At 43.4% G+C, this 260,514-nt stretch overlaps 6 protein-coding genes, 1 long non-coding RNA gene and 1 other non-coding gene across 24 annotated transcripts; 6 read left to right on the forward strand and 2 right to left on the reverse strand.

Moving 5' to 3' along the window:
- Window positions 1–44,467: 44,467 nt before the first annotated feature.
- On the forward strand, window positions 44,468–60,458 carry LHX8 (LIM homeobox 8). Of its 4 annotated transcripts, none has more exons than XM_030494408.1 (9): window positions 44,468–44,801; window positions 50,069–50,219; window positions 50,418–50,576; window positions 53,254–53,375; window positions 54,823–55,043; window positions 55,504–55,607; window positions 57,792–57,887; window positions 58,862–59,045; window positions 59,855–60,458. In XM_030494408.1, the coding sequence occupies exons 2-9, from the start codon at window positions 50,139–50,141 to the stop codon at window positions 59,929–59,931; spliced, it is 1,044 nt and encodes a 347-aa protein (XP_030350268.1). In that variant the 5' UTR covers window positions 44,468–44,801; window positions 50,069–50,138; the 3' UTR covers window positions 59,932–60,458. The 4 variants fall into 4 exon arrangements, with proteins under 4 accessions (XP_030350268.1, XP_030350266.1, XP_030350263.1 ...); XM_030494406.1 differs by lacking the exon at window positions 44,468–44,801 and adding an exon at window positions 45,545–46,596; XM_030494403.1 differs by lacking the exon at window positions 44,468–44,801 and adding an exon at window positions 47,278–49,490.
- Window positions 60,459–74,078: 13,620 nt separating this feature from the next.
- SLC44A5 (solute carrier family 44 member 5) lies at window positions 74,079–167,983 on the reverse strand. Of its 6 annotated transcripts, XM_030495793.1 has the most exons (22): window positions 167,854–167,983; window positions 121,216–121,264; window positions 112,596–112,669; window positions 107,916–108,000; window positions 105,166–105,250; window positions 102,277–102,405; window positions 101,435–101,495; window positions 99,680–99,803; window positions 98,391–98,474; window positions 96,016–96,128; window positions 95,457–95,588; window positions 93,193–93,292; window positions 90,392–90,484; window positions 89,366–89,453; window positions 87,891–88,153; window positions 86,543–86,637; window positions 86,062–86,165; window positions 84,724–84,797; window positions 82,837–82,907; window positions 81,531–81,619; window positions 80,908–80,992; window positions 74,079–78,947 (listed from the first exon to the last, which is right to left on the reverse strand). In XM_030495793.1, exons 1-22 carry the CDS (start codon window positions 167,966–167,968, stop codon window positions 78,835–78,837), a joined length of 2,226 nt encoding a protein of 741 aa, XP_030351653.1. In that variant the 5' UTR covers window positions 167,969–167,983; the 3' UTR covers window positions 74,079–78,834. The 6 variants fall into 6 exon arrangements, 1 of the variants encoding a protein (XP_030351653.1); XR_003992850.1 differs by lacking the exons at window positions 74,079–78,947; window positions 80,908–80,992; window positions 81,531–81,619; ... (15 more) ...; window positions 121,216–121,264; window positions 167,854–167,983 and having other exon boundaries at window positions 86,549–86,637; window positions 98,406–98,929; XR_003992849.1 differs by lacking the exons at window positions 74,079–78,947; window positions 80,908–80,992; window positions 81,531–81,619; ... (15 more) ...; window positions 121,216–121,264; window positions 167,854–167,983 and having other exon boundaries at window positions 86,551–86,637; window positions 98,391–98,929.
- Window positions 167,984–168,088: 105 nt separating this feature from the next.
- LOC116915275 lies at window positions 168,089–179,625 on the reverse strand. 2 transcript variants are annotated; one of them, XR_004389951.1, is made up of 4 exons: window positions 179,232–179,625; window positions 176,739–176,834; window positions 168,976–173,505; window positions 168,089–168,766 (listed from the first exon to the last, which is right to left on the reverse strand). It is a non-coding gene; the product is annotated as an uncharacterized LOC116915275 (long non-coding RNA). The 2 variants fall into 2 exon arrangements; XR_004389950.1 differs by lacking the exon at window positions 168,089–168,766 and having other exon boundaries at window positions 168,918–173,505.
- Window positions 178,362–194,220, forward strand: ACADM (acyl-CoA dehydrogenase medium chain). Of its 3 annotated transcripts, none has more exons than XM_030495787.1 (12): window positions 178,362–179,625; window positions 182,923–183,019; window positions 183,825–183,922; window positions 184,022–184,091; window positions 186,312–186,412; window positions 186,499–186,579; window positions 187,427–187,557; window positions 188,657–188,765; window positions 189,589–189,729; window positions 189,807–189,902; window positions 190,574–190,822; window positions 193,784–193,963. In XM_030495787.1, the coding sequence occupies exons 1-12, from the start codon at window positions 179,293–179,295 to the stop codon at window positions 193,853–193,855; spliced, it is 1,578 nt and encodes a 525-aa protein (XP_030351647.1). In that variant the 5' UTR covers window positions 178,362–179,292; the 3' UTR covers window positions 193,856–193,963. The 3 variants fall into 3 exon arrangements, with proteins under 3 accessions (XP_030351647.1, XP_030351646.1, XP_030351648.1); XM_030495786.2 differs by having other exon boundaries at window positions 179,271–179,625; window positions 182,920–183,019; window positions 193,784–194,220; XM_030495788.2 differs by having other exon boundaries at window positions 179,341–179,625; window positions 186,289–186,412; window positions 193,784–194,220.
- Window positions 194,221–195,971: 1,751 nt separating this feature from the next.
- On the forward strand, window positions 195,972–233,673 carry RABGGTB (Rab geranylgeranyltransferase subunit beta). Of its 6 annotated transcripts, XR_004389946.1 has the most exons (15): window positions 195,972–196,218; window positions 196,697–196,804; window positions 197,858–198,055; window positions 200,474–200,579; window positions 201,880–201,932; window positions 202,052–202,162; window positions 203,618–203,743; window positions 204,591–204,740; window positions 207,686–207,844; window positions 213,671–213,832; window positions 223,816–223,988; window positions 224,728–224,795; window positions 227,567–227,641; window positions 228,048–228,112; window positions 232,751–233,673. XR_004389946.1 is itself a non-coding variant. In XM_030495790.1 (10 exons), exons 1-9 carry the CDS (start codon window positions 196,216–196,218, stop codon window positions 207,824–207,826), a joined length of 996 nt encoding a protein of 331 aa, XP_030351650.1. In that variant the 5' UTR covers window positions 195,972–196,215; the 3' UTR covers window positions 207,827–207,844; window positions 210,043–210,893. The 6 variants fall into 6 exon arrangements, 2 of the variants coding, with proteins under 2 accessions (XP_030351650.1, XP_030351649.1); XR_004389948.1 differs by lacking the exons at window positions 223,816–223,988; window positions 224,728–224,795; window positions 227,567–227,641; window positions 228,048–228,112; window positions 232,751–233,673 and adding exons at window positions 216,706–216,869; window positions 217,608–217,646; window positions 218,357–218,470; XR_004389949.1 differs by lacking the exons at window positions 223,816–223,988; window positions 224,728–224,795; window positions 227,567–227,641; window positions 228,048–228,112; window positions 232,751–233,673 and adding exons at window positions 216,706–216,869; window positions 218,357–218,470.
- Window positions 196,947–197,029, forward strand: LOC115612407. Its single transcript, XR_003993006.1, has one exon. It is a non-coding gene; the product is annotated as a small nucleolar RNA SNORD45 (small nucleolar RNA).
- Window positions 211,094–241,084, forward strand: MSH4 (mutS homolog 4). The gene is given in 21 exon segments (XM_030495784.2): window positions 211,094–211,448; window positions 213,671–213,832; window positions 216,706–216,869; window positions 219,503–219,613; window positions 220,609–220,724; window positions 221,282–221,455; window positions 223,816–223,988; window positions 224,728–224,795; window positions 227,567–227,641; window positions 228,048–228,112; window positions 228,647–228,816; window positions 232,180–232,316; window positions 232,751–232,854; window positions 233,691–233,815; window positions 234,802–235,002; window positions 236,079–236,146; window positions 236,149–236,199; window positions 236,765–236,893; window positions 237,283–237,457; window positions 239,072–239,160; window positions 239,506–241,084. Coding segments are annotated over 21 exon segments (2,820 nt in total). The 5' UTR covers window positions 211,094–211,171; the 3' UTR covers window positions 239,692–241,084.
- A 6,476-nt stretch (window positions 241,085–247,560) lies between these two features.
- On the forward strand, window positions 247,561–251,243 carry LOC115612012 (mannose-P-dolichol utilization defect 1 protein-like). Its single transcript, XM_030495791.1, is given in 9 exon segments — window positions 247,561–247,863; window positions 248,219–248,331; window positions 248,764–248,884; window positions 249,211–249,339; window positions 249,455–249,505; window positions 249,585–249,701; window positions 250,822–250,903; window positions 250,906–250,931; window positions 251,000–251,243. Coding segments are annotated over 7 exon segments (594 nt in total). The 5' UTR covers window positions 247,561–247,863; window positions 248,219–248,331; window positions 248,764–248,881; the 3' UTR covers window positions 251,186–251,243.
- The last annotated feature ends 9,271 nt before the right edge of the window (window positions 251,244–260,514 follow it).

The raw sequence follows: 260,514 nt of genomic DNA on the forward strand, positions 1-260,514 counted from the left end.
AGTGAACCTGGGCCAGGGAGAAAACAGCAGCAGGCATCAAACACCAGGTGAAAGCAGCACTTGTGTTCCTTGTAGAATTAGCTCCCCCTGCACCTGAACACGGGTCACCCGCTGTTAGCAATGAACATGGACATGAACATGAAAATGAGCATGAACATGAAAAAAACTGTGGCTGAAATAATTAAAAAGCAACAAAATCTTTGCTGAGATTTAGAGCTCCGCAGCCTGGAGCAGCCACTGGACTAATCCCTGGGTTTGTGGTAACTACTTGGCAGAGCCCATCAGCTCTTCCAGTCTCCTCTTCTCTGAGCTTACAAATGATTGTGAGGAAACAGGAGACCACCTATATAGCTCTTAAGCAGAAAATTATGACGATGGAGCCCCCCCACTAGGACTCCCTTTTATCTGAGCACACGATCCTTCTGAAGGGACAAACACCATTTCCTTCATAACCAGAAAAAGGATTAAGGACAAAACCAAGAGTTGGAAATTTCACAAACACAAATACTTCTTTTTGTTCCACTGATCTTACTGACACTGACAAGGAGAGCTCTGAGTTCTTCCACCACCTTAAATCCAGGTGTCACAAACAAGCAACACAAACCATAACCGAGTGCGCCTGTCCGGCTTCCCAGATCCCAGCACTAAAAACCCCACAAAACCCAGCCCGGAGCACTGTTGGGGTTGGAGCAAGGTGCGCTTCCATGGAGACAGAGCCTGATGTCTGAACCAAAACACTCCTCATGCTGAGGTCGTTCTTTGAGTAAACTGAGGATAGATGGTGGTTTCCAGTGAGACATCAAGGTTTAGTTATTTGACTGAGAATGTACGACTAGAGCGAGCAAAAGTAAACTGTAAAAAGAGTTTCCTAGATATATAAATAAACACCAATGCTAACACAAACAGTTAGATCAGATCATGGCCAGTGCAGCAGACAATAGTTCATTGCATTGTCTCATTCTTACTATAGGGAGCACTGTGACCTTTAGGGATTTTAATAAATCAGCTCCTGATGACAATACAAGCAAATGAGAGTAAAACAGGTTTGTGATTATAGCTGAGGCCCAGGACTTGGAGATTTGATTTCTACTTTTCACTTGCCCGTAGATTCTCTGTGCAACTTTAAATATATTCCCCATTTTTTGGTGCTGTATTTTGCTCATCTTCCAATACAGTTGCCCTTTTAACACAAGGCCTTCTGTTAATCATAGAATCATCACAGAATCCCAGACTGGTTTGGGTTGAAGGGACCTCAAAGCTCATTCAATTCCAATCGCCCCTGCCACGGGCAGGGACACCTTCCATTAGAGCAGGTTGCTCCAAGCCCCTGTGTCCAACCTGGCCTTGAACACTGCCAGGGATGGGGCAGCCACAGCTTCTCTGGGAAAAGTCTGTGCCAGTGCCTCAGCACCCTCACAGGGAAGAGCTTCTGCCTCAGAGCTCATCTCAGTCTCCCCTCGGGCAGGTTAAAGCCATTCCCCTTGGCCTGTCCCTACAGGCCCTTGAAAAAATGATGTTTATAATCTCAGAGGGTGACTGTGATACACTCAAAGCATCAGGTAAAACACATGCTAACAACAACCACAGGACCAGATATCTCATCCTTACCCTGTTCTCCAAGCTGACTCGGTGCCTACCTGTGCATCCACAGCCAACACCTAACCCAGAAACACCCACAGTCAGACATTTACAATTATGGGGTTTGAGCTGCAAAAGGCAACTGACACTCAGAGGTAACAAGCCTGACACTGCAGTCCATTACCATCAGCTGTTCACTGCAGATGTAAATAGCGGGAGCTTACACTTTTCACACCATATTTTTACTCAGTACCTGCCAAAGGCTGGAGCCAAAACTCTGTCCAGCCTCTGTCCTTTTCAGTTTTGATTCCTTGAGAAAGAATCTGACGGAAAAACATGACTTGGACTCCTTTAAACAATCTGAAAAATTATGTACTCTTATCAATGAATGGATGAGAAATAGACAGTGAAAGGAAATGTCATCAAACTCCGGGATGCCAGCAGTCACAGAGATGTGAATTACCCTCTGGTAACCCCATTGCTGCATCAAAAGCAGGTGAGCAAACTGCAGGCAGCGTCACCGAAGTGACTGCTCAGTTCCTCTTGGAAGTTTACGTCAAATTCACGTCTTACATGTTCCCACATTCCATGTTCTGCAGCAGGTAAAAGAAAACTCAGCCATGTGTTCCCATTTCAATTACAAACCCAGCCCTTTCAACTCATTCCTGGATGAGTTAATCATGCTGGGAGATGGGGTGAAGATGACAGATGAATGTGAGCTTAAGGAATACACAGTTGTTAATCTGAACCTTTCCTCTGCACTGGTGAGTGTAGACTCCTGCTGGCATCATCAGCAGCAAATGCCCGGGGGACCCAGGGCAGGCCAGATCATGGTGCCAGGACTCCTGCAGCACCTGACATTCCCTTAGAAGCTGCACAGCTCACCGTATTTGCTGCTGCATTTTTCCCTATAAAAGCCCTAAGAGGCGAGGTTGTGCAGCATCCTGCAGAACAGGAACTGAGGCATGGCGAGTGGCTGAACCATCTACCCGAGAGCACAGGGAAGCCACGCCACAGCAGGAGACTGAGTGCTGATGTCCACAGTCTTTGGCTTGTTGGCCACACATAAGCCCACTCTGCACCCCTAATCTGAGCCCAAAGCATGTGCATCCAGCAAGAAACAGCAGAGAAGCAGGGGCACAGCAATGTGTAAAGGTACCCTGTAGCTGTAACCATCCATGGTCAGCTCACATTACTCTGACACACAGTGTGGTGGCATCCTGGCTAACAGACAGAGCTCCTTCTAGAGAAGGACCATGGCAAGGAAAGCAAATTTTGACGTTATTCATAATATCCCATCAAACACCCATTATCACCTCCACCATTGCAGTACGGAATCAAGATCTCCTGGCAGGTTGGCAATGGAGTGCCCCAGGCCCTTCTCCTTGGGCTGATAGAAGATGGCCCTCTGCTTCATTGCTGAGACCAAAGCCCATGGGTTCAAAGGTATTCAGTCTCTCTGCACTGTGTCTGAGCTTTTTCTTTACCAAAGATGACTATTCAATAAAACTTTATAACTAGAACTTCATATCCACAAAATAAATCAATTTTAACTGCACGGTCTAAGTATGTGAGCATTCTGGCAACCAATTGAAAACAGATAGGTTCGTTCTTATAGCTCCATGGCAGTGAAAACCATGACAAACTGAGGAAGATATGTTCAGAAAGGAAAATCTCACACCAATAGTCATATGGAAATGATTTTTTCAAAATACTGTGGTGTTGCAAACCCAGCCCAATAAAGAGAAGGTCACGACAGAGTTGTTCATCATGGCATCGCCTGGAAAATTCAATTTATTCAGTATTTTTGACTGCCAAGCCCCTATTTGCTTTTCAGCATTAAAAGTTAACGTTAACAGCCAAATGCAAGAGTCATCCTCAATCACCACTAATTATTTCTACTGGCTCTAAGCCCCAGGAATTAGGCTATATGCTCCTGGGTGCTGCAAGCTTACCTACAGAATAGTTGCCTAAATACCAACATGAAACACTGCATACTTGCTGCTTAGGATAACAAAAATAGTAATTTTGTAGGTTACTGTTAGCTTGTTAGCTAGCTCTGAGAAGCTTTGTCTGTGTACTTGTTTCTTGGTGCGGACATAAAAGCTTCTCTTTGCTACAGGATACTACGAAGAAAACAGTGGCATTGACATGGGAAAGAACATAAGTCTGGGTGGTGGCGTTACTCTCAGTAGTGCACACACAGTGCTACAAAGCCCATGTGCAGAGGGGGCAATGCACACCTGAACCCATCAGAGATGAGTTACAGGGCTCGGCACAGCCTCTTTCATGACCCCCGCTGGAGAGCAGAGGGATCCTGGAGAAGTGCTTGTGATCCTGCGCGAAGTGCTTCCCACAGCTCTCACTGCTGTCCCTCCAGGCTGTCCTGTCATAGGGGCGGGAACGCAGCCCGCCAATGGTGCTATCCCAGGGGCTCAGTCTCTAACACAAACTTCGCTTCTCATTACCTGTCTTTAAAGGTTCTCCACAAGCAAAACTGATAAAAGATTCCTTTTGTGCGTGTAAAGCATATTATGGAGTTAAACAAGAGTTAAAAAAACCCAAGCCTTACGTAATGCCTTGCTTAGATAGTGCTTTGCTGCAGTGATTTTCTGCGTCACAATCTATCTTCCATCAAAATCAACACCCGAAGTAAAATATTGTTATTACTGGAACCAGCTCCTCAGGGAAGCAGTCTTGGCCCCAGGCCTGTCAGTGTTTAAGAAGTTTTTGGACACACTCTTAGATATATGGTTTAACTTTTAGGCTGCTGGAGTGAGGAGTTGTACTCAATGGTCCCCACAGGTCCCTTCCAGCTCAGGACATTCTATGATTATGCACACATTGTTGGGCAAAGACAAAGGTGCCCACAACAACTATGTTTAAAAAGCACACAAACTTGTCAGTTCAGAAGGACATAGAGTGGTCTTCTTGAGAACCTGCTGGAGCTGCACTGGATATTTCTCTGGCTAGAGACAAAGATGATCAAATGCATATAATTAACCTCACGGGCAGGAAAATGTACACAAAAATGTCTTGAGTGAAGGCTGTTTGGTCCGCTTGGAGATTACATCAATACAATGTAGTGATGGCCAAACGCGACTGGAAAAAAGGCACTCTGACATCTGTACCCATTCATCCAGCACTGCGCAGGGTGTGCAAGCTGACCACCTTCAAGTGGCTGGGAGCATCTAGATGCTGGCTGAGCATGCCTGAAGCTATCAGCTAGACAGCGAGGTGGGAAGCAGCATTCTTCTTCTCACTGCACTCTAGCTTCTTGTACTGGGGGAATTTTTCAGCTGTTGTCTTGCAAACCATCCTTTTAGCTTGCACACCCTTATACAAGACACTTCATCTGTTTTCAATGGTTCCTAATCCAGGAAAGGACTCAAGGATGTGCTTAACCTTAAACACGTCCCATTGAAGTAAAGAGGGAAGCCTATGCTCTGGCTTAACAATCAATGCCAAAGCTAGGACAGTGATTTGAGTGGTTTGGGAAACAGCTGCATGGTTTTGCTCTTCCCTCGTTGCACAGGGACATGAGCACTGGCTGGCTCCCAGCAAGGAAGGGAGCATACTGCAAGCTCTCTGCCATCATCCCAGGGGCTGCAGTGGTAACACTGAGCCATCCTGCTGCGCCAGCAAGGGCACACACCACAGAGGAGTCTAAAACCCATCCTGTAGCCATAGAACGACAAAGTCATGGAATGGTTCGCACTGGAAAGGACCTTAAAGCTAACCCAGTTCCAACCCCTGCCACGGGCAAGGACACCTTCCACTAGAGCAGGTTGCTCAAAGCAGCAGTGTCATTTCAACGCCTTGTTACTTTTATTGTGCTTCTATCACAAACTGCAGTGACTCAGAATTCCTTGAGTGGAGTTCCGAAGTCCTCAGGGACATGGACTATATGCTGTTTGAAGATATCTCCACTGAACCAAACCCATGAGAGCCATCAAGTTCCTTCTCTCTTAACCGAGAAAATGACACCTGTACTATATTTCTCCTTCAGTGACCTCATTACTGAGCAAGGGGATGGTACCACACAGGGAGAGGCAAAGAAGGAGCAAGAGGAGCCAACTGTGTCTGGTGACAGGAGACATCAGCTTCACCCATTGCAAAAAGAGGTAAAGTATTGCTGCTCCTGAACAATTCATATGTGTGGCTGAATAGAGGGCAGAGGACGTCTCAGGTGTCTGGGCAGCCTTACAATACGGCTCTGTGACTGGTAGGTCCCACACTGCCTTCCACAGAGGTGCTAGCTCATCACAGCCACGGCCAGCAGAATTCAGCTTGTTACAGCCCTGGTGTCAGTGGGGGTCCTGGATGTGCATTTTTTCCTCAAACGTACTTCTGCCATCTAATTCATTGGCAAATCATTATCCTACATTTTGGCAAGTCTTCAAGCAGTTGCAGCTTTCTGTAGCAAGTAGGGCTTCCTAGCAGCTCGCTGCTGTCCTCTCACTGAAATGCGTAGCAAAACGTGGGCAGACAAGGATTAAATGAGGGACATAGTAGCATCAGGGGTAGGCCAGGGCTGAGCACTCTCCAGAGACCCACCCACTGGTTTGGACAGTCAGGGATCAATCAGCTCTTCCCATACGTTGTGGCAAACACACATCCCACAAGGGGCCTTGTTCTCTGATAAATACCAGATTGCCTCAACATGGCTGTTCAGGGGCTTAAATTTCCTGAAAAATGCAGCTTTTCTTGAAGATAATGAAGCATTGTTTTCCTTGGGTGAGTCTTGAGCTGCAGCATGTGCTGCTTTCCCACTCTGCAAGATCAGAATGATGATACTGGGGAAATACAATCATTTTGGTTACCACAGCAAGAGCAAGGGCAGCGAGTTCTGATCTTAAATTTCACAATGAACATCTATTATTACTCCTGTATTAACCAAGCTGAGCCCTGAACATGTTTATTTGTTACTCAGGGCTCCTTGGGAATATTGGAATAACTATTGTTCCACCCCACTTGCTAGATACTGCAGCTTTGCAGTTCACCAGTTCAAGACAAATTCATATTGACTGCAGGAAACTATTAGGATACTTTAACCAATTGCTTGTAGCAAGAAGTAATCACTTGTGAACAGCAAGGATTAAACTTCATCTTCAGTGAAGTCAAAGCATCTTTTTAGGCACTTTTTCAGGAATACCACTCTGGAGAAGCCAAGATTCAGCAGCAGTTTTGTAAAAGAAGCTTTTGCACCCCCAGTAAAAGTCTGCTGAAGTTAACAAATACTTTGCTGCCATTTATTCAATGGAGCCAAATCTTCATCACCTTTTCAGCAGCAAGGGCAGGATTCACCTCCAGGCACTCAGGAAGGAGACACTGCTCATTTAGGGCACATCAAACACAAAGGCAGTTCTCCAGTCCGCATCTGAAATGCTTCTGCAACAGTGATGTGGAGGTGCCGAAGTAGATGCATAAGTGATTTGCCTCTCATTTCAGTGAAGGTTGCTAGCTAATTCACTGGCAGCTGTAGGCACCCTGGGTTATAGATACACTAGAATCCACCTCCCTCAGATCAAAAAGCTCCACCAATAAAATAAGCTGATTAACAGCATCTGAAGATCTGGCACTCCATTTCTCAGTTTTGACTTCAGTTTTACTTGGTTGAATTTCGATTTGTTTCAAGATCTGGTGCCTATTGCAAATTAAAAAATCTGCCCATTAAGAGAAAATCAGTGTTGAAATGATTGAGACTCATTCTGGTTTGCAGCACACAGAGCGGCTCACAGCTCGCAGCAGTACAAAACCTCTGCGCCTGTCTATTTCCAGCTGAGGAAACTGTTGTAGGATTGAAGTGGGAAGCTTGATTCTTGGTTCCTTCTTCTGGCCTGTTTTGATTTCAGAGGACTTCAGGGCTTTACATGTCCTGGAAATGACTGACTGATTGCTTTTTCTTCTTTAAGGATGCTAGAAAATTGAGACTGGAAGAGGGGAGAACCTTCTAAAAAAGTAATTACAGTTGTGCTTAATGATTATAAAAAGTATGAGGACATAGAGAAGAGTTAGGTTTCTTGTGGGAAATTATGAGTTCTCTCTAAAACTTAATCACCCACAAAATACACCTATGTTTGTGACAAAGCTTGTCAAATGAGCCCAATTAGTTTCCACAAGATGAAATCACAAGAAGTTCCCAAGGGGTTGGTTTCTAAAGCTAATTGCTACTCCTAATACCTGCAGTAACTTCTTTTGACCACTTTCTGACTTCCAGACTGCCCCGAATTATCCAAACCACACTACTGGAATAAAACACTTCAAAGCTTATCATTCCTACAGAGTGTTTTGTTTGGTTTATTAAACTAAACTTAAACAGGGGGGGGGAAAATCCCAAGAAAAACTGCTGTGTGGTTTAAAGCCATATTCACCTGGTTTCAGCTCCTGCCTTTGTCTTGAGTTAAAGCTATATCCATTAACTTGAAACAATAAACTCAAACTTTAACATATTTGGTTTGAATTTGACTTAGAATCTTGGCAGCATCCCTCGTAGGGTACTATCCGTCACCTTACTTGGCTTTCACAGATGCACAGTGATTTAAAGCTCCATGACAATGCTAGTGCCTTTGAGATAGCCCAGGCATATTTGATTTTATATAAAAGTACAAAGACTGGGTTGCCACAGCCTCACCAGTGTGTCCCGACAGCATCAGAATTCACACTGAAGCCCCACAGGAAATACTGGGAAGTCCTTCTGTGATAAAGGAATGGGTAAATGGGTCATGAATTCCTAAATAATATGCCGGATTTTCTTGCAGATGCATGGGTATGCCAAGGACATTTATCACTAGGAGAGGCTTTGTAAAAGCACTCTTCTTGCTACCATCTCGTTTGAGTATGAAGCTTGTGGATCTACAGTGAAGGCTACAAAGCCTCTGCGTGTTGAGAAAACAAGTCTTTACAAGTGTTACTTGATTTTTCTGAACCCTTCTTTGCCTCTGCTTTCCTCCTCAGCCCCTCAACTGCAAACCAAGGCTACGTTATTGTCTCAGTGCTGCCTGGTGTTACCTTGGTCACACACTGGTCGCTGTGGGAAAGAAGTATTTACTAATAGTTACCCCTGTTAGAGCAGTGCCCAAGGCAGTGCCATATTCACCTGAGTTCAAAGCAGGAAAAAATTTCTGCAGTGTTGTGGCATCTCAGAAAAGCAATCCAGTGTTGTCAGCATTGGATATTCTATTGTATTCTCCAAACCTTGATAAGAGCTCCAATAGTTTCAGTGAAAATGCGCTGGAGTACATGTCTGATAGCATGGAAATATAATTTAAATGCTGTTTGCTGATGACACATCATTTGTGAGAGAACTCCAGATTAAGTGATAGGGCACTTGCTAAATGAACTTCTTCTGCCAATAATAAAAAAAATATAATTGTGCAAGTGTTTAATACAGGTCCCAGACGCTAAAGGAATAAAACCAGGCTGTAATCCCACTGCACAGGCTGGGGCAAGGCACTCTGCGGCCCAGGCAGCAGAGCTGCTGTGAGGATGAGGCACCATTCCGAAGACACCACGTCCAGACATTGCTAACTCATGCCAGTGAACACTGCTCTGAGCATCCCATGGGATCTGGGTTACAGTGACTGCTGGTAACCTACAAGCCGCTTGGCTGCGTCCAGAAGTCCCCGAGGCTGTGGGTAGAAAGTTCTTTTCACCTGGCTCCCTACAGCGGTGCTGTGTGCTCACACCACCGCAGGTATCACAGCCACAGCACTATCCGCCAGGGCTCTCGCTACCCCAAGCTGACCTTGCAGACTCAAAGCTCCTACTCCAAAATCCTATGGAGCTATTTTGTTGACGTGGCAAGAAAGCACAGTATCATACAACACACACAGACAAAACGAGCCTCTACAGAAATGATTTGCAGAATAGTTTTCACTTGTGGCAAAGCTGAAGAAAAGCCCAGCTCCCACAGAACACATATGGAATGACCGGTTCCAGAACTAAATTCCTATCTCTGCTGACATGCTCTGCTCTGGACGCCTCTATTGCTTGCCAAGACCTTATAGAGAAATGTTTATTTAAAAAACACGCTGATTCATCAACGCTGGGGCTTTATGTAGGGAAAAAGGTCGGTTGTGACAAATTGCCAGTTTCAATATCCAATTCAGACTTGATATTGAAAGATCCAGTTTCAATCCAATTTCAATCGTCACAATGAAATGTTCCAAATTTTTATGCAAAGCCAGATTTTTACTATGAAATTGTGATCACTTTTAGTAAAAACGTGACTGAAAACAAAAAATGAAATTTGGAACAAAATATCAAAAAATATCCTTAGCAAGTGGCTACAACTGACTCTACATTTCCTCATTTCAGTGGTCCCTCACATCCTGACCATACACCCACAAATCTGGATGATGGTCTCAAGTCTTTTCTCATGATTTTTTCCCTGCAGCATCCTTCTAAGTACCATCAATAGCTGTCAAAGCTTCCTAATAGCACAATTCAGACAAACCTGGCGGGCTCACGTAGTCAAGCCAGACACGCCAAGGCAGTCACATCCTCCTGTGCAACACGTCTGAGTACCTGCACTGACAAAAATTTCCCATTACGATGCTCCTTCCATCATCCTCTGCTAATGTTCCATCCCAGCATGGTACATGGGAGGCAGCACTCTGAAACCCCCTCTAGATGTGAAACGGAAAGGTAATTTTACCTCCCTCAAGCACTTATTTTGTTTACTGAGTAACCGCCTCATGCCAGAAGACCATTAATTAATACATAATCACAGAATCCCAGACTGGTTTGGGTGGGAAGGGACCTTAAAGCTCATCCAGTTCCAAGCCCCTGCCATGGGCAGGGACACCTTCCACCAGACCAGGTTGCTCCAAGCCCCATATATAAAGCTCCTTCTTTTTCTGTGCTTCCTGCAGGGAGCGCGGGGCATTATCCAGGTTCCCCAGGGACCCCGCCCCTCCTGGGGTCACCCTGAGCTCGCAGCAGGGCTGGAAAGGTGCTCCTCACCTCAGCTATCTTTCCTGGGGCGAGGGCAGCACGCACCATGCAGCCCACCTCATGGGCACAGACACTTCCATGGTGCTGGAGTCCTTCTTGGCACCCTGCTAGCAGGGGAATGGGCATCTCCAGGACATTCCAAACACTGAGGTGATCGTGACAAGTGGTTTATAGCTTTGTAAGATTACGCTGTGTTATTAAACACTGTGCAGCATGTGTTGCCCCAAACCATCACCAGCAGCAGCCCAAGGACAGAAGCCTAGACTATGCTGTAATTTGCTTCTACATTTTAATCAAGAAGTAGGAACTAATCAGTCTTTCTTGTAACTCCCGTTTAAAAGAGCCTCATGGAGGCTCTAACAGCATTTGACAAAGTTCCTTTCCACACCCTTGCTTTAAACAAAACAAAACAAAAACCAAGGAAAGGAGGCATGGGATGTGTGTGCGGGTTTTCAAGGCAATTAAACTCCTACATTAAAATCCCCACATTGCTCAGCAGAGCAGGGAAGTTCCCTTTGTTCCTGGGGAACACAATAACTGGGATTTAGTTATTTGTTCTCATGGTGTGCACGGCACCCCACGCCACAGCACACCCCAGGACACGCACGCAGGGAAGGCTCTGCCACATGGAGCACATCCTTCGCTCCCCACCGTGATCAGCACAGCATTAGATCAAAAACACATGAAGGAATTACCTTAGGAAAAGGCAGTAGGACAGAAGGGGTTTCTGGTCCACAGGGTTTTCTTTCACACTCTTAACAAACATTTCACTTTGCAAGGACAGCAATCTGGGAAGCTCAGAACATTATGTAAGGGACACAGCCAACAGAAGGATCGTAAAGTTAAAAAGTCTCTGTTAATCAATGACAAATTTAGTACTTGTTGCTACAATTACAAAGATAATAGTTCCTTTATGTCAGTGCCTTTGGTTTTGCAGCTGTAAAATAGCTTTGAAATTCAGCATTTCAAGTAACAGAAATTAATAGGAGGTCATTTCTACCAGAGAAATTTTAGGGGCCCATCCTCTCTAATCATCATTAAAAACTAAATCCACAGGAGAAGAGGCACTTTACTGATTGTCAAGTGGAAGCTATTATTCATTTGATGAAGCTCTTGGCACAGTGCCATTTATTCTGCTGTAGAGCCTGCTGGTTGCTCTACTTCATCTCATGCAATCAAGGTTGTTTCTGCCTGCCAAGAGTTATTTATAGAGTGGGGGAAAAAAAACGCAGTATGTTCTCTTGCTTCAAAAACAAGTTTCAAACTTTCTAACTGAACAACTGCTTCCTGCTCCCCAGTGACATCCCTTTATTTTGAGCCCCACTTGTACAAAAACAAAAGCACATTCCTAGATTTCATCTCCCCCAAAACAGGGAAAAAATCCCCGTGCCATGCACATTCTCATTGAGAAATCATCTGATTGTCTCGAGATAAGACTCTGCACAACCCCTCTGTCCCTCGCTGCTGTCAAGGGGATGCACACAAGAAGTGCGTCCTTTGAGGGTCACCTTCACTGAAGCAATTCACCTATACACAAAGCATGGGGGAATCCTGTTGGTGATGGGGACATGTTGCCTGTCCTCATTAAACTGCCAGGATGAGGAGGTGAATGAGGCATTTGGGCTGACGGATTTCCATTCCAAAGCTTGATTCTCCAGTCTCCAGATCATGCACAATCCGTACACCCCACGCAGGGTTTGCCACTGTGTTGTGGAAGGGCTCCACAACCCCTGCGACGTCCAAATGACCATAAATTCCCATGCAAAGCTTAAAGCCCGTTTTTGACCTCAAGGCCAGTTTAAACCAGCAATCCTGGCATTCCTGAAATGAAATGTATGAAATCAGAAACAGTCTTTAATAAAACACCACTAGTGTCCAGTCTATGCATGAACCCAGAACTAGTCCTTGAAAGGTTCTGTAATTTTCAAGAGCAGTCCAATATAAAGCTCAGACTAAACATCTTAAAAAGGGAGAAAGTGAATTTCACACAGAGTAAGAGCAGAATTCTCACAAATGCTCCAGAAACAGAACTACCAGCGTGCCACTGAGTCATTTGACAGCTGAATTCTGATTTATTTGGCTCCAGAAAGCAAACCATGGTCATTTTCACTGGAAAATATTGTTAATCCTCCGTTTCCAGAACTATTAACCAGTCCCTGTAAACAGGCAGGGTTGTTCAAGTTCACTCATTGCAGTTCTGATATTTTTACTTACATGGAATAGCACCTCATTCCATAGGTGTTTTCCCTGATATCACACAATTATGCCCTGAACAAGCTATCCATCACTGGGGCGCCCTTCCCTCTTCACCTTAGGACTTCTTACATAATAAACAAAGCACAACCCCTGCACGAATATCCTTCACCCCTAAAGCAAAACCCTCACCATCCCCTGATCCTCCGCACATCAAGCCCATGCACTGTCTGATGTACTGATTTCACAGTGGGTGACATTGCTCAGAGTGGGCACCACATCTACACATCTCCTAAATCCCTCCAGGGATGGGGACTCCACCATTGCCCTGGGCTCACAGATGTCTTGTTCAGCTTGCAAACCTCATGTGGGCACTAACAAAGATGATTAAATTGGCGCTGTTTCTAAGCTATCATTAGTATCATTTAACAAACCTCATAGACAAAAGCAGAGAGTTGAATCCAGATCATCATTTCCAAATACAATACCAAACAAATGCAGAAGTGCTGTTTTCTAGTAAGTTCTATCCCTTTCACTTCTGACTAATATGAAGTTTGATGTATTTTAGTGGATCTTTAGTTAAGCAGAATTCATAAGATAAACAGAGAGCTACTAATAACCAACTGCTATGGCCAGGCTGCCAGGAAATCCCTTCAGTAAGGAAAATGTTGAGCAATTGTTAGCCAATTTCCTAGGGATTTTATACATAATAAGCAAAGTACATTAGGAGCTCTTGATTTAACAAACACCCCTGAATTATGCATTTGTGTAATGACAAGTACTGTAGGCAACATTTACACAAGTATGCAAATTTTATGTAGAATCTAGTTTGCATATGGTGAAATGCCCATCCCCCGCATAAACCATGGGATAATGCCAGGGAAGAGTTTTCAGCATGGTGAGCGCTGCACAGCTTGATCGAGGAAACACAGGCTTCTAAAATAACCAGCAAACCTATTGGTTTAACTGGTATGTCAAAAAAAGAGATGTATAAATCACTGGAAAATCATGTGTGCTTTGAGGATTATGTCTCCAACCTGGTTTTCCCATTGGGTGACATGCCAAACCCTGGACACCAAAATGGGTTATGCTATAGAGCAAATACCAGTCATTAACTTTCCTGTGGTTTAATAATTACACCTCTTCCTGGGGATGTGATTAAACCACACACAGCATTAGAAAACAGAGGGAATTAAGTCAATATGCCTCAGAGCTGAAGAGTAAGTGAATGTGTATAGTAAAAAAAAAGCTGGATCAGATGGCTGGATGTATATGTTCAAGGTCTGTACAGCAGTGCAACACACGAATGCAATAAGAATAACATCATTACCAGATGTAACGGCATTCTCCCCCTCCACAAGGGAAATGCAGCATTGCATTACAGAAAGGCATGAGGGGCACCAAGGCCAGTAGGGGCCTGACCCCCCACCATGAGCCCTGGTTTTCTGGATGGAAGGGTGACTCCTTGTCGGAACACTTTGCTCCGCTGTTTGCTTCAGCACCAGTGCTGTGGTTTTATATTCCTTCCTGGAATACAGGGAAAGAGCACCTGAAATGCCTGGCAGGGTACTGCTGCTTCTTAAAGCGCATAGAGGCAACCAGACTGAAGCCCGTGGAAGGAAACATTGGGCCCAAGGACAAACACTCTTACCCCACACCTGCGCCCGGCTGCAGACGAGCTGAGTGTTCAGCCGTTCGTATTCTCTTCCACTTTGACTTCAGCATTAGAAACATTTCCAATCAATACAGTATTACTACATAACATGATGATTCATGTGGCACTGAAAGGTGACATAAGCCACAAGAAATGGCATTTCTGAAGAACTGCATTAAACAAAGACTCTCCTATTTCTCCAATTTTCAACTGGAGCAAGTCCAGGAAATTCACTTAAGTTACTTGTGGGTGGGAAGCAGGAACTGGGGGAAAGAACAGTTTCTCTGTTTCTCTCCCTGCCTGGAAGACAAAGTTGTACAGCACCCTCTCAGTGGGACACTGATACTTACCCAAACATCTACAATGGAAACAATAAATTCGAAGTGTGATGCTGGCAGGGAGAGCTTTCCAACTCCACTCTGACACTTGCCTAATCCTCCCCAGGTTTCTCTCAGCCCACTTGTTTCCCAGCCCATGGCCTTGCATCTGAGACTGAAGATTATCTGAGCAGCAGGGGAGGTCGTAAGTGGGGGTTCCACTCATCTCATCCTCTGCAGCGTTTGGCTCGCGCTGGGTATCACACCATGCTCCCCAGAGAGAGCCCCTGGGGACCATAGCTCTGATCTGGACCTGAACCAGTGACCGGGAGAGGAGGGACCCTGTCAGGCTGTCACTGGCCCAGCCATCCAGCGCTCCTTCATCTCAGCAGCAGTTTTACTGCCAAATGTTTGTGGACCTCAGAGGGTGTGATTCTGAACTCTTTAAAACACCCCAATCACTGAAAGATAAATGTTCAGCAGCAAATTTTCTTAAGAAAAAAAAACCCAAACCAAGAAGAGACAGTGGTGTAAGTGTCACTTCCCTGTCTCCAGAGAAGAGGGCATTGGGGCAGCTGAATGCACGAACTTGATGCAAGCAAAAAGGAGCAAATTCAAATTGCTAAAAATTGGTATTTGTCTCTAGAAACCTTCCAGCTTCACCAGACCCACTGGTAAAACAGAATAATAAATACCTTCAGGTTGAGTGAAAATTTGTAGGTGGGGACAGCTCTTTTCCCACTAAGAAGCCTTTGCCTGCGGGCCGTGCTTGCTGAGCGCACGTCTGGAGGGGATGGGAAGAGGGCTTGTTCTAAAATCATTTGCAAACAACAGTAACAAGCCAAAGAGGTTTGGCAAAGTTTAGGAGGATGCTGGCTCAGGAGGCCAAATTAATTGGCTTTGATGGAATAACATCAGGGAGGAATTTAAGACTAAAGCATTTCAGTTGTGAGTCATTTAGGCTCCAATGCCACCATCTGGTTCTGGACAATCCTGTAACCGTTGCTGCTCAGGGCAGAGTGTGGCAGCCCTGTGCCAGGCAGGCAGTCGCAGAGCCCTGCGCTGGCCAAGGCTCCTTTCCATTCCCGGCATGGGGGAAACGACAAAAGTGACAAAGTTTTAATTTTCTTTGGACATTCTGCTTCAATATTTCCGGGGTTTTCTCTGAAAAACCCAAGGAGAAGATGTCTCATTTTTCAAAAACTTGAGAAATCATTTTCCACTCAGTGGTAACACCCTCAGAACTTAACTGTAAGTATCTATTTCCTGTGTAAACTTGCTTTTTAGCAGAGGAAAAATTGGAAGAAAGATGTTCCCCCTTAAAATAATACTTTTAACAAATAATTTCAGACGATTTTAGCTAATTCCTTACTCCACTTTCACAAAAGTGCCCCAATACAGACTCGGGATATGAATGCACTTGGGATATGGTCAGCACACCCAGACCAATCACTCTCTCACTCTGAGCACAGGCCTCCTCACAGAACCACAGACTGGCTGAGGGTGGAGGGGGCCTCTGGAGATCGTCTCATCCCACCCCCTGCTCAAGCAGGGCCACCTGCAGCAGGTTGCTCAGGCCCATGACCAGTTGGGTTTTTAATGTCTCCAAGGGTGGAGACTCCACAAAGCAGCAGCAGAACTCTTCTTTAAGCAAAAGATAGTTAGTCTGGGGTGGCCTGACTTCGCTAAACTCATGCTGTATTTTGTCCCATTGGTCATTTACCTCCACACCTTTCATCACCCTTCCCACAGCAAAGCTACATCTGCTCTGTTGATCTGGTTGAGAAGCTAGCAGCCATCAACCACCTCCTCTGCACCGCTCCCCTTTCTGCCTGGGGGTTACGTGGCCACACAGTACAAGCAGCTGCACTAAAGCACATGGCACCAGTCTGCTGGAGGAGGGGGTCAGTGAGTGTTCGTCTTTGCATCACTTCATCTTTCTTTTTGTTTGGATATTATTTTCCTAACTTCACTTATCTACACCCTCTGGTTTTCCTGGCTTTTGCCCTCATGATTCTCCCTCCATCCCGCTGCGGCGTGAGGAGTAAGCAAGAGGCAGGTAAGTGCTTAGTTCCTGACTGGGGTCAACTCACCACTAGTCTGTCCCTAATGCAGATCTTTTTCCCCATCCTTTTGTCTCATTAGCCACCCAGCATCTCCCCATGAGGCTGAAATAATATTTATGGGAATCTTGGACAAAGCATTAATTTATTAGGGGATCAGTTTATGATCAATATATTTAAAATATAAAATATGTTATTATAAATATAAAAATATATATTATTCATACATATTATATTTTAAATTACCTTTTACTTCTTTTTCTAGCCTAAGTGCAGACTTGATTGAAGAAACCTTGAATTTCCTTCATTAAAATATAGCTCACATTGTCCTTGGGAATCTCCACTTTTTTTGCACTTTTTATCTCTAAGGCACAACTTTTCTGTTAATATTTTTTCTTTTCATTATAGGCTCTTTACTCATTCATTGTGCCCTTTTGAGGCATTTATCCAGTTCAGTCTGGAGTCATTCCCCACAGCATTTTGTCTCTGCCATGCAGATTCTGGATGGGTTTCACACCTTAGATTTAAAAAAGAATGCCAAAGCTCTTCCACATGCAAAGAAACCTGGAGACCAACACAAGCAGAAATACCTGGACCCTGTCGCATCTGCTCTCTAATCTGTATCTGGAAGGTTAAGAGTCTCCCATCATAATACAATTACTGGTACTACTTACTTCTCTAATAACATTGCCGAGAGCTCTCTGCATTTCCAAACCCAACCCTGAGGGCATACAGCAGACACTGCACTACCCCAGCAAAGCCTTATATCATCCCTTCCCATAACTGTTTCGTCTCACAGTGTGGTTTCTACACACATTAGTCCTCCTTTGTTCTATTTACCAGGTCCTTGGTGTGCAGATAAACACACACACTCACTCCCTAGGGGATAAGAATTTGCTACCACGCTGGTTCAAGCCAGTGGCTCCTGTTTGCTTCTCCCAGGCTCCTGCTCTGAACCCGCTGGCTCTCCTGACCGCTGGGAACCACTGACCCAAGACCAGGTTCTAGGAGAGGCGGCAGTGGGTGGGAGAATGCAGGGTGTCTCTGCCCAGGCATGGGCCTCCACCAGCCGGCATCGCCGCTGCACCTCGGGCAGAAGCAAGGTGTGCATACGACGCACGGCCCGGGTCCAGGGAGCTGCTTCCTGGCGGGTCTACTTCTGTTTGTAGAGTTCCCCTACTGAGGAAATACCTCATTGTGTTCTGATGCGTGCAGACAGGGCCGTGAAAGAGTCATAGTACAGGCATGGAAAAACACACTGACAGGGAAAGCGCTGCAGATATGCACTGATTCAGTGACGTTAAACAGAAATAGTTTGGGCCAGATGCATCTGTTGTGTCATTTATTTAAATTGCAGGGCTTGTTCCAGGAGAGAAATGGGTCCTATCCCAAGGTCACTGATGTATATTTTACATTACAAGAAGACCCAAAGGCGCACCAGTCTATTGAATAGGTTGGTCTGCTTTAAATAAATATAAATTACAAATACAATAGGAATAAATATAAATCATAGAATATAAATATAAATTATGAAAATAAATTCTAAAACAAATTATACATTAATAGATGTCTGCTTGGTAGAAACGTAATAAATGCATCATTTTTAACGAACGTAACGGAAGTTCCTCTGACCACTGAAGCAGAAATGCAATTTATCCCATTGTGAGACTCTACCCAGGGAACTTTAAAAAAACACCAAAATACAACCAAACAACTATTTCCCTGAACACATTCCACACCCTTTATTATCTAAATCATATGGACATGAGGGATAAGCAAGCGCATTACCGGCTGTAAGAAGTGAGCTGCATGTTGTATTGGAAAAGTCACCCAGCGCAGGACCTGCACTGATCAGACACATCTGCAGACATGACCAGCTCCTGAAAACACATGAGAACTTGCAGTGATACCCCAGAGGTGACACACAGCTGTGTTTCCTCCCATACTGTCACTATAAGGCTGTTCCTATAGTGTTCGGTGTGATAACCAGCTCTTCTTAAATCAGCCTGCGTTTGCAGCAAGAAAATAAGGAGACAAGATCATCAACTTCCGAAAGACTGCATTTCTGTTTTGGTTCTCCACCACTTATTGCCTTCTTCCTCCCATATTCTGCTTTCCTTGTCACAAACCTGTCTCCCCCGGGCAGCAGAGTCCTGCTCACGGGAGCACAACCCAGGAGCTCGTGTGCTTCCCTGCCTGGAGGAGCCGAGCCCTGGGGAGCACCACGGTGAGGGGCCCTGTGCCTGCTCCAAGCTCCAGAGCTCCACAGCCAGGGGAGGTCAGAATGGACCTTGACATGCACATGTCTAAAACAAGAAAATCACTTGCAAGGCAGACACTTCATTAACTTGAAAAATTCTGATTTTTCTTATGCAGCAACCTGAAGTTATTCCTGTTCTGCATGCAATGTCAGGAAAACCACTGACTCTGCTGCTTTCTGTCCTGGAGTAAAATGTAAAAAAATGTCTTACAAAGGAGTTTTTTTGGTTACTTCCACAGTTACACTTAACCACATGTATTGCACATACTCATTTTCTCCTGAGCTTTAAGGAATATGCTGCCTGTGTGCATGGATACTCTCATTTTGAGCGAAGCCACACTATTCACACAGACCTGTGAATGCAAAGCTTAAATGTTGAATTTCACCAAGTTCAAACCTGAACTCTATTTAAACAAAGTAGGATTTAAAAAGTATCGTCTGCAAGAAGGGATTTTTCTAGCAGATTCTAGGATTAGCCCAGAGGAAGTGTGAGACAATAGATTTTAACATTTTAATAAACAAGTGATTCTCTGGGGAATTTAGAAATTAAAAGAGATATCAACCAGTTGTGGTCTGTGTGCCAGACTGTTTCTTTACTTCTGCCCTGCTATTCCTGCTTTCTGTTCTCGCAATGGTTACTGAGATAGAATCATAGAACCATAGAATCCCAGACTGGTTTGGGCCGGAAGGGACCTTAAAGCTCATCCAGTTCCGACCCCCTGCCATGGACAGGGACACCTTCCACTAGAGCAGGTTGCTCTAAGCCCCTGTGTCCAACCTGGCCTTGAACACTGCCAGGGATGGGGCAGCCACAGCTTCTCTGGGCACCCTGTGCCAGTGCCTCAGCACCCTCACAGGGAAGAGCTTCTGCCTAAGAGCTCATCTCAGTGTCCCCTCTGGCAATTTAAAGCCATTCCCCTTGTCCTGTCCCTACAGCTCCTTGTCCAGAGCCCCTCTCCAGGTTTCTTGTCAGCCCCTTTAGGCACTGGAGCTGCTCTAAGGTCTCCAAACTGCTATAAGGTCTGCAAAATAAATAAACCTGCATCTCTTCCTCAGCTCTCTGTGTTTGTAGTGCCATGGCTCCAGCCAGCCTTACCAATCCCTTGATGGCCAGTGGCCATGAGGGCAACCTGGGGGAACACCAGCCACTGCTTGGTGGGGGCAGCCATGCCCCACATCCTGCTCAGGAAAGCCAAGGGCATGGTGGCAGAGCAGGGTCTGCCTCAGCAGCCCCTCTGTGCCAGGAGGGATTTGGATAACGGTGCTGGAACAGCCATTGAGACACAGAGCCAGAGCTCTGTGCCGTCCACAGCCCTTCCTCACCTCGCAGCTTATGCTATGCTTCATCCTTAGCTTGGTACACATGCACACTGGCTGGACTCCTCTGGAGCCAGGGATAGGTTCAAGAACTCTTTTTTTCCTCTGTACTTCCACCCACAGCTACCTGGGGATTTGAGTTATAGAAATACTGGTGGAGAATTATACCTGACAAAAATATTTGTCGTTTTTGTTTCCCCCAGCGTTAGAATCTTGCTTCAGGGCACAAGGTGCTAGTTTCAGTGAATATGTTCATTAGCAGACAACAAATAGCATTAGAAGGTATGTTTTTAAACAGTATTGGTGATCCAAGCCCTTATTTAAAAGCAGCCCCCAAACTGTGCGGACACCACAGACGAGTCACTGAGCAGAACGAGGTACCTGCCAGGGTTAAGCTGGGAGCAGAGCCTGGCTCCTGGTCCCTGCATCACTGGAAGACCTGACAGCTCCACTTATTGAATGGAACTTGGAGAGAATGCTTAGCAGAGGAGGTGCAGGCAATGAAGGCATTTCAAAGTGTCTTGTTCTGACTATGTTTAAGCAGTTTCTCCTGGCCTGAGCTTCTCTGGGGAAAAACACAGACCGAAGTTTGAGTCAATATGAAAATACACACAAGGATTCTCAGAATAGCACCACAGAAGCACCATTCCCAATTCCAGTCAGAGGAATTCTGCCTACTTATAACTGCTAACGCCACACAACATATGGAAGCGCCAAAATGCCCACGTCAGAGCAACTGGAGTTACATAGACTCCTAAGCAAGATGTCGGTCTCAGCCCAGCAGCAGGCTGCAGCTGCAGTGAGAGCAAGTACACCAGGAACAGCTTTAATCACAAATACCTGCTGCTACATCACTGTCGGGTACCATTGCACATCCCCAGGAAGCCAGTGAACAGGATCAGGAGCTGGGAGACAGACTGAGATGTCCGGCTCTTGAGAACCTGGAACAGCAGCATGGTTTTACTAAGTCAGTTTTGTATCACCTGCCACAAGAAAACAAGGGGAGACATGCTGTATTTATATCAGGTGGCTCAATTCCTGTATCATCGAGGCAAAACAGGAGCCTATGTTATTTCTGTCATTAGTTATAATTAGAGAACTCTAATCAACCCCCTGCCTGCCCCAGTACTCAAAAGTGTTTGAATCTGCAATTTTGCTTGTGTTCTTCATTAAAGAGAGAAAAAGGAAAAGAAATTCATTCATGAAATTCCCGTCCATATCAAGGACTTTTATTTTAGGTTTTACCTTCAACATATGTATCTTTGGATCTTTTAAATAGGAATGCAGTTCTCCTCCTGTGTCATCTCCAGTAATAATTCTCTCTATGCATAAATGTGTGTAATGCCTATTAAAGACTAGACATTTCTCATTCCTCTTCAGCAATAATTATAGGACTTGGGTGCAGATTTAGAGAAGAAATATGAGGAGAAGATAAAGGTCTCTGAGACAACCACAGGAGGTATTCGCTGCACATACTTTCTGGTGCAGAAGGGCAAAATTACTCAAAAATCTTCAGCATCTTGAGTCTCAACTATTTCCAACAGATGGTGCTGATGATATAATTACTAGTGATTACATTTCAACTTTTATTAGAGAAAGGTTTAAAGGCACAGGTAAGCAGCATCAGGCCTGGGCTGAGATCTTCGCCGGGGCTGCCCAGAGGCCTTGACACCGGATTTCTCCTTCACCCACTCCACCGCTTGGCTTCAACATTCCCAGGAGGTTCCACACAGGCGCTGGACAAAAGCCTGTTCCCATGCACACTGCTGCAGTCTGGAGCATTCCCTACCACATCCTCACAGGATTTTATAGGATGCCATGGATTTCATAGGATGCTGGATTTAAGAGGTTTACAGAGATCAGAGTGACAATTGGTCATCCTTTTTCACTCTATTGTATCACTGCTCAAAAAGGTGTCATCCACATCTGCTATAACATGAATCAGGGCTTCATGTTAGCCAAGTGTTTCACTCTCACAACCAATAATAACAAATGCTAGTAGCAGAGAACCAAGGTGATCATGCCACCTTTGCCTGACACTTCTACACTTGCGGGAAATCGATACAAGAAGCTTAAACACCTGATTTCAGAAACAAATCTGCATACCGAGGGGTGCGAATGAAGGTGAAAACATGCAAAAAGGTTCTGCTTTGGGAAAGACCACAGACCTGCTGGTTGCTAGAGTCACAGGTCTGCAACAAAAGCACTGGTCAAACATCTGAGGCGAATATCTTTGTTTTGCTCAGAAACTCAACACAGTTTGCTCAGAATTGTGTCTCAGACACAGACAATTGCCTGTGTGTTTTAAAAACCAGTGACAGTTCATTAAAGTTTGTCCTGCCTTGTGGGGGAAAACTCTCCCTGAGCCTAGAATGGGATAGGCAGAAGCCCCAGAGCAAAGTTTGGCTTTCTTGATAAATAACAACGTGTCAAACATGTGGCGCAATTGCCAGCTCTGAAATACCCCAAGCATGTGCTGAATGGAGCAGTAATGAGGCCAGGATTTAATAATGGGCACTTGAATCCCACGGGCTTCAGTGTTACTGAAGTATGCATGCAAGAACCTTTCTGAGAGGCTTTCCAAACTGGAATCGAGCTGTAGCGATCACTGAGCTGGACAGGCCTGTCTCAGTTTTGTCAGATTTCCACATTCCCACCTTTTAGAAAGTTGCTATGAGACAGAGCAATGGCCAGCACTGCAGTGTGGGTGCATTCCCACCAGACCACACGCCACATCCAGTGCAGTCAGGTGAGCTGCAGGAGCAAGAGAGCAAAAGGGGCAGGAGTCAGTTACAGTTCGTTCAGCTTGTCTGGAATGGGATGTGTGGTGACTGTCATATATCCCTATAATTATCTCAGAACTCAACTGCTTCTTGCTGATACAAGCTAAGCTGATGAACTAGGCTAACAGACAAACCCACAGCCTCTAAAGATGCAGTGACACCAGCTTGCTCACAAGCCTGCTATTTGTGTAGCCACAGTGCCAAGGATCCAGACATTCCCCTGGGATGCAGGGCCTTCACAGTCTTAGCCATCGCCCATTAGCAATCCCTGTTGGCAGGGATGGGCCTTCGACACCGAACAGCACAGCTCCACAGGATGAAAGCTGGAAAACTCATAGAGAGCTTCCTGAGCGCTAGTGTCCACTTGTCAGGAAGTTAACAGGAACACATGCACCAAAGAACCAACTGAGGTTTTGTGATGGGAAAAGCAAAGTTCTCCCACGGTCACCAGTTCAGCCCAACATACTAAAGGCTATATCGATGTTCTCGTGCTCTCAGAGCTGAGGACAGAAGAGGGGTACAAACATTGCATGATCAAAAAAAAAAAACAACCCAAAAAGCCAAAAAATCCCCAGCCCAGGCTCAAAACCTGTATTGTCAAATTTACTGTAGCACTTCCATGCTTTCTACCTCCCAGCAACCTACAAAACCTGCCACACAACATACACATTCTGATCTCCTGGGCAGCTCATGGAAATCACTCCGTGCCTGAGAAATCCTTTCCCAGCTTGGAAAGACCAGGGCCCTTCTGCCTTGCCAGGTGGGATGTGCCCCTTCTTGTGCCCCAGGTTGCATGGAGACCATCACAGCTCCAGGTTGGTGACTGGTAACATGCTCCTCTCCTTAGTAATCCCCATCCTCAGACACCTCTGCCCGTTTTTCTGCCCCCAGTGCAGCCTGGCTCAGTCCAGGTAGATGCCTGAGAAGCCACTTGTACAGGCTGCCGAGCCCCATGGAGTTCTTCAAGTAATCACCTTGTACACCACAGGCCTATTATATTCAGTGTTTCAATTCTAAGTGGTTTATAGAGCCCACCACAAGCAAAAAGCATGTTTCCAGTTAATTCATTCTGATTTCCCAGCCCAGCATTCCCCAGCAAAATTAAGAATAAAAACAATTAGCAGTCAATCACCATGACAGAACTGCAAGAACATGTAATCTACCTGCAAACAACAGCTAAGGACAGTTCAAAAGGCCTGCGAGGGCAGCCTGCGCAGTTGCACGGAGCTGCTTTTCACTGCTGTCAGGCAACAAACACGCTCATGCTGGCTGTGTCAATGCTCTCCTGGGAACGTCATCCAGCCCTGGCAGCACAGCCAATTCAGGCACAGCGCTGCTCTCCTCCTGCTTCTCAAACACATCACTCAGCTCGGGTGGCCTCGACAGCGGTTCTCCCATCTATGCCTTTCTTCTCCATTGACACCATAGGCGAGCAACAGTCTCACCCTCTCAAAGCTTTCTGTGTCCACATCTACCCCAGGTCTGTTATTTCCCCTGCATAAAGCTGTGCGTTATTTGCTTAGCTTTAGCCAGAGCCACAATTCTTCCTCGAGACCACCAAAAGCCTGTTCCCTTGTGTGAGGAGGTCCCTTGGGCACCAAGCACAAGCAGCAGCAGAAGCCACACCCCAAACGAGCCTCTGATGTGTGACCTGTTTGCCGGAAGGCACTGGGCAGAACCTGAAACACCACGCAGGTAACAATAGTTTTAGCACTGGCCATGTCTCCCAAGTTTCTCCCGCTCCAGGAAATGGGAAGTCTTCTTCTGTTCCTGAGTTTTCCTCCCTGAAAAATGGACCAACTCTTCAGCTCGGTTTCCTAACACATCAGGCCAACTGGCAAAGTACAGCTGTGTCTACCTGCACGCACAGGCTCTGCCAGTCCCCCCCTAACCAGCCTGTAACCCCCCACCAAGCTCAGCTGGCTCTGACAGAGGAATAAAGAACCTTCTCCTGAATTCTTGATGAAAACTGGTGGCCGAATAGCGAAAGAATCTTACTGATATTCTTATTAGCAGAGAAAGTGCAACAGGAGCCTGCCTCCAGCATCTGAGGTTTCACATGGGAGAGAGATCATGGAGCACCAATGAAACCCTGTACCCAGCTAAGGCACGAACCCCTATGGGGAGTCTCTGGGATCTCTGAAGTGTTGAACTCTTGCTGTAACTGTAGTAATGACATTAAAGATGGATCCATCACATTAGAAATGAGGATTTTTGGACAATTTCTTGAATCTTCCCCGGTTAGCACCAGTCCTGCTGCAGCTCCTCTGCCCACCACCGGATCCTCAGCCAGTAAAGCCAAACAGCTTCACATGAGGCAACTCCTAGGAGAATGACTTAGCTCCAGTCCCCATGAGTCACACCAGCCCCAGGCCACTGCTCTCCCTGTCCCTGGTGTGCTCCAGTGCTCTCTCATCCATCCCCACCGCCTGCCACACCCTTCCCCAGCAGCTACACAGTCCTGCCCAGACGCAACCTGCAGCCATTTCCAGACGACAGCGCTGCCTTGGGCTGTGGGTTTCCACAGGGCGTGCCATCCTTGGCACTGCCTCCTGAGGTGGCAGTTCTGAGCTCTGCATTGCTCAGCTCCTTCTCCCCACATCCTCAGGCAGAGAGCACAGCTCACCCTGCCCAGCCTCACGGCTTATCAGGCGCTCATGGCTGTCCTGACAGAAGCCCAGGTCTCCCACAGTCACTTGTTCTTTCTGTATTTCTCTCCCAGAAGCCAACCATGACCTGGGCTGTGTCCAAAAGAGAGTGGCCAGTGATTCTGCCCCTCTGCTGCATCCCCCCTGCAGTCCTGGTCCAGCTCTGGGACAACAACACAAGAGGGACGTGGAGCTGTTGGAGCGAGGCCAGAGGAGTCCACGGAGCTGCTGCGAGGGCTGGAGCAGTTCTGCTCTGGAGCCAGGCAGAGAGAGCTGGGCTGGGGCAGCCTGGAGAAGAGAAGGCTCCTGAAGGGGAGACCTTAGAGCAGCTCCAGTGCCTAAAGGGGCTCCAGGAAACCTGGAGAGGGGCTTTGGACAAGGGCCTGTAGAGACAGGACAAGGGGAATGGCTTTAACCTGCCAGAGGGGAGACTGAGATGAGCTCTTAGGCAGAAGCTCTTCCCTGTGAGGGTGCTGAGGCGCTGGCACAGGGTGCCCAGAGAAGCTGTGGCTGCCCCATCCCTGGCAGTGTTCAAGGCCAGGTTGGACACAGGGGCTTGGAGCAACCTGCTCTAGTGGAAGGTGTCCCTGCCCATGGCAGGGGGTTAGAACTGGATGAGCTTTAAGGTTCCTTCCAACCCAAACCAGTCTGGGATTCTGTGATGGCCCCAGACGTGGTTACTGCAGCCGTCCCTTGCCTGCCCTCCCTTCTCTCCAGCCTGGCTTCTCAGCCGCGGCACAAGGAGAAGCAGCTGCAGGGCAGAGTTGGCAGGAGCAAGGCTGTCCCATGCTCTTGCACTTGTAATCAAGCAAAGACCAGGCCCAGAAATTAAAAACCCTTGTGAAGTGTCTGATGGCTAGCTCGATGCTTGCAGGGGCAGGCAGGACCTCGGAGGAGGCTTCAGAGACCCAGAGCGGAACCAGCAGCAGAAGGAAATTACTGGAGAATTACAGAAAACTGCTGGAAATTAGAGAAAACTGTTGGAGAATTATTGCCAGAATAGCTGCAGTTCACCTAAAAGCGCTACATATCACAGGACTTCGGAGACAAACATTAATGTGTGTGTATGATGTGATGGTATTTTACGATGCGCTGTATCTGGAATATATCAATCAGAACAAAGGAGAAGCAGAAGGAGCAGCTATCCCAACTTAACCTGTGCTTCTTACATTGTAAATGTGTTTGTCGCAGCTTTACTTGGGCAGACCTCAAATTACATCCCTACCTGGATCATGAGCAGGCCTGTGAAAGGGGCTGTGAGGGCAACATTGCGCCCCGAAACCGAGAAGCCCTTTTGCCCTTCCTGGCAGGAACAGAGGAGTCACTTTACAGGATCAGCAATAATTGCTCCAAGGCTAGGGGGGGTTATGCAGAAGCTCCCCCATTGCCTCTCATGGCCTGTCAGATGTACGACACTGCAAGCCAGGGGGAATCATAAGAATAACTCTCGAGTAGCTTCTAAAAATAAAGCTCATGGAACTCACAGAGAACGCCAAGGTGACTGCTGCAGCCACAGGCATGGGTTTCATTCAGTGATGTAGATCACAGAGAATAGAACAGTAACCTCTTCCCACAGCCTGCATGCTGAAAACTCTGCTGATGCAATAAATGATGGGAGGTTTGAGTTAGAAAAAATGGTTAATGAGGAATTATCTGATTACAAATGTAACTAATGTAAGAAGTACAGCAGAATACAGGAGAGGAAAGAAGGAAACTGTCAGACAGTGACACGCTTTGATTTTAACATTGCTGATTTCAGCAAACAAACTTCACCTGATTCAGTCACTTACCCAAGGGAAAAAAAGCATTGATTTCCCAGGAAATCCTTGGCGTTACTGAATGACTGAAATGTGACAACAGACTGATTACGAATTGTTTGTCTGAAGAAGATTTTGTAGTGAGAGATGCAGCAGAGCCTAAGCCTCAGTAGTCCAGTACTAACACTAGAAGTCTATCCTTAAATACTGTTGCTATCCTCAATTTCTTAAAACTGTTGGAATTTATCAAGTTCTTAAATGCTGTAATGGAAAGAACATTTTTCTGTGTGAGTAGGTTTGGACAGAGTGCAGAAAAATGCTGAACATAGATTTTTTTCTAGGACTGGGCTTAAGGTTAAAGCTGAAGTGTAAAAAATACATAAAAAAACTTTCTTCTTTGATTCAAAATATCCAAGACATGAAAACAGAATTCAATAGTCTGAACAATAACAATAATAATGAAATAGAGTTGTATATTTGAAGGCAATGGAAATATACACTGGAGGGAAAAATATATGTCACACAAGGGAACTGCTGTTTCCCTACAACAATCCTTCAGAGAATTTTTCTTTGTTTTTCATGCAGTCTATCGCTTTCATCCAGGAAAGACAGATGAACTAACCAAGTATCAGAACTAGCAATGCTGTTGCACCTCTCCTGCACACACAGCATGGCCCGGGCCAGCCGGTGTGGGAAAAGGGATGTGGAGGTGCAGGAATTCCAGGTAGGAAGTTCCAAAGGGCAGCGGTGACAGCTGGCACGTCCTTTCCGTACACTTCTCAAACTCCTTCCGGACTGCTGCTTGCAACAGTTTTCCCAAGAAGCCATTTTCTACACCAAGGAAACACCATTGATCATTGCTCATTTAAGGAAAAAACATCTGCTTGTTTGTAGAGGAACCATAGAAGTACAATGAGAAGAAAAACTGAGCAGTGGTGACCATATCTGATGCAGAGCCCCAGTCCATCACAGCCACCTGACTGGAGCTGTCTCCCACCTCCAGGCACTCTCGCTACGGCATCGCAGCTCCCTGGGAGCTGGTGCCTTTGCTAAGAGTGCGCAGTGCCAGCAGGAGCTCTGAGCGTGGCACCGGAATGAGCCTGCCCACGGCAGGGACCATGCGCCAGCCTGGCCATGGCACAGCCACCCGGGCAGGTGGCCATGGCACACCCGCAGGGCCCGGCTCTGCCCGGGAGGCACATGTGGAAAAAGAGATCCAAAGAGCTCCATGTGTCATCTCATCCTCAGGAAGAACCTCTATGCACAGCAGGGTGAGGATGCCACCCCACCAGCCGGCACCTCACCATGACCGAGCCTGCTGTGGGCTCCCCATGCGAGGGGTGGGATGTGGCCATCAGGAAAAGGAAGGGATGCAGGAGTTGTAGCTTTGGGTTAGGGGAGACCTTTACCACCACCAGTTAGCCCCATGCTCCCAGTTGCTCCTGCGTTCGTTAGTGTTTGGGCTGCCTGGCTAATTGTGGCATGCGAACGGCAGGCTGCACAGATGTCAGATGTCACGCTCTATCTGATGAAGAGGTCTGTGCCTCGGGCTGTTTATATATGACCTACCAGAATTTCCTGCTGCATGATGAAATAATTAGGGGGCCCTCATGCAGGGAATAATGTTGCGAGTAGGTTGCAAAGGCATTACACATACAAAAAGAAAATCCTAAGCATTTTCCTTATCTGTGATATAATCTTCCAAGACTCCTTATATACATCCAACTTGTTTGTATTATTTCTTTTAAAGTTCTTCATGCAAATGCTAAATGAAGGCTTCAGAAAGTTTAGCAGCATGCTTTCCTTTATGCTCAGATTACATAGTGGGAATAGTGGCATAAGCAAACAGGAAAAAAGGGAGATTTATTGGTTTGTTTTAAATCAAGACTGCTTTTTGCCTCTGAAGGCAGCAAACTCTGAACTGGGGATGGTTTAATAGAAGTTGATCCTGTCATCAGAAAGAATCTCATTTTTGTGGCTCTTCTTTTTTCTAATCAGTTGTAATTCACAACTGGTTTTATACATAAAGAGAATGTCCATGTGCCCACAAACGCTCCATGTACTGATTGATCTCAGCCCTCTCCCCTCCCGACTCACTACAACAGAACACCAACTGGATCACATCCTGGATCACATCCTGGATTCAGCTTACCCACAACTATCACATGTTGAGGTAAAACCTGGAAAGCTGAGGTAGGACTGTGGCCTCGCATGTCCTGAATACACCCAAGGCAGGTGAGCTGGGTGACTGCTGCTGGCAGCGCTAGCCAAGAAGCACTGGGGAACAGGTCTTCTAGGCTGGAAAATGAGGACAGCCTGGGAGAGCTGGGAATCTTCAGTCTAGAGAAGAGAGGGCTCAGGGGGTCTTATCAGTGTGTATAAATACCTGATGGGAGGGGAGGAAGAAGAGGCAGCCCACTGACAGGACCAGAAGCAATGGGCACAAACAGAAACACAGGAAGCTAGTGGAAGGTGTCCCTGCCAGTGGCAGGGAGTTGGAACTGGATGAGCTTTAAGGTCACTTCAACCCAAACCAGCCTGGGATTCTATGATTCTAAGCTCTATCTAAACATGAGGATGGAGCTTTTTCACCCTGAGGGTGGTCAAACGCTGTCAGACATTGCCTAGAGAGGCTGTAGACCCTCCATCTGTGGAGATTTCACAGCTCAGTCGGGAGTAGCTGACCCTGCTGAGCGGTGGGGTTGCACTGGGCAATATCCAGAGGCCCCTCCCAACCACATGATCCTGTGAAAATAGCAATGAGATGGTTTGTTAGTGCTAGAAAACTCTGCTGTGCCAAGAAAGTGTTCCTGGGAGCCCATTTCACTCGCGCTTGCTCTATTAACTGCTTACAGTGCAGTGAAAAACCTTGTGCCATATTCTTGCAGTCTGGAGATAGATCCACAGTTGTGACCCTTCCTTGCCATTCCCTGCCATCCCTGCTCGTGTGACTTGATGGGCTGCTGTCAGCTCGGGACATTCCCTCTGCCCTTCTCAAAGTGATTACCTGCTGGGATAGATATTTTGTTTAGAAATATAAATATTTTCTTTCTGTTTTTCCTGTTCCCAGAGCACATTTCCATCATTCTGCTGCAAGAGGTTGGAAATTCTCATTGGGTTTGAGAAGACAAAAATATGGCATAAATCCTGCAGTTCAGATTAATAAAATAAATGAAAATGACTTTTCAGATTGGGTGCATAACTCATAGCTGGCAAGTCTGGAGCTTAACTCACTCATCTGGAGGGAGCATGAATTAGTCATAAGCATATCATTAAATAATCAGAAATCTTTCCAGGCAGTTAATCAAAATGGGGTATTCTCCCAGAAATGCAGTAGCAAGCAAGGGTGTGCTGGAGAAATACCTGGAGAGGGTAAATTAATGAGTCAAACTGGTTTCTGAATTTCTTATCACAAACCATAAAATCATTCTGGTTGGAAGGAACCTTAGAAGGCAATCTGGCAACCTTTACTCAAAGCAGAGACACTTAGAAAGCAGAGAAGATTTGAACGTCTCTGAGGAGGACAGCAGATGAAGACTAGCCAGCCCCTACACCATTCACCTTCACTTCTGAACCTTTCCAGCCAAGCTACAAGGTGAACCTCAGTAGCTGACATGCACACTGAATGTCAGTAACAAACAAAAAGACAAACGCACCTTCTCATCAGCAACTGAGTATTTGCTGTTAACCTGCCAGACCCTATTTGAGGGAACCAGGGTGCAAATCAAGAACACTTCAGTCTCTCAGCAAGGTGCAACTGGTACTTTTGGATCAGATCGCTACACATGTTTTTCCTTCTGGCATCTTGACTTCCCACTAACTATTCTTTTTAACTTTGACTTTTGATCCATCATTCTACTGATTTTGGATGACTAGAGTTAGTTTTCTTCATAGTAGCTTGTATGTGCCTGTGTTGTGGATTTGTGATTAAAACAGTGTTGATCACACAGGGATGGGTTAGTTATCGCTGAGCAGTGCTTGCATAGCATCAAGGCCCACCAGCGAGCAGACTGGGGGAGTACAAGGAGTTGGTGAGGGACACAGCCAGGACAGGGGACCCCAACTGACCCAAGGGATATTCCACACCATATGGTGTTGTGCTCAGCAGTAACAGCTGGAGGACAGAGGAGGGAAAGGGATGTTTGGAGTGATGGCATTTGTCCTCCCAAGTCACCATTACACCAGCATGCTGATATCACAAAGAAGCCACTGCCAGCTCAATTTAAGTTCTTTTTCCTTAGTGATGGAGCCATGCTGCCCTGGGGGTGGCTGAACACCCTGCCTGTCAATGGGAAGTGGTGAATGGATTCCACATTGTGCTTTGCCTGTGCACACAGCTCTGCTTTACCTATTAAATGCTCCATATCTCAGCCCATGCATTTTCACACTCTCCCCATCCCACTGTGTGGGACCTACAGTGTGCCCCCTGAGATTAAAATGCAGCAACCATGGTGGACCTCAGCGTAGAGAAAACTGCGCTGAACGCTATTAATTTCTTTGCTGCCTACACAGCCTCAGATACTGCACTGACACACTAAAATTCATTTCAAAGACTGAACTCCACAGGTCTTCTACATTGCTCAAACGGGTGCCATAAATGCATCACATTTCCAGACTTCACCCAATGCAAATGTCCTCAAATGATTGGAAATAAGATAACAGGTGACCAAAAGAGGAAAAAGAAGAGTTTTCAGTGTGCTGACCACCTCTATTTGCATGGTTAGGAAAGCTGGATCCGCACTTGCATTAAAGCAAAGCATGGAAAAGAAATTCACATTTTCCAAATATCAAAAAGCATATACATCACTGCTCTACAGACATGGAATACAAATCCACTTCTAAATTATCATTGCCTTCCTGTGCCTACTTAGCATCTCAGCAGTCTTCCTTTCCCCATCTCCTTTTCTAAATGGATCCTGTCTTTCACTAACCAAAAGTTCAAGCACAATAAACAGCCATTTCTTTGAGTGTATGCTGTCCCTACAGGTTCCAGTTCATATTAACACTTCCCAGGTTAGGTTTGTACACAGCACTGTATACATTACTCCCAAGGAAGTCGGTCTCAAAGACTGGAATAAAACTTCACATTTCCTTGGTCTTAATCCTCCATAAGGTTCGCTATTTAATAGCTTCTTTAGTTACATAAAAAAGGTACAGCCTCACTTGCTCTCCACCATTAAAAGCACACAAGTATTCAACATCAGCTAAGGCTTTGAATGGGGAGAACGGCTGGTGGTGTAGGGGTGCATCTCTCATCAAGAGCAACAGCGTCCTGCCCTCTGAATAAGGCAGAGCCGTGCTCCAGCATGCTGGTGTCACAAAGAACCCACTACCAGCTCAGTTTAAGTTCCTTTTTCTTAGTGTACCAGTGCATCTTCAAGAAAGAATAAAAAGACCACAAGACAAGAAAATTTCTCTTGCTCATATATTTGAAGACTACAACCATAACAGTCATCAAGCCACCTGTCATCAAGGCCAGGACCCCCTCGACAGAAGCCATTCCTTTCTGTAAGGGGAAATCAGCAATGATATGTGATGATAGAAGGCATTGCCTTCCTCGAGGACCAATTTAACACAGCAGGGGAAAAGTAGCTAAGGCAATATGCATCTCAAAGCAGGATTAAAATTAAAGGCAAGAGGAAGAAGAGTGGATATGGAAGGGAGAGTAAGGGATGAAAGTAGCAGCAGTAACCGTGGGAAGGATAACCATGATAAGGACAGTGGTTAAAGAAGAGCAAATGCAGGCCTTACAGTTCACTAATGGAGAGGATAGCTGGACTGAGAAAACTGGGACATCATAACCAGAGTTGGAGCCTGGAGAAGTGCAAGTTTACCAAATAGCTGCTGCTTTGTTCAACTTCTTTCTACCAAAAGGTTAAAGCAGCTGTAAGGAGCCCACATCTGCATGTCAGGTGCCATGAGGATCACAGTGCTGCTGCTCTTGTTGCGGGCCAGACCTCATCACTCACCTCTGACTACTGCACCAGCATGAATGAACGTGGGAGCTGCTCTGCCCCAGCTTGCCTGACCCCCAGCCCAGCCCTGTGAGCAACTGAAGGATGTCCTGCTGCCTTCCTGAGCTGGTGCTGTCATGGCTCCTCTGCACTGCAACACCCCTTCTTGCCTGGGCAGACCTCAGCGTGATCCTCCCGAGCTAACGATAGAGCATTCTCACAGCACATACCAGTGTGCACCCACAGCAGGACATGCTTCTGTGGGACCTGTAGGGCCTTAGGTAATCTCCCTACACCTCTGTTTCTGCCTCTATTAAATTTTACTGACTTGCCCCACATAGCTGAGAAGAAAAATCATTGAATTAGAAGCATGAAAAGTTGTGGGAAACCCCTTTCGCTGCTGACTGCTGACAGAGCTGTGGAACTGTCTCCAAAACACTTTACAAGCCCTAGAAGTGCCTGGTATTTGGACAAAATGTTTGTTGAAATCACCCTTATCTTTTGACCTTTTATTTTTCTACAACATTTAGTCACAACTTCTGCCTAAATATGCATATTAAACCGAAACCCAGTAGTGGAAGTGTAAAAAAAGCAACTCCTTACACAAACTAAAACTAAACTTAAACAAACTAAAACCAAACTTACACAACTCCCTAAATGTGATCATTGGAAGTTGATGCTTGGAATACACATTTTTCACCTGCAGTGCTCAACCTTTCAAAACTTCCATTTAACTGGAACAGGGGACTGTTTTTCAGAGTGGTTATGTATTTGGGCAGTCCATTCAGAAAAGTTCTTCCACCTGTCCTGTAGGTGAGGGACACCGGTCAGTTCCCAAGCTATACACACTGCTTCTGAAATGACCAGGGACCCTCAGACAGCGCCAGCTCCATGCAAACAGACCAGCAACTGCTGAATGCAGAGAGAGCTGGGGGTCCCTTCTTGCCTGCTAGTGTTCCTCCCTGTCCCACCACAGAGCGAATGTGTGATAGTAACAGGCTTTTTAACTCTAGTAATAGACACCCCACACAAAGCTACACAAAATAGAGATAAGTATGGTTTTATTCACAGGAAATCTTGTCTTGGTGGTCCACTTGATCATGGATAACACCAAAATGTTCTCGGTGTGAAAAGGACTTGAGTATAGGGGAAACTTAAACTCCCTTGCTGCCTGCCCTCATGATTTCTGTGATTGATTATATATATCCTCGTCTTAGTTTTAAGCTATTCTTCATTTATTTCATTTGCAACATTTCTAAGCCTTTTCCTGATAATCATTTTATTCCCTTGTCTTCCTTTCATTTGGCAACAGCTGAGCTGGCAACAAGCCCAAAACATGGTAAATGACAAATCACTACCAGATGAAGCTGTGAGTTTTACATAGAGCATTTCCTCCAGCCACGGAATACTTTGAGGCCCAATAAAATTACAAAACTGACTGACAATTACACCAAGATCAAGCTTTACATGGAGGCCTCCCAGTTACAGAAAACCATACCAATTCTCCAAGCTGTGAATCAAGTAACTGGGTTAATGAAGCCCCGGAAAAGCTGCAGAATCAGAAGCAGTGATATCAACTCAAATCCACAGCAGGTTCCCCAGTCAGAGTTTAATACTTGCTGCCTCACCTGGGAACAGGAACAGCCCTTTGTTCCCCTGGAGAGGCAGCAGCCATGGAGAAAAATGCTCCGCAAAGAGCAGGAATCCCCCCCGCGTCCTCCATTACCCATGTTAAAGCCAGGGAGCTCTGCCAAGCCACCTCTCTGCAGATGGGGCTCGGGGAGGGTAGTGCTTTTCCAACACAGCCACAGAAAGTTTCCCAGGAATCCAGCTTTTCGTCTGGAGAAGGCGGCAATACCAGAACCTGCTGCTGCTGACAACCATAGCAAATCCTTCTCTGCAGAGCATCCCCCCTGGAGAGTGAAAGGAGAGTGGATGAAGTTCCTATCAGAGAGAACAACGTTTCTCCCAGGCACCCTCCAAGCAGGACAATGCTCCTTTTTCCCGGGAGCCCTCCCTGCAGTCTCTGCGAATGCAGCATTGAAGCCACCAGGCATGAAATGTGGACATTTTCCTGAAGCCAGTTCCACCTTCCCAGGGCTGATGCCGCATGACATCACCTCCTGCTACCCAAAATGATCAAACAGGAATCGAGACACCCCATCTTGCGAAAAGGTTCCCCCGTTTGCTGCTGGGTAGACAGTTTTAGTCAAGACTGTTTCATTTACAGTGCCCCTGGAGCTCATGTGCAGAGGTCTATTTCTTTATCTACTTGTACAGACAGGGCTGAATTTCTGTGTACAGTAATTCTATAGGAGACACAGAATGATAAAGCAGATGTAAACCAAAATCATTCTGAGTCACATAACATGGGCTAAAGAATGCCTGGCTGTGGATGTGACCAAATGGTATGAAGTGAAGCCAGCAGAATCCTGGACAGAAAACACTCCTGAGGTATATACACAAAATGTTCAAGGTCCATGATACAGCCATTCAATGAAGGTTTAAAAATAAAAGCAGGGGGAAAGGAAAAGACTGGGTAATAAAGTGGTGTTTGATTGTAGTTCTGTGTACCCTGATGCCACACAAATTGTTTTTCATGATCACTGGAAAACCACTCCTTTATGAAGGGTTTTGTCTGATTTTGCAGAAAAGTTTGTAAGATATTGAAGAGCTATGCACAATAAACACACAGAATGCACAGCACACATCAGGCTTACTTAGCTGCTTCCAATTTCAACCCTCATTCACCAAAGACTTAAATCAGCATCACAGAGTATGGTTAGAATAATTTTTTGCCACCAAACAAGCACATTCAGGCTTGTCTGACTCTTTCTTCAAACATCTTTGGAGTTAAGCATCATCTAAGAAATAATCGCACTGCATACCTCCAGCTTGCAGACCTGCACCTCATGGGCAGCCCTGGCCACCCGGGGCAGGGCAGGAGGGGTGCTGGTGACCCCCTGCGTGCCCCTCCAGCTCCCATGGCACCCAGATGCAATAACCACGGCAGCACCCCACGGACAGGGGCCGCAGAGCTGACATTGCAGTGAGCTGGAAGTGGAGGTGAGGGAAACTTCAAAGGGCCAAGTCCAGACAATCCCTCCCTGTGTCAGGGAGTCGCGCAGAGCAGGGAGAGGAGCTCAGAGGGAGGCCTGTCAGCCTTCATTGGCCACAGGTAATGGCACAGGGTAATTTCTCCTGATAATGTCACCGGAAGAGGAAATCCTGCAGACTAAACTCATTATGGCCTGAGGGGCTCCTTCTGCAGGAAAGAGGACCGTAGGCTGACTTTGTCTGGGGGGGGGGGGCGTCTCTCATGGCATGTGCATTGAAAGCTCTCAGGGTACACGTTAGTTCGTAAAGACTGACTTCTCACTTTCAAGGCAAAACTCATCTGTCCTTCCAAAAGCACCTCCACCCCCCGCGAGAAAAACAACAACAAAACAAAAAGACAAAACTACATCAAAAAATGTGGTAGATTGATGCCCGAGAGCTGGTAGTTTGGAGGCATTTGAACAACTTTCCTTCACTATATCAAGAAAACTAATAAATAAGACATTTTATTTCCAGAAGTGCTCGTTCCAGTGGCCATTAAAGATATTTCCATTGGCTTTGGATCAAGACCAATAATGCCTTGAAGTAGAGGCTTTCCAAGTACCTTGTGGGCAGTGGTGGAATAGTCCTCAGCAGCTTTCCACCGAAGGGCAGCATCATTTGCAAAACCAAACATTTATCCAGGCAAGGCACCTGAGGTGTTCCCGGATTTAATACCCAGCTCTCCCCTCCTTCATTCATCTGCAGGTCTGGAGCAAGTCTCTTGTGGCACTGGGACATGGGGCTGCTGGTCGATGAGCAGCCCATGGCACTGCCAGCCCTGTGACCACCACCAACTGCCTCATCCCTGCTCAACCTCCCACACCCCAGTGCCCACCGATCCATACCACACGTGCTCCCTGGCTGCCAGGTGCTGCAGATCAGCTGCTTCCCTGCACGTGGGTCACAGAGCTGGAGAAAATGTGGGAGTTATAGAATCACAGAATCCCAGCCTGGTTTGGGTTGAAGGGACCTTAAAGCTCATCCAGTTCCAACCCCCTGCCACGGGCAGGGACACCTTCCACTAGAGCAGGTTGCTCCAAGCCCCTGTGTCCAACCTGGCCTTGAACACTGCTAGGGATGGGGCATTCAACCAACTGGTCAAAGAAATTGAGCTTCATGTTGAAACAAAAAACAACTATGACTTTATACCAGCACCGGTCAGAACACTTCTGATGGGCAGATGTATCTCAGAAAAAAAAAAATCTTGTCAGAGAAGAAACAGTTTAGGGAAAAATACATCACTTGTGAGGAATGTTAGTTTTAAAATAAAGATGAAGAGAAAGCATTTCCAGTAAAACACAACCTTATATTTCTACCTACTTTTTTCCGGGTTTTGAAACTGATGTTGTCCGATAAACCATAAAATATAAGACCTACATTTCAATGAAGTGTTTTGAGTTTGTAAATCAGAATGTTCACTTATTACGTTCTTTTTAGAATTTGAGGTCCCAGGAAATGTGGAAGAAAATAAAAATAAAAACTCTGTTCCAGAAGGAAAGGCTGAAATCATAAACTTCACCTCCAAATTCCAAGTCCTGTACCTGCACTGCTGCACTTCAAAGCATTTACCCATATTTATGCATTATACTTTTTTACTCAGCATATTTAAAGTATCAGCATAACCATTCTTTTGCAGACAAACACATGTATTTCATCCGTGCACATGCATACTTCCATGAGAAACTTAGAAACTGCAGAGAAGACCAATCTTGTGGCCATTACTCAGGCTGAAGCAGCAGGCACTGTGACAGGGTAAGAATCACAGCGTTGTTACACGAGCAGTGCTGCAATCTGATTTCTAAACACAGAGCTTCTACCCCTGTCATCTCTAACTACACAAGTAGCTTTTGCATCCAAAACTGTAACATGTTACATGAACTGAACCATTTGTCTAAGGTTGCCTTTCTTAGAAATGAAAGACAAAGTTAAGAGTACGAACTATCTGAAAATGCAGCAAATTGTATCACTGTGACTAGGATCTGGGAGGGATGGTTTAACTCAAAACCAGTATGCTGTGTACAGAGCAAGTCAAAGAGCTTCAAAATATCCCAGAGGCTAAGTTCTGCGCAGCCAAGTATTTATCTGCAAAACAAGTACACACACGTGCTGTAGAAGCAGCATGTACACAGAGCTATGCTGCAGTATCATACACCCCATGTGTGAAAGGTGCGGGTCCATGGGCCATGCACTGGCTCACTGCTGCCTTACACACACAGGCAGCGCAGGAAAACCCAGCACAGGGTGCTCATGCCCCACCACAAGAGCCAGCACCCCTCCCAGCCCATCCCGGCACAGCTCCTGCGCACCGCGGGACACTGCGGAGCTCCTTGGCAACCACATCGCACCTTGGGTGTTAAAGCACGTTTTCCATTCAGGCTCTGGAACCGGATGTTGTGCTTACCCTGCCACCCCGAAATACCCACGCATGAGGTAAGTGACTGAGATGGCAGCAACCACCGCTGGAGGCACCGCGAGCGCTTTAGAGGGACCTGCTGGCTTAGAGAATGTCCTGGCCTGTCCCCAGCAAAGTCAGTCGCTTCTTTGTCTTCACCCCGAGCAGGGTGAGCCCAATGTGAGGCCGGCAGGGGCCTGAATGGCTTTTTGTCAGCTGCACATCACAGCCTGCTGAACTGTTGAACATGAGGCTGTCGGATCCCTCGGTTCCAGACTGCAGGGCTGAATGGGCAGTCACAAACTGGCTGTGCAACCCGCCCCGAGGTGCGTGTGCCTTCACATCATCTGTTCCCAGACTGCTTGTTAGTACTGCGAACTGTTCCCATATAACCTTAAAACAACCCTTTCTCCAGTATCCCATTGGCAGAGGAAGACACAACACCCCTTAGCTGGATCTATTACTCTTTCAGTGCTTCCCTAAAAAAAATTATTTGTTTGGGGCATTTAAACAGAAGGAAGCATACGTATGTAGAACATATTTAAAGCATTGCTTCTGTATGCTGAACTGGTCTAATCCTGTTTCCTTCTTCATTCCTAATCATGGTCTTTAAACCACTTTGCACCAGATCCATGAGCACATGCCTTTGCCTGGATATCACCTCACATCTAAAATGACAGAAAGAGCATTGTGAACAGACAAATCCTGCACTGATACAGCCCATGGGCTCCCAGTGTAGGAGGATGCTGAATCAGATGATCCTGGAGAGCCCTTCTCTCTGCTGGACCAAGCTGAATGGCACCTCCTTGCACTTCTTAATGCGTACCTTGCTAAGGGCTAATACAAACCCTGATCAATACACTTTGGGAGCATCTGATCTCAATTGATCTTCAAAATGATGTTCTTTCTGTTGCCAGTGTATAACTGTTCTCTGAAAGTGAGGCAGAGGAATTACCTGCCTCCTCCCTGTGACAAAATGAGGGATGTTGTGGTCAGTGAAACCGTGAATATGCTCTTGCAGAGCATTAGCTGCCCTACATTAACGATTCTTACTATCAAAATGCAACTGGTGCTTACACACAGTGGATAAAATGAAGTCCATTTGCCAAATCAAACCAGTGAAAACCTACTTGGTTCTAATTTTCACCTATAGTAAAGCCAGCCTACTTACTACAGCACCTCTACAAACCCTGAAGGACATTACAGCTGGAAAGAAGGGATGCTCCTGTCTCACTGAGCAGAACTTCTTTAGTGAGATGAACTGCAGACAATGCAGGATCCAGGAACATGTGACATTATTTTTTCAGACTGATCCTGAGGACAAAAGCTATTTCTCTCACATACCCGTTTTAAACCATATTTTTTCCTACTCTAGTAAAAAAGTTATTGTATTTGAGGTCTTAATCATCTAATTAGTACCAACAACTTCAAATTAATGAATCCCATTCTGATTTATTTTGCTTGCAGTGTCAAATAAGCACACAAAACACAATTAAATCATTTTAAGTCCTCTCTTTAAATCCTATCTATGAATTGCCACATCTAGATGAAAACAAAACAAACCATTGCAGGGGACTGGAACTGGATGATATTAAGGTCCTTTCCAACCTAAACCATTCTATGATTCTATGAAACCAAAGCTTTTTATTTGGTGTGAGCCGAGAGGTGCGGAGCACACAGCCACCACTGACTCCAAGGTAAATGCCTTCACTGCCGCTTAGGGTTTCTGGTTAGGGACTTGCTCAGCAGTATTGGGACCGTACACAATGATTACACGGATCTCTTATTTGGAATGATTAGTGCAAGGAAACTTTAGCTACAATGTTCAATTCACAGAAGGACATTAGCCTATGGAAAAGGAAGGTCTGACACTTGTTAAGAAAAAGGATAGCAATGGTTTGTTGAGCTGTGCTAACATCTCCCTCTTGTTGGGTACAGACACCTCTGCAGGGCACCTCACTCCAAAGCGGCCTGATTTGCTCACTTGTAAGCACCCCCCCAGAACCTAGGCATGCCTCTCTAGCTAAGGCGCTGTGTGTGCTGAGGTAATGATCAGACATGTGGCCCACAGACCCCGCTGGAGGACGGCCTCAAACACACACCCAGGAGACACAAACAGGAGTGTTTGTGCAGAGCAGAGAGGTGCGGCAGGGATGGGTTTGTGCTGTGAAGAGCTGGAGCTCACCACCGTACCGCAGGGCACTGCCGCTGTGCGGGATGGACAGGGCTGCAGCAGGAGTGCCCTGCAGGAGAGGTGACACATCCCCGCCACAACAGTCACAACGGAGCTGCGGGTGATGCGATGGCACCGGGTGGGTCAGCCTTGGCAGTTACAGTTGTAGAATCAACCAGGTTGGAAAAGACATTTAAGCTCATGAAGTCAAACCGTTCCCCAGCACTACCAAGGCCACCACTAACCCATGTCACTGAGGAACTAGCTGAGCACTACAGAGCAAATGTTGCCTTACTGGTATGCACCAGAGGTGCAGCCAACATTAACCGCAAACTCTTCAGATGGCCAATGACAACATAAATGAGGAAACATTGCAGGGAGAGCTCTTCACTACACAGAGCAGCAGGCAGTGAGGAAAGTACCTTGTCTGTCTGTAATTCTATGCCCACTCAAGTAGTGTTGAGTCCTAGAATGAGTCCTAGCAAGCGCCTCTGCCTGCTCCAGAACATTTATTTGTGGTTAGACAGGCTCTGCACATTTGATCAGTTCATGTATCTTCATGATGGGAAGGAGTCCTTCTTTATAACACCACCTCCTTTGCTCTTCAGGTGTAATAGCTGTCTGATGAGACTCCGTTCTTCTTGTATACATCATCTAGTCATACGATCATAACTGAATAGCACATTCTTAGCTTCTTGCACTGAATAGAATCCATATGTTCTCCTCTTGCCCCTCTGCAGAGATTTAGCTGTCTGAAACACTTGCTATGGGATCCTGCGTATCCCATTTAACACCAACATTCAGACACAAAGCAGCATCATATGTCCTGGCCTGTTCCTCTGTGAGAACGTGGGGAATGACCAGCCACCAGTATGAAAATCCCCCCAGAACCTTGGCATGAACTGCAGATACACCAAATGGAATGCAGCAAAGACAGGATAAATGTAATCTCCATTTCTGAGCACACTATGATCTTGTCTGACAGGAAAATGCAGGCTCCCAAAACAATAGTGCAAAGTAGACATGGAAACAGCAAAACTCACTGCAGAGCACAAACAGTCAGAAAGGACAGAATCTGACAGCGTCTCCCACGCTGCTTGCAGCCATGTAGGAGGCAAAACTAAACAGACCCTTGGTACACACAAGGCCCAGGGGCTCTCAGGGAGTCATCTTTCTGCTTGCTGAAGTCCTGGCCTCCAGCCTGACTGGGCTCCACAGGCTGAAGCCCTTTGGAGCTTCGGAGTGGGGCAATATGAAGTTTTGTGGCTCTCTGGTATGGCATGCTGAGCCCATCAGGTTCCCCAGCTGGTAAACCTGCCCCTCGATGCCATCAGGGTCGGCTGCTGACATCTACATGTTTGGATGTTTGTAACACAGCAGAACAGCACCAATATTACAGGCTGTGTAACCCTGATGGCAAGTCAGCACTCCACTGAACTTTAGGTTTTCTCTCATTCCATTCAGAACTCTGTCCCTGAAAGCTAGGTAAGTAATTTTTCTCCTGGTCAAGCACCGGCATTCAGATGGTACTAAGGAACAGCAAAACATCAGACAGTAAACACAAACACTTGGCTTTAAAATTTTCCCTGTCACTTTCCTTCTCCTTTGTGAAATCCCAAGCCGAAGCAATGAACAGTAATGAACTTCATCTTACAATGAACTGTAAGATCACCAGTAACAAAAATCATCATCTGTCAGACTGTTGTTGTGGAGTACAAAGAGGATTGAAAGCATCATATAGAGAGTACGATGGCTCTTGAGCCTGCAGAGGGGAAAAGGGGTTTGTGTAGAGCAGTGAGGTGAACAAGACAACTCTGATATGCACAGCCAGCAGAGTTCAGCTGTTCAATGTGCTGATATGATCCAGCTTTTCTCTTACTTATCTCTTTCTTTTTTTTTTTTCTCTTTTAGAATCCCAGATTGGTTTGGGTTGGAAGGGACCTTAAAGCTCATCCAGCCCCACCCCACTGCCATGGACAGGGACACCTTCCACTAGAGCAGGTTGCTCCAAGCCCCTGTGTCCAACCTGGCCTTGAACACTGCCAGGGATGGGGCAGCCACAGCTTCTCTGGGCACCCTGTGCCAGCGCCTCAGCACCCTCACAGGGAAGAGCTTCTGCCTAAGAGCTCATCTCAGTCTCCCCTCTGGCAGGTTAAAGCCATTCCCCTTGTCCTGTCCCTACAGGCCCTTGTCCAAAGCCCCTCTCCAGGTTTCCTGGAGCCCCTTTAGGCACTGGAGGTGCTCTAAGGTCTCCCCTTAAGGAGCCTTCTCTTCTCCAGGCTGAACCAGCCCAGCTCTTTTTGAACTGTGCTCAGTGAAACTCTGCCTTGCTGTCCTTCAAAAGCAGAGAGACAACGGCCGGGGGTGCTGCTGACCACATCAGCAATAGGACTGGATCTGGATCCCCAACAGTTACAGCCAAGATACCACTAGATTATTTTTCCTAATGCCACAGTGTGCTCACAGATAGTTTTAAACCCTGACCAATGCTTTCACATGGGAAGAGATGAGTTAATCTCAGGAAGCTCCTCAGAACAAGCAGGTGGACAAAGTGAGCTCTGTTAAACTGACATTTTCCCCCACCTTGTCACCTGCCCAGATGTACTGGGCTGCTTTCAAGCACCAATCTCAATAAATCAGATGCTTGGGCAGAAGCACATGCCGTCTGGGCACTTCATCCTCCTCTAGAGCAGCATCACTCTAGCACCAGGTAAAATTTCCCCATTCAGTTCCATGAGTGTCAGTCAAGAGTTAATGTAGCCTTATCAATGTAAAAACGAAAAACACAAAGAGGAAGATGATTCCTTACTTCGACTTAAAACACTGCATTGAACACCTGCAGCCCCTACACTTCCAACAGGAATGTATTTTATTTCAGAGGATTACAGTAGCACTGTGTATACACCACTCGCAAAACTGTGTCTTGCTTTACATGCAGGCACATGCAACCCACAGTTGTAACCTGTGGGTAGCAGATCTGTTTCTGGTGTTTTCAGGTCTGGTATGAGCAAATCACCTTTTCTAGTGGGCTCCTTTCCCCAACTCGTCCATTTAGTGAACAAAACATCTCCAGCCAGGGAACGCCTGGGTCTTACAGACATTATCATTTTAATACACATGCTGAACATGGCATCAACACACAAAGTCATTCATCAGCTGTGGAAGGGTTTGGAAGATCACATCTTAAACCAGATTGAATCTGCCTTTTAATTCACATCGCAAAGAACAGTCCTCTTTCTGCTACACCAAAAGAACGTCCCACCGCTGAGCATGTGATGAAGCACTCACTGTACATGCTCTGCGAAGTGTCAGCCAAAGTCATCCCTATCTCTGTGTAACAGCCAAAACGTTCACCAGTGACTAGAGCTTAGGGAGACAGAGGTATTCAAGTGCCAGAGATTGCACACCTCCTTGATTCCCAGTTTTCACTGAGCTCAGCACTGCTTAAGAAGTCCCCTGAACGTGCCTGAGGTTGAAACACCACAACCCGGCCACTTAAAAACCCCTGAATACATTTCAAGCAGAAGCAAGTGCGATTCAAAGGCTGTGGTGGGCTCGGTGCATGATTTCTGTATGAGAAGACAGGACCGAGGAGTAGATCCTGCACCCAGAGCGTGGCCTCGGGCGGTGGAAAGAGGCGGGATCTGATCTCCAGGTAGTGAATATGATTTTTCTCTGAAAAGCATTTGCTCTGCTGGGGGGTGGAGGGCAGTTTGCATCCGTCGGAAGAGGTGACTTCCTGTGCCTGCCCCAGGAGGGTCGTGCTGGGCGTTCGGAGGTGCGATTCTAACGGAGGAGCAGCGGCACGCCCCGGAGTGACCGCGTCTGCTGCCCGTCATTTGCATTTGCCCCGGGTCCGCTGACAGCTCGGACCCCACTCCCTCCGGGGGTGCATCACCGGCGAGGCGAGGGGCCGGACGTCCACCGGTCGGAACGGTGTGAGACCCCGCCGGTCGGAACGGAGCCGGCGGGGGATCCCCAGCACAGTCCCCGGCGGTGGATGTCCGAGCCGCCCGTCGATTCGCTCCCGGGGCCGGCTTCCGGTGCCAGGCGGACAGTGCGGCGCGAATGGTGCGCGCAGCACCGCGGACACGGTGACCGCGCCCCCGCCGGGGCGGGACCGCAGCCATACCCGCAGCGGGACACCGCGAAGCAGGCTCCGCGCGGGGACCCGGGAGAGTTGAGGGATTCCACAGCACCCGCCCTGGGTCCCGGCGCAGACCGGCCTCTCGGCCCTCGCCGCGTCCTGATAGGAGAGCCGCGGCAAGCGCCGGAGCGCCCGGCCGCCGAGGACACCCAGCGCCGGCGGAGCGGGACTGGGGCAGCGGGGCAGCCTGCGGGTGGGGTGCAGATATCGCTCCGTGGGGAGCCGCCCGGCTGCTTCGCCCGCCCGGGGAGGTGGTGGGTCCCGCGGTACTTCCCCCTCAGCGGGGTCCCGGTCCCCGTCGGGCGGCCGGAGGAGCTGAAAACCCTCTGAGAGCCCGCGGCCCCGTCGGGCCCCCTCCTCCCGCCGCACACACGTTTCCATCCAACGGCCCCGCTCTCCTGCCAGAGCAGTGTTTATTCATCGCATAAACAAAAGTGAAAGGAATTAGGCGGGCAGATACGATAGCTCAAGGGAACCTTTCAGGCCCTTTTACCGTGCTCACGGAGAACAGGACATCCTTACAACTGAAAACAGGCAGCGAGCTTTGTAGCTTTGTATTTGTAAACAACCCACGATAGTTTCCATTTTGGGTTTGCCCTCCAGAACGTTAAGGGTAAAATGCTGGTTTACATAATATGATCGCTGCTTTAATTTCCTCCTTCCCTAACACTTTTCCTGGCTGAATGACGGCGAGACACAACCAGCACGGACGCTTAAAAAAGTCCACTTCTAGGTAAAGCGTTCGCCGCGATCTCAGGAGCACATCAGCTTACCCCGAACACGCACAGACTTCACCCACATAGTCTGTTCCTACTGCAGGGACCGAGCGGCTAAATAAGTGGATCTGAGTAAATGATGCGAAATTATTGCAGTTACACACTGGGGTGCCGAAATTACTCCTGAACTTTCTCCCGCAGTGCAAGGGCCAGTGCTCTAAAAAAGATGCAGGGCTGCATCCCACTAACCCCCTTCATGCTCTCTGCCCCCCGCCCCCCACCGGCCGCGGGGGTTTTCCTGTAGGGAAGAGAAAAACAAAAGGAAAAAGAAAAAGGCAAATCGCCTCAAGCTCTGGCTTGAGGATTGTGGTGCGGGAATGGCTGCTCGGGAATTCGGTTAGGAAATAGAAATTTTTCCCTTTGAGTGATCGGTCACTCACAATTAAGCAACACGGAGCTCCTCACTGGAACAGCCACCAAGAGAAGCCACATGCGCGCAGCTTTGGGAGATCCCGGACCCCTAAACCGGCGGCAGACAGCCTGGCCCACGGAAAGTGCGCTGCACTGATCTGGAAAACAAGTAATTGGTAAGAGACGGGTTCGTTTACTCCTCGTTAAACCAGCCCCGAATCTCGGAGTCGGGAGTAGCGCACACCCTGCCGCTTTTCCCAGCGCCTGGAGCCGGTGCGGATGCGGACTCACAGAGAGCGCTGGCGGGATCTCCTCGCCCGCCTTCCGCAGCCCACCGAGCCAGGACGCTGCAGTCCACAGCTGGAAAACCTCTGGATGCTGGCAGGTGTGCGAATACCACAGTACGCGTGAGAAGCTGCTGAGCCAGGGGCGGGGAGCCGAGGTCCGTCCCGCAGCGACTGCGGGACTCTGCTCTTCGCTTCGCGGCTCCTGCCAGACCGCTATTGGCCCCGCGGCTGCCCAAGAGGGAAGCAGAGGGTCGGGGCAGCCCCTCCCCTCCCCCCCGCCTCGCCCCAGCCCCTCTCGGGAGCGCGGAGGGACGCGAAGGCCCAGGAGCCGGAGGTGAGGCTGGGGAAGGCGAGGCGGGCACCGGGAACCAGCGGGGGGGTGAGGGTCCGGTTCCGGGGCCCCGCCACCCGCAAGCCCAAGACTTGTCCCGCCAGGATCACGGCGCCAGGCGCGTCGCGGAGCAGGCTCACGGGGCAGGGCACGGCGGAGGGAAGCCCCCGGGGCTGGGAGCGGCAGCCACGGCCGTGCCCGACGGGACCAGCTGGGGACCGTGGCCCGGCTCACCACGGCCCAGTACTCGTTTCCGTGTGCTCACCACGGTGCCGTTTTTAATTTCTCAGCAGATTGTGTTTTAACGGGAGACCAGTTTCGTTAGAGCAAGCTCCAGAGAGGAGCACCGGCCGCACGCACTCGCGGTGCGATCTCTGATGAAGCGTTCCACAAGCCAACACCCTCTCGTTAAAACAACCCTCACTGTCCGCGTTCACTCTTTCCTTCGTGCCGCGCCTTACTGTCAGATATTTGTCTATCCTATGTGCAAACTTATTAGCACTCCCACACACATACACACACACGTCCTCACATTACTTGCGAGGGAGAGGAATCACAACCAGAAGCAGTGTACCGTCTCTCCCACCCCTCTACCCCCTCAGAGGGTCCTGCGGGAGTCCCTTTCTCCCCTCCCAGCCTCGACAGAACTGGGCCGGGGTCTCCCTGCTCCCCGGCAGCTTCCCGTTCCCTCCCGTCTTTCTATGCCGAGAACCGCGGGGCGAGGAGTGGCGGGACCGGAGCAGCACCGGAGCCGCGCATTCCTCCAATGCCGCGGGGAGCCGCGGGGAGAGGAGAGACCGCAGAAATCGGGAACTCCCTAAAGCCTGAGTGTCTTCATGTCCTCAAAAAAAAAGATGCTGTGAACACTCACTAAAACATCGAGGGCGTGTAAGTGAAAGGACGAAATTCAGACCGGACGTTGGAAAGAGAGATGGTAAAAGCGCGCACGGGCGGAGCCCGGATAACCAAGCCCATCTTTCCACGTCCACCCTGCAAGTACTATCGCTATTCTGACCTCGTTTCGGGAATAACGCCTCTCTCCAACAAGCTCAGCAAAACCGCTCACCTCTAGTGAAACTGCCCCGGGCCGCGGCAGTGACCGGGCTCTGCCGCCTGACCAGCTCCGTGCACCCTCCGGACTAACCCCGCCTCAGAGCCGGTCTCCGAAGGGGTGAGCATCACGGACCGGCCTCCAGCACCGCTTATGAGCTACCGCTGCCCGCTCGCAGCCTCCGTGGGGAGCGACGCGCGGACCGCCGGGGTCGACTCCCGCTTTTCGAAACCGAAGGTGTTCGCACACCGACGGGGAGATATCTTACAGGAGTCTAACACGCACCCCGCCGTGCAGCGCGCACCGACACCCTCTTCGAGTTGACAGCGCAGAAAAAGAACCGACGACCAAGAAACTCGAAGCTGCAACGGCCTCATCGCACCCCGGGCTTACTGCGGGCTCTCCGCGGCGGGTCCGGTCCGTTCTCCCCCCGGCAGCCCCTTTCGGAACTCCCTCCTACCTTCCCCCCCGTGTGCTCGTTTTCCAACCGCCGACGGGGCAAGCGGTAACTCCCGTGTCGTACCTCGGTACTCACAGACGGGCGGTCGTGCCGGGGCCGTCCCGCGGGCTCCGTGCTGGACGCGGTGCCGGGCCGGGAGAGAGTGTCCCGGGGGGTGGTTACCTCGGGGCGCAGACCAACGGGGCGGGCGGGCCTGGGGTCTGCGGGACGTCGCGCCACGGGGCTGCTCCAGCCGCGCTGCCATCGAGGGAGAGGGGAAGGGACAAGACGTGGAGACGCCCAAAAGCCGCCTCCGGGCCAGCGCGGGAGCGGCGGGGTCCCGGGGACACTCGGTGCTTCGGCCGCAGCTCCGCTTCCCTCCGCGCCGGTCACACTGCTCTGAGCCTCGTCACGACCAAAAACCCCAAACCGCTGCTCGCCTCGCTGTAGCGGCGGCTGTTGGGGACATTAGGGCTAAATTTAAGGGGAATTCTGGCAGGGATTAGATCGGTTCTAGTGCTGGACAAACGGGGACATTCCGGATTTACCCGGGCTCGGCACCGCCACTCTTTCAGTTACAGTCTTGCGAGATCGTGTCCTGGGGTTTGAAAAGACAGTTCTTGGGGGAAAGAACACGGGGCTTCTCCTTTCACACCGCTTCCCAGCGGCAGAATTCCCTTTACCAAAGCTATCGCATCTCTTAGCGCGCGGCAAGTCTCTCCGCTTGCTGGGGCTCTGCAACACATCTCCCATCGATCGTCAGGCAGAGCTGAAACAAAGAGACGGGGGAAGATGAAAACACAACAAGCTTAATTAAAGCCACCTGGCTGGTTAAATACGTGCCGAGACGCAGACACCGCATTATTCGCCTCACCTGCGCCCGACAGGCTGCGGCTGCTTTGTTCTCCCAACATGTCTCGAGAGCATCAGCGGTGCTCGGGCTGAGTGGGGCTGCGGGGAAGGTTTGTAATGTGCTAAGCTCGGGACCGTCGATGGGCTTATTCCGTGCTTCGGAAGCTGCCAGCATCCGCTGTCCGCGGCGCGACCGAGGGCGCGGGAGTTGGCGAGCAACACCCGCGGTCCTGGGGCGTGAGCCTAGCCTCTCGCCGCTCAGGTGCTCCCGGTTTGGGGTAACGAGGGAGGTTTTATGGCGGGACCCGGGAGGTGCGGGCAGGAGTGGCAAGTTTAGGAGGTATGAATCTAAAGCTACAAGGAAACTCGGACTTTAGAGCTTTACATGATGGAAAAACCTTTTCCGTTAACACGTACTCTGCTTCCCGCCGGGTTAGAGTCCTCCACTAGCACAGCGCTGTAACGCGAGTCTGTGTTTGGGGGGAGCAGTGGCAGAGAATGAACGCAAACGGGGGGGGCCTTAAGGGGGTCCTCTGGGTTTTTTCGTTGCCGCCGCCCCCCCCCCCGCCCGAAGCCCGGCGCGGTCCCGCCGCGCCGGAAGGCGGGTTCAGCGCAGGAGGTGAGGCCAGAGCAGGCAGGTCCGCGCCGCCGGGCCCTCCCCCTTGAAAACAAAACTTTTTTCCGGCAGGCGCTGAGAGCAGAGCCCGGGCGTGGGGTCCCGGAGCCGCCGCGGGGCTGGTATGCTGTAGGGCCGTGCCATGTATTGGAAGAGTGACCCGATGTTCGTCTGCAGGCTGGAGGACAAGGACCTGCCCGCGCTCGGAGGCCCCGCGGAGAAGGTGCGTGGTGGCGGCGCGAGGCGAAAGCAGGGTCGGTGCCCGAGGTGGGGCGGCAGCCGCTTCGGTCGCTTGTCGGTTCCGGCGGCCCCGGCCCTGCGGAGAAGCGCCGGTTCCCACTGTGTCCCTTCCCGGCGGGGCCCCGCAGGTACCGGCGCGGGGCTCCCGCCTCGCCTGGGTGCTGAACTCGGTTTCCCGCAGGCGAGCCCCGCAGTGGCCGACGAGGACTCCTGCTCTTCCTCCGCCGCCCTCTCGCCCTCCTCCTCGCCGCAGTCCATGGCCTCGGGCTCCGGCTGCGCCCCCAGCAAGTGCGTGTGCAGTAGCTGTGGCCTGGAGATCGTGGACAAGTACCTGCTCAAGGTAAGCGCGGAGCGGGCGGCTCCGCCACCGTCTTCCGACGGACGTGACCCGGCGGCCCGGCCGCTCGCACGGCGCCGCCTGGCCCGGGAGCCCCGCGGACATTTGCCCGCTCCCGGTCCGAGCCGCCGGGGCTTACTACCCTCCCGGCCCGGAACGGCGCGTCCGTCGGCATGAGTGGGTCTGGCGGCGAACCCGGTCGCACGTTTGCCTGCGGGATTTGGGCTTTGGGGCAGAGCCAGGTCTCCGCTCACCCCTCAGGTAACGTTCTTTGGCACTGGGACTGTGTTTTCTTGACGTGCCCCAGGGGAGAGTGAGGAGAAAAGCCGTAGATCAGAGCAGGGATCGCTTCCCGGCCGTGTCTTAACGCTCCCGGTGAAGCGGTGGCGGCGCGATCCGTTTGGTATTAGCTAAAATAAACCCGACACTGTGATGTCCTGAAGCTCAGAGCAACAAAGTGACTCTCGAGAAACGTGGAAGTAAAAAGATGGTTTAGTAGTACCTGTGAAAAGGAAGCAAGCTATGTGACTGCAGCGTAGTTTTGCCAGCCTTAGCTGGCAAAAGATAAATTATCTTCGGGACTAAGATAATTTAAAACGAAATAAAACCATGTGACTTTAAACAGTATGTTAGTGTAGCTGCCAGAGGATTATTTTCCTGCTGTTCTACAGCCATTAAAATTATCCTGGATTGGATTTTTGCCGTCTCATTTTCAAAAGTGAGATTAGACAAAGTGCTGGAAGTCGCTTCGTTCCATTAGGTGCAGCCTTGAGTAAAGCTGTTGTATATCCTGCAAAGTGAAAGTCGTTAACACCGTTGAAAACATCCCAATGTTGTTACTAGACCATTTGCTTGGGGTGAGGAGGTCAAAGGAAGGCTTATGCAGGTTGGTGCTCACTTAAAACCGGGTGGGTGCAGGTGTGGGGTCCTGCTTGGTACCTCTTGGTCAATCCCAGCCGCCTCTGCAAGGAGTGGGTGCAGCGGGGCTCACCCCAGCTCCGTTCCAGCCCTGTTCACTCCTGTGACATGCCAGGAGCTCATTTACCCATCGTTGCTGTCTCCTGAGTGAGCAACTGCGAACATGTTGCTTGGAGCAAAAGACCTCTAAACGATTTAGCCTGAAGTCTGAAGTAGCTGTTACTGCTTTCTGCATGGGCAGAGGGGGAAAGGAGGCTGTGCTGGTGGTTTCCTGCTGACCATCAGAGTGCAAATTCCAACTTGGTAAATTAATTAGAGAGAATGCAGATGGCGATGTCAGAGGGGACAACTGATGTCCTGCTCTGCAGAATAGTGTCGGCCTTCGAAGGAGAGGCAGCGAGATGAGGTCTCTGTGCCTGGATGTTGTGTTGTGCTGCACTGGGGTTCCGGGCTTGCGGTCGGAGCCGCCGCATGGGGATGGGGAAACAGGGTCGGCCTGGCCGGTGCTGCTGCCCGGGGTTATCCTCGGGGCAGCCTCTCTGGGAGGATGGGTTTGGTGACAGCCGTGGTCAATAGTTTCACATTATACTGCAGTGTAAATCTGTCAGCACACGCGGAGATATTGCCAGAGAGGCAGAGCGTTGGGCAACTGCAAAACATAACGTTACAACCTGGAGAGTGACCGAAATGGGCGACTCCAGCGCGAGTGCTGGAGTCAATGCCGAGCTTTCGCTGTGATTTTTCTGGCAGGGCCTGATGAAAGGCACATCCTGGATTATCTCAAATCTGTTGCTTTGCCCCAGGCAATATATGGGCTGTTTGGTGTGAGACGAGAAATTGGCTCAGAAAATAAAAAAAATAAATCTGAACTTAGTCATTGTTTGGTTTAGAGAATTTGCAGCATGGAATTATCCAGAGGGTTGTTACTTAATTTCTGTGGTCACTGGGAGTCTCGGATTCTCAAATAATTTATTTAGTTGATGTGTGAAGCACAGCGTCTGCAGAACCAAGAGTTCTCTTTACAGAAAAGGAAAAATTAAAGTAAATGCACATAATTTATTTGCCAAAAAATTAAATGTGAGTTTTCAGGTCTGCTGATTCATGCTGCTTCCCAGGGCTCTGTCCAGTTTCATAGATATCAATGGTAAAAAAACTGTTGAACTTGCTATTAAAGCATCTGCTGGTATTTTGAGACTCTGGCTTCGTTTGCTCCCTTTGCTTTAACAGAAACGTGGCAAATGAAGACATGGCTTGTGGTGTGTTTCCCTTTGGCAGACTTACCCACATACACACACAGTCCCCTTCAATACTCATATTTTAAAGTTTCGCATCCCTCTGCAAAGTTTACTCTTCGTTGCACAGGGCTTTGACAGGCTGGGAAATAAAAGTATGTAAGTTTGCTGCCTTATTGAGCTCATGTGAGGCCAAGACTTGCTCTGTTACTCCAATGCTATGAGAACAGCATTGGGCACAAAATACCTACACAGAACTTGGATCTCTTGCTCTCTTATCTGGCACTTTTAATTGCAAAACCATGAAAGCTTATTCGGAAAACCTCCATCACATCAATTACCCTTCAATGCACAAGCTGTGCTATGGGAAAAATGCTTTGCATTGAAGAGAAATGTCCCGTGAATCGGGGCACATGTGATTTTTTTTTTTTTTCCCCAGCCTTGTTGGTACGGATGGAAAACCAGGTTCTGTGACGCTGAAACCCAAGGTTGTCAGCACCGAGCTGGAGAGGGATTGTTCTGTTTTTCAGGTGAATGACCTCTGCTGGCACGTGCGCTGCCTTTCCTGCAGTGTCTGCAGGACGTCCCTAGGAAGGCACACGAGCTGCTACATCAAAGATAAAGATATCTTCTGCAAACTCGACTATTTCAGGTATCTCGCACAGGAATATCATTTTACTCAGTAACACATTACACTTGCTCATTACTTTTTTGCTTTAGCTGCAACTAAAACACATGTTGAGGCTCTTTGGGTTGTATTTTCTAGGTTTATTTTCGGTAGTTAAACTGCCATCTCTTGCAGAGGGACTTGGGAGACACCGAGTCTGTCTAATGCAATGGCCTATGAAGTCTCCCCCTCTGCCCCTCCACTGTTATGCACAGCTACTGCATTTATACAGTCATCTACTTCTGTATGCATGAGGGGGCAGGGAAAAGGAGTTCATGTTATAGTAAGTTGTAAAGGTATTGTATGTGTGAAGAATCATTCTTTGGTAATGCTGACAGAAAATATGAGGCACAGTTGAGATGATGTTCTGTCTCGACTAGCACTTTGCTGGTATGAGGCTCAAGGTATCCTACGGAACTACAAAACCAACTCAGAATAAAATCCCATGATCTTTAACAGGAGCTTTCAGCAGTTGTATCTTTGTGATCTGTTTGATTTGGAACATGAGGCATTCTTCACAATTAAGGTCTAATCCTGTAAGGAAGGATAGTACTTATTTGTGTTGCATTGGAAGTACAAAAATCTTCGGTCCAGAAAGCAAAAAAAGTGCTGTTAATTTTGTTGTGATTGGTGGTACTGCCACAGGTCAAAGTGTTTATGGGATACTCACCTGTGTGGTGAAAGGATTGTGTTCAGCTGTTCAGTTTTGCCACTGAAGGAGAAGGAGGAGGCAGGCTGAATGCTGCCAACTCTGGAAAGGCAAAGAGAATCTTTGCAGATGCATAAGGACAAATTCTTATCTAAATCAACATCCCTTGGTGGATAGTTTCCTCTTCAAAGTGAAATATTCTACTGTAGTAATGTAAATCCTTGCAGATATTTGAATTTCTTTTAAAATCATAATGTGGTGGTAATTAAGGAAATAACTATGAAGACACAGGTTTTTCCCCCTTCTGCTGAAGGGGACTGAATGATTAGTGAGGGATGGTGTAGCTAAATATAACAATTCAGACTACCACTAGAGCAATGTGAAATGTACTTGAATAATTGGGAGACTTCTGAACACGGTGTCAGCTGTTTCCATCTCCCACTCACAGCTTTTAAAAGAGCAATTATAAAATTATAAAAGGAAGGGTGAAGAGTTGTAAATTCATGTAGAAGTTTATGATGATTCTATTTTCCTCTTTGGCTTATGAAAATATTAACTTCTGCAGTTCAGTATGGTCTTGCCTTACGCAATCAGATAAAAGTCATGGATTTACTTTTGCTTCCCAGGTAAGAACACAATTGCACTGTCCCCCATCCTCGTGGCCAGCCTGTCCGCTGTGGGTCTCAGCTGTGCTGCCACATCCTGGTCGCCCTCCCAGAGCATCTCTCCTGCCCGTGCAGTCGGTGTCTTTGCCCTCACACTGTGCTGGCCTCTGTTTTCCAGGCGGTACGGGACCCGCTGCTCCCGCTGCGGGAGGCACATCCACGCTACCGACTGGGTCCGCAGGGCTAAAGGGAATGTCTACCACTTGGCATGCTTTGCCTGCTTCTCCTGCAAGAGGCAGCTTTCTACAGGAGAGGAGTTCGCCTTGGTCGAGGAGAAAGTCCTGTGCAGAGTACATTACGACTGCATGTTGGACAACCTGAAAAGAGAAGTCGAAAATGGTAATATGCTGCTTTTGTTAAGGACTGTTTGTGGTTTAGTTTTAATTAAACTGTTGGGGTTCACTTCGTCTTCCTTATGAAGAGGTAATTACCTGCCTTTTCTGAGGCTGGAAGCGCAGGTTCTTGAATTAAAATAATGTGCAAGTTATTTGATGTTTTAATTTCTTTTTTTTTTTTTTTTTTAATTGTGTAACTTGTTTTCTGTCCTGAGGAAAAGAAAGCAAGAGTTTATCTATCTGATAAAGTACCATGCTGGATCTACTCCTTTCCTCACTTGGAAGGGAGTAATTTGGGCTGTAATGGGTAATGGTGCCAGACCAATTTAACTCTGAACAGAATATGGCTTTTTTAAAGCTGAAGTTCAGCTGGCCAAGTGCTGTCATTGCAGAACAGTCTGAGTCACAAATAACATTGTTTTGAACGTTTAGCAGACAGTGGTGTTTTCCTTTTAACACTCCAGGTAATGGTATTAGTGTGGAAGGAGCACTACTAACAGAACAAGATGTGAATCATCCAAAACCAGCAAAAAGAGCTCGGACCAGCTTCACAGCAGATCAGCTCCAGGTAGAGGCAGTGCTGAAGGCTTGCATAGCTCAGGTTTTTGCAGGACATAGGTGCTGAACTAATAGGAAATCAGATGCATATGGGGGGGAAGAAAAAACTTGCATGCTTTAAACTCTTTCATAAACTATCAAGACACAGCATGTTTCTGGAATTGTTTGTTAGCTTCAGCAGTTTAATATGAAATAGTTACTCTTCAAGATTTTTATTTCCCCAGGGGCAGCCAGTAATTCTGCAGAGTGGAAACAAAAAGGTGGTTCTGTTTTGATTGCTTGATGAAATCTATTTAATCAGGCATTTACGTGGCTACGTATAATACAGACAAAATATTTTTAGAATTCTATAATGTGAAAAGCCACACCGAAGGTGGGTTCTCTGTATGACCTCAAGACATTAACAGGGTGGAAGGTTGGATTTTGTTGTAATGCTCTGCTTTCAAGGCTTCTTGTCTTGTCACTCCCTTGGCAGGAGTTAGCTCTGGGCTGCCTTAGACATGAGTTATTCCACCCTCTGGATCACCACTTCACTTAAATGAGCTTTCTAGGGAAAACCACCATGACTAGAGCCAGCTCGCCACAAGACGGGTACTGGTGAGACCAGATTCAGAGGTTTCAGCCTGCTGTGGCAAGGAAGCTGTGTCTCTACCTAATCCTAGCTACACATCCCTGTTTTCAGCTTATAATACATCTGAATTTCTGGTCACATGTGGCTGCTACAGCATTTGTTTTCTACTGTCTCAGTTTGAGCTCTGTTTTGTTTGCCTGTCCTTCTGTTTGTGGTGAAAGCACTTGAGAAAAATTAAAGTCGAGGTGTGAGGCATGTCAGCAGTGCTGTATTACACGGCATGTGGCTGTTCAAAGCTTGCTTTGCTATTTCAGCCATGACTGGAGACAGAATTATTGCAAACAAGTGTGTTGGCAATAATCTGCAAGGGTTCTGGACATCAAGCTTGAACTTCTGCAAAGGCGAACTTTCTTTTCCAGCAGTAGCTGAAGGGGAGATAGGCAAAGTCATCAGCATAGGATCCATATTCAGAGCTTCTTCCCATTTGCAGTCAATCAAAATTCCATGTTCCCTGCCTTTTCCTGTTTTTTAAATAGATTGTGACCTACTTCATCAGGTGTTTGAGTTCTCAAGTCCTCTTGTTATTTAATGACACTTGCTATCTGCTCAGTGCATCTGTCTGTACCTGACCTTGATGCTCGTATAAGACCAGCAAGGGAAGCATCGGAAGGATAAGTGACTGTCAGGGTGGCAGCAGGCAGTAACACACCTCGTGAAGTACTTGCACCAAAGGATGTCCATGTTTTTTGATGTCTTTGTATGGAACAGTAGGGAAGTAAATAGTTTTGGTGTTTCTAAATGGAGAGAAGTAGTCAGAATCTTCAAAGAGGCAGCCAGGCAAAATTTGCAGGCTATTGAGAGTCAAAATCCAGAAATGAGAAGCTACCGTTTACTGAGCTGCTGAAGATAACCTTCAGAAACCCATGGGGCCTTATTTCCTTAAACAAAGTTACCTCTCCCAGGCTCTGAAACTGTTCAGGGTGAGGCCAAGGTGACATCTACTGCCAAAAAAAAAGAAAATTATTCATATCCTAATGCCAAATGTTGACAGCAGCTTTCTGTGAAAAATGAGTGCAACTGAGCAGCTACATAGTGCAGGGCAGGCAAGGGGGAGCCGCTGTGTTCCTTGGGTTGGTTAAAGGTGAATGAGGCACAAGCAACTTCCAAGTCCACCCTCTGTGCAGCTGGAAAGAGAGTTAAGTTGCTTGTATAACACAAGATGCAGGTAGTGACTGACAAGTTCAGAGAGGTGAATCAAAATCCCTTCCTTCCTTGTGCTGTGGTCTGCTGCTATAGACATTATCAGGGATGTTCAAATTGCTCTGCAGTGAATTTTCTCTCAGTCCTTTTAATGCCACCCTCACTGAGCACCCCCTGCATGTTTTACTACTGCCACGCAGAATTTACTCCATTACCGGTAAAGGCTGCAGCTCAGTTGAGCATAATAAGGGGTTGGGCAGATTTTCTATTTTTTTTTTTTTTTTTTTTCTTCCTTAATGTATTTGGGACTGTCGGGGACTAGTGATTACACGCAAGGAGTAGGACCTTGGTCTGAGAGCAGTCCCTAATGCTGCTCTCAGGACTGCGCACGCAAACCTGCCGTCTCTTATCTTGCTGTTTCAGGTTATGCAAGCACAGTTTGCTCAGGACAACAATCCAGATGCACAAACACTCCAGAAACTGGCAGAAAGAACAGGCTTGAGCAGGCGTGTTATACAGGTAACTGTGCTAAGACACTGAATGACAAAGGCTGGTACTCATTCTTTGGAAATGCTTAATAACAACTTCCTCTCTGTAGTTACTCTAAGATGGAAAAAGACCTAATCTGGCAGTTTTCACATAACTTTGGACAACATCCTTAATCAGGAATAGGTCTAGAATAAACATGTGAATTTGGAAAACTTCCTGTGTTCCTCTTGCATGTTGCATAGAGGATTAATAATCTTCCAGGAAGAAACTTCTCAGCCTAAATGGTGAAGAAGACCACTAAGGTCTTCTGAATACAGATTTTTTACTTTAATAGTCTGTTCTTCAGAGCTGCAGTCTTAGAAAATGGCACTCAGCAGCAAGTGAGTATCGAGTGACCTGTCCTAGAAAGCAAAGTTAAAATATATACCCATGCCATCTAAACCAGGGGGAAAGACAAACTTTGAATCTTTGCTTGACAATGCCTCTCAGCAAACACTATATGCATGCTCTTTAATCATATATATGAATTTTTATATTATATAAATTATATATTTATATGCTTATACAAAAATAAGTTTGCAGTCCCTTTGGCTCGTTCTAGCCTGGAAGACTGACAGTTTTGCTGCCAGAAACAAGGTATGTGGCAGCAAAAAAAGGAATCCTGCACACTTTCCAATGTGAAGAGGAAAGCGCATCCTGTGAAAAGCCACTGCATGGTCAGCCATGCTGAGGGACGATGCTAGCTATGCCTCATGCAGCCCTGCACTGTGCCTGCCCTTCGGGGGTGCTGGTCACTGCTGGAGCTTCCCTGGTTTGACCACACTTGTTTGAGAAACTGTGCAGGCTTTGAATGGATGCTTCTTCATTTGGACTGTCAGTATTATGTCAAAGACCTGATTAACTAACAGAGTTCAGCTGAAGTTAGAACTCTGGTGGTTTTATTATGCTAATGTTGAAACAGAATGCAATCTGTCAACACTATGTAAATTTTTCCCCCTTTTCAGGTGTGGTTTCAAAATTGCAGAGCACGCCATAAGAAACACGTTAGTCCCAATCATTCATCTACTGCTCCCGTCACAGCAGTTCAGCCCTCCAGGCTGTCTCCACCCATGTTAGAAGAAATGGCGTATTCTGCGTACGTACCCCAGGATGGGACGATGCTAACTGCTCTACACAGCTATATGGATGGTAGGTACAACAACTTCACATGCCCAAGTGAAATCATTATTGACTGTAGCAAGAACAGTTTATCAGGTACTGATTAAGGAAACTTAAAGGATTTTTAATTCCTAGTATGTCCCTGCCCATGGCAGGGGGTTGGAACCGGATGATCTTTAAGGTCTCTTCCAACCAAAATCGTTCTATGATTCTGTATCTTATTATTACTTGTTATCTACACCTCATTAAGAAGTGTGCCTCTTCGAGCAGTGGCCCTTCACTATAAGAGCAGAGATGAAGACCTGGGTGCGAAGACCACTTCTTGAGTTTCCTCCAGTCTATGAATATTAGTAATAAGAAACCAAACACTTCTTTTAAGCATCCATGCCAGGTTTTTAATAATAGGTAATTTTAAGACCACCCACTCCCTGGCTCTTACCCCAAGGACTGTAGGTACACTCAATCCAGCAACTTCACCAAAAAATTTGGCTTCCCTCACAGTGACACATGGGGAGGGGGGAGCACAGAGGTCAAAAGTATGTTTCAGTCATTGCGTGTCTTTATGGCCCAGCAAGTCAAAAGCTTTGGCTCATGTTTGTGATTAGGAGGGACTGTAAAGGTTTGGGGAGAACTGGGCTCTGAGCTGCATGTGTGGCCTGAGCTTATTTCCCTCCAGAGCAGGGGAGTAAGGTGGGCTGTGGGTGGATGCTGGGCTGGGACAGAGAGAGCACGCTGCATGCTTGGGACCAGAGGACTGTTTCTGCCCAATGAGAATTACTTGCTCATGATCTTTTTGTACCTCCCCTGAAGCTGACCAGTAAATATTTCTGGTTTTGTAGCTCATTCTCCGACAGCTCTTGGACTCCAGCCTCTGCTACCCCACTCAATGACACAACTGCCACTAAGTCACACCTAACTCCTTTCTGTCAGGGATATAAGCTATTAAGGGTGTAACCTTAAGTCATTTATTGAGTATTAAAAATATCATTGGAAAGATATTAATGTTAACTTTTTATTTAACATCTAAAGCATTTTCAAGATCAGTTTTGCTGCCCAGGTATGTAAGTATATTTAGCCTGCAAGACACTTTTATGGATTCTGCATAAATAACTATTACATTGTTTACAAGCCTTATTCAACACCTTTTTGTATTGTCTGGAAGTAGTCCACTCTAGTTATGTGTGTGTTAATTTATTTGTCATCAAAAGAGCACTTTGCCTAAAAGAAAGGACTGACAATTGTGCAAAATGTTTACAATTCTCTGTGAAATTGTAGTTTATCATTAGTTCGTATCTGTAAGTTATTGCTGAAAGTATTACCTGTATTTGAGTTGTAACAGCCTCTATGTTAAAGCTTATTTCTGTGAGTTTACAAAAATAAATTTTGGTTGCAAATATTTTCCAAATGAACTGAATAAAGTTTCTGCTGTAGCATGCCAAGCAAGAGTGGTGCTGTGTGTCCATGGCTTCACCAGGATCCTCTGTAAGTGCTGAACTCGAATCTCCTGGTTTAAGAGAAGGTCCCTGGTATGCTTTAGGTGCATTTTCTGTCTCAATGGACTTTAAAAATCCTCTTTTTTTTTTTTTTTTTAAATGGGCTTAGATGGGTCTTGAAACACCCCCAAACAGACACATCTTTAAAGTAAGTATACAGAAAACAGTGCTGCTGCTGCGGGTGTGCAGCTGTAGGGTAAGGGAAATGGTGGATGTATAGGATAGATGTATATAGGACATTTAACTGTGGTTCAAGTCAGCAAGTGGAGAACCTGAACTCATGTCTGCTTTAATGTTTTGAATTTTTACTATTTCAGCTTCTGTTTTCTTCAGTGTTTTTCTCCTGTGTATGTAATATGCAATGCTTGCAGAGAGTCTGCATTTGTAAAGTAAATTCTAGTTCAGTATTTGAACTGACCTGTGTCAAACTGCATATGAACAGACTGGAATTCAGCCAAGTGCACGAGAGTCTACTGTGTTTTAAATATTAATGTGCTAAGACTTACTTGCAAAGCATGCTTTGATACACTGATTCGAAGGACAAAGGCTAGTGCATACTGGCAATTCAACTGATTTTTGTCTTCACAGACTAGTTTCCTTCAAGGATTTAAGACTGGCAGATCACATCTGCACACCTAAACTTTACTTGCATCAGAAGGAAACCGTTTTTTGAAGGTGTGTGTGTCCACGTCCTATTTTGCTCTCCTAACTATGAGTTAGTGACTCTATTCTGTGAAATTTTTAACTGTCCTGGTCAAACCATTTCAATGCGGAAAAGGTAGTAGTCTCCCTGCCACCATAGAAAGATGATGGCTTTTGAGAGCATAACTTCAAGCTCTGAATTATTCAAGTTCCATAACTTAAATGTTGGCACTGTTTCAAGTGCTGCTCACAGATGTCTGAGCTAATCTGAGTTAGCAAAAGCAATCTGTTTGCACCGACACAGTGGTTTGTCTAGGCTGATATTATCCTGCCACAGTTGTTTCACAGAACAGCACAGACAGGGTGTTGTGGAACTCGACTGACTTTACATTTTATTCTAATGTACATAAGTTCTTAGTGCAATACTCTGTGTGGGATGCTGGATCCAGAATGTTTTCAGTACCTAAGCTAGCTCCATACAGCTGCAGGATACAAAACTGCATGTGTATCAGCAGACAGACTGGTTTTTGTTCATTTTTTGGGTCTGTTATGCAAGTAGGACAACATTACTGCTGAAGTTTTACCACTTAAATGCTAAATAATGCTGATTTAGATCTGAACATAACTTGGCAATTTAAAATGCAACCTGCCTTATGTCAAGTCCCTTTTAAAGAAAAGTGATTATTCACTCTGAGGGACTAAGCAGCTTCAAGTTGTCTGAAACAAAGTAAGTCTGGGCTTATTTATGGAAACCCTCTTCTGTTCAGTTCCACAATCAGTGCAGGATTAAGGTAAATGGGGAGCAATTTTCCCGTTTCCCTATGAAAACAGGAAGCAGGAGAATTCACTTGCTACTATGAACGACTGAGTAGCTATTTGTAAGCATAGAGTAGAAAATAGGAAGCTCTGTCGGAGGACCTGGACTTGTCAGTCTTCCCTTTGAGAATGTCACAGCTGTGCCACTGCCTGACTTCAGCTGTCTTGTAGCTGGTGTGGGGCTGACAAAGCCCATGGAGAACTGAGCACAGCTTCAGTCTGCAGCTCTCAGCTGAGCCTCTTGCTGGAGCCTGACTTGCAAGTTTGAACACTTGGGGTTTTTTTCTCCCAGTTTTGTGTTTGTGACTTTGCTGCTGAACTCTTATGACACTAGAGCCATCCTTACTACTGTTTAAAGCTTAGCTCAGATACTGCAGTGCTGAGGAAATGAGTGGGCTCTCTTCACAGAAAGAGAATGCAGCTATAGCTCCAGCAGGAATATGTAGTATGCTCAGTCAGAACCTTTTAGACTGCACAGGTTCAATTTCAAATTGATGTATGAAATTAGTGCATGAAGTAATTCATCTTAACATCTTGATTAAGGGATCTTGAACAGAGAAAGATATGGAGCTCTGCCTAGTGCTCTGTAGATGCCTTTGCAGAGAACTTTGTAATACGTTCTCTGATCCCAAAGTACTGTGAGAAGGCTGGCTATCAACTTCCACTCCTCTTCCCCTTACTTCCCTGACCTAACGAATGCAAATTGGGGTTGGCTCATGAAATCATAGAATAGGTTGGAAAGGACCTTAAGACCACCTAGTTCCAAGCCCCCTGCCATGGGCAGGGACACCTCGCACTAAACCATGTCACCCAAGGACCTGTTCAGCCAGGCCTTGAACACCGCCAGGGATGGAGCATTCACAACTTCCTTGGGCTAGTACATCAATTTCCAAAGTGAAGAAACATTCTATTCCTGCAGCATGTTCAAGATCTTTTAGAAATATTTCTAACTCTGCAATTAAATGTAGAATTGTAAATGTTCTGAATGTGGATGTTCTGGAATCTCAGCTATTCACTGGAAATAGTGCTTTGTGTTCATATAATGATAAATCTGAAATGTACATGAGCATTCTCCAGTCTGCTTTTCACCCCAAGGCACCATGGAATATCTTAGCTACTGCTGGTGGAGATGTCTGACTAATCTGTTCTGAAATGTCTCCAACAGTACAGATTTTTACAGACACTGCAGGAAATTTGGCATTTTCTTAGGAAAACAAACAAACAAGCAAAACCCCAACAAAAGCAAAGCCCTTTTCACTGCCAAACATCCGATTCAGCCAGTTCTTTGTACCAAGTCAGAGTTTCTAAATGTCTAATCGTTTTCATTTTCTTTGTCCATCTTCTTGAAGCATGAAACTCAGTTTTAGCCAAGGCCTTGCTGATGTGCAGCAGGAGAATTAGGGCCTGTAAGTTGCTCATTAGCCTGTGTTCCGGGATGATGACTGCTTTTCTTCCAACAACACTACCCTCCACATCTTGTCTCTGACCAGCTGGTCTCTTGTCTCCTCTTTACCATTCTCCATAGATTATTGCAACCTAGGTAAGCAGCTTCTATTTCACCTCACTGAATTTCACCCTGCTTTTTTAGTACTTCTCAAAGTTTTCAAAATCATGTTGAATTCCAGGTCTAAGCTCCCCAGAACTGGCTCTTGACTCTGTCACTCAGGGAATTGACGAAAAAGCTGAATAGAACCTGATTCATCAGTAATTCCATTCTTCAAGCAGGAGAATGGATCATGTGAACTGCTTACAATGATTTATTTTCCAGCTTTTCTATCCCAGGCTATTCATAGAATCACAGAATGGTTTGGGTTGGAAAGGACCTTAAGATCATCCATTTCCAACCCCCCTGCCATGGGCAGGGACATCTCACGCTAGACCACATCACTCAAATTCCCTCATCTTGCTCGTGTCAGACTGTGATATGCACAACTTCTTGAGCACCTGCACAGCTGTTACCTTGCTAAAAGGAGGTTGAGCTGATTTGAGAGTTTCATTGTTTGTATTCTTGTTACTGCTGGTGCGGTTAAGGTTTAAAACTTCTTGAATAAATAATTAGACAGAAATGAAACTGCATTATTGGATCCCCTGGCTTTCCTCTGTCCACTTCCTGGGCTCCAGGCACTCTATCAGTTCTTCTTTCTCCTAGTGTCCCCCAGAAATAAAAGTTAATGATGTGGGGAGGTTGCTGCCTGACTCTGCTCTCCAAGGAGACAATCAGATTGGACTTGATCAGAGATGTCTTTTTCTGTCTGGGGTTTTTTTTGGTCAAAACTGACACTGGTGAGGGTCTAGTCTGGACTTGTATTCCCTGGCTACACTTCTGACTCTGAGTAACAGATCAGCACTAGCCTTACTCTTGATTAGATTTATTAATAAATGTACATAATGCCATTTTCTTTGCCCTTGCTGACATTTGCTAATGCTGCCTGATTTCATGAGTTGGCTTTTTGACCAGAAGTTCAGAAGTTGGTTTTTACATTTGCATTAGAGTAACCATAAGTACTTTCTGCATCCCTTCTATGACTACATATGGAGTTGAAGAGTTGCTTAAAGTTTAGGCAAATTGATCTTATTACACTTCCACCTTTTCTTTATTCATTCTTTTTTGTAAGTATAGATAACTGTCATGAATAGTTTTCATTTCCGAAGAAATTGATGGTTCTTGTCTTGGCCACTGCCCCTGCCTATGAAGTTTGACATCTCAGCTCTGATGTATGGCATGCCTTCTTGAACCCTGTGTTTTTATCTTGCAATACACCACTCCTCAGGACATGCAAGGTTAGTGATGTAATAACGATGGGTAGTCACACAGATGTACAAGGGCTGGTCTCTTCATAAAAGATGCTAGTCCAGAAATACTTGACACAAGCATCTGTGCTTGTGTCTCCCGTTTTCTTGTCTTGTTTTTAAAATAAGTTGCACTTTAAATCATTACTGATTCAAAAATCTCAGTAGTCTCCGAAAGATAAACTTGATTCTGTCCTTAGTTCAGAACGGCAGCTGGTTTGTGATGGATGTATGTATTATTAAAGTGGAAGTTGCAAGCCTTCTGCCTCCTGCTTTTTGTCCAACCACGTGTGACCTGCTGTAATCACCGAGGTGATCATCCCCATGCTAGTGACATGCACACCAGGTTAGAAGCTCCCAGAAGGCCACCATTCTGCTGGCCCTGTGCAGAAGTGCCCATAGCCAGCCCTGGCTATGGGTTTGCTTGATTCCGTACTGCTGATTTCACTGTGGCTTTCACCATTACAGTAACACACATTTAAACTCCAAATATGCAGCTCCTTCACATGTACTCTCTAGACAGCTACTGGGAAAAGTAGCAGAGAAACCTGAAGCAGAGAAACATTTGCAAGTTCAAATATTTAACTTCTGCCAATTGAATTCTGGTCATTGCTGTTGTTGGCAGCTAACACTGAACTACTCATTCTACAATTAAAAGTGAAGTCCTCAGACTCGTCACACGAGTCACTAACGGTATGACAGCACGAGTTCTCAAAAAATGAAACAAAAATTATCATTAGTTTAAACGAAGAGCAGGAAGAAACTGAACTGGTTGAGTTCATTCCAGAAAATCCAGTTCAGTTCTGTGTGGGTGAGTCTCCAGCACAGGGACATCTAGAGACAGAAAAAGATAGTACAAGATTAGTAACAAAGCACAGGCTGCCTCTAAGTTGTTAATCAATTGATTTACACTGGAGTGTATGTTTGCACACTTTGACTCTCCGGTTTCTTTTTAAAATGAAAACATACCAATCTGATAACTCTTTTTCACGTGTTCTTGGGTAGAACATGAGAGAACAAGACACTGTAGTGGGTACCTACTGCAGTACTGTGTACTTTTACCTGGCTTTAATGCACAGTAACGGAATGCAATTCCAACATCCACTTCAGAGAGTGACCTTCTGTTGTCCTATGCAGCTGTCCTAGTTTTGAGCAGAATAGTTTTTCCTTTAAGGTGTAAGAAGATGCCTTTTCAGTTATAGGTAAGGCTGTAACTAATGCTCACTCTGTTAAGAAATGCTGCATCCAGAATGTGTTCAGAGACAGGTCCGTTCATGCAGCCTCTCTGTTCCTAGTGGTTAAAAGAAACAGGAATGCTGCAGGTACTTAGGGTGTGCTTTCATTAACCACCTAAATCTAGAAAAGCAGGTGTGTTTGGGATTGTGTCACTTAGAACAACACAATCCCAAACTCTGGAGGTCCACATTTGTTATAAGACCACTGCTTTAAGATTGTTTATGGATTTTTTCCCAATAAATCTGGTAGTAATAACTGCAACACAAATGTATGAGAGCTGGTTTTCTCTCCTGTGGGAGTTTACTCTATAAACTGAAGTTCAAAGAAAAGACTTACTGAGTCATTCTTAGCTCTTCCACATATGCTAAAACAACCCCCTACCAAATGTTTTCTGCATTCTATCCTAAAGAAATTACACATCACAAGTAGTCTCCAAGAGAAAATGAACCTTAATTTTTATCTACATTTGTTCTCCACCCTGGCATCCATTGTTATCCCCACCTGGCTCATCGTCAACACTTGGTCTTTCTCATTCTCTTTAGGGCTGGTGGTTTTATATCCCACACTTGATCCTGATTTAGGCAAACTTAAACTCCCAGAATCAAACGGCTTTAAATCTGAGCTTTTCTGAAAGGGATGCCAAGGAATTAAAACATAAAATAAAATTAACTTCTTAGCAGTGGAGCTTTTTCAATGTGTAACATCTTCCTGGGGTAGGTACACCAAACTTACCTGGTACAAGTGCATCCTCCTCCATGGCGCTCTCTCCTTCACCTTCCCCTTCTGCAGCTCCTTCCTGAGAGGAGCAAAGTAAGTATTCACAAGGAAGCAGCTGAAATAAATATATTTCCTTATCCCTGAAAATCAGCAGTTTCAGCTGACATTTCTATTATTAGAATGTAACATCTGGTTGATCATAGTAGTAATGGTCTTTAAGCTTTGCATATTTACAGTGTGGTTTTAACGCACACTCCCTTCTCTATTTTCCCGGTACTGAGGGCAGCAACTTTGGCCTTGCTTGCATTTATCCCAACTTATACAGAAATTCTGTTAAATGCAGTTCTGATATTTGACAGACTCCCCATGACATTTGCATCTTATGGACCTGGATCAACAATCAAAAGACGAAATTGAAAATCACTGCACATATGAAGAAGTATTTAAAACAGTCAAATACAACTAGTGGTTTTTCCTGTTTTGTGTATTTGAAAGCTAACCAAATCTTTGATGACTTAGTCCATCTTCTGTTTTGATGTAGTATGGCTATAGCTGGTGAAACCTCGAATAGAATACAAGTTAAGCAACAAACAAAATACTTTATGTGGCACATGACAAAGTACTTGCCTTTGTCTTCTGTTTTCTGATACAGCACCAGCAAAGTTTGATCCCTGCTTATTTTTATGTGTAGAAAGTGGTATGGTGCTTTGCTATCAGTTTCTGGACGACTGTTTTGACTCAGAGATCCTTCTAAGGCAAGCAGAGCAACTGAGCTGGTTTATCAGTATGTCCTCTGACCAATTAGCAGCAGAGGAAACTGCTCTGACCTAGAATGTGCAGTCTGTTTGATATTTCTAGGTGCAGGAGCCTTTTGATGCAACCCAAGACGGTTGTGCTGTAACGACAGTCGAGTGCTAGCGACTCTTCTCTTGATGTGGATGGATGCCAGCAGCAACGTAGAGTGACACCTCTTAGCCTCTGGACAGATCTCTTACAAAAAGCTGCTTCTGTGGTTCATCTGGATTTTTCAATAGCTTTGTCTACATGTAACACTTTATGGTTTTACTATATTTGCTGTGCATGACAACAGTGCCCTCAATACCTTGCTTCTGGACTGCCAAGAATTTGCTCTCATGCACTAAGCTGAAGCCCCAAGGCTGCTGCAGTCACACAGGAGAGTTCTCCAGCTGACAGCTCTCCCCACTGAGCTGTTCTGCCACCAGCCAGCAGTGGTGGGACACTTACTGCTCTGCCAGCACACGACAGACTGTCATGGATAGAGTGTGGAGCTTGGCATTGTGTTCTCCTAGGGAACAGCAAAGCTAAAAAGCAGCTAAGTTTGCATTGCATTGCTGTGCTGCAGCATTCAGCCCTCTTAGTGACAGAAAGTTATTACGGTAAGCTAGAATATGAGATGATTACAGAACATACAAATCCCAGCTATTTCAGAGCTACAAATCCAAACTTTCCTGGATTAAGATGTTCTTGAGTATTGTTCCATAGCTAATGCCCACTGCATCTAAGAAAAAAGCTTTCATTTTCTCCTACACAGGCAGAATAAAGTGTAAGGTAAACAAAGCATGATTGTGTTGATGGACACACAGGTGGTTTCACACTGCTCTGTTGTTTCTTAGCCCAGTCAGGATGCTGGTGCAGACACCTTTCCTCTTTACCTGGATGTGGTTTTTCTAAGTTGGTATTTTGATAGTTCACTGGGGAGATTAAGAAGGTATGTGACACCTTCACTTTTGGGAAAAGCATTAGCTATACCTCCTGAGACTATGCTGAATTCTCTCATGCTTCTTAAAGGCCTTGTTACAAAACCACAGATGTCCAAAACACCAGAGTATTCACAACAAAGGCAGTAACACTTTCTGAACTCAGGCTTAGAAGCTCAGGGGTTAATTCTTTGTTCTAAGCTGCTGCAGTAATGTCCATATAGCTTCTAAGCATTTTACAAATAGAGCTCGGTGTGTAAGGATATCATCTAGAAGCGCAATACGTGCTCTTCCCCAGAGGTGCATCAAGGAGACCACGTATTTGTTAATGTGCCTGGGAATCCAGCCCAGCCATGCAGCTTTCATGGAGCAGTAAGGGTGGTAAGGTCAGGAGGTTTCAAGTGTAAACTGGCCCTAGAAGCAAAAATCCATTCTTTGTCTATTTAGAACACCCTGGATTTGAGGGATAAAGTGTCTGGCAGTTAGGTTTTTTGCTTGCAATTTAAGTCTGTGCAGTGTCCCCTCTATTTTCCAAATATACTCCCCTGAGATGAAAGATATGACAGTGATTTTAGAATCGGTGCTGACTCCTGACCTGCTGTCTGTCTTGCCATCATCAAATGAGGTGACACAACATAAGTCGTCTCAGCTCTTGCATCTTCCTCCCACCAGGCTGCTGGAGCAGCACGGCACCTTCCCCGGGCCTACTGCTCCCCCCCTTCTTGTTAGAAACTCTAGATCAATCTGATGAGGACACCCATAGTCAGTCTACTGATATGAGAGGTACTTCCAGCGTGAGAGAATTGCAGCTTACTTCAGGAGGAGGATCAGGGCTAGGGAAAAAAAATAAAAATCTCTAAGCTATGTTTGGCACTGCTACAGACCAGTCACACCCCGTGGGCTTCCTCTGCAAGTATCCTGGTCAGCAAGTGTTCTGTTCTACCAGTTTGAAAGGCTTGAACTCAGCAAAGCAAGCAGCGAAAAAACAAATCTGTATAGAGCAACTTTGGAGAGTAAATCTTGATAAAGTGGTTCTAACCAGAACAAAACTAATAAGGAAACAATACTACTTCTGCAAGAAAAAAAGCCTCCCCTCCAAATCCCACAAAATCCACTTTAAACACTGCACTATAAAGATGCACATTTTCCTGCTCCCATTCATTCTCTTTCTCATTTTATATTACTGGAAATGTGCAGAAGGTTTTGGTGACTTCTCTGTGTGCAAAAAAGCAACTTCTGGGAACTTGCTTTTGAAGCACCCAACAGAACAAAGACTTTGCCTCTTTGTGTTGTACTACCTGCTCCAACACAGCTGTGCTCCCATGGTTACTCCTGTTATCTCAATACATAGTGCTTTTACGTGGGAGCAATTATTGGTGCAGATATTAAGATGACAAAAAGCTAACCAGCACATCACTGTTGTAAGAGGGTATTTACATCCTCAGAAGGGACTGTACCAGGATCGGCATTGTACTGGCAATCGGGAATTGACCATTGTAAAATCTATCATCAGGGAAAAAGCAATCAGGGCATAGCTCAGACCAGTCTTTCTTCAGAAAAATGCTTTAAAAACATCAACATTTTATATGTGTGTGTTTTCTCTTTCCATTTGGTTTGTGCTTTAAAGCATGCTCACTTCATGTATTCCCTGTAGCTGTGCAGCCCTTGGGTTAAAAAAAAGAACAATGCAGTAAGAACTGACTCTTCTGTTCAAAACAGTTTGACTGTTTGAAGTGCGATGTGAGACCCATGAGCTCTACAGCATCTGATCATCACCAGGGGCAGCAGCACTGGTGGCCTTAACACAGTCAAGTGTTTGACTCTCCATCCGTCATTTGTCTCCCTTCCAGTGCTCATCTTTGCTCTTCTCCTCTCACTAATTTCTCCTTTCCTCACACAAACAAACATGCAGCAAATGAACAGAAATCCTGGGAAAAGACCTCGCAACTTGCTGTTCTGCCTGAAAATTCCACATTCCTCTCCTCGCACAACTCTCCCCACCCCGCTCACAGAGAGCTTTTCCCTGCTGGGCACACACATGGCTCTGTGTCAGCTCTTTCCAACATTCCTGGCTTGTGGGTTTTCGGTTTGTGATTGTTTGGCTTTTAAAGCCCTCCCACATCTCGCCAGGACTGTCCCCCTCCAGTGACAGCCTACAACAGCAGCCATCACAAACTGCACCAGTGCTATTTCCCAAGCTGACCTCATGGGAGAAAGCTGTCTCCTGCTCCAAATCTCCTACAAACAAAGTTCATTGCTGAAACTTGGGAAACCTAGAACAAGTAACAGTGCACCAGTATATAAAAGTTACACATTTCCTTGTTTCAAAAATAAGGTATTGCAGTGGAAAGACAGCTACTCCATTGAAAAAATCACACAAGGGAATGCTTGGGTTTTTATGTGAGTTAGCAGGTCATATGAGAAAGCTAACTGTAAAAGTATCATTTAAAGAGGATGTAAACTGTAATTCACTGAACGCGGGAACAACTGACAACCACCTTTTTTACTACTTTCAGAAATAATTAGGAAAAATACTATCATTCCTGTAACATGGATATGGGCAGTTAGTTACCCAAAATATGATTCTAAGACACAAAAAATACGTGTATTTATGTTATGCACAGTTTAATTCATAGAAGTGTTACCTTTCAATATACATCCTGATCTTCAGTGTCTCTGCAGGAATTTGCACAGGCATCTTGGCAGTGGACAAAGATGATAAAACATTCTGCACGTTGAGTTACGTGTTTCTGGTCATGACATCAGTTCAGGAAGAGTGGCCACCACTGGACACAAAAGCTACTAAATATTAAACTCAAAAATATAACATTGACTTGTTAAAGCTCCAGTGACCCCAAACCACTACAGCTGAGTGTTAGAATGTGATTAATTGTGAGCTAATCATACCAATGAGATGATGCTCTTCAAGTCCTTTGTATTGCTGTAAGGAACTGGAACTGCATAAATTAAAAAAAAAAAAAAAAAGAAATAAAACCAAACTACAAACCCCACTTTTGACATTATCATTTGGAGCAGATTAAGCATGTAAGCATGCAGCCTTCTCCTGAGACTACATTGATTCCTTTCCAAACTTGCGCTCTTTCAGACTCCGAAATGAAAATAGATCGCCCAGCCAACCAAAAGAAGTGAGAACTTGGGACTTAATGAAATGAAAGTTGATTCAAGACAGGAAATTGAGTTGGTCAGATGTGCTGAAAGTGATAGCAACCAGAAACTATGTTCTGAAGCTCTGTATAAAACAATCCCTTCCTTTCCCTCCCCAAGCCATCTGCAGATGTGCAGATCTGCAGAGCAGCATGCCAGGTCCCAGAAGAAAATGCACCACCAGCAGTGTTCATCTGCAAAGTCGAGCACCAAAGACACGGCCGGCAGTCCACATCAAACACCGTGGACACACGCAGAAACATTTTCATCCTGTATTGACGGCCAGAGTTTGTTTCACTAGCACAGGTCAGTTACCTCATTGCTTCCTTCTCCAGACAGGCCGCACCACTGCTCTGTCCTAGCACCATTGCAGCACAATTTGGGATGCAAGGTGTCCTCTCCTCCCCAGAACTCATCTGGGGCTGGATTAAAGGTTCTATGGCATGCAGCCAGCATTAGATTTAAAAGTAATAGGAATGGCAGGAAAACCATGTGAGATATAAAACACATCAGTCTGAAAAAACATTTGAAAGGAGGCAAGAAAGGAATTTTGTTAGTAAGCCTGATGTTCTGAAGAACAATATAACGAATAGCTGCAGTCAGTTCCAACAGGCCATGTGTGTTAACAGCAGATACTGATGTAGCTTAAAAAAATAATCCACATTTAATTAAAATAACTATGTACATATGAGACACATAGTAAAGGTTCTCTATGCTCCAAAATCCCCTTACAATAACTTTTATATTACAAATGTATCTTCCAGTGTCCGGCTACACGATGAGAGATTCTGAAGGGCTACACATCATCCCCTGAATTCAACCCCTAATACTATGCTTTAATATGGGCAGCGCTTTACTATTACTGTTGTTTATTGCCATGGTCAGGACTGAGCCCTCCCGTGGTGCTCTACAGAACAAAAGCATGCAGGCAGTGTTTGCCAAATCTACGCCTGATCAAATGTGAAAAAAAGGAAGAAGGAAAAAGTGCTTTCATGCAATGTGCTGTAGAACTGCAGTGTCTTTTAGCTCTTCCAAGCAACTGTTCTCTGCCAGACTTCTACCTCTTCTTGGTGGCATGGCCTGGGTTAGCCTCACTGCAAAACCAGATCCCTCTGAAGATCCCCTTTACCATTCACCTTCCAGTGTTCAGTTTGGACTGTCCTTGCCCACATCTAAACCCTCCAGGCTGAGACCCTCCTGTGCTGGGACAAGAATGTTACCTGCAGGTTTCAATGCAGCCATTGCTGAATGCCAGGAGCATCCTCAGGCAGGGCTCCCACACATGGAACAACTTACATTGCATGCCTTAGCTGTTGACCTCCAGCCCAAATACTCCCTCTGTCCTGCTTCCAAATAACTGCTCTGGTGCTGCCTTTGCAGAGGTGGATCTCCCCGCTCCTCTGCTGAGATCCATCCTCAGTGCTGAAAAGCTTTTGCACTGGGTTTGGTTGGTGGTTGGTAGTTGTTTTTCGTTCGTTTGTGGGGTTTTGGGGGGTTGTTGGTTTGGTTTGGTTTGGTTTGGTTGGTGGTTGGTGGTGGTTGTTTTTCGTTCGTTTGTGGGGTTTTGGGGGGTTGTTGGTTTGGTTTGGTTTGGTTGGTGGTTGGTGGTGGTTGTTTTTCATTCGTTTGTGGGGTTTTGGGGGGTTGTTGGTTTGGTTTGGTTTGGTTGGTGGTTGGTGGTGGTTGTTTTTCGTTTGTTTGTGGGGTTTCGGGGGGTTGTTGGTTTGGTTTGGTTTGGTTTTTCCTCATCTGCCAGACCCATATGCTGCAGGCAGCTCCTGCCCTATTTCCCTACTTGTTACAACAGGTGCTGGCTTCCAGCCTGCTACAGCTCCATCCATGATTGCAACACCACCAGCAGCATTTCCCCTGCAAGAGAAGCATGTGAAGTCAGCCCATGGTGTGCAACAGCAGTTCTGTTGAGCTCACACGAACACAGCAGGAAAACAGGACTTTTAGTCAGTCTCCTAAATCCAAAAAGAGACTTCTGCTGCCACGTTGGACGGGGCTTGGAGCAACCTGCTCTAGTGGAAGGTGTCCTGTCTGTGGCAGGGGTTGGAACTGGATAAGGTTTAAGGTCCCTTCCAACACAAACCAGTCTGGGGTTCTGTGAATGTGGCTGATTTAAAATACCCCTTCTCTGGGATGAGAAGATCTCAAAACAGGTTCACACCCTCCCCCCGCCATGTTTTATTATTACATGGTTCAAACAGACCCAGACAGACCTGTAACGATCCCCCCTCGGCCCTCTGGGCGCGGATGAGGTTCCTCCCGCTGGGGAGTGGCAGCGCGTCCCGCTGCGCCGCGGGGTCAGCCTCGTCCCACACCCGCAGAGCGGGGCCTCCACTGCGGACACGGGCAGCGGCACCGAACCGCCCGCAACGGCCCGGCCCGGCCCGGCCCGCCCCGCCCTGGCCCCGCCGCCTCCAGCCCGGCCCCCGCCAGCGCCCGCCCGCAGCTCCCCGCAGCACAGAGAGGGACACGTGTTTGTATCCAAACCTTTATTAGAACAATCCCCAAAAGCTGAAAACAGTGAACAACAAAGTGACACACTCCCGTTAGCAAAGGTACTGCAGCAGTGCATGCCCGTTTCTGCACAGCAGAAGCAACAGCGTTTACAGCTCAAACTGTCGTGCTCATGTCAATTTGGTTTTGTCAAGGTGACAATTTAACAATCATCACATCACAGTGACCTCCATCCCGCTTCTTAAACGGCCTTTCCCGTGATTTTACAAGCCGGTGTTTGGGACAAATACACGTGGATGCTCTGCAGCAGAGTAACAGACAGTATCAGTAGCACCAGTGTTACTGGAACATGAATAAACAGTTCTTTTTCCAATTGGATCACAGCGCAGTACAAATTTACATCACCTCAAAATCATCACCTGTATCAAAAGTTTAAAAATTTAGCATAATTTATAAACATTTCCAGAATAGCAAATGGTCAGTCTTGGAGTGAAGGATGGGCTTTATGCATATGGCAAACAGATGCGCCGGACAAGCCAGCTTCTCCCCTCCTGCTCTCAGTACTCGAGCCCAGCACCCCCCACAGCGACAGGTACAACAGTACAGGCACTGGAACCCAAAGCAGAAGCAGCGTTCCCAGCTCAGGAGGTCACCATGCCATAAATTAAAGCTATAAACGACTGTACTACTGAAAACGGAACATCTTGCATTGGTTTCATTGGATTATTTGACCATGGCCACGATGGGTTTCCTCCCGGACCACACAGTCTGTGTCTTCACCATGCTGCGGGAGCTGCATCCAGACACAGCCAACAGCTCTTCCACAGTTCACTGTGTATCAGTTAATTGGAAATAAGGAGAGCATGGCTTTCCTTACCAAACCTTTCCTGTTGTGCAGTCTACATGGTGCAAATAAACTTCAGAATAGAAGCCAGGTGAAGTGACAGCCCGTAAGGCACTTTGAGAGGACACGGCTGTCCAGGCTGAGCAAGGGGCCCAAGGGAGACAGATATTACATGTCACCCAGGAGAGCCAGTCTGTTCTTCCCCATCACTCCTCTGACAACCGCTTGCAGAAGAACACTTACTGACTGTCCAGAATCAGCTTGACACTGCACTTGCCAAAATCTTTTTCCTGTTCTACAGCAGAATGTGCAACAGTACAATATTTCATCATTTTAAACAGTAGTGTCCAAGAGACCATTCAGCATCCTTGAGACACCTGAGAATCTGCTGCTGCATACTACTTGGAAAAAACCACCTCAGAATAAGAAATGATCCCATCTTTCTCATTTCTTTGTTTTTTTCTTTTTTTTCCCCCCTTTTTTACAAAATTTGAAGGCTTGACATTAAACCTTTGGTATAAAATGTATAAATGAAAGCCATCCATTAATACATCCTAGGGAGGCACAAGGAACCCAACCAGAACTAAACCAAACATGACTGTGGGTATGTGATAGCGGGTGCTTTCTACTGTCTATTGGTTTCTACATTCTGCTTGCTCGTGGGGTCCATAAACGGGGCTTCCTGCCTTCCCAAAGCTTCTCCCGGGCCCAGGCAGGACCAGGACATGCTGACCCCTTCGCCAGCAGCAGCGCAATGGGCTCCCGCCGCGTGTTCAGTCCCAGCGTCGCCTCCTCCCCTGCACTCTCAGCACCAGGCACCCACCGGCGTGTGCCACGTCTGCCACATGTGTCACATCTGCCATGTGTGCCACGGGGCTGGACCTCATGGGACGGCTTGGCACATCATCACCAACTCCCATGGGCTCAGGAACAAAGCACACAGGACATAATTGACCATGTTACAGACACAGCCACTACAGATTCCACTCTCTGAAGTGAGGGATGGAATTTTCAATTTTACACTAAATAAAGCAACAACGGCCAGATCCATGAACGTCACCACTAGGACCTCCTCTATGGTGCAAGGCTGCAGACTCTGGCACACAGGATGAGCTAGGAACCATCATAATAAGTTAGTCTTAAAATATTTTACGTGATTCTTTCCCAAGTAATTACTTGCATTAATTTCTACTTAATTCATTAATAGCAATTTATTTTTAAAGCCAATCTTAGTATTAAATCATTATGATTTATTTATTGAATCTATTGATTACAAAATCTACATGGTATTGCTTTGTATTGTCACAGTTCTCATAATTATATCATTAAGAAAATGGCTTTTAAATTTTCTCAGAAATGATGATCACTTACATTCTAAATAATTTCACAAAATAGTGAGTGAAGCAAATTTATACATATATATATTTACTGTATATAAATAATAATACAATTTAAAACTTTCACTTTTAGAAACTCCTTTAGTAAATGCATAGGCTTGTTACAAAAGTCTTCTAATCAAATAACTGTCTACTATGTCTATTATGGTTTATTCCTAGTAAACTCTATGATTACATTCATATGATAAAAAAAGCACACTGTGTTCGGAAACACGCTTTTTCGGCTGAGCTCCTGGTAAGACACTCAAGTCCAATAGAAATAGAGATTCCTGAATGCAAACTAATCACACAGTGCTATTGAAAAAATAAAATTCAAAATCAAAGTTTAGCAGATGGGCTGTGATCAGAACAGCCGCTCCTTTGATCACAGAATGGTGACACAGACCCCCAAAGCTACTGACTGCATTCTTGGAAGAGATTAGAATGATGGGGGGGGTGTTGGATATTCAATGCCATGTACATAAGGAGAAAGGAATAATGACAATGATGCAAAACTTCACAGTTGGAAGCCTGTGTTTTTCTGAAGGCAGGTTCCTCAGCCCTTTCCAAAAAGTCAAGTTTACGCTATCTAAGAGGGGTTATCAAAGCCTGAAGGTGCCCACAACCAGCAGTTCCATTTGAAACTGTACACCTTGACTTTACATTACTTGAGTCCTAAACGAGACCCTCATTTCTGCTCCAGGGAAAGTGCTGCAGTGCCAACCCAATCACAGGGAATGCATGCGAGTACACTGCGCTTGCACCTCAGCTCACCAGATTTCAAAACCTTCCCGTGCCCGTGCCAGCAGCACAGGGGTGGTAACCACCATGCATCAGCGGGACCCCAGACTGGCCACATCAGGGACAGTATTTCTGCCTCTGTAGTGCTTACAGTTATCACAAACTGGAGCCATGAGTTGTTAGAGAGCAAAATCACTTTGGGATGTGCATCACCAGGAAATTTTCCCCAGAAATTTGCATTCAAATCATCTGGAAAAGAATTTGCCTTTCCCTTTGACACCAACTGACTCCTGGGGCTAAGAAAGTATTTCAAGTGCTGAACTCCTGTAAGAGGTCTGGCAGAGGCATGGCACATGGCACTGCTGCAAGCGGACAGTAATGGAATACCTTATCCAGTATGGTGGAATCCATGAAAACTAGGGGCAGGATCAGTGTGGCTGGGTCCTTGGGCACCCATGAGACCAATAAATTAAAACCTTTTCAGCTCATGGCAGTAAAGGACTTGAGAAGCACTCCAGTGTAAGACTTCTTCCATGAACAGAGCTGTTACTAACCCCAGTGACAGTTCTACTGATGGGAGGGTCATAAAATGGAACAGAATATTAACGTGCTTTCTACCAACCGATTTTGTTCTAATGACTGGGCAAATTTAACAACCAAAAAGCGAACTAAATCTCTTGGAGCATATTTCAGTATCTAAATAATTCATGCTGCATCATGAGAAGACTCGAGTTCAATGTGTTAACACATTTCTGTGTGAGCACCTGAGAGCCTGGAGACCTGCCAAAGGAGCAGGCCTGGCCCTCAGCACCTGCACGGTCACTGCAATGTCTTGTTAAGGAGCCCTTCTGAGCTAGGCAGCGGCAACAGAATTCCTTGTGCACACCTGCAGCCAAGACTTTTTTCAAAGTTAAAAAAGACTGCATTTGGTTTTCCTTTCAGTGCAAGTCAGCTCCTCATAACGCAGAACACAATCAGAGACTCATCAGAGATAGGGGGATATTAACACAAGTGCATCTCTGTCACACATCAGCTAAAAATGATACATTCACCATCTTGTACCAGATGAAACTTCATTTGTGAAACCACAAATCAAGTGCAGTGGGACCTTCTCTTGGTTATATCATCTTTCAAGCACAACTCACAGAAAACCTCATTTTAAGCAGGACCAGGTATAGTCTCCTCTGACCACCTTCTTTGGGACCTGCAAGGTACCATCATTTCATAAAAGACACGGATGTGGATGTGATTAAAATATCACTACATTTTTCAGTGTAGGGAATCATTAATGCATGTATAATCACAGTTTAAATAGCTGTGAACCAGCTCGTACAAAAAAATACAATCATAGCACCATATTTACAAATTTAGTACCATCTCCTAGGTAACTAGAGAGTCTCAAACAATCTTTTATGGCTGATTAGGTTATGTTAGTGCTTTCAAAAAATTGCCTGAATTTCTTTTACAAATATACACTTATAAAAAGAAACATTATCAAAACTGCTGTCATCTAAGGCAGCAACTTGTGTTACAAAAGTTATTAAAACATCATTATAGACTTAAAAAAGCTTCAAATTTACATTTTCTTTTTCATAGGCACTCTATAAACTAAAACGTGGCCTGTTTCACAGCTGTTAGTTTAAGCATTTAAACTAGTTAAATGTTACCGATGTTGCTCATTTTTTTTAGATATAAGCAAAAGGAAAAAAGAATCACCCATTAACCAGAAGCATCATTTACAGTTTTTACTTTTGCCTACTTTATACACGTTTTGCTTAAAAGTGACACTGTGTTGATGTTGCAGTTTAGTGTATGTTATCCCACTGCCTTCTTAGGGCTTAACTCCTTCTTCCCTAGAATTCGGTGAAGGCTAGCTGACATGAAGTAGGGTTTTGCTGTAGATCCATCATTTCTTTCCAGGTCTTCACCTGAATTTACACAGCAAAAGCAGCCAGAAGAGCAAACAGCAGTTCAACCACACACACATACAGAATTGAAGAAAGAAGAGAGCAGAAGAAGACACAATATTAAAAACCAATCTCAGTCAAGGCAGTTCACCTGTATTGTTAAGTTGATGAAGGACACTATCAAATTTCTATTTTCTCAAACCAGAAGAGGTTTTACACAAAGCAGAGATACAAACATCTAGCCATTTTTAAATGACAGTGATACATCCGGTTTATTCCCCAGGTCTTTGGTTTGGCAGTATAGGTGGGAATTCTCAGAAACACTCATGCCTCCACTGAAGCCTGGCATTTCTTCCTTAAAATTTTGCCCCAAAGGGAGCTGAGGATCTAAGCACTTTTTAAAACTGGACCCTTTTTTACTGCCTAAGATAAAGTTCTTTTGAAAACTTGATGCCACAATGCTCAATATTCTGTATGATCTCCTACTGTCCATTACTGAATAGAAGCAGCATGGGAAGCAAACCAGAATATGAATTTTAAATAATGAGGCAGACATACTGCTTTTTTTCCTCCAGAAGTCCGTGACTAAACTGGGTTCAGCCCAGTGTTTGTGCCACACAGTAGTCACAGACCAGAGAAAAATTTCACACTGATGGACAATCTGGAGGGAGTGTGCAGGGAAGCAGAGTCATTGCAAGTGCAACCCTGCCGAGGCCAGAGAGAGAGCACTAGATGTAAGGGATGGCCAAAGAGGTTAGAGGAATCAAATCTTCATATATCTCCAAGGCAGCATATACCCTGTGGCTTTGGAATGAATTAAAAGGAAAACTGCTAATATTTGGGTGCACCAGCAAACTTTCTACATTTAATTAGTTTGATCAATTTCCATTTAATTCTAAATAACAATAGTAACTTATTTATGGAGTGTTATTAGTGCTATGTCTGCCTGTGATCATGTTTGTTTAGAACCAAAGCCTGCAACCCAAGATAAATAGCTCTCAACTAGACATTAACTTTCAGTTTTCTGACCGATTTTGTTCCTGTGATTCTTTGGCCACCCAGTATTTCCAGAATCACTGCTAAGCTTAGTTCCTTGGGAAGCAAGGTTAAGAAGGTGAGTGTTGAAAGGAAAGAAAGACTTTATGCTATTGTAAAAAGAGGATCAGTATTACCATGTTTATCTTGCCTTAGTGATCCACCATGCATGTGCTAGATCAAGTCTATAACTGTTTCAGTATCCCCTTCGTATTATCCAGTAATTCACCAGTTGCAAGAACAATCGCTGTCATGCAACTTCAACTCGGGCCTACCAGAATGACTTTGATTATAGGAAAATTATATCTTTGTTTCTTTAATTCAATAAATCTAGGAAATTTAATGAATTTTGTAATAAGTACATCCTCTTCTTTTAGTCATGTCCTAATCTGAGACCAACAGATTTTTTTTGTGACTTCAGTATTCTCTGACTGGACACACTGAACAGCAGCAGTCCCTTTGAGAGTGCCCAAGATTGCTTGCCACTGGTGGGTCCAAGGGACAGACAGTTTATTAAATGGTATTTCACACAAATTTGAAGACAATTCAGCATAATACTTTGTTCAGGGCTGTTAAGTTGAAAAAAACATGTATACCAAAGAATAATTTTGCTATTAACAAGAGGTTTGAGTAAATCATTGCTGTACAGGGCTCCTTCTTTACAAAGCACCCAGAAAAAAACTGTTAATGAAAGTTAAGGAACATCTGAAAAACAAAAGCCAGATATCCCCAAGAGCCAGACAGCTACCTTCCATTACTTAAACTAACTAAAATTGAACACTGAAACACTTCTGCACTGAAGAATGCATCAAAGAGCCAGTCTGAAAAGCAGTTTGTTTTTCACAGCCTGATAGCATGTCACCAGAATTCCGCAAGGAATGGATAAGGTGGTTTTCTACTCTTCCCATCACTTGCAGATATTAGTGAAAGAAACCATGGTACTTACAAAAGCACAGGAAAAGCGTGTCGACACACATTGCATAGACGCTGAAGAACCCATGTGCAACTAGGTAGGAGCCAATAATGACTGTCTACAAAAAAACAACACAATAAACCCTCAAATTCAGTTTAGCATCAGTGTGGCAGTGTTAACACAAGTCAGAAGCCCAGTCTGCTAAGCAAATTTAGGAGAATTTAATGGCAGCTCTGTAATTCTACCAAAGGTTACTACGTCTGTGGAAAGGGATCACAGGCTCAAGACACTGTATTCTAACATGCAACAGCTGCTGGCTTTCCAGCTGCCAAATTGCAGCCATTTCAACCACCAAAGAGAATATATGCCAAGAATATTCTGAACTCATTCAAGTTTGTTCTAAAGAACCCTCATCCTAGAGATGTCCCAGAGCCTATGGTGGCTACAAAAGGAGAAAGAGATGCATCACAAGTCCCTTCCACTAGAAGCCACACCGACATTGGTGCCTCACCACCAGCCTTTGCAGATCAATCCTCACCTCAGTGGACAGTGTGCCACCGAGAGGATGACAACAGGAGCTGCTACCAGCCCATTCCCTGAGTAGTGTGGGCACCTCAATTGCTCTCAGTGCCCAGGAGAGTAGGTGGTTGCCTTACCAACAATGGTACCCAGTAGTAATTTAATGTTGGTGCTTCCTGTGCAATGATTGGTATCTTCTGTGTGAAGAAAAAGAACGCAAGAACACCTGCAAGAAGCAGAGAAGATCGGTGATTCCCATACTGACTCTGATTTTCTAAGACTAAAGAATGGATGAGACAAAACAAACAGACAACAGAACTGAGGTTGGTTTAAATTCGAGCTTGTAACCAGTGAATTCCTCAACACCAATTATCTGCTGGATCTGTATTCTGACAGAAGAGATATGTAAATGAATCAATTACCATAAAGATATTCATGGGCCCAGAGAGACTTTAATGAATTGTTTTGTTTCATCATTCTACTAGATTTAATAGCATAATTAATAGATGATGATAAACAAGACGATGACATGGGATAACAAGGACCAGTGGGTGGATCTTTTGTAAAATAAAAAAGAGTGAGGAAAATTCTGATGCTTTAACTTTTATTGCTTGAAGAAATACTGAACTACTTCAGATTAAACGAAGAAATGGCAGTACTAGTGATAAGCACGACAAGAAGTTTAGAACAGACCAATGCACCTGAAACAAAAATCACCCAAAGAGTTTATTCTTGAAGAGGATGAAGACATGAATTAATTTCACTATTCCATGGCTTACATTTTGGAGAACATGTTTCAAATCAAATTTGCTACCCCAGCTGAAAGTCGTTTTAAAGTAACGACAAAGTATCTTAGATCTGCTCTTGGGACTAATTTTCAATTTTTGATTAAAATAGACTTTGTTAGTAATTTTTTTAAGTATACGGAATACAAAATGTGGTTATTTGTAAAATAATGATTGAAACAGCTGCGATAGTTGTGAACACGGTGAGGTAACACTTCAACCCCGTTTCTGAGAGTGTTCCATGAAAAAAAACCCAAAACCCAACACTTTTCTGTCACAGAAAAGCATGAATAATATATTTTTATATTTACTGATAACTAAGAAACCCCGATAAGGATGTTAGAAATATTCTTTTACTATAGCTTATAGCTAACATGGGCTTGAATACAGAAGAGCTTCAGGCCCATCTCCTGCAGACCTGCCCCACCTCCTCCAGTTATGGAAAAGATGCTGCCAACAGCACACGAGGTGGAGGGAGAGGGGAAAAAAAGAAAAGAAACATTTTAGTTCAATCCTGCAAGCCCCACAAACACCGGAAAGCTTCCCAAATAGTCAGATCCATAAGAACCTCCAGCTGTTAACTAAGCACATATGAACATGGCGTGCTTGTAGGTACCAGAACATAGAACGTACTGTCAGAAAAAACCCATTAGCTTACCTACACCACCAGCAACGAGGATTTTCCCCAGGAATAAAAGGAAGTCTGTAACTTTGTCCAGAACTGCAACTCTGTTCAGCAAAGGACAAATGATACATAATCACCATCCAGACATTTGTATTATTTCTCCTTAAATCTATGGTTTATCTACAGATAATTGACAAACGACCAAGAAGGTGTCTTCTGCTGGTTTCATGGGCTGACAATACAGCCACACAGAAACACAACACTGGGATGAGCTTTGTCACAGCCTGATCCCAGGAAGCAAAGCAGCACTGAGGCAAAGCAGCACTGAGCCTCTTGGTGAGTTAATACAGCAATACTGATTCTTCACTTGAAGACCATTCACTGCTCTTGATGGTTAAAAAACAAAACACCAAAATATGTTTATTTCAGCTTTTCTTCTGGGGTCACAGATAAACCAGCCCAGAAGAGGCAAAATACACACCAAAAAAAAAAGAGCAATGCTTGTGTGGATTGCTGGTAGGTCTTCTTTTCACTTGGTCCTATCTGCCCACATTTCATGACCCCATACCGTGCGAAATCCACTATTTTAAGATATCATATACAACACTGAAGGCAGGAGGTCTCAAAGCAAGGAGACAATCACTGACGAATGAATGAAGGTAGACAGCAGAACTGACAGTAAATCTGCAGCCCTCACTGAAAGCAACAGCAGGGAGTTTCTACTTGAAATACTGCCAGCCTGTCTTACCAGAAACTGCGGGTAAATAATGGGATGGAAAATGACCTTTGTATCATCAGCCTGAAGGCTGTGGATGTGGTCATATACAGCACTGACTACCATGAAAGATGAACGCTAAGGAATATTAAAGAGAACAAATCATCATTAACCTGTCAGAATTCAAAATTAGCAAAATACACAAGACAAAACCATCTCCGTTTGAAACAATAGAAGTACATGCCTGGCTTTAGCTATTGCTCTCACTGATTAAGAGCAAAAGCACAAAGGGCAGTGAGGTGATGTTAGGAAAGAAAGTGAAGGCAGCTTCTCTGCCCTATTGCACAGGCGCGGGCACCACTGTGCCACTATTACTGCGGGGTAACAGAGAGAATGCACTCCATTCTCCCATTTCCAATCCTTCCCTCTTTTTTCATAAGCATCATTTTCATTTTCCTCTTTCAGCCTTCCCCTCCATTCATCTCCACCTCCCAGTCCTTCACTTAATTTAAATCACCCAACCAGTTTTACTCTGTCTCTTACTTGGCAATCAGGCTGTCTGCTATTGTATCAACATGGCCTGCTCCTAAGTTACTCTTCCACTATTTTTTGATCTCATAGTAGTACAGGAAGAGCCAGGAGCGATGAGGAAAAGTACTGATGAGAACAGGGAGCTTGGCAGCAGTCTTCGTAGTGAGGAAAAAGGGCCAGGGGAGTTCCCAGCACCAGGGGAGATCTGGGTATGTTACAGATACTGGTTTGGAAAGCAAAGTACTCTCTTATTTTCTTCCACTTCCTGACACCCCATAAGCTTTCTGGTTCAATCTGAAAACTTAGGTATTTCTGCTTTCCTTTTTCACAGACAGTGAGTGGACCAAAGCTCAAGAATCACACATATGGCAGATGATGAGCACCCCATTCCTGTATATCTGCAGGTCTCCTATCAAGGGCTCCAGTGGTTCCTTGAAGGACTCTATACTGGTTGCTTATGAATTTGAAAGAGCAAATCACAACAAAACTGTTGGATTCCATCAACTTTGCATAAGGTTGCTGTGCTGGAGAGCCTGCTGTTACACACTGCCACAAGCGAGGGCCATGTCTGAGGACAGAACCATCTTACAATAATGGGAGAGGACAGAAACGTGTCTTCAGAGCACGACAGCGGGAAATCCCAACATTCCAAGTCCTGGGAGGCGGCACCTTACCTCACCACGTTCCGCATGAGCAGAAAGAACGCTTCCTTCGCCGAGGTGCAGAAGTTTTTACCATAGATGGCAATCTGCAAAGAGCAGTAGCTGTTCAGTATTTAAATAATGAGGATCCCCCCTTGTGTGCCAGCAGCTTACAGAGCGCAGTGCACCGTTCCGGTATGTGCAGTGGGACTCAGCTGAACATAAAGCACTTCCCCCGGTCACCCGCTACCTCTCAACGTTCCCGCCACGTTGGGACAGAGTATTATCCATCTTTCCCCTTCAAATGACCTGGTGACAAGTGTGCCACCCCAGCGATCTAGCAGGCAGTAGATGCAGTACTGAGTTTGCCAAGTAGAGCAAAATCGGTACTTGCTGAGGGATTCTCACTTCGCTTGCTGCCCACACTAGATTTATAGTCAGTGGAAAGAACAGGCACTCGTAAAGCAGAAGTGAGTTGACCCAAGCATCCTTGGGCCTGAAGCTGCTCTCACTTAATAAGAATCAGCAATACCAGTATCAAAGTGGATTTACATCAGCATAAAGTAAAGCAGTTAAAGTTATTCAGGAACGAAACCTTTTATTCCTCTTCCTGGAATAGCATCTTCCAGGGTAGGATATAGTGGAACAGCTCTCAGTGCATTCAGTTTAGCAACTGTAAACAAGATAGTCAACAAGAATACTTCCTCTTCCAGATGGCATTAATTTCTAACACCAGTTGCATGAACATGGGTTATAATGGACCCATTCCAGACACCTCCTTTGAGATAGCAAGCCGGGACTGTACCATTCAAACACTGAAATTGCTTCCAGTCAGAACATCCTAGGCTGACATCCGTGTGTGTTTATTTAGATGAGAATCTGGAATGTCTCTTCTGGAAGTTAAGAAGGGTTATTTTAGAGAAATAGCACTACTGCTGCTGGTAGAATTTGTGCTTTTAACTTCCAGGAGGAAGTACAGATACCACATGCCTTATACAAACACTGCCTCCAAATGGAAGTGTCATCAACATGCGATATTAAACGAGCTCATATTCCTGTTTGTTGAAATCAGGATTTCAACTGCTGACTCAGATGGGGAGTTAAGCAGTTATGCCATCTCTTCCTACCTACTTTGGGGGGTGAGGGTGATGGACAAGGACAGGCATGAAAAGAAGCTGAGTTTAGAAGCAGGAAAAAAAAAGTAAATTGTACTTTTCCATGGTAGGACCACATGCATTTCCTGACAGCTCCTATAAATCCCATTATTTTTCCAGCAGATTCTAGTACCACTGTCTGCTGAGCAACTAGGAGTGGGGCTAGGGTATTTTAGTGCCCCAGACAAGAGAGACCACATGCACAGACAGTACATACCATGATGTAGGCATTTCTGTTTATAAATTTCAAGAATTTTTCCAAACACCAGAAACAGCATTTGAGGCAGCAGAGCAGAAATCTAGTGAAGGAGTTCTGTGTACCTGGAAAACAGGAGAGCACATCATACACAGAGCTCCTGAAGTGTCTTTCTCAGAACATGGAAAGGTATTCATAAGAAACTCTTAGATTATGACAAAAGCAGAAACACTATTTTTTTTCTTCTAGGTATGGACTCTCTCAACCAAATTTAGCTCAGTAGCTTTCAATTAGAGCAGATCCACATCCCCCACACGAACTTTGCATTAGGTTCCCAAGGACACAGGCTCAATTTGAGTAAATCAGCATAAATTCACTGGCTTCAAATGGAACTAGGATGGCTAAAGCTCTCTTTTCATTGATGGAAAAACATGTTGGGAGAGGAAGGAAGACATTTAACAGAGGAGGTCTTGATGAGCTAGCGCAGATTCATAAATCTCACCTTTCAGTTTGTGATCCAAGTACTCCAGTATTACTCTAATGAGCTGGACAATTGCAAGAATTAAGGCTCCAAATGCCAGCGAACCTGTATGGTATCTAAAACAAAATAAATGACTGTTATGTTGCACACATGTGTATATTTAGTTATACATGTATGTGCATGTGCGTGTATATATATAAATAAAATTATAACTGGAGGAAGGTCCATTAGTGGGAATTACATATACTAATGGACCATTACCCTGATCCACCAGAGAGAGGAACAGGATGAAGCCATCGGTGCTTTCGGTGTTTGAGCGCTGTGTCTGTCTGTGTGGCGGGCTGTGTATACATGTGTTGTGTTCATGTATTTGGGTGTGTGTGCCTACTGGGAATACCTGCTCAGCCTTGTACTTGGCTGGAGCTGGGGGCATGGAGCTGCAGCAGCCTTGCTGCTGTTGGGCTGCAGGATTCAGCCTCCCCCTAACAACTACATTTTCCTGACTACTGCATTTGGATGGAATAGAGTTAGATTTCTTCACAGTAACTTGTACAGTACTGTGTTTTGGACTTGTGATGAAAACAAGCGCTGATAACAAAGGGATGTTTTAGCCACCACTGAGCAGTGCTTACACAGCATCAAGGCCTTTTCTGCTCCACACCCCAGCAAGCACACTGGGGGTGCACGAGGAGTTTGGAGGGGACAAACTCATCCCTGCCATGCCCCATCCATTTTGGCAGTGTCCCACGGTCAGCTTGGAGAGGGCTTGAAGCAACCTGCTCTAATGGAAGGTGTCCCTACCTGTGGCAGGGGGTTGGAACTGGGTGAGCTTTAAGCTCCCTTCCAAACCAAACCGTTCCATGATTCTGTGATTCTATATGATTCTATGACACACCTGACCCCAGCTGACCAAAGGGAGATCCCACACCATATGGTCTGCTCAACAGTAACAGCTGGGGGAAGAAGAAGGAAGAGGGGGACACACACTTGGAGTGATGGTGTTTGTCCTCCAAGTCACTGTTACATGTGATGGAGCCGTGCTGCCCTGGGGATGGCCGAACACCCACCTGCCAACAAGAAGTGGTGAATGGATTCTGCACTGTGCTTTGCTTGTGCACACAGCTCTGCTTTACCTATTAAACACTCCATGTCAGCCCATGCATTTTCACACTCTCACCTTTCCGATTGTCTCCCCTGTCCCACCGTGAGGAGGGAGCGAGCGGCGGGGTGGGACGTGGCTGCCCACCGAGAGTAAAGCGCAGTGCTGACTCATCATTTTCCTTTGATAGTCTAAGTCTGGCTTCCCTACGTGTAAAACGCGCACTTGCTGGATATGTGACAGGGCTCACATCCAGCCCCACAGTCTTACCGTATTGCTCGTCCGAATGAAGAGAAGAGTGGCCATAGTGGAATATCAGCTGGTTTTCGAGAGGCCCAGTAATAGGAGGCAAAGGCACCAGCAAGGGTACACTGACCCAGTGCAATTGCAAAGTTCACCAGCCAGAGAAAGACAAAGGCATTGGCTAACTGGAAGATAAAGATGTACTTATGGTACAGGCTTTCTCCTCCATAAAAAGCAAAAGTACACTGAGCACCTGGACACAATTTAGTCACATTGGTTGTGTTAAAAGTCTGTAGAGGAAGAAAAATAAACAACACAGTGATAAGCACTGAATTCTGCGTTCACAGGCTCTGAAATTTAGCAGCTTAATACAAATCACATCATTCTGCTTGATGGCTCATTAGATCATTCAACACTGCACTCCAGTACTATGTAACCTGTTTACATATGTAAGGATTCATATTAATGTCTTATGCAGGTGCTTAACTTTAAACTATACGGTTGGCAAACAGGGCTGTTTACCACATGCCTGAAACCTAGAGATACGGAATTTGAATGTCAGAAATATACTTTTAAGACACACAAATGCTTCAGTTTCATTAAAGAAAAGCTGCTCACATAAAAAATAACAGTAAAGAAAAAAGAATATTTGAAAACCAGAGGCCAAATCTGGGGCTTGTGTAAATCACCACAACCAAACTGAAATCAACCGAGCTATGCCATTCTATACAAGCTGTGGATGTGTCACAGCTTCCCTTACCTATCTCATGGTATTAAATCAGGAGTAGTCTTTACATCAAATTACTCTTCCCTATTTCTGTTGTTCAATTCACGTGTTTGCTAAGTTTCAGTGTTAAATAAAACCAGTCAATTCCTAATCCCTTTCTTTTTTAGTGTTCGGGTATCAGTATGGTGGGGAATTGTTTGGGATGTACCTAACCATAGCAGTACATTGACATTTAAACACCTGAAAATAACCCTGATATAACTTTTGATAAATATTTCTAGTTTTCAGAAAATACTTCAATTCAACCCCACAGTCAAGTCAAAAGACAAATATTTTTGTAGCTTCATAAAGCTTCATAAAGGTCAACACTGTGCCAGAAGCAGCCAAGCCTCTGCTTTGAGACCTGGCTGGTCTTTGCGCACGTTTGGAGCATAGCTTTCAAATTCTTCCATTGCCTTTTGAGAACCACAGAAATAGAATCCTCATGAATTCAGGAACACTTTTCCAAATAAACCTGTATTTCTGCACCCAGTAAATGAGACTGGTTGGTACTCACCTGCTCACAGGACACTTCAGCAAAAAAACTGTTTTATATCTCTAAATCACTTTGAACAAAGGAGTCTTAGCTGAACACGAAGCACTATCTTCAGGTTTTCAGATTTAACATGAGGAATCATTACTTAAAATATGCACATTTTCTCACATTGCATTTAATAGAGATGAAGAAATACAATTAGTATAGCTCTCACTACAGGTAAGTATTTGTAACACCTACCTCTGGGTCACAAGTCAGGTTTGCGTACTTGCACAGTGTTTGATTGGCCATTACTTTATACACAGGTTCTCCTGATGTAGCCAGAAAACTGAATGAGGTATTTTAAGGAGGAATCACAGAACCGTGGGCTTTGAGCAACTCAGGAGTCTGCAGTGGGTAACCACTAGCTCTAAAAAACTTGTGCAGGTAACAGAAAAACTGCTCTTGCTACGCAGAGATGTGTATGAAGGGTCACAGACAAGACTGCATACTTCATTGCTTACAGAACTAAGGCAAACTTTATCCCAGAGCTGTATGCCATGGCCAGAATGGGCAAGGGGAGTAACCCTGAAAAGTGACTCAGTCTCTCCTGCACATCCAGCTCTGACAAGGCAGATTATGCAGTAGTAGTTCTTTGACAGTTTGGATTCTGGTGGAAGTAGACACAGAGCACAAGGATAAAGCAACACTGTCCTGTACAGCAATAACTGACCCTCTTTGCATGAGAAAGAACAATTTGTTTTCAAAAAGCGACTTGCCCCTTTCTGACACCTTGGCAAACCCTCGCTTTTCCAGGAACAGACAGTGGCTGCTGCCAGGCAATTCAGAGGACTTGGGGCACTGTATGTTCTCTCACTCCTTTCCTACACTTTTCTGAACAAAACACACATGGAGCCCACCAAGCTAACTAAGCAACCATTAACATCAGGTCTATAGAGCATACAGCCAATAAAGGGCATATTCACTCTTTGCTGAGGTTCTTTTTTCACCCCTTGAAGTCAACCTTATGTAGTATAAAGGACCTCGTACGATCCTCTGCCTTGGCATGGACTTTAGTCCAGTTCTTTTTAATGTAATTAAATTCACTGTCCAGTTGGTACATCACAAGCAAATGCGCAGTGAGGAAGAGCGCACTGGTGCAGCAAGTGCTAAGTGACCAAACAGCCCTTTAAATGCTGGTTTGGCGAAGGTGAAATAGCAGAGGATTATCCGGTCTTGTAGACCAGAAGACTGTTCCTCCAGAGAGGTACACAGGCAGAAGGATACACAGCTGTCACAGCCCAGTAGGAAATACAAATTGCAATCAGTAGGAAGGTGACGATTGGGTAGAACAACGTAGACATTATATAGCCAATAGCCCTATGAAAGAAACAAAACATGTCAGTAAGCTGCAGCAATTTAAAAAACAAGCTTTTTATCAGTCCTCTTCTAGCATTATCCTTTTTACTCTGAGCTACTCGTTGATAGTGGTAGCATAATCTAGAGCTAGGATCTCAAAATACTGCAGGTTCTTTCTTCAGATGTCTTTACATCTTCACTTTGTCATTTCTACCCCTCCACTTTCATCAGCAGCACTACAATCAACATTATCAATTTGCTATGTTCCAGCCTGTCTTCTGCTTCCTCCTTCTCCATTACTGTTTCACAGATCCAGCTCTTTCCAGGCTGCAAACCCATTTCAATCACATCTTCTTGCTGCAGACTTTACCTTTATTTCCTTGTCCCACCCTGCTCAGTTCATATGCTCTTCCCTCGGCTCCTACACACCTGAAATTATCTCTTGCTACTTCGCATTTGAGGACTCTGTTCCCAGCCCCTTTCCTGCCTTAAGTACTAACTATTTTGGGGCAGGGACATTCAGTTTGTCTTTGTAATGCCAGGACATGCTAACATCTTCCAGTCACTATGTGACTTTCCTTGCATGTGCCCTAAATGAATGATGCTCACCTTTAGCTGTTGGCAGGCAGAAAGAAGAATGGCCTTTCACTGTTGGCAGCTTAGAGAGCTCCTTTTAACATCAAGGCTGATGTTTTAGAGGCTGATGTTCTACTAATACTTCTTGTTAGAACGCAACTAGTGAGCAGGAACTTGAGCATACCGGTTCCTACTTCTCCAGGGCCTCCTCTCTGTAAGCAAGTGAGTGGATACAGCCCCGCTGGCTAAACTGGCCACAGCGACCTCAGAGGTGAGCGCCTCCAGTCAGGTTATCTCATGGGATGGGATTTCAGAGAGCATGGTTTTGTTCACTGAAGCTTACAGGTTGGTTCTCTTCACATTCTGGCCACCTGCCTCTTCCTGTTACTCTAAATTGTCTTTCCAGTGACCCTTGAATCTTATCGCAAGCCTTTTTGTCTCTTAGTATTTCCTACAGTATTGACTTGTGGCATTTCTGATGCTATGTGTTTGACAGAAGGCAGTTTCCAAAATGTATAAGCAGACAAATTTACCCAATTCCTGCTGCTAAACTAGTAAATGCTGGGGAGAACGCAAGGGAACCGTCGTGTGCACTCAGAAGGTGAAGAGCAACACATCCACTTCTGTCTGAGTCTAGAGATGTAGAAGTTCAGTAACAGGCACACGGGAGGAACAGTCACTACATACTAGCAGAGTTCTGCAGCTCATGGTAGGCCTCTTGGTTACCACTGAGATCATGGACAGAGTAACGACTGTTAACTGTTTGTACCTATGGATTTCAAGACAATTGTAATATTTTTGAAAGAGTAGTTAAAAGGTATTGAAAAATGTAATTTGATTTCCACTCATTAGCAGCTTGTTTTGCATCTTCCTGAATACAGGGCACGATCTGTTAGGTTTACAGTAATTGCACACAGTGCTTCACCTCACGCGTTATGCATGAGAGTAAAAACATCACCCTCAAGTGACCTTTCCATGCTGCTGAAAAACTACAGAATGTTATCACTTCCCAACAGGAAGTTTATGAACTTCCTGAAATCCTTCTACCTGTCAAGGTTGTGAACAAAAGTGTTGCAGAGCGCTAAAAGTGTTCCTGGATTTTAATGAACAGGAATTAAAGAGGTTAATTCAGTGCTGCCAAAATTAATTGCTATCCTTTAACTGCACAGTAGCACAAGACAGGAAACAGGTACCTGGCTGAATGCAGAACTTCAGTATTTCCTAATCCCGTTACAAAAACCCTAAATCCTGACTCCTGAGAACCATAACGTCAACAGAGAGGGCAGAAAATGACAAGCAAGTGCACGCAGATAAACTCAGAGCTAACTCCATGCGCTCTAACAGAGCCCTACTTCCGAGGCCTATGAGATCTTAGCCTATTTGCAATGAAATCCAAGGGTGTGTTAAGTCCGTTTCTCCTTTGTTATATTCCCATTAAAACAAACCCAAACCAAACTCAATCCAGAACTAAGAGTTGGCACTGTATAAACCAGGAACCACTGTGAAAAAAGTCCATCCACATTTCAGAAAACACAAAATGAAGAGGTCTCCCAGGCCCTCAACTCTCACATCCTGCTCTGCTTTCCTCTGTACTCAGAGCTGAAAAGAAGAGCTTTGGATTACACCGTATTACCACGCCTGGTCATGGAATCCTCCTTTTCTCTCTGCAGATTTACGCATGTCCAGACAAAAGATTGATTGGAGCCATAAGAATCCAGTCTCTCCTAAATTAAAATCCCCAGCCAAAACAACGCCACTCCTCTACCACTAGTATATGTCTCTCTGGAGACAATCCAATGACACAGCAAAGCTGGCAGCTATAGGTCTTAGGCTCCTATTAACAGTGTCCCACACTTGGCACACACCTCCTTGCGCTGAGGATACATGGTGCTGTTAACAGCGTATGTATTCCTTAGGCAGGGACCCAGGAGATAAGAAATGTCTTACTGCAAAAGAGAAGGCTCTTATAAGCACAATCTCATCAACAGAGAACTGGCGTTCTTTATACTATCTGTATGGCTCAACAAATCCAGTGCTGTACTTCAACCCCAACTTCCTGCCCTTGGTAGTGCAAGATGAAGCTCAAGAAGAGCATACTCCAGAAAGCATTTAATAAAATTCAAAATATACTCCCAAAAATCAGGCAAACATACCTACTGCCTTCCTTCAAGAGTGCAATGGCGATCCGGATCCGATTTCTTAGGAATATCAGCATCAGTATGATTACGACCTCAACACCACAAAGTATTATCACTGTAAACAAACAAAAATTAGATTTATCAAGAACCGAACCAATAGGCTGCCTCTGTAATTCCGCCCCCCCCCGCCCTTGTGTTTTGCACTATTGTTCATGAACTCAGTAGAACTCTCTGCTAGAGCAGCTCTTTCCTTCTCTCACGGCAGCTGCCAATCTTCAATCCCATTTCATAGTTTCGTGGGGGGAAATTCTACATGCCGAGAGTTTGTCAGAATGGGCAGGACCCTGACAGTTCACCCTTAACAAATGCTGCTTTTTATAACAAACATTTTGCATGTTTATACTCTAATGCTGCTAATTTGTAGTATTTAGATACAATAAAATAAATAAAAAGGAGATGAAGAGTCAACTTTTTCCTGAAGAGTGCAGTTTTCTGATACATACTCCTCTAACATTTTGATGTACTTAAATCAATAGGCTTGTCTGAATGTTAGCCTGGCGTGAGCTCCTTTCCCCTCATTTGAGTCAAAAAAACCAAAGAGGCTAAGACAGTACAGTTTTGGACAAAGGATTTTCACCTTCCAGTTATGCTGCTGAAATCACACAAACTTGCTCTAAGGTTAGAGAGCTGAGAGCACCATGTCCCAGAACATTTCCTCTCTCCATTATGAGCAGTGTTTGATTCATAACCCAGATCTTGTTTAAAGAGTCGGCTTCTGTCTGATTTCTATCTGTGCCAGTTCAAAACCTACTTCTGCAATAGAAAGTAAAAGAATTCTCTGGACTCCACCTAGAGAAGGCAGGGTCTTAAACGCCTGAAGCACATCCCCTCTGACTCTGAGACACATCCATTAATTCTGAGTGCTTCAGAGCGTTAGACAACATTTGAATCAGCCCAGCCGTGGTGGATGGTTACGCACAGCAGGACCTGTCTCCTCCAGCTGAAACCAAGAAGTTTTGTGGAGGGAGAGGAAGACAAAGGGATAGCATCCCTAAGCCGTGGCATGTCTGGAGGTTTGCAAAGGGACCTGGCTTCAGGTCCCACAGCTTTGACACAGTCTCAGAGTCCAGACCCAGGTAGTCAGAGATGATGTTCGATTGCGATCCCAAGTACTATCAGTACCCCTAGCCATCAGAACTGCACGTGGCAAGTGACCCCTGTGGTGCTCAGAGCCATAAACTTTCTTCAGAACAAAGGTTTTGTTACACACATGTCAGCACCTATTTTTGATATGGTTGCTCATGAAGGAATACATAGTCAGGTTCCTTTGAAGTTGGTCTCAATCCAGTTCAGCTCTCTTAAGTTAATATTGCTTGTCCCAAGCATTGTGAAAAAGGAAAGCAATGTCCGTCCAGGATGAGTTCTAGACTAGGATTAAGAGGACCTTCGTTTTCTTCAATGATATTTAACTGATCCGCTGGGTGACTTTGGAAAAGTAATTTAATTCCCGAGTACCTCAATTTACTCATCTGAAAGTGACATTGACCTATGGGTAAACTATACATTTGCTGCTAAGAATCAGGCAGAGGAGTTACAAGGAAAGACGTAATAAAATCCTAATATTCTCTAGGGCTTTTTAGCATGCTAAAAAGCTCTGCCTCAACAATATGTAGAAGATGCTTGTGAGCTCAATGATCCAACACAGTTACACGAAGACACAAAGAAGAGAAAGGAGATTTAAGCAGTAAACTACTGCTCTATTAACTTAGCTACCAATAGGGAGAGGCAGCGTTTTAGCTTATGTGCCATTCATCATCAGTTAGTGTCTGTGTGCCTGCTAATAGAGCAGTAACAGCAGTGCAAGTAGTATTTGACAGGTATTCGTTCTCTCTTGTGCCCCTCCTTCTCTTGGGAGGGACGCATATGCTGCAGGCTGTCTTGTTCCAGTAGGATTGTTTTAAATACACTGCCCTTGTAAGAGAAAGCAGTGAAGCACTTCTGAAAACTAGAAATAGAAACTAGGAAATAGAATGCTAGTAACACAACACAAGCGTTTTTCACTCTCATCACTAGTGCAACTGCATTATGTCCCCTTACAAATATACTAGTAGCCTTGCAAAAAAAGTAGATTTTTGTACTATACAAAGAAAGACAATTCTGCTTACTTCTATGAGCAACATACGTAGAGCAGGAGATTTAACAAGGCAGAAACTGTAGCAAGACAGCGATTGAATCTCCCGAGTATCCATTAACAGATACCAAGTTTAAAGGGCACTTACTAAATGCTAACCATGTTTGCCTCAGCTGCAGGTACACTCTGAAGTCTGTCTGGAATCCAATATCATAAACAGTGAGGTCAGATCCAGGTATTCCTTTCAGATGGTCGTACTCCCAGTAACAATGCCAGATGCCTGTTAAAAAACAATCAATATAAAACGAGTGTTTCTGAAGAGTGCAGAGACAAGGTTGGGGTTTTTTTAAATCTTTGACAAGTGAAGTGTTTTGTCCTCAGCATGTCAGGTAAGCAAAACCCAAACACGCATTACTGCGAGACTAGTCAGCTGTAACATCACATATATAGAAAAGAAAGATCAGTACAAGTGAATACAGACTAAGCATACTGTGGGTAGATAGTTCGGGTTACTACATCTGCTGCTAAGTATCAGCACAGCTGGATTCTTACTAAATTTCGCTGCCATTTAAGCCCTTCTCACTTAACTGTGTCTAAACCCAGGCACATGCCACCTATAGCATTTAATTGATGTAATCGCTTACTTTCCCTGCCCAAAATTAAGCAATAAGGAAAAATAGCCTCAGAGGCTGGAGGATTACACCTACCATAACCTATAATTCCAATCACACCAAAGATGAAAATCCAGAAGAGAACCCCAGCTGTGAACCTCAATAACACAAGGAAGAGCAGACTCACAATCATTGCAATGAACAGCCCACTAGAAAGACAAGAAACAGAAACACAGGGAAAACAAGTGTGAGACTCTTTCTTGCATGCCTGTTACTCCAAATGGGGGTCACTTCATCTCATGTAAGAGAACGGTTTGTAAAAACGTATTTCGAAATCTTCCTTATGAAATATGTCCTCATGGCTCTCTGCTGCTAGAAACAGATAGATTATATATGATGATCTCATAGGACACAGCCAGAAATGTTTGCGCACACTGAGTTCTCAGGGTGTCTGAATGGGACCAGTACAGGTCTGGTTTGGTCATTTACACTGGCTGACCAAGCCACTGCCTTTTTCAGGCCATGGCCCAGTCTACAGCACAGGAAGTTAAACTGGAGAAATACCTGTGTGTGGGGAGGTTGCTGCTTTACGTCCTCCATTTAAAATCCCTGCTTGCAAAGAAACAATATTAGTAGAGTAACATTTGAGGAGCTTTCCTAGAAAAAAGGAATTCATTTTAGGAGGAAAACCAGTGACTTTCTAGCCGTCGGAAAAGAAAATGATCAGGGTATAGTGATGCATAGAAAGAAACTGTTAAGAGCCATCAGTGGGACCCCTAGGAAAGACATCTACAGTGTCTTTATCAAGCCTGTGGTAAGGAAGTATTTGCTTTCATTTCACTCCCAGAAAGGAAGTCAGAAAGGAAAAAATGACTGCAAAAGGCCTTTTTACTCAGGGGGGCCTTCTAAAGCAATGCGAATAAAGCAAAGTGAACAATGGTTCCATCCAACAAAGATCCAGCTCAGTCACTTCACAGAACATTTCATTTCTCAGAGTTTTGAGGTGTCACATTAGAATTTTGTATTAGAACAGACTCAAAAGAAATGAATCATTTTTCTTGCCTGTGTTCAGGAACTTCTCTTCTGAACATTCCCAGTTTATTTAGCCAGTTACTAAAGATAAAAAATGGGTCAGCCTGATCACAAACAATGAAAACCAGATGTTTTGGGCAAACTAAGCCAGATGGGTGGAGAGACAAGAAAAAGAACATCAGTTTATTTAGTTAAACCTTTGTAAACTGGTCTGAAGTCCTAGCCCTTTAAAGGCTTCCCAGCATGATGTGTGTTCCCTTTCTGAATGGCTTGTTTGAAATTCAGAATGTATTCCTTAAAAAAAACCCTGTTGTTTCGGACTTTCTGACTCTATTCTTGAAAGCAGTTAGTTACCTTTATCTACAGTTAGCTTCAGATTTACACGAGTCCGAATAACACCAAAACTTAATGAATACATGGCAACAATTATCCTTAATAGAGTGGTTCCCTTAAACTGAGCCTTGAAAGCAGCAGTTCTTTGGCAGTATGATAAAAAGAACAGAGCGATTCCATATTTAATTTTTAATCCCGCCTCCTTTCACCATCAGGCCTTCACTGTCATCACCCAAACTCTGGGTCTTTAATATGTTTGCCCAGAAATCATTTGATGCATGCTGTCATCTGGTGAAAAGTGTGAAGAAATTTCTATCCGACTACTTTAAAAGTAACAACAATTCCTTATAAAAGTATCATATTTGAAACATGGAAACTGGCTTCAGTATTGAGAAATTCTGTTCAAGAAATGGTCAATTCTCTCTCCAGCCCACCTGTTGAGCAGTATCTCCTTTGAAAGAATCTGCACTATAAGCCTGATTTCAATAACAGATCTAGAGAGAACGGCCATTTATGCACATATACTTACGTATTTGCTTCAGCAAAATAGCTACTTCTTTTCTTTTGTGCTGCATTTTTACTAATTTCCGATTATTGAGTAATAATGGCAAGATAAAGCTAACTCTGTTCAATATTTTTTTGTTCTTTAAGTTGCTTTGCCTGCTGTACTGGATTTATGGAGTTATATTGGATTTATGTATTATGATGAATTTAACTACATATTGCTAGTATGAATTTGGAAATTGTGATGTGTTTTATACAGACATTAAAGGACAAATGTCATTTAATGACATTTAGCAACTGCAATTGGTTTGAAAGTCTCTTAATTAAGATTTTTTAGTTTTGGAATTACCATGCAGATGGGTCCTGCAACAGACGACAGCACCTCCTGGGTTTCTGCCTGTTAGGATATTAAAAAGCTACTCCAGACCATACTGTATGCATGTATGCTGTGCTAGCCTTACCTCATGTACAGAACCATAACAACATTACAGCAGAGTTTAAAAGTAGGTTTGGTAACAAACACATACATGATCTATTTTTCAATTCCCTATACACTCCAAAGTGAGTTTGGAAAAACATTAAAATACCCATTAGAATCTTACATTAAAATCCAGTACCAAGAAATGGCATAGTCTTCAAAAATTTTTACTCCAATTGATCTTGCATCCAGGACATTATTGATGCCGCTGAGAAAAGACAAACCAGAGAAAAGGTTGCTTTAGACAGAAAAGCAAAATTTATTTAAACAACAGATAGGCACAGTGAAGGAATTTGAAATATCTTTGCTAGTGATGAGTATATAACTATCCTCCAGCTCCAGTTCCATAACCAAGCCAACATCAACCACAGTTATACCAAATCAAAACAACTGTAATAATGTCCATACAGCTCCTGAAAAAGCTTTATTAAAAAAGCTTTAGGAGTACTCACTCTCACCAGATAGAACTGATCATTATGCCACAAGTGTATACTATTCAGGTCTGCAGCGTATCAAGAGCCAAACAGTTGTGACTTCAGAACTGCTAATAGCAGAGAAGCAGAAAACAGCTCAGTGAAGCAAAACGAGGACTTCTTGGAGTTGTTTTCCTATCCTGCAAAGTGCTTGCCCATATTAATGTTTTCCTAAGAAGAAATGAAGATCTTTTTATCAAAGAACAAACAATGTAGTTGTAGATGCCAGAAGAAGGAAACTTCATAAGGTGCAGGTGTTATCAGTGCTGGTAAGGTACTAGAATGTGGTAGCCTCAGATTGAGAGGTAAGAAAAGGTACCCCTGTGCTCCAGACAGGCTGAGGATGGAGAGCAGCTGGAAAAGAGAGGCTATTGCAGCGTTTTTCTCTCATCCTGGTTGATACCCAGGATTGGAGATACTTGCTGCCCCTCTGCAAGGGAGGTGCTGCCCACCATCAGAGCCCAGGACGTTGCCTTTTGACCTTTAGACATGTGCTAAAAACAGGAGCATGCTGACGAGGTGAGATGCCAAAGTACTAGGACAGCCCACGTTAGTAGAAAGGCCATTGTAGGAAGGAAGAGCTGAGGCCATTACTGGCTGGCCCGAGTCCTGCTGCATAAGGATTTCATTTTGAACCTCCTTTAACTTTCCTTGGTACTAATTTTTGCTAGGAAAACCAAGTAGAATGTTTTAAAAACTGACAGTCATTCTGAGGCAGACTAAAGCTTCTGGCTCCTTCCTCATTTCTGCAGACCACAGTGCTGGTTTTCCTTACTGGAACTTTGCAAGTGCTCAGGCACAGAAACCATCTACTAGCAAGTCTTGTCTGGGTGCCCTCAGCCATTTGCTACAACACATTCTGATCATTTTTTTTCAATTCCTGTATTATTTCACAGTCTCAGAATCCAACAAACAAGCACTGAAGAAGGGTAAAACCTACTTTGCAGCTTCCCTGAGATCAGTTACATTTCTTGTTTTCCCTCTTCCATCTTTGAACGTAGTCTGATTTGCCACGGTTAGCACACCATTCTTCGTGGAGAAGTCTGGGAAGCATCTCTTAAGAACTATTCAAAATACCAAAAGAAAGCAGAAATGTTACACCTCATGTTGAGCTCCACTTTTGTCACTTGTCTTTTGTAATGTATTTAAACAATTTCAGAGTCAAGGTCAATTGTTTTTCAGCCAATTATCTAATGGAATGTTGACTTTGACAAGTCTTGGAAGAGCCATTATATTCAAAATCAGGATTTTTATGCTCTGGGACTTTTTGTCCCAGATCAGGAATGGTGGGATCACAGCTTTCAACTGGAGATTCTAGGTGCTACTGAATAACAACAGTAGTATCTGTAGCAGTTTAAGAATTTGTAATAAACGCAGAACTTACTCTCTGTCAGTATCTGGACAGCTTACAAAAACTGCGGCTTCTCAAATATGTCATTTCATGGCAATAATCAAACCAGCCCCCAGGGACAGACTCAACATGACTGGTCACAAATGATATTAGCACCCAAAACAATACATAACAGCAAGTGTCAGTTCCTCATATGCCAGGTGAGCTCCAGTACCAGCCACTATCACTAGACATTCTTGGAGAGGAAGCAATGGAAAAAAGACAGAAACTATTTGTTAGACAGAGGGAGGAGGAGATTATAAAAGAGAGAGACACAGACAGATGATTACATACTCATTTATGCTGCCCTGCTCTTTGCTGCATGAAGACCTTGTTTTCATTCCAAAGGGAAGAGCAGCTCAGTCCTCCTACACAGCTGTACTTCACCTTTATCTAACAGTTCTGCTCTTTCCTTATCAGGTTCCACTGATGCCTGGGCTCAAGATTCAGTCTGGAATATTTACCACCCACTCCCACCCCAGCTATTCTCAGGAAATAATTAAGTAACATGTCTCTTTTCCTCCCTCTGTAATCTTTGCCTCTTGCTATAGTCTAAAAGAAGATAATAGCTTCTTTGCAAATGATTTTCTGTTTTTGGGGTCAGTACATTGTTTTTCATACAGATTTTTAATTTTTTATAATGTAATCCATTATTTTCTCTTTTTGACAGTTTGTGCCTGGTTTACATGATCTCTATTTTAAAGCATGGAAAAATAAACAGCAATTCCTTATTTGCACGAGCTTCTAGGTCAGTGACAGATAGTCTTGAGCTCTGAGACCTGTGGTTATCTACTCAGAAACACCTACTGACCATAGTGACAAAACCAGGTTTTTGTCCCCTTAATTTCTCTGCCTCCCTGCACAGCCAGCACTATGCGCAGCACTTAAAAGCAAGCTGCACTGTAACTGGGCTCAAGTACCACCAGAACTTCAACAGCTGCCCAGATGAGCCTTCCTACATTCGTGGCATTTCCTTCATGCCAACATGTGGGTTGGGTTGGGTGCTCACATGTTTAGGAAGGCACAATCTGCGCTGTAAAGCTTTTGTTATCAGTGATGATTCAAGAGCAAGAAAGAAAGAGCTCAGCTTGACCCAATCCCACTCCGAGTGTCCATGGATGGCATTTAGAAAAAATAATAATAAATCTTTCTACTTTTAAGCTGTTTAAAATTGAATGGATGCCACTGCCAGGTAACAGTCAGCTCCTCGTGATCTTGCCACAAAACACTTTTCAGACTGGAGTTGTGCTTTCATGTGAACGCTTACAATCTGCTAAGATGTGTGTAAGAAATAGAACCACTCACAAGGCCTGCTTGGAATGATCATCGAAGGACAATCTTCATCACGTAGGACTTGAGCAACAGACTAAAAAGGGGAAAAATAGGAATGCTGAATACATAGCAGAATAACTACGTGGGTTTTGTTTCTCACCCAGTCTGAGAAAACGCCCCAAACTGGACTTTGTAGCCTCCTCCCCAAACTTGACTGGTGAAGCTGCAAGACACACTCATGATGTGAGAATCCAACCTCTCAATGTGATTTGGGAAAAGACTATTCTTTACTTTTCTCGTGACAAAAAAGAAAAGACCTGTTCACTTTGGATCGGCAGGTAAGGCAGTAATGACTGCGCAATCATTCCTTGCCTCCGCCTTACTTTTCTCTTAAAGAAGAGTAAGAATTTAACACAACTAACAGAGTTGAATTGCAAGGTGGTTTAGAGATGGGAGAAATAACACAGTACATTTGAGTCCAAAATCAGTTACATGAAAGACAGATTTCTTTTCCTAGCTAAATTACTGAGGAGCTCTAGATAACTCACGAGCCTTAAGAACTGGTTTGAGACACTCTGCTCTACTGCTGTGGAGTACTTAAGTACTAAAGGATACCTGCCACAGTACCGCAACCACATGGGTAGCTGCAGATACTCTTTAAGCAAACAGCAATCATTTAAAGAGTTAGGGATTTGATGTGCATACAAGACCTTCGTTCCTGATTAAATCACTGTCAAAGCATATGCATGGGACAGCTCCTTATACGGTGAAATCAGAATAATTCAAAGCTTTGCTGTAGCTCAGTAAAATCATGCATATTACACATAGCTTGAAGAAAAAAAAAAGGATTCCATCACCTCCTGATACATACAGACCTTGCGAGGATTGTTAAAACCAGGTTTGCAGAACTGCTTGAAGTAATTCCACTGATCGGGTTTGTATCTGTAGGAAGCCTGAACATCAATGTAGGTCACAAACCTGTCTGGGCACTTTGAGACACAAAGCTGCAAGAAAAGAAGACACAGTGGGGGTAGAGAAGGGTAAGGCAAGTCAGTGCAATCAAAAAGCAAGAAAAAAGGCCAGCCGTAAAAGTGCCCTGTTTCATGGAATTGCTTTCAGCAATGTTTACTGCACCATTTGGAAAGGGACACAATGCACTCGTGATTTCCTAGGTGAGTACTTCTAAACTGCGTTGGTGAATACTTTGAAAGTCTCTCCTCTTATCTGGCACATCAAGCACCGCCTGTATCTCTGTCCGCTCTACACATCCTGGTGGATCTGCAGAGCTTCCAGTCTGCTGGAAAAAAAAAAAACAACAAAACTTTTTTTTAACACCAGGAAAAAAGTATCTGCCGGGTCCTCCTCTGCTCCACTCAGCAGCCATGCACTGAGCGAAGCAGTGCAGTCGCTGCTTTCACAGTACACGCCTCACGTCCTTCTATTACATTTGTAAGGAAAACTTCATTTAGAAAAGGTGTCACGCAGCTAAAGTTGTTCAACCCTTCTACACGGTCTCTTCAGTCAATTACAGCTCCACAGTTTTGTGTAAATCACCCAGAAGTGACTTTACTACTGACTAATGATGAATCTCCCCTAGTTACAAAGCAGGAAGGGTGCACATGCCAGGAATGAAATTCTCAGCACTTGAGGTACAGCCATTATAAACCAGATTTATGTGAGAAATCAAGTGAGGACTGGGGTTTGATGGAAGTATCCACTCAGAAGTTACGATTCATGTGGTAGAGAAGCAATTGTCCCATTGACCCTGAAGGCTCTGCTGGGCTCTGGAACCATGCAAGTGTACAGCCATTCTGACTCCTCAGTGCTCCTAGACACTCCCAGGTAGTCTGAAGTCCCTCTGTTTAGCAAGTTTCAGCCTTTTCCAGAAGGCTGTTCATTGTTTCCAGAGCTGTGCTAACCAAACACCCTTTGCAAAGCTCTGCTATCCAAGTGGCAGAGGACATCATGCACGAAGCTGTGTCACCTCAAGGGATTCCATCATAAATGATTCACCTAAAGGACTTTTGCAAAAAGATCTTGTACTAATCCTCACAACAGGGCAGATGCTGCAAGAGGGTCTTTCTACACAAGTGCTACAGTCCTACGGACTAACCACAGGCCAAGGAACAAAGAAGAGTTTTGTCTTGCTGGGACAACAGGTAACTAACAAGTATACACTTTAACCTTGGCTTCCCACCTATGAAACAGGCAATGAAACATGCTGTCTGTGGATCCAGAGAACTGTAATAACAGTTTGCAAATCCACTGTCTTACTCAAGAACTGAAGCTCTTCCCACACCAGTTCTTGTTTTTTTCCCTCCTGCTGTTTGATATGAATGGGACAGGAATGAAAGACCTTGTCTGCAGTTCAAAAGAGGAATTATCAAACAAACGTTTTCACAAGAGACTGGAGAATTAACCACCTGCAGGAGCAACCAACCAAAACCATTCTCTGCTTTGGAGATGTTGTATCTTTGCAAATAAACAAAATAACTACTCTGCTCCCCCAAACTCTCCTTCAACAAGTATTTCACCTTACTCAATTTGTGACCACTGCCAACTTGCCCACAGCCCCACTCAAATCCCACACAATGACCTCAGTATTTCTGAACAGGCTGGATCGTTCCAGCAACAGAGTCTAAAGACTGCGGGGTAACAGCGTCAGTGTCTGCATGTGAACAGGCGGGGATTCCTGGAGCAAATCTGCTGCTGATAGACAAAGTTTCCATTCTGACAGCAGCTGGTCAGTGTTAAGAGGGTTCTTGCTCCTCCTTGCTGGAGATTTCCATCTCTTCAGCTCTGTCAAATAGTCCATACGGCCACACTAACTGATAGGCCAGAAATACCTATCAAGGACAGGGATCAGGAGTAAGGGCAAGCTGGAATGAGAAGCATTTTTAAATGATAGTCAAATAAAGACAATTAACATTTGTAATCAGTAAATTGGTGACCATGTAACAACCCCCATCCAAATTAATACTGGACCTCACTGAATATTGTCAAGATGGCCAAGACCATCCTCGGCCACCAGCAGTTTAATTGCACAGCACAATTACTTTGGCAGCAAAGTTGGATCAGAGCAGCCCTTCTCTTAAGTCCTCTGACCTACCCCATGCCGTAAGTTGTTGCCTTACAAGATGGAACAGATGAGCGTAACTGTTTGTGCAATTGTTCAACAAAGCAGGTCAGTGAAACGGTCTCATGTAAGAAAGATCAGGAGGATGATGTTAACCCACACAAGCTCCGTGCCTGGGTTTATTTCACAGCTTCGCGAGATGCTGCAGCACAGCCAAGGGAGTACGACTTGTGGCACAAGGCAAGAACGAGTTTTTAGGATCTTCACTTGTCAAAGTGCCGCCGGCTCTAACCATGCCCAGATACTCCTGTCACTGGGGATACGCACATCTTCTTGAACATGTCTAGTTTGGAAAACCCTAGATGTCAATCAGAAATATTTTCTTCATGCACTGATTACTACTGAACATCTGCTTGTGATGAATTCAGAAGTTACAAATTGCTGCATTCAGCTAAACAGACCATTTGTTTTGTCAACTCTTATCCAAAATACTCAATCTTATGCATTTCTGTTTATTTTTTCTGACCACCACAGGCTACAGAGACCCACGTGTGCTACAGGTCATCTATAAACCAACCATGTTATATTTTGAAGGATATGAATTTTTAAATCAAACAAATGTATGTCTAGTTCTTAAGCACCATGACTAAGAGGCAGGGAAAATATGTTATCTCTGTATTTCACTCACCTGTGTTGTAGGGCACTGTAGGTTTATTAACACTACGGGGCTGGCACATTTCAGAATGTTAAAGTAAAACAAAATGCTCTTGTTCCTATGGAAATGAACATAAGATAAGTCATGTTATAATTATGGGTGCTTGTACGTCCTACCATTCAAAACCTGACAGCATATATATAGATATTTAAATTCTATTATTGTGATTGGTCATATTGCAAACACAAAACAAATAAACCCCGAACAAATCCCAAGCAGACCCTGGGTGTTTGATGCCAAGACATCTCTGAAACCAGAAGCATTTGGTCTAAAGAACTATGCTAGCTAAAGAATGCTAACTTTTGAGCAGGTTTTTTCACAGCACGGTTTTAAGCTGAAACAACCCAAGCACTGTTACAGGCATCTGTAGTCCTGCCTCTGAGCAGTGAGGTCTGTAAGACACCCCTGCAAAAACTCTGTGATCCCTCTGCTTGCACTCAACGTACTGTGTGCGCACTGCGTGCAAAACGACTACCGGCAAACGCTACACTGTGAAAGCTGCCTATTTCTGGCTGACCAGAAGGTGGCACCAAAATCAATCAAAACCTTCTTAGGGTTGAAACCCGAAAGCAGCTGGCCAGGAAAGAGAATGATAACAATAGCATCTGCTCATAACACTGATAAACCTCCTTTGATGTAAAGAAGGGACAGTCTGAGGAGTTTGCACCCCAGAACCCTCACACTTGACAGCTTCTGGAATTTCACTGCACATTCAAGCTCCCTTTAAAACTGGGATTAGCTCAAATGCCTGACATTTTACAAGGTTAAATTGTTTTCACCAACCAAGCTATGTTCTACAGTGCACCGGTAACAAAACATGCATCCTGGCAAAACCAGTTCACTGACATTTGCTGTTATTTCTTCAAATCAACAGAGTAAACTTTTGGACTGCAATGTCATCGCTCTTCAGTAGCTTCCTGACAGTGCTCATAACCTGTGAGCTGCTCAAAGCCATTAATGAAATTTTTTTTTTTCCTTAGATCTTAGCCCACTTGCTGATTTTAACAGCAGGAAAGAAAGTTTAAATATGTATGTGACACAAGAAAACAGCCACTGAGAACTAGGTCTGTGTTCTTTATAATGAAATTGTGCTGTATTCCGTGATTACACTGTGCTCTGCAGGAGGCAAAACAAGCTTACTGATTACATGCAGATTAAGGGATGGATTACAGGTAGACACAAAGAGGCCTAAGGAAGACTTGCATGACAGCACAAGGTAGAATTAACTTGACGCATGGAATTCATGCGAGTTCAAATGGGTTTTTGCATGAGCTGTGAGTGCTGGCTTGCTTTTTAGCTTCTCTCTTCTACTCCTCAGTGAGATTGCTGTGAATGCTTGTTCCAAGCATCAGACTCAAAACACAGAGACTGTGATCACTTTCCAAGGATCACAGATTTTTTCTCAGACTAAGGCCTTAGGGGCTTAGGAAAACCATAGTCCTGGGTTAGCCTTTCACAGTGCTTATTTTCAGGACATCAGAAAAACCTGACAATGGCATCACTGAAAGCATGATAAGCACATCCCACACCTCCACTTTTAGGGACTAGACAGACTTGTTCAGAGGGGCCTCCTGGCCTACTGCCATGAACACTCCTGCTTTCCCAGTAGGTTGCATTATGTGTCTTTTGGCTTGTATTTTTATAAGAAGAAACTTGTCAACGTAGCCATTAAGTGCCAAAATGCAGTCTCAGCAGCTGTATTATTCTCCAGAAATCATATATATGGAGGGACATTTGTGAATAGGAACTGGAAATCACATTGTAAAAAATAAATAAAGGGAAGACTTGATTAACAAAGAGAAAGAAGGAACGGGAGTGTAACAAAGAGGAAGAAGGAATGGGAGTGGATGATAAGAGAGACGCACATCTGGCTACACACCACACAGTGCACGGACACTGTGTGTCTCAGGCTGCCAAACCCACTTGCCCGCTGCTTCGTACTGACCCGAGAGGGCACAAGGGCAAATTAGGGATGAAAAGGGGACCAGAGAAGGGGTGCAGTCAGGGGAACATACAACACAACAACTTTTGCTCCTAGTTTTTCCTCTTCAGGAAGTTGGCCTCTCCAAAAACTGCTGTGAAGAATCTTAGAGGGTGGAATAGGTCTTCTTTACACCACTGAGTCTGTTTCCTCGGTAACAAAAACTTGGGAGGATATGAAGTCCTAGCTCTGCCTCTGTTCCACTCCCCATCTCCTGCTCCTTATCTTCTGAACTGCCCTTTGGACAGTGGCTTCCTCAGGTTTTTTCCCCAGAAAACTAAATGGAAAAAGAAAGAAGCAGCAAAGAGCTGTTACCAAACACTAGCTTCTGGTTTGCTTCCTGCAGAGCCTCTAGCTTCTTGACAGTGACAAGGGCATAAAGGGTGCCTAATACTTACTTTTCAAAAGGGAGAAGTTGAGGGGAAAAAAACAAACAATCTTTAAAATTCTGTTTCATAAAGCACTTAGATTTTCAGAGGAAACATCGATGCGACATCTTCCCTTCCTGAGCAGCTATTTCCATGTAGAAGTGCTGTGTTGGTATCGACGGATTAATTTAACTCTCACAATTCAGAATTTAAACCCACTGGAAACAGAGACAGGCAAACCTGTCGGCAGTGTCGCTGTTTCTTCAGCTGTTTCTTCAGCTTCCCAAGAGAACCCCCAGCAGACAGAGAAACTTGAAACCTCCCACCTTATTCACACTGAGTAATAGAGGTATGTGAATGCATTGAGTACTCACTCATTGGGGCTGTCTTTCTGACCGCAGAACTGCCCGTAGCTGTCAGTTGGATAAATCACTTTCCTGGGATCGCCATGCACCCAAGCTGCAAACACACACATAGTCTTTTAACATGTTACTTAAGTGTACACAGTTAATAGTTGAAGCAGATGAGCATTAAAATGTATCACTTCTAATGTACCATTTAATCTCTGTTGATTGCCACTGAAGAGTATTGATTTGTAGAGTTCCTAATGAAACACCAAAACCAAACCAAACTAAACTGAACTAAGATATGGATGAATCAGTAAGAGAGCAAACCAGTTCACTTCTTACCTTCAGGGCACGTGTTTCTGGGTTGTATCCAAAATATGACATAACGGACTTGAAAATTGATGGTTATCAAAAGGGGAAATAAGAGGAGTTACTTATGTAGACAAATCTGAGTGTTAACAACATTTCGATGGCATTGAAATTAACGGGATTAACTGGGGGTGTGAGGGATACACACAAGGTGTGACCGAATCTAATGGACTCCATTTGCACTAAGAACAGAAACAAACTCGCTTTGTAAATTAAAACATTTCCTGACCTCTCACTTGGCAGCTTCCCCAGTTTTCAGTTATTAGGTCTGTACCTGGCAAAATGTGTATTACATGTACTAGCCAGAACCACAGTACTGAATGGGAAGAGGTTTATATTGAACTTTTAAACTTCTTTTCTCCACTTCGGAGCAGGATTTCTTCTCCAAGCCATTTCAACCTGCACCATAATTTCCCCTTCAGGATCAGGTACACACCAGCTACCACTACTAGAATCACCATTCCTAAGCTGTAGTGTGCAGACCTGACTCAGCTTTCTTCATGACTAGCCAAAGTCTAACCTTTGAACTGTTCTGACTACTAACTGCTTATTTGACCCCAAGTAATGGAACTTGCATTTATTTTTAAGTATCATCTGAAAGTAAGATGTAATACCAGAATCGAATTCCCTAGCACTACCCTGAGATGACACCCTCAAATCAGGCGGCTAGAGAGCTGTTAGAAATTGGATCTTCTCCCAAACACTTCCTTGCACTTATATTATGTGGGAAAGATTAAAGATTACAAGCATTACAAAGCTTCCAGTCGCAACGTTCCCCTCCTGCACTATGTACTAAATGTCAGGAGCCCACTTAGCATACACACTTGAGGCTTTGATCTATGCAAACCACCTTGAACTTGCTTTCTGTAATTATCCCATTTTCTCACAACTTTGTGACACTATATTTAGTCATTTGTGCAACTGTCATTTTCCTCAAGGTCACTTTGGTAAGAATAACAGAGCTTAACAACGATATGTGCAGTAGAGACAGAACCTATTGAAGATCTCAGAGCAGCAGAGTGTGAATTTAGTGAAACGTTCAGGACAGATGAACATCATCTTCAATGACTTGCAAACATTTACAGAGAATCTGCAATGCTGCCTTTCACCTGGAACAGTTTTAGGTTACCAAAATGAATCTGCTAGTTCTTTTAACCTATGTTAGTTTTCCTGTGCTTTGATGTTCGGAAATCAACCTGCTGCTTGGTATCAAACACTTTCTGAACTTTCCAATCAGCTGCATTTCAGAGTAACCGTGGTGTTCAGATGCTCAGAGAAAGCTAAAGCGCTTCAACAGTAATAAGCACCATTCCCTTTTTCATTTGTCACCCCCACTGACTTAGTTCAGCAGCACTGCTTAACAGGAACATTTAGGAGGCATCAACTTTCTCTTAGGAATTCCTACAGTCAGTTGATAACTCAGGTGTGCACATGATGTTAGAAAGCAGGAGGCTCTCTGGTGACTGCAAAGAGTCTGCATGCTCTGCCACGTGCACTCTCTTCCGTCATGACTGACAAGAGGGTGTTCTTCTTCCTGCTTTATTATGACCTTGCTTTTATAATCCAGAAGTCGTTGCTACCACCGACAATATCCCTTTCATATTAAACCTGGAATTCTTTTTCACTCCTCAGACAAACTTAGGAGAAAGGAGATAAACGCTGCAACATAATGGTGGTGGAGGGTTTTTTTTTTGCTATCGCAGTCTCATTAAGGATCTTTCCTTAGGGAGGACCCACATGACCCAGGCTTACTTCCTCCAGTCTCCTTGGGTGGACTAACACAGCCAACAAGAACAAAATTGAGCTCATTGAATGGGCAGAGCAGAGTATTCTCCTCACGCTCTTTTTAGTTCTAATGCAAAGTCTGCCCAAGTATTTCAAGAGGTTCCCTTGGTTTCGCTGGGCTTGTATGAATCCTTGGTCTCAAATTTAACCGCTCATCTTCTGCAGTGTTTTTTGTCAATTACTAGTAGAAATTAGGAGAGTATAAACTGTACCTGCTTTGCCATTATCAGATTGTCTAAAGCTGTCCTTGGCAGTAGTTCTCCTGTGTGCCTAAGGCTTCAGCCATGTTTTCAATAAAACAGTATGAAAAAGAGTCTGCTTTTTGAACAGCAGATTTAGCACACTTTGTGAAATTCCATCACTGGCATCAGCTGGGGGATGGAGGAAGTCACCTCTCAGTTAAATTCCAAGGCAAAACAAAAACTAATTGGGTCTGATTTACAACATACATATTTAGCATTTCATTAACTCTGCAGCAGAAAGAGAAGGAAAATGACCCACAGAAGAGAAAATACACAGCTGCTGTCATTGCCTGTGCCAGGGGCTAACATCAAGATTAATAAATTTAATCCTCTGTCACCTTCTTTGCAAACTTCAAGCAATGACAGTGAAAGAATCCATGTGACAAACAAACAATTTCTCTGGCCTAGGCAGAATTCAACAGTTCTCACTGAAAAGGAGGTTGTTGTAAGAGATAGCCTTACAGATGGAGCAGCATGATGTTCTGCATGTTGTGCTGCACTGCTGGTGAGTAAATGAAAAGGAATCCAGTCACATACAATTCTGATTCCAGCATGCTCTGATGCTCATGAGGCTGCAGCCTGAGCGCTGGCACAAACATCTGGGCTAAAAAAGAAAACTAAAGAACAGCTGAACCATACTGCACAGCTGACTCAGCCCTCGGAGCAGCAACATGACATTCTATGACACTAGAATAGCGTTTTCCGGAGGCCTGCAGTTATGCGGAGCCAACACACATGGACAGTATCAAAAATAGCCAAAGTCTGCCACTCAATGGCTGCCAGATGCACTCCTTTTTCTGTGCTTTATGGGCTATGTCAGTGGTTGTAAAGGCTGCAAAGCTCTCTGTCAAGGAGAAAATGCAATTGGAGCAATGGCATCCTGTGATACTTAAAAATGAACTGCAAATCTATCTGGTTATACATTCTGTCTCATTCCTCTACTGTGTAGTTTTGAAAGGGCAGTCTTTTATATCCTTATTTTGTTTCCCTTAAGGGTATATTTTACATGTTTTAATGTGTGAAGAAACTGACCTGCCAAATTGTTCTTAGGGCTTTTTAATGCAAGCAATTTACCAAGGTATTGAAAAAGGTAACAGAATACATGATACAGAATTTGTAAATCCATGTTCCTAGCACTGGTTCTGTACAAGCATCCTTTGTTGCACTGGAGTAATACAGCAAGAGTTATTACTTTAAATTAACCTGTCCTTTGATGTGAGGCTTTTTTCCAAGATATCTTATTTGCTGCCTTTTACGTGCATTTTGCTGAATTCAAATCATCTTAAATTAAGATGCTAAACATTTATGAAGTATCACCCGGATAAGCCCAAAGTCTCTGGAATATGGATGAAAGTTAAGTCAGTTTGACAGGAAGGAAAAACTACATGGAATGTTAAATTAGCACTATTAGTTCATCTGTAAAGTTAAAAGAATGAGAAAGTAAATCATAGAGTAACAACTTCTATTCAGTACAGCCACCCAACAGCAGCCACCACTGAAGCAGAGCTAAGCACAGCCAGTAGCAAAAATCATTCAGTTTCATCTTTCAATGAGAGTTGGTTACCTTTTACTCAGACCACATCCCAACCCACAGAAACACGAAACATTCTACTAATGTTTACACAAACACACATATGTGAGCTATACGTACATTACTGAGGGCAAATTTTGACTCAGATTTTCAGCCATAGCAGTTGTGTGATGAACCTGCATTTATTGCTTATTTCTCAAGCCAAACTAAACAGGGATTCAGAGCAGCATTCACACATTTTCAAGAAATAGCAGAAATCTACTTTTCCTTTCCATAATAAAGCATAATTTTTGAGTAAGGATTGATTCAGAATCTATTTTCTCTTAATGTGAACTTCGTTGACTCTCATGTATTTTGTACATGGCTGGCCCCTGGACCTGGGCCAAAGCTGATCTCATCTTTTACTTAGAAATAAATTAGAGTAAAAAGAATGGCTGAAGCACAGTACGAACACAGATGAAAAGCAGGGGCCATGTGGATCTGGAGCTGGACTAAATGTTTCTAGACTGAAAATTCAAATCTTCTCTGTAAGAAAGGTAGAAAAAGTCACCAGCTACAAATTCAGTATCTGGTTCCAGGAACAGGTTCTAGCTCTAAGCAGCATTTCATAAGATTTGCAAGAGAAGGCTGCTCAGATGCCTCATGTCCAGCAGGAAACCACTGCATATGCAGAGCAGGGAATATGACCACTTCGTTGTCTCACATCACCATAACCACACTGTCTGAGAGGACAGACACAAAGGAGCGAGGAACTGGCACCGCTGCACCTGCTGTACTTACCCACAACTCCTAATGCAATGTAACCCAGAATGACGACTATGAAGATCACACAGCACACAATGTCTGTACAGTGCCTAGGAACAGAAAGAAACACTTTTTAAAAACAAGGTGTCTAGTAGAACCCTTTGAGAACACTGAATGTCACAGGGTATTTTAATGTCTGAAGAAGATGTCTGCATCTGCACTAAGTGCAAGCCTTACAAGATCACATTTAAGGTGTGACCAAATAACTGTGTATGCCTTTTGCGCTGTAGACAGCAATAAGAACATATTGAACAACAGATTTAAACAGTCTTAAAACAATACTTTACAACACTAAATCTACGAGATCACGTATGGTATATGCTACTACAGGACACCTGCCCTAAAGCTGGTATTAAATATTGCAGACAATGTGATGAAAGAAATATTCAGCACAACTTACCTGTATTATAAAGGTAGCTCATGAATGGAAACATAACAGCACGAAATGAAAAAAAGGCCTATATGCAACTACCTGTAATCTCTGCACAAGATCCTGACTCAGCTCTTTGACCTCATTTAATGCAACCGAAATGCGCTCTACAGAGAGGACAAAAATCCCCAGCATACCGTGGAGAGCCATACCTTCTTTTACAGAGAAGCAAACAAAGAACAACACTCTCTCGTCTGAAAACTAAGCCAATGAGTAAATTGTGAGTATTCAGTTAAATTACTGCCTTTGACCTACCGCTCTGCATATTAAGTTCATGCAGGCAGAGGAGTGGAGGTGTGACCACTTAGACTAATCTTTCTCCAGTGTCTGACCTTGATCAGAGCAGCTCCAGGAGTGTAATTAACATGAAATACGATGCTCCCAGGCAAGCAGGAGGAGGTCAGTACACACTCCAAGGACTCTGCTGGGTGAAGTCGACTTCACAAGCCCTGGTTTCTAAAGACGCGTGGAAGCAAAACCGCTGCCACCTCACAGGCTTTGGCAGGCTTCACTGGTTAAGAAACAGTTGCAGCTGAACAAGTCTCACCAGGGTTTAATTAACAAAGGAGTGAATTACGGCTAAAAGCGCGTGCTGCCCAGAACTTCCTTATCTGAAGGATTTCAGTCGCTGTTGTTATTTCCCATGTCCCACTTATCTGACACAGCTTTGGCGAAGAATGGCTTGTATAACCTAAAGGTTACAAGAGTGCTGCTGTTCATCTCTGCTTGCGACTCCATACAAGGAGCTGAATCTCACCGTAAAAGAAATCTTAGAATCCAAACTCCAACTGACACACTGTCATTTCCAGCACCGCCCATTCTTCATGTTTCCCAATATAAGTTTCCTCCTCTCACTGAGACCTGTGATTCTTTAACATAAAGGAGATAAAGATGGAAGGTTTTTTAATCAGTTGGAAAACTTGAAAAGTGTTTCCAGGTATGGAAAAGGAACGAAAAATCCTGTCCACTTCTCTGCAGAGACAAAGTGGTCCAGGATTCAAGGTCAACATGACCGCAACCTAAGAAAGGCCTTAAAGCAGAAACAGCAATGCTAAGCCAGTGCTGCTCATTTTCCCAGCCCTGTTCAGAAGCAGTTCTGATGCTGCTTAAGCTTGGCTCTCGCCCCATCAGAGCCGTTTCTAAGAGGTAAAATATTTAATCCAAGATTATCTCAGGAGAAATACAGCACCACAAAGACTTTAATTACAACTCCTGTAGTCTCAAAGACCTCTTCCAGTTCAATTCTCATAGGTCTCGTTTTATGATACTAAATGCAATTAGAGGTTATACCATTTGTGCTAAAGCTCCCTTGTAAAGTTTTGCAGAGTCATCATGAACAAGTACCCACCAACACTTTACCAGAACACAGGATCTTCTGTTCCGTGTAAAGCACAAAATTATTGCTGTTATATCGCTATTTTAAATTATATGAGATGTACATAAATCCTCTTTTGGGTGGCTTCAGAAAAATTCGAAACAGCTCACAAAGACTAAATGTTGTTCATATGAAATAATGGCTTATTTTACAAGATACTATGGGTGAAACCCTGGCTCCGTTGAACGCTGTCGACAGCTCAAGGAGCTCACTTTCAGTGAGATCATAATATTACCTCCTAGATGTAAGGCTCCACGGGAGAGGAAGAAAAATGTAAAACATTCTAAATGAATAAATCAAAATAACTCTGTAAAGACACAGGGTTATACCATGAAGATTCTAGGAGTTTCCAAAGGTGCAGGAACTGGAATGATGGGAATTGCTTCGAAACAGCAGATATTGGAAGCCCATGCTTATCACTGAAACCTAATCAGAAACTCTCCAGCCATACTTTGCCTGAAAATAGATTTGATATTATTTTTTTCAAACTAAGAAGGTGCTCTGTTATGGCAAATCTGCCTTTTCAGTTTGTTTCAGGCTAATGAGGCAGAGCAAAATTACTCAAGAGACTGAACTGTTAAACTGAACCCCAAGGAAGATGGATTAATGAAAATAGGATTATGAGAATAGGAACCGAGAACACTGCTCATCATATGGGCTCTAGGATCTTGCTTACAGACAGCATGATCACACTTTTCTATAATAATTATGTGTAAACATTCAAAGACTAATGATAAAAACCACTTTACATTTCTTATGGTGGAGATGATGAAAACTTTTGCTTTTGCTAATAGGCAGTATTGCAAATTGTGATAGGTCTTGGTACTTTTTAGATAACCAAGTTCCACAATCTGAGCCAAACCACAGTGAGTGTGAAGACAGAAACAAACTGCTGATAAAACCATCAGATCCATCATTTTGAGGTGATGTCATGAAAGCCCTTCATTTAGTTAAGTGCACGGTTCAGCCTCCTGCATCACATTTTACTGCTTACTGTTGTCATTTAGCTGAATTTACGGAGCCTCCTTTGCTTTCCACTGTCTCTTGGAAACATACTGACTTCTCGGCTTTTCTTGCCGGGTTACATGTGGCAGTGCACGCAAAGAATACTTTGTGCATGTGTAATGGCATCCTAGCAAATAAATGAATGCAAAGATAAAATCATCCACACAGATTAGTGCCTAAAAGCCATTTATTCATTGACAGTTCATGCACTTCGTCGTTAATGACTGTCTAGGACCAATCTCTGTTTGGCAGTTTCATGCCCCATCTGTCACAAGTGCAATTTCACTCAAGATGCTGCACTAGCAAGAAACTATGACATTCATTAGCAAAGCAGCACGAGAAGATATTAGCACCTACAAACAGTCCTGAGCCTGGCACTGAACATCTACAGAGAAAACAAGGCTCGAGATGTTCACAGTGTGAGTTTCAGGTTACCACTTTCAACACTGCTGACACATTAAGGTGACCACTAACGTCCTTGCTTCTGAATTCCTCTTCCCTGCTTGACTGACAGCTTGTGTTCTGAGACTTCCCTAAACCATGTTGTGTCAAGGTGCTGTCACGCTATGCCACCCAATGCCATTAATAGCTCTGAAGACCCCTTTCTCCACTGGGGCTGAACTGAGAAGCAAAATCTGCTGTACAAATGGGCATTTCTATCAGCACAGCGGCACTGAAGGCATCATCCCGCACAGCTGAATAAATGTGCGGGGTGCCCATAAACTAAATATTTGCAGAGAAAGTTCCTTTCAAATCCCCCCAGAATTGCCACTTCTACCCAGGAGGCCAAAATGCACAGAAAAAGGTATTTATACAAGTTTTCACCAGAAGCTGTTTTCTGCCAACTTAAATTCTGCATTTTCTTAATGAGTATGGCTCATCTGCACTGACTTGCATGGACTTACTGAGTTGGTATGTCTTAGTTACAGGTACCGTGCTTTAGCAAGCATTGTTTAGCTCTGGAACACCCAGATTTCAGTATCTGTAAATGCTCAGCACCTGTAGACACTGTATGCCCCAAACCAGGAACATGAAACAAGAATTCAAAATAAAATGTAGGCTTCCCCATTCATATGAGAGAGTGCATGGCATGTTATGTTGATACAGACAACACCATGTAATGAAACATAGATGGACCAATAAAATACCAGTAGCAAGAGAAGTAATTTTATATTCTACCAACATTTATCTATAGCAGACTTCCATCTTTAGCGGGCTATTTAGTCTAAAAAGCACAAAGGATAATTTAAATGTCAAAAATTGTTTATTATTTCAATATTGACCACAATATAATATTGTGCATGGAGATACCTGTAAGTGACACCTTTGTATTTGTGAGAAGGTGACGTTTGTATTGCTAGTTACAGTTGGGAATTTTATTAGGTTTTCTCCAAACTCCTAAAGATAGCTCAATGCTTATGGTCATTTACAGGTATTCAATTCACCTGAGAATCCATTAACTGTATTTTCTAATCACAGAGGAAAAGGTGATCTTCTTCTTAACAGGAACACTGAATTTCTAGAAAGATGTTGAACAATTAAAGATAGCCCAGGAGGTGTCAGGAGTTTTTAAAACATAACAAGAAAAACAAACCTACAGTGTGTCTAACCAGCAAGACGAAGATGAAAAAAGGCTGAGAAACTACATAGAAGAGGGAGAAAAATAACAAGGGGCAAGGGAAAGAGTTAAGATAAACTACACAAAATTGGAGGTAAGTCAGAAGCGTGATTTATCAATTTGATTTTGCCAAAGCAGTTTAGAAAAATATGCCATGATTGTATTGACTCTATAAATTCCCTTGCTGAAATTTACGGAAAATCTAAATGGAGGAAGACAGTTCATTTCATACCCAAAGTAGCATAATTGCATTAGGAAAAAGGAGACGCTTGTTTCCCACCTGATGGTATGATGGTACCTGACTTATCCACAAACATATGCAAGATATCTTCTGATGATGTTGGTGGAAGAAATACTTTTTTATTCTTAAAGAAGCATGACACACTCTACCTAGATTTCTTATTAATGGCAAGCCTTCCCCACAGCATTCCCCCTTCACCTGGCATTGGCATGAAGCACCGAGACCATGCAACCGAGCCCTCGTCTCATACGACAAATCTGCCTGAAGCCCAGTATGAGACACCATTTCAGTGCCAATGGGAGAGGCAGACAGACAGCTAGCTAGCTAGCTAGCTTTAGGTTTGTGACGCTAGACAAGTGTCCATACATCCGGAAACTAGACAAGTGTCCATACATCCAACTCACTCCACTCCTAGGGGTGAACCTCTGGGGGCAGGGACAGATGGCTTGGAGAAAATTTCTGCCTTTGAGGAATCAGAGATAGCTTAGACTTAAAATACGATGTGCTAGATTTTGTCTTGTGTGCATTCAGTTAACCTGATCATCAGATCTGGTGCATGGAAGTGTACGCCTCCAGCTCAGCCTGACAGGGAACACCAAGAGTTTCTACTTTCCTTGAGGAATTTGTCTACAAGAATCCTGCTGCATCATTTTGAGCTGAGAAATTGCTGAGCTACTGCTCATGTGGTGGATGCAATATACAAATCTTACAAGCATTTTCTGGTAGAAATGCACATAGATGAATGCTTAATAACATCCCTAAAGTATCACTTCAATTCATTGCTGTATACAGTGCATACAAAGTCCCACTGGCAGTATTATAAGGATATTCTCTAAACAAACATTTTCATTTCTTTCTAAAATTATTAGCTTTCAGAATGGAAAGGAAGAAATACATGTTGCATAGACAAGAATGGTGTGCGTGTGTTCAAATGAGGGTACCACAAGGCTGCAGTTCTCTGCCACAGAAGACAGAGAAAGATGCTGAGAAAGATGAAATTGATAAATAATTTGTGGTTCTCTCATTTATTCTTCTCACTAAGGACTGTAAATGCTAGTTCAGAGCTTATTCTCTATGTTACACTTACATCTGGAAAAACACTGAGAAATTGCCTGTGATTTCTTAGATGCTTTCTGAGCAACTTCACTTGTAAATCACTGAACCTTCAAAGTGGTAACAGACAGGCTTTCATCTGCAGCAGTTCACTATGGAGTGAAGTCAAGCCAGATGGTTCTGGTAGGAGGCTTTGTAGCAAAGAAGTATTTTTCAGAGCTACTTTTAGGTTAGATGCAATCCACGTTTTCAACGCATATTTCCACTGTACACAAACATTTCTATGGAGAAAAGAGGCAGACAGTCCTGAACGGTGCAGAATGAGAATGGAAAAACTTGAAAGGACTGCAGGATGTAGTCATACCAAAGACATCATCTTCATAGCATCATTTTGGATTTTCAAGAGCTGGTTGGCTCAGAGTCAATCAACATCACAGCCATTGCATTTTAATCGTTTTTTAAAAAAAAGATGTTTGCATTAAATACACCAAACTCCACAAACAACCCTCTTGAGAATGATGGTACTAGCAAAGCACTACACACATTGCCTTGCTGATAACTGTTCTTACCCACCATTGCTCAACATTAACTACTGGCAACAGCTCTGTTCTATAAAACAAACAAACAAGCAAACAAGTTCAGGTAACTGACTCTCCTTGCAGAGAATGCATCCGACAAAAATTGGGGGAGTAATCCATTCTTTAATGGACATTAAAACACCATTATTAAGACCTAGCTTTCAGTTCCACAGTTTGTCAGGCTTTTCGTGCTTTGAGGGATAGCTTGGTGCTCACCAACTTCAAAACAGCATTTCTACTCTACAGCACCTCCAACAATGCATCATCTTCAGCAGTCACGATGATGGGATGTGACCTTTTTCAGCTGTCTCTGCACCTTTCAATGCAGGTATGTACAATTTGCAGCCTATCTCCCTAGAAACCCATCCTCTACATTTTCAGAAAGGAAGACAAACTTTTTTCCTGATCAGTGAAAACTGACAAAGAAATCAAGCGCAGGACAAGTTATTTTATCAGCAGAAAGTACAAACAGGTGTCTCCCCACCCACACTGTACACAGTAGTTACGTAGTGGTGTAACTGTACACAGAGTTATGCCAGCCATGGTGAGGCGTACCAGCAGCTCCGTCCCCACCCCCATACCCACCACTAGCACTCGTCTGTCTGCACAAAAACGTATGCTTTCAGCTTCCTAGTACCTCTTCTACAGAGAAGTGGGAAGCCCCAAAGTAAGAAACAAATTCAGGGAAGATGCCCATTCTCCTCCCGTTGAAGTCTCTGGAGCATCTTCTGAGATGGCATTTTTTTTCACAGGAACTAGATAGTCTTTGTTTGCTCAAAAGACTTTGGTTTCCTTATCATTTAATCTTAGTAACTGTAAAGAATGAATTTTAAAAGCCCAGTTCAATCACTGTCTTTAAAAAATTTAGTAATAATCTTAAACTACTTCAAGGTCATGTCTATAGTGCACTGCACAGTGCTGCACTGATGACCAAAAAGGTCAGGCAAGTCACAGAATCACAGAATGGTTTGGGTTGGAAGGGACCTTCCAAGACCATCCAGCTTCAACCCCCTGCCACAGGCAGGGACACCTTCCACCATATCAGGTTGCTCAAAGCCCCATCCAGCCTAGCCTTGAACACTGCCAGGGATGTGAACACATCGTACATCATATGTTCAGGGATGGAATTTTGGGAAGTCATTTGGGTGTGCTTGCACAAATGGTATGTTGAATCTAAATCCAAGTGCACCTCATTGCAAAGTATGCTCAGGAAGCATCAGTGCAGCTACCGCTGCCTTACAGCCTGCTGTACAATGAAGCCATACCCCACATTTAGGGAACTGACCTTTGTTAATGTTGCTTCCAACCACACTATCTCACCAAAGCATTATAACATGCACTGAACATACGTGGTATAGTGGTGTTGCGCTGTAATCATTTGGTTGTGTTTTTAAGAAGCTACTGTGGAATGTACAATTAGAATAGCACATATAGTATATACACGCCTGGAATTGCAGAAGCTGTCACAGCAACCACACAGCTGTAACAGCAACGCACAGTGCAAAACCAGTTTTTACCAACAGTATCACACAGTAACAGTAAAAACAAGAGGAGTCCTCCTAGCACACCATCACCAGAGCTTCACCACTCCTCACGCACAGTAACAGACTGCTCAAAAATACCATTAAATTGCAGTACCTCAGGATCTAGCTCTGCAGCCCACAGCACCATGGGTAGTCTCACTTACCTCAGAGAGAGACTCTTCACACATATAATAGCTGTCCACTCCAGTAAGGGTTTCCGGGCTGGCTGGCTCCAGCAGTCAGCCCCATCGCTGGCAGTGCTGCTGCCCCTGGCCAAGCATCACCCATTGTCTGCCAGGGATTTACCCCACCCGCCAGCCCCGGTAAAGCAGGAATGGTGCACACCCAGGACATGCTCTGCAGAGAACTAAGTCAGTCCCTTAAAGAGGTGACTTCGGGAGCAGGAAAACCAGCTGAAGAACAGAGTGTGCCAGGGTTCCAGTCCTGTGCTATATGAAACCAGACAGAGTGCATCACATGGCCCTGCACCCCAGAACATGACAACACCTCAAATGGTCCTACTTATATCAGCACAATGTAATTCAGCAGGTACTAGACAGTATGAGGCATACAGAATTGATATCCAAATAGACAGAACTTAACAGCATACAGTTAAATATTCTCCAGTAATCACACATCCCCACAGGTGGTAAGGATTGTCTTCTGGATTTAAAAGAATTGCAGAATCAGATTCACAAGTTTTGCTAACAAAGTTATTTATCCCGTTCACTGCAAAACTGAAAGGATTAAATAGAACGAGTTAAGCTATTTACCTGTTATGAATAGGTCCTCTGAACTTTGGGTCAAATTTCCTTGGTTCACCTGCATTTAAAATAAAACAGCATAAAAATATGTCCTTATTTAAAATAAGATCTATAGAGAGGGGGGTATTAGCAGCAGTCTTTGAAGAACATCTTCCATATATTCCTATTTAATCAGTTCTGTTAAAATCATTTCAAGCAGGCAATATCAGTAATTCACCAATACAATGACCTAGTTTTTGTAGATGAGATCAAAGCTTTTTTTCTTCTAGCTTAAAAACTTTGCGGGCCTCGTATTTTCCACAAGATAAATTACCTTCACGTACATTCTACCACTACACCTCTGCACAGTGTTCACAGTAGAGAGTTGCTGATATTTGAGAGACAAGGATTATGTCTCACAGTCACATTAAGCGTGTTTGGCAGCAAGTGAACCTACCTCTCTGGGGCTGCAGGCTAAGCCCTTCTGATTTTTCTCTAAAAAGACAGTTTGGAGCCATATCTGTATCTAATGTTCTACTTACAGCCTTGCAGAGTTATCTGTACTTCCCACTGCTTTGCTTACAGGACTGCATAGACACAGAGCTCAAGGTTTGCCCTTTTTTCATTGGGATTACGAGATGATGAAGCATGGCTGGAGACAGCAGAAATTCTGGGCTGACATTGCTTTCTCTAGACAGCTCTGCTTGGTAGTGCAACTGCTCTGGCTTATATTCCAGTAGTATTCCTTACCAAACTATATTAAGAAACTGCCAAATACCAACCCACCAATGTGTGCTTCAAATGGACTTGAAGACAGTGAATTACACTGTTTCCAGTCAGTGATTCACTGACACTGATTTCACACATGGTTTCTCTCATCATGGAAAGAGTAACACAAATTTAGCACAGAATTTAATTTTTCAACTTTCAAGCTACTGTTTGAAGAGAGAAGCAACTTCATCCTTCACCCAACAAACCAGGGTTGGGATTTTTCCTTTTGAAGCCAGCTGTTCAGCTTCATGGGGGGTTTTCCAAGTTCAGTAGCAATGGAGATTTACTGAAACAAACTTTATGCAACGAAAAATTACTTCTTCATGCAAACGTCAATGCTACAATACAAATTACTGTTTCAGAGTGCTTTCTCACTGCCTCCTTAAGGATCTCCTCCTCTGAATATACCTGGTATTGAAGGGTGTAATCAGCCTAAGCTTTCCCCTGCCCACAGAAAAAATACTTCCGCAACTAGAGAAGATTTCAGCTACTACTCAAAAGCAGAACTTAGTAACTAAATACCACACTTTGTTCTTGGTTTCTATCAGAAAAACCTTATCAAAATGCACAAGGGCCACTACAATAAATAGAGCAGATAATGAAATTCTATTTGCCCTTCATCTGAGGTGTTCAGGTCCACCTTGCCAAGCTCCTAAAACAAATGTATTTTAAGACGGAAGAGACTGGGAAAGCTAAAAATTGTACAGGTTATTCCTCTTTATTTGTCTTCTCTTCAATCATTTCTCGTATGTAAGCCACCCTATACTTTCGGTCATGCTTCTACTCCTTTTCTGGACCTTTTCCAGTGCTACTAGACAGCACTGGAAAGGGAAGGGCCAGAACTGCACGGGATATTCAGCAGCAATATTGGCTGTGATTCATACAACCATACAACAACTTTTTCTGCTTGATCTCAGTCCACGCCTAATAATTCTTTCTTAGAGTCTACTTTCACTGAACAATCCATTGAGACCCCAAGTCCTCACTCCTGAATGCTAGTGGTCAGCTCGTTTCCACGACTGGAGGAACCTCTCCTACAAAGCTATTCAGTATTTCCTTAATGGTTTCAACAATGAAGTAGAATGAACACTTCGAAGACGTGCAGGTGACAAGTGTTAAAATACTTCTGGGGGCAGAACCAAAGGGATTTTGATGAACGATTTAACAATTCAAAGGGATTTCTGTACTCTGATGAAAGTCACAAACTCCACTCACAGCAAGCAGCCAGATTTTCAAAAACGCAATAGGCTTTCAGCAGGGAAGGCATACACTTAGGTTTTGCCTATGGATGTTTCTCAAGTCAGTCTGTGTAGTACTGAGAAAGTCTGTTGACAGGGGCTCTCTCTTGAATATCCAGGATATCTCCATTAAGTAGAATAGTTTTATAATGTAATCAGCTGGGCCAGATGCAATGTGTTTCCACAAGTGTCCTCCTTTCCATGATATGATCATTATTAACAGAGTAAATTGTAAATAGCTCAAGTTTTGTTATTTATGTCATGCCTGTGTGCTTATGAAATGGAACAAAGAAAATGCGCATGAAAAGACATACGTATTTATGGAGCGTATTCAAGAGTAGTAGGTGAACTCCACAATACTGCTACAATGAAAACTAACATCCACTAACTAACAGGTGAGAAAATGAACCCAAAGCACTCCAAAAAATGAGCCCTGACTCAGACAGAGACTTTCATCTCCATCAGGCAAGAGGAGGGATGCTATGAGATTATAACTCTATTCTGAGTTCAAAAGACACTAAAATTCACTGACAGAAGTAGTCTGTAGCATCACTGTTTGTCTCATTTTCATATTCTCTACTTAATTACTAATTTGGGGGTGAGGTGGGAATTACTGTTGTTATTAGTATTTACATAACTCCTGCTAAAAGCGAATCACTTCCTTTGCCATAAAAGCCCAAATGTATTCAAAAAGCAAATTCTGAGCCGTAGGAGTTTGGTAGGCACAAGGAAGAAAGCACTTCCGTGGGATAACGACTGTCATTTTTTTGCTAAGATTAAAAAATGAAATTATATTCACTCTTTGGAGATGAGAGATCTATTTCACAGGCTGATTTACAAGCATTTATACGTTGAATTATAATATCATTACAAGAAATGTTTCACAAGATATTTCATTTACCAATCCTGACTCCAAGCAGCATATGAATTTAATTGTTGCACTTCATCACTGTAATAATTTTAAAAAGCAAATCTAACTTACTTATCTAAAATAAAATCAGCAATGTATATATAGAAAGTTTACCTTTGATCTGTGATCTGAATAAACTTGCAAATGCCATGCTGGGAAAAAATTAGGATATTGCTAATAATTGAAGAAGTTACAGAAAATCATTTGGGACTGGATCCAAGCCCATTAAACTAAATTGAAATAACACAGTTGAAGTAAGTGAGACTTAGGCCAGGCACTTATAAGCTGTTGTAAGAAAGCAGGTGAATTACCGTGTTTTCCATAGTAGTTCTCCTCATCTCTATCCATGTTGCTGTACCTGGATGGCTCTAGCAAGCTGTCTTGCAGGAGATACTGCCTGCAGGCTCCTGTGCTGCTAGCACACAGTCCCCGGCAAGCATAGATACACCAAAATACTACTTAAATAGATTTTAAAATAAAGCTGAGTGTCAGGGACTTCTCCAATCAGAATGACAAGTCCCAGAGCAGGCAAGCCTGGCTGTGAGCAGGAAGGTACCACTCAGTGCCTTGCTCACCTTCTGCAAGCCAGTCTGATAGCGTGAACAAAGAGGAATGGCTCTTACCAGCTTGTATAACCTACAGGGTACAAGCAGAAAGGGAAACGTGTGCACCTGAATAGCATTTGTAAAATAATCCTATAGAAGTCAATACAACCAAAAAAATCACTGATGCTTTGCTGGGAATAAGGTATCACAGTCAGTAATTATTGTGCTTTTGTAGCCTGTGCTGCTGCAAGAGAAAACAGTCTTCACACCTCACAGCTGGCCACATCTTTCTTCCTGTATACGTGCGGCGAGCTGCCCCAAAGTACAAGCCATGCAAGCAGGGAAAATAAGATTTACTCTGACACGTTCAAGTCTAAAGTGTAAACTGTCTGCGTAGATCAAACTTTCATTCCTGTCAAGTGGAACATTTCTCTGTAGGAGGAGTCATAATTTACTAAATTATTTTCTTAATAAAATCTACATCTTGTAATTCTGCACAGCACAAAAGTGCAGAACAGAAGAGCTGGTGTTAGAAAGTCTTAGCATTGCTAGATACTGTAATGCTTACACAGTGAAAGGAAGTACATGGCATCACAGTTAGAATGTGAATCTGAAAGCTTGAAGCCATTAAAAAAAAGAAAAAAAGGAAAAGCAAGCAACCTCTCCTTTTAGCCACAAAGGAACAGAATCCCTGTGTGGCCATCCTGACCAGCAGGAAACTTCCATGCTCTATGGAAGATGACCAAAACACCTATCGTAGAATTCTGTAATGAGAAACATATACACTTGTATATGCATTCCTACAATAGCTTTACAAGACAGGGCTGAACCACATGCAGGAACAACACAAGTAACGTTTTAAAGTTAACCTTGCCACTGTGTAGTACACAAGGGCAAAGAAGAATGATCTCCTATTACACCTCACAAATGATGCTGTGATAGGAAGTCACAGCCCGTTTTGTTATTACAGAACATAACAGCTATGTTAAAATGTTTATCGGGTGAGATATTTAGTATAACCACGATCAGTCAATGATGGTAAAAATAATAAAATGAGGATGTAGATTGGTATTTAGCAAAATATTAACCCTTGACTGAACTCTCATACTTCACTAGACTTCCTGCTATCTGCAGGCAAATACAAAGAAAAGGAAAGCAGGGAAGCCAAGTGATTGATGGCACTGTGCTCCTACTCAAGTTTGCACCTCTGTCAAAGGCTGCTTCAGTGAATCCCGATATAGCACAGTAACAGAAGGCCCTGAACAGGCAGTGCTAAGCACAGATGTACACTAACTAACATGGCATTTGGCCAGCGGCGTATCACCCAAATCTAATAAAACGCTATTTCTGCTTTAATAACTAGCAGTTTCATCATGTTTTTTTCTTGATGTTTGGTCAGCTACTGCATGTGCCCGTGCTTAGAAATGGCGTGGCCTTTTACGAACTAGTACTTTTATCGGAAAGGCGTTGGAGCTGTATGTGTATGTGCTGCTACCCTCTGCTGGAGTAAACCGGTATGTTCAAGTAATCCATAGTATTCACTAATAATGCCCCAGCAATAGTAATGAGTCCTTTAGGGCAAGTGTATCATAGAATCATAGAATCATAGAATCGTAAGGGTTGGAAAGGACCTTAAGATCATCTAGTTCCAACCCCCCTGCCATGGGCAGGGACACCTTGCCCTAAACCATGTGGCTCAAGGCTCTGTCCAACCTGGCCTTGAACACCGCCAGGGATGGAGCATCCACAACCTCCCTGGGCAACCCATTCCAGTGCTTCACCACCCTCACTGTAAAGAACTTCTTCCTTCTATCTAATCTAAACTTCCTCTGTTTAAGTTTGAACCCATTACCCCTTGTCCTACCACTACAGTCCCTAAGGAAGAGTCCCTCCCCAGCATCCTTGTAGACCCCCTTCAGATACTGGAAGGCTGCTATGAGGTCACCACGCAGCCTTCTCTTCTCCAGGCTGAACAGCCCCAACTTCCTCAGCCTGTCTTCATATGGGAGGTGCTCCAGCCCTCTTATCATCCTCGTGGCCCTCCTCTGGACTCGCTCCAACAGCTCCATGTCCTTTTTATGTTGAGGACACCAGAACTGTACGCAGTACTCCAAGTGGGGTCTCACAAGAGCAGAGTACAGGGGCAGGATCACCTCCTTCGACCTGCTGGTCACGCTTCTTTTGATGCAGCCCAGGATACGGTTGGCTTTCTGGGCTGCAAGTGCACACTGCCGGCTCATGTTAAGCTTTTCGTCAACCAACACCCCCAAGTCCTTTTCTGCAGGGCTGCTCTGAATCTCTTCTCTGCCCAGCCTGTAGCAGTGCCTGGGGTTGCCCCGACCCAGGTGTAGGACCTTGCACTTGGCTTGGTTAAACTTCATAAGGTTGGCATCGGCCCACCTCACAAGCGTGTCAAGGTCCCTCTGGATGGCATCCCTTCCCTCCAGTGTATCAACCGAACCACACAGCTTGGTGTCATCGGCAAACTTGCTGAGGGCGCACTCAATCCCACTGTCCATGTCACCGACAAAGATGTTGAACAGGACCGGTCCCAACACCGATCCCTGAGGGACACCACTCGTTACAGGTTTCCAACTGGACATCGAGCCATTTACCACAACTCTTTGCGTGCGGCCATCGAGCCAGTTTTTTATCCACCGAGTGGTCCATCTATCAAATTGATGTCTCTCCAATTTAGAGACAAGGATGTCATGTGGGACAGTGTCGAAAGCTTTGCACAAGTCCAGGTAGGTGACATCGACTGCTCTGCCGCTGTCCATCAGTTCCGTGGCTCCATCATAGAAGGCCACCAAATTGGTCAGGCAGGATTTCCCCTTAGTGAAGCCATGTTGGCTGTCACCAACCACCTCGTTGTTTTTCATGTGCCTTAGCATGTTTTCCAGGAGAAACTGTTCCAAGATTTTGCCAGGCACAGAGGTGAGACTGACTGGTCTGTAGTTCCCCGGGTCTTCCACCTTCCCCTTCTTGAAAATGGGGGTTATATTACCCTTCTTCCAGTCATTGGGAACTTCACCTGACTGCCAGGATTTTTCGAATATGATGGACAGTGGCTTAGCAACTTCATTCGCCAGCTCCTTCAGGACCCGTGGATGGATTTCATCAGGTCCCATGGACTTGTGCACGTTCAGGTTCTTAAGATGGTCTCGAACCTGATCCTCTCCTACAGTGGGCCTAAGGTCTTCGTTCTCACAGTCCCTGCATTTGCTTTCCAAGACTTGGGTTGTGTGGTCAGAGCATTTGCTGGTGAAGACTGAGGCAAAGAAGTCATTAAGAACCTCAGCCTTCTCCAAATCCATGGTAGCCAGTTCTCCTGATAGCTTCTGGAGAGGGCCTACATTGTCCCTAGCCTGTCTTTTATTTGCTACGTATCTATAGAATCCTTTCCTGTTATCTTTTACATCCCTTGCCAAACTTAATTCTAGCTGGGCCTTAGCTTTCCTAACCTGGTCCCTAGCTTCTCGGGCAATGCTCCTGTATTCTTCCCAGGCCGCCTGTCCTTGCTTCCACCTTCTATAAGCTTCTTTTTTCCCTCTAAGTTTCCTCAGCAGCTCCTTGTCCATCCATGGAGGTCTCCTGGCCCTCCTGCTGCACTTTCTTCTAGTCGGGATGCAACACTCTTGAGCACGTAGCAGGTGATCCTTGAATATCAGCCAGCAGTCTTGGGCCCCCCTGCCCTCTAGGACTGTATCCCATGAAACCTTACTAAGGAGGTTCCTGAAGAGGTCAAAGTCTGCTTTCTTGAAGTCCAGGGCAGTGAGCTTGCTGCATGCTCTTCTCACCGTCCTGAGGATCTCAAACTCAACCATCTCGTGATCACTAGAGCCAAGGCTGCCCTGGAGCGTTACATTTCCAACCAGTCCCTCCCTGTTGGTGAGCACAAGGTCCAGCATGGCACCTCTCCTCGTCGGCTCCTCTACTGCTTGAAAGAGGAAGTTGTCTTCCACACAATTAAGGAACCTCCTGGATTGCTTGTGCCGGGCCGTACCGTCCCTCCAACAGATGTCAGGATGGTTGAAGTCCCCCATGAGGACCAGGGCGTGCGAGCGTGAGGCTGCTCCTATCTGTCTGTAGAGCACTTCATCCACAGAGTCCTCTTGATCAGGCGGCCTGTAACAGATCCCCACCGTAATGTCCCCCGTTGCTGTTTTCCCTTTGATCCTGACCCACAAACACTCTGTTACCTCATCACCCATCCCCAGACAGAGTTCCATACTCTCTAGCCTATCACTGACATAGATAGCAACGCCCCCTCCCCGTCTGCCTGGCCTGTCTTTTCTAAACAGCTTGTAACCTTCCATTCCGACATTCCAGTCATAGGAGCCATCCCACCATGTTTCTGTGATACCAATGACATCATATTCCCGTAGCCTTGCACACACCTCTAATTCCTCTTGCTTGTTCCCCATACTACGGGCGTTTGTATAGAGGCACCTTAGCCGAGCTCCAAATGAAGCCGACTCAATGGCTGGGACAGCTGGAACATCTCTACATCTCTCCAAGCACTTATTACAGGTGCTGGCAACTGACCAGGAATGTTGGGATGGATCAATGCTCCCCTCCCCCAACACATCTAGTTTAAAGCTTTCCTGACCAGCCTGGCAAGCCTCCTACCAAAACAGCTCTTCCCCTTCTTTGTCAGACCAGCTCCACCAGCCTCCAGTAGATCTGGCCTCCCAAATGGAGCCCCATGTTCTAAATAGCCAAACCCCTGACTATGGCACCAGCTTTCTAACCATTTATTAACCTGCCAGACACGCCTAGCTTTTTTAAGGTCCTCCCCTTTGCCCTGGAGAATCGATGAAAAAACTATCTGAGCTCCAGAGCCCTTAACCACCTCTCCCAGGGCTCTGTAGTCCTTCTTAATGTCCTCCAGGCAACTGCTGTCTATATCTCTAGCACCCACATGGACGACTAGAAGGGGGTAATAGTCAGCAGGACTTACTAGAGCAGGCAGCCTCTCAGCAACATCCCTGATCCGAGCCCCCGGCAGGCAACACACCTCCCTCGAGACTGGATCAGGCCGGCAGATGAGCGCCTCTGTGCCTTTCAAAGTAGAGTCCCCTACTACTATGACCCTCCTCTTTTTCCTGGAGGCACCAGTAGTGATCCTCTTTACTGGTGCATCAGCAGGGTGCTCATTAGGTGTGGTGGGTGCTTTCTCATTAGCCTCCTGCAGAACCGCGAAGCGGTTCTGGGTGGGGACATCAGATTTAGGAGGAAGCTCCTTGTCGTTAATTGTCCTCTTCCTCCTTTTTTTGTTCGCTTTTCCCGTGACTAATTCCCAGCTTCCTGGGTTGCTGCCCTCCTTCTTTCCTGTACGAGCAATGCTGGACGCTTGCAGCCCCTGCGCAGTTTGAGCCTGGAGCAAGCAGCCCAGCTTCCTCTCAGCTTCCCTGGCATCTTTTAGCTCTCCAACAGCCTCCCGCAGCTCAGCCACCTGCTGCAGGAGGACCTCCACCAGAGCGCACCGAGTGCAGCCCTGTCCATCGCGCACCCCCGCCTCACGAGACCAGTCGAGGCACTTCCTACACTCCGAGGTCTGCGCCGCAGCCTCCCCTCTCATCGGCTCTGTCTGGGTGCCTACGCTGGCCACCGCCGGGGCAGAGCTCCCAGAGCGGGCCCTGGTCCTGAGGCGAGTGCTCACCATCCCGCTCGCTGCCCGCTCGCCCTGCCTGCGCCAACTGCCGTGCCACACCCTGTTTGCCCGCCCTGTTCGCCGCGCTCCTGGTCGCTCGCGCTCCCTGGGATGGGTTTTACCCACTGAGGGCTATCAATCTGCTAATCCAATGCTCAAAGATATAAGTGCACAAACCAACAAATTAGGTCACTAAGAAATGCCCGGGGTGTGTCAGGATTGAGCAAGATTCATCCCATTCAATGTTTCTCTAAAAAATCATACGAAAATTCTGATGCTTCTGCCCGCCTCTTGTGGGTAGGAGTAGGAAAAACCAAAATAACACAAGTTCTTGCTCAACTCATCTATGCCTTTCAGAAGCAGAGTCTTCTTGTACCATCTGAAAGCCTAACCTTTGCAAGGTTACTGTCTAATTTTGCAGATTATCCAAACAACTGTTTGAGAGGTACTGCTGTTTAGTAGCAGCCCACTTAATTTTACTTAAAGATTACTTTTTTTTTAAAGCAATCTTCAGCTACATTGTAAATTGCATGTAAAGTTCCTTATACAGAAACAGTCTAATGATCCTCGTAATATAAAATAATACATTCTTACTGTAGGACCCAAATGTCTAGAAGCAGTGTATCAATTCAAAAGGTTGACATTAGTATAAAAACAGCTCTTCCAATAAGTCCTGTACGTGGTTTACAGGCACACACAGGTTTTCTTTCCTCTTCAGAAGATTTAGGTATAACTTGTTTGTTATGAGATCATACACTGACACACACATAAATTTCAATTATAATAAAAGCACATTTACAATTCTTCTCTTGTGTAATAAATTATACTAAATGGTAGCCTTCTTTGAAATTCCTTTCATCGTGACAGTATGAGTCTTTCTGTTTGCTGCTCCTTCAGCCAGAAAAGCTAATGAGGGGATGAATACAACTCACCCTAAATTCCATTTTTAAATCCCAAAGACAACAAACTTACCTGACTAGGGGCTGTGGGGTTTTTATTTTGTGTCAGCCATTCACGCTGACAGATTTTTACCAGAATAATTCAATGTGATTATCTTTTAAAAGTTGAGAATTCATCATAAAAGTCTCAGTGAATGGATGCCAGACATCGAAATGTGAGTCAGCAATATTACTACATTAAAGAATTGTACTAGAGTTCTAATGTCTTGATCCTATATTAAATCACAGGCTAGATTATGAATGTCATGTTTGTTGGAAACCTTACGTTCCAGGAGAGACCCCCTTGGCTGTCCTTCATGTGGCCACATAGGCATATGAGTTCTGGTACCTTCAGCACTACAAATTAACAAAAAAAAAATCCAAAAACTAAGTAAAATATTTGCCTTTGCATTTGAAACATTAATTTAGGTTGAAAAAATAGTACAAGTAGAAGTGACTGGGGACAATAACTTAAGAAATAGCAGCTTTAGGTGATTAAAGTCAGGGCTGAATGGGGACTCCAGGTTCTCACAGTGCAATCCACAGCTCTATGTTACTTCGGGCATCGAAAAGTGAAACAGAAGTCTATCAGAAGCGGATAGCAGCATCCAGCACGCTGAAGCAAGGGTTGATTAAGTAGCCAGTAGGAAAACACTGAATAAATAAGTGCGTCTTCAGCTCAGTTCTCTACAGGTACTTGGGCAACTAATTCTGGGCAATATTCACAGCCCTACCCCCTTCCCTGGAGATTCTATCGAAAAAAAACAAACGGGGCATTCTTTCCCTAAAAGCACATGCCAGAAGAGACGATGGTGCCTGTCTCCCACTAAACAAATAGACCACTCCAACTGGAGATGGAGGAGATCTAAATTCAGAGCCACACTGTGGCTCTGCAGGCTGCAGACACTCCCTTAGGCGTGAACAGAAAGGCACCACGCGCTGCCAGAGCTACTGTCAGAAAGGACACAATTACGTAGATGTTCCGTAGCTCACAGTGGGTCCAAGGATCCAACCAAGAACCCTGTCCCTACTCCAATATTTAATACGTAACATACAGCCAGATCAGTAAGTTCTTTCTTTCCAATATGAAAAGAATAATTTTTCCTGCTTTTGAATGGTTTAACCAAAATTTCTTACTATGCTATTACACAGAAGTTAGGTTATTTTCTGCCAGATGCCAACAGTACCCTTATCATTCATCTTACTAGAAATTCCCAGAATTTAAGGTTTCAAAAAGACATAAATGGTGGCTGGCACTGCATTGGTAATAATAATGCAAGAGGGAAGTTATTAGAAGTAATGAAAAAGCATCTGCTCTATCATATGACAATCATCCAGATTTCGAAGCAAAACATTCTGCAAGAGGTTTTTGATCAACTCACAGAACAGGAACTGCAGTAACAAATAGCAGCCAGGACAGGCACATTTGTATTAATGTACAGTGCAATAAATCCTCCAATAAGCTACACAGCCAAGGGAACAACCCTGCATGGTGTTATATACTTGCCTCTGTATTAGACTAGTGTGAATTCATTCCCTTTCTGGAATTTTCAGAAATAAAAGGGAAAAAAAGGTTGTGGTTCCACAGCAGAACAAACAACACTAGTTGCAATTCTCTGTCTTGTACATTCTCTAATCACTCACACACAATTCTTCCAGTTAATTTCCACGGCCATGCATTCCTTTCCTCCTGTAGCTCTCCAACAGCTTTCCACTAACGTTCCCTGTTTTTCTGGAAAGGCAAAAGCATACACAATGAGTGCTTCTGAATGATCACTGGCTGACCTCTGTGCTCAGGTTATTTGTCTGTGGACAGCCACCACTCTGGATGTTCAAGGGGCTGACTAGGGAGGCAGTGGTCATGCAGGGCACACTCGTGAACTAGGCAAAGTGCTGAAACCCAAACGATATTTGCACCCAGTACTGCCTTTATATTACTGATACTGGCTCATGACTTGAAAAAATCGAGGGGGAAAGAGTGAAGAGGAGGTGGCAGATGAGACAAACAGGTCACCTTATCACCTATGCGTCCTTTTCTTTACACAGCTGCAAGGACACAGATCTTCACAGGCAAGTCACAGCTTTCCATCCACACTTGGTCTGAGTTTCAAAAATGACTGCCACTGACTACAGCGGGGCTGAGAGCATCCACCACCGCTCACAAACTAAGTATCACCTCCACAGTCTTATGAGGGACATGACAAAAGAAGAGGGAGGAAAATGCGACACAGTGAAAGACAAGGGTTTCAGGAGGTTTCAAGAAAACCAAAGTGCTATGTATTTCTGTGTCCGTTTTACCCATGATGCAGAATCCAGGCACTACGTATGTACATACCATAAAGAAACTTGCCTGGAAATCCTGAGGCCAGTGACAGTCCAATGGAGAAGGCTGACCTTTTTTCCAGCATGGTAAGAAAACCAAGCACTGAACTAGGCTCTAGGAATCACAAGTTTTAAAAGGAATGTTATTGCATTGTCCTAATTAGCCATGTATCGATGGAAGCATGTTCTCCATGTCATAGCCACAGGACAAAGTGAGCGACAACACATCATACACCGAGCTGACTATCAGTCTGTCCAAGAATTGTGCAATGTTTTTTTCCTGAGGGGATGCCTGTACAATCAACATGTTGCTATGTTCACTTAACATTAGATAGAACAGCGAAATCGCTTTGACCAGCATGACATGATCGCATTTCAAAGGTCCGCTGTCAAACAACTATACACAGAAAGGTGATTGAAAACATATAGAGTTAGTATACTACAACTGAATTCATCATTAAGCTGCAATTCTGGCATGTGATCAAGAATGTTAATAGCCAGTGGAGGCTTTACACTTCCCTGAAGATCAAACGGCAAGTTTGCTGGCAGTTTGGATCACCTACACAGCTTCATTAAGGCTTCCATTTCTGTGGGCTTATTAGCTGTTCCCCCAAATTATTCTTTAGAGATTATATACTGTCTGTTCTTTTGCCTCCCAGCTTCCAGTTCTTATTCTTGCTCTGGGACTAGTGCAGCCACAAGTTCTTGTGGAATTTCTAAGTCACAGACACCAAGATGCTATCGAAATGGAGCAAGTGTAGTAAGAGTACTCCTCTACAACCTCAACTATTCTATGAGCCTGTGAGACATCTTGTCAGAGAGGGATTGGGCCCAGAAGACTGGTTGAACTCTAGAGAAAAGCAAGCTGGTATCACACACTCGTGCTTGATGTAATCGTTTTGTTAAACATCTCATTTTCCCAATGTTTTTACTTATTAATCCAGCTAGGAAGGGTATTTGGTCTTGAAACATACTCTCGTGCTTTAGAAAAAAACAGCATCTGAAATACAGTCTTTGAAGATGCTTTAACTGGAAAAAGTGGTGGATTGAAATAATCAGATGCTTCCTACCCAGGACCAGAAAACACCAGAGGTTTCCCTTTCTAGGCTGCTTTACTCCAGTTGATCTGGGACAACAGACCCTAGCCAAGTATTTTTTTCTCCTAGCTGAGTCTCTAGCCCCAAATGCTTTACACACCACTACACACCACTGCAACCTTTTCTAGTTTGTCATACGCTGCAAAATGCTGCAGGCAGATACCATACCATCTGAGACCTTTTCTGTAAGTCATTAAAATAACACTGAAATAATACCTTCATAAGCTCAGAAGGAGGGTATTATGCATCAGCATTTACCATTAATAAACAAACCACTGCACTGTTTCTACTGGGAAAGGAAATACAGTTATACACATTTTTCAGACACAAAAACGTCAGGCGAAGGAAATAAAAGCTGGATTATTCTGGACTGTGTACATCATCTATATGCTACTGTTTTATTTGTACAAATGATTTCAGTAACTTTGCAAGCAACGGGACAGCCAAACCCACAACCTTCTGAATAAACTAGTGTCTAACACACAAAAGCCATCTTGAAACCGCAGTAATCAGAGCCTTAACAGCAATGCATGGTTTTGAAGATCTGTCCTCCTATGTATACCAGGCCTCTTCCAAAGGCTGCTTATTTAAACTAGGAATGGGCACTTTGCCTGGTTTTGGTTAGCTGAGTAGCTGAGTTTGTCTAGTGAGCTACCACTCTCTGAAAATTAGACATCAGGAATCCTAATGTAACATGTTGTTAGAACATCCAACATAAAATGTACGTATCTATCATGTGTCTCGTGTTGTTCCATAACTCCAAATGTACTAATGTTTAAATTCTTAGTCATGATTACTTGCCTAGTTCTCATAAAGCAAACCAGTAAGACAAGGTTCCATCCTTTCTACCCCTCCTCCTTTTTATTTAACACTTTGAAATGAAGCTTTTGTCTTGAAAACAGTATTTCAAGCGTCCAAATTTTAAAGACAGTTGCCTCGGTTTTATCTGCATCGTTTGGCTCTTCATGTCTTAGAGACTCCATTCTTGGTGTGTACTATCCTGCTCCTAGTGTGGTACATCTGTACTACCCTGCTCCTGGTGTGGTACACGTGCACTACCCTGCTCCTGGTGTGGTACACCTGTACTACTTTCCCATTTCAGCAGCCCCCTGGCAACGTGCCTGCTGAGCACATTCAGCAACTGGAAAGTTCACTTCTACAACTAGGACCCCACTTTTAGGAGGAACTGTATTCCTGCAGGTGAACATAGGAATTTGAAAACAATCTTCTAGGTTTCTGAGATAAGAACAACAAAAACCCCATCACTATTACTGCAGACTAAATAAGCCTGATCCTGACATCAAAGGGAAGGCATCAAATACGTAAGATAACTTTCAGCTGTAGAACAAGTTGTAACAAGGGGAGATTTACACTATTAATACTCCTCTACAATATGTTTTTAGGACTAACAAAATTTATTCCACTAAATGTTTAGCACTCCAGTGGACTCTGACCCTTGATAATGACTATAATTTTCTACGAGGTGGAAGCTTGGTCCTGTGTGATTAATGACTTCAAAATGAAGACGATTCACAGACATTCCCTTAAGAACTAAGATAAAATACTAATTCAAAATCAGCTCGTATTCCCTATTATATTTTTATACTATCAAGTATCCACTAGAAAACAACTATTACACCTATACCTTAACCTTACATCTATACACTAACCTTCAAGTTAAAACTTATTTAGCAAAATCAAAGTTTCTTTGAGATGTAAACAGAGTACTTGAAGTAGCATTCCGAATTATGTTTTCCTTCTATGTGAGCAGAAGCACTTGAACAAGATCTTTGTAGTTTCGGTCAGCTCAAACCAAGAGAAATGCTATGAGGGTATTCCTTGGTGTAATCTAATGACAGCAGCATATCCGTGTTTCCACCGTATTGAATAACATTAGGAAACTACCATCATTTCTAAAAATTTCAACCCAGACGTCACGATTCACCCCACAAATTCCTGTCTCTCAGCCTTTGTTTTTCAATAGCAAGTACAAATATTCACCCCCACTGGGCTCACTCCTGGTACCAGTCCATGCCGGCCTCGCCTGGGTGCCTGGGAAGAGCACCGGCCTCCCAGGGCAAACCCTGCCCTGACATGAAGAGTGGCCAATTCATTTTCCTCAAAGACAACGTATCAGAAATTCAAGCATATTTAACATCAGTATATTTACTCCTATCAGTAATGCTTGAATACCGACATAAAAATACTCGCTTTTCTCTTAAGAGAGTATCCTCCAGGACGATTTGAAGGGCTGTTTTACACAAACATTGCTGAAATACCAACAAAGCGTGTATGCAGAGCAGTATCTGACACATTACATTGCATTAGTCTGGACAGTTTAACATACCACAAGTATGCTGGTAGTTTAAAGCACTTCCAAAAGCTACAAAATATTTTATTTTCTCTTCACAAAGGGGTTTTTTGAACCATGTGCACACAGTTTCATGTGAAAGCCTAACTGTCCAATTGCATGACAGATTTTTGCACTTGGGTGCTGAGCTGGTATGACATTTGAATACAAAGATAGCCAGTTATGCTTTAGACTGATTACAATATTAGGCAAACAACAGATTTGTCCAGAAAATGAGTGACTCACAGATAAGCTGAAAAAGCCTTATCATTAGACACGTGCTAATTCACTGTCTGTTCTCTGTACAGACACACACACCTTGCAGAGATATTCTTAGGGGGAAAAAAAAAAAAAAAGAAAAAAGCAAAAAGAATGCTAAGAATGATATAAAAATGATATAAAGAAAACCATTCAGATGGAGATTCGTGACTCGTGACTACTGCTGCTTTAACAGAGGTTAAAATTTATGTCTGTAGAACACTGTACATAAGATGTATTATGATGAATGCCTGCCTTTCTAAAAGCAGTCTATGTATGGCACACTGTCTGGTATAATGAACAAAGCACCAACTCTCTATGGTTGTTTTTGAACCATTAGATATACAGTTACAAGTGGAGTTTGTAAGATTATGTTAATTAGATCCAGTATTTTAATAGGCAACCACATTTTCACTTATTCTGCCTTCCTTTCTGAGACTACTGCCATTTACTCTAGGATGTGCTCTGCAGTCTTACTGATGTTAACAATGGCTCTGTGTATCTGGAACAGTGAATATATTCATGCAACGATAACACAGGAAGATTTTAAGAATTTATTTGAGCAATTCAGTCCCTCACAGTTGCTTAGAAATGGTCACAAGTGACCCTTCATTCCAAGTTTTTTCTGCTTTTATTAATAAAAAACAGACTTCCACTATATTCTCTATTTTGTCTTCATAAAAAAAATCCTCTGGAATCAAAAGCTTGAATTTAAATAAAGCCAAATGTGTTCTTAGACAAAAGAAGGGGATTGTGACTACTGATGTTTTCTGTCTCTATTGACCCCAAAAAGCACAACGTTACGCTAAGTTGGTCTGCATCCACTGAGCCAGGTTCTATTCCTAGCTAATAAGGCTGTTTATAATTAAGTAATCCAACATTAGTTAAAGGGTTTTGATCCTAAAACGAACTTGTCAGCATTTCCAACATACGCAATTAATGAGATATTGTTACACTCATGCAGAAAATGTCACTGTGCATCTAATCATTAGGTGCTACAATAAAAAACCCAAATACTACTCGAATGGTTATCTGAAAATTGTTTGAATGATTTTGAATGTAAGAGGATTAAATCTGAAAATCTTCACATTAGCTAGGTAGCCGGAAAAAACTCTTTAATCCGTACACATGCTAACTTGCAATCATATTCTGCAGATGTGCATCCCCAATCCTCTGTAGAGAGCACTGTGCATTATGAGAAAAGTCTTTCTATGAAACAACCTGTTCCTGCAGAAGCAGGTGCCATGTTACTTTCTAAGCACACAAAGCTGGCTCAGATTCCCCCCTCCATTTCATTAACAAAATACATAATGTGCTAAATGTATAAGACCCAGTTTATTATAACAGGTTTACAGGTTTCCCAGTTTGTGATGCAATTAGGAACACATTTTCTATTGCTGATGGTGTATCAACTTAGAACCAAAAGGGGTGAAGAATATAATTCTGGATTCAATGTCCAGAATATAATTCATGGACACAATAGCATAAGTAAGTCCTGAATGCTCAGCCTAATTTGAAATGATTATAGGAGTAAAACCCCTATATAAGAATCATTACATCATCACATTCCACATAAGGTATGTGGAATTAGTGAAGAGGAGATGACAAAAGATAAAACCCGTAGGAACATTTCTACAATGCTTTCTAGAGTCTAAACATGCTGTTCAAAAGAAAGGCTACTCAATGCTAGCTCAGCCCAAGGTCTGCTTCCATTATAGCAATACTAGCATGGGCCTTAGTAGCATCTTAAGAAGAGACTGTTCAGTCTCTGGGCATTTTGTCAAATGTAAATGCTGGTTCAGATCATCCCTGTTATCTAAATGGGAAGAGGTACTCTTTACAGGCTTTGTAGCAGCTTCAGGCTACTGCTCCCACTTCATACACAAATGACATGAAAAGCGGATTCCAGCTCCTTGGGAAAAGAAACAAAAAAAAAAAAAAAAAAAGAAAATCCCAGCTCACTATGGACATGAATATTTCATGTGTGTGTTTAACACGTGAATGTTTAACAGATCAAGTAACTTGTGTAGAAGAAACATCCCAAAGATAAATCAAAACCAAAGTAGGAGGTAAAATATGGTTTGGGGAGATTCTCAGAGTACGTATCAATCTCAGCAACTCTGAAAATGTTTTTCTTAGACCTGCAAAAACATAAAAGATGGAAGTCATAAAAACAAGGATTTGTTTTGCTCCACTGAGAGATCAGAAAATTCCCTCTCAGCCCCAGAAGCGCAACTTGCCTCATCTCCTTTAGTGTCACAGAGGAAGGAGCATTTTTACAGTCCCAGGCTCAGCTTTATGCACTGCAGATGTCCCTTAACATTTTAAGAAAAACAGTAAGCAGTAAGAGCATAATGGATATAAGAACTTGCTGACTGGTAGTTCTGGTACTATTTTCTCAGCTTAAAACGCTAATATTAGGCCTAGATGCCTGAAAGCTAGTCTCTAGTTTAATCTCCAATGTATTCCTATAAAGTGGTATCTTGTATTTGGTAAATATTAGTAAGTGCATAGATTATAACTGGAAACAAGAGTTCCTGCTTTTATAAAAGACTACTGGGACAAAGTTGTAACATCCTGCGAAAACTATGAAGTTGTAGGAATTATAAGCAAAGTAAATCCTGAAAGTTGAGCCTTTAGCGTTATATTTTTGTTGCTGAATCCACTGCAGTGCATTTTTCTATTAGGGGTATATGGCACTGAAAAATATAGTCAAGAAATAATAATAAACAATAACTAATAAATTACTATTTTTGTTGTATATCCAATAAAAACTGTATTTGAAGTGGCACAGGTTAACAGCCAGGTTACTTACACTTTTCTCTGCCACATATGAAGTCAGTTTCTAGAACACAGAACACCAAAGAGATGTACTGAAGTACAGTCTGCGTTTGGCTCTTGCCAAGTGCTGCGAGGCACATAAGCCTATCATTCAGCCATGAAGGTGCTGCTAACATGCTTTGTTACATGGATGTTTTTAGCAGTAAGGCAGGTTTCTGTGGCTAGTGACTCTGTTATTGGTGCCATGTACAGTTCTACTCTGTCCCAATGGTACACTGGTAAAACACAGGCTACATTTTCTTGCAGACAGGGCAGGTCCCAGCACTCTCTTCACGGCCTTTAGATACCATGCTTAAATTAGAATTGAGCTTACAGAATGCATTACCCATGTATATTAATCTAACCTCTTGAGACCTTGAGGGAATTGCACATCAACATAAATTTCATGGTCTGCAGTCTGAATTTGCCTTCTGCAGTGAACCACCACACCACAGTATTCATTCTGATGAGCCTCTGGTTGGTATGAACAAAAGGTATCGCAAAACTAAACTGTCAGTGTGTGAAGGGAAGATTTCACACCACACGCTTATACCCTTCTTTTTCCTTAGCATTCTGTTAACATGCTCATCTTTTCAGAAAAAGAAAATGAGGAGAAAGACACTATATCTGTCCTATACTACATATAAATGTGAAATCCGTTCATTTATTATCAGCACTCACTAGATATTCCAAATCTCTGGAGAAGCTAAAAAAACGACTATTAACAAGCAATTTTGCAATGATTGTATTTTACCTACAATTCGTTTCTGTGTGTATTTAATGTAAATTGTAATTGGAATTATTTTCTTCATGCAACTCTGAAATGCAAGATTTTAACACTCCAGGGTGACATGTGTCCATGTGTTATTGCATAATAACATTCCAGTCTTTATGTGTCTGATCCATGTCTGCTATTGAAACCCCCGAGTTTCATTTTCATTCAATTGTCTCTTTTCTGAAAATCCATACTAGTCATTGTATTATAGCTCAAAGATCTAAAGATTCAAAAGACGTGTAACTTTTAGGATGAGGTATTGCTTTAATTAAACAGGTTAAGGGAGATGGAAAACCAGAAAAGGTAATCAGGCATTTCACCAGACCGCTGGTCAAAGTAACTACAAGTCGACGACATTAACTGCTTTAACCTCATCGAAAGTATCGTGTGGAGATCATAGAATCATAGAATGGTTTGGATTGGAAAGGACCTTAAGATCAACTAGTTCCAACTCCCTGCCATGGGCGGGGGTGCCTCACACTAGACCATGTCACCCAAGGCTCTGTCCAACCTGGCCTTGAACACTGCCAGGGGTGAAGCATTTATCACTTCTCTGGGCAACCTGTTCCAGGGCCTCACCACCCTCACAGTAAAGAACTTCTTCCTTATATTTAACCTAAACTTCCCCTCTTTAAGTCTGAGAGGAACTGTTATCCCTTGTCCTTTCACTACAGTCCCTGATGAAGAGTCCCTTTCCAGCATCCTTGTAGGCCCCGTTCAGACACTGGAAGTTGCTGTGAGGTCTCCATGCAGCTTCTCTTCTCCAGGCTGAACAGCCCCAACTTTCTCAGCCTATCTTCACACGGGAGGTGCTCAAGCCCCCTTAACATCCTCGTGGCCTCCTCTGGGCTTGCTCCAACAGCTCCATGTCCCTCTTGTTTTGGGGACACCAGAACTGCACACAGTGCTCCACGTGCGGTCTCACAAGAGCAGAGTAGAGGGGCAGGATCACCTCCTTCAACCTGCTGGTCACGCTTCTTTTGATGCAGCCCAGGATACGGGTAGTTTCTGAGATGCGAGCGCACACTGAAGCCGGCTCATGTTCAGTTTCTCACCAACCAACACCCCCAAGTCCTTTTCCGCAGAGCTGCTCTGAATCTCTTCTCCGCCCAACCTGTAGCTGTGCCTGGGATTGCCCCGACCCAGGTGTAGGACCTTGCACTTGGCTTGGTTGAACCTCATGAGGTTGGCATTGGCCACCTCTCAAGCATGTCCAGGTCCCTCTGGATGGCATCCCTTCCCTCCAGCATATCAATCGAACCACATAACTTAGTGTCATTGGCAAACTCGCTGAGGGTGCATCAATCCCATTGTCCATGTCGCTGACAAAGATGTTGGAACAAGATCAGTCCCAACACTGACCCCTGAGGGACACCACTCGTTATGGGTCTCCAAGCGGACACTGAGCCATTGACCACAACTCTTTGCGTGCGGCCATCCAGCCAATTTTTTATCCACCGAGTGGTCCATCCATCAAATTGATGTCTCTCCAGTTTAGAGACAAGGATGTCGCGCAGGACAGTGTTGAACGCTTTGCACAAGTCCAGGTAGATGATGACAACTGCTCTGCCCCTGTCCATCAGTTCTATAGCTCCATCGTAGAAGGCCACTAAATTGGCCAGGCAGGATTTCCCCTTAGTGAAACCTTGTTGGCTGTCACCAGCCACCTCATTGTTTTTTGTGTGCCTTACCATGCTTTCCAGGAGAATCTGCTCCAAGATTTTGCCAGGCACAGAGGTGAGACTGACTGGTCTGTAGTTCCCTGGGTCTTCCATTTTCCCCTTCTTGAAAATGTGGGCTATATTTCCCTTTTTCCACTCGTCGGGAACTTCACCTGTCTGCCATGATTTTTCAAATATGACAGTGGCTTAGCAACTTCATTTGCCAGCTCCCTCAGGGCCCGCGGATGGATTTCGTCAGGTCCCATGGCCTTGTGGTTCTTTCAACAGTTAATACAGCTTCCACTCACAGATTTTTTTTTTTTTTAACCCTTATATTTTACTCCTGAAAACTTCACTACTTAAAGTTTAAAATTTAACCACTAGCTGTAGTGATCTTTACAAACTGCCTGTACGTTATAAATGAAACAACCATTGCATCAGTTGAACCAGGACTATGAATTTCAAAGATGTCCATCAGTAACATATAGGGAAGGATACAGGAGCAAGAACAAGAGATTATACAGGTTATTGAAGAATACATTTCCTTCAGGATATTCTTTTTCAATTTATATCAAATCTGAAAAATGTCAGTGGGATAATGTCACACAAAAGTATTTTAAAAAATTATCCTGTAACAGTCCATTGCACATCATGAAACGGAGAAAAACACTGCAGTGTAATAAACAATATTACTGAAGATAGCGTTCTAAGGACAGCATTTTAAAAGGTCCAATTAGTTAAGTAGAAAAAAAAAACCCAAACCAGAAAACCCCCACAACTCTTCGTACAAACTTCTATATGGCTTAAAAAAAAACAAGTAGAATAAAAATTTGGACATGTTCCTTTTGCGACCAAAGCAAGAGGAGTTTGTAACTGATTTCAGCTGGATTAGGACATTTGGTAACTAAGCATATATGTAGAACTTGGGCAAAGTTCAGCAGAACTGCTGTAAATTCTATTACTGCTTTAAAACACAAACACATGAAAGAATTGAAAATCACTGTGTTTGTGGGTTTTAATAACAGCTTGTTTAATGAAGAGAGCAGGTCTGAAATCAAAAGGCCATCTAAGAAGGTACACATAGACCTGTCAAAAGGACCACTGAACACTAAATTTGCTTGCTATACCTTAAAATGCATAGCACTAATTAAATAGCTCAGTGAGCAGTAGCGTTAGTCTAATATCCCCTGAATTGGTGTCCTTTACATCGTACCGTCCTCCATTAAAACAAAAGCAGCTCTTCATGTTCCGTAAGATATTTTGCCAGCCAAGAGACATTCTGCTTGGCAGCCTGTCACACAAAATAGCTGGAAAGAGTGAAATCAACATTCAAACACTGGTGTAAATTAGGTAAGGTAACCAGAAACTAATTTGAAAAGAGAGAGCTATTCTGTAGAAATAGCCCTACGTTGGCAGAGAGATTAACAAAAGGACATATCAGAAAAGGACTGTTTATGTTACAAGAAAAAAACGATTCATTTTGATTTCATTCCTTTTCTGTGTGTAATTCAGCATTATGAATTTGAAAGTTGTGATTCTAAAGCCAATGGTTTATTCTCTAGTTTCATTTTCAAAAGCTTTTGGGGTCACTCTAATTCTAGCACGGAAATTCCTGTTGAGTTCCATGGATGAGAGGACAAAGCTGAGTTCCTTAAGAAAGTGCAAAGACTTTAACAAATACTCAAGAGCATATCTCAGTGAAATAAAGATGGAAATTATCAATGAAAATTCATCAGGTTTGGTTACATTTCTGTCTGAAGGTGGAGGAGAACATTTCCAGTCATCTTCTGAACCTCTACCTTATTTCCTCACTCTGTTAGGATAAATGTTACAACACTGTAAAAATCTTGGCGTTCAGCAAGAACTGTTATAACAAGAGGGAATTTTGAGAGTAGTCAGACCAACACACAGGCTTAATTCTGTTTTAGAAACAAGACTTCTAAAGATATTGCTTCCATTATTAGGCACGTTAACACCTTTGTTTCAACTAGCACTTGACCAAGTTTTGAGATTATATCAAAAGTCAAGTCTGAGAGGACCTTCATACTCAGCAGTTTGATTCCATTTCTAATTTTACGGGAGTATCAGCCATATTCTGGTCTAAATAAAATGGTATAAATGCACAATAAACCACTAACTTTACTTGACTTGCTACAGTTTTTAATGTTTAGCTGAAATAGATCTGTGTCCTAACTTGCTTAATTTGTTCCATGCAGCTCCCACAGGCTTCATTAGGTTTCTCTGATGTCACATGAACAGACTGTAAATTCCTTTCTCAAGAGAAATACTGATCACAGACTTTCTCAGGTTTTGTGTTTAAAAAGTGTACTGTCAAAAATGGAGGTGGGCTCACTGCTACTGTGTGTGAATAACACCAAACTATTCTTACTGGTATTACGCAGGCTGTTTACCAGCTCAAAGAAAGGTATAGAGCAAAAACCTGATGTTACAAAACCACAGTAACACGTTTTAAGAACTAACATAAAATCAGTGCCAGTTATAACTAATGCTTAAGTAAAATGAGAACGTTGCAACAGCCAGCACCCTCTTCGGACATTTCTGTAGTCTGCTAAGCTACTACACATCACTATAGAAAGGTCTCAAAACTGAAATTAAGCTGGAGGTCCTAATGAATGAGGTGTTGCATAATGCTGGGATTAAACCAGTTCTTTTCTCTAGGAACCTGATGCAATATTTTTAAATACTGTGTTTAATTTCCGTTAATGTGTTTTGTTCTTATTTTTTTTTTTTAATATGCAGCATCGCAGAACTGGTTCCAGCTAAGCCCTTATGAGCTACAGAAGGCAAAAAAGAATGTTTATAGTCCGTCAAGACACTAACACTGTATGCTTCTTCAAATCCAGCAAAGAAAGTCCTTGGTATTCCAAACGAGCTGATAAGCCATTTTGTGTTATTAACAAGCACAATCTGTTAATAACAAACAGACAAGAAAATTATAATGCTGGTGATATTAAGATACCATTTATTGGCACTAACACTGGAAGGAAAAAGAGGATAGTAAGAAAATCTCATGTTCCTTCAGATGCTGGGAACCCCGAGCTGCAGAGCGTTGGCCACAGACCTCAAATCAGAGCATGGCATGCTGTCATGCGTGGAGAAGTTCACCAGAATTTTGCTCTGTAGAGGTCTTCGAGTATTTTCTTGGAAGAAAACAACTCTATTCATCATTTCTACCATCCAACAAAATGATGTTCACATTGAAGATGCTGCTTCAGTTTAAGATAAAGTCACAGCCACGCAGGTGGTTGCTGCTTAATTCCAATCAGCCAGCCAAGCCCATCCTGCAGCTGGAGGACACGTGCTGCACATCACAGGCCTGGTGACTGAAGCTGTTCACACAGCACAGCACAGGGTCTGAAAAGGTGAGCTGTTAGGGCATTACTAGCTCCTTGAAGTCCCATGGCCTTGCAGCTAGGATCCCCACAGCTGCAAAGACTAAATAACATAAATACACTTTTATACTCAGACATTCACATAATTCCTGTTGTTTCATAGCCAGCACTTTTTAAAAGAAGAGTCATGAACTAAGGGTCAAAACCTCACAGTTATCCACTTAACAGGAGTAATGGAAACTGCGCTGACGGAGACGTGCTCTTCCATGAGGCGCTGGGTTGCAACCACATTTGAGTGCCAGTGGTGGGGTTATGGCTTCAAGCTTGAAGCATCAGCTCATCAGCAAGCTGGAAGTACATAGCTCTAAACTTCAACAATGAATACCAGCACACATCATCAGAGCATTTGGACTTCAGAGGTATAGATATTAGTCTTCCCATGGGCATGGATATATTTACTAACACATTTTCTTAATGTGAACACATTATGTGCATTTATGTGCATTTACTAAGTATTTTGCAAATCCTTTATAACTCGCTCAGTTAAAAGGACAGGTTTCTCCATCGGTTCCACAGGAAAAGAGCCTCAGAAACTTCATCTTCCTCTACTGCTTCGAAATTCTGTCTTCTTTTTTTAAGCCAGATGGAGGTCTTAAAGAGCAACTTGAATTCGTGCTGCAATCACTACACACAGCAGCGATTCCATGAAAAGCTACAAACATTTGCCTGAAAACAGCAGAAGTCTTGAGTTTATCTAATGTTTTATGCAGTAGACCTTATGCTAGAGAAAAAGATGCCAAACATAAGAATCAGAAGCTTCCTGACTGGCCTTTTACTATTTTCGAAGAGGTTTTCTCCACTGTGGTAATCCAGAACAGGCTGGTGGAGGAACAGGTCTGTAAACTGAATTAGAGGCCTAAAAAAAAGAAACTAGGTAGACTTGAAGGATCCCGTTACAAGCAGACCACTACATGGAGAGTAACGTAAAGGTTGTGAGATTATAGTAAGCCAAGGGGAAAACAGGACTGGTAGACAGATAAACGTGCCTGCTGGGGAAGGCTCGATTTCCAGTCTGAAAGAGCATTGATTTATATCGAACAGCTCACAGCCAAGCCAAAAAAAATTGAAATAATAATAATAAACACCCCCCACACCCCCCGATAATTCTACTGCAGAGACTTGAATCCAGGTCTTTGCTCATGCCAACAACTTCCCCACTTGGGTCTTCATCATGCTTCCATGAGGTTTTATTGCCATGAATCCTGCTTTGCATTCTGCCTCACGCCCTGCCTGAGAATGGAGAAATGATTACTATCCAGCCTAGCCTACAACCTAATGATTCGGGCTCTTGTCTAGACCATGCGAATTGACCCAAAATGAGGGCACTTCATTCAGGGATTTCCTTAGTCTTCAGCCAGAGCATCCCCACATGGGACCCCCTTTGCTGACATTTTACAGACAGCAGAAAGCTCATCTGAGATCTTTGCAAAACAGCTCCAAGTGGTGTAAGCTCACGATTAAGTCTCATAAATTCTGAATCACGACTGCACTGCGGACATATCCTAGTCCTACTATTTCTTCTCAGGCAGCTATAAAAGTATCCTACGCTCAGCCAAATAAAATTTTTATCACAAACATCTGCAGCTTGTCTGTCTGGATTTAGGTAACTTGTTTGACACCTCACCATACTCCTAAGACAACAAATACTTGTGTTAGTCGGACCTCATAGTTCAGAGAAATTGCTTCCGTTTAAATGTGTTAGAAGAGAGCGTACCACGCATCTGGCCTATGGTGTTCTTACTTCTTTCAGGAAACAGACCACTTGTGGGTGCAGCACAGTAATTACACTTGCATTCAAAGCATGGATGGAAATGAGGGGTGACAGGACAGTCACTGAGACATTGCATTTTATGTCTGAAATGAGGGGTTAAGAAAGTCAATGTGAGCTGCAAGTCCTGGCAGAAATCATAAATAATTGTGTTTGCTTCTGAAGTATTAAAATAGTAAATCAGAACAGACAGATGCAGGGCAAATTCTAACTTGAATGAAGATCCCCTTTACATTTGCAGACTGTATTAGTTAATTGATAAACTAAACTGTACAATCAAATAAAAAAAGAAAAACCCACAAAACTTTTTAACCTGAGAAAACAAACTCCCAAGATGTAGCTCCATTTTGCCTCACAAGAGGAAGAGTTGAGCAGGTTAAAATTCTGTACATTTATATGCAATTGATAGTTTTGAAGTTGCTGTACTCCTCAGCACATCATTTACTTTTCAAGATTAATTAAAGCACCTGTCTGGTGAGCTTAAGGACAGGTTGAAACTCAAGAGGTTGGTCCTCTCCCTCGTGCCAACAGCAGCTTTCTTGCAGGTCGATGGTAACAGCCAGGTTCTGACAAGACTGAAAACCGTCTCCAAGCAAACCATGTGGCTCAGCTCCACTGCAGGGCCCCACCAAGCTGTGCCAGGGCACAAGAGAAGGCAGGAGCACGCAAACATGAATCACAGCACCACAGCTGAAGTACAGCAGCTGTGTAAGCAAGGTTGGAGATCAACGGATGAATGTTATGGGCCGATTCTGACAGAAATATACAGACATTTTGCTACATCCATTGTATCTTGGACCTCATTCTGCAACCATTACTCTCAGTCATAAGAGTAACTCTCTGAAGACAACGGTAACACCATATTCTTTTATGCTTCCCTAGATTCTTCTGCTGCCATTGAGGCTACATGCTTGCAACCAGCGTTTTAGTAGGGCAGTGAATATTGGTTTATATTTTCATCCAGTTTCCAGATGAATTACTGCCCAAAAATGTATTTTGGGGATTTGTTTGGTTTGTTTTAAAGACAATCAATACATGTTCCCCTAAAACATTTCTTCTTTTTTACTGAGACTCTGACATGCCAGAATTTGATTTCTATTTCCAAAATGCGCATGTGTTCAAACTCTCCTCAAACACTGTTTCAATTAGAACTACAACATACAAATGTAGAGAAACAAAGAGAGAACATCTGCTCTATCTGTCGCTTACTAATACTGTGAAGCCACTAAGAGAGAGCGCTTTTTTCTATGTAACTCATTGCTCTTAGTTGAACTATTTTCTTCTCCACTGATTTATGTTTTTCTTTATACATTTTTATGTTCATTCACATTCAACACATTCACAATCACACATAACATTGAGATTATACTCAATACTGAGGTTGTACATTTATTTGACTATATATTATTTGTTCTTTTTTAGAGGTATTAAACATGTGATTTGCACAATCCCCTGTACATGAGTTTATACTGCCAGTGATCTCCACATGTCATGAAGTCTCCTAGCAGAAGACCAGTCACTGGAGAATTTATCAAGTTAAAAGTCCTGTTAAACAGAAGTCACTTCCCCAGTCACTTGTTGCTAATATTGCTAATACGTTGTTAATATTTATGTTATAAGGGCATACATGCATCCAGGGCACAGATCAAGTAAGCCAAAAGCTGCAACAGACCCTGCAAATATACACAGTTAATACTAAACCAACAAGATCTCAAAAGTTAATAAATGTTAGCATTAACGTTACTTTTCAGACTTGATCCAACCTCTTCTTTGTCTAAGTGAAACTGGGTTTCTTAGTAGATACACCATGATATTCACATTCCATCCATTGTAATATTTCTTCTCTCCTCTTATGTATGGTCTCATTCAGGAAAGCATTTAAAAGTGGGCTTAATTTTAAGTATATACTTTCCTTTCAGCATACAGTTAATTGTGATTTGAAATTCAGGGCTTGCTACCTAAATCTCATTTGCCACATGGTATCTTAAATGCGCACTGACTGTTGAATTCCCAAATCTCCATGCTGCAGAGAGTCCAGCGAGGGGCGACCAAGGTGCTGCAGGACCTGGAGCATCTCTGCTACGAGGAGAGGCCGGAGGGAGCTGGGGCTGCTCAGCTGGAGCAGAGCAGCCTCAGGGGGATGGAATCCACCCACAAATCCCTGCAGGGAGGAAATGAGGAGGATTCCAGGGGTGATTCCAGAGGTGCCCCGGGACAGGACCAGAGGCCAGGGGCACACGCTGACACGTAGGAGGGTTCCTCTGGACATCAGGAGACACTTTGTCACTGTGAGGGTGACCAAGTACAACCAGGGCGGTGGCAGAGACTCCAACCCTGGAGATACCCAGAACCAATCTGGACATGGCTCTGGGCTACCAGCTCTGGGTAGCCCTGCCTGAGCAGGGGGCTGGACCAGGTGATGTACAGAGGTCTTTTCCAACCTCAGTCAGTCTGTGATTCTGTGAGTACTTAATTTCTCTTTTCCTTTGGTTTTTCCCCTCAGCTTTTCTTGCCTTCTTTTCTTTTTTTCTCCTTACCTGAAGTCCCTTAAACTCTTCCATACCTTTGGTTATTTCTTAGGCCGTATGATTACTTTCTTTTTTTTTTTTACTGTTTGATTCATCATATTGGACTTTAAGATCTTGATTACTGCCATTGCCTTTGGCAACCACACATTATCTTTGAACGATTTCTTTTAACTTTTTAATATTCTTTCTGTGCTCCATATCATTTGAATTTTCTCTTTTCCTTCCACACAGTCCTCAGCTGCTCACAACATTTTGACAGTGTAGGACTCCTGGTGAAACTGTGTCTGTTATCAAGGTGGCCTCTCCATTCCTGGAAACAGGACAGGCAGTCCTGAAAGGAGGCTGAGGGGAGACGGAGGTTATGCTTACCCTATGCTCAGTCGAGGTCTGTGTAACCAGCCTTTGAGGACACATTTACCTGTTCACTTCAATGTTTCTTTCGAGCTTCCCTTTGACATTCTTTTCACATTAGAGTGCCTTATTAAAGCACTTGGATCACTGAACATAACCCTGACATATTTTGCCAGAAATCTCTTCCTCACACTTCTAGGGACCAGATGAGATGAAACATTTCTGCAGTGCTAGCAAAATTTATCAGAAATACCTATTTCCTGAGATGCGGTATAGAAAAAAAATGCAGAGAACAGGATAAAAACAGCTTGTCCAGAGGACCTGTGCTCCTTCCAAGAAAGAGGAATCACACTTTGGCATACTACCCTTTGGAAGTAGTCCTGAAGATGCAGGAAACTGAGAATCAGCTAGTTCCGCTGATGCTCCAGCCGATAGCACATTTCTGCCTCACCTATAATTTACCCATCGCTCTGCCTTATATTCATGGAGAAGGAAAAATTCCAAATGATCAGCAATTTTTAGTGTTTGTCTAGAAACGCAATTTGCCTGAGTCATTTTGCGGGAGGTGGCAAGTTCATATAAATCTCAATTTTTCATTTTAATCTCATGCAATGATTACTCTTACAGTGAATAAATGTTAAATTGCAGTTAACATTAAATTGCATTTAACAAATGCATTTAAATTGCATTTAACAAAAAGCTAGAAAAATTCTGATGAATTGACATCAAGACCAAGATGAGACTTTAGAGGAAGGGATAGTATAGTTCTTTGCTAAATAGCCCATAAAGCAGGTAATGATTTGGAAGTAGGAAATACAATTTAATCTGAGGAAACTATGATTACTTTAATGGTGGGAAGGTTCCAGCGCTTGAGCAAGTTTCCTGCACAGTCACTCTGACACTGAAGCCGCTGCCTTACAGAAGGAAGTCATCAGGGTATTACTGGGCTGTGTCATTACGTATTCTGACTGACTGCAATTCCCCTTTTTCCTCCCCTGGGAAAAACAACATTGATCTTTCTGACTTTGCAGAACAACTAACTAAAAGATACACCACCAGATCCCGGGTCTCCACCTAAACTGTAATTCCTGGAGCTTGAGCCACAGGAACAAAATTGCTCTGGAGGGGAAAAAAAAAAAGAAAAAAGAAAAAAGAAAAAAGAAAAAAAGCTGGGAGAACTTCAAAGCAAGTGGAACTGGAAACACCCCATTGGGCAGGCAGGGGGTGTGGGGATACAGGGGTGCGGTGGTGGGGGACAGTTTACAAGATTGATCGGGTGTCCAAGAACAGCAGCAGACTTCTCCATACGTCCTTCACTAAAGACAAGTCTACCAACAAGTTACATTTAGTAGGCAACCTAAGGGCATTATGTCAGAATTCTGAATCTAAAGCAGTATTTTAATTAAGAATGGTATGAACTGAAAGGAAAGAAGATCAAATCCAAGCATGCATTCAAGATACAATTCTTTGCAAGCCCTAATATGACTTCATTTTAACCATCAGCAACAATTTCTTCTAACGCACCTAAGCATTTTCTAACTGAACAGCATATTCCCATCAACTGAATTCAAGTCAGTAAAATTATAACCCTAGTAAACTGTGTATAAGTGACAATTTGATAGTTATGTTACTACTTGGTTTTGACTTCTGAATAATACACTAATGAAATGATTCCTGAATTCTTACAAAAGCACACAGTAAGCCCCATATGATTTCTTCCCAGTACCATATAGATAATGAGCATGTACTGCAAAATGCTGTCTAAGATGATAGCACATCTATTTCCTGAATGCTTTAGGAAATGCAAGAATGAACTTGCTTGAAGGAAAAAAAAAAAAATTACATGAACCACAACCATGTATCTTCCTGTTATTAACAGACAAAATGAAGGGTAACAAATGGTTTCCCTCCTGGAGCACCTTGTATGTGAGATCTCAATCACTAACCCTAACCAAAGCTTCTATAAAAACTCATAAACTTAATATAGATTAAGCATGACAAGCTGGGAATACTGGGACACAGAAGACTGACCTTCTCAGATCACATGCCAGAAGGCTGTTACAAGTTACTATTCTATTCTAAGGACGGAAGCCAACTGTTTCCAATCCCAGGCTTTTTTAGACGTACCAGTCACTATCCCCAGTCTCCCTGCTTCACTATAGACTAAAAGAAAAAAAAAAAAAAGGGAAAAAAACCCTTACGGTTGTGGACTGCTGCACTCAGAGATCTGGAAAAACGAAAGTGAAGTCAGCTTCCCAGTGACCTATAGCATCTTGCAACATGTTTTTAGCTATGTGTTGCCGATTATTTTATGTCAACACATGGTCCCCATCTCCTGCGCTAGGATTTTGATACTGAGTCACAGAGTCACAGAATTGTTAGGGTATACGTACCCTGCTAAGCCCTGCTTCAGTTGTTATCCAGCTCGTGCTGGAACACTGAAGCGATTATGTGTTTTCGCAATACACATAAACAATACAAATACAATGTTTCACAATACACATCACAATATGAATAAAAGCCACCATTCAGACTTAAAGAAAAATAAAAGAAGTGGCGGCATTTTCTTGACCTCCATTCCTGGATTTCCCCCTTTCCCTGCCTCTTCAAATACTTCCCACTCACTAGAGAATTCAAGCAAAAATCTGTCCCACGGTTCACATTCCATCCTACTCATATTGCCAGTGTTAGAAGTGTTTCAGTTCTTCTGCAAAGCGCATCACCAGAATTAAGTACATCAAGCCAAACAGAGTTCTGATCACTAGGTATTAAGACCTATTATTTCTGGGGTACTGTAATACTTTGTCAGAGTCTTGTCTGTACAATTGCATTTACAATTGCTTTGAGTGGATACTTACTAAAGAAATGTGACTAGAAAATGGTCCTGAAGTTGTGAGCTTCTTTTTACACATTCTACAAGTTTCCTGTCTTGAGCAACACAAGAGTCATTAAAACCTAACTGATGAAAACAAGAGGCTTCCTTTACCCATTAAATATTTCCTGGTCTTTTTCTAACATGAAAGTCCATGACAACGTTCCTCAAACTCAGTGCTTTCATGGGAAGATTTTCTCATAGCCAAAATATTTATTACAAATTTAACATTTTAATGCACACCAAGATTTGGAAAAGACTTGCAACTGACTTCCAGCCATACAGAAAATCTGCTGTGATGTGCTTTCCACCTAGTTCTAGAAAGCCAGAAAACAAATGAACGAAATTGCCTCCAACAACTTGCTGATCAAAGTTCATCACTACTGAGGTTTTGCCAAAGAAGTCCAGAGGAGGCCACGAGGATGATCAGGGGCTGGACCACCTCCCGTATGAAGACAGGCTGAGAACATTGGGGCTGTTCAGCCTGGAGAAGAAAAGCTGTGTGGAGACCTCAGAGCAGCCTTCCAATATCTGAAGGGGGCTACAAGGATGCCAGAGAGGGACTCTTCATCAGGGACTGTTGCAATAGGACAAGGGGTGATGGGTTCAAACTGAAACAGGAAAAATTCAGGTTAGATATAAGGAAGAAGTTCTTCTGTGTGAGGGTGGTGAGGCATTGGCACAGGTTGCCCACAGAGGTTGTGGATGCTCCATCCCTGGCAGTGTTCAAGGCCAGGTTGGACAGAGTCTTGGATGACATGGTTTAGTGTGGGGGGTTGGAACTAGATGATCTTAAGGTCCTTTCCAACCCAAACCAGTCTATGATTCTATGAAAAGAAAATGGCAGTTTTCCCTATGGGGAAAAATCATGCATTAGAGAGAATTCACAGCTGGAAGTCAAGTACAAATTCATCCTGATTGAAAACTTGTATTCTAAATATGATTATAGTTTGGCCACCTGCAATTACCTATAAAAAAGAAAAATTTCTGATGGTGACATCACAGAAGAAAACGTCCTTTCACTCACTTTCATTTTGCTGTAGGTCAGATCTGTAGTGTTGAAACCAGAACAGTGAGGAAAATTCACAAAATTCCTCTAAAACAGAAGAAAACAATGAAGGAGCAAGTGATGAACTAAATCAGTACTTTCTAGCAAAACTATTATTTTGTCACAAAAAGACAGATAGGTAGAACATAGAGAGACAAACAGACAATAATGAAAGACAAAGCAGACACTCCAGATGCACGATGGGCAGCAGCCACAGATGATGTCAAAATAGATGCCCACAATGACAACAGCAATAGCACAAGAACTTGTCACCTATACTAATAATTTGCATAGACTTTCTTTACCCTTGCAGGAATACAACCTCACAGTTACTCAGAAGCCCCTACACTAGTAACGTCAGCAGCATTTGATTATCTCTCAAATGGTCAGGAGGAAGCTGCAAGCAACGACAACATAACTCTCCACTGCTTTCATAATCCAACTAAAGCAGCAGAGAAAGACAATGCAACATTTAGTTGTCACTAGATACAAACATAGCACACAAAAGTATAAGCACATACTTTAATCTTCTAATCAAATATTTAGCTTTCATCCATCTTTAAAAAAGGAAAGGTGAGGACACAGGTGAAAAGCAAACCAGCCCCGATTGTAAGAGGAAATCGTGTACAATGCAGCGTCCTGCAATGACAGGGTGAGGGAAAGCAGAGACATGGATTTGCCCCTTATTACACTAATCATGACTGATATCCAAGTTAAACTGCACTAACATCAGGAAGACACGTCTCAAGATATTGACCAGCTATCCTTTTGTTGTTAACATATTTTAAAAAGCCCTTTTGATGTCCTTCACAGTGCTGGCCAGCTTAAACCCTAACCGAGCTTTAGCTGCACTAATTTTCACCCTACAGTGCTGCAGAGTGTCCCTGTAGTCCTCCCATGTCACCTGTCCTCACTTCCAATGTCCGTACACTTTTCCACCTAAGTTCTAGAAGAAGATCCCTGCTCAGCCAAGCCAGCCCTCTACCCCCTTGCTTGCCTTCCCACACGAGAGTTGCCTGCTCCTGCACTCTTAACAGATGGCTTTTAAAATCGACCAGACCCCACTACCTTCGGAAGCAGATTCCCAGGGGACCTTACTAATCAGCTCCTTCAGCAGCCCCAAGTCTGCTCTTCCCACGTGCAGGGCAGAAGTTTTGTTGGCAGTTTTTCTCCTGTCACCAAGAATTTGAAACTCAACTACTTCACGGTCACTGAGACCAAGCCAACCACCAGGTGGGCCATGAGCCCCTCTCTCTTTACAAACAACACATCTAGGAGGGCACCTTTCCTAGTCGGCTCCCTTAGTACCTGCACCAAGAAGTTATCTCCAGTGTGCTCCAGGAATTACATGAGCTTGTTTGGGTCTACTGTATGATCTCCCAGCTGACACCCGGGAAGTTAAAGTCATCCGTAAGGACAAGGGTGATTTCCTCCCAATCCATGTACTTACATGCGTTGTGAGATAGATAAGTAAAGCAGGAGTGGCTATGAACTAGCTCCAGCGTTTCTGTAAGCCCCTATCCTAGCTCAATTCCAGCGTCACCTTAGATTGCTCAGGGAGTCTGCTAAGGTTTCCTAACGCTCATGTTTATACTTGGACATTACACCAAGTGCTAGCATGTTCTGACGCTGTTGGAGGAAATATATTAACTCCACTTTGATGCTTGCATGGATAAAAGTTCCCATCTTGACCTGTAAACACTGCTTTGTTACAAGCAGTTGCTAGTGTCAACGAAAGGAAATCATCCTGTGGGAAGAAACGAAACTGCTCCTTTACTGTGTTGTCCTTTCTTATTGTATTTTCCTTACACCTTTGTGTGAGATAGAGCATAAATACACAACATTCATAGGTTCTCTCATGTTTCTGGCAGTGGTTACAGTGCACATGATAGGGAGCTCTTGGCAGCTGATGGGGTTTATTTCCTTCTGCTTGCAAAGCCACTTTTCCAGTTGTACTATACAACTCCATTGACAGCTTATGGCCCAGAATTCTAGCGGGTTTGTTTGTTTAGTTGTTTACTATCCTCAGTTACAGATTCACTTGATTTGGGGTTGGGTTGGTTTTGTTAAGAAACTTCCATTGTTTCCCGTTTTGTTTTTCAGTATCCCAAACTAACTCATTCACTACGTACAGATTTTTTGATTCCCTGAATTGAACGGGAAACCTTTCATTACAGAGGGATCAGAAGAAAAAGCCACCAGTTCCCAGCAGGTGAGCTAGTTTTATTATTTTCTCTACAATTACAAAATAAGCTTCAAAACAGCTGTGGAGATGGACATTCTCCCTCAGACTGGGGGACTGGTCCCAAAGAGGTGGCTCACCTCCAGCCCATGGCAAGATGCTGACCAGTGTTTCATTCCTCTTGCCACAACACTCAGTCATTTGTGAAGAGCCCACCAGCATGAATTAGGAAGGGTCTACTCAGCATGATCCACATAAATAGAAATACAATGTATGCACATACATGCTTTCCAAATGAAATTAGGTATTAATGGCTATAACAATTCTGTTATTGCTGTTTTGTCCAGGGGTTGTAGGGACCTGGAGAGCTGCAAGAAAAATGCTAGCAAGGAAATAAATATATGTATGTTCTTATTATATACCTATTTTCCTAAATACAGGGGGGGTTGGAACTAGATAATCTTAAGGTCCTTTCCAACCCTAACTATTCTATGATTCTGCATGTATATAAGCATTTTATTACCTCACAAATCCCACTCAAACCTTTAAATTACCTATGGGGGTAAATATTAAAAGAGTTCAAGAACACTGGTCACAAGCACCCAGCACTTATTATCATTTTTCTGTTTATAGCAGTTGCTAGATGTTAGCACAGCTCTTGCATTGTACTGAAACCAACAAAAAGGGGTATTCACAGATACAGCTCATTGCCTTTTGTCAGAGCAAAGCAACAGCATAGGAACTATTCATCATTCTGCTGGGCGAAAAAAATCTAAAAATAAATACTGTATTTTGCTAAACTGTTAAGTCAGCTGGTTTTTAGCAACCTGATCACGTCCAAGACATTCAAACTCCTGTAGAAAAATAGAAGTGATGAAGAAAACAATTAGTTTTACTGTAACATCCAGTACAAATAATCTTAAAGAAGTACCAGGGCTACTATTCAGCATATTCACTTATTTCAAAGTACCCTGATTATGAAGGACACTAACTCAGCTACCAGTTTTCATGGCACATCAGTTTGTACGAGTCTAGATGCTGTGCATGCAATTGGCCCAGCAGGAATCTGTTAACCTGAAAAAGATACTTTCTTCTACGCATCATCAGCTGTGCAGAAGAGATATTAAGCAGAATCCTGGCCCACTCATGCGTTAGAGCTCCTCTTTCTGGTTACACATGCTCATAAGGCAGAAGGAAGTTCCTACCCTCATAACATCAAAAAGCACACACTAGACCATATATTTCAATAGATTATCTCCTGGATTAGGAAACAGGTACAAGGATAGGACTTCCTTATGGACAAGTAACCCACCAGACATCTTGTGAGAACCTTAGTCACTGGTTCTGTTTAGGGAGAGGTCCACTTTGGGCCAAACTTCCTTGTCTAGGCAGCTGTCAGAGGTCAGTCAAAGGCAGGGCTGCAGGTTTTAGTACAATGAAGGAACTTTGATTGAGTCCAGAACTCAAGGAGGACAGTCACTTACTGCAACTCTCTTCAGCACAACCTAGGAAGGAAAGGACGATTTCACTTCTGTGGATTGAGGTTGGAAATGTGCAAACATGGCTGTGTGGCCTTTCCTTCCTTAGAAGGAAGGGTCAGAGGCATCCCATCCCAGCCTGTAAAAATTCCCCATCATTTTACAAGCATGTGGACAGCACTGAATTTCTGCACCAGCAGGAGGCTGTATGGGATTATCCCACAAGGTGGAGAGATTTCCTCCTGGTTACTTTTATTTATGGGTGCTCATAGCAGCCCAGCTGCTGTGAAGTGCCCCAGCAGAGTAATGTGAAAAAAACCCAAACACCTGATGTTTCATATGGATTGCAGCTCAGCTATTATTGAGAATGACAAGTATAAAGGTATTTATACCTATACCTAGATAGAGGTGAATTCCAGAGACTGGAATTCCAGGATCATTAAAAGCCTGGCAACAACAAATTCTGATTGAACAACATGGGCGGGGGGAGAGAGAGAGAGAAAAAGAGAGAAGAAAAAATGAAAAAATTAAGACCAAGTTGAAGTTGCAGAGGTCTGTGGTCCAAAATTACAATCAGGTACTGCGGGGATGTGTTGCCTGAGAAAACTTGGATAGCTAAGACATCCATCTAGCTCTAGGGGCTGCCATGCATTTATTTCCTGTCATCCTAGCAAAAGTAAAACGTGAGTTTACAATAAACCTCTTTTTCCCCACTAATTATTTATTAGGCTTGTCACTGCTTTCCCACTACCCTCATGGAGTTTATGCCCTCTGTATCACACCACCTGATTGAGATTCCATTAGTTCATCTAAGTCAGCACAGTCCAATAAGTACTATGAACCTATCTTGCCTACTACCTTCTTTATCCAAGAGGAAACAAGGAATGAATTTTTAAGCAACAACTGATCCTGGGCCAAATGCTGTCCACTGTGTCTGAACTTGACCAGAAGCTGCTACAAACACTGCAAAAAGGTAACAGGGATAGAGGCATCCCAAACACTGCTTTTTACTGGAGCTTCTAGATCTCAAACTTGCCAAGACTCAATCACCTCCCAGATAAGTGATCACAGAAAAAAAGTTGGAAGGAACTGTGAAAGGTTATTCTGCTTGTCTTCTTCCAGGATTCTCTTGGGTACTTCTGCGCTGCTTCCTCAAATGAAACACATTCTTCAAATTCCCGAAGGAATCAGTACAAGTTCAGCAGGAAGAGACTACATGCAAAAACCTAAATGCCCAGGCTTGCATATATGTTGTACAATGCACAACGGTCATATTTTGCTTAGCCTCCACTGTAACAAAATAAGGTGGTTAACAAATTTGGGGATGCGTTTATCTTCATTGTATTAAACAAAGCAGAGTCGTATTTCAAACACACCTTGCTCCTAACCTCACAGGAAAGCTCTTACGTTTATGTGCTTTAAGAGTTCTAAATCAGCTTAATTTATGTTATCTTGCTAGGTGTTTCTGTACTATGGCGTTAGGCTAAGAGTCATTAGCAAGACGCTGTTTCCTTGACACAACACCCAGATGGGTGATGGAAAATGATGTACTCACGCTAGCAGATCTTGTAAACCTGCCTCCGAGCCAGGTACTGGCAACAGGAAAGACAAATAGTAAACACAGTCAAGCAACTGTGAACTTTATGTGCTTCTGCACTTCAGGAGCACATGCACAGCAAACCAGTTTTTTTTCACACCCAAGTCAAAATCGATTACTGAATTTACTGAATCACCTCCAGGTTTGCTTTTGTTTAACTCCAACAGCAATTCCCCTCCTGACCAGATGATTATGGCTAATTTGTTTCATTTTCGCTTATCACGCTGTGGTGTAACCATGTTTTTACAGGTAATAGTAACAGCTAATTAGTCTGTGCAGGATGAGGTATTTATGACTTTTACATAAGGATGTAGTGTAGAGAAATACAGGACCTTGAGAAGTGTAGACACAAGACAAAGCATACAGGCATTGGATGACAAAAGATGGGGCACAGGCATAGCCCTGGAGTTCTTATGAGTACAAACAGCTCACAATGGACAGTTAAGAAGTACACTGCTGGAGTTGGAAAATACTGCTTTTCAAGGATAACAAAAGAGAACAAAGAACAAGTATTTAACCTAAGTAAAACATAATATATAGTAAGTTTAGATGTAATTTGAAGCTGCAGGCCAATGAAGAGCAAGGTATACAAGTATGTTAGCGAACATAAAAAGGTCCCAAAGTGGATCCTAGAGTAAGGAAGAAAACATCAATATCAACATCATACTCCTCCTGGCAAGGGCTTCCAGATGCTGGCAACTCAGAGTAACACCCACCCAGCACCAGACTGAAGCCATCAACCTTAGGATGTGGAGCAGTGACGGAAGGATGGAAGGATGAACCTTCCACCACTGCTCCACATCCTAAGGTTAGCGGCTTCAGGCTGGTGCTGGGTGGGTGTTACTGTAACACATGAAAGGACAAACCTTCCCTGGCTAGAAAAAAAGAAAAGGGGATAGAAACTAAGAATCATCAATGTAACAATTTTATCTCTATTTAACTGTACTATTATTGAGATTTTTTCTGTATAGAGATACTCCCTCTTCTGTAGTAACGAGATTTGAACTAATAAAGATCACTGCATTAGACTGTTAAAATCTTAATTATTCTAACAATAGAATTCTTGGTCGTATCTATAAGGTGTGTTTCCCATTTGCCCACAAACAAGATTTTCAGCTCAGCACAGATGCTAAATTCTCCTATTACAGCCCAACTGCAATATACGACACCGACTTTTCCTGATTTCTTGTCCCTTCACTCACCCCTAAAGAACCAAATAATTATAAAAACTGTCCCAGCTTCATTGGTGTACATTGAGAAACTCTGTCAAATTTGCTACACCAGAGTTGAGGTAACTCTACCCAGGCATTGTAAGCATGAAAATAGTTACGTTGATACTCTGTTTTATTATTCCAATAACATTATGAAAAACAGTATGCCAACAAGAAGCTACATAGGCAAAAACCAAACAGCACCACGAATGCATCTACCACTTTAGAGGGACATCTTTAGGAATTTCTACTAATTGCCAAAGGTCTGCAGAGGTTGGTGAAAAATTTTTTGATTTGTACTGATGCTGGTAAGAAATAACTCCATGTGTCTGTAAATACCCATCTTCCTTCCCAAGCACAGGAGTGCACTCTTCCAGTCCAAGCCTATGAGAAGTCCTAGATGGTAGATGGCAGGCAGCAGTCCAACCACAGCAAGGGAGCCAAGCAAGTCTTGGGATATGCTTCAAAGCACTGGCTTCCAAGAAAGTTCTGATTAACTAGGCCTGACACTTGCTACTATACCAGAGATATGTTTTGTGGCATAAAGACCACATTCAACATGCAAAAACGGTCAGGACCTCATTTCTTTCATCTCTCGCAATACTGTTTTTAAAGTGTAACGATACAGGTATTAAAAACCAAACAAAATTCCAACCCCCAGCAACCTAAGGCGCTCTCTAAAGCCCAAGACTTGTTGTTTTTCCATGAAAGGCTGGGAGCACAGCTAAGCTACAGCTTGAAGGAATGGGAGTGGGGAAGGGTTTGGAAGTCCTTGGCACAGAAAACCTGGAGTGCTTGGGGACTGAATGCAGCGAGCTGGCTCAGACTGAAGAGGGAAGAAACTACTAAAAAGCTGGAGCACTTTTTCCATTTGCCAGGACTACCAAACATCTCAGCTGTTTGTGCAGCTGCAGCCAGGCAACTTCAAGGTATGGTCTGTTTATCTGCCTCCTCTCTTGTCTTTGAGATTTCCACTGGGCTTCTACAGATATGTAAACAAGTGTGCGCATGAGAGAAAAAAAGGCAGAGCTACATTTCATTTTGGTTTTATTTTACATGTAAGACTGTACCTGATTTTGAAAGTGAAAGAGATGGAATACCTGATATGTAACTGTCAGCACACCAGAGCATAAACATGTCAAATAATAGGTATGAGAAAAGTGCCAAGTGTCACTTTCATACAACCATTAGTGTCTCTGCATTTGATATAAAGAGGTTTCTTTAATTTCTTTTTACCAAGTTGAGTTGTGAAAACAACTGCTTTGTGGTAAATGCACAAAATGCCAATTAATCCAAAAAGGATCAACTTTTAGTGTTTGACAGTCATATTGAGAAGACAAAATGATGTGGAGACAGACTCCAGAGTGCCAAGGAACAGCAAGAACAGGACTAAGGGAAAGCAAGTCTGGACTTCAGGATGCCCAATACGCAGGCTGTGCAATGTCCTCACACCTAAAGCACCAGAGACAGGCACACAAAGCAGCAACAGCAACAGGTCCTACTGATAGCTCAGTGCTCATTAGGCCGGAAAGGACAACAGGCCACCCAGGGATTCCATGTAGCACTTCAGAAACAGGACAAGGGACAGACACCCCTAGGTAACAGGGGTGCCTAGCTCAGGCAGGAAGTAAAGGCATCAGCTTGAGCTTAAATGGAACCCTTGGTCAGAGAACAGGGGTGGAAGCCCCAAGGGAAACTGGTCAGGGCAACAATAACTTATTTGTGCTCTTGGCACCCTGATGCAGAGAAATTTCAATGTATCCCTAAGCAGAAGGATTCGCCAACTCTGAGAAAACTACCAAGTTACGGTGAGCGTACTAATTCTAAGTCTGCAACGGTTATGCTTCATGTTTCTGTGCAACGTCTCCTTTTTCAGAGTACACAGCCCAGGGAAAGAAGAACACTAAAGGCTTCAAGAATTCCATACACGCATGTAAAGCCTTGTTTTGGTAACACAGGGAGTTCTCCTAAAAGCTGGGGGGTTGAGCTTTATCGCCACCTGCTTGACAACTCCATTACACAATCGCACTTTCCTTTGTATCCCAAAGAAAATTTGTATCACATAGAAACTGATCCAATCCATCTGACAGAGGACTCTGCGAAGGTTAGACTTCATTTCATTGTTAAATTGTATGGTAGCAGAGAGAATTTCCCCTCAACTATGCATTAACATCCTGCTTGTTAAAAAGGCATAACAGAATGTATGTAGTCACACAGAAGCCTAGCTTATTGAACTACTTCTCTTTGAGTAATGGTCAGTGACAGTCATACCACTCAGCAATAAATAATCACTGAACAGTGCATAGCTATGCATAACAGTTAATCTCCTTACTTAAAGATGTTCTGATTGCATCATCCTTGCTCATGGCTGAGCAATACCTCACTCCCAAGAATGGCTCAGCTTAAGTCAATAAGCTAAAAGAAGTACAATACTCAAAGCTCTAAAGGATGACAAATCAGAGCCTGGATGCTTTCACATACTCTAAAATCTTAATTTGACTAGAAACTCTAGTAATTAGTTCGGCTCAAGACATACAAAGAAGTACCAGACCACTAGATATGCAATTTGTATTGAATAAATCCCACTAGGTTTATTGTCTATTCACTTACTGACCTAACTGTTTCTGGTATGCAGTACTGTTCACATTTTGAGAAACACTGAATCCAACTCAGCTACTTATATTAATCAAGTAAGCACTTACTGTTGTACCAAAGCAGATGTAAATTTAACTGAGCTGTTGTTTGCATCTCATCAATCAGCTGTTGAAGACCTCTTGCAAAAACTTGGAATATGCCTAGCTTTATAAATCCAAGTCATCCCTTATAAATATACCCCACTGGTATGAAATTTGAACCTCATGAATTACCTAACATGATACACAAGGATTTACCAGCAGCAGCCAAGGAGCCTTTATCTGCTGCAGTATCACTGCCAATAGCCTCCACATCGTATGGCACTGCTATGGCTGAACAGCCCATTCTCTTTAGATGGAGGATGTTCTTCCTGCATGGTACATATGTGTAACTGGATGAAATTAAGAATGGGAAATGCAGGCTAAGTTACAAGAGATAACATGTCTTGATGGGAAGTTTCACAGTTCATCAAAAGCTCTTCCAAGGAAAACAGAAGAACCTCCCTCTCTTGAGAAAATAAAAAAATTGAATTCTTTTTAGTAATAAATAAATAAATAACGTGATCACTTCACAGCAGTGTTTAAGAACCCCAGTTATAGACTCAAGTTTTGGTTGCACCCACTACTGGCAGAAGAAACCACAGGAAAGTAGTTCTTCCTAGAGAGGATCTAAATATGCAGCTACAAAAAAAGTAAGCTAGCTAAATTTGAGTTGAAAGTAATAAAATTTGGCACCTGTATATACCCAATAATGTTTCTTAAAATAGTGATAAAAGCTTTCTTTAAAGACAACATCATCATCCTTTTGGACTTTGGTGATTTGTAATCTAACAACAGGACTGTGGTTCACTACTATAGAAAATTGCTTATGGTACAATCACTGCTAAGAGCCTGATTCTGCAATGAAGTCAAAAAGAATTTTATCATTTATTTCAACAGTCACGTGACAGCCCTTAATATTGCAGCCACATGAATGAAAACACCACTTTGGTTAAAAAATAAATATCCCACAAAACCAGCTCAAAAATCAGCTACAATGAGAAAAAGAAATAAATACTTTGCCTCCTTAGCTTCAGTGAAGCTTCAGTAGCTTCTGTTGGTTTTTCTCATTTGGAAGTCCCCTGCCAAAGAGAGAGGCCTCAATAAAGCCAACATCATTGTTCTTGACAAAACCTTCCTATTCTACCTATTTTAAGGAAAAGCTTGATGCAATTCCTGGATCCAGCCTACAGCCATCCCAACAAAGACTAAACTTCAGGAACCACCCAAAAGCTTGTTTTCGAAGATGAATTTACAATCCTTCTCACATATGCATGCAGACAGACAAGGAACAAAAAGCGAGAGGGTTTACCTCCAAATGCTATGGGCTTACCAAAACCTTCCTCAGAGCCAGATCACCTGAGCAGTCAGCCACCCTGTCCACCATGCCGGGCTGCCAGCACAGTCCAACTTGCAATGACCAGTCATCCAACAGGACACTTGGTACTCACAGAGAAATCTGAGGTAGTTACAAAACTGTTCACAGAGCTGTCCATCAGCCGTGCTCTTGACTCATTCTCTTCTGAAGAATCAAACTGATGCCACAAGTAAAAGACCAAAACTTTTGAGAATTTGCCTTTGTAATTTATAAGAAAAATTTAGCATACCTCAGAAAAACACACGTCTGCACTAATAAATAGCCAGTTACCGGCAGAAACAACAAAGCCAAGAGAATAACTATTACAGCAAGCAAGTAAGGAAAGGAAAACCTTACTGTGTTTGCTGAATTTGGAAATGCTGCACTTCCCTTCTGTAAGTCTTTAACACTATGTGATCTAATAAGGAAAACAAAGCTGAATTCAAACCTTGCTTACTAATACAAGACCAGAGCAAGTGCTTGAGATGTAGTAACACAACACATGCTGCCACAAACAAAATCCACATGTGCAAATGGGATAAAAGGAAGTAAACACACTGATGCCACGAAACAGCTGAAACAGCCGAAACAGCAGGAATCCTAGCCAGCTAGATTCCAGATACACCACCCTCCTCCCTTAAAGTTGAATAACTAAAGGATCACCCTTTCTTACCCCAGTAACATGCTTTGAAAAATGAAGTCCAAAAATAATTGTATTATGATGTTACAACACTGGGTACTTCCTGCCACGACTTTCTTACCAGAGCGTCCGTGCTTACAAACGGCAAGTGAGGAAGCATACACAGCACTGAGTGAACTTTATTCAAAACGGATTTTCCCTTCCTGCATGCTGTATTCCTGCTCTCCTTTCAGAAGGATACTTCCATGCCTCTTTTTACCATCAGTGCTGAGTTTCTGTGGTCCAAGGCCTACTCCCTCTGCAGTAACCTGCAAACCCATTTGAATTCCACAGGAGTAGGCACAGGTTCTCTCTGAGGTTAAACCATCACAGACTCACCTGTTTAGATTTCACCTTTGAAACACCTCACTTTCTCTACGGCTTGTCCCTGAAAGCGTTTTTTAACTTTTCCTTTTCGTGAGAAAGCCAAGCCGTGAATTTCCCTTTAGCTAGACCAAGGCTCAGACCACAGAGGTGATTTATAGAACAGAGTTTTCTGGGCTGTAAACACAGCACAGCGCGTGCCGGTGACACCAAAAGGCAGAGGCTGCTCTGCCGAGCCGTCCTGCCCGTGTGTCACCCGGCCGGTTACCGGCGGCCCCGGGAAGCTCAGAGGAGCTGCCTCGTTCCCTCCTTCCCTGGCTCCCCTGTTCCCGGGGGATTGCTCACTCCGCAGGTTTGTTTTGCCACGGAAATCTCGCGCACGCTGGAAGAGGAAATCGGGTTTGTACCGACACCTTCACACAGGGCAAGGGGCTCCGCAAGCCCCCGTGCCCGCTGCCGCAAACGCACCGGCTTCCACGGAGCGCCCGCCGAGGGGAAGCCCTACCCCGGTGACCTTCCCCGGACCCAGCCGGGGAGCGGGGACCCCGGTGCGCGCAACCGTGCACCCCCTGAGCACCGCGGCACGGCCCCCGCCCCGAACAACGGCCGCCGCGGCCTGGCCTGGCCCCGCCGAACCCCGCGCGACTAACGGCCGGCACGGCCCTGCTGCCATCGCGCACCTGCCGCCCGGCGGCCTCCCGTCCTGCCTCCCCTTCTGCCCTCCCTCCCGGCCGCCGGGCCCCGCAGCCCTCTCCGCCCCACAGCGCGGACAAAGCGGCCGCCACGCACCTGCTCCCGAGGCCGGGGGACTGGCGGAGGTCCTCGCCATGCCCGCTCCCATCCCTGCGCCGCCGGCTCCCCTCCGCTCCCGGCCGTCCCGGGCCGTAGGGGCTCCCGCCTGCGAGGGGTCCCTGCGCCCACCCCGCCCCAGCACCCACTGAGGGATACAAACTCCGCCGCCGGCACACGCCGCCTGGATCCGCAGCGTCAACAGGCCGGAGAGAGGCACGGGGGCCTGCTGCCCCCGCCCGCCAGCACCATCACCCGCCCCGCCTTGCCCCCGCGCCGGGCGCTCACCGTAGAGAGGCGCGGAGGCATCTCCCTTCCTCGCCATCGTCTCCCGCTGTCCCCCGCGCCGGCACGGCCAGGGGCCCGGCGCCGCCGCCCGCCGCTCAGCGCGCCCTTTGTTGCCGTGAAGGCATGAGAGGCGGCAGCAGCCGGGCAGACCCGCTCCGCTCGGCTCGGAACACCTCCCGCGCTGACCCGCCCGTCCCGGCAGCTCCGCGGCTGACGCCTGCGCCGAGCCCACGGGGGCGGTGCCCGAACGGTGCCGGGGGCTGGGGGGGGCACTGGGGCCGCGCCGGGGGCGGGCAGGGGGACGGGACGGGACCGGACGGGACAGTCCGGGACGGTCCGGGCCCGCGCGGACACAACGCGGGCAGCTGCCGCCGGCTGGCGCCGTATCGTACCTGGCGGGCTCCGCGGCGGGGACGTCTCCATCCCAGTCGCTGCCCCGTGGAACGTGACGGCCAGCAGCCGGAGCGGCCCCGGCTCCGTGCCGCCGTCAGGGGGGACGCTCTTCCCGTCCCTGGCCGCGCCCCGAGGCTCCTTGGCGGGTCGGGAGCAGGCAGCCAGTCCCGGAGCCGCTCGCCGCCCGCCCGGGCCCCGCCGCCCCGGGAGCGACCTTGGAAAGCGCTTCCCGCCGCGCCCGGCGGAGCTGTCCGGGCCGCCCGTGCTGAGCCGGGCCGAGCCGAGCCCCGCCGCGGGGAAGGGCCTGAGGGGCTGCTCGGCGGGCTAAGCACTCCAGTTCCCCCCAAGAGAGCTGGATTTCCTTCCCCCCTCCTCACCAGGAGGAACCGCAACACTTTGGTCCGGTCTTGGTGGGGGCATTCCCATGATCCAGTCAAAACACAGGTTCGGTCTTGACAAATACAGATGCTGGCCATAAACTTGAGTTGTCATCCGCCTCCCTATGGGGCAATGGCCACTTAAAGTGCAGTTAGTCTGCTGACAGTGACGGCCCAAATCATTGCTGTAGCAAAAGGACATTATATTCAGATGTCACATTGTGATTTATCTGTTAGTCCATTGTTAGGGAAACATCCAAGTTTCCCTACATCCAAACGAAGTCATCAACACAAGATGCAAAATCTTGTACTGAAAAAAAGTAACCCCTTGCAATTCTTGACAGAAGATGTAGGCCATCATTTACATGTTTACACAGGAGCAATTTGAGGGAAAGGTACTTGCAAATAAAGGTACCCGCAAATAAAGGTACTCTTTCAAAAGCTGGCTTATGACCAGCAAAAAAGCAAACAAATATTTTATTTATGACTAAATTAATATGCATAGATCATGAAAGTTGTTAATAGGGTGGTACTGAAACATGAACCAATCACACATATGTCAGAAGCAGTGGGGGGGGGGGTGCCTCCTCCAGTCAGTGCAGCACCAGGTCTTGCAGAGCCAGCTGCCTTTGCTAGGTTTAAGGAAACCAAATCAGGCACGCGTCATACCTTATCTGTCCCCTCAAAGGTCTCAGTTCAGGCCAATTGCTTTCATGCTTACTGAAGTTCACATATGCAGCTTTGTCTTCTAGTATTGGAAGTACTGGGGGAAGTTATGCCTCTTGTGCCTTCAATTGTGAGGATTTATTTGTCTTTATAACTTTTAAAATGAGTAGTTGCTTCTTCCAGCTGCCTCGGTTCATCAGAATACTACCCAGGCAGAGGTTAACGCATTCTGCGCATCCGTGGTGGTCTGCAAAGGTAAATCAGAGTTCTTTCCTAAACCTAGTCCATCTACTTTCTTAAGCAACTTCCACGGTCTAGCTACCCAAGATGCCTGTCATTGTTCCAGGAAAAAGATCCCAAGAGCAAACAGCTCCTGTGGCAAAGGGATGACATACTTCACTATCTAAAGAAATCCTTATTTCATCTCAGTGTTGATGACAATTCAGACAATCTTACCTACAGAAAGAAGAGCTTCTTGTGTCAGAGATTGAGTCAAACAGGAGAAAAGCTGTGTAGGACAGCTCTGTAAGCAGCAGGGTGGTGGGTTAACATCTTCTGGCTCATTCTGATGAGGCATGGCAACCTTACAGCAGGGCAGGATGGGATTTGCTGGTCAGAGCTGAAGTCGAATTCTCAAGGAAGCATCAGTACTATCCCACAGCCCAGTGCTGCTCTGTTCCTTTGGTGCAGAGCAGTGTATCTGCATATAGCCTACTTTCAAGAATGGACATTGGAATCTCAGCAAACTAAACAATAAAAGCCATAGGTAATGGAGTTTATATAGCCAGTCCTACAAATATATATATACACTATATATATCATATATCATAAGTAGTATATATAACACACAGCATACACTATATGTTGCCTCTATTGTGTGTGTATATATTTTTGTGTATATGTAATGTTATACAGAATATATAATACAGCATTTATATTATGTATTGTATGCAACATACATTATATTTAACATATATGGTATACAGAACATATGGCATATGTCTTATATATAACAGACCATATATGTTGGGCTATGGCTAAGCTTTTACTTAACTCAGCACTTCCAAGTTCTGGGGAGAAAAAACCCTAACGTGCACTCGAGCAAAGGGTTTTTTTTCTTTTCATTAGGATTTACAGGCCAATATAAAATTAGGATTCTTATGATTTTTTTAAAGAATAAAATCATACCTAATATTAAGAAGTTAGTGTAGAATCCTCCAGGATAAGAAGTATCTTTTGACTTGGTTCTAACCATCAGAACCAAGGAATAACTTAAAAATACACTAAAAAAAAAAAAGAAAAAGAAAAAGAAAGAACTTGATAATAAGAATTCAATAGGTTAGAATAGTGCTAAAAATACATGAGTTAGAGTATTTGTGGTAGATAGAATGCTATGTAAAGACAGCGCTTTGAGACATAGCAGATCATCTTTGCATATTCATGTTTTTCTGAAGGGCCTGAGAAATGGTGAAAGGAAGCCAGCACGTCCAGGCAGAATGAAAAGGGCAGTTGGAGGAATCTTTTGGTAAGTCAAAGCTGTGTTCAAATGAGTAAAATATAAAGAATCACACAAGTTGGCAGGTTAAATGTGAAAGCACACTAAGGCAGGCCAAAAAAGAGTTTGAGCGTTAATTTGCAAGAAGTGCGGACACTAAAAATAATCCTCTTTTTAAAAGCCAAGAGCAGGAAGAGCATATGCAGGGCAGATCTGGTATTTCCGTTAAGTGTCCTGTGCACATAAAGACTTGAAGGTGATAAACATTTTTGAAAATTTTTAACCTACTTCTAGTGAAAATCCAGAAAAGTGCAGACTGACAAACCTCCCCTCTGCATGCTGCAAACAGAGGAAGCTACAATCATGCAGACAGGTTTGGAATATATGATATATTGGGAAGTATGTTTTTTGTAAAGAGAAGTCAGGGCTCACAGAACTACTGGAGACATCCTAAGGAGTCAGCAGGCGTGAAGATGGGGGAATACAGCTGGTCTTAAGGTTATTAGGATTTCTGAAAACATTTCTGAAAACAAGGTGCCTCATCAAAAAGTCTTAAATAAATTGAGCCACCATAGAGAGAAAAGAAGTCTTTTTATGGCTAAAAAATGTTAAGGGGTGTTAGGAGTGGCTGTCACCACTTGCAGCTCCAGCCCAGGACCCCTGCCCAGCTGCTGGAGCCCAGGCCGGTGCCTGGGGACCCAGTGTACCTGTCCAGGAAGGGGGACGTGGCTGCCACCTTCCCATGTGCAGGATCAGCCAGCAGTGAAGCTGAGCACGTGCCCTAGAGACCCACACGGGACACTGACTTGGCCAGTCACAGGCACTGCCACAGATGAGGCACTGCTTTCAACGGTACCTACACGCAGGAGCCACACCACACACAAGCACTGGCAGCTCCTCTTGGGCTGGCAGAGACAGGTCACTGGTGCAGGCACACACATGAGGCTCTCTGGATGCACAAGCACATGCACATCCATGGTCCCTTTTACACCCCATTCTGCCTATTCCTCCTTTGCTCTTCCAGATGCCCTTCCCCTGCACATTCCTTCATTAGTTTTCACAGCTCCAGGGATCCCTTTCCAACATTCTGGACCCTCAGGTTTGCATCCTCATCAGTTGCAAAGTCTCAGTTTGCCTATAGTTTATTAGAGCCAGGTTGTTTCTTGTCTTTGTCAGTGTCATGTTTGCCTGTCAAGTTTGCGTCTCCACATTTTGTTTATGGCTTCCCACTTTTTCTTGCTATCCCATTTGACAAGAGCCTTGATCAGATAGTCCTACTGAAATAAATGTCTCCTCATCAATTAGTGCGACTGACCAGGTTTATATCTCATCACTGCCTCCCTAACCATTCAACAGTCAGGTCTGTGCCTCTTTATGTTCTTGTTTATGGCTTCCTTCTTTTCTTGTTCTCCCATTTTGCATTGAGAAAGTTCTTGACCAGATACCCCCAAAGGAGCAGACACTTCCACACCCCCTTACAGAAATCTTTTAAGAAAATTTCAAGACTAAACAATACTGTGTTATGGTGGTGGGGTCCCCCAGGGAATCTCAGACTTATGTGCCAGGACCGTTGTTGTTCCAGGCACTCATCAATGATCTGATAAACAAGAGGAACACTGGAGTGGGAAATTTTGCTGCCGATGGTTATGGGACTGAAATAATTTCAGATAAGGTCAGGGTAGATAAATGTAAAATGACACAGACAAGGGGTGCAGAGAAACAGTCATACACAAATATGAGCTTTGAGTTGACCATTACAACCCAGGAATTGTATTTTGTTATCATGGATAATATATGAAAATTTTCATATCAGTATTCAGAGGTAGTAAAAAAAAAGTAACAAAAAGGGAAAACAGAACTAATACTCTCATCTTTATGCAAGAACATGAGCCACTTTATAATTCTGACTCTTTTGCCGCAAAACAATGACATTGTAGAAAGTACCCAAAGAGGATTATTCAGCTTGGAAAACAAATAGCTATGGGGACATCAAAACATTTTTCTCTTAAATCACTGACACAAAGAGGATGGTTAGGGACCAACGGTCCAGTGCCTCTTCCAATTCAAGCAGTAGGGACACAAATTAAGGTAGTAGATGGCAGATAGATAGAAAACAAGCAAACCAAAGTGGTTCTTCATAATGTAAGAAACTAAGCTGTGGTTCCCAGCACGTTCAAAAAGCAGCTGGTCAAGTTAACGGAAGAGACATCCACAAAGCATTATGAAGTACCAGAGCATCACCTCCAGCTCAGGAAAACTGGAAAATTTTTAGAGGGTATTAAAATTTTTTCCTAAACTGGAAAATTTTTAGAGGGTATTAAAAAAATGGGGGGGTGGGGGGGGGGGAGGGAAATGAAAGAAAGAAAGGAAAAAGAAATCACTTCATTATTGGTAAATGCTATGATCTTGACCCCTTCCTTAAGCATTCTTCATTGCAACTGCAGTTCTGGTGTCTCCAACACAAGAGGGACATGGAGCTGTTGGAGAAAGTTCAGAGGAGGGCCACAAGGATGATAAGGGGCTGGACCACCTCCCGTATGAAGACAGGCTGAGAACATTGGGGCTGTTCAGCCTGGAGAAGAAAAGCTGTGTGGAGACCTCAGAGCAGCCTTCCAATATCTGAAGAGGGCCTATAAGGTTGCCAGAGAGGGACTCTTCATCAGGGACTCTAGTGATAGGACAAGGGGTAATGGGTTCAAACTTAAACAGGGGAAGTTCAGGGTAGATATAAGGAAGAAGTTCTTTACTGTGAGGGTGGTGAGGCCCTGGCACAGGTTGCCCAGAGAAGCTGTGGCTGCCCCATCCCTGGCAGTGTTCAAGGCCAGGTTGGACACAGGGGCTTGGAGCAACCTGCTCTAGTGGAAGGTGTCCCTGCCCGTGGCAGGGGGTTGGAACTGGATGAGCTTTAAGGTCCCTTCAAGCCCTATCTATTTTATGATTCTATGATTCTATGGACCTTTGATCTGACCTAGTGCAAGACTTGCTACTTTCGTGGCAAAATGAGTTTTAGCAATCAGTGTCATAAAGGGCCTTGTCATTTGTCGCTTAAATGTTAGATGAAAATCTCAACCTTCAACTTCTTATGCCCATATTCTTAATCCCATTATTCTCCTTCCAGGATCTCCAAGTTTTCTCTCTTTCTTTACTTTTTTCATTGCATATGCCTCAAAGGGCTATAACCTCAGCCATTTATAGCTAGCTCTACCTTATGCAATTCAACAGCAACAGTTGTAATCAGTCAAGCTCACGAAAAAGTCTTTAAACTAAAGTTGTCAAGGGAGGGCAACCTCAATCCATCCCACTCCTACCAGTTTGATGCCAGGGCCAACCATAGATGCCCAGAGCCCGGAGAGGTGGACCATGAAATGGTGGAGTTTGAGATCCTCAGGGTGGCAAGGAGGGTGTGCAGCAAGCTCACTACCCTGGGCTTCAGGAGAGTGGACTCTGGCCTCTTGAGGGATCTGCTTGGTGGAGTGCCACGGGATAAAGCCCTAGAGGGAAGAGGAGGCCAAGAAAGTTGGTTAATATTCAAGGATCACCTCCTCCAGGCTCAGGAGCAATGCATCCCGACAAAGAGGAAGTCAGGCAAGAATGCCAGGATGCCTGCATGGATGAACAAGAAGCTGCTGGACAAACTCCAGCTCGAAAAGGAGGCCTACAGAGTGTGGAAAAAAGGACAGGCAGCCTGGGAGGAATACAGAGAAACTGTCTGAGCAGCCAGGGATCAGCTTAGGAAAGCTAAAGCCCTCATAGAATTAAATCTGACCAGGGACATTAAGGGCAACAAGAAAAGCTTCTATAGGTACATCAGTGATAAAAGGAAGAGACGGGAAGATGTGGGCCCCCTCCAGAAGGAAACTGGAAACCTGGTTACACAGGACATGTTGAAGGCTGAGACACTCAACAACTTTTTTGATTTGATCTTCAATGGCACTGCCCAAGTGAAGATCCCACAGACTAGAAACAGGGAAACATGGCCCCCTTTTTTAAAAAGAGGAAAAAGGAAGCTCCAGGGAGCTACAGACCTTCCACTATCTAAAGGGGCTGACAAGAAAGCTATAGAGGGACTTTTGACAAAGGCCTGTAGGGACAGGGCAAGGGGGAATGGCTTTAACCTGCCAGAGGGGAGATTGAGATGAGCTCTGAGGCAGAAGCTCTTCCCTGTGAGGGTGCTGAGGCGCTGGCACAGACTTTTCCCAGAGAAGCTGTGGCTGCCCCATCCCTGGCAGTGTTCAAGGCCAGGTTGGACACAGGGGCTTGGAGCAACCTGCTCTAGTGGAAGGTGTCCCTGCCCGTGGCAGGGGGTTGGAACTGGAAGAGTTTTAAGGTCTCTTCCAACCCAAACCAGGCTGGGATTCTGTGATTATTGAATTCTGTCTTCGGTATGTGGGCACAAGTTCTGTCAGCTGTTATGGAAATTAAACGCTTGTGATTTAAGGCAGAATTTACTTTGTGTTTTGTCATTTGCTGCACTTGCTAAAAATCATTATACAGGTTTTACTATAAAACTAATTTCTATATTGTATCTTGCATCGATACCCATTTAGAAGGTTACGTTCTTGTATGCCATTAAATGTTAGCATTGGTATGGCCTTGGATAGCCACAACTGACATTTTGTGATATAAACGTTTATTAAAATCCGGCCTATAAAGGTCTTTCTGCGGCGCCCCCTCCTGTCACTGTGCCGTTAAAGCTCTGCTTACGTGGAACTTGACGTTACATCAGAGGGGGTTTGCCAGCATCACACACATTGTTTTGGCAAAACACCTTTTTAATGACTTTATTGCTCTGGTCTCTAACATACAAGCGTAAATACGTTTAGGAGCTGTGTTCATTGCAACTGGCATTTATAATACATGATTCAACAAGGAGAAGTGTACCAAACCGCATAGCCTCAAGAGATTTTTAGCTGCTGCAGCATATTTCAATGTGATAACTGAAATTGATTTAGTGCTAAAATGTCCTAGATGCTTCTTTTACACATGGACAAGCCTTACCTCACTTTATTTTTCTAATGATGAACTCGTTTCTATTTCACACAAGTGAAAGCCATTGTTGTATGGGTAAAGTAGTCCTGAAAAATTCTAAAGGAAATGTCATTATACTTTGAAAAAGATCAGGACAGCTGATCTTTAAGGCATGGTTCAAAAACCACGTTCTGAGCGTTCCACTGCCCTTTTGTGTCTTCAGAGGCCAAAGTCATTACAAGATGCAACTGAATGGTTTTTATTTGTTCTCAAGCTCTGTATACCTGTCCCTTCTTTTTCTTTATAGTTCATGTTAGATAGCCACAGAAATGTAACTCAGTGTGGTTTTATCACACTAAGGAGAAAATACTTGATGTGTTTACATATAATAGTCAAATTAAAAGCCTCCAAGACTTTGAGCAGATATGGCTTTGTAATTAAAAAAATTGAAAATTTGAAATGAAATAATGCTCGTGATATGCAGGAATCAAACAATCTAAAAACATACTTGAAGATGTTTTAATTCAAGCATCATATTAGCTTCCTTTTTTAGGTAACTCAAAGCTTCCCATATAGGCATGTTCCTTCCCCCCCCCCCCCCCCCATTTATTGCTTTAAAGACCTTGAAAAAGCGGGGGGGGGGGGGGGGGGAAGAAAACAAACAAAACAAACAACCCCAAACCAACCCAACAGGACAAACTACAAAAACGACATGAGCTTGTTACAGAAGTTTAGGAAAAAAGTGTTTGGTGTAAGATGTTTAGAATTACTATTGTAGGAAGGATCGGAGAAAAACAAAAAGTATTTCAGCATTTTATCAAGAAGAAGTTGCCATGCTTGTCACATTGGACCACACTGAAAAGGATTCTACTTCGTAGACCACGAATTCAGGACCTACACTCTAAACTTTACAATGCACGTTTACTGCAGTAGCTTCAGTAACTTGCATTACATAAACTACTGTAGAAAATTCAAGTTGCTCTCCATTTCCAACATGAAAGTTCATTAGCAAATGCAAAAATAGTTTGTTGTTAGCAATTACAAAAATAAACTGTAAAACATTTATAACTGCTACTAAAAAAAGTAACACTTTAGCCTCAAATACAGATACTAACTTTAAGGAATGAGCTGTATTCTTTAATGTAATATTCTTACAGTGTTTATTTGCTAATTTATACATTTCAGCAATAAACATCATGCATTCTGGTGGTTAGTATAAAAGAATATTATAGGCTAATGCAATAAACGGTGCATTATGCAATTTTTACTGTAGTAAAACTGATCAGAGGAGTAAGAAAGAAATGTGACACAGTACTAAAGTTTTGAGAAGATAAAAATACAGATGCTGTATTTCTTGCTTCTGTGAGAAAGGCTAAAAATGCTGGATACACCTAACAGGAACTTCCATCTATTGTCACTCCTTATGTAAATAACTCTGAACCTCAAAGATGAAGTGGTTCAGGCTTCGACAGAGAACCTTGCCATCTTTCATACCCCTCTCTTCCCAAAAACTGAGCAGACACGGACCACTGGGTGGAGGTCACCTGTGCTTTTAATTTTCACTCCAGACCAGCTTGCTAAAAACTCTGCTGGCAAGACATTGTCAAAATTTTCTCATTCACCTACCCAAGAAGGAGATGTGAAGAGAGGTAGTGCAAAAATGACTGAAGGGAGTGAAGAAATGTGAGCAAGGGAATGGCTTCATAACTACAAGCTGCATTAACTAGTGACCTTAATCAAGACTTGGTTCATGTACCTTATCTCAGTTGCTCCTGTCAGTTAGCAGAAATGCCTTTGAATCCCGGTCTTGGCTCCACGCACTCTTTCCCTTCTTTCCTTAATCTCTACAACACTGCAGGAGATGACAGACAGTTAGGAGCTTTTTAATACAGAAGCTTCCATCCAGAAAGTACATAGACACCTGTCTTCAGAGGCAAGTAGCAAACTTCACATGCAAAGGTGTTTCTAGTGTAAGGCAAGCCTGGAGAACAGCAAATGTTAGGGTGTATTCCCAGCTCAGTCTCCTCAGCTGGAGGGTTTCAGACAGCTACCTTCCCAGGCTCTGTCTACACAAACAGTTCAGTTCAGGCAAGGAGTGTAGTTCTGAGGGAAATCTCCCAATTGTCCCCACTCACTGAACATTACTTGATTCACAAGAGAGATTTCAAAGCATATTAACTGAATTTTGGATAAAACTATCTGGAAGACGTGATCTAGGAGAGCACCTAATGTGCCCCAACCACTCCCTAGGGGGTATTCCATCTATCTCAAAGCAAAAATCCTACAAAACATTTATCAGGTCTTGAATACAACCATTTCACACTATAAATCCAACAGGATTGGTCTGCATTACTTCCTAATGTCAGTATTCCCTCAGTGTTCTCATTTATTCAGTCTCTCAGCTTTACGGATGTCCTCAGCCCCATTCCAAGCTGTCTCTTCACCAGAGTGCAAAAAAAAAGCTTATTTACTTACTGAAGATCCTAATCTCAAAGGCACCTAGAAATAAGGTCTCAATTCTGAGCACCACAGTATTTAAACCCCTTCCTGCAGCTAGTAAATATGCTCAGTGTCTAACATCCTTACAGGTATTCAAGCACCTGACTCAGTCATATTACCTGTGACACCAGCTTTTCATACAGATTCTGAACCCACCTACCCACCTTTAGAATTTTGTGTGTGTGTAATCCTCGTTGGAAAACACATAGTAAAATCCATGCTGCATACCTAAAATTAAACTTTTACAACATTAAAATGAGATTAGTATTTTTCCCTGTACGTCATCACAACAAGGGCTGTTGTGATGATACATCAGCTGAGCAGTACAGATACTATGTATACACAAACCAAACAATTTATTAACAGAAAATGGACTGCTCAGTAATTAGACTCCCACACCATAGTCAGAAACATGACCTGTGGAACAGAACCCTATATAAAATAGAACACAAAATGCAGACTTGAGTGCTGATATTCAAAAGCCCTGCAGCTAGACAATCCAGTGGTATGATGTACTTGAAACCAGATTTACAACAGGAAGAAAATACAAAATCCTTCATTAAATACTTGGGTAACAAAGTTATAAATTATGCTTCTGTCTTTTACTCAACTACCCTTACAGTACAGGGCGGGGCAGGGAGGGGGGAATCTGCTGGTATTGGAGTTAAAAATCATCAGCCTGTGACTGAGTCAGGTGAACACCTGGAGTCATGCCAGGATAAAGCCTATACAACATTATCTGTCAGCTTCTTTCCAATCAGCTGATATATATGATAAGAAATAACTCTTACACTCTTAGCATCCTACTTAAGCGATTCTTTGGTGCTAAATATATAAAAAAAAAAAGTAATTCACAGACAAATCAAAGTGGCTATTTGTCTTTAAAGAGTTGCTTTAATAAACCTCTAAATAACACTGCTTTATGACACTAAAGAATCTTATTCAAAAGAGTGTATTTTGTGCACTACACATAATTTACAAAATCAGTGCTTTTGCTTCAGCATGTGGCCAGAGTTGAGAGCATTTATAAGTGTATTTTACACAACTATCAATACAGTACACATCGCTATGAGACCTCAAATTAATAATGGTATTAAAATCATAGAATCAACCAGCTTGGAAAAGACCTTTAAGCTCATCCTGTCCAACCATTAACCCAGCACTGCCAAGGCCACCATTAACCCATGGCACTGAGGGCCTCGGCTACACGGTGTGTGAACACTTGCAGGGACAGTGACTCCAGCACTGCCCTGGGCAGCCTGTTCCAATGCCTGAGCACCCTTTGGGGAAGGAATTGTTCCTCATCTCCACCTAAACCTCCCCTGGTGCAGCTTGAGGCCGTTTCCTCTTGTCCCATCCCTTGTTCCTTGGGAGCAGAGACCAGCCCCCTCCTGGCTCCATCCTCCTGTCAGGCAGTTGCAGAGAGCGATAAGGTCCCCCCTGAGCCTTCCCTTCTCCAGACTAAACCCCCCCCAGGTCCCTCAGCCGTTCCTCATCATACTTGTGCTCCAGGCCCTGCACCAGCTCCGTCGCCCTTCTCCGGCCTCGCTCCAGCAGCTCAATGTCTCTCTTGTGAAAACACAACAGAAGGGGTCACGGCAGCTTTTCTTCTAAGGAGGGAAGTTGGGGGGGGGCTGGAGACAGCCCAGAGGACTCGCTACACAAAAGGCGCACTGGCCAAGCTCTAGTCAAACCTCCTCTCCCGCTATGCCCGGGCGCTGCGCGGATATCTGCGGGGCAGCGGCGGTACCTCGGCGGCAGCAACAGCCCGGGCCTTCCCTTGGCTTGGGAGCAAGCAGCAAACGCAGTGAATGAAGTTCTCCGCAGGTGGACGGGAGACAACAGCCATGCGCCGAGCCGGGCAGCCTCTGCTGCTCAGCCCAAGCCGCAGAGCGCGCCGTACAGCTCCCCCCCCCGCTCTCGTCCCCCGCGAAACCGGGACAGCGCCTGGCCCAGGCTCTCCACAGTGGCGCGGGACGGCGCTGGCGGGGGTTAAACCCCTCCGGGCCCCAGCTCGGCGTAGCGGGTGGCCTGCGCGGCACCGCCCCGCTGCCCCAGCGCCCCGCCCCGCCCCTCCGGCCCCGGCCGGAGTCTCCGCGGCCGCCGGCACCCACGCTAAGATGTCTGCGCTGCGGGCCACCCGGGTGAGTGGCAGGGCTTGGGCCCGGGCCTGGGCCTGGGCCCGGGGCGTGGGGCGGGGCGCTGCGGTGGCGGGGAAGGGCCGCGGGCCGAGGGAGCGCCGCGGAGCAAAGGCCGGAAGCTCTGGCGGCCCCGGGGCCGTGGAGGGCGGGCGACCGGCGCGGGCCAGGCCCGGCTCCCACCGCCGCGACCGCCCCGTTCTGTCCGTGAGAGCCGGGAGCCGAGGGGCTGCCCCGGAGGGCAGGGCCGCGCGGGGCCGAGGGCCGCTCGCTGCTCCTGGTTACCCGCGAGTTCTTGGGCGAATCCCCGTGGTCCGCCCGGTGCCGCCCGCCGCGGAGCTGTTGCACAACCGCGGGCCGCTTTGTGTGTCAAAGGTCGTGCGGTGGGACTGCGGGAAAGCCTCGGGTACTTTTGTGTGGCCCCCGCTTCCCGGTGGAGACCGCTTCAGCACATCCGGGCTTATAGCTCGGGGTGTTTATACAGCGCAGTTGACCGAGCCGCACCGCCTATGATACTTCTTAAAAGTGTGTGTGAAGTACAGTAGCTGTTTTTCTGAACTACTAACGTTCTGCTATACTGAGCCACCAGTAATGTTCTAGCGTCAAACTAGAAAGTAACAACTATTCAAAGTTCGGGCTGTACCTTGTCTGCAGCATTTCCGGGCCTTCCTCTGGCGTCCCCACTTCCAGAGGCACTCACTCACTGACCTAGCGGAAGGGCACGTCGCCAGAGCTGCCTGGCAGCAGCCCTGGTGTGCCCCAGGGTGCTGCTCTGACAGCGTCAGTGGAGGAAGAAGTCTCATCTGCAGCCAGGCAGTGTTTCACAGATCATAACCCGTGCATTAGGCAGGGGAAACAGGCAGTTATTGATGCCCGCCATAGGGCGTGGGTATTTCCAGTTCAGCCTCCTGACACGGTACCCAAGCAACAAACCGCTCTTGACAACTCTCTTCATTTTTGTCCTGAGGCAGAATCAAGGTTAGCGACCTTAGCTTGTTGTTGTCCATCTTTTTCTGTGATGTGCAGCTTTTCAAACAGGTTCTGTAGTTGTTTTGGCATTAAGGCAATAGTCACTTCCATGTGTATCCATGTCATGCCGTTTTCCTGGCAGCAGGTTATTCCAGTGTTGGTCTTGCCACCCTGATAGTATTTCCAATTGTGACAAAGCTTATGGAATAGTGCATGGAAATGCAGCAGGAGTCGCACTGGAGCAGTAGCTTGTCACTGGAGCTCACTGTTCCTCTGAGTCAGGCAATAGGAAAGTCAACAGAGTAGGCAGATGGGTATCCAAATTCTTACATGTAGCAAACTGTGATCCATTGTCACTTGATCACGTATGCAACTTCCAGGTATGAATCCCACCTGACCAATTCCTATTTCTGTTTGTGGGGGGAGTGTTCAGTTTTTCCAAAGCAGCCTTCAGTGTTGACTTGCATACAACTCTGGTACCCAACCCACAATAGACGTAAGTTCTCCGGTATAAATTTGACAGCTTCTTTCATGTAGTGTGTCACTTTTATCATTACTTCGATTACATTTTTCGAGTGTAGGCAGAACTTTTTTGATGGAAGAGCTACGTATGAGTCTGTCAAGGGCTGCTCCTGAACAGAAGGGGAAGGGAACGAAAAGAAAGGAAGGAAAATAAACCCTATTAGAATAATTTGGCTTTTTTTCAACCTCATCATGTCTTTTTCCAGATGAATTAAGGTATAAAACATTCTGAAGGGTTGAGGTTTTTCAAGATAAATGTTTGTTGATCTTGCTTGGTTTGTTTTTCCATGCAGGAGTGGCAGCAGTAACGCAGAAGTTAAAAAGATACCATTTTGCAATGTCTGTGGCTTGTGAAAACTTGAACTGAGTAATGTATTGCCTAGTGGAAAACGCAGTGCTGAACTATTACCAGACTGACTTGACAGCCAGTATCCAGCCATGTCCTCCCCGGCTCCTGCGCCTGGCAGCAGTCTTTCTGCGTTTTTTCCCCTTTCAGATTTATACACGTTTTCAGTATTCTCTGGAAATACTTTCTGCGCTGTGTTGACACTCTACTGTTGCCTGTGTTCTTCAGGTTCTTGTGGTGTGACTTTGTAACCATCTCTGCATTGCATGAGCATGGTTATCTACCACAACTCTATTTTGAAGCTACTTGTTGCCTCCCAAGCTGCATAACTTTCAGTAATGTCCTTGTCTTCTACAGCTTCCAGTAAAATTTCTATGCTATTTTTGCACTATTATGATTCTTTTTTTTTTTTTAGTGTTACATAATAAGTGACTGGTCTGATAATGCTTCCTCTCCCCCCCACATTTTCAGATAGGAAAATCAAGAACAAGCCTTTTCTTAGTGTTTAGGCTGGTTTGATTTTGCACAGTATTGATTTGAGTCCTTCTAGAAATTTATCCAATTAAATATTTTTCACTTTTTATCCAAACATTTCAGAGATTGAGAACTACTGAAGGACTAAAGAGGGTAAAACAACCTATTAAAATCAAATTGAGACATACTTTTCCACAGAATTAAGGCATTCTGAAAGTAGGTGTAGGAGGAATATTTGTGGGCACTAAATTAAAAAAACAAACAAACCAACCGACAAAACCCAACAACAACAACAAAAAACCCCAAACCAAACCCAAAAAGAAAAAAAACCAAACCCAAAGCAAACACTTACACTGAAAAAACAATAAATCCGTGATAAGTATTAGGAAAAAAAAACCAACTTCAGATAGTCTGCTCAGTTCTGCCCTATTTGGGGTGAAATAATCACTAAGTGTCTGTGGCAGCAGCTTAGTAACAGAAAGCAGACATGAGTCTGGGATGTTATCAAGGTATTCTGATAGATCTTGGTTAATAGGTTGTTTTTGAAGTCTTGCTAAATCTGCATGTGGATGGTAAACACTGGATAGATCTAATATTCACTACTGGGCAAGAAAATCAGGTTTGATGAGTGCGTATAAATGAAAGATAGATGTTGCTATGTCTCCATGAACATAAATTTTAATTGCACTTAATTATTTTTAAATAATTAGTTGTGCAACACTCGGAAGTGGATACAGCAGTTCACTCACCTCAGTGCTGTTAAAGCCTGGGATTCCTGGAATAGCTGTAAGTTCATGTGCGCGCTGCTTGCCACAAGAACAAAACTTGAGGTAGCCAAGAATTTTTTTATCACTGCAGTAATTGTATTCTACTTGATGTGATGTTGTTTCTATGGAGGGATTCTACATTTAAAGTTGTGCCGCAGTCAGGCTGGTAGCTTTAGGAGATTTTTGTAAAAATCTGACAACTCATGTTCTTTTTCTCTTTAACAGATACTTCAGACCATTGCAGGGCATGGATGGAGGTCACATTCTAGCAAACCTGCTCAAAGCGTGCATATAGGCAAACCTGGAGCTGGCTTTAGCTTCGGTAGGTATTGCAGGTTTTGAAAGAAAAACAGCAATTAAGGGCAAATTGCAGAGGTAAAAGAAAAAATAATATATTGCAGTTTAGCGTGGATTTAAAGTGGATTTAAAGGTGTTTATTCAAAATAGATTTCTATTCTTTTTTAAAAAAAAAAAAGTAGTTTGAAAACCAAAATTACTTCTTCTCAGCTCAGGCAAGTCAGGTATGTGCATAACGTTTGTAAGATTTTCTTCTTCAGACTCATGTCTGTCTTAAGCATTTTTACTGCCAAAGTGTCTTAGCTTTGAATAATTATCTAGCATTGCCAATTGCACTGTTAAAGTAACTAAACATTATCATAGTTGAACATAGTTGCAAAGAAATATTATAAGGAAATTCCTCCTCGTCTTGGCATACTATAGACCTAAAGCAAATTTAGTAGGTCAGCAGCTAGATGTTTGAAACTGAATAGCCAGGATCTTTGGACAGCATCTGCCTCCTCTTCCTCCATTTAATGAGTACAGCATTCTTCTTCTTTCTTTTGGTAATGCATTTTATATTACACAGTCTTCTCTACTCCATTTTCACTACTTTGTGGATAATTTCATGAGGATTGGGTGAGTGTATTGTACGTGTTGATGAGAGAACAGTGGAGGTTTTCTCCCAGGAGGAAGGGGAAGCCAAGCTTTTTTGCTTCCTTGGGAGGCCCAGGAAGTGGTGGTTTGGATTGTCCTGGAAGGACACTCTTGTTTTCTCTTTCCTCATAGCCTGGCAACTGGCAGAATTAAAAATAGTAGAGTATTTGTGACCTTTGTTTGTTTTTAAATAGAACTTACTGATGAACAGAAAGAGTTCCAAGCTACTGCTCGTAAATTTGCTCTGGAGGAAATTATTCCAGTTGCTGCACAATATGACAGAACTGGAGAGGTAAGTCTACCTTAGTGTAAGGGGAAAAATAATTAACCTGCATAAAAATTAAGATGTTGACTGTGATGAATCAGAAGGTGATTTTTACGTCTATTTCAGTATCCTCTTCCACTTATAAAACGGGCTTGGGAACTTGGTCTTATAAATTCACACATACCAGAAAGCTGTGGTAAGTAAACATTCTTTTTAACTTGTAAAATGAAACAAAGAAAAGGCATTAGATGAGATTTATATGTATAATTATGGATTCTATATAAAATAAACAGTTACTTACTTGGATGATCTAAATTTAATCAGTAGGCAGGTTGACACATACAAGCGTTGCTAGGTGTGGATGTAATCAGGAGATAAATTAGGCAGATTATGATTTAGCAATTTACGACCAGATTTTCCTAGCGTGATTACAAGTGCCTAATGTTCCCCTGGTGCACTGTGTCAGCTGATTAGGCAGAGAAATTAGAAGGCTGTATTTTGTTCTAGTCTCTGACACAGGCTGGAGCAATTAGAGAGTTTATTCCAGTTTAGATTAGGTGCAGTACAACAGTGCTTTGGCAGTATTTAGGAATATGAGTAACCATGGAGGTTAAGGAACAAAGAGACAAAAGGAGCAATTGTAAGATCTGGATTTATTCAGCCACAAATTATAGAGAAACTAAAGGCTGAAATAGCTGAACTACTGCAGTATAATCACCTGATTATTAAATGAAGAATTACAAGGGGCAAGTTGGAGACCATTGCTTTAAAAGGTCTCCAAGGGAGATCTGGGAAAATACATACTAGTAAGCCTCATAGACCATGGAAATTCAGAGCAAGTAAGGTGAAGTACAGAAATAGTAGACGCAGATAAACATGGTATGCTAGAGAAGAGGTTTTGTGAAAGGAAATCAAGCCTCATAAAATCACTGAAGTTCTTCGAAGTAGCTAGTAAGTGTGTGAACAAGGGGATGCCTTGCCTGGTTGGTAGAGAATGCTTGAACTTCCAAAATGAGTTTTAAAAATCATCAGGTTTCATAGTGGAAAAATTAGCAGCACAGCCTTGCTGAGTCTTGTGCTACTTGGAATGTCTATAAATAAACTGTAAAAGGGGGTCAATACTGAGGTGATAGAGTTTATTGATCATACTAACTTATTCAGTGTGGAAAAGATGAGAGCTGCAGGAGAAGGTCATGAAACTGAGCAACTGTTAAAATTGCAAATGCAATTCAAAAAAAGGAGTGATGCACATGTGAAGGGAAAGAAGCAATCTGAACTTCACAGAGAAACACTATCTTCTGAACTAGTTACTGCCTTTCAAAAAAGACATTTAGGGGTTTATAATATATGATTATGTGAATGTCAGCATAATGCTCAGAAGTGGTCAAAACTGTAAAATTTAAGGTCAGAAGGGACCTTTAAGGAAATGAGGGAAAAAGCAGCTGGCATAATTATGCTGCTGCCTGAATTTAAATTGCACTTGCCTCTTTAATTCATTGTGTAGTCAGATCCTTCTATCTTAGAAGAGTATTGTGGAAATGGAAAAGGTTCCTAAAAGGATGACAAAGATTATAAAAGATGCATGTTCGGTGTGAGATGTAGCTTCTGTATGAGAAATTACTAAAATGTCAGTGTCATGGAGAGTGTGAAAAGGGATTGAGAGTTCTCTGTCCCTTTCAGTATAACTAGAAGGCATCAAATTAAGTCAGCAGATGGCAGGTTTAAAATAAATGAAAGGAGATGGTTCTACATGCAGTGTGTACTTAATTTGTGAAACTCATTGCCCCAGATGATATTGATGCTAAAATTTTATATAGATTCAAAAAGAGACTGGGCAAATTCACGCAAGAAATATCTGTCAAGGGTTAAGTATAACAAAAATACCAAAAAGAGGCATCTCTTTGGCTGAAGAAGTCAGCTGAAGGCTCAGGAAAATTTTTTTAAGGAAGTAAAGTTGCATTGTTACTGTATTTGTATTTACTTCCCAAAGCGGTGGCTCCTGTCAGAAACAGATTACTGAGCTGGTTGTCTGACTAGTATGGACACTTTTCTTTTTCCTTTCCCCTAAGTGCTGTGCTTTCCTGAGTGGTAGCTCAGGAGCCCTTTCTCTGCTTCCTGAGAACTCTTAATTCTCAAATGTAAAGTAGTAAAAAAATTTGAGTGATGTATTCTTGCCACTTTGTGCACCTTGTCCCACGTGAATCACATGATAACCCTGCAACTGTGATACCTAATTTTCAAATCACATGTTACTCTTCTGACAAAACTTTATTTAAAAAGCTTGTGTGAGAATGTCTTGCCAAGTGTGGTACACAAGCAGAGGTATGTGGGGGAATGCATTGTTAATTAATTTGTGTAAATTACTAATATGTTACAATTTAAACCCATTTTAGTAAATGAAGTATTTCAACTGTAGGTGGTCTTGGCCTTGGCAGTTTTGAAGCATGCCTTATTACAGAAGAGTTAGCTTATGGATGTACAGGGGTTCAGACTGCCATTGAAGCAAATTCCCTAGGGGTAAGTTCTGCCTTTTCTTACATTATTTAAACTAGAATCTGTGTGTTTTAAAAAGATGGATTAATGGTCTAAATATTTTCTTTCAGCAAATGCCAGTAATCATTGCAGGAAATGAGCAGCAGCAGAAAAAATACTTAGGAAGAATGACAGAGGAACCAATGATGTGTGTAAGTATAACTGCTACCTTGTAGAATGTTCCTAAACCAGATTAATAGTATTACCTCTTTTTTTTCTTTTTTCTTTTTTCTTTATTTTTTCTCCCAGAAAACTCACAACTTACAACTTGGCCCATTTTTGTTTGTAAATAAACGGTGGCATTTACTGAAAGTCAGGGAATAGCTAATGAGATACATTCAGTACGCAAATAGAAGTTATTACTTGGCAAATTATCCCCATCCTAAGTTGCTTACAAAAAATTAATGCCTTTTACCTCCCTTTTGAGAGCGTATGTAGACATTTTAAGAAAAATACAAGGTTTGTATAAAGGGAAGCTTAGCTTGCATTGGAATTAAACTCTATTTGTGATATTAAATATTATATAAGCAGTATTTGTTGCGTAGAAAGAAGTAAACATTCATGTACAGTGCATTAAAATGTGAGCAACTAAGCCTCGTGAAGGACACAGTAAGCATAAAATGTTAGTCAGTGCCCTTATTTTCAGATTTCAAAGATCCTCATTTTTCACATCAGAGTTTGTGAAGCCTGAGGAAGTAATGACAGAATGGTTGTTTGATTAAAAGACAATTTTGTGTATTATTATGGATTTATAAAGAAAATTAACCCATATATGTTTGGGTTCTAGTGAAGAATCTAGCTGTTGGGTGTTTTTGAGTGGTTGGGTTGGTTTGTGGGTATTATTATTTATTTGTTTATTTATTTAATATTTTGGGGTTTACCGTGCAGTTCACTTAAACCTTTTACAGATCAGTTGGATGCACATAGTCTTCAACAGGTTGTGGTTGCCTAAAAATAGAACTTTTATTCCTCAAGATTTTGCGTTTTATTTTCTTTTAGGCTTACTGTGTAACAGAGCCTGGGGCAGGCTCTGATGTGGCTGGTATAAAAACAAAGGCTGAGAAGAAAGGAGATGACTATGTTATTAATGGACAGAAGATGTGGATCACAAATGGTGGGAAAGCAAACTGGTGTGTTAACTGTTAACTCGTGTTTATGTTATATAGTGGCTTTCCCCCCTTAAAGTTAAGTTCTTTAAAGATTTGTTAGAAATCTAAATGTTTGTTGTGTTTCAGCACACACGCTTTAACCTCTGACCAGTTTATCTGGGTAGGATACAAGAACATAGTCTCAGTGCTGTGTAAAGCCTAAAAAGGAAAATAAGGCTTGACATGACAACTCCTCACTCAAAAAGGCATCTTGAATCTTGCTGCTGTCAAAGAAAATCAGTTCTGCTTTTGCTTCAGGGCAGGACGGCACCAGTTTCATTTAACTTGCAAAGTACTCGAGGCTCATATTGCTAGCTACATTACTTTGTAGGTGTGGTGACTGAGATCGGTGGCTTCTGATTCTACTCAAAACACCTCTCACTTCTAGTGAAGCTAGAAATATTATTGCTGTGGTGTGTACAGAGCGTGCTTTACAGTATAAGCCTCTTTGGTTATGTCTCACATCATGCCGATCCACAGCACACAAATTCTTCTTAATTCAAGTGAAAAAACTTCATACATTTATCCAAAAGCTGAATTTTATAGTTAGTTATTTCCTTGTTCAAGGCAGATCCATCAAAGACAATCTACCAGATGTCTTTTGACATTACTGAACACCATGTCTGCAATTTACTGTTTAATTTCTAAGAGAAATACTTACTTACAACCTACACTTAGAAGAATAAAATTAAGATCTTTGAAATTAGATGATAATATTTTGCATCAAGAACATATTTCCAAAGCATTAATTTTTATGTATGTGCTGTGAATAGGGTTTTTTTGTACTATTCTTGAAGCTGGTAATACCACAAAGACTTACAGTACATGGAAAAGGTGGAGAATCTTTGCATGTTTATCTGAAGTAATTTTATTAAATTTTATGAAATCTTGGTTCTCTGAAACTTCCTCTTGCTCTCTCAGTTTATTTTTGCAAGGGACAAGAAAAAAGAATTGTTAACTTACAGATAGAGTTTATTATATCATAGAAATGCACATAAAAACACTTAAAATGTTAGCTAAAAAAGTATCTGGTTGTTAATTGTGAGGGTAAACTGCATTCCTTTTCTTTGTTTTACACTAGGTATTTTTTGCTAGCTCGTACCAATCCAGATCCAAAAGTTCCTGCAAGCAAAGCCTTTACTGGATTCATTGTGGAAGCAGATAGCCCTGGAATTCAAGTTGGAAGAAAGGTGAAGACTGTATCTCTTGTTTGACAAGCCAGGAATTATCGTTCAGTTCTAAACTGATAATGCAACAAATTACAATTAAGGAAAAAAGACTGTTACGCGACTGAACATTTAGTATGCTCATGTACAACAGTCTTCTCATTTTCACAATATACAGGAGCTATTTCTAAGACACAATTATAATGCTACTCATTCAGATAAGGAATTATTCAGAATGGTCTAAAGCAAGATGACTTTGAACGGCTGCAAAAGAATCTTTGAGAATTATTTTATTGACAAGTGCCAATAAATTAGTAGTATGCCTTGAAAGGATAAGAAGCAAGTTTGACAGCTTTAACCATGTGAGATTTAATTCTAGTTACTGCTGGTTGAGGAAGAGGCCTTGGAGATACTAGTGCTAGTTCTCTTTAAAAAGCACTATTTTTCGTAGTAAGCAAAACTTGATGTTGAACATTAGGAAAGAAATCCAAAAACTTGAAAAGCTTGTTTATTTACTTGTAATATCCTTGTACTGCCCGCGTATTAGATTCTTCACTTTTTTCACTCCCACCTCGAAGGATATAGTTGAACTAAAGAAAGACAACAAGACTGATGACAGCTACAGACTGTTTCCGTATAAGGAGAAAGTAAACTGCTCATCTTAGACAAATTAAGGGCATGCTGGTCTGCAAGTGCTAAACTAGTATTTGTCATGTGTAAGGTAATTTTTAGATGAAGTGTTTTGGGGAAAAAACATACTTTATGCTTTGAGTAAACTAAAGAACGAGAGCATATTGTACCTTTGCATAATCCAGTTTAGTTGTACCTCTATAATTTCCCATTTCAGGAAATTAATATGGGTCAACGCTGCTCTGATACAAGAGGTATTGTCTTTGAAGATGTGAGAGTCCCAAAAGAAAATGTACTGATAGCTGAAGGAGCTGGCTTTAAAATTGCAATGGGAGCTTTTGACAAGACCAGACCACCCGTAAGTATCAGAAATAACTTAATTATAAAATATAGCAGGAATTCCTGATTTTTTACTCTGTGCTGTATTCAACTCAGGTAGCAGCTGGTGCTGTTGGATTAGCAAAAAGAGCACTTGATGAAGCTACTAAATATGCTTTGGAGAGAAAAACGTTTGGGAAACCAATTGTTGAAGTAAGTGGGGGGGGGCTGGGGAGTGTAAGTAAAAGCTATGTTTTCACACCAGATGTACTACTACTGGTTTTTCAAGGTTATTCCTTGATTTACTTAGTTTATTAATTTTTATATTGTATCTCTGCCATTTTAGGGTTTCTGAGTATATAGGCCAGAACCATTTCAGTAAACTTAGCTATGCGGTTAACTTTCCATAATTTATCAGTGATAATAGTAAAAGCAGAAACTAAACTCTGCCCAAAAACCTGAAACTCCTGTACTATCAGGACATAACTTAAGGTCTTCAGCACTAATAAACAGGGATTTTCAGGAAAGGAAGAAAACTCTAAGGTATGTTAAATGACACACAGCATTAATACTAATAGAATACACTGCCTATCATACTGCTTACCAGTTTTAAAGAAATATGAATAAAAAGCAAGGTAAATGCCAATCTCATAAATAGTAAAGAACAACCTCATAATTCAGTATTTAATCTCTATGACTAAATGGATTTGAGAATTAAAAACTTAAAAGTCTAACTCAACGTACAATGCTGGGAGCCTGATCCATATTCTGTAGAAGAGTAGTACAATTTACTGAGTTTGTTGAAGAGATCGCTGTATTAGGATTATATTTTTCTTGGGGTGTTAAGCGGGCAGTGTTAACCTGATTTATTTCATTGTTCACAGCACCAAGCAGTGTCTTTCTTGCTTGCTGAAATGGCAATGAAAGTGGAACTGGCTAGGATGGCTTACCAGAGGGCTGCTTGGGAAGTCGATGCTGGTCGCAGGAATACCTACTACGCTTCCATTGCAAAGGCATTTGCCGGTGACATTGCAAACCAAGTAGCTACAGATGCAGTACAGATTTTTGGAGGAAATGGATTTAATACTGAATATCCTGTAGAAAAACTGATGAGAGATGCTAAAATCTACCAGGTAAGTAAAACAGAGGATGTGACCTTTATAGTAATGCATAAATTTAATATAAAATAGAGTAAAGGCCGTTATTTCAAATCATGATGTACGTATATTTTAAAAAAAAAAGTTTCGAATGAAAGCAGTGATCCTTCAATTTAAAGAAAGACTCATTCAAATCAGGCAAATTCTTGCACAGAGGAGTCATTGCACTGGATCGAAACTCAACCCATGTAAGAGAAATAAATTATTGTTTTTCTATTTTTATTTTTTTCCCAGTGTGGTAACTCTCTGAAATTCTTGGATTCTTAATTTTGAAGCTTTTGAATTCTTATGGGGGGGGGGGGGAAAGTAGTAGAAAAGAGCAATCAAAATACCAGCACTGTCACTGGTATTCTGGCAGTCAAGATAGTTTACGTCTAATGCTGTTCTTAAAGACCTAAAGTGATGGAAATCTTCTGACCTTCCATATGTATCCTGGATTGGTGCCTGTCTGTAGTTAAGCCTTCCTCTCAGCCTGAACACTAAAGCAGCTTCTTCACCTTTTTCCTCATAAGTTGTTGGGGTTCTTTGGTTGGGTTTTGGTGGCTTTCTTTTTTAATTTCCTTTCTGTTTCCAGCCTCTTCATCATTTGTTGCTTTGCTCTAAACCTTCTGTCTGACACTTTGGTATGATAAGATGGGTAGAATACTTTGGTTGAGACATCACCCGTGTTGAGTATCATGGAATGATTATCTTGTGTGTGTTGTGTTAACAGAAGTGTGACACAACCTAGAGCGATTAGCTCATATTTACTCATGTTTAGCCCATAGCCACCATTAATCCCCGGGTTACTGACATGAAATTATTCCATGTCATGTCATAATTCTTCTGTTAGCATGTACCATGCTATGGTTCTCTATTCAGCAGTAATATTTTAATTATTTATTTTAATTCAGCAAAACCAGTAATCTTTATTGACGTTATGACATTGTATGACATTAGTAGTGACTAGGTAAAATGCATCAAAGTATATGATACCAAGAAATGCATGCGGACCATGGCCAGTCATGTGAGTTAGCTGTTACAGCTGTCATTCTTAAGATTCTAGGTAGTTAGGATTTCTCTTACAGCTGATTTTAAAATAAAAACTATTATTCTCACTATCCAAGAATTTATTTTTCTCTATTTAAGGAAAGACAACCACCATTTTGGAATCTAAAAGTTCTTAGAACTAACTGCACTCCTGTGAGTGAGGAAATGAATGATTAATTGAAATTTCTCATGATTGGGCTTTTTTTTTTTCCTGTCAGGTTGCATGCTTTTCTAGAGAAAGATGATGAGAGGGTTAGAACTTTATTTGCAAGCTAAGATTGATTTTACAAGATGATGGTTATTTAGACTTTCAACTACACTGATCCATCACAAATGCATGGCTAAGTAGATTTTTTTTTTTTTTTTCCCAATTGTTCAGATGAATTGGATTCAGTATTGGATTTTTGGTGGTTTTCTGTTCCACTTCATCCCTGAAAGAATTCACGCTTTTGGCTTTACAATTATTTTGTCTGTGTCTCTGGATAATACCTTGCACTTCACTATGCTTTACTGCTGCCCAATTCCACGTGGTATATGCTTTTGGCGATACGTTTCATGTAGTAGAACTTGGATTTCCAACTTTTTTTCTATATATTCAATCTCTTTCAGTAGCACATAATCTCAACACTGTGTTTACTGGTAATATTTTTACGTGTCTGTACTCTGCTCTAGGTTTGTCTTGCTACAAATCTTCACTACTCTGGTAGAAACTCTTAGTTTCCTTTCTCAAATTTGGAAAGCTTCCCTTCTTTAATTGTCAATGATTCTTGAAACTATTTCCATCGGCTTATAAACCAAAACCTTACTTAAGAAGATTGTGAGTTTTGATGTCTTTACATGTGAGTCCCATGGCTGTCTTTATCTGCAAGTCATTTAGTGCCATAGGAGCAGATTAGTACATTGCAGGAATAGGTGCTGAGGCCCCAACAGCTACACTGTCAGCAGTTTGGACAGGCTGAGTTCATAGCAAGCCTGTTTGGTACCTTGGACTATATGTCACCAGTATGCATGTAATTGTAAGGGCCCAGTTGTAGGCTTGGACATTAGGTCTTCATGAGGGATTGGTGGGTATTTGGTACACAGAGAAAGCAGAGCTGCCACTTCCGTGTGCTACAAAGTTACCTAGTATTCACAGAACACAGCCTGCTCTATGAACTGGATCAACATGCTGTGAGCAGCAGCAGTAAGAGAATTCACTTTGGGAATGAACAGATTCTTCTCAACCAAAAAACTAATGTGAACACGTCTTTATTTATAGCGTTTTTATTTATAGGTTATAGCATCTTTATTTTCAAAAAGCTTTGCAAGGTTCTTGGGAAGATTGTTCCTCTAAGTGGATGAGAAATGGAATTTGCATGAATTTGAGCTATTTGCCAAACCAGGTTCTGGCAGAACTGGGAGCTGAAACACTTAAAGCCCTCAACTGTGTTGCCTCAGCCCTTGCATTGCACTGCAGTGTGCCTGGGGAGCATTTCACCTCCTCTGGCATTAGAGCTTCATATATGCTTTGTTCATCTTTGACTTTGGTGCCAGCAAACAAATAGAACAGAGCACAAGTCATCTCTTCCCCTTCACCTGGTATTCCAAATCCTGTTTTGTAAAAAACTAAATTATGCATTTTCTTCCTCATGTAAGCAATTTTCTTCATCCTTCTTCACCTGCCATGTCTATTTTCATGAGAACTGTAGTGAGTTTAGGTAAGAGCAACTGAGAGAACAAGACTGTCTCACATGATCTTGTATGTGATTTATTCCATTTAGCCCACTTAAGGTGCTCTGTCACACTGGAATTTTCTTGTCTTTCTATCCTAATCCACGCTGGATTAGTGCCCTGAAGATTTAAAAGTGTAGATGTGTTAAAACCTTTTAAAAAATCATCAGCTAATATTATTTCAATTCTTGTTTTCAGATTTATGAGGGAACTGCTCAGATTCAAAGGATGATCATAGCTCGTGAACATGTTGGCAAATTTAAGGCTTAAAGAAATGTATAAAGTGTGTCTGGTGCCACTGCAGTGTTCTGTGTTCTTGCAGAAGAGGATTTTAGTGAATTTCTCAATAGAATTAAAGAGATCTGGAGAAAAAAACCACACTTGCCTTCAAAATCTTTTTATTCTCTATGTTATTAAGCACTACTTATGTTCTCTCTGTCCAGTCCCTCACTTCGCTCCTGACTAGCAAAGCTGCTGTTTTCTAAACAGTCTGAATTCCAAAGTGATTGGTTGTTGAAATACCGAATGGGCAAGGACTGAGAACCTCACAATGCTTCCTCGCTGTAAGATTAGATGACCAGAATGTCACTTCTGACAGTCATTGCTGCATTTTAATAAATATATTTTTAAAAGGAGTGTGGCTGGTTATTTTTCATCACTTAAACGGTAGTTTGGGTAAGTTGTCCAGTGTCAGAAACACCTTAACAGCAGTCCTTCAGTTCCCACTAGACTACAGCCTACAGCAGCTGAGCAGCGCCCCCAGCTCAGCAGGTGAAGGCCGGCGTTGCTGGTATCTGAACTGCATCTGCGCTGAGGATTTAGACATTCTCCAGTAGTAACAGTACCAGCAAGAGAGAATGTGGCCTTTGGCACTGCTACACTCCTTAAGCAAGTATATGTTCAATTAGGATAATTCACTTCAAGCGAACATGTGTACCTTTCCTTCAGAATGTCTTACGCGATTCTGTTTATTTCAAATCAAGCGTATTTAAACCTATGATTCCTTTCCAACAGTGTATATATGTAACTGAGGAACAGCTGAGAAGAAGGAAATGTTGCAAGATGTATTGTTTTTTAACCTTGGATAGACTGTCTTGGCAGTGCTGGCAGGATGGACATCCCCTGGCCTTGCAGAACAGACTACCCAGCACTGGTGAGGCTGTACCCGCAGTACTGCATCCAGTTCTAGGCTCCCCACTACAGGAAAGATAGACTTAACTAGAGGGAGCTCAGCAGAGTGCCACAAAGATGGTTAAGAGACTGGAGCATGTGTCATGCAAGGAGAGGCCAAGACTCTCCAGCCTGGACGAGAGAAGGCTTGGGGTAATCTTATGTACATGCATAAATACCTGATGGGATGTAATGAAGAGCAGGGAGCCAGGCTCTCCTCAGTAGCGCTCACAGGCAATGGGCACAAAGTAAAACACACGATATTCCACTGTAACACAAGAAAACGTTTTGGGTTTTTTTTTCATTGTGAGAGATGTCATACACAGGCAGAGGTGGTGGAGTCTCTATCTGTGGAGATACTCAAAGTTCACCTGGAGATGGCCCTGGACAGCCTGCTCTAGCTGACCCTGCTCAGGCAGGTGGGTCACACTCAGTGGTCTCAAGAGGTCCCTTCAGACTGCAGCCATCCTATGAATTCATTTGCTATTTCTCACCAACCTGTCCTTTCCTCGCTGTGGTCTCTCATCCATCACCTGAATGCAGTGCTGGGCGGTACAAGTACCTGTGGCCACCCACTATCAGTTTTGTAATGCTTATTTCTCAGGTAGGCCACCTGGGAAATTAGTTCATTAAATAAAGTGATTAATTGCTATAAATCACCAACTTCTTTACCTGCAGGAAGACTGATGATGCAACATCCTTGGTAAGTATTTGACATACGTAAAAATAGACCTTACTTTCAATTGTTCTGTGCAAGCCAGCATTGCACATCATATTTCTTGTATGGCATCAAAGTGGTGGTCCTGCCTGGCACGGCTCTCTGGGGGACACCTGCCAGCATCAGGTGTAGGTCATCAATACATAATCATCCTGCGCAGTTTTAATTAGGAAGCAAAGGGTGGTTTTGACCTAAAGTTATCCCTACCTCCTCTGTAGCTATAATCTTGGGATTTGCTTTTCCATGGAACTGAGGTCACAAAAGGAAACCGGAGCCATGTCTAGGTGTCCTGTTGGCTGTGACGCAGGAAAGCGCGCAGCTGGAGTCGGCGCATGTAAATTCACTCCCTTCCCCCCTTCTCAAGGTGACCTTTAGTTGTGCAAAACTCCTCGTGCACCACCGAGAACCGAGTGTGGCCCCTCCCGCGGCTCGCAGCGCCGCCCGGCGGAGGCAGACCTGAACAACCCGCCCGGCCCCTCCTCTCTTCGGCCGGGAGGGCCGCCGCCCGCGCTGGGGTCACCCGCCGAGAGCCGATGGCGGCCGGCCCGCACCGGCAGCTTTAGCAACGGCTCTGCTTGGCAGGCCCCGCCGGTACCTCGGGCTCCCGCCTCGCCCGGCGCGGTCTCGGGCCGTGGCCGTAGCTGCCCTCGGGCGGCCCTGGGGCAGCCGTAGCGAAGCCCTGCCGCCGCCGCTCCTTGCTCCGCCCCGCAGCGCCACATTCCTTCCGGTGCAGGCGGCGAACATGGTGGGTATCGCTGGGCGCGCCGGGGAGAGGGCTTTGCCGGGGGCTGGCGGGCAGGCCGACCCCGCGCCTTCGCCTCCGCTTCTGGGCGACGCGCAGGCTTCTAGCCGCGCTCCGCTCCGCTCAGCGGGCCGGGGGCGGCCCCAGATGTGGCGCTCGGCGCTGCGGGACGAGAGCGGGCCTGGCCCGGGGGTGGCGGCTTGGTGACCCGGTGCGGGCCTTTGGTGGTGGAGAGGGCTCCCGCGGCTCCCGGTGTTTCGGGTTGTTCCTGGCGAAGGGAGGTTCCGCTCGCGGCCTTCGCTTGGGGGCGGCGGCGGCGGCCGTAGCACGGCTGGGAAGGGAACGCTGGGGGCGCGGAGTCAGGCCGTGTTCACAAGAGAGACATGTCGTTTTGCCAGCGTGCTGGTGGCGGCTGAGTTACACCCGGGTGCCACAGCCTGAACTGACCGCGCAACCGGCGTTTTGTTGGTACTTCTCACAGGGGACACCGCAAAAGGATGTTGTGATAAAACCCGATGCCCCAAGCACGTTGCTCTCGGAGAAACACGCGGACTATATAGCTTCGTATGGAACAAAGAAAGATGATTATGTAGGTATTGACTCATGTCAGTACAGCTGTGGTTTTAACAGCCATAATAGCCCTTGTTTACTTGTTCACAAGCCAGTTCCTTCTCGCCCAAGTATAAAAGAAGGCCAAGTATAAAAGAAGGATGTCTTTGTTAATTTCTCGAGGTCTGTGATGAGTTTTGGCATGTATTATCTGAGTATAAATTTGAAGATTATCGGTTTAGCTCTAGAATTACTCTGAGACCTGAGAAATGAGCTGCTTGTTGTATCTTCACTTGCTAGAATGCACAAGGAGTATAGCTACATTTACACGTTGCTCTTTTGATGGGACAGCATGCTGAATCCCACCACAGCACTGCCCTGTGCTTCCTGAGTTTGAGAAACAATTTAACAAGCAACAGTTTTACAGCCGTGGGCCATCAGGTCCGCACAGGATTCCAGTTCCAGCAGATGAAGGATGTCAGTAACTGCTTGTGTCTGAAGAAAACGTGCAGTTACCTTTACTGTCCACAAAAGAACTCTAAGCACTATTGCTTATGATTGTTCCTGTGCTCAGAAAGTAGAAGACAATGTTTAGGGGTGGTGTGGGTGATGTGATCATGTAAGAGAATTCAGTATGAAATTTCATTTCCTAGTGCAACTTTAGATTGTGGTGGTTTTGGCACTTGGCAGTAAGTTTCATTAAATGTTAGGTTATTTTTGAGACTAGATGGGGTGGTAATTTGAGTGGTAGTTTGGATGCCAAGATAATAGCTGAATTGGTGCTAAACTACTTGTACGCGTTTAATTTGATATTGAGCTTGATACTTTGAACTAGAAAATACAGGGGAGGAAGAGAATGTAGTATATGTAGATACGTATACATGTGTAGATACATATACATGTATGTATGCCTGCGTATGTACACAATGCATCATCTGCAGAGTATGTGTGAGTGGCTGCTACTTAGTAAGTTGTTAATGGGATGAAAGATGGTTGACATACTTTATTTAACATTTACAGTTTGTAGTATTTTCATTGTTCTGTACTGATGATGTACTTATCTGATGAAGAACTAAAATAATGCACTACTTAGGAATACTGTATGTCGGAGTATTTGAGGATGAGTGGTGTTTACTGGGGGCTGACAGCAATGGATCTCATGGGGCAGCTGCACCGAATGAATAAAGAAGAAATTCTGGAATTCATCGAATCATGTCAACATGAATGTGGTGGAATAAGTGCCAGCATAGGTCATGATCCTCATCTCCTCTATACCCTCAGTGCTGTCCAGGTAAACTTAACAGGGTAATTTTAGAAAAAAACCATTGAAGTTACTGCTTTTGATGATTGCAGACTGATGAACCAGGTCCTGTGGGATGCCCTGTTTCAGTTCCTTAAAAAAAAAAAAAGAAAAAAAATCACACAAAACTTTAGCATTTGGCTGTATTGTTTCCTGCAAAATTGCCAGATTTTGGAAAGTTGTGGTTTTTAATGATCATTTAATGCATTCTTGATAATTTTTCTACATTTTTTTGGAAATACTTCTTAGCTACAGGCTTTGCTCGAGCTTTTGGTAGATAAAACTTGGATTTTATAAAATCTTTTTAGTGTACATTGAGGTGAAAGATAAGTATGACCAGAATAAGAGTAAAGTTTTGGATTTTATTTTTTCATGTATACATTACTGTAGATTATGATTGCTAGATATTATAATGTATTAATAAATAATTATATAATAAATATAAATTAGTACATATCTAAACTATGTAGTATGTGTAATTATACATAGTGTGTTTAGGCTTTAGTGCCGTGCAAAAAAAACACTGTAGCACTTGGGTCCTGCTGTGTTCCTCAAATCTGCTTTTTTGTGTATAACTTAAAAATGATACCAGTCTCATGAGCATTTGATTTATTTATGTGGTGTGTACTCTTTCCCTGAGAAAGAGTAATTCTCAATCTAATTTTTTCAGTGCAACCATCTCCACTGTAGATCTAATTTCTCGCTCTCTCTTCTCTTCTTTGTTTTGTTGTTGGGGTTTTTGTTTGTTTGCTTTGGTTTTTGTTCTTCTCATGAAACCTCATGTTGTGGAAAAAAATACCAGAAAGGCTTGGATGTTTCTGAACGGTTGTTTGATTGCTGCATAACTTATCTCAGGTCCAATCTTACGGCAGAAATATTTAAGTGGTGTTACAAATAAATAACATCCTGTTTTAGGAAGACAGTGTGTCGGATTTAAGGTGTTGGATTTGAAACCCTTAGGTAGGACAGAAGAGTGTTTTCTTGGGTCAGTGACAAGTGTTGGTATTTTATTATCTGCTCTGAAGTTGGTATTTATCACCAGTTTAGCTCTAGAATTACTCTGAGTACTGTGAGAACCAGGAAACTAAAGTTTCTTTAGGTTGTGACGTCTGAGATGTTCTACACTGTCCAGTCAAGCTCCCTTCACAAATTCTAATGCAGTATAAGAAGGGGGTACAATTTGAAGTTGTTTACTTTCACTTATTAGAGATGTTCATTCTTAAATAAATACTTGATGTTACTAGAGGATGTTTTCATGCTAACCAAATGCAGCTGTAGATGTGCAGAGCTGAGAAGTGTTAGCAAGTGCCGATGTAACACTTTTGTTCATTAAAACAGCATGTCTTAATGAGCATGCATGTTCTTAACATACCCAGAATGCGTAAAGGGTCATGTCACATCTTCCTTTGATGCCTATTAATAGTAATTTGTTCAGATTTGCTTTTTAAGGAGTATGCAATGGTCATATATTTTCTGTTGGAGTTGCATGTTCTTTTTTTTCATTTCCATAAGACTTACATTTTATCTAACAATTGCAAGATTCCAGCTAACTCTGGGTGTCCGAAGTCATACTTGTTGGTATTTTTCAGGTTTGGCACTATAATACTCCTTAGTTTGAACTGTTCTTTCTATTTTGCTATTATAATAAATTCTTAATTACTCTCATTACGTATTATGCAAGTTATGAGTAAAACCAGGAAGCTGGCCAGGGCTCAGAAACAATATTGCTTTGTCATATGGATTTACTGGTTCAGATCAGTGCTAGCTCAGAGAACTTTATATTCCCTATGACCTTTGTTTTTCTCCCAGAATATATTGACTGTACAGTTAGTGTCTAATCATATTGGTCGTACTTAAATTACCACAATTTGGTTCTCATCATTATATTTGAAAAATTGAGTGTAAACAAAAATCTTAGAATTTAATATAATAGTAAATCATTGCTGACAGGCTTGGACTGTAAGTGCTGTTAGTAACTAGCTGCTTGACTTACACTTGCATATATCCAAGTAGCAGCAGTGCGCAAATTACACATTTGTAGTCTAGGATGTCGTTATCCCATTATGAAATTAACCATAATTAAATCTCTGTTCTACATAATGCTGACATAAAACCAAATAAACCTGATTATGCTTTTGAAAAGAGAGCTGGAAGTTGGAAAGTAACAAAGCATGAAAGAGTTCAGCTTGAATTGCCTGTATTTGCACTTGAGAGTTTCTTAACAATTTTTAGACAGAGATAGATGAACTGCAGTGAATGACATTTTATTTTAATAAACCTTATCAGATAGCATTCACAGTTAAACGAAGTCTGTTATAAATCCAGGATTTTGGGCTTTTTAAAGAAATAGATTTTTTAAAAATTTTTGCCTCTCTTTGATTGTTACTGTGTCTTTTTTTTTTCCCCTAGATTCTTATCTTATATGATAGTCTACATGTTGTTGATGTAAATAAAATAGTTGAATATATACAAAGCTTGCAAAAAGAAGATGGATCATTTGCTGGAGACAAATGGGGTAATTTTTAGATCTTTAAAATTTAGTGGCTTGGCTGACACATATTAAGTCTGTGAGCTTATGTTTCCTTGGGTGGTCTTTTTGCTTATGTTTTGTATGTGAACACTTATTTTCTGAGTTGTGAAAAAGGAGATTTTGTGAAGGACAGAGATGTGTTTCATTCCTTTCATAAGTGGTCTGAACTTCAGGTTTATTCTTGTATTAGAATTGTCCAGCTCTGAAAGAAGAAACCTTTTAAGCATTTGTAACTTGACAGTGCTTTGATATACCAGATAAGCTACTTCACAAGGGATACGAAATTGAATGCTATTTAGTGGCAGTCAGTTATGATCTTTATGCGTGTCAGCTGTGAAAGGATCTTTCACTACATGGGAATGAGAAAAATTGGGTTTGTACTCGTGAGCTTCTCTTAATACTGATTTTGTTTCTGCACATAAATTCTTTATGAGCAAAGATGATATTGTTAAACTGCAGCATATTTAGTCACTCTAAAAATACCCCATGGAACGCTTACATTTTAATGAAATTAAAGTACTGAAACGTACCGAATGCACAATGGATTTACGTTATTTCTGGAAGGCAGTTACAGTGCGACTGAACGAGTCTGGTACCTGGTGTAGGACAGAACAGCACAGGTTTGGTTTGTATTTATCAGTCTGTGAATTGATGAAGAAGAAAAGTCTTGTATCAGTTTAACCAAAAAAATGAATGTTTGTGGATGGGTTCAATTTTGAATTTTGACTTCACGTATTGCTCAGAGTTTGTGCGAGGAGAATTACATTGGTATGGACTTCCTGAGCAATCATTCTGCTATAGGTGTAGCTTTTCTGTTTTAGCTTCCAGATGTAAGTATACAACTTTTATCAGTCCTACTCTAAAAACAAAAGTGGCTTCTACTTCTGCCTGGATTTAAGGCAGATGAAGAGTTGTGTCTGAGTGTTTTTGAGTCCACTGCTCTGTGATTATCTACACTACAGAAACTCTAAAATTATGTACTTATTTGTAAATTACCACTAGTTGAATTGATTTGGATATATATCTGACTGTACACCAGCTCATAATGAACTGTTTGCTTTTATGTGCAGTAAACAAAGCAGTTTTAATGTACACTTCCTAAATTAGTGAGGAATAATTCATGGGCTGGAAAAACAAAGAGTACAAGAGCAATTTTTGGCTGATTTTTGTTCTGTGTAAAACCTAGTATTTTGACATACTGTTCCATGCTTTCAGTGGTGATTTAAATGTATTTTTGTTGTTAATAAAAATACTCTTATTTCATTCCCCACCCCCTACTTTCTAGGAGAAATAGATACAAGGTTCTCCTTCTGTGCTGCAGCAACTCTTGCACTTCTGGTAAGTCCTAAATCATTACATGCACAAGTGCAGAATCTTCTCTTTGGTACTGCCGAAGTTTCTGTATGTAACAAGCTTGGTAGTATATAAAGTGCATTAGTTGCTTTTCTGACTTGCAGGGAAGGCTGGATGCTATTGATGTGGGAAAAGCAGTAGAATTCGTTTTGTCCTGTATGAACTTTGACGGAGGATTTGGTTGTAGACCAGGTTCCGAATCACATGCAGGACAGGTGAGTTTTTCTTCATATGGAAATGTTTTAAAATTGCAAGCATCACATACTGCCTGTAAGCGTTTCTTTACAGTATCTATCGATGTAAATTGATAAACCTTTCTTGTTTCCAAAATGCCTGATTCTAGTACCTTAGTTAAAATAAATGAACAAATAGCTAGATAAATCTGAGAGATTTGGGACGTTACGGGGGGGGGAGGAATATCATAAGGGAACAACTTATAGGACTGTATTTCAGCCTTCACATAGTGACGTTGAAACAGCATGAGGATTTTTTAGAGAATTTGAAATTGGTATTAATAGAGACATTGTACACTGTGTCTGCCACAAATCATGAAACATAAAGGTGAATTGTGTATTATGTTTAATACTTATCAGCTGGTGAACTCAAAAATGAGATGTGAACCTTCTCAAGGGAAGGGGAAAAAATAAACCCAAAACAACTGGTATAGTGGTGTTGCTCATATGGTCTAGATGGCTGGACCATGTTCTACTGTTCAAGGAAGTCAGGTTAAGTAGCTGAAGGCACTCTCTTCGCAGTTGGTGTTTCCAGGGAGGATTAGATCTGTTGTGCATATTCACATACTCCTTGAAATGCTGTAAAGGGCAACTCCTTTGTCTGCACAGTAGTTCAAAAGTTTTCTGGGAATATAACATTTACTTTTTTACTGTTCTTGGATAGGCTCATCCCTGTTGATGTGTGCTTTTGTTGGTTTTCCTTGTTGTCCTTTTAGGTGTGTGTGTTAATTAGGAAAAGGTGATTATGAGCGGTCTTCAGCTGAGATTTTGGTTTCTTGCGGTTTGTGCTTGGCTGCTTTCCTAGTGTCTGCATGAAGGGTGACCACAGTATGCAGTTGCACTGTAAATGTTATTTCCCAGAAAAAAGTAAACAGGGATTAATCAATGCACATATGTTACGTGGCACATTGGCAGCAAGTCTGGTGTGGCTAGATATATGTGGGATTGCCAGGATAGTTAAAGATCAGGGTTAACCTGTTTCTGCTAGAGAATTTAGTTGGTCTTTAGTTTGCTCTCCACAAGCCTTAGGGTAAGAGGCACATACAGGAAGAAACCATATGCTGGATGCAGAATTTTCATACAGGCCATATCCAGCCTGCAGAAATCAGTTTGCCTTCTCTGGCTTCAAAGTCCATGATTTTAAAATAAAACTGTAGGGCTCTGCCTGATCTTTTAGAATCTTTTTCCAAACCATGCATTAATGTCTTGCATTAGTAAAATCTTACTGTTCTGTAATTACATAATATAGCTAGTACTTTTATACAGAGCAACTGTATCAATAACATACTTTTCTAACGGAAAAGTAAAACCAGAAGTTAAAATGTGTGCTTATTTTGTATTGTTTGCATGACTATATTCCTGCTTTGAGATCTTCCTGCATTTAGTCTGCTAACTATAGTCTTTAAATACACAACCAATTTATGTCTGTAATTTTAGATCTATTGTTGCACAGGATTCCTGGCTATAACAGACCAGTTGCATCAAATAAATGTTGACTTGCTGGGTTGGTGGCTTTGTGAACGTCAGTTACCTTCCGGAGGTCTCAACGGACGACCAGAGAAGGTATTGGGTGGCTTTTTTTGTTTGCTCAAACCTCAGTAGAGATTATTTTTTCTAAAGCTGAAGTACTTCTGGAAAACGTCATGACTTCTATGCAGTGTTTAGTAAACTTTTCAAAGAAGTCAGGACTTCATTTTGACTCTTAATTTTGTCACTAACATCTGTCATGCAGTCCTTAGTTACACTTAGTCTGAGTCCTCAGTTTAGGAAGGTATGCATATGGAAGTATGTCTTGCTGACTACTGTAACCAGTATCCTGTTAAATCAGGGCTTTAATATTTTTTTGACATTGGGAATGATCTCTTCTGTAGATTTGTACAAAAATTACTGTTTTTCTGGATGTAGATCCTGGGTGTAATAGTGTTCCTCATCACACTAGGGAATTGTGTGACCTTGAATAATCTCCACTGCTAAATAGATAACCAACCAAAAGCGCTTCCCCTGCTTCGTCCTTCCCCTATCCCTTTCCCCCCCCCAAAAAAAAAAAACCCTAAAAAACTAACTGACACAAAGTTCTTTGTACTTCCTACTCTTGAAAAGGGGCTGTGGTTTTTTAGCCTCTCCCACAGAAGGTGAAGAACATTTCAAAATCACATTCTTGTGGTTTTGTTTCCCGAAGAAGGGAGGAGGTTTGAGAGAGAGACTTTCCCTTCCTGAAAAAGGGAAGTCCTCTGAAAAGAGACTGCATCCAGGAACTTTCTTCTCTTTTACTCCAAGTAAGCTCTTCAAGTGTTGTTTCTCTGCAACAGTATTGTGACAGCACACTTAGTAATTTGCAGAATCGCCAATAAAATTTGTAATGTCATGTTTAAAACAAAATCAAATAATAATCTGCTTCTCTGCTTGCCAGTTACCTGATGTATGTTATTCGTGGTGGGTGCTAGCATCTCTGAAGATGATTGGTAGATTACACTGGATTGACAGAGAGAAGCTACGCTGCTTTATTTTGGCTTGCCAGGATGAGGAGACGGGAGGATTTGCTGACAGACCAGGAGATATGGTAAATAACCACTTACTAAATAAAATACTTAACTGAAAATTTCAACTGGGAAAGTAAATTTTCTCATTTGAGTGTAATTCAACTTGTGATCCAGGTGTAAGCGTTCTGCAGAGCTTGCAGTGTATTTTGAAGGAAAGAATAGGGTAGAGTTGCTTTTGAAGGCTTGCTTGGGGAGCACATATTTTATATCGCATGTGCACTGTGGTATTCCCCACTGAAGTCAGTTGCCCTTCCTTACAAATTCTGGTTTGGTTCTCATAACACATACCACACAAATTGTTTCTCACAAGACCACTTGGAAGATCTCTCTAAAAAATATTGCCTGGTGGTTTGTGTGGAGTTTTTTTTTGGGGGGGGGAGGTGGAGGGGGAATGTGTTGAGTTTTGGGGGTTTGGTTTATTCTGTAAAATGTTATGCAAGCTAGAGTCCAGTGCTGGTGAAGTAGTCCTTGACTCTCTTCATGGTTTTTCCCAATCTAAATGAGCTGTAAGTTTTTATTAAGAATCCTTATATGCTGTATATGTTGTTCTGTGCCAGCCCAGCAACTGCCTCTCACTGGCATTTGTCTATAAGAGGAGGGAGGAATAAGCTTTTGTGATAACATTATGAAGAGCGTGGTGTTATGGATTTTGTGCTTGTTTGAGAGAGCAGTATGGTTTAGCTGCTCTGTGCTCTCTGGTTTCAAGCAGGAGTAATGGAGGTTGCCCAGGTAAAATGGCAAATAAAGCCATTTTCCTTATCTTTCAAGGGTGCTGGACAGATAAAATTAAAAGTATTCTGAGACCTCAGTGCAATTCCTATAGAGCACTTGGCTGCTGATTTGTCAAAGGTCACAGGGAGGTTTTAGTTGTTTTTAGTGCAGCTGACCATGTCTTCTCCTTTCTTCACAAATGCCTTAAAAACTGAAGTAGCTTTCTGTTTCTTTGCAAGCTGATACATCATTCCCACTTGGGGGAGGGGGAGAAATCTCGTTATTCTGGTCTGTCATTTGGAAAGTATTTTGGTGTTCTTAAAATTGGAAGGCTTTTGTATTTCTAAAGAGCTTACAGAAAGACTTTTTCCCTTTTCAGAATTCTACATGAGAAGCCTGACACTTAAAATCTTCATGCTTTTCTGGCTTCGAGATTAAATTTGAGCTATTGAACTATTTTTGTCTTGCTAGAAGAGCAACTTTGCAGAGCCTTTCCTCTCTATCTAATGCAGGCACCATTGGGAGAGTTTTTTGTGTATTATGTTAGTCGTCATTTCATATTATTTTTACCTGTCATCCATTGTTGAAGTGGGTGCTGCCATAGAAGTGTTGACACCTACAGGTTTTTGTTTTGTTCCTGTAAAAACTCATTGCTAACAGACCTGTTGTTTTGGGGGTTTGTGGGGTGTTGTGGTGTTGGTTTGTTTGAGGATGTTTTTTTTTGGTTAGGATGGGGTGGTAGTTTTTTTATTTGTTTATTTGGGGGGGGTTAGTGTGGTGTGGGTTTTGGTTTGTTGTTGGGGTTGTTTTGTTGTTGTTCTTTGGTGGGTTTTTTGGTTTTGTTTTTAATTAGTTCTAGGTTCCAGTCTTGATTTGACGTTGTGATTATACTTCAGGTTTTGAACCACTTGACAAAAGACAGCTCTGTCTTCCCCCCCCCTCCCCCCCCCCCTAAGTTCCAAGCAGCTAATTCTCAATAACTTAACTTTAGTAGCTGTGCTTATTAGCTCTTGGTTGTTATTCAGCAGGTGTTTCCTTGTTACTTGCTTTAAAGAAGATTGCAGAAAGGAGCAGATGGCAGTAGATGTATCTTCTAGGAATTTGGGTTTCCCTGAACATACATGTTGTTCATCAACAGATTGAATCTCTAACTTTGCTTGCACACTTCCCGTTGGGAACCATCTCCCCTTCTGGGCCTGTCCATCTGTCTTGCCATTCCTAAAGTGTACTGTTCATTATTATTATTTTGCTGCTTATTTTTTTTACCCCTCCTCTAATGGCCACATACTCAATTCTGGGAAGGAGCAAGTAAACATAAGTCTGAGCTTTGACGACACCAATAACGTGGTTGCCAAACCACTGAGGAGCAAGACGTGCTATGGTAGTGTAGTTTGAACCTTCTAGGCTGTGATCAGTGGTTGAGGATCCTGTATATGGCTACAACATGGTAATTTGGCTTAGTTTACTGCAGTATAGAACCTTTGCAGCGAGATCCAGAAGTTCCACTAATGCAAACAGGGTGTACGTTGCACCAGACAGCACAGGGACTTTCGGATAGGTTTTTGTAGAATAGTTGGTTAATTCCACTGACAGGATGCTTGTCATGAGACTTCATAATCTATTGCAGTTATGTGGTGCTAAATGCTTTTAGGGGGAAGGTTTATACAGTGAAGGAATACTTGGATACCAATCACTGCTCCTGTCTCTTCTGGGCTTTTTCTTAGTTGTATTTTTTCCTTTCAGTTTCACAATAGGTTGCTGCTCCCCTCTCAAGATTTTACAGCACAGCTCTGTATTCAGAGACCATTAAAGAGCTGAAGACCATTATAAGGTTGCTGAAGAGCAAATAGAGAATTTACGGAAGTGATACTTATAGATGATCAAACCTACTTTTAAAATCTCTTATTTTTCTTTGCTTCTGCTACCCTGTGACATTTCATGGTAATGGAGGCAAACGAGTGCTTCCTGCCAAATTCAGAGTTGAAAATTGTCTTAGCAGACAATTGACAAGCATCTCTGAGTAAATCATAGTATTGTAAATGCATGCTGTGGAAGCTGTCTTACCTGTCAACACATGTCAGCACAAATGGAAGTTTTGTTCAGTTGCATTGTCTCCTTCAGCCATGGGGATTTTCAGTCCCTTGCTAGCAAACAGAAGCTTCATTCCATACAAGTGAAAAGCTTGTATGGAATGAACATTTGGACATGAACATGTTTGGAAACAGACAGAAACTCTTTTTTCTTCTTCCCCCAGGTGGATCCATTTCACACCCTATTTGGAATTGCTGGACTATCTTTATTAGGAGAAGAACAAATCAAGGCAGTCAATCCTGTCTTTTGTATGCCAGAAGATGTCCTTCAAAGAATAAATGTACAGCCTGAGCTTGTGAATTGAGCCTCATAGAGACAAAAGGTTGATATGCCCACTTGCTTTGGTTTTACTGATTTAAGTAATCTCATCTCTGAAACTGTTAGCATATTCTTCTTTGAGATGTTTACATTGCAAAAGTAAAGCAATAGCTTTACTGTCAGCTTTGTCTCTTCATAAACTGTACCAGAACAGGCTGCTTCTAATAATCTGAGTGTAACATGTTCTTTGATTGTATATAAGAGATGTGGAAACACTTCTAATGTGTATCTAAATATATGGGCTTTTTTTTTTTTTTTTTTTTTAGTATTCAAGTCAAAGCAATAGTGTGAATGTTTATTTTTTGTATTCCTGTGATATCAACCATGCTCACATCTGTCCTTCAACAAGCATGTTTTGGTGGCGGATCACAGAAAGCACTTTAAAAGAGTATGACAAAAAAACCCCAACCCGCAAACAAAACCCTACTTAAGCCATGCACTTAATGCCACACACTTGTGTATGTAATTGTTCCTGTTCATGTTTGCCATCACTTTTATATACTGAGAAACAAGCTTTTTCTTCTGATAGTAACTGATTCCAGTGAAAACAAAAATTATGGTTCCATTAAGCATATAAATGTCTTCACTTATTGGTAAGTCCCTTAGGCAAAATTTCTCTGATATTTGAAATAGAGCATGCCTTGAGTATGTGTAGTGAAATTTACTAACATTAAGCATTCTAGAGAAAGTCTATAGGACAGTAACTTCTAACTGAATATAGAGTTGACGCTAAATTTGTTGCTGGGTTGAAATCCTGCTTTTGTAGCTTTTAAGACAATAATTGCCAACCACTTGATGATGGTGTAATGAGAATAAAACTAGGCATGGAAAATACTTGTACTCTGAAGGATGAAGTCCTCTTTGTCTTCACAGAAGCCCTAAAATTGCCTTTTAATTTACATTCCTCATACTCTGGCTGAGAGTGAAATACATAGTAAAAGCTAATTGTGAAGGGGAGAAAGCCTTTGCTAATCTCTGTACTTAGGAAGGTCAACATTTGTTTCAAACACTTTTAAGAGCCAGCTGGTTAGTTTTATCCAGGCTGTTCATGTTAGTAGAGTGTAAGGTAGAACTGGACAAAGTAACTTTTTGGTAGACCTTTACTTATAGAGAATTTCAAAGAGAGAATGTGTATTTGAATGCTCAAGTGTTTCTAATAAATGTTTTAAGCTTTCTCTACAGGCTTTTAGATAAGGCAAAAATCCTTCTCTTTTTTAACTGTCCAGTTGCCTGATGAATTAATTTCCTTTTCAAGGTTTGGAAAAAAGTTACAGTTGGCTTTGTGTTGAGAGCGAGGGAGTGAGAACACTGATCAGGTTTTATCCAACTATAAGGTGTAACAGAAAACTTTAAATTATTTTTTTTCTTATTCCAGGTTACCTTTGCAAGTGCCACTTCTTTTCATCTAAGGAAACACTGTTCAGTACATAGGAATTTGCCATTTTTCCATGTTGTGTAGACAGAATAGAATTATCTTCAGAATTTCTAGTCTAGTATAGACTGAGACACCCTGAGAATTAGTATGTGGGTGATACTGCATAACAGTGTAGAACATTTCACTGTAGGTTGAAATCCTATTAATGTATTGGAGTTTTTCTCTGAAGAAGGTCTGGTCAACTTCATTTCTTAAGTCAGCTGTTATTTGTAAAGATCTTAAAAGATCTTAGGTTAAAAAAGAGGTATGTGCACAAACTGACTTCTTAAGAATATTCTTCCATTCTTTACATCAGTTCTTTAAAATACTGTATTTGCAGAAGAACTCATCATAATTTTTCTTGCGCAAAGAAAGTCACGTTTTCTGTTAAATGTAGAGTGAAAAGATCAGTTTCCCGGTATGCCTGTGTTATGTTTTACGTCATTTGGGCGCAAAATCCATTGTTACTGTCTACCTCTATTTTGTTAAAAGTACTAATAAGATTCTTCTTTTCTGAGCGTATGTAGTTAACTTTGCAGTAATTAATCAGCTGTTCTCAGTCTTTGGTTACTGGTCCTTTATTAAAGGCTTTCAGAAATTTGTACTTTCATAACCTTTTTTTTTCCCATGGAAATCTTCATATGGAAAGATCCCAACATTATATTAGTACTTGATCTTAAGTACTGTAGCGTAGCCAATATTCCCAGCAATAAATATTGCAAGATACTGTATGAAAATTTGTGAGAGAATAGCAAATAATCTGAGTACATAAAATTGTGTGTCCGTAGATATGTTTATTCAAAGAAAATGGCGGGGGGATAGGGGGGGACGAGGGATCAACAGCCATTCTGTTGCCTTCAAGAACGTCGTCCAAGTCCAGAGGTATGTGCTTTATTCCAAAGATGATTCTTCTCAGGTTTCTTAAGGCAGCTTGGTTAGGACAATTCAGCCTTGTGATCTGTGACCATACAGAAGGAAGGAAGGTGGAAGATGGACTTTGCTTTTGTTTTTGCCTTTCTTGTCATATGCTTGGATTTCTGTCAGAGAAGAGGACAAAGGCCTAACACCAGCTGCAGGAGTCTGAATGCACGTGGAAAGTTCAACCTAGGGCTTGAAATTGAGGACAGAGGCAGTAGCTGGAATGGGCACCTGCTGCCTTCCATTGTTTGCTCTGCAGTGACACTGAAGTTCCTGGTACCAGGCTGGTGATACTCGGTGCTGGGAAAGCGACCAGATGTCAGCAGAGGAGCTGCAACTGGTATCGTTTCGGTGTGAATCTGAATATCCACCAGACTACAGTTGTCCATGAAGAGCTGTGAGCTGGTAGGGGCTGGCTTCTGCTTGGAGTGTTGTTTCATGCAGGTGTGTTAACGTTCCAAAGACAAATCCTGTCTAGTCAGAATGCTTATTGGAATGGTTTTAGTGGTCTGTATGCATGCTAATGCACAAAGTAGTGTCACAGTGTGCTAAGGCATGTTTTAACACAATTCTAGATGTACACAAGCTTTATGGTTGTTACTGGGATCTTTTAGTAGCTAAACTCGAGCAGGGAGGATGCGGCTGGGGCGCTGCTGGAACAGTCTCTGGATGCTGAAGAATGGATGTGGGACAAGTTATGTGTAAGTGCTTCGTTCCCGTTTTTAGGAGCTCCCTTTCCTTGCAGCTCTGCGTCACTCAGCCTTTTACTGCGTGTCCAAAGCGGCACTCGTTGCGTGCTCAGCAGCCCTGGGCGAGGAGGAGACCGGTCGGACGGTGTTTGACTCCGTTTGCGGCGGGGGGGCGGGTGGCGCAGGGCGCGCATGCCCCGTCAGCAGCAGCCGCGGGGTGGGGGTGTGGGAGCTGGGCGCGGGCGCCGCCATTTTTGGGGGTTGCGGTGGGCGGTCTCCCCGCACGGTGGCCGTTCGAGGCGACGCGGCGATGTTGAAAGAAAGCAGTAAGGCGGGCGCGTGTAGGCGGGAGGCCGCCTCGGCCACCTCGGAGTCCTATACCGGCCGCTGCTCTTCCACGTCGGGGTTGGGAGGGCCAGCGGAGCGGCCGCCCCGCTATACCCTTGGGCTGCTGCAGACGCCGCGCAGCACGACGGGCAGCACCGGAGATCTCTCCAGCGGCGTGGCGAGGCCGGGCAGCTCCAGCGGGGAGGGCCTCGCTCCCAGCCGAGTTGCCGGGGTGAAGGCGCCGGTTTCGGGAAGAGAAGGTGGGGTGCGGCGTTGCCCTCTCTGTCTGGGTCCTGGCCCCTTTCTTCTGTCGCCCTGCCCTCTGTTTCGGTCGGGCTTCGAAAGGGCTGTTACACGCGGTGGTTGCTTGAGGACGGGCAGCAGCCGCATCTCTAGGCGACCTTTCTCTCCCCCCCGCCTTCAGCCCATCAGAACAATGCTAGTCGTTCTTCACACTTCTTTAAATAAATCTTCATTATTTTCTTTATGTGAGATGTATAGATAGCATTATCTCGGTTCGCTGGTGGTGTCAATAAATTGGTTTGAATTGCAACACAGTATTGCTTCACTAGAGACCTGAACAGTGTTCAGGTGGGTATGGGGTTTGGGTTTAATTTTTTTGGTTGGTTGGTTTCTGGTTTTTGGTTGGGGTGTTGGTTTTGTGATGTGTGTGGGTTTTTTGTTTTGGGGTTTTTTTTTGGGGGGGGGGTTGTGTTTGGTGGTTTTTTTGGGTTTTTTTGAGTAGTTTTAAGTTCTGATATCTGCTGTGTGTTGTAAGGATGTTGGGGTCCTAAAATGTGACATTGCTATTTCCATCCTCCACATAAAACTGCTGTTTACCCTGGGCTGCTGGTTCCTCCTGAGGACGAGGCCCCTCAGCTTCTGACTGCTGAACATGTGTGCACCAGCCAGTTCATAGATTTTGATCCTACCATCAATCTCTGTATTTTTGGCACAAAACAAAAAAAATGGTTCGAATTGTATTTTTTCCAGTGGAAAAAACTATAAAAGGAGCTGGAAATTATTTTAACACTTGTTTAAATGCATTCTGAAGTATATACATCTTCATTACACGTCAGCTGTGAGGAAGGTAACGCAGTTGTGGATAATGTGCATGATCAGTCATGAATCCTAAAAAATGCCAAACAACAAACAAATAAACCTTAGAATTTCAATTTGAGTAGGGCATAACTTGTTAAGTGCTGTTTTTAAAAAATACCCATAGATTATTTGGTTCATCTGGTCTTTAAAATTACATTTTTCCCCATGTTATGCCAGGTTCAGTGCATTCTAAGATAATAGCAAAGTCTTTTCTGCCAAACTTCTGAGTGAACTTATGCCAAAACCTAAGTGAATGATTTTTAAGAAAACATCTCTATGCATTGCAGTGCTGATTTGTCCACTCTTAAAAACCAACCAACCAACCAAAAACCCCAAACAAAACAGTCTGAACTAATGATGGGGGTTTTTTGGTTTTTTTTTCTGATGTCACAGTTTTGTAAGATCTAAAAAAACCAAACAATATTGTCAATATTTTTGTACCAACCATGAGGAAATGTCATGCAGTTAATGGGTCATCTGAGGACAGTACTGAAGTGTTCTGTCTTGTAGATCAATTTTTAATTTAATAGAAGGAACAGAAACATTTGGGCTTGCATGTCTCTGAATACCTGGAATTTTGTAATTGTTAAGTGGAAAAACTCTGTTTCTATTTTAATTCATTTTTATGCAATTTACAGCAATTATTCAAGCTAGATTAAGGGTATTATCCTTATTTATTTATATTATTTATATATTATTTAGTCATATCAAGAGAATTGAAAATAAATAAAATATTTTAAATAATTTATTGAAACAAAAAAATGATCTGAGAGATTTTGCAGACTTAAAAATAGAGATAAATAAGAAGATACATGTATAAAAGAAACTGCAGATAACAAATACGTCCCAGATTATTGTATGATTTCTGAGTGCTCCCCATAAATTCAAAGGGAGATCATTCTCAAGCGGAGGAGGTTTTGAGCATGGTTCTTTGTTTTCTTTTATTAAAAAAAGAATGCTCAGCTTCAAAAATAAGTAAATAAAATCCATAAACACGTGCAGTTTCAGGTACAGATTTAAAAACTGACAGGCAAATGTAAGATGGAGCTGACACCGCATTCATAACTGTAGGATACATTAGAATATGAAATTATGTGTGGTACAGTGATTTCTATTGTAGCATTTCAGCCTAACAATGCAAACAATGGTTTTCATTGGTGCTGCAAGTTATGTCATTGTGGAAAATAAACATTGGTAAAAGTTTGATTTCAAAACAGACTGATTTTTATTTCATGCTTTGGAGAGCTTCTATGACATTAAAGGTTGTTGCTTGGATATCTGTTTAGTAAGAAAAATAAAGTTTTCAAAGCGGTATGTTTATGTATTGCTTTCTGAATAAAAATAGTTGTGTTTTTTTTTTTTTTTCCCCTCCCCCTTTCAGAATCATATTTTGGGGACAAAAGTTCTTGTGTAGAAAACACCAGCACACTGAATCTCACGAGTTCTTCTGTGCAAGGCCTGAATAGCGCATGTGTAGGAAGAACACCCCTCTCTTCTAGCAGATCTGTTTGCGGAAGCCATACCCCTCTTATGGGATATTCAGGTAGGATTAACAGCTATTAAAGGAAATAGTCCTACTTACATTTCTTACATTATTTTATTAAGCACACTTTATTTTTTAATGTGATCCAGTAAGATACTGAAATAGATTCAAAACACAAAACATAGTGTGTTTTGTACTACAGAGGATGCTTGCCAATGCAAGATGCACCCATAGGGGAAAATACTACATTAGATACTCGAGTAGATGTTTTGGTATTGCAACCTCTTGTCACTTACTCTGCACTCATGTATAAATTACCACCGTAGTTAGAATTCAAGCTTTTTTCAGATTGTCCAAAATTTTTGTGGCCGTGTTGGTTTGTGTGGTGGCTGAAGATCCCAAATGTATGCACATTGCTAATCAAGGTGTCTTCTTAGGCTTGTTGTAAATGCTTTGTATATGGTATATCATGATGTCATTCTCAAGTCTCTTCATGCAAGTTTTGCGTGGTTTATGTTGGTATCTTCAAAGGTATAGAACACTAGATCTTCAGAGGAACGCTCACCTATTGGGTATGAGCTGTTTATGAACAAAGTTGTGTTACAGGTTAATGATGCCTTGTGCCACGTTATGTGTATCTCTGTGCACAGGTAGCGCAGAAGTAATGGAATTCAAAGTTCTTTCACTGTCTGATTAATCATCAGCTCAGTCTTTAGTGTTCTTAAAGTTGTTTAATGGTAATTCTTTGAAGCAATGAAATTATGTAAAAATTTATATGAAAAAATTACCTATTCCTGGTAAGAATATAAGCTGGCTCTCCACTCGCCACTGAATTACTGTTTAGCAAAATGTAAGTATCATGAAGTGTGTGATTTCCTACAGCTGTTGTGGTGCAGTTTTCTTTGTGACTGCTCGAGGAATTGGAGAATCGGAGTAACTATGATGTTGAAACCCACAGAGCAGATTTCCCTAAACGTTATGCAACTTAACAGTGAAACAAAGTCACATCTTCAGCTTCCTTTGATTTTGCGTGTGTATTCTTTAGCCTGGAGAAGTTGGTTTTTGCTGTTTTGTATGTGACAGTCCTTAATCAATCCTTCACTGATCCGTAATGACTACAGTGTATCCAGAATCTCACATTCTGCTACATAGCAAAGTGTATGTAGCAGCTGCATTCCATAGTGTGATAATTACTTCAGTATTGGTCAGCAAGTTACACACTTGCTTGTTTGAATAGCACAGTCTCATAGTCTTTGGTCGCAGATTTCCGAACAAAACAGTGTTAGTAGCTTCTCCAGTAGAATTTGGAAGAATGCAATACCATTTTGTAAATATGAAACAAAAATTAGCTGAGATACCAAAAGAAGCAGTGTATACATGTTTTTGGTTTTTCATAGACTAGGAGAATTTCAGTACACCAAATAAAATGGCATCACCTCATTAGTTAGTGTCATATTTAGGAAGTACTGTGACTTAGCAGTCAAGAGCAGTGCTTCTTACATGTGGAACATAATTTGGTGTGTGGGGACTTCGTTACTATTGGTTAGACGTGTTGTTGCACTGATTTGTGATGGCATGCACCCAGAGCAAAGTTGGGGATAAGTGGGAGGGCCAGCTCATTTCGTTCAACTTCTTATCACCCCAGTCTGATTGCAGATGATACCTCATCTCTGAGACTGTTAACTTCCCGGCTCACAGCTTAGCTTTTAGGTGCCAGAAGAGTAATGCTAGGAGACAGCTGGGTTTGGAGTTGGTGCTAGTTAAACTTCTGTTTATTAGCAAAAGTGGTATGAAGTACTGTATGAAGTGGTGTGGGAACAGTGAGGTGAAGGAATGTGTCAACATTTGTCTCCAGTCAACTATACTGCATTAAACCATAGTTGAACAAAAAAAAGGCCCATTTTTGAAATTAGCTGTTTGGCTGAATGATATGAGATGGGGAATCACCCGTCTGTTCAGGTTAGATATAAACATCAGGTTTATTGTAGGTCTGTAGTACAATCCCAAAGTAGATTTGCTGTGTTGTATTGGGCAAATTGCTAAAGCAGTTGGGTCAGTGGTTTTATCTACGTGGGGGGAAAAAAAAGAGACTAGGTAAGAAAATGAGGGTTAGCATCTTCAGAAAGGAAGACATTAGGCGTAAAGGAGCTTAATTTTAATTTTCACACTTGGTCTTTGCAAGGGGTGTCTTGGAGAGATAGCTGGATATTTGAAGAAGGAGATGACATTGGTTGAGGTTGTGATGATATTTGGGAAAATGCAAGCCAAAACAATTTTCAGATGCAAAAAATGATAAAAACTACTCCACACCAAAATAAAAATCCTATTACTGGGACTCAAGCATACTATAGATATAGATATTAGTATAGTTTAGCATTAAATCAGGTGACATATATATGTATGTAAGGACATTTGTTTTCCCTAACTTGACGAGATCTAAACAACCTCGATCAGAGTTGTGCCTTTAGTGGAATATTAAGTTACAGTATCTCTCTGCAATTAATACACCTGATTCGAACTAATGGTAATAGCTATGCATCATTTGAATTTAAATGGCAAGTGTTTAATAATAGCCATGCCTTTTGGCATGTAGTAAACATCGGTTTTTTGTTTAGCACGGAGGTAGTGACTCAGAAAGTGTTTTCAGTTGCAACAGAGATGTGATTAGTTCTGACAATCTTAAATGAATGCATTCAGTCAGTCTTTTAATGTAAGAGTGTGATGTTCATACTTTGGAAAGTGCCTTGCCTGTGTGGTGTGGCAAGTGAGGAGTTCAACAACCAGGATTTTTAATTTTTAGTGGAGTTTGTTAAATGGAATGGGATTTCCACGGATATGGGAATACAAAAACATATTTCACTTGGGATGACAAAGAATGATTCTGTGAAAGTAAAGTAGTGGCTTGTAACCGAATATATGCAACTGTTTTACAGTTACATCCTCATCTGCAGTCTCTGCTCATACTGCTGCGTCAGTTATTGTAGCTGTTGTAGAAGGAAGAGGCCTTGCCAGAGGTGAAGTAGGAATGGCCAGTATTGACTTAAAAAATCCTGAGGTGATATTATCACAGTTTTCAGACAATACAACTTATGCCAAGGTATTGTTGCATATACTTAATTGCTGTGTCCCTTACAGGCTAATTATGACTTTCTTCCTTAAATAAGCTTATGACTAATGGGAAGTTAATAGTTTGTAGAAGAAATTTCTCAAAAGTGAAAGTAATAAGTTCTAGAAAATGTGCAGTGTTGAAAGGACTATTTTCCTTACTGTGCCTCAGATTTTAGATAAAGGGGAAAGAATGTTCTGCAAAAGAAAAATAGCCTTTGCAAAAACCAGTGTGTCTGAATTGTGAGGGAGTGAGATGCCTGCTTTTGAAGATCATTGGGTAATACGTGGTAATAGAACTTGCAAATATTTTTCATCAGGCAGAACAACTCTGAGAGCAGAACTGCATAAATTTGGGTGGAAGGGTAGAGTAACTGTAGGCCTGGCTTTGTTTGATTGCATAAATATTCCATCTCAGTCAGCTTGAAATGAAATTCACTCCATTTACAGCCAAGTGTTCTGAATGCAGAACTGAATATCTTAATTTGGAGAGTAATCTCTTTGCTTTATGCAATGCAAGCATTAGTAAAACATCTAATGGTTTTGTTGTAGTTATGCATGCTAGAAAATAACGTGGCTTGTAGGATCTTTGCAATATTTGAAGAAATAAAAGCTAAATTTAATTAGGAGAATAAATAGCTATGACTCAGGATATAAACAGCTATCAAATCTATTTACTAAAATATATGTTGTCTAATGTAAATTTTTTTTTTTTTTTTTTTTAAATCAGCAGTGCCAATAAAGCTTATCCTGATCTTGACACACACAGGTACATATTAAACCTGGCAGATACAGAAGTACTTCTGTAACACACAGTACTAAAAATCCAAATGAGATGTGTACCTTGAAAATGTGGGTACATGGGAAAATGTCGAGGTTCAGATGATGATGTGGCAACTTAAATAACCATTCTCTTAAAGGTGTGGAAGTGAAAAATTGATCTGCTAGTACCTAGGAAAAAACCCAGTCCTATGTAAGCAAAAGAATGTTAAGACTAGAATCTTGCAAGGAAATGTCGGATTAATTTTATGGAAGTTGTTTAATGGTTCCATAAGGATTGCAGTTACTTCTAAGGGTAAAAGGCGTTCTTTTTAGCTAGCAGTACCTGTGTTTATAGTCTAGAGTCTCCTCTGTTCTACTGTGTGAAGGTTAAGAACTGTGTTACTGTCCCATGAAATCTATCTTTGTCAAACGGGGAAGTATTTCAGCTGCCCAAACTCCTTCCCTATCCCTTTACTTTTGATTTCATCTTGCGTTTAATGATAAAATACTATTACCTCTCTTAAGACTTTCATACTTTGTCTTTAAATTATGATAACGCGACTTTCTTCTCTGTTACTCAGGCTTGTGACTTGTTAAGTTTACATCTTCTATTACTGCTTGTCAGTCCTTGGTCAGATTATTCAATGTTTTCCTCCGTTACCATTCTAAGAGATGACATTTTTATTTTTATACGTATCTTTCTGTTTTTCCATTTAGATTACTGAGTTCTTCGTTCCGTGGGCATACCTGATACTGTATTGACCATCCAGTCAAAAAAACCCCGAAACCCCAAAGAAAGAACCCCAAAACAAAACAACTCAACTCCCAAAACTTCTCCCCAGATGCACTACATGGCTTAGTTTGGTATCTCATTCTTTAACACATTTAACAGTACTGCCTTATCTGCTGATCAGCTGCTTTTTTACAGTGTCACTATCCGTGTTTTGCTAGTGATGGATATCAAGCTTATTTTATTTTTCTTGTGCACCCTTTTATTTTTGAATGTTCTGTAAATTAATTCATTGAAGTTTTCTTGTATTCTTTAAGTTCCTCAAGGTTTGCCTTGTCTGTGATGCCTCTGAGAAAAACTTCCTAATGATTACAAGACATGACGGGCAGCAGCAGCTCTCTCTCCCATCCTGCAATACCGTTACCCTATGTATTTCGTGTATGGTTTTTTATGCTTGTTCACCTTTCCATTGTTACCTGTCCCTTCTATCACATCTTAACTTCTAAGCACTTAAAGGACAGTCTGTTTTATCATGTTTCTTCCTTGAGAATTTGTGGATGATGATATAAATGCATAGTGATGTTTGTCCTCTTATATGGTAAACAAATAGAAAAGCATGTAGTGTACTTTGAATCCCTGCAGCAGGTGTGTAAAACTGAGAGAAATGTTATAAGAGGAGGTTACAAGAAAGCCTAAAGCAAGTCTCAATCAAAAGATTATTAATATTCAGACATGTTACATTTCTTCAGCTTCCAGAGCACCATTAACTTTACAGCTGCAAGCCCAGAAAGCTGCTATCTGTTGAAAATAAGTCCTTCTCCCATCTTATCCATGGAATATAGTTCTGGCTATTTATCTCTTGCTGTGATGACAAGCATGTTTTGGTGTTTAAGTAACAGGGAATAGATACCTGTATTTTTTTGTTAATGTGGTTTTATGTATATTTAGATACCCGTATCTATAGATACAGATAGATTTGACTCGGTGTAGAACTCAGCAGAAAGTTTGGTCTTTATTTACAAGACTGGGACTGTGATTTTTAAAATACAAGGGTGCTGTAATTCTTCATTGCAGGTTCATATTTTAGATTATATATGGATTTTCATTGATTTTTTTTTTTTTTTTTTGTTTAGGTTATTACTAAGCTCAAGATTTTAACACCGCTAGAAATCATAATGTCAAACACTGCTTGTGATGCAGGGAACACAACAAAATTGTTCAGTCTGATAACAGAACATTTCAAGGTAAGCTCTTAAATTTCGTTCCATATTTTAGAGTTCAGTCATATTTTAGAGTGCAGTCAGGTTTTGTGTGGTTTATAATGTTTGGGCCTAATTTTACCATGGTAAAGAATAATCTAAATGCAGTTCCAACACTACTCTAAATCTAATCTGAACAATTGCAGGGATAAGTATATTACTGATTAAAGCCACAAGTTTTGAATTTGTGATATTGAAATAATTTGAGCAATACTGAACCTAGGAAAGACTCAGAGGTTAAAAAATCAAGCAGTTTCCTCTGCTCCTTTTTTGTTCTCTCAACCTGATAAATAGATGGGGCTAATGTATCACAGAATAGGAGAAAGCACCGCAGGGTGAAAGAGCACCAGATAACTAGTGTATGTAATTTATTAGTTTCAAAGCCTCGGAAGTTTTTAAAAAACCCCGTATTGAATACTGGTTTAATTGCTCCCATGTCTGTACTACTGATGGCCTCTTCACGAGTCCTTTTCTACTTCCTGACCTCTCCTCTTTGTTTTGCGTACACCGCTTGCACATCCCACACATTCCATTACATTGATCCGCGTATCTTTATTGCCAGTTTACCATTGAGAGCTTGATAATGATCCCTCGGACTTAAGCCTTGGCAAGAAAAAAGTACTGTCTGAATGTCAGCATTGATGCTAGCATGAAAATAACTTTCTGTAAAGTCGTTAATTTTAACCAAATCTAAGTTCTTTGGCTCATTCTTGAGAGCAAGAGCAATATCCAAGAAAAAACCTACGTTAATTTGCCCAAACCAGTAGTATGAGCCTTTTTATATGAACTCCTTACCAAAGAGAAGGAAAGATGAGTGACAGAAGCGTGGCTTGCTTGTGCTAATAAGCTAGAATGAATACTTATACAGGTTGCAGAACCAAATGATAGATTTTCTTGGAAACACTTATCACTAGAAAAATGCCTGATGATAAAATCTCTGTAACTTTTAAAACTGTCTGCTTTTCCCCCCATCTTCACAGAATGTGACCTTTACAACTGTGCAAAGAAAATACTTCAACGAAACTAAGGGTTTGGAATACATAGAACAATTGTGTGCATCTGAATTCAGCACCATTTTCATGGAGGTTCAGTCAAAGTATGTTTAAATAAGGAAAAAGTACACGGTGTTCAGATAAGTTTTTAACAGCTTTTTGCATACTTAGCACACAAGTCTTGTGGCTTGGTGCAAAAGCTAGAAAATCAGAAGAGAGCTGTTCTTTTATTCTGCCCTCCAGTGTTTCTGGTGCATCTAGAAGCTTCAATAGAAAGCCCATTACAGCCTTTTTTGTTTCTTTTAGTTTTCATAGCTTTCCACTTTCTCCTCTTTGTTTTCCTTGTACCAACAATTTTAAGTAGTGGTCCTTGGTGACCTGGGTCTTCAAGTCATGTGCTGAAATATGTATGTTTGAAATACTTGGTATATAGTGTGGGGTGTCAAGTGTACAGACAATCAAACATGAATATTTTATTTACATGCATATATGTGCACTATTCATGGGTTAGTGCATACTTAAAACACACTGCCTTTTCAGTGCTATCAATCGCAGCAGCTGTCAAGCACAAGTGTGAATGTAATTTCTGTAGTGCACCGCTTGGTTTTGTGGTATTTCAATAGCACTATTCAACATTCATTAAAGATTGTTTCTTTCCAAGGTATTACTGTCTTGCAGCTGCTGCAGCTTTGCTAAAATATGTGGAGTTTATTCAAAATTCAGTTTATGCTCCTAAATCGCTCAAGGTGCGTTTCCAGGGGAGTGAGAAAACAGCCATGATAGATTCATCATCGGCACAAAATCTGGAATTAGTGATTAATAACAGAGATTCTCGGTAAGAATATTTAAGTTTACAAATTGCACTTTTATAAAGTTGTATTTCACCAAGTGTTCTTGATGTTTGTGTCAACGAGCTGACCATTATATTTATTTCTGTATGACAGAACTTATATACCATTTAGAGCTTAAAAAAAACACTTGGACAGAGAAATGCATTACAATTCAGCACAAAATTTCTAGCATAGGAATCCCACAAGTGAATTGCAGAAAGAGATGACACACAGTCATCTTTGAATAAAATATAGACATCAGTGTAAACTTACAAATGATGTTGATGCAAAATTTCACAGATTGTGAAATGAAAGAGGCAACATTTCCACAAGAAGTTGCTTATGTTGGATTAAAATGCCTGGGTTTTATTCATTTTACACAGGATAAACAGGCTTGAAACATTGTTTTGTTTTTCTTTAGTTCTAAGGACTAGTGGCAAACAAACAGCTGTGTGGTACTTGGTTGCATGGTTGTTCTCCATGGTTGTTCTCCACAATGAGAACAGTGCTTGGAACATTTCCTTCACCAGGAGTTACTTGCTTTCTAGGCAGAAGGAGCTGCAAGTGTTGCCTTCTCAAGACTCTTACACTTCTGGTTAGAACTGGCTGCCTGCCAAGTTCTGAGATCCACTTCTGTTTTAAGTCCACTCATCACCCTGATCTAAAAAGAAGAGCCTGGAGATTGCTCACTCTCCGAGTGTTACTTGTAAGAGCTTTCTGGTTGGAGGGATATCAGAATCATAAAATGACTTGGATATGAAGGGACCTTTAAAGATCCTCTAGTTCCGAGCTCCCTGCTCTGGGTAGGGACATCTTTGACTAGATCAGCCACCCTTACCCTTCTGCCACTGTTCTTCTATCTTTTTGTCTCGCTCAGCTCTTGCTCTGGTTTTCTCCCTGGTTTTCTCTTCTTGTGGGGATCACAGAGTACACAGTTAGATCTGTTCTTCAGAAGTGGGAGGTAACTATAGTTTCTTTCTATTCATCTGCCATGCTTTGCCCCCAGTTCCTTCTTGTTTGCTCCATTGCTTCATATGTAACTGCAGGAGCCAGCCTGTAGGATTGGCACCCTCAGAGCAATATTTCCCTGAAAGCTGCTCTAATTTGACAGATCGCTTTTGAGAGGAGGGAGGATGAACTGAGCAACAGTAAAGTGCATAAAGGTTTGCTGCCCTTTTTTTTTAGCATTATAGCTGCGCAATTTTTTCTGACCCAGTGGCAAGTTTGAATCAGACCAGACAGAGCTATTTCCATTACATAAATATTACCCCTAAAGCCTGGTTAGATATCTTTGCATCAGATATTAACAGGTAAATGTTAATAGTACAGGCACACACCAGAAACACCTAAATCAAGGTCTTGTGGCAGTATCTGGAGGGGCTTGTCTCTTTTCATTTCCTGTATAGGGAAATGAGCCTTGAGTTGCTTAAAGGTAAGCAGTGTGGATGCTATCCCAAATGTAGAGTTCCCATTAAGTGTTGCCATGAATTGCAGCTCATGGTAAGTAAATAATAAAACTGGCTTTGAATTTCACCCTTTTTTTAATTCTCTTGAGTATTGCTTTCTTCTTTTGGACCATGGTATTTCAGGAGTTTCTGTACTGTCTAGCTATCTTTATGCTGTTTGATATCAGATTTCTTCCTATTCAAGTTCTACTTTCGATCACAGTGTTTATGTGGCCTTCTTTCAAGCCAGTAGCATTAAAGGTTTCAGGTTTCTAAAACTGTTTAGGTATGTACTAGATGTAAATGTTATAGGCTGTTTATTTTAAACAGATAGAATCAGCCCTTAAGTGTGAGGCACTGGGATGCAACATGTAAAAGCCATGAACATGAGAATACTATTTACAAATCATAAGCATGTTATTTGGCTCCTGTAATGACTGTAAGTCAGTTCTTTAAAAAATAAATCCAAAACTTATTTCTCTCTTGGACTTGTAAGTATTTGAAATAATTTTCAGAAATGTATTTTAGTGAAAATGTTCGATTAGTGTTTGATCTCAGACTCTAATTTGCCTCCTTCTGTTGGGTTTGTTTGGTTTTAATTATCTCAACTGAGAGGAAAAATGTGAACTGCACCACTGCAGTAGGAATGGTATACTACCACAAAAAATGAAGAAAATACTGAGTACAAATGAATTTCTGTACTTAGGAAAATGATATAATGAGGGCTAATATTACATTAAATTGCATTAAATTGCCTGACTTCCTAAACTGCTGTAGTTCATATAATGCACATGGCACACAGGGAGGTGCTAAGCATCCTAAAAGCATGTCTCAAATTTGTAAGGTACTCTTACCTGAAAATGTCCTTGACATTTACCATCTTTGTGAGTGTATTCTTCACATCCATTTTGTTTTCAAAGGAATGGTCACACGCTTTTCGGTGTACTAAATTACACCAAAACTCCGGGTGGAAGTCGAAGACTTAGATCCAGTATCCTGGAGCCACTAGTAGATGCCGAAACAATTAACACAAGACTGGACTGTGTTCAGGAATTACTCCAGGATGAGGAGCTCTTTTTTGGTCTTCAAGCAGGTAGCAGGTTTTTTTTTAATTCATAGTATTATATTTCTTTTTAAACATTTATTTCTGATCAATGAAAGTATGCGGGGTGACTTAATATGTTTGAAAAGTTGGGGTTTTATGATTGTCAGGTGACATAGAGTGGACACTTAATTTTTGAAGTAGTCTTTATTTGATAGTGATGTTTTTCTCAAGTATTTTGCTAAGAAAAGTTAATTTCTCTGCTAAAGTGGATAGCAGTCAGTAGGCCAATAGCTTTTCAAAGAGTTTGACTTTTCACCTCTGTGGCTAGATACACACTATGTTGGAAGAATACAAGTATGTATACTGTATACATTAAAAACAAAGGTGTCACTTCTGTAATACTTGTTGTGTATGCATGTTCTTTTGTCATTGCTCCATAAAGCAGTGGTCCAGACAAATGTAAGATAAAGACAATACCAGAATATGAGTTAGTCCACCTGAAGTTGGATCATGTAATCCTAATCACAGAAGAAATATGATTCAATCTAACAAAAAGAATATTGCTGAATTGATATATGACCTCCTGTACAATAATCACTACATGCTTAGATATAGTAAATAATTGAGATGGCAGCTATTTTTAACCCATTTTTTAACCTGATAATTTCTGAAGATAGAATGAAAGAAAAACGTTAACATAAGTATTACGAAGTAAATATATGCATGTAAAAAAATCGATTTTATTGTAATTACAGTTCAATTTCTGTTCTGTACTTTTGTTTTACAGTTATCTCAAAATTCCTGGATACAGAACAACTACTTTCAGTTTTGGTACAAATTCCAAAGCAGGACACAGTATGTTTAGAAATACACTTCAGATGATCAGTTGTCTGGCTAAAATGTGCAATATATAAATGTGATATCTATAAATATGTATGATACGATAAGAAAAAGACTGTGCCTTAAAACCACATGGAATAATGCTATCGCAGATTGAGAGTAGATCTTATTTTACAGCAGTAGAGGATTCTCATAGAAGAATGTTAGAAAAATTTGCATTTGCTTCAATATCACATTCGTCTAAAGTTATGCAAATTGACTTCAAAACTGTTTACTTTTTCATCACTCCCCGCCTTTATTCTTCATACGTGTACATCCTGTTTGACAGTACTAGGATGAGAGAGAGGAATTTTCTTCACATCAGCCTAAGAGGAAAAAGCGTATAACAGAAATTTACTCTCTTATTTTTGGAGGTTGATACAGTTTTTGATAGCCTAAAGAAAATGAAGCATCTTTCTTACTAGAAAATAAATAATTTCTTAATTTTCATGTAATACAAATCAATAGAAATTAGTCTTTATTGCCTGAAAAATTGTTTTGAGAAAGGTTCTCAGGAGGCATTCTGGCTTTGCTCGGCTCTGCTTACAAAACAGATGAACTAAGTCAGTCGCGTAAGCATACAAAGCCACAAATGGAACTTACCTGTTAGTTTCCGAGGCACAGACGCTGTGTGAGCTAAGTGCAACTTTTTCATGCAGGGGTTAAGTGTATCCTCTGAACAACAATGAGCTGACAGAAAACAATATACTCACTCGCATAGCATAAGCAGTACCAAATGAGGCAGAAGTTTCCCCTGCTCTGACTGTTCTCAAAAGCAGAGAACCTTATGTCTCAAACACATAACAGAGAGATCTCTAGGTCATGGATAGTATTTGGAGGTCCTCTGTGCATCCTGTTCTCAACTTGACCTGTGCTTCTCTGTTAACCTTTGAATGCAAGGGATAAGTAATGTATTGGAGAAATGATTACTCTTGACTTTTCTCATGGTCCTGTTTTACAGATTGAAAGAGTACCCTGCTTTTACCTGTTACATTAAATTACATATCTTACAAGGCAGACCAAAATGAAATGCAGATAAAAGCAGTTATTCGTAAAAGTATAACTAGACAGTAAAGCTATAAATGCTTAGAATAACCTAGCTTAGTTGAAAGACAAGCAATGCTCTATCTGCTTGTGTTCAGGCTTCAGCAGGAAGGTATTTTATCCCTTACCCGCGTGACAGTGGCAGCCATGGTTTCGGTCTGTGTGAGTGCTATATGCCTCCTGTGGCATCCATTAGAGTGCGTTCAGGAACTCGGCCGACAGAGGCGGCTTCCATCACAGATCACCTTTGGGAAGATTACTGAATATACCTTCAGATTCAGGTTCCTTAGAACCCCTCTTTCCTCCTCAGTATTTTGAATGAATTTCCCCTTTGAAGCCTTTTAGGAGCTTGAGAAAGATTTAATCTTTCACCTTGAAAATCACAGTGTAACATTTTTAACCAGGGAGTAGTTGCGATTAATTAAAGCAAAGTTTCTCTTCCTTCAGTGTAACACGGTGTGTTTGTTAGGCTGGAGGTCAGCTCCTGTTCTTAACTAGTTTGTAAACAAATGTTGGTGAAGATGCCGTAAAGGACAGGCTTGCATTTTAGTCATTAATGAATCTGAAAGAAGTAATAACATTATATGGAAGAGTTACTGACTATGGCTGCATTTGTTCATTTTCTCCCTTTGAGCCTGAAGTGCAGCATGTGCAAAGATCCACTTTTAACACCAATTAAAGTTCCTGTAAGAACTATTTCTAGCAAGGTACACTCTGTGCATACCAGCTCTTCACGTCTGACCATATGTGTCCTTTTGATGTCCAATTTCATCATGGGACTTAGACCCCATATGTATTTGCAGATCATGATTCTTCCATTCATACATACAGCATTGTATAGTCTTGTCTTTTACAGAAAAACAACTTCATATAGAAGGTAAGATAAGGCAAGAGATGCCCTCTACTGCAAGAGTAAAGAGTTGTTATATACAAAGAAGAAAAGATTTCACACAGGGTCGTACTCCTATGTTCGTGTTGAAAACTGACATTAGATTTGCTTCGGAACCAAACAGTGTGCTTATCTGTGTTGGTTTCTTAAAATCCTCTCACACAGTGTATACGTAGTACATATGCTATGCATTACTTATGCTATGCTCTAATATCATCAGCAAAACTCTTTACTGTAAATGTTAACGGGCATAGAAAACAAGGTAGAATGAGTATGTGGACAAAACATGTTTAAGAGCAGTCATTACTGTAAGCAAAACTTTTAAACATTTATTGGAATTGTTTTTAATTACAAGGGTAGATGTTAAAGGATTTAAGTATATTAACCAAGGATAAGTCAACCAAATTGGGTTATGTTGTGTTTAACATCATTTCTGAAAAGGGCTATGCTGCTTAATTATTGTGAATAATGTATTAGATTTGAAAGAGTCTACGAGCTTATAGGGCTTACAGAGCTATGTAGGAGATTAGAGGTTTTCATGGCTTGGGCTAGTCAACCATGATCAGTGTAGACGTATGAAAATATTAGCTACTGATAGGCAAGCTATCACAATAGGCAATGTAAAATTTAGGTAAGCATTTTTTTGTGCAATTACACATCAAGTTATCAAAGTGAGCTTATGAACTATTGTAGCAATTTTTGTTAAAAGTACAAAGGTATTACAGTTAACAGTATGAGTTCTGCTGGGTCTTAAATACTTCTTCAAACAGGCAGACATACAAACACCTCCAGTATTTGTAAAATTTTTCAACAGGTTAAAACTGCTGAATCAAAAATAACTAATCTAATCTACCTGAAACATACTCTAGAACTTGTGGAGCCTCTAAAGGTAAGTTGTGTCATTTTTTTTATAAAGCACAGACTGTTTTGTCCTTATTTTTATACAGTGCAGTTTGTTAAATTTCATAGAATATCTCAAGCTGGAAGGGACCAATAAGTATCATCAAGTCCAAAAAAAAAAAAATAAAAATTTTCTTTATATCTGTCAGAACATGATCTTGCCAACACAGTCTGTTAATTCTTAAGCCAATTGAAAATATGCATTTGAGTCTGATACTCTTAAGAACCGGATTCCTGCCATTACCTGAATAATTGATTTTATAACAGGCATTTAACTGAAACACCTGTTCAGATTATCCAAACACTGATTAGTCTCAGCGAATCTAAGAACTTTGTCCTTTGAAAGGGCTACAGAAAACCCTAACTGTTCATGTCCATATTTTAATCTTCAACAGGCTGCTTTAAGAAGCTGTACCACACCGCTGCTAAAGGCTTACTACAATTCTCTTGAAGATACAAGGTATTTATCAGGGCTAGAAACTCTCATGTTAAGAAGGTGTGTAAGAATAAAGATGTTGCATCTTTGCTTATCTGTAGTTACAGGTATAGCTCAGTTCTTTTGCCTAAAAGTTGCTTTTAATTGTCAAAAAATCTGATTTTCAACTAACAAAAAATACAGGGAACAAAAGCAAACCAGAAAGTTAGTTGTGACACTTCAATTGCTGATGAACTGCACTCCTTTAGAAATAATTCTGAGAAGGCAGAAGTAGTGGTTTCCCAGTGTCTCCATAGCAATACAAAAATCAAGTGTTGCCTGTATCTTTGAGAAATAATTTCTATCTCCCAAACGTTTGAATGAATTCTTTGGTCAGACTTGGCTATAGTTGTACTTCATTGTGAGGCAAATGTAAACATGAAATTTAGTGTTTGGTTTTAACAGTACATAATTTGCTTCAGTAATTTGTAATGCTCTTATTTGTAATTTTGGGATATGATTGCAAATAAAAATAGTAAAGTATTATGTAGCTAATTAGCAATACAACTAATATTGCAGATTTGGAATTATGCTTGAAAAGATTACAACTGTCATTAATGACGACACAAGGTAGACAAAAGGATGTCTGAGTATGAGGACCCAGAAATGCTATGCTGTTAAGCCTAACATCAACGAATTTCTCGACATAGCTCGTAGAACATACACAGAAATTGTTGATGACATAGCAGGTATTTCTAAACCAGGTTTTATTTATTTGGGAGTTCAAAGTACGTTGCACCTGGCATATAGAAGCCATGTAATCCTATCTGTTGTAACCTTCTAATGTGTAAAAAGTATTTACTGTAAACTGATTGACATTGATAAGTAACTGAAGTACCTTTGAGATACATACTGAGATTCTCCTTTTGTAGGTAAAAACTCAGTTTTATTTTAATGAAGTCGAACAATTGTATTGTGGCTCCTATATTTAAAACTCTGTTGATCCTTATCCTCTGAAAGTACAAAAAAGTTAAAGTAACGTAACGGAATTATTCCACCTAAAACATTCTGCATAAAACACATCAATCTTTAGTTTAGCTTCTTGAATTAAAATATCTGACTTCTGTGTTCTTTATATTTTAAGCGGTCTTGATCTTTGGGCTACTTTTTAGCCAAGCTATTAAGAGTTGGAAAACATGAATGAAAGGAATTTTAGCATCGTGACTGTTACTGTGCTTTAGTAATCTTCCCGTTTATCATTAAGTCAAAATAGAAGAAAAAAACCCCTGTCCTGCTGGAATGGATCTCCATTTTTAGTATAAGATGTTGATTTCTAGCTAGAGGACCGTCTTCTTTGTTTACTATGTAATTGGAAACCTAAAAGAGCATCAGAAACTTTAGTATTTCTCGTATGTTCTGAGCTTCCCGTTCCTTTCTAGTCTTACATTCTACATAGTACACAGTGAAAAGTACCGAAGCTATTGTTTTTCATTTCCTAAACCTACCAAAATTTGGTAGCTGCTAGGAATCCAGCATGTGTGAACATCTTCTATGTGCCCATTTTCACTGTAGCCCACATGCTTGCAGAAGGGACTCTTCTCTCTTTTACTTGTTACTGGATTAAACTCTTAAGTGAGTAAGACCGAAATACTGATGTTGTCTGCCTGGGGTTCTGTAAGCCATTGATACAGTCCTCCACAACATCCTTGCTGCTAATGTGGAGAGAGATGGGTTTGGCAGATGGACTAAGGAATGAGAGGTAGATATGAGACGGATAAGGAATTGGCTGGATGGCCACATCCAGTAAGTGACAGTCAGTGGCTCAATGTCCAAGTGGAAAGCAGTAACAAGGGGTGTCCCTCCAGGGTCCATACTAAGACAAATACTATTTACCGTCTTCATCAGTGACATGGACAGTGGGATTGAGTGCACCCTCAGCAAGTTTGTGTACAATACCAAGCTGAGTGGTGCAGTTGATTGGTGGGAGGGAGCAGATGCCATCCACAGTGACCATGACAGGCTTGAGGGTGGACCTGTGAGAATCTCTTGAAGTCCAGCAAGGTCAAGTGCAAGGCCCTGCACCTAGGTCAGGACAGTCCCCCGTATCAATATGGGCTGGGGGAATGAATGGATTGCAGGGGAGGACGTTGGGATACTGGTGGACAAAAAACTGGACATGAGCTGGCAGTGTGTGCTCACAGCTCAGAAAGCAAATCGTGTCCTGGCCTTCGTAAAGAGGAAGCGTGACCAGCAGGTTGAGGAGAGAGATTCTCCCCCTCTCTTCTGCTTGGGCGAGACCCCACTGGAGTACTGTGTCCAGCTCTGGGTTTCCCAGCACAAGAACAACAGGGACCATCCAGAGGGACCTTGACACCCTTGTGAGGTGGGCCGATGCCAACCTTATGAAGTTTAACCAAGCCAAGTGCAAGGTCCTACACCTGGGTCGGGGCAACCCCAGGCACTGCTACAGGCTGGGCAGAGAAGAGATTCAGAGCAGCCCTGCAGAAAAGGACTTGGGGGTGTTGGTTGACGAGAAGCTTAACATGAGCCAGCAGTGTGCGCTGGCAGCCCAGAAAGCCAACCGCATCCTGGGCTGCATCAAAAGAAGCGTGACCAGCAGGTCAAAGGAGGTGATCCTGCCCCTCTACTCTGCTCTTGTGAGACCTCACTTGGAGTACTGCGTACAGTTCTGGTGTCCTCAACATAAAAAGGACATGGAGCTGTTGGAGCGAGTCCAGAGGAGGGCCACGAAGATGATAAGAGGGCTGGAGCACCTCCCATATGAAGACAGGCTGAGAAAGTTGGGGCTGTTCAGCCTGGAGAAGAGAAGGCTGCGTGGTGACCTCATAGCAGCCTTCCAGTATCTGAAGGGGGTCTACAAGGATGCTGGGGAGGGACTCTTCCTTAGGGACTGTAGTGGTAGGACACGGTCACCAAGAACAACAGGGACCTGTTGGAATGGGTCCAGTGTAGGCCACAAAACTGGTCAGGGGGCTGGAACACCTCTCCTGTGAAGAAAGGCTGAGAGACTAGGCATTACTCAGCCTGGAGAAGAGAGGGCTTCAGGGAGGCCTTCAATATGTAAATGGGGCTTTTCAGAAGGAGGGAGGGAGACTTTTTTTACCAGGGTCTGTGCTAAAAGGACAAGGGGCAATAGTTTTAAACTGAAAGAGGGTAGGTTTAAGTTGAACGTAAGGAAGAAATTTTTTATAATGAGGGCGATGAGATGCTGAAACAGGTTTCTTAGAGAAGTTGTGAATGCCCCTTCATTGGAAGTGTTCAGGGTGAGGTTGGATGGGGCTTAGAGCAACCTGATCTAGTGAAAGATGTCCCTGCCCATGGGAGGGGAGTTGGACTAAATTATCTTTAAAGGTGCCTGCCAACCCAAAGCATTCTGTGATTCTATATCCAGAATGTCCTAAGTTGCTAGTCTATATTTGGAGTGGTTGGAATAGGAGAGTGGGTAAGCTTAGAGCCGTGAGCGGCAGGGAAACACCACTAAGTAACTCCATCATTTCTTCTCAGAGGAGTACTACACCATTACCCTTTTTGCAGTATTCAGGATTCCCGTGATTTAACGCTACATGTTCTTCTATCATCTAACAGTTTCCCACGTACGGTATCTTCTCAGCTAGGAAGAAGATGGATTTAAGGGGGGGATTACAAATGTAAAGCACCACCCTCAGTCTGGGGGAAGAAGATTGCTTAGAATCATGAACCTGTTGAGAACTGAGAGTCCCTGAGTTCATCATACCTCCCTATTGATGAGGCAGTGCTAGGTGCTTGAGCAAACTTTCCTTGCCGTCGTTAGGCCCATGTGGGAGTTGGTCCAATGCATGACCTGCCTTTAAAAACCACATGAAGTTATCTGATTCTCTACTGTACTTTTTTCTCAATAGCTTTATGCAGCCACATTTGTTATATTAATATGTTACTTTAGTAACTCTCAGGAGACCTGCCTCTAAGGCCTTTTGTCATGTTGCTTACCTGACACATTCAGCACCTATAAATCTCATTACCAGTGTGTATCCTTGTACCAACACAAGCATGTATGTGTGTGTATGCACAAGTCTGTATGTAATTTGGGTCCAGTCTGTGTTTGTGGTATATAGGTATGATCGCACAACTTGCAGAAAAGTACAACCTGCCAATGAAAACAAGTTTCAGCTCTGCTCGTGGGTTTTTTATCCAGACGAATGTTGATTGTTCAACATTACCCAATGGCCAACTTCCTTCAGAATTTACAAAGGCATCTGTACTAGATATGTTTTTGCATAATATGTTCGTATACTTAATGTATAAAAAATGTATAATACATTAATAAAGGACACATACGGTGATTTAAGCGACAATTAAAATCATTTCAGTGAAGATATCTAGAAGTAAATGAAGGTGTAATGGGTATGTTTTTACAACTGCCCTATTTCTAATTAATATAGTGAGAAATGTGCAATCACATGCAATTATGTTGTGTATGAAGATAAAGTTATATATCTTGCTGATAACTACATTCTCCTACATGGATTTTTCGTAAAAATGTATACTGAAAAAATGAAACCAGGCATTGTTTCTCCTGCTCCATCCCCCTTCCCTCCCAGATTGTTCCCAGTTTGCTTTTTAGAAACTTATTTTTGGCTTCCGATAATATGGCCAGTTCTTACTGTTGGTTTGTATTCCATGTAGATCACTAAAATGAAAAACACATATAGCTTCACTTCGGCAGATTTAATGAAGATGAATGAAAGATGTCAGGAGTCCCTGAGAGAAATATATCACATGACCTATTTGTAAGACCGTTTAAAACTATTTAATATTTGTTAATTCCATGGGATTCGTCCGATTAACAGCTACTTACACACTTGCTTAAAGGTGGATTTCTGTTCAGTTATGGCCACTTGCAGAAATAATCCAAAGTGACATTTATGACATGTACTTCCTGAGACAAAAAAAAAAAAAATCAAAAGCCAGCCAAACCGCAAAGTGTATATTGTATTAAACGTGATTACAGACATATAGGCACTTCTTAATAAGGGTGGCCATGATATATATTCAGTTTTTATGGGTGAATTATCTATGCAAAATGACACGACGAATGCATTAGGTTTGTAATGCAGAATCCTTGCATTTACAGTAGAACTGTCTGTTTCTGTATTTTGCCCTTGCTGCTGTCATGTTGCTCTGCTGTCTGCTTCAGGAAACTCACTAAGCATAACATTGCATGTCAATTTTATGGAAATTCTTTCTAGAAACCGTATGGGGTTTTTATTAACATGAAGGCCTAAGGGAATTAGAGTCGCATTTGATGTGTTAATAAAATATACTTGTTTCCATAGCTGTATTTTTAGTTCATTCTCTTTGTGAAGGTTTCTTAAGAGCTGTTGGTATTGGAGCTATGTGTCTTCTGTCTGATAGCAGAATTTAATCTGACATGATGGTATAAGGTCTTAATTTGCTTCAAAGAAATGTATGCATTTGCTTGCATCTGGCAGAGATGATTGCATTTTATCAGTAACCACCTATCCTAATGTATGCAGTATGAACATTTTTAACTTGCTTTGTTTCTGTAAGTTGTATAAAGAGACAGTATGTACTGTGGAACAACTAAATCGGTGTCTTATTTCAGAATAGTGTGTAAGCTACTGAATGAGATCTATGAACACATTCATTGCCTATACAAGCTGTCTGACATTGTGTCCATGCTGGATATGCTGCTTTCATTTGCCCATGCCTGCACCCTTTCTGATTATGGTAAGTTTCTTCTTTGATTCTGTCATGGGCCAGATAAAGTCCCTTCTGTTGGAGAATATCCAGGCTGTTTTGTCTAGTTCTCCAATTGCTAGGTCCACGTAAGTTCTTTTTCTAGGTCTCGGTAGACTTCACGTGAGTGCCTCTGGCCTATCCTTGCCAGTTTTGTGCTGATGTTCTTTCCATTTATTGAAATTACATTCTGCCATTTAGATTCTGTAAGCCTTCACAGAAAACTGTTTTGGCACTTCTCGCTTGAAGTCTGCTCCATTTAAGCAGACCACCAAATTTGGCAGCGCTTCTTTGTTAGCCTGGGGTACTGCCATTGAGGTGGACAAAGAGGACATAGAGAACAGGTTCAGAGAAGAACTGTATTCTGACAGAAATGCATACAGATAGTCCCAGTATCAAGTGGATCTGTGTAGGCATAGTACACACCCAGATAATCAATGCAATAACATAGAACAGAAGTAGAAGGAATGCTAGTTCCTTGTTTCCTGTGCTTGTATAACTAGGTACATATGTCGTAGTAGCAGAGTTGATGACCCCTGTACTTGATGTGCTCACAGCAGTATAAAAATAAATTATGAAAAATACATTAGTCGTGAAACTGGCTTTCAGGTTTCCTGTTTTAATTACTTTTCAAGTTTTGCTCTTTATATTTTTCTTTATTCTTGGAGTCTAACCATACTTGCTACAGAACACAAACACAATGTTGATTTAGAAGCGAAGTGTTATGGGATTCTTTCTGTAGTAACAAGTCGTGAAGATTTGCATGACAGTCAGAATCTGTACCTGAAAGTGGCTGGTAATTCTTCCCAAGTGCTGCATGTTAGTCTTGCTCGCTACAGGAAAGTAAAAATCAGGGAATCGAGCCAGAGTTTGGCTTTTGCTCTGCAAGAATGACTTTGTTTCAGAACGCGCTAGTTGAAAAATATGAAGCTTTCCATACCAACTCTGCAGTGCTCTGTATCCTTTTTCTCCTTTAGTTCGTCCAGAATTTACAGATACTTTAGCCATCAAGCAGGGATGGCATCCCATTCTTGAAAAGATAGCTGTGGAAAAACCTGTGCCTAACCATACATACTCGACAGAGGGTAACAACTTTGTCATTATTACGGGACCAAATATGAGTGGAAAATCAACGTACCTAAAACAGATTGCTCTTTGTCAAATTATGGCACAGATTGGTGAGTGAAAATGTACCATGTTAGTAATCTTCTGTAGACAGTTGTTTTCTAATTAAAAATACTTATGAGGTTGAATGATTTGGCTTTGAGAGTAAGATTCTGTCTAAATAGTACCAGGTGTTTTTTAGTTTGCTTGCTCCTACCAGCTCTTTTGTTGCTGACGGAAGCCACTGCAAGGTTTTGGGTCTGCCATTGGCCCTGTTTGTGTATCTGGAAGCCTCCCCAGTCTGTCTTTAGGAGAGGTGCAGTTGTATGCTTTAGTTCTTTGGAGCCCCTTAACCCAGTCACGCACCTTATATTGGACTGATAGCGAGCGTCCTTGAAGCGTGCTCATCAAGCTATGTACGTCTTGGTAATCCAAAAGGAACGTGAGGAGTTCGTGAGTATAGGGATGAGCCTCAGCTAGACTCCTCATGTTTTTTGCCTTACAGATAAAGGTAACCACCTGTTCCACAGCAGGCTGGTAGCACAGAAGAAACACCTTAATAGGCTGACCCTGTCTCTACTAGAATGAAATTACTTGGCAGTGGTGAATAAAATTTGTCTGCCATGTGTTTGTGGGTGCAGTCCCCAACAACTGCAAGTTCTTCAGGAATTGCTCTCAAAAAACAGGAGTTTAATATGAATAATGGAGAGTGTAAAGTCTTTGTCAGGTTTCCTGTTCTTTTCTATTCAAGAAGACTAATGAGCCTTGAAGTTTCATAAAGGCACTATAATCTTGTTTTGGGGAAACTAAGATTCGTTGGGATTAATAACTCAATGGTTACAGAAATGTAGATTCATCCTAGTGTTACTCTCACTTTTTTTGTATCAGTCTAAAGGGCTGATACACAGCTTCAGGCATATGATTTCTTAAGGTTTTACAGATAAACTTCTTTAATTATGTTATCTGTATAATAATATTTTCTTACAAAGTAGTGGTAGAACATAATCTTATGAAACTTTATCAAATAAGATGCATTCTCTACAGTGCACAATGGGCAAGTGTAAAACTAACATGTTTCCCCACTGGCATATTCAGGCAGCTTGGCATGTCAGACCGATACTAGAAAACTCATATTTTACTTGTTTTGCAGGTTCTTATGTCCCAGCAGAGTATTGTTCTTTTCGAATAGCAGAGCAGATATTTACCAGAATAGGTGTATGGATGATGATATAGAAACAAACGCATCAACATTCATGAAGGAAATGAAAGAGGTATTGAACATGGCTAAGCCAGGGTCCAAGGCCCATTTTTACTGTTAGGTTAATAAGAATTGTACTAGTATATTTCTACTGAAAGAACGTACTTTGAAAAGTAGTCGGAAATTCAGCTTTCAACTCTTAGCTTAATGATAAACCACAGAAACCCAGGGCATATCTTAAATAACAAGTTATGCCGATACAAGTAAAAATCAGTGCTCTGTTGGAGAGTGGGTTCAACATTTTGTTATTTCTTGGACCTTAAATGAGCCTAAGCTCCCTCAGTTCCCTTTCCCAAACTGATACACTTTTGAGGGAAAGTGGAGGAATTCAATGGAAAAGAGGAGGAATGCTGTAAGAGGAGTCTTGGAGTCTTTGCTTGGCTATAATTGGCAGCTGTTGGAAAGCTGTGAAAAGGTAAAATTTATGGCTGTGACACGATTTTTAAGAATTTCTGTATGAAGTTTCATCCGAATAAGGCAGAGTATTCCTCAAGTATCCCTCTGAGCAGGCCTGTTCCTGATGGGGGTTCTTAAAAAATGCATTTGTAGGGATGGTAACACATGAAATATTTTCCTAGATAACATACATCATACAAAACGCTAATGACAAATCACTCGTCATAATTGATGAACTTGGCAGAGGTACCAGCGCTGAAGAAGGAATTGGCATTTGTTACGCTGCCTGTGAATATCTGCTGAATTTAAAGGTAATTCTGTTTTGGAAAAAAAAACCCCAACCAAAAACCCGCTTTTAATTATTTTATCATAAATACAAGTTTGCGTTTCTGTCTGGGAAGAGAACAGCCCAGCCTCTTTAGTTTTGCTTCGTACAGCTTTGTACGCTCAAGTGTTACAGCTTTGTACGCTCAAGTGTTGAAGCTCTTTACTCGGCTGTTACCTTTCCGAAGTACAGTGGTAGTTCCACACAGCGGTCACATGGGCTGGAGGCTTGTTTAGGAAACAGGAAGATGGTTTTAGATGGGTTGAAAGTTTCACCTCTGTTACTAGTTATGCGATCATCTAATTTTTCTGATTTATTGTAATTTATTCCAGGATCATTTCCAAAACAAATTTTCTTTCTTGTTTCCTGATTTAGGCATTTACATTATTTGCTACACATTTCCTGGAACTGTGTCATATAGATGCCTTATATCCCAATGTGGAAAACTACCATTTTGAAGTGCAACATGTGAGAAGCAGTGCTGGAAATAAGGAGAAAGTTGCTTACACTTACGCACTCTCTAAAGGCTATACGGAGGAAAAGAACTATGGTAATGGATTCCACTCTGACTTTAACTTAGTAAACCTTATATAGGACATTATTTCAGTTAGTAGGCATCTAACAAGATTTTTCTGCTGACAGATTTCTCCTGCGTTCATATCTCTCTCAGAGTTACAACTGCAGGTCTGTAATTAGTTCCTAATACTTGTGTGTTTTAACTGTGCAGAGAGTTTGGGGTAGTATGAAGAACTCGGATGAATTTTTCCCTGCCTGTGGTAGGGGGTTGGAACTAGATGATCTTTAACATCTCTTCCAACCCAAACCGTTCTGTGGTTCTATGAAAAAAACCCCATTTTAATAATGTGAGTAGCTACTTGATTCACCTTGGAATGAGATGAGCCAAACTCAGCACACAGTACTCGAGTCGATGATGGAAGTGGGTGAAAGTTCTGGAGAGACTTACAGCTGTGAATGCTAAGGTTTATGTAAAACTCTCTTACGTGTCTGCCATAAGTAATGATATATCGGTTAAACAGCAGCTTGGCCCTTTTCAATTAGCAAAAAGGCATCGGATTTCTTTGAAAAATGGCAGGAATTTTACAGTGTATCAGCCTAAGGCTGTTTTGAGAGGTTCCACTGAAGAGTCAGTGTTCTCAGGAAAGTGCATTTACTTCTCTTTTAACTTCAGAATAAATCATGCTGAAGACTGTACAGATTGACCGATTACGAGTCAATAAAGAAATGAGTGAGTGACAGTAAGGCATAGCTACGTTTTTAAGGAGTTACAGAGATGCATGCCTTTCCGAATACTAGATTCTGAAGTTTGATTTAGGTGACATTTAATCAATAGGAAATGAGCTACACGACTTTTGCAAACTAACGGCGACTGAGGACTAGGAATTATTCCGGTCAGGCTTCAATTAACTGGCCTTAAAATGTTTCTTTATCAGAATTTCAGAATAAGTTTCCTTACCTTTGGCTGCTCAAGCTCGATTTCAGATGCTATGACACTCCTTTCTTGAGCAAAGTTACATTTGAAGAAAGAGGGTGGGGGCTCTTCTTGACCCTTTTTCATTTTTAACCCTACAATCAGAAAGCACCTGAGGGAAGCACAGCTTCCTCAGAGCAGCCAGGGCCACAGGCAGAGGGGCAAAAACTGTGTTAGGGCAGGAAAAAACATGTACATCTCTTCCTTACCCTGAGTATGCAGGAGTTTGGCTGCTGGCAAGAGAGTAGCGTAACATCCGTATCCACTGGATATCTGGGTGTAACGGAGAGTGCATTTAGCACAACCACGGCATCTGCTGGCCTGCCCAATTAAAAGAAATAGAGAAGCTGCTAGCACCAGCGTGCCATTTCCCAGCTTTAACCCCTCCTGCACCTCATCCTGCACGGTTACAGCGTTACCAGCAGTAACTTCATGTGGAAGCATATCTCAGAGGTAACACAGGAGACATTTCATTTGTAACTCTTAAAACCATACTGCTTATTTAAAAAAAAAAAAGAAAAAGAGACACTAAGAGAAAATGTATATAAAAATTATTTTAATAAAACTTAAAATTTCTCCCTTTAGAAAATAGGCCAAGTTAATTCTGACAGACATAGTGTGGAAGGTAGGGAAAAATGACATCCAAACCCCTGATTTGTGTTTTTATATGTTTAGGATTAAAAGCTGCAGAAGTTTCCTCCCTACCATCATCTGTAATTGTGGATGCAAAGGAAATCACAAATCACATTGCAAACCAAATTTTGGTACGTAGTAGAAAATTGTAATAGTGTAATTCACAGTTTTTCTAAAAGTCAAATAGATTTTCAGTTCCTGAAAGGATATGGGAGAAGCACTGCCTCTGGTTTTAGCAAAGTAGATTTCAGTAAAATCTGTATTTCTGAGCCAGCTATAAAATACTCTACTGAAGGTTGCTGTTAGGTGACAACACAAAGCAGTCCTTAGGGTGAAGGAGTTTAGGGTGGAATGTTGGTGTACAAATCAAGAATCGGGAGGTCAGAAGGAGGCTGGAAAATAGCTACTATTAGTATTGTAATAACAGAAGGGAATTGATTTCCTGTTTTACTGCATGGGTGTGTTTTTGAGAACAGCACAGGCAGAAGAGCACTCCTGAGATGATGAGACAGAGAGCTGTGTACCATCTAGCAATGAGATTGGTTCAGACTGCCAGAAATTCTCGATTGGATCCGGACAGTTTGCGGATATATTTGAAAGGCTTGAAGAAGAAGTATGAAGCCAGTTGTCCTGCACCCGAACAGAACGATGAGCAACAGTAACGTATTGCACAAGCTGTAGCTCTAATTTTTATGACTGCGAGATGATTCTGGTTTTCCCCATAGTATTAGAAAACACTGTTTTCCACATGTTTTTAGTTTCTTAATTCTTAGTCTGAATTATATTCACTACTGAAAGACCATATCCGTCACGGGGTTTTTCCACAAAACACATCTGAAATAAAAGCATTTACTTGATATGAGGAACACAGTTCTTTCTGATAACGGACTATATCCCTTTCATTTTTTTATGGAGACAAAGAAGTTATATGACATTTAATATTTTCTTCTGGTGTATCTGCTGTTATGGTTCTTACATCTGATAGTAAAGATCTTGCCTAACGAAAAGCAGTCTTTGAAACAGATGGTCCACTTGTCTTGCACAAGCACTCTCTCCTTGCACTGTTGAACGTGCATCCGTAAATCCTGTTGCTGCCTATTCCAGGAGGGTTCCAGCTCTCTCAGTCATTACTCTTAACCCAACATCAAGTCCAGGCGCGCTTCCTCTCCAGAACTGGGCAGTCACAGCTTTTTGTAACAGCACAGTAACAGCAAATTACTGTGGTATTGACACGGTTGATCAGGTTTTGTTTAGAAAGCGAGTAACAGGAAATCAATAGAAAGTTGAATATCCTTCCTCCTTGGGGTTTTGGGTTCTTTTTAGTACAACTTCATTGAGCGGCTGCAGCCACGTATTCCAGCGTGAATGAACGTGTCTTTCTTCACTTCCTTCTAACCAACTTTGGCCAAGAGTTCTTACGTTTCATTTAAGTGCATGTGCATATACATAATTTCTTATGCATTTATCTATTAAACTGGTAATATAAAACAGTGCAGTATGTAATTTGTAACAACAAATATATCATATATATTTATGATATACATTTCCTTTTAATGTATCTATCTTTGTAAACATAGCAGTGCAACAGAATAACGTTGGTAGTCGGCGCCCTGTGTTTTTTTACCGAAGAGGGTTTTGGATTGATCGAAGCTATTAACCGCAGTTCACCTCTCTTCAGGCCTTTGCTGGCAAGTCTCTCACTCATTACCTCCATCCGTAAATACCATATTTGTTGTCTAGCCCGGTGAGGACCATGGCAGAAAGAAGTATTTTGTGTTCAGGTTTCTTAACACGAGGAACCAGATGGGAAGTGACACGTATTTCAGACATTGACTGGGCAGGGTGCACATCTCCCTGTTGGGGTCAGCCAGCGCAGCACCAGGAAGAACGGTTCTGGGGTGCGTGCCTGGAAGCCTGGCGTAGTTTGACCCCATCAGAACTGTTCCCCTCTTCTGCGCACCTTATTGCAGAGCCTTAGGCTTGCTTCCAGCCCGTCAGGACTCTGCATTTACATACTCTGCGCACTGCTCTCTCGAAACATATTTTAAGTAAGGAGTTTGGTTTTGGTGTATTTTCTTACTGTCATCTGTATGCCACGGAGCAGGACCAGAACACAAAAAGATGGAATAGATACTTTCAGACTTATTTTTACATTACCTGTAAACAGGCCTCCAGTAGGCAAATGGGCTTGAATTTGAGGGTCTTGGTAGCACTGTCCATAACTCCATGGAGGGGGGGGGGGAGAAAAGTACCTTCAGGGGCTGTAACTGCAGATGTCTCATGGTGCTCGATAGGTCCCCCCTGGCCCATGGGGGCCGGGACCATGGTGCCGCGGGGCACCCATCCCAGCACGGGAATGGAGAGTGAACGTCGCAGAGCAGAGCCTGAGCAAGAGCCATGGCACCATCCTCTGCAGCCTGCGGGACAGGGGCTGCGGGTGCTGTCCCCCTCGTCTTAGGGGTGCGTGTACTTGTGTAAATGGCAGTTACTAAAGTGAAAAGCTGCTGCTCGGGACAGCTTTCCTCATTTTCTTGCAGGTGTTTTATGGAGGGGGTGAAATAAGAAGGGGGATGTGGGGGAATCTGGGGGTGGATGGTGTTATTTGGGACACCCCGGTGTCACTGGGCGGGGGGGCGATGATTTGGCAGAGGAGCAGGTGAGGATGGGTTGGATCCCCTGACAAAAGGGGGTAACAACTTGCTTCGGGTCCGATTCCTCCAACCAGGGACCTTCTGTGACAGGCTGTGCTTGTGGAGTCCAAGAGTACTACCGCTCCTCCGATTCTGGGTCTGCACGGGCGGTGGGGGATACCCACACCAAGTTTTGGAGAGAAAACCATCCCGTTTGGGATCTGGGTGGTGGTGGCGGTGGTTAAAGCGTTTTATCTCAAGCCACCAGTTTTGCCGCTCTTACCTTCTGGTTCTCTTCCCCACCCACCGGCGGGGGGTGCCGAGCTCCGCTGCCGTGCGCAGCACAGGCGGAACCCCCGGCGCTCCCCGGTCGTCCGCTGATCAGCGTCTTGTCCGTGGACGCACCTCTCGGCTTTCCCCTCTTGTGGAGCGTGGGAGGAACAGCCCCAGCCTTGTCCCGCCGTTAGCAGCAAAGGCGTGGAATGGTTTTTGGTACGGAGGCGCCGGGGACAGAGAAGAGTCAGCCCTGTCCCCAGTCAGCAGTTGGTGTCCCCGGAGGATGTAAACCGGGCGGGTGACCGGCCGTTGCTCAGCCCGTTGCCTCCGCGGTACTGAAAGTGAGCAGGTGCTGCCATCATGTGGGCAAAACTCGGTACTGCAGGTGGCGGAGATGGGAGGGGCGAGGAGTGGTGCCGGGCGGCGCTCGCTGCTGCCATCATGTGGGCAAAACTTGGTACTGCAGATGGTGCAGAAGGGAGGGGCGAGGAGTGGTGCCGGGCGACGCTCGCTGCTGCCATCATGTGGGAAAAACTCGGTACTGCAGATGGTGGAGATGGAAGGGGCGAGGAGTGGCGCCGGGCGACGCTCGCTGCTGCCATCATGTGGGCAAAACTCGGTACTGCAGATAGTGGAGATGGGAGGGGCGAGGAGTGGTGCCGGGCGACGCTCGCTGCTGCCATCATGGGGGTTTGCAGTGGTCTTATGGGGGTTTTAGTGGGTATGGGGCGGGTTAATACGGGCGTTTTGTGCTGTTTTGGGGTTGTGACACCCCAAATGGAATAAACCCCATCACTGCAGCCACCTCCTGGTGTTATTTATTTGAGGGGGAGGGTCTGGGGGGGTTCCGAAACTCTTGGGAACCGTTTGGGGGGATTTGGGAGGGCTGTGTTGGGGTGGGGGGGGGGGGTGTCCGGAATTTGCCCCCCGCCGGACTCGAACCCGGATCCCACCGAGTGTTAAGTGAATAGAACGGTGCTAAGGGGGGGAGCGGCGGAGGGGGTGTATAGGCTGTCATGCTCGCCATTGGCGGAGACACCTGTCAATCACTCGTGGCCCGGCCCCTCCGCCGCTCTGATTGGCAGGAGCCTCCGCAGCTGCCATTGGCCGAGGAGCCTGTCAATCACTGGGAGCCCGGCCCCCCCGTCGCTCTGAATGGCAGGAGCTTCCAACGGCCTTCATTGGCAGAGACGCCTGTCAATCACGCTTGGCCCTGCCCCCTCGCCACTCTGATTGGCGGGAGCATCCCGCCGCTGCCATTGGCGGAGACGCCTGTCAATCATGCTTGGCCCGGCCCCCTCTCTACTCTGATTGGCGGGAGCCCCTGCTGCTGCCATTGGTGGACACTCCTGTCAATCAGTCGTGACCCGGCCCCCCACCGCTCTGATTGGCTAACCGCCACATGCGCAGCCCTCTCTGTACCACGTGCAGTACCGATTTTTGGCCACATGGTGGCAGCACCGATCTGCTGCCGGCGCCTCATCGCCGCTCTCCCACGTGCCGTGCCGCGATTTGGACGTAGGAGAGCACGGAAAAGCGGCGGCCAGGTTTAGAGTTTGGTGTTTCGAGCGGTGTGCTGGGGGCTTCCGGGGGTCTGGGGGGATCTAGAGTGGACTGATGGGGGCTTTTAGGGATCTGGGGGGGTTTGGAGTGATCTTATGGGAGGTTTAGGGGGTCTGGGGTGGGCTTTTGGGGGCGTCTGGAGGGTTTAGAGCTGTCTGAGGGGGGCTTTAGTGGGTCTGGGGGAGGATTTTGGGGGTGTGGTGGGATTTCGAGTGGTCTGATGTGGGCTTTCCGAGATCTGGGCGATGATTTTGGCGGTCTGGGGGGGGTTTCGAGTGGTCTGATGTGGGCTATCGGGGGTCTCGGGGGATTTAGAGCTGTCTGGTTGGGGCTTTAGGGGGTGCGGGGGATGATTTTGGGTGTGTGGGGGGGGTTTAGAGTGGTCTGCTGGGGGCTTTAGGGGGTCTGGGGGACTTTTATTGGGCATGTGGGGGGATTTAGCGTGCTCTGATGGGAGCTTTAGGGGGTCTGGGGGGATTTAGCGTGCTCTGATGGGAGCTTTAGGGGGTCTGGGGGATGATTTTTGGGGGTCTGGTGGGGTTTAGAGTGGTCTGATGTGGGCTTTCGGTGGTCTAGGGGAAGATTTTGGGGGTCTGGGGGGCTTTTGAGTGGTCTGGGGGCTTTAGGGGGTCTGGGGGACTTTTATTGGGCATCTGGGGGGATTTAGCGTGCTCTGATGGGAGCTTTAGGGGGTCTGGGGGAATTTAGAGCTGTGTGATGGGGGCTTTAGGGGGTCTGGGGGATGATTTTGGGTGTGTGTGGGGGTTTGCAGTGGTCTTATGGGGGTTTTAGGGGGTCTGGGGTGGGCTTTTTGGGGTGTCTGGAGGGTTATAGGGCTGTCTGAGGGGTGCTTTAGTGGGTCTGGGGGACGATTTTGGGGGTCTGGTGGGCTTTTGAGTGGTCTGATGTGGGCTTTCCGAGATCTGGGGGATGATTTGGGGAGTCTGGGGGGGTTTAGAGTGGTCTGATGTGGGCTTTCGGATGTCTGGGGGACGATTTTGGGGTTCTGGGGGGTTTTAGAGCTGTCTGATGGGGGCTTTAGGAGGTGCGGGGATGATTTTGGGTGTCTGGGAGGGTTTAGTGTGGTCTGCTGGGGGCTTTAGGAGGTGCGGGGGATGATTTTGGGTGTCTGGGGGGGTTTAGCGTGGTCTGCTGGGGGCTTTAAGGGGTGTGGGGGACTTTTATTGGGCATCTGGGGGGATTTAGAGTGCTCTGATGGGAGCTTTAGGGGGTCTGGGGGGATTTAGAGCTGTGTGATGGGGGCTTTAGGGGGTCTGGGGGATGATTTTGGGGGTCTGGGAGGGTTTGCAGTGGTCTTATGGGGGTTTTAAGGGGTCTGGGGTGGGCTTTTTGGGGTGTCTGGAGAGTTTAGAGCTGTCTGAGGGGGGCTTTAGTGGGTCTGGGGGATGATTTTGGGGGTCTGGGGGGGTTTAGAGTTGCCTGCTGGGGGCTTTAGGGGGTCTTGGGGACTTTTATTGCGCATCTGGGGGGACTTAGAGCTGTGTGATGGGGGCTTTAGGGGGTCTGGGGGAATTTAGAGCTGTGTGATGGGGGCTTTAGGGGCTCTGGGTGATTTGTGCTTGGACTCGAAAGCGAGAAAAAGCCCAACAAAGCATGGCAAGTCAACAGCAAATACAGAGCAGGCATTTTAATGGGTGGAAAGCTAGCATTCATTTCTGAGCTCATAAATTTTGGGGAGAGCATGTTAAACATAAGTTCACTTTGTCTTTGCTTTAGGCTTTTCTGTTTCCTGTGGGAGTAACAGAAGAAGATATGGTCTGACAAGTATATATGTCAAAGCATTGCTGTAGATCTTTAGATACAGACTGTGGACTATCTGCTAACATTTGGGTCTGTGAAAAGAGTACAACTCATGGCTGATTAGACTGAGCTGCAAATGTGGAATGATCACTGTGAAGAGAGGACTTTGGAACACTGATTTGCATATCCTGTGGCTGTAGTAGCTCATTCTGTGGTCAAAAGACACTCAGTAAAGAAAGAAGGTAACTGTTGTTAAGCTAGATACCTTTGATTCGATGCACGTTTTGGCCAGGGTATTGCGGAGCCAGAGACAGTCCTTTAACTTGGAGCTTCTTTAGCCAAGGTCCTCTGTGTGGTCCTGTTAATGCTGGCTACAGGATGCTCTAGCAAACCATTACTTGTGGGGCTTCAGTGCTTGGCTGAGCAGAGGATCCCTGTTTTCCCCCAAAAGGATGGAAAGTGCCTTGGTTTACTAACATCCAGAGCCTGACTACACCTGTCTGGCACTCTTCTCATTGATAGGAGCAAACTGGACTTTAGTAGAATGGGTGAACAGAGCTCTGGAATTCTTTACACAGCCACTAGGCCAGTGATCAGGTGATAGAATTTTGGTAGATGAGGGATGATAACAGTGATCTCATGTGATCCTGGAAAAGCTCTGACCCCTGATCAAGAAGGATGGGATCTTTTGCAGCTGGTCAGAATGTCAACCCTGAAACATGTATGCCAACTGCAGGCTGTAAAAAGCTGATGGAGTGGTTTCTGGAGGGGAAATGGGGGAAGCACAGTGGACCAGAAGCACCGTTAAAAGAAAAAATAAGTCACCACGAGATCTGACATGATCCTTTGATCTTGACAGGTCAAATTTGAGATGTCAGAAGCCTTGTTTGTTGACAAATGTGCACTTTGTGCTGTAGGCTGTGGTCTGATCTTCACTTGGTGGTTTTATAAAACTTCAGCATGAAATGTTCAGCCTTGCTTCTGCATGCACATAGCTTCTATTACTATGAAGTAACAATGATTATGAATGAAGATTATGCCAGCATTAGTCACTATTCAGGATTGCTGGGCTTGATGGCTGATGTGTACATACATGGGGTTTAAGGTACTTTTTAAAAGAAAAGATGTATTAAAAAAGATACATCTTTCTGTGACTTGCCCTTTAGTATGGTGATAAATGGGCGAGGTGTAATAAAGAAAATGGGAAGATAGGTTTCTATTCTTTGTGTTTTCCTATCTTTTTCAAGGACTTTTTTTTTTTTTTCTGTTAAGACAAAGGTAAATTTCCTAAATGAAATTACAGAATCGCAGAATCACAGAACCAACTGGGTTGGAAAAGACCTTTAAGATCATCAAGTCCAACCATTCCCCAGCGCTGCCAAGGCCACCACTAACCCATGGCACTGAAGGCCTCGTCTAATTATCAAAATTTTAAGTTGTTTCTTTTGAATTGCAGCACAGAAGGATCTGAAGACCAAGAAGAAGTGGATGACTTCTGGAAAGAAAAACAGTTGCTGTCAAGAACTTCAGTATCCAGAGGCTTCAAGTGACACTGGTGATTCTGTCTTTGTAGAATCTGACTACCAAAAAGGGGGAGTGAAAGACCTGAAAGAGAGTCAGAAGCGCATAAAACTCCCACCTCCACAAAATCTGAGAGAGCCAATCTCCAGAGGCAGTCCAGACTTGCTTGTTAGAAGGAGAGAAAGAAGCTGTGAAAAAAGTACAGAAAACAAAGTGCCAACTGTGGCATTACAACAAAGTACAGAGGTAGAATCAGATAGCTCGGATGGTGAATTTGAATCGTTAATAGAACGGATAAGGAAACGAAGTATACCTCAAAAACCTACGTTAAGCACAAATAAAACTGTCCGCCAGCCAAGCACAAGAGGTGAGCAATTGTTCCTGGCTGACTTGCAAGCTACTGACAGCAATGGTAGTGCCACTTGCCTAATTATTTTCATTTGTGTGACATATGCTTTAGAAATGCAACCCAGCATCTTGCAATTGAATTTGGTGAAATCAGAAATTATTTCTTTAGCATTGCGATGAGTGATTTTACTAGTCTTGTGGTATCAAAGTTTTAAGTTTTTCAGCATTGCTTGTTTTTATAATTCCTATAACTGCAGGCATTTTAAAAATAGTTTTGAAAACAAAATCTAACTGATAGTTTTGAATGACGTTCCCTAACCAACAGAGAGAAGGCCTACTGAAACCACAGAGCTTGAAGTGGTCTGTGATTTCTGGTGTGAGGGTCAGTCATTTTACCAATCTGTCCAGATGTGGAATGGAGATATACGTAGCTATCTGATCAGAACTTGATTGTGAAACAAATAATGTGACTTACGGTACATGACAGAAGGTTAAAGTCATTTTTCTGTTCAAATAGTGTCTCTGCATTACTTACAAACTCTTAACAGTTTCTTTGCATGCATTACTATGCCCTGATCATTTTCTTTTCCGACGGCTAGAAAGTCACTGGTTTTCCTCCTAAAATGAATTCTTTTTTTCTAGGAAAGCTCCTCAAATGTTACTTTACTAACATTGTTTCTTTGCAAGCAGGGATTTTAAATGGAGGACGTAAACCAGCAACCTCCCCACACACAGGTATTTCTCCAGTTTAACTTTCTGTGCTGTAGACTAGGCCATGGTCTGAAAAAGGCAGTGGCTTGGTCAGCCAGTGTAAATGACCAAACCAGACCTGTACTGGTCCCATTCAGACACCCTGAGAACTTAGTGTGCGCAAACATTTCTGGCTGTGTCCTATGAGATCATCACATATAATCTATCTGTTTCTAGCAGCAGAGAGCCATGAGGATATATTTCATAAGGAAGATTTTGAAATACATTTTTATGAACCATTCTCTTACATGAGATGAAGTGACCCTCATTTGGAGTAACAGGCATGCAAGAAAGAGTCTCACACTTGTTTTCCCTGTGTTTCTGTTTCTTGTCTTTCTAGTGGGCTGTTCATTGCAGTGATTGTGAGTCTGCTCTTCCTTGTGTTATTGAGGTTCACAGCTGGGGTTCTCTTCTGGATTTTCATCTTTGGTGTGATTGGAATTATAGGTTATGGTAGGTGTAATCCTCCAGCCTCTGAGGCTATTTTTCCTTATTGCTTAATTTTGGGCAGGGAAAGTAAGCGATTACATCAATTAAATGCTATAGGTGGGAGAACTAGTGCCTGGGTTTAGACACAGTTAAGTGAGAAGGGCTTAAATGGCAGCGAAATTTAGTAAGAATCCAGCTGTGCTGACACTTAGCAGCAGATGTAGTAACCCGAACTATCTACCCACAGTGTGCTTAGTCTGTATTCACTTGTACTGATCTTTCTTTTCTATATATGTGATGTTACAGCTGACTAGTCTCGCAGTAATGCGTGTTTGGGTTTTGCTTACCTGACGTGCTGAGGACAAAACACTTCACTTGTCAAAGATTTAAAAAAACCCCAACCTTGTCTCTGCACTCTTCAGAAACACTCATTTTATATTGATTGTTTTTTAACAGGCATCTGGCATTGTTACTGGGAGTACAACCATCTGAAAGGAATACCTGGATCTGACCTCACTGTTTAGGATACTGGATTCCAGAGGGACTTCAGAGTGTGCCTGCAGCTGAGGCAAACATGGTTAGCATTTAATAAGTGCCCTTAACTTGGTATCTGTTAATGGATACTCGGGAGATTCAATCGCTGTCTTGCTACAGTTTCTGCCTTGTTAAATCTCCTGCTCTACGTATGTTGCTCATAGAAGTAAGCAGAATTCTCTTTCTTATACAAAGTGCAAAAATCTACTTTTTTTTGCAAGGCTACTAGTGTATTTGTAAGGCGACGTAACGCAGTTGCACTAGTGATGAGAGTGAAAAATGCTTGTGTTACTGGCATGTGTGTCTATGTGTGAGGACACCGGGGTGGTGTTTAGGGGCACCCACCTGTGTCCTCCCCCCCCATTGAAGCTGCTGCAGGTGCTGCGGGTGCTGGGTGCCCGCAGTGGGGCCGGGCTCAGCGTCCCCGGGGGTGCCGCTGGAGCTGCTGGTGCTGGCCAGGACTGTTGCCTATGGCTGCTCCACGGCCTTCCCCTTCAGGTAGGGACGCGCCTAAAGGGGTGGTGATGGGGGCAGCACCCATGGGTGCCCCCTATGACTCTCTCTCCGCCCCCCCCCCCGTGCTTGGGGTGAAGTGCTCTTCCTCCTCCTGCAGACCATGACCCTTGGCTTCCTCACGCAGCACTTGGGGGGCACACGGGGAGAGGTAAATGGGGTCTATGGGGCACCCATGGGTGCTCCTTTGCCTTCATTATAACAACACACCCCCCCCATTTTTTCTGCAGGGGTGCTGCTGTGGCTGGTTAATGGGTGTTACTGGGCACCCTCCTCTCAACCCATACCCCCCCAGGCTCATCACCTTCCTCCAAGAGGCCAATCTGCCCATCATCATCTTCAGCAGGGTGGGGGGGGGCACCCATAGCAGAGTTTAAACGCTGGGTCACCATAAGCCCCCCCGAATCGACCCAGTGGTTTGTTCCCTCCTATTCAACCCAATGGTTCATTCCTACCCCCCCCAAATCAACCCAGTGGTTCATTCCTCCTCCCCAAATCAACCCAATGCTTCATTCCTCCCCTCCCCAAATCAACCCAACAGTTCATTTCCCCCCCCCGCAATCAAACCAATGTTTCATTTCCCCCCCCAAGTGACCCAATGGTTCATTCCCCTCAATTCGACCCAACGGTCCCCTCCCAAATCAACTCAATGGAACCCCCACAAATCAACCCTATGGTTCCCCCCAAAATCAACTCAACGGTTCATTCTCTCCCCCAAATCTAACCCAATAGTTCATTCCTGCCCCCCCAAATCGACCCAATGGTTCTTTCCTCCCCTCCTCAAATCAACCTGACGGTTCATTCTGCCCGCCCAAATCAACCCAATGGTTCATTCCTGCCCCCCCAAATCAACCTAATGCTTCATTCCTCCCCCCCAATCAACCCAATGGTTCATTCCTCCCCCCATATCAACCCAATAGTTCATTTCCCACCCCCACCCAAATCAATCCAGTGGTTCATTGGCACCCCCCCAAATCGACCCAGTGGTTCATTCCTTCCCCCTAAGTAACCCAATGGTTCACTCCCCCCGCCCCCAAATAAACCCAAAGGTTCATTCCTCCCCCCCAAATAAACCCAATGGTTCATTCCCCACCCCCAAATCGACCCAATAGTTCATTCCTGCCCCCCAAATCAACCCAGTGGTTCATTACTCCCCCCCCAATAAACCCAGTGGTTCGTTCCTCCCCCAAATCAACCCAATGGTTCATTTCCCCCCCAAATCGACCCAATGGTTCATTCCTAACCCCCCACCAAATCGACCCAGTGGTTCATTCCACCACCTAAATCACCTCAATGGTTCCCCCCCGAATCAACCCAATGGTTCTGCTCCCCCGATTCAACCCAATGGTTCATTTCCCCCCATTCACCCCGATGGTCCCCATCACCCCCAATTCAACCCCTTGGGGGGGGTCCTTGATGCGAAGCATCCATGTGTGACCTCCCCTTTCTGTCCCCCCCCGCCCCCAGCTCCTTCAAGCCGCCACCAACTACAGCCAAGGCCACATGGGGCAGCTCTCAGGGGTCACCACCACCCTCCTGTTCGGGGGGGCCGGGCGCAGGTCTTCACCTCCCTTCAGGTGAGACCCCCCACCTTGGACGCCCCAAATCCCCTTTTCCACCCCCCGCAATGTTCCATCTCCAACAGGAGACAGAGGACCCACTCCTGGCCTTGACCTTCGCCACGTTGGCCGCCTGCAATGGGCTCCTATTGGGGCAGCTGCTGTATTATGGGGGGAGGAGCCCCCAAACCTCCCCCTCACCGCAAAGTGGACTGACCCCGGATCCCCCCATACCCTCCCCCCAATGGAACAAACTGGGGGGGTGGTGTTAAAAAGGGGGTTTTTGTGGGGTGAAACATCCCCCCATTAATAAAATGGGTTTTCACTGGTGCTATGAGTCTAATTTGGGGTGTTTGGGGCCATTTCTGGAGGGTTTCAAGCTGATTTTGGGCCAATTTGTGCTGTTTGGACATAATCTGGGGTAATTCCAGCTGCTTTGGGGCATTTTGGGTGGATTTTGAGCTGCTTTGGGGACTTTTGGGGCATTTTGGGGCATTTCAGGCTATTTGGGGGCTGGTTTAAGACCATTAAAGCCACTTTGGGGGTCGTTTGAGCTGATTTGGGGCAATTTGGGTGGGTTTTGGGGCTTTTCTGGCTGGGTCAGGGTGTTTTGGGACACCTTCAGCTGCTTTGGGGCATTTTGGGGGCACTTGGGGTGGGTTTGGGGGCATTTCTAGCTGTTCCTGGGGAATTTGGGGCACTTTGGGGTCAATTGGGGTGATTTTTGCTCTTTGGGGACAATTTAAGCTGGTTTTGGCAGAGTTTTGGGTCATTTGGGAGGGTTTGGGGGCATTTGGGGGTTCTTGGGGTGGGTATGGTGCATTTCTGGGTGGTTTTAGGGCCGTTTGGGGCATTTGGGGGCAGATTTGGGTCAATTCGCGCTCGTTTGTGACATCTTTCAGCAACTCCAGCTGGGTTTTGGCTGATTTTGAGGTAATCTGGGCTGGTTTGGGGCATTTCAGGAGGGTTTTGGAGCAATTTGAGCTGGATTTGGGTAATTTGGGCTGGGCTGGGGCATTTCAGGTGGGTTTTGAGGCAATTTGAGCTGGATTTGGGTTATTTTGGGTGTGTTCGGGACAAATTTGGGCACGTTCCTGTAGGACGCCTTCTACAGGACGGAGCCGGACGCGGTCGAATCAACGCGGGGGGTTTCAATCCGCGCGCGGCGCCGCGGGATTCAATCAGGTCCGACACCGCTTCACTCCGCCCGACCCGCGCCGCTGGGTCCTAAAGCCCGACCGTAGGACATAGAATCCCGCAAAGGGTTGGGCTGGCAGGATCCTTCTTCCCAATATAGAATCATGGAATGGTTTGGCTTGGAAAGGACCTTAAGATCATCTAGTTCCAACCCCTGCCATGGGCAGGGACACCTCGCACTAAACCATGTCACCCAAGACTCCGTCCAGCCTGGCCTTGAACACTGCCAGGGATGGAGCATTCACAACTTCCTTGGGCAACCCATTGCAGCACCTCAGCATTCTCACAGTAAAGAACTTCTTCCTTATATCCAACCTAAACTTCCCCTGTCTCAGTTTGAACCCATCACCCCTTGTCCTGTCACTACAGTCCCCAGTGAAGGCCCCTCTCCAGCATCTTTGTAGCCCCCTTCAGACACTGGAAGCTGCTCTGAGGTCTCCACGCAGCTTCTCTTCTCCAGCCCCAGTGTTCTCAGCCTGTCTCCATACGGAAGGTGCTCCAGCCCCTGCTCAACCTCGTGGCCTCCTCTGGACTTGCTCCAACAGTTCCATGTCCTTCTTATGTTGAGGACATCAGAACTGCACACAATATTCTGTGGGTTGGGTACTCCAAGGTTTACAGCCTATCCAATGCATATAATCTCCGCGCCAACTGTCCTGCCTTTACATGTCCCCTCACTCAATTTCATACACCCCCTCCACTTCTTTATCTCTCTCCTTTTACGGTTCGATTTCATAGCTCTCTGGCAGACATGTGGCACCCAACTTACTGCTTAACTCCAGAACCACTTTGCACCCACTTAGTTTCATAGGTTGTACGACGACAGCATTCTTGTTAACCAGAGAGTGTGTCTGCCACCCAGAGATGACATTGTCTTGAACTAGAGTGTGTCTGTTTAAGTCATGGTATCTCAAACCCTCTGTTTCATTCCCTGAGTAACTTAACCCCAGCCCCAATATTACAAAGCCTTAATATTGTAAAGCCTTTATATTACAAAACCTGAATATTATGAAGCCTCATCCCCAATATACAACTACAGTACTGCTTGTATCACACTGGGCATCACCTACGCACAGTGAGGTCCGCAATAGTACCACCAACATGGCAATCTATCCTTGCTTTCCCACCTATAACTCCATCTCTGTGTTGCCTCTCTGATAACCACTCTTGAGCACCATGGAACATGGATGCAACCCTGGAGTTTTGGCTTTATTGAAGAATCCTTTTCTCTCTTTGACCTTTTCTGTACTATAGACATCACCCAGCACAAGTCAGAGATCTCATCCTGCCTCTTTTAACCCAGCTGGTGGTTTGCCCCACCCCTGCCCCAGGGCATTGAGGGAGGGGCTGTGGGTGGTGCCTGGGGTATATAAGGCTCAGTGTTGGAACCAGCGGCTCTTTCAGCTTTTGGGCTTCAGTAGGGTCAGTTCTCTGGTGTTTGCTTTATCTATTGTAGCTTTTGAGTCTTGTGGTATGTTGCGCTGCTGTTGTTTGTTGTTTAATGTGATGGAATCAGCTGAGTGAAGATCTTGTAAAGCTTTACCAATGTACGTATTAATAACTATCTCTCTAAGCTTTTGTAAAGTTTTATATTTATAGGAGGTGTTTAGGTCTTCTAAGGTTGTTTATTGTTATGTTTCATTGTTTCTATTATTGGGCCCTGAATGATGTCTTTGCTGATGATAGAGTTTTGAGGATGCTTTTCACTGCTTTTGTTCTGTATTGGATTATTAAATGAAGTATTTACTACTATAGAGAACCAAAGTAGAGCAGTGATAAGGTGGAACTGGAAGTCATTGTTCAGGTGTTATTAGTTGGATGTTATTGCCCATTACCTACACATGGAGATCTCATGATCAGTTTCACCAACATGCCAATCATCTGTGCTTTGCCATCTAAAATTCTCTCTCTGTACTGCTCTTACGTAAAACACAGTCGGGTGTTTTACATAAGAGCAGTGCCCTAATGGCACTTGGGGACCCCCCATGGGGCTGTTGGGGGTCCCTATAGGGTGCTGAGTGAAGTGATGATGTGGATGTGCCAGTGATGATGTGGATGATGTCACCACGGTCCTGGTGGCATTACAACACCATAAGTCAATAAACACCGTGAGGCGTGTGTTGTGCATCTATAGGGAACTATGGCGCAGTGGGGAGGGGCTCTATAGGGCACTATGTGGGAGTGCAGGGTGCGTATAGAGCTCTATGGGTTGTCAGGGGGCCACGTGTGGGTCTATGGGGGATCTAGCAGTTGCTGTGTGTCTCTATGGGTGGCCGTGGCACACTACAGGGTGTCCAGGGCTCACTTTAGGGTGGCTATGGGGTATCTGTAGGTCGCAGTGGCTCATTATGGGGATCTATGAGTCTCTATGGGGCATCTGTGAGTCACTTTGGAGTATCCATGGGTTGCTGTGGGGTGTCTATCAGCCACTGTGACTCTCTATGGGATGTCTATAGGGTGTCCATGGAGTGCTGTGGATGGCTACGGCATGTCTATGGGTTTCTGTAGGTCACTACGGCGTGTCCATGGCTCATCAAGTGTGGCTGTGCTGTGAGTCCCTCTGGAGCCCTACAGGATGTCTATAGGGAGTCTATGGGGCTGGGGGGCCTATATGGGATCTACTGGGCTCTATGGGGCTCTATGAGGCTCTATGAGGTGGCCAGGGGTTGCTCTGGGTCACTACGGGGTATCTAAAAAAATATATTTTACTAAAAGTGACTAAGCCAAATCTGAAGAAAACTGAGCAAAAACTGAGCAATCACAAATAAAACTGTAATAAAAGTGAATGAAAGATTAAAAAAAAATGAATGAAAGTGAATAAAAAAATGGACTGGTGTTGGGGTACTTAGGGGTTGCAGGGGGAGTGGGGTCCCTATGGGGCTCTTGGGAATCCTTAGCAGGTGCCATGTATACAGATACAGCTGCTGCTGTTATTGCAATGCCGGTAGTCAACAAAAGCTGTGGGGCGTGAGTTGTGGGTCTATAGGACGCTATGGGGCAGCGGAGGGTGTTTATGGGGTGATATGAGTTGCCATGGGGCAGTGTGTGGGTCAGTCTGGGCTCTCTGTGGGTAGTTATGGGGATCTGTGGGTCACTATGTGGTCTATATGGGTTGCTATGGAGGGTCCAACGGTTGCTGTCGGGTGTCTGTGGGTCACCGTACGGCTCTATCCGATGTCTATAGGGCGTACAGGGCTCTATGGAGTCTCTAGGGGCGGGCGAGGTAGTAAAAGCGGTGCCGGCGGCGGCGGGAGCAGCAGGAGCGGCAAGGGCACGGGCGGCGCCGGTTACGAGAGCGGCACGCGGAGAAGGGGGGCGGGAGCGGCAGGGGCGGTGGCGGCGGGTGAGGTAGTCAAAGGGACGGCGGGAGCGGCGGTGGGGGCGGCAGCAGCGAGGGGAGGCAGCGGCGGCAGCGGGAGCGGCAAGGACAGGGGCGGTGCCGGCTGCAGGAGCGGCAGGGGCGGGGCTGGACCGGCAGGAGCGGCAGGGGCAAAGGGGGGGGGGGGGGTGCGCGGGATGGCAAGGGCTGGGGGCTCATGGTTCATTAGTGCACTTAATTAAATTTGATTTTCTTTGCCTTTATTTACGACTATATAAATTTATTTGAGTTTTAGTCGGGATTTTATCACTTTTGTTCAGTTTTGTTCCCTTATGCAGTTTTTTATTGACTTTTATTCACTTAATATGGACTTAAGTCACTTTAACTTTTTTCTCTTTTAATTCACTTTCTATTCGCTTTTTAGTCACTTTTTTCAGGTTTTCGGGGTTTTTTTTCCCAATTTCTAATCACTTCTGTTCGCATTTATTCACTTTTTATTGAGGCATAAATACTCGCTTTTACTCGCTTTTACTCGATTTTTTATTTGCCTGAATTCACTTTTAACCGCTTTTTATTCAGCTGTGTTGGGAACACCTGGTTTCAATAAGAGCTCATGAGGCAGAGGGAGGTTTAAAGCTTTATTCGAATAAAGGGAGATCTCCACCAGACACACGTGGTTCAGGGTTCTCCATTTGCAGTCAGTATCCACCTATTTGATACTTTCCCTGCCTGCAAAGTGCCTCCTCCTTTCTCCTTTGCCTCAGATCCTCTGAGCCATTTTACTGTGCATAAGTGGCAGTTCCCGAGAGATGGGCGAGTTTCGCAAGGCTAAGCAAGATCTGCAAGGTTTAACAAGTTCTCACATTATTGATGCTGTTTCTTTTTCATAGAACCACAGGGCTTTTGTAAGATTCTGCACTTTGTCCCTGTTGTCTGCTGTGTATTTGTGTATTCCTGGCAAGGCCACAGCTGTTCTCCACAAGCTTTATGCACGTTTTTGTCACTCTTGAACTCCCATGTACTTGCTTTGGATTCACTTTTACTTCACTTTTATGCTGTTTTATTCAGATGTATTTGCTTTTTAGTTCCTTTGAGTGATCTTCAATTCAGTTTTATTCACTTTTCTTGGAGATTTATTCAGATTTCTTCCCTTCTTTTTCATTCACATTTAGTTCACTTGAGTTTTATTAAGGTTTATTCACTTTCATTGGTGTTTATTCCCTTTTCAGCTTTATGCCTGTTTTATTTAACTGCAATCCAGTTTAATGGAGCTGGAGCAACTGCACTGGGCCCGGCCCACGCCCCAGGATGGACCTGAGCCCCCTGCAAAGGTGAGACCCACAGCCAGCCCCACACTGCCCCATGGCGATCGAGTGACACCCATATATACCCCACAGCAACCCATAGATACACACTCCCCCACCCCCATGGTGCCCTATAGACCCACAAGACGTGTCCTCCAGCTTTTATTGACTTCTGGCGTCATGATGTCACGAGGACCGCAATGACATCATCAGCATCATCAATGACACAGTGCACCATAGGGCCCCCACTACCCCCCCGCAACCCCTCAGTTGGCTCAGTGTGTGTTTGGCTCAGTGTGTGTTTGGCTCAGTTTGGCTCTGGTTTTGCAGAGGTTTTGGCTCAGTTTTTGGATCTGTTTTTCCAGAGTTTTTGGCTCGGTTTGTGGCTCGGTTTTTGCAGAGGTTTTGCAGAGGTGTTGGCTCAGTTTTTGGCTCAGTGTTTGGCTCAGTTGTTGGCTCAGTTGTTGGCTCAGTGTTTGGCTCAGTTTTTGGCTCAGTGTTTGACAGAGGTTTTGGCTCAGTGTTTGACAGAGGTTTTGGCTCAGTGTTTGACAGAGGTTTTGGCTCAGTGTTTGACAGAGTTTTTGGCTCAGTGTTTGACAGAGGTTTTGCAGAGATTTTGACTCAGTTTTTGGCTCAGTTTTTGCAGAGGTTTTGGCTCAGTTTTTGGCTCAGTTTTTGCAGAGATTTTGACTCAGTTTTTGGCTGAGGTTTTGCAGAGGTTTTGGCTCAGTGTTTGACAGAGTTTTTGGCTCAGTGTTTGACAGAGTTTTTGGCTCAGTGTTTGACAGAGTTTTTGGCTCAGTGTTTGACAGAGTTTTTGGCTCAGTGTTTGACAGAGTTTTTGCAGAGGTTTTGGCTCAGTGTTTGCAGAGGTTTTGCAGAGATTTTGACTCAGTTGTTGGCTGAGGTTTTGCGGAGTTGTTGGCTGAGGTTTTGGCTTAGGTTTTGTAGAGTTGTTGGCTCAGTTGTTGTAGAGGTTTTGGCTCAGTGTTTGCAGAGTCTTTGCAGAGTTTTTGGCTCAGTGTTTGTAGAGTCTTTGCAGAGGTTTTGGCTCAGTGTTTGACAGAGGTTTTGGTTTAGTTTTTGCAGAGGTTTTGACTCAGTGTTTGACAGAGTTTTTGCAGAGGTTTTGCAGAGATTTTGACTCAGTTTTTGGCTCAGTTTTTGCAGAGTGTTTGGGTCAGTTTTTGCAGAGTTTTTGGCTCAGTTTTGCAGAGTTTTTGCAGAGCTTTTGTAGAGATTTTGCAGAGTTTTTGGCTCAGTTGTTGGTTCAGTTTTTGCAGAGTTTTTGGCTTAGATTTTGGCTCAGTAGTTGCAGATGTTTTGGCTCAGTTTTTTGCAGAGGTTTGGCTCAGTGTTTGACAGTTTTTGGTTCAGTGTTTGACAGAGGTTTTGGCTCAGTGTTTGACAGAGTTTTTGCAGAGGTTTTGGCTCAGTGTTTGCAGAGGTTTTGCAGAGATTTTGACTCAGTTGTTGGCTGAGGTTTTGCGGAGTTGTTGGCTGAGGTTTTGCGGAGTTGTTGGCTGAGGTTTTGCGGAGTTGTTGGCTGAGGTTTTGCGGAGTTGTTGGCTGAGGTTTTGCGGAGTTGTTGGCTGAGGTTTTGCGGAGTTGTTGGCTGAGGTTTTGCGGAGTTGTTGGCTGAGGTTTTGGCTGAGGTTTTGCAGAGTTGTTGGCTCAGTTGTTGTAGAGGTTTTGGCTCAGTGTTTGCAGAGTCTTTGCAGAGCTTTTGGCTCAGTGTTTGACAGAGCTTTTGGCTCAGTGTTTGACAGAGGTTTTGGCTCTGTGTTTGACAGAGCTTTTGCAGAGGTTTTGGCTTATTGTTTGCAGAGGTTTTGGCTCAGTTTTTGGCTCAGTTTTTGCAGAGGTTTTGCAGAGTTTTTGACTCAGTTTTTGGCTCAGTGTTTGCAGAGGTTTTGGTTCAGTTTTTGCAGAGGTTTTGCAGAGATTTTGGCTCAGTTTTTGGCTCAGTTTTTGCAGAGTTTTTGCAGAGTTTTTCTAGAGATTTTGCAGAGTTTTTGGCTCAGTTTTTGGCTCAGATTTTGGCTCAGTTGTTGGTTCAGTTTTTGCAGAGTTTTTGGCTTAGATTTTGGCTCAGTAGTTGCAGATGTTTTGGCTCATTTTTTTGCAGAGTTTTTGGCTCAGTGTTTGACAGAGTTTTTGCAGAGATTTTGACTCAGTTGTTGGCTGAGGTTTTGCAGAGTTGTTGGCTGAGGTTTTGCGGAGTTGTTGGCTGAGGTTTTGCGGAGTTGTTGGCTGAGGTTTTGTGGAGTTGTTGGCTGAGGTTTTGGCTGAGGTTTTGCAGAGTTGTTGGCTCAGTTGTTGTAGAGGTTTTGGCTCAGTGTTTGCAGAGTCTTTGCAGAGCTTTTGGCTCAGTGTTTGACAGAGCTTTTGGCTCAGTGTTTGACAGAGGTTTTGGCTCTGTGTTTGACAGAGCTTTTGCAGAGGTTTTGGCTTATTGTTTGCGGAGGTTTTGGCTCAGTTTTTGCAGAGGTTTTGCAGAGATTTTGACTGAGTTTTTGGCTCAGTTTTTGCAGAGTTTTTGCAGAGTTTTTCTAGAGATATTGCAGAGTTTTTGGCTCAGTTTTTGCGGAGTATTTGGCTCAGTTGTTGGTTCAGTTTTTGCAGAGTTTTTGGCTTAGATTTTGGCTCAGTAGTTGCAGATGTTTTGGCTCAGTTTTTTGCAGAGTTTTTGGCTCAGTGTTTGACAGAGTTTTTGGCCCAGTGTTTGACAGAGTTTTTGGCCCAGTGTTTGACAGAGTTTTTGGCCCAGTGTTTGACAGAGTTTTTGCAGAGATTTTGACTCAGTTGTTGGCTGAGGTTTTGCAGAGTTGTTGGCTGAGGTTTTGCGGAGTTGTTGGCTGAGGTTTTGGCTGAGGTTTTGCAGAGTTGTTGGCTCAGTGTTTGCAGAATATTTCTAGAGTTTTTGGCTCAGTGTTTGCAGAGTCTTTGCAGAGTTTTTGGCTCAGTATTTGACAGAGGTTTTGGCTCAGTGTTTGACAGAGGTTTTGCAGAGATTTTGGCTCAGTTTTTGCAGAGATTTTGGCTCAGTTTTTGGCTCAGGTATTTGCAGAGGTTTTGCAGAGATTTTGACTCAGTTTTTGGCTCAGTTGTTGGTTCAGTTTTTGCAGAGTTTTTGGCTTAGATTTTGGCTCAGTAGTTGCAGATGTTTTGGCTCATTTTTTTGCAGAGGTTTGGCTCAGTGTTTGACAGAGTTTTTGGTTCAGTGTTTGACAGAGGTTTTGGCTCAGTGTTTGACAGAGTTTTTGCAGAGGTTTTGCAGAGATTTTGACTCAGTTGTTGGCTGAGGTTTTGCGGAGTTGTTGGCTGAGGTTTTGGCTGAGGTTTTGTAGAGTTGTTGGCTCAGTTGTTGTAGAGGTTTTGGCTCAGTGTTTGGTAGAGGTTTTGGCACAGTTTTTGCAGAGGTTTTGCAGAGATTTTGACTCAGTTGTTGGCTGAGGTTTTGCGGAGTTGTTGGCTGAGGTTTTGGCTGAGGTTTTGCAGAGTTTTTGGCTCAGTTGTTGTAGAGGTTTTGGCTCAGTGTTTGCAGAGTCTTTGCAGAGCTTTTGGCTCAGTGTTTGACAGAGGTTTTGGCTCAGTCTTTGCAGAGGTTTTGCAGAGATTTTGACTCAGTTGTTGGCTGAGGTTTTGCGGAGTTGTTGGCTGAGGTTTTGGCTGAGGTTTTGTAGAGTTGTTGGCTCAGTTGTTGTAGAGGTTTTGGCTCAGTGTTAGCAGAGATTTTGGCTCAGTTTCTGCAGAGGTTTTGCAGAGATTTTGACTC

The sequence above is a fragment of the Strigops habroptila genome, chromosome 8, assembly GCF_004027225.2.
Source record: "Strigops habroptila isolate Jane chromosome 8, bStrHab1.2.pri, whole genome shotgun sequence".
Classification (NCBI taxonomy): Eukaryota; Metazoa; Chordata; class Aves; order Psittaciformes; family Psittacidae; genus Strigops; species Strigops habroptila.

Excerpts from the sequence above, each read along its gene's own strand:
- LHX8 (XM_030494408.1), top strand. The coding sequence starts at position 50,139 with ATGTATTGGAAGAGTGACCCGATGTTCGTCTGCAGGCTGGAGGACAAG. Across the intron at positions 50,577-53,253 it reads TGGACAAGTACCTGCTCAAG|GTGAATGACCTCTGCTGGCA; the intron begins GTAAGCGCGGAG and ends TCTGTTTTTCAG. Across the intron at positions 55,044-55,503 it reads GAAAAGAGAAGTCGAAAATG|GTAATGGTATTAGTGTGGAA; the intron begins GTAATATGCTGC and ends TTAACACTCCAG.
- SLC44A5 (XM_030495793.1), bottom strand. The coding sequence starts at position 167,968 with ATGACAACTCAAGTTTATGGCCAGCATCTGTATTTGTCAAGACCGAAC. Across the intron at positions 84,798-86,061 it reads ACAGAAATGCCTACATCATG|ATTGCCATCTATGGTAAAAA; the intron begins GTATGTACTGTC and ends TGCTCTTTGCAG. Across the intron at positions 80,993-81,530 it reads ACTACTGGGTACCATTGTTG|ACAGTCATTATTGGCTCCTA; the intron begins GTAAGGCAACCA and ends GTTTTTTTGTAG.
- ACADM (XM_030495786.2), top strand. The coding sequence starts at position 179,293 with ATGAAGTTCTCCGCAGGTGGACGGGAGACAACAGCCATGCGCCGAGCC. Across the intron at positions 179,626-182,919 it reads CTGCGCTGCGGGCCACCCGG|CAGATACTTCAGACCATTGC; the intron begins GTGAGTGGCAGG and ends TTTTCTCTTTAA. Across the intron at positions 189,903-190,573 it reads TTGGGAAACCAATTGTTGAA|CACCAAGCAGTGTCTTTCTT; the intron begins GTAAGTGGGGGG and ends CATTGTTCACAG.
- RABGGTB (XM_030495790.1), top strand. Across the intron at positions 203,744-204,590 it reads TCAACGGACGACCAGAGAAG|TTACCTGATGTATGTTATTC; the intron begins GTATTGGGTGGC and ends TCTGCTTGCCAG. Across the intron at positions 204,741-207,685 it reads CTGACAGACCAGGAGATATG|GTGGATCCATTTCACACCCT; the intron begins GTAAATAACCAC and ends TTCTTCCCCCAG.